Source organism: Gallinula chloropus (genome assembly GCF_964237585.1).
Source record: "Gallinula chloropus genome assembly, chromosome: 23".
In the NCBI taxonomy this organism is placed as follows: domain Eukaryota; kingdom Metazoa; phylum Chordata; class Aves; order Gruiformes; family Rallidae; genus Gallinula; species Gallinula chloropus.
This window is the reverse complement of record NC_140108.1, coordinates 4,677,696-4,910,966: the sequence shown is the minus strand read 5'-3', so window position 1 is coordinate 4,910,966 and position 233,271 is coordinate 4,677,696. Positions and strand designations below refer to the sequence as shown.

Genomic DNA, 233,271 nt, shown 5'->3' with positions numbered 1-233,271 from the left:
CTCCGGCCGTACACGGGCGGCGGGGGCTGCTCGGGGCTCTCCGCACCGCCCCATAAACCGGCGGAGCCCCGGCGGGGCGGGCAGGCGCTGCAGCCGGCGCTCCCCTCCCTCCTCCGGCCCTCCTTCCCTCCCTCCTTTCCCCTCCTCTCGCTTCCCCCCCCCCCCCCCCACCTCCTCTCCATCCCCTCCCGTCCCGATTGTGCAATCGCGAGCGGCGGGGCCGGCGGCACCGCCCGGAGCCCGGCACCGGGGGGAGGGAGGCGGCAGGCTCCCCCCCCGCCCCGCGCCTCCGGGGGCCGCGGCGCCGAGGATGCGGCAGCCGCCGGGCACCGCGGGGCTGTAACCGCCCGCCCGCGGCCCCGGACCCCATGGGATGTACCCGCCGTCGCCTGGGTGGTGAGTACCCCTTGGCTTTGTATGCGTACCCCCTACTTTTCCCCTACCCCAGCCCCAAAACGGAGCGGACCTGCTGCTCTTTTTTTCCCCGCCGCTGATCAGCACCAGATTTTTCCGCCTCTTTTTCCTTTCTATTGCCCCCCCCCCCAACCCTCCTCCCCCCCCTCCCCCGGTGATTGATGGCCGGGAGGATGAGAATATTGCCACGGGCAGAAATCAGTTGCAGATGAGGCAGACTTCGGGAGATCTGCTGTGCAATCGTTAAAGTATTTCCACTAACGCTTTAGCTCAAATAATATAAAAGAATAGGGTCTGGGGAGCTGCGCCGGGCCGGCTGCACATCTGTGGTACAGAGTCCTCCCCATCTATTTCGGGTTTCGAACAAAACGGTGGAGGGAAGGACAGGAAGGCTCAGCATATCGATTAACCTCAAGGCCAGAGGATGAGGAGTAGTTATCGGGTAGCTAAAGGCAGGAAATCTTCCAGCTGGCAGCGCAGTAAACTTCTGTGACTTGAAAAACTTTGCACTGGGGGTGAATTTACATCCTTGCACCCTGCACGTATTTTGTGTGCTCACTGGAACGTTACAAAGGCTCATACCCGATATGTCTCTACCTGCTCCTTGAGTTGGAACGTAGTATTTCAGTTTGTCTAAGCATTTGTGCCGATCCTTATTTGTTTTGTACAGTGATCTCTGCGTTTTACTCACAGTGGGGATTTCTCTTTCTCTCTGGGAGACATTCTGGGGACTGAACATGCTTCAGCTCATTTTCAGGCTGCGTTAAAGCTGATCTGGACGATCCCTTATGCCTTAACTTGCCTACTAACATTTTCCTTACGAGGGCACTGTCCCTTTAGAAATTTACCCTCTGTTCCTCAATCTCAACTTTTAGACATGGGATTAACCCCATCAGGTTCAAAACTCAGCCCCTGTGAAGTGTTTGTGGGGTCAGGGCACCACAGCTTCACCGTGCGGGTTTAGCTTTGGGTTTGTTTTTAAATCTGCTCCCAACTGAAAGGACTGGGAAAGATCCTAATGATACGGCGAGGCACAAATTTCCCTTTGTATTTTTAGCCTAAGAAATTAACATCCCCTTTGCCATGTCCAACCAGCCCAAAATCAGCTGTACACAAGAGGCACTTTGGCTGTTTGAAGGCAGCCTTCCCATCTCGGAAAAGGCAGCTCGCCTCAAATTTGCAAACCGCGGGATGGGAAATGGAATTTGCCTTTAGTATAAAAATCCCAAGTGTTTGCAAACAGCTCAGAGAAGAATCCAGGCTCTTGGCTTGACCTCTCTGCTCTGAATTCCAGCTTGGGGAGTTTGCGGTCTTGTAAAGAGGGTGAATGAGCAAAGTCTTTCCCGAGTGCCCGGTCGTCTTTCCGGAGCGAGGAGAAAACAGTCAAGCTGGAGGGAGTTTTGGGTGCCCAGGAAGGGCAGGATTGGGCCCCAAGCCACACTGCTTTTAGAGTAGCCTTGAAGACCTGGTCATATTGGAGCAACTTTGCTCGTGGCGTGTTGTTGGCGTTGCCAAAGCGGTGTTAAACTGGTATGGCCATGGGAAACCTGCCCAAGAAGCCGAGTAAACTCCTGGATGGTTATTCCTGCCCTTGCTCTGTGCTGTTCCCATTAAAGCATTAGCAATACCTCTGCCGGCTCCTGTGTCCAAGCTGCAGCGACCACAGGGCAGGCAGAGCTGGGAAATTGCTCCGTCCTAGAGCCTTGCTCCTGCTCTTTTTTTCCCTCTTTTTTTTTTTTTTTAAAGTCTGCTGGAAAATAAAAAACTCCTCTGCTGTCGTCACCCGGGCTTGGAGATCCGCTGCAATAAAGCCAGGATCAGAGTGCCGGCGGGTCGGGTACAGCTCAGGGCAGATAAACTTCTCAACTGCTCAAAACAGACTCTTAAAAACCTGAGCTGCTGATAAACCTGTCCTTTTGGGGAGGCCTGGAGCGGGAATGAGGGGCAGCCTGTGCTCTCCACCTCCCGTTAGCGCTGGCAGGAGCTGTGCAGCGTCACCCAGACCTTTGTTTCTTGCAGGGGGCTGTTTAGGGAGGGAGCAACATGGGGCTGAGGGGGACGAGGCTTTCCTAGTAGTGATAGTGGGAACGGAGAAGCCCCACACTCCTTTGTACCAGCTGTGGAGTGGGGCTGGACCAGGATTACAGTTCTTTGGAGCTGAGCTTTGGCCGTGGTGTCAGGATCAGTCTGTGCTTTCAGAAGTGGCTCAAACCTCCTTCTGCTCTGAAACAGAGCTTGGATGACTTGTCCAGAGAGGAAAAAACCACAGCATTCACCTCACAGTTTGATTTCGTTGTTGTTGCCGGGACTGATCCCGCAGTTTTAGGAGACACTGAATGTCAAGCATGGGGTCAGTCCCCAGCACGTCTGGTAGCAATTGAAAATACCAACCAGGCTGTGAGCTGTTAGGTTACCCCCGAAAGCCTCTGGCCCTGCAGTGCCACGTGTGTTTATGCTTCGGCACCGGAGACACCGCGGTCAGTGCCGTGGGTAAAGAGCACGGACACTGGGTTTTATGCCATCTAAACTGCGAAGGCTGGTGTGGTGTAAAGCAGGGATGAAAAGAGGGCAAAGCAGCGCTCGAGTCAGCTGCATCTCTGCTGTTGGGGCTTCAAGAGGTGTAAAGGGAGAGGGAAATGGCAGGAAGGATCCTGAGCTGTGGCTGAAAGATCCACAGCTCAGCCACAAACTCCTTTCTCCTTCCCGCTGGGAACCTGATCCCGCCAGCACAGCCCCGCTCGCAAGGACAGGGCTTGGGTTTATTAAGCAGGTTCGGTAATGAATGACCGAGCGAGCCACCAGGCAGCATGATTGGCATCCCAGACAACTCCCATCCCTGGCTGTGTGATGATGGCCTTACACAGTGTGTGCTGAATTAAAAAAAATCATAATCCTGGTGGCCACTATGTACTAGAACTGGTTTTATCTGGTTCCAGTTATGCTTGTTTTGAGTAAGACGAGCGGTGCCAGATTCTGATCTCATTTGCACCAGTGGAGTCATTTGGAGGAGCCGGTCCCAGTTTACCTCACTCTAAGTGAAAGCAGAACTGGGCCTGCTGGGAGAAGCTCCCCAGGGAAATCGCTTGGTGCCTGTGTGCAAATCAAACACGGGGAAAAGTGAGCGACTCTTGGGACCCTTCCCAGGGGCGGTGCAGATTTCACCGCCGGCCCCGTGAAAGCTGTTTTCACCGAAAAAGGAGGGGAGAGGCTGGAGCTTCAGTTCCAAGGGGAAGCGGTGTGTGTCTGCGCTCCCGAGCAAGCCGGCTCCTCTGGGGAGATGCCGTCGGGTGAGTGCTAGCGGTCGGGCTCTCGGTCAGTGATGCTGTGGAGGAGGAAGGGACAGACCCCTTTTACATGCCGGGTGGGAAACTGGTGCTGGCAGGGGTCAGAGGCGGCTTTAGGGTGAGCAGCCCAGCTGGGGGGCAGCAGTGTCTGTGATAGGGCTCTGAGTCCACCCAGGGTCCCCCAAAGCTTCAGCCTGTGTCCCCAGCCCCGGCTGGGCTGGCAGTGCTGCCCACCCTGGGTGGCTCTGCCTGCAGCGAGTGTGTGGGACGGCTCTGCGGGAAGCACCGGCTCCGGAGGACGCGCAGGAGGGAGTCGAGCCCTGCTCAGGTCCAGACATGCGAGCGAGGCCTCTGGCTGCAGCGCTGCTAACAGCTGGGAAGCGCCTCTTTGCCATATTATCTGCAGTGCGCTCGCGTACGACCTACCGCTGGGGACTGTTGTAGCCAAGGCATGGTGCAGAGCCATCCTTCCTTGGCAGGTTCTCAGACAGAGCCCCTAATGCTCTGCCTTTCCCCAGTTCACCAAGGCATCCTGGTCCTGCTGCTCCCCAAAACTGCTGGAGGCTCGTAGAGGGCTTGTTTTCTAGGTCCCCAACGCAGCCCATCTTTGCTCCCACTGCTCTTGGGGCCTGCAGAGTCCCGTATTTCAAGCAGGTGCTTGAATAAGAGAGGGAAGAGAGGGTGGTATGGCACTAGGATATATTCCTGCAGTTTAGGTTGATGCATTTTCCTGGCCATGATCGTTCTTACTGCTGAAGAAATTGAAATAAATTACCAGAAACTGTTTATATTACTCTTGCCTCCTCCACAGGCCAGTACTGTGTCCTTTTTCCAGCAGAGCTCCTTTAGGACCCTGTCCTCAGCCTGTCCACAGGTAGCTTTCCCATGAGTTTTGTAGGTAAAGGAGCTTGGATTTTTTTTCCCAGACACATAAACTGAGTTTCTTGGTGCACAGTCAAGAAACCAGATTTAAACTCCCAAAGTCGTTTGAAATCCTGGGAGGGAAGAGAGCTTTGAAAATGCTGTGCTGCTTTTCTCTGTTCCTGCTTTAGTCCTGTGAATCGCCTGACCGTGCTCGAGTGGAAATTGATACGGCATGGAAAGGGAAGCTCTACCATCTCCTGCTTTTGAAAGGAGCAGAGACAGCCACATCCACAGCAAGAAGGACATGGCTTTTGCTCCATTATCTAAAAGTTTGTTAGGAATGGCTCTTTTGCATGTTAAATAGCAAAATTCCTAGGGTAGCTCCCTTTTTTTTTGGCAATTTCTTCCCAGATTTTGCAGCTCAGCAAAGCACGACTGAAACTTTCAGCTCAGAAGAGGCTTTAGTGTTGGATTAAGCTCTCCTCTGTCCTGCTGTCCTGAAGAATTACCTCTAGATGTTTCTAGTGTGTAGCTCTCTTCCCTCTCCCCTGTTGATCAGATTCATTTGGGCTCCTGCAGGCAGAGTCCTCTAAAGGATGCTGCACTGTGTATTTTTTGCAGCCAAACTGGAAAATGTAAAGCTACAAAATGCACATTTCAAAGAAAAAAAAAGGGGTGAGTACTGGATAGGGGAACATGCTGAATAAAATCAGTTCCTTTAATTATCTTTTTCAGTCCATAGCGAACTTTCAGGTTTTCCCAGTTCAGATATAAACTCTTCCTACCAATAGAAATACCCGTAGTATTTCTTGTTCCGTGTTGGAGTTGGACTCAATGATCCTTATGGGTCCCTTCCAACTCAGGATATTCTAGGTAAGTGAGTCGTGGTGGTGATGAGGTTCCTAAGAGGCCATTCCCTGCAGTGCTCCTGGCTCTTTCTGGGGTAGGTGTATGTATCTTTCCAGTTGTCACCAATCAGATGCTCACTGTGGCTTTGCTTCCTTTTCAATGCCTCTGTTGCCTTCCAGCCTTCACAGCCACCTGCAGCAGAGGCGGCTCCTGGCCACCTCCTCCCATGGAAGCGCCCCCACCCCCCCTCACCCCACAGCACAGTGTCCTTGTGTGACCCCCCCACAGCACAGCCCCATCCCACCTGCCCTGCAGCACAGTGTTTCCCCCCAGCACCTTCCCAGTGAGGCAGGAGGAGCGTGTGCCGCAGCGTCGTGGGGGGTGAGGGCTGCTGGCAGCCGTCCCTCCCCTCCTGCCCCGGGCAGCCTCTTCCCTCGAAGGAGGTCTGGCACTCCAGAGACCTCCCCGTGCTTTCCCACACTCTGCATCTGTCAGCTCTCTTGCTGTGCAGCACTTCCCATCTCTGCTCTTACAAATAGGGAAACTGAGGCACGGAGCATTGCACTCAGCAGTGTGTCTTTGGGGTCTCATCTTCTCCTCCAGCAGCTTTTCTCAGCAAAATGGTGCCAGTAACTAGATGGGGACAAAGGCAGGGCCCACTGCTGCTGTGATCCTGTGATTCACATAGAACACCAGCTTGGGGTTGCTCTTGGCAGCTTAACATGGTATGGCTGGGTGGGAAGTCAGCTCCTTTGGGCAGGACAGCCATGCCAGGGAGGCAGGAGAGGAAGGTGGAGGTCCCAGCTCTGATCCAGACCAAGAGCTGAAACCTTCACCTTGTCCATCTCTGCTGAAATCCATCTTGTGCAAGGACTTGAATCACTGATTCAGGCTGAACTAAGGCTGTTCCCTGCATTTGTACAGGCTTTTCCCGAGCTACAGTGTGGTGCTGACACTGTTCCTGTGCAGTATCCACAAGCCTTGAGCCTTGGCTGAGCAATGTTTATAAAGCTTAGGGGGTTCTTCTCTCTCAGAACCTGGGATGCTGCGTGTGTGGCCATGAGCACAATGTACCTGTCTGTGTTTTTATGTATTTGGCAAAATTGCAAGATTCTGGATAAGAAAAATACCTATAAATATGTTAAACTACTCATGAAACGTTCCCCATGTCCACCTGCAGGCTCGCCTTCTATTATGGTGTAAACTTCCCACTGGAAAAAGAGGGTAAAACTGATTAGATCTTTTTTATTTTCCTCCAGAAGTGTTTGGTTTCCAAATGGCCAGGAACAGCTGTGGGCTGGGTGGTGGGAACGTGGCCTCCGAGGTAATTCCCGTGATTGTCCTCCAGCCGATGGAAGGATGTAGATTTTCCCAGCTGCTTCCAGGCGCTGGCGGGGACTGTCCTGCTTGCAGGACTCCTGAGAGTCCCTGGGAGTGCTGGGATGGGAGGAAGGTGACACAAAACATTCGAGCTACCATGAGATCCAGGCTCAGCTGTGAGTTACAACTCCTGCCTGGCTCTCCGGGCTTCACAGGGATGCTGAGCTGGTACAGTGGGGACCTGTCAGCCTTGGACATGGTGCCCCTCAGCTCCCTGGGCATGGGGAGAGGCTGGAAAAGGGCTCCAGGGCCGCTCACCACAAGCCTGCAGCTGTGCGTGTGCTGAGTTGTTGTTTGTCTCTGGAGCCAGGGATGTGCCAGGCTCCAGGGCTGAGTCATTTGATTTCTCCAGTGTGGCCGAGGAAGCTGCCGTGCGGCTCTGCAGGGGGAGAGGGGGGGTCGCTCGCAGCCAGTGGGGCTGCCGGAACTGAACTGGACTTTATGCTTCAAAAGCTTTGACTAACAGAGGGGAAAAACCCAACAGCCCAACCGTGCCCCGGTGCAGAGAAGAGAAAGAAGCCCCTGTGTGCAGGGAAGTGCCTGCTGCTGCTGCTGAGCCAGGGCCGGGGTCAGCGCTGGGGAGCACACGCTTGTTCTTTAGGGGCTGCAACGTGTAATTTAGCTTGTCAGGGAGGAATGTGCTCACTGCCTTTATTTAATCGGGAGTTTGCAAACCTGCTCGGGTGCCTTGTCCTCTTTTTTCCCTTCCCTTCCCAGCCTGGGGGAGAAGGAACACGGTGCTTTTGTCTCCGACCCTGTGGCTGCTGTCAGATGAATGGTTTTAGTGGCAGCTCTGTTCGCATGACTGGTTCGAACCACGCTGCAGTTGGGAGCAGGCTGTTCCCAGCCCCAGCTCCCTCCCAAACTCAGCTGCATCAGATGTTTTCCTAGGCACTGGCATAAACCTTGCTCCTTACCAGAAACGTGGCCCTGCGGGTTCCAGGGCTTGCTCAGGAGAAGGAAAACACCACGTGGATGTGGTCTGTTCAGAGCTTAAACCCGTGGGGCGCAGCAGTGCCCCGAGGAACAGGGTGAAGCTGCAGCTGCTCCAGCTCTGGGGAGGGACCCGGCTCTCCCCGCAGACCTGAGCGGCTGTGGTGCTGGGGGAATTGGTTACAAACACAATCCCCCCTCTGGGAAGGAGAGGGCTGAAGCGTATGTTTAAGTGCTTTCCTGAATCCAGGCCAGGTCCTGCCTGAGCTTTAGTGGAGCACAACCTCACTCATCTTCCTCTCTGTATCGCCCAGATGCTCGGGGATGATCCCTCAGGCCTCTGGCAGTGGGTCTGCTCTGCAGAAACACCTCTCTGTTGAACACCTCCCACCAGGAATAAAGAAGGATCCCAGGGAAACAGGGCTGTCAGCACAGGCAGAAATGTTTGCTGCTTTGCTGCCAGGCAGAGAAGCACAAAACCCCTGGAAATAAACCAGCCACCACCTTTCTTCGGACAGAAGGAAATTGCTTCCTAATTGGGCGGGTGGAAGTGAACTTGTGTGCTGACTCCAGAGGAATTTCGGCTGTTCCCTGGGGGATTGTGATTGCTGTTTGGGTCACATCCCAGCTCTGATGTTGCAGTCCCCTTTGGGAATGGGGGTTCCTCAGCACGGAGCTGCTGGCATTTGAGGAATGAGTGATGCTTGGTTCAGAAAGCCAAGCAAACCGAATGTGTGTGTGTGTGTGAGTTTGTGTGTGTGTGTGTGTGTGTGAGCAGCTTCAGCCGTGTTCCTCGTAGGAGAAATCACAGTATTCCCCCACTGAAATGAAAAATGAATAATCAGGGAGCAGAAATAAGCCCTGAGAGTTTTCTGCAGGACAAATGTATTTAACCACATCACTCTCAGTAATGGGAGTGCCAGGCCAGGGGGTAAAACGCTCTACCTTGCCCCAAACCAAGACCCCTAAACCCTGCTTTTTGGGGGTGTGCTCACTGGGCACCTGTGGGGTCTGTGTGGACACGTGCTGGGCAGCTGAGGAAGCCAGGGCTGTAAAGGTTTTGCTGTGTTAGGCCACTATGGCTCTCCTATCACCGAAAAATAAGAACATTTAGCAGGTACCTCACCTGATTCCTCCAGAGATCACAAGCCCAGAGAATGGGGATGCCCTTTTTGGGGATGGAGGCTGGGGAAGCATCTCTCTCTTGTCTCTCTCTTGATTAAGATCCAGGAGGTTGGGCTCAGTGGAGGGGTAACATACTAACCCCAGTGACATCTGAGCTGGGGCTATGAGAGGTGCTTAGTGAGCTGTCTGGATGGTCTGGTTAAACGTGGTGGTCCTCTGGCCAGGGATGTGTTGGTGTGGAGAGAGGGAACGCCCGGCAGGGACTCTGCAGCACGGAGCTGCCTGACACCAGTGTCTGATAAACACAGCAGTTTTCCTCTCCAGCATGAGAGGGCTGGGCCCAGGAGCCACAGGCATCGCCAGGACTCTTTCCAGTGTGGGCTTTGGAGCTTCGTCTGGATAAATAAATAGAAGGAAATAACAAATAACGTGGTTCTGAGGAATATTTTGGAGAGTGTCAGTGTCTGCCTTTCGCTGCAGCTCCATCCAAACCCCACAGAGGAAAAAATGTCCCTGTTTCTGTGATGCTTTTCCATCTGCCTTTCCCCAGTGAGCGTGAGCACAGGCACCTCGGCCGAGCACAGCCTGGGGTGAGTAACTTCTCACCCAAGCAAGGTTTCCACTCAGTACTAAGAGGCTCCGCAGGCTCAGTTCCCGTCCTCAGAGCAACTGTTTGCTAAACGTGAGTGTCTCCGTACAAAATAAATGCCATACCGGTGTTCCCTGCGGGTTCCCAGCCACTGAATGGAGGTTTTCCACATCCCCCTGCTTGCTGCTGCCTTGCAGCGACACCTGCTGCGCATTTCCAGGAGGAGAGGGAGCTTCTTTCCCGGAAAAGTGGTCCTTCTTTTCTGGGAAGGCTGGCAGCAAGGCTGGCTCTAGCTTCTGAGATGGGAGAGGAGGCAGTGGGAAGTGTGCTCCTTCCCCAGAGAAAACATCTCATCCCTCCGCAGCTTCTCCAGCCTGGCTGGGCCCGTGGCAGTGACACTTCTTGTTTTGCAAACTTCTCCCAGCCCCACGTTGGGTGGGAAATGGTGAAAAGCTACCTGTGGCTCCTGGCACAGAGCTCTGGAGAAGCCATGAAGGTGTCTGCCTGCTCCAGAGCTGGTTTTGAACAGGGAAGAGGCAGCACAGCGTGTCCTGGACTCTGTGCAGCATTTTGGGGAGCCTCCCTGGCTGTGGAGGGAGGTGTGGGCCTCCCTACATTGGGAGGACAAGCCAAGAGCTGCCATGAGGTTGGAGAAATGAGCCAGCTCACCCATCTTCCTTCCTGCTAACGCTGTTCTCTCTGTCTCCAGTCATAGGACTTTGGCAGAGCTGGCCATGATGTTATGGTTCGTGGTTGGTGTCCTCTTCCCAGCGCTGCTCCTGGCCGCACCGCCCCCCATAAACAAGCTCGCCCTCTTCCCAGACAAGAGTGCTTGGTGTGAGGCAAAGAACATCACCCAGATCGTGGGGCACAGCGGCTGCGAGTCCAAGTCCATCCAGAACAGGTACGGACCCGCCCTCAGCACCGAGCTGGGTGCAGCTGGTTGCTGTCTGCACTCTGGGGACTGTCAGTCACACAAGGAGCCAGGTGTGATGCCCTGCTCTGCCCGGCTGCCGTCTGTCTGAGTGGAAGGTGGAAGATCCTTCTGTCTTTGTGGGCCGAGCAGGCAGCTCCCCTGAGCCCTCACACACTCCTCCCATTGTCTTCGCAGGGCCTGTCTGGGACAGTGTTTCAGCTACAGTGTCCCCAACACCTTCCCTCAGTCCACAGAGTCCCTGGTTCACTGCGACTCCTGCATGCCAGCCCAGTCCATGTGGGAAATCGTGAGTATCCCTGCCTGTGCCTGGGGATGGCCTCGCTCCAGGGCTCTCTGCTCTGCCGCTCCTTTGGGACAAGTCCTTTTCCATCCCCGAGGTTTCCCTGTGTAGAGTTTCCTTCCAGGGTGTCCCTTGGGTGACTTCACCCCGTCCCAGGATGCCTGGGAGGAGGGGGCTGCTGGAAGCAATGTGACTGCTGTGACAAACAGTTGTCACTCTGCAGAAGTGTCCCCATCAGTCCCAGCAGCAGGATGGCCATCAAGCCTTCATGCTCGCTCATGGTGCCCTCTTCCTCCCCAGGTGACACTGGACTGTCCAGGCAATGACGAGATCCCCAGGGTGGATAAGCTGGTGGAGAAGATACTTCACTGTAGCTGCCAGGCTTGCGGGAAGGAGCCGAGCCACGAGGGAGCCCTCTTCAACGTCTACCTGAATGCGGAGGAGAACATGCCCGCTGAAGGTCCCAGCCCCCATCACTACGCCCACCACCAACAAGAGGTGGAAGAACCTCCTCCTTCCAGCCACCACCACCACCACGAGGAGGAGGGCGACGAGTGATCCGGCCCTCGCGGACTGTCCTTGCAGCCGGTGGCGCGGGCAGGGGGTGTGTGTGAGGGAGATGGCCGGGGTTTGGGGAGGGAGGGGGGTGGTGGAGTCTTGCCTGTCTAATAGCTGCCCTCACGCTTTGCTCTCCACGACACCCCGGGGCTGGAGGAACATTCTGAGGAACGAGCAGGGCTGAGGGGAGGACTTGGGGCTGGAGCTGCAGGGGAGAGAGGAGGGCTCGGGGTTTTCTGATGCAAAACTACTTGCACATAATAGTTATAATATATTGAGAGGAGCGGGAACCCGGACGAGGGGGCTTCAGTTGAGAGGAAGAGCTGAGCTGGGTTCCCCAGGGGCTGTCTGCAGGCTCCTGAACGTGCTGTGGAGCTCTTGCTGAGTCCTGGCTCTTCCTCTTGGGAATGGCTCCTGCCTGGGACGGAGGAAGAAGGGATGCAGCTTCTCCACAGTCCCACAAGAGATGTGCATCTCTCCTGGGGCATGTGGGACCAGGGGCATCCCTTCTTCCTGCCCTGCCTGCTCAAGGACACATGGGCTCAGTGTGGATGTGACGTTTGTCCTGGCACCCACTGGAGGTTAATCCAACCCCAACCCCTAGAATTGGGTAGCTCCTGGGGAGAGTTTTGCCCTGGATGTGCCTCTGCGTGAGGTTGCTGGGAACTGTGGGCCTGAGATCCCTGTCCTTGCTGGTCCTCAGGGCCACCACGCAGGTCCCTGGGGATGAGGGAGCTGGATCGTGCCCTGGGCACTGGGGTTTTGCATTTTGTGGCCCGCAGGGGAAGGGCAAGAGCTGGGGTGGTCGGCGTGGGAACCAGCCCCTCTCCCCCCTCTCCCTGCTGCACTTTAACGGTGGTGGAGGGCGAAGGGGGACGAGTGCCGGGATGCCGCTGACCCTGTGCTGGGGCTGCTGACGCAGGGCTGGGGAAGCTGGTGGACAGCCCTGCACCCCTCCTGCTCCCCCTTTCTCTCTGTTGTATAAAGCTGATTTCTTTGGCGCTGTCCTGACAAGAGCTTCCAGAGCTTGTAATCGATGCCTCCCCCTCCTTTTTACAAGGTGGTTTGTTGGGGTTTTGTTTTTTTTTTTCCTGAAATAAATTAGTTCTGACTTCCATTTCTCAGTCCTCTGGTGCCTGTCTGGTTTTTGGCGGGCGGCTCCTCAGTGCTGACGTGGGACAGGACGCTGACACCAGGACAGCAGACGGGAGAGTGGCGCAGGAGGGTGCAGGGCAGGGCAGGACCATGGTTCCCTTTAGCTTTCTGCTGTTGGGTTTGGGAAGAGGCGGGAGAGCTGCCGAAAGGAAAAGCAGCCCCAGAGACTCAGCATATGGGCTGCACGTGGACACAGGGAGCCTGCACGTCAGCTCTCTCCCAGGCACGGCTGAACTCAAGCCCCGCCCCCCACCCCACCCCACCCCCCCCCCCAAACTCTGTCTCTGCAGCCTGGAGGTTTAAAGGCTGTTGGGTCCCACTGGTGTGGGAAGTGCGTGGGGTCTCTGCGGGATCGTACAACCTTTACCAGCTCTGTTGCCACTAGGTGACAGTCTTGATCCAGCGTGTTTGGTGGCATCCAGATGTTCTTGGCCTCCAGCAGTGCCTCTGGAGCAGAGGAAGGCGACTTGGACAAGGACATGGACATGGACATCCTTTCGTGGGTGAGGAGGGGACCCAAGTGCCTGGGCTGAAAACGGTGGGCTCTTCCCAAGGGTGTTTGGACCAAGTGTTCCCTGCGCTGGGCAGAGCGTGACCTTCCAAACCTGTGTCCCACCGATGCTTGGACACCCAGGAAAGGATTGATGACACTCCCTTGCCTGAGCCTAACCCTGGGGAGGGTTCCACCTGCTTCTGGAGCTGCAGGATGCTGTGCTGTGCACGTGGCTGGCTCATTGAGTCCTGGGCTCAGGGGGTTCCACACGTTTGGGGAGCAGCTTTCTGGGAGGTGAAGCAGGAGAGGGTTTGTGTTCCAGCAGCAATTGTCACAACAAAGGGGCCTGGCAGAAAGGAAGGGCCCTGGAAGGGGCGGAGGTATCCTGCCATAATTTTAGGCTGTGAAGTGACCTCCGAAGGATGGAGCTTTGCTGGTGAGGCAGGAGATGGGAGAAGGTGGAGAAATCCATGATGCCACCGGCCACCATCACGTGGCCCTTACATTGGGCTGGATTTAGGAGGGAGACTCTCCTGATAAACTCCCATGGCTGCAGTTCAGGTGTTGGGAGCAGGATGTCCCCAGTGCCTCTCGAAAGCTTCAGCGAGGGCAGGCAGTAGAGGGATCTTCCGCAGATGGGGACACAGATCTTTGGAAGGCAGCTAGCCAGGCTCTGCCCAAAAATCCGTCCCCCAGGAGCGATCCTGGCTGAGGGAATGAAGTCCTGAGAGTAAATGTCACTGCTGGAGGCTGCTGTGTTGGGCACTGGACTGTCTGAACGTCCTCCCTGAGGTCTCTCAGCCATCCAGCTGTCCTCACTCCATCTCACCAGCCCTTTGTTTCCCCATGTTGACACTCGGGTGGCTGTTGACAACCTGGTTTTGCTTTCCCTGCTAGTGGCACTGGAGAGCAGAGCTGGTGGAAACCGTGATCCCCTGCAGATGTGTCCAGAAACGCAGCGCAGGGCAGAGAGCACAGAGAGGCCAGCAGAACTGCCGGAGCAGAGCAGCTTTTGCAGGGGACACGGTAGGATTCAGCCCTCATTCCAAGGCAGGTTTATTCACACACACTCGACTCACATCAGTCCAGATTCACTTCCCCAGCACACGCACCCGAACCAAGTGCACAAACCCCCACCCTGACCCCTGCTTGTGGAGGACACATTCCTGATCTGATCCCAAGCACTGGAGATAAACCGAGATGCTCCTGCGGTTGGGATGCAGCGGGGCTGCGATGGAAGCACAAGCTCTGTGCGGTGACACGACTCCCCAGCTGGGATAAATCTGGGCTGATTTATCGTAGCCGGGGAGGCTGCTGCAGTGTGGGCTCGGGGTGGGTTTTCTTGCTTGTTCCCAGCACAGATGGGCTGAGGAAGTGAGGGTTTCCTGGTACAGGCGCTTTGCTAAAGAAACCTCCTGCTGCGATCAGAGCCTCGCGTGTGCGTGCTCTGCTGCGGGCTGCCTGCCAGCACAGAGTGACGCAGAGGTGGCCGGGTTTGGCTGGGAGCATCCGAGGAGAGGAGAGGGTCCCGGGGAAGCAGAGGGAGGGCAGATGCCCCGTGTGAGTTCCCAGGAGAGCTGCTCCTGGTACGAGTGACAGCAGCTGTTTTCCCAGTTTTTGAGCAGGATGGAGATTTTAGGAGATGTGGGCTGCATCCAGGCTGTGTCCCTGCACAGAGGTGAGCCCTGCCTTGCATCTCTCATGTCCCTTGCTCAGAGATCTGAATTGCCCACTGAGAAAAGCACAAAGAAGTTGTTTGGAAGGTGATTAGAGAAGCAAATCTTGGTAAAGAGACACATTTCTGCTCGGGACAGGCTGCTGGGCAGCCCAGTCGGCACTGGGGGTGTGGTGGGACAGGGCTGCTGGGTCCACAGCTGGCACATCTGCAGAGACATCTTCCCAGGAAAGCACATTAATGGAAGCTTTGGTGGCAGCAGGGGGAGGAAAGGGACATGTCTGGCCCTGTGACCACAGGACTGGAAGCCACTGGCACAATGGGGATGGGCACACAGCTCCAGTTCATGCTGGAGTCCGTGCCCTCAGCTCTGCTCCCCCCAACAGCCATTTGAACATGAAAATCCCCAACCTTTTGGCCACTGTGCAATTAAAAAATGCAAATGAGTCCCTGCGAAGGACCACAAGAAACGTGGAGGTGGCAGCATGGGACACCCAAGTGTCTTGAAGCCAGCAGGACCCATGGGGACTGCTGACATGTGGCCTCCCCCTTGCCAAAGGGACGTAGCCGTGGGTCCAGCCAGGGCTGCCCCTGCGAGGGCTGCACCAAGGTCACCCCACACAAGCCCGGTGTGGTGGGGCAGATCCCCTGGTTGTCCCAGAGTGGGAAGAGCCATTTCCCTTGGCTTCTCCTCACACCCTCCATCCCTGGATGCAGATTGCTGGAGAAGCAGCCAGTGAGTCCTTCCCGTCCCTTCGCCCACTTCCCGAGCCGGCAGCTCCAGGCAGGTTTGATCCTGTTCATTTGGCTTTGTTAAATTTTGCCTTTAACAAGCCATCGGCTGGCAGGGAGGCTGGAGCCTCATGCTCCGTGCTGCCAGCTGGGCTTGGCCACAGACCTGCGGGGTCTCTGATGTTGGCAGAGCCTATGGAGGGGAGGCAGAGCTCTGGCTGTCTCTTTAAGGAGGAAAAGGGAACTCTCTGGCTGCCACTTCGTGGAGTTTAGACCAGATCCCTGTTTTCATTAGCATTTCATTTCATCCCCTCCTCTCCCCCCCCAGCCCCACCTCCTCCTACTCGGCATTTCTGCATCCCTTTCTGTGCATCACAGAGCAGCAGGTAAATGTCTGGCTGGCACCTACACACACACACACACACTCACACCCCTGCACGCTGGACGCACCTTTGCCGGGGGAGAGACACCTTCCCACACTCCTGCGTGTTGCATCTTCCTCCTCACGGGCGAGCCTGGCTGGGAGCATCCCCGGACTCGCCTCAGGGCTGCTCTGCCGCTCCTCGCTCCTCGCCGGCTCTGGCTGCAGCAGCGGCAGCAGAGCTCAGGCACCGAGGAGCTCGGTGGGGCCCCAGGGACAGCTCTGCGGGCAGCCAGGATCAGCTGAGGGGGCAAGAGCTGAGCATCAGGGGTCTGGAGTGTCCCCAGCAGCTGGAGCATCCTGAAGTCCAGAGCATCCCAGCACCTGGTGTATTGTGAGATTCAGAGCATCCCAGCAGCTGGAGCATCCAGAGCATCCTGGGGTCCAGATTATTCCCTGATCCAGAGCATCCTACAATCCAGCATCCCTGGCATCTCAAGTTTCCCAGCATCCAGCACATCCAAAGCCTTTCCTGTGTCTGGAGCATCCCCAGCATTCAGAAGCAGCATCCAGGGACATCCCAGCTCGGCAGGATTTGCAGGGACAAGGAATTGCCTGGCTGTGAGTAACGGGGAGGGGAACCTTGTTACTGCTGATCGGCTTCTGGGAATGTCACTCTGCCCTGATTGCCAGTGAAGAGGGAGAGTGGGAAGTAGAGGGAGAGGAGGAGGAGAGGAGAAAGGAGGACGGACACGGAGCAGAGACGGAGAGGTGATATTTCTTCCCCTGGAGCTGGCTCTGGCGATGATCACCTAGCGCAGGTCACGGCTGGAGAAGGTCCCCCAGCTCCAGAGCCAGCCCTGCCACCCGGCTCCTCATGGAGGGCGATTTGGGGGCCCCCAATGCCAGCGTGCTGGGGGACCGCTCGCTGCTGGTGGGAAGCAGCTGGGTGGCCGCTTTCCTCTGCTTCATCATCCTGCTGACTGCGGCAGGGAACTTCCTCCTCATCCTCCTCATCGTCACCCAACGCTCCCTGCGCAACACCTCCAACTACTTCCTGGTGTCCCTCTTCATGTCTGACCTGATGGTGGGGCTGGTGGTCATGCCCCCAGCCATGCTCAACCAGCTCTACGGCCGCTGGGTGCTGCGGGGTGACTTCTGCTCCCTCTGGTACTCCTTTGATGTCATGTGCTGCAGCGCCTCCATCCTCAACCTCTGCGTCATCAGCCTGGACCGCTACCTGCTCATCATCTCTCCCCTCAAATACAAGCTGCGAATGACCTCTTGCAGGGCCCTCTGGCTCATCCTGGCCACCTGGACCTTGGCTGCGCTGGCCTCCTTCCTGCCCATCAAGATGGGTTGGCACGAGCTGGAGTTTGAAGTCTGGTCCCCGAATGTCACCTCCCGGGGGGACGAGGACCAGTGCCGGCTGCTGGTCAGCTTGCCCTACGCCTTGGTGGCCTCCTGCCTGACTTTCTTCCTCCCATCCGCCGCCATCTCCTTCACCTACTGCCGCATCCTCCTGGCAGCCCGCAAGCAAGCAGTGCAGGTGGCCTCCCTCGCCTCCAACGTGGCCACCGCCAGCACCGACGAGACCACGCTGCAGGTAAGGTGGCCACAGGGACGTGGCTCCTTGCAGGACCCCCTCCTCGTGGTTGGGGTGCCTGGGGTGTTTCTGCCTTCGGGATGGCCTCGGGGTGATGGTGCGCGGTTCCGCTGCTCGGGAGCACAGGGGCAGCACAAGCAGAAGCTGAGGAGTAAATTCAGATAGAGGAGAAAACGCTCAGCAGCACAAACGAGATGCAGCTTCGCCCCCTTCTTGGCTGAGCCTCATCCCAGAGGGTTTTCATCTTATCTGACTTTCCACTTGTAAGTCTTGGCCGTGGTGGGCGTGAGACATATGGGGGAGAAGAAGCTTAAATAATAGCAAATACCAAATTCTGGAGAGCACCTTCTTTTGAACAGCCAGCTTCTATTTTTGTTGCCTGGACTATAACGGGAAGCACAGAATCCTTCCCTGCTCTACTGCTGGTTAAACTAGTGTGTGTGGGTTTTATAACCAAAATGGGGCTGCACTTGTTCCTATTTCTCCAGAGAAGGTAATTGCCACTAAACCTCACAGGTTTAATTCCCTCTAATAGGCTTTATCGACCTCGTATCCTACCAGGAAAAGACTTAATTGCCTTTAAATACCTTGATTTAGGTTGTTGTTCTCTCTCTTTTAAGAAAGGAGCCAGGACTCTGACCCAGCCAGCTCTCCTGCGCCTGATAAGACGTACCAGACCTTCAGTGACAATCAAAGAATAAACAGGCAATATCCTAAGAGGTTTATTTCCCTCCCCCCCACCCTGATGCCAAGTTTTTGGACACAAGCAGTCGTGGCCCTGGTGCAGCAGGACTAGGGGATGTTCAGGTGCTTTGCTCTGCCCTGGAAAACCAGTGTCTACCAGCATCCTCCCTCCAACCATATTTCAGCAGAGGGAAATGCCTCAGCAGATCCCTCAGAGGCCTGAACCAGCTCCCTTGGAGGGTGAGCTGAAAACAAGGTGTCAGCCAGGGAGCCCTCAGGTTGCATGCTCTTACCTGGATTTTTGTTTGCTTTTCTGGGCAGGAAGCTGAGTGGCAACGGGGCCTCTTTAATCACAGTGGAGGGCTGAGATAACAACAGCTTAATTTCAGATTGCAAGAGCGGATAGAGGAGTGAGTTAGGTATGTAGTTAGTTAGTTAGGGTGTTTGTAGGCCGAAATGTTTAACATCCCATTTTTAAAACTATAATTAGTTTGCTGTTCTAATCAGCAGCTGGAGCTGCCTCTTCAGGCCGTGCTTTGTCCTCACCAAAGCACTGATGGAGTGGGACTTTTCTCTACAAGAAGCATCTTAAACTCCCCCGTTTTACAGCAGAAATAACATCAACTCATTTCAATGTTGAGGTTTCTATCCCATCCCCTTCCAGACACGCGGTTCAGGTGCTGTTGGGTGTGCCACCCTCCTGCCCCCTGCCAGAAGGGAGGGAACAGCAGGGGATCGTTTGCAGGACCTGCAGCACCCAACTCCACTTGTCTTGGGCAGGAGGCCAGTACTGGTGTCAGTGGTTTTGGCCCAGGGACAAGCCCTCACTCACCTCCCTGTCTCCTGCTGCAGGTTCCCCGTGCCCCAAGCCAGCCCTCAGCCAGCAGCGAGAGCAGGAGGTTCACAAACAAGCACAGCAAGAAGGCGCTGAAGGCCAGCCTGACACTGGGCATCCTCCTGGGCATGTTCTTCGTGGCTTGGCTCCCCTTCTTCATCACCAACATGACACAGGTAAGCACATACTGGGGTTTATATTGGGCTTTCAAAAGCTTTTCACTTGGAATCCAGCTGGGTTGGATCTCAGATACCTGTAGCTCTTTCTGGAAAGCTGCTGGGACCAAAGGTGCAGTTCCTGCTCTGGGAACAAAACAACAGCAAGGAAAAAGTGTTTTGGAGGGTTCCTTTGAAAGGGAAGTGTGGGAAACGCTGCTAATCGCTGCTCTGTGCCCCTGGCAGGCAGTCTGCGGCTGTGTCCCGGCCAGCTTCTTTGACGTCCTCACCTGGCTCGGGTACTGCAACAGCACCATGAACCCCATCATCTATCCACTCTTCATGAGGGACTTCAAGAGGGCCATGGGCAAATACCTGCCCTGCTGCCGGCGCTCAGGGGAGCCCCGTCCCAGTGCCATCTCCCTCTCCATGAGGAACTCCAACAGCGGGCCCCGCGCTGCCACGTCCCTCAAGAACGTCCTCACCTTGCAGGCTGAGACCGACTCGGTTGACTCTGGGGCTCTGGGGCACGAACACAGCCTGCTACCCCTCAGTGATGGGCCCCGGGCTCTCCCAGCCCCCGGCACACGCTTGGCCAACCTTTTTGACGTGGAGCCGGCGGATGCGGAGCTGCAGCCCCAGCAGCTCGGCACCCCCGTGGCCTGAGCATGCGTGTCCATGGGGGAGACGCCAACAGGGGTGTTATGGACCTCTGTGCGGTGGGAAGGATCCCCCAGCTCAACACAAACACTCTGGAGGGCTGATATGCTGCAGGCCATCTCCCTGCACAACCACTGCTGCTGGAAACCCTCTTCAAATGCTGTGTGAAGAAGACTTCCTCACCGAGCCCTTCTGCGGGTAGGTGTAACCAGCACAGAGCCACGTTTCCCTGCGGAATCCATCTGCCTTGTTTCTCTCTCTTTCCATCCCTTTGCTCACCATTGCCAATCCTTCTCCAAGAGCTGCTTCTCGCAGCCTTTTCATCCCCAGTCAGTCTGAACCTGGGACTCCAGACCCTTTCACCAGCCTAAACTTAAGCCAAGGCTCAATTTTCAGCTTCCACTCCCACAGCTCAGCAGATCACCTCTGTCTCACCAACAGCACCAAGAAGAACGGTGGAACACGTCTGGTGACTCATGGATGGGAGGTTTGGGACTGCTTCAGTCCGTGGAACATCACATCTTCTCAGTGTTTAATTTCCTTGCCTGATTTGGACTGTGTCTGTCTCAGCTGCCTGTGAGAAGAGCGAGTTGCAACACAGTGAAGCCGTCGTGTTCTGTCGTGAGCAGCCTGCGCTCTGGGGGATTAAATTCCATGCAAAGTGTTGGATATTCAGCAGGGGGGTGGGCGTGGGACTTGTTCAGGACTCTCTGGGTATCCTGCCAGTGGTGTGTAAGGATCTGAGCTTCCCTTTAGATTCCACCCTGGGTTTTGGCACCATGGCACTTTGCTCTGACAATCCATCAGGTTTTAGATACATTTTTCCTGCCTTTGAATAGGAATCCAAATAAATATTGTCTTTTGGATGGCAAAAAAGCCATAAGCAGAGAAAAGGGAATGATGTGGGAAGCAGGCACGAAAAGAACCCCCACAAAACCAAAATGCTTTTACAGAATTTGTCCTCAAGTGCCTTTCAGATGCGGAGGTGGGTTGGTAGTTGGTGGGACTCAGACCCTGCACACCATGCTGCCCATTTCCCAGCTCACACTGACAAGTCCGATTGCACTCCCACACCTCACAGTGACACAAAGGAAGCCAGAGCCCCCCAGGGGTACAGGATTCTGGGAGAAGCACCCACACACCAAAACGAGTCTCACCTCTTTTCTTTCCACGTTGCCCGTGTACGGTCCCGAACCACACAAGAGGTTTTATGACCAATTTGAGCAATAGATGCATTTTCCTGGGCTTAGCAGCAAAACAGGCCAGAAAAGGACCTTGTATGGAAGATGAGGATCACTCCCATACAGGTTTTGGAAGACTCTGTAGCAGGGGAGGTAAAGCAGCGTCCCTCCCTCTGGTTTGAGACTGGGGGAGAAGAGCGGATGCCAATTGGCTGTTATGGAGGAAGGTAGAAATTGGACAGATTCATGCTTACCCCATGCCAAGTATTGGTTTTATTCTGAGCCAATTAAAAATATGACTAGAGGGGGCTTTTAAGGCTGGAGACGTGTGGGGGGACACAAAATGAACGTCTCTGTGGGTTGCTGGTTTGTGAAGCCTGGGAGGAAGTTTCACAAAGTGATAAATCACAAAAATCCCACTCTGTTTCTTCTGCTGCTTTCACCTGGGGACTCTGAGCACGTTTCTAATAGCAAGGAGGCCTTGAATGCTCATCATCCTCAGCCTGCAAATAGGGAAACAGCCTTGTTGACTGAAAAGTGCCCAAACCCTGGCTGCAAACCGTCGGCAGAGGGGGGAAGAAGCCAGGGAGGCTGAACCTTTCACCTCCCCAGCTAGCCGAAGCAAACCACCAGTGCCAGGACCCCAGCAGCTGGATAGCCAGAGCTGTGACAAACCTGCTTGTGTGAAAATCAAACCCCACATCGACCACTGGTGGGAAATGGCTTTTAATTTCCTAGTGAGGAGCCCTTCTCCACAATATGCTTAAAAATACCCACAGTGCCACCTGCTTTCCTGAGAGTTACACAGCGGAGACACAGTCCCTAATGGTGACAGCTGGTTCCCTCAAGACTAAACCCAGTCTGTGCGAGGAGGGAAGTGCTGCTGCTTCCTGAGGAGCAATACTGATCCAGGCAGGAATCAGCCCTTTCTTGGCTGTGGGAGATGCCGTGGGTGGCTGCTCGGAAAGCTCTGATCCAGTGACAGGCCGGTGCCACACTCCAGGCTCTCAGAAGGGTCTGAAAACTGCAGCTACAGCTCTGCTGGCTCTCCCGACACACAGTGCAACCAACGATGGTCTGAAAGCAGTTTCAGTGCTGGCCGAGCCTCTCTGCACAACACAATGAGCTCTGATGTGCTCCTTCACCCCCTCCCTCCTCCTGGCCGGCCCTGCTGCCTGAACAGTCTGGGTAGGGGAGTGAGGTTTCTCCCAAGACACAGCTGTGGGAAGCACAGCCAGCAGAAAGACCCTCACCGTCAGCCACATCCTCCTCATGCACGGTGTTCTTCTATTCCTGAGACTCGCTGCCTGCTGCCTGCTGTGATTTCTTGGCTAGAGGGGAGAAAAGACTGCCCCTGCCCTTCTCTTCCAGCTGGCACTCCTTGGTTTTAACACCCACAGCTTTCAGGATGGTGTCCATTTGCTTCATGTAGTCCAGGTGGCCGTTCACCTGCAAGCAACAAGAGTCCTGTTAGTGGGGAAGCCAGCTCAGTCAAGTCCTTCATCTCAAAAGCCACTTCTGTGGTGAGGCTTGGCTTTAACTCTGAAAGGCTGGAAGAATGAGGTCTGAAAAACACAGTACTCTGCTAAATAACCTCAACTGGCTGCACCCTTTGTGGCACACGCTGCTGCTGGGTTACTTTTTCCCTAGGAAAGTGATGCTTTAAATCCTTGGACATCACTGAGTTAGAAAACCCCAGCTTCTGGGTGCCACAAGGGTGAGGCAGGAGGGCATCTGCCGTAGTGTGAACTCCCCAGGCAGGAGATGAGTTCTCTTTGTTCATCTCCCCGTTCTCTGCTAATTCACGTGTCCTCCCTGTGCCTTAGCTCCCTTGTAAAAGGAAAGATTATCTTAGTTAAATTAGGACACAATCATTAAATCTCACAACAGCTAACAAACGTGTTAAAGTTCTTGGCTGGAAGGAGTACTGACCTGTCCTACACCACATAAAACTGGGAACCTGAGAGTTAAAGGTTCATAAACCAAATTAGTTAACAATATGTGCAAAACCCCACCTGTTTTTATGGTACGGTGATTTTCATGATAAGATAAACCCTTCTGAGATGGATGTTGAAATGCAAACTTCCAGTCAGGGCACAGGAGGGAGAGGAAAACCCTCCTCTGCAGGGTATCATATGCTCAGGGCTACCTGGGTGGAAAGGCAGGAACTGCCTTCTCTGTTTTGGTGTCCTGTGCAAGCCGAGCATTCGAAGTAACAACAGCAGAGATCCTCCTAGAGACCAGCCTTCAGGCCTCCTTTGCTGTGGCACTCACAGCCAAAGTGGGAGGTAGCAGAGAATCCCAAGGTGGATTTACAGTGGGTTTTTCTGAGCCAAGGCCGATCCGATGGCACGCTCACCAGCCGACCCGTAGACTTCAGCAAAGATTAAGGGGTATGATCTGTATCCTAAGATATTGTAGCAGCTTTGGTAAATTCTAACAGTTCAAATCCTTCCTGACCCAGGCAGAAAGATGTCTCAGGCAACACCACCTCTTATTTCCCCAAACTCCCTAATAATTAGGGAATTTCCACAGCAGGGAATATATGATGCCACAGTCCCAGCTTTCCTGCTTCCCAACCACATGTGCCCTAGGAAAGGGCTGTCTGCTCACACAAGCCTCCAAGAGCTCTTTGGAGAGCACTGTGAAGAAATCCAGCCACAGACCCTCTGCTTACCTCCCTGGTGAGCACAGCACATGGTGACCAGCACACCTCTCCCCAAACCTAAAGCAATCCTCCAGTCCTGCACAGACAAAATCCAAACCTGTTTGTGTGAAGCAGCTTTTGAGCTGTAACATTTGGATTCACTCAGGACTTGGAGCAAAACGAAGGATTTAATCAGCACATTAGTAATGCAATATGCGACTTTAATCAGTCCAGATGGCTCAACAGGCTCTTGATGTTTTGAACAGAGTAGTTAATTAAAATAACCATTGAAGAACTAATGGACTGGCTGTTAAGATGTGTATATTGTTCTCTGAAAAAGTACAAACCTTTTACTACTCAGCAGGGAGGCTTGGTGCTAAGGAAAGGAGCCCAGCATAGGGTTGGACAAGGTGGAGAGAAACACAAAGGAAATGGATTGATGGGGGTGGAATTGCTGAAGTCTCTCAGTTTGCTGTATTCTGAAACCTCAACAGTCATCACAAGCTACCTGCCCTGGTCAGTGCTCAGGGATTTCTCAGCCTCTCTGTTACCCAGTTATCAGACAGAACAAATGTCCCCTGCCACCCCCTAAGGATGAGATTTAAATAACTCTAGCAGCTTCCACTAAAACAACAGGGAATTCCTCTTGCTTGAGCATCACAATCTCAAAGATGCTGGCGGGGGTGGGGGGAGCAGTTCTGAAGAGCTGGGCCTTTCCTTACACAGCTAAAAGAGAAGCTGAGACCTCCTCGAAGTCTGTCCTTTACTGCCTAGAGCAGTAGATCTCTTCAGAGGCAACTCCCTTCTGTTTCCAGGACAGGCCAGGAGAGGATTCCATGAAGCCAGAGTGATGCAAGCCCTGAGAAGCATGAGAGGAGGTAGGTAGGACTCTCTCTGCTATACTGTGACACTAAGTGCTGAGCCATCAGCAAAAGAGCAGCGACCAAATTGCCTTGCTGCTTCCCAGCTGTAAAGCTCTGCAGCCATTCAGCAATTCCATCGCTCAAAAGCCCGTTCTCTGACAAGCCAAATTCCTCCGTTAGCGAGGCTGTGCTGGAGAAGAGATGGCACCATCTAAAGCACTGTAAGGGACAATAAAAACTTCAAAGGGAAATAAACAATTGTTTGAGTATTTGTCAGAACGAAGCACAGGAGGAATTTCAGTATAAATGGAATAGGAAAGTGTTCCTGTAGCCAAAGCAAATGTATTTGCGCTGCTTGTAAGGGAACGAAACAGCAGGGTAGGTTTATCTGTGTGCTCAGGTGACTTCTCCCCTGTTGTATCTCACTTGATGGTTGACTTTGACTCACTGGAACACAGAAGCCAGCTGCCTGTCTCGCCAAATCTGCCACAGGAAGATCGCCAAAGGACGACAGGCGACAGCACCGCTCAGCTGGATCCATCAGGCAGCTGAAAAGAGACGTCAGTTCAGGAAGTCTGGCAAAGTTGTGAAGTTCAAATCCATCCCAAAGTGTGAAGGATGCCATTGAGCACAATCAGCTGCATCCATTAAATTCAAATGGAAGCCTTTTTACTTGGTACAATGAATGCCTCCGTTTACAGTGTTGTACAAACACAGTTCAATTTGTGGAAGCTTTGAAAACTCCACCCCTGAGCACACAACCCACCAGTGGTGGTCCCTGTGCTGAGGTGAGCTATAAACTCTGGGCACAGATGCTGCTCTTGGTATTCATGACAATGGTTCAAGGTGGGGAGGGATGGAGAAAGCGACCTGTGTCTCTGAGCAGAGGTGATGAGGGAACTGACGTGCTCTCTGGTCCTGCACCAGGACCTGAGATGAACAAGAAGCTACGTGTGGCCCAAGCTCTGCCACGGACTCATGTAAGCACAGGCAAGACCGACTCCATCACAACATTGGGTATCAATCCCAATGGCATCTCTGGGTTTCATGTGGCAGAAGAAGTCTTTGCTGACTCAGAGCCAACTGTCCAAAGAGTGCAGACACACTCCAAAGGCTGGCACAGCTCTCTGAAGCCCTTTGCTTTGCAGGGCTGCATCATTTGCAAGAGCTTGCCTGAACATCCCTCAGCCTCACTGCTGCCTGCAGGGAGAGATGAAGGACAGAGCAGCTGGGCTCTGCCTTCCTCCTGCTCTCCTTGGCCCAACATCCCAGGGATGGAAGGACAATTACAGAGGAGGAAGAGCAGCATGCAGTGCAAGCAGAGCACTCACAGCTACCCTGCAAGTTGCAGGACTGCAGGTTATTAAGAATTTCACCTCTTTGATTTGTTTTGAGCCCACTGCATCCAAAAAAGCAACTTTATCATGCAGGAAAAAAATACCCTTAGGTTAAAATGTCTCTCCAGAGCTTCACTGCTTCATCAGCTCCCAAAAGCAGCAGTGAATGTGTCACGTAGGAAGAGAACCAGAGTGTGACCCTATGGGTTTGGGGTTGCATTGGTAAAGAAGGGAAGGAACTCAAATGCCACCATTGCTTTCCAAAAATCCTCAGTCCTGGATGCTGCCTGGAAACCTGTGCAGCCTTCCTCTTCCAGATGGTGGAAAGACTGATTGATTGTGGGCTGCCAAGCTGTGCCAGGCGATCACTCAAAGTGCAGTCATCTCTGCCAAGCTGGCAGGCTCCTCTGGTCACAGTTATTCCCAGATGTCAGTGTAAGCCTTCATTCAGAGTGCTGGGGACATCTTCCATGATCGAGGGCATTCAGCCTGGCAGAAAATGTCCTGTCTGCTTTCCAGAGTTTTCTGAAAGCTTATGGCAAAGACCTAACACTGCCCAGGCAGGGGAATATGTCTGGACCTGGCAAAAGCCAGTGGCAGAGCAGATTCCCGTAGTGAGAACATGAAAACAAACCTTAAAAAGAGGCTGTGGCTGAATGAAGATAAAATAGAAATAAAATTCTTCTGTTTGGGCTCTTGGGAAACGATGTTTTCTAAGGGTGAGGGCAGTGAACATGTCTGCTAGATCAGAAGCTGAAATTTAAATGGATTTATTAAAAAAGTTGCATTTGGCCCCTGTGGCAAGTCCTCCCGTGCACTACAGGTATATCCTGAGCCTCAGCAGTCCTGGCTGCAAGCAGAGGAGAAGCCACTAAAAACATATTTGAGGAAAACTTTAGAGAGCTGAGTTTATTTTGAAAATACTGTCAATGTCATTTGCATTATTCCTCTTTAATGTTTCTATTTCTGCCCTGAAAAACTGATGGAATAAAGATTGGAGCGTGATTCAGCTGCAGCTAGTAGGCTCTGCTTCTAAATCAGCCCCCTGTGCAATTACAATTCTTGTGAATAGGCTAAGTCACTCAATTCTTATTTTTCTTCTCATTTAAAAAACTAACTTGCCTGGTAAAAGTTCTCCTTGAATTCCAGCGATGTTTCCTGAGCAAGACTGGCACTTTTACATGCAATCATCTTTCAGACACAACTTATTGATCAAGTCATTCTCACCTCTGGGATGATAATTGAGGGTCATTACCCTCAAGCACCAAAGCAAGAACATTTTCCACCAAACTTTTCCCACCAAACTTTTCCCAGAAACATGTCAACCTTGAAAACTCTGAGTAAACACCGATTATTTTTTCCTATTTTATTTTTTTTACCCTGGAGTTGTCCACTGCTGAAGAACTCTGCCAGCTTTCCTCTCCATGTACCTTCACCACTTCCAAGAGGACTGCGTGATGGAGAGGAGTAAAACACAGCTTTAAGAAGCCAACAGAGGAAGTCAGTGGAGGAGATAAGTTTGGGGAGACTGAAGCCCTCAGGGGGTGAGGCAGTGAGCAGCTGTATGTCAGTGATGACAGGCAGGGCAAAGTCAAGAAGAGGAAGCTTATAAATCCTGAGTTAATAAGACCTCTCAAAAGAGTTCCAGGGGAAAGGTGCCTTCACAAACGTTCTTCTGCTGACAGGTAATGCACAGGCTCAAGAAACACTACAGAACTGTTCTCTGTGCCATTTAGAAGCAGTTAAATAGCCCCATCAGGGCCAAGCAATAGGTATGTGTCGAACCACAAAGCAATACCAGACTGCAGGTTATTAATGGCTCCATTTGCACTTTCTATGGGAAAGCTTTTTCAGTTTCTTCCTCTAACAGACTGACACTGCCAGCATCCTCTGCTTGCATCTCCAAGGGGAAAATGTATTTAAGATGTATTTAATGCATGATTTCCAGAGCTCCCAAGTCAACAACAAGAGGGATGATGGAAAACTAAGCCACTGCAGACTCCAGGGTCACAGGGACGTCTGAAGATGAAGAAATCATCCCTGTGACCATATATAGCTTGTCAGCCAAATAGACTTGTTTCCACAAAGACTTGCATCTCCCCCAGATGTGAGAGAAGGTTCTCCAGGCTCCTCTGAGCTGCTGCCCAACACTGAGTTCTGCTCCTGGCTGTTGCTTCTCTGATCCTGTTAATGCCTGTCATTGTGGGAGGCAGCACTGCTCAGTTGAAACAAGTGAAACAAAGGTGTAATGAGACACAGGCAACCTTTTGCCTTTTGAACTCCCCAGTGTTCTTAATTAATCCACTATTTGTAACTGCAATTGATTCTTTGCTGCAAGTCTTGGGAATAGGGAGAAGCAGAGATTAATGCATTTGGGAAAAAGCCTGAATCACAGAAGTGCCAAATAAGTTTGATTTCACAAAACTCAGATTTTTTCATCTGCATATGGTGTTGATGTACATGGGTACCTGCCTGGCTGCCTTGAACCTGTTTGTCTTCCCTCATAACGGGAGTATGAGGCCATCATCTGAGAGAGCTTTTGGAAAGAAAGATCAGTTATTCTTGGGTTTTACTCACTGTCACAAAGAGAGCTTTTCCACTGCTCATTTCCAGCAGGAAAGAAATGGTAAAAAGCTTCTGAGGTCTCTCAGAAGGGAAAAAGCAAGGGTGTGCTGATGTGTGACACAGCTCTGCCAAGGAGAACACGCCTCTGAAAGGCATCAGCAGGTTTTCTCTACAGACCATCGCAGTGACCGCTCTGCAGATAAGAGCACCTTCTATCTTTAGTCTGCAGGCTGCACAAAGCACAGTGCTGGCACTCCAGTTGTTTGAATAAGGAGGGGTTTACTCTCAGGTGGTGTTGCTGTGTGTCACCTTCACAGGAATTTGTGGCAGCTGCCACCCAGACAACATGCTGATGAAGTACTAAGAAAAGGAGAATTTAGCTGATATTGAAAGCAGGGGAAAGGAAGAGGTTTTAAAGTCAATGCAACACTTAATCATAGTCTAAAGATCCTCAAGACAATTTCCACACTGGAGTAATGCTAGAACAGCACTGACTTCTGCAATAATTGCCATGATTCATCTGTGCTCTACAGTAGCCTTCCAGCCATAGGTTCCTACTGCCCCTAAGCTTGCAAGTTCATCCTCAGTTTCTGCTGTGGTAAAACTGCCCAGAGAAATTCAAGCACCAGTTCTTGCCTGGTGATCCTCAGTGAAGATGCTCTGCTATGTTCCAGCTCTGAGCATTTCTGCACCATTCAAATGTGAACACAAAATGTAACCCACAATATCCCCTCTGAACAAACAGCAATCACTCTGATACGCTACAGCTCAATTGCTGCCTTGGTCTCTGAAACAGGTGCTGTCAAATAGATGTACTGAATAAATCAGTCCCCTTGTAACCAGTAGGAAGGATTTTATAACTCCGTTTGCTGAGTGGGAGGACATTTTTCTCTCAGATTTTTTTTACTGACAGTCCGATAAAAAACACACTAATCAAGAGAGACGTGCAATAAATGCCTTGGAGGTGAACTCCTGTTGATACTGAGGTCTCAGTCCTCCACTCATTTGGGCCTTCTGATGCTACCACAGCAGAGAGAACAGAGCCCTTTGGATCCAGTCCAGATGTCGTCACGGATGGACTGGGAGATGCCTAAAATACTGCAGCTTCTGCATAATATTTTCACACTGAACACCTTTGCACCATCGATGCTTTATTCTTCTGTCACAGCTTGTCCTTTCTTATTCCTGGCAGGACACTCCCTGGGACCTCCAGCAAGGGCATCTGCAGGGATGGAGCTGGTCCCCAGTATGGAAAATCTCTCTCTCCCCTTTTCTGTTCTGCACTATGTTTGCAGCAAAATCCATCTTTGCTTTTTTGCCACTTTATAAAATATTGCTCCTGAATATTCCCCATTCTTGCTCCTTTTACTTTTAAAATGTTCACCAGGATGCACTGTATTTCTTTTCATAAAGCCCCAAAATCTGGAAAACAGACTGAGAGAATGACACCTACTTAATAGAGGCTTTTACCCCCTGTGGGGGTTGCTCTTTTTCCCCCCAGTGTTTTGCAGTAAGATTAAGCAAGTGGAAGTGTCAGCTCTTTCTGAAATGAGAACAGCACTGGGATTGTCTGCTGGCATCACACAGCATGGATACAGATGCACAACAACAGAGGATTAGCAGACAGCAGCTTTGCAGCCCTTATTCATTTAGCTGAAAGGTAAATACTGCTCCTGGGCCTGGGGGTGGGATGGAGAGGCTGCTGGCAGCCAGGCAGGGTAAAGTCTGCAGGACTTCAGGGGGAGTTTGAAGTTCAGGAAGTAGAAGGGCAACAGAAAGAGGGTTTCTGAAGAGAAGACAAAGAGAAGGGAGTCACACAGGCTGCACTAGCAGGGAGAGTCACCCCAGTGCCAACATGGCTTGACATCTTTGGCCATTCTGCCTGATTTCATGCCTGCAGCAGATGTCACTGCTCACAGGCAACTAACGGCAACTCTGGGGATGGTGAGAAAAATGGATGTGGGAGCATGTTGAAATGCTAACCAGGACAACCCAGGCAGCTGCAGAGATACAAGAACAGCTACAGGGCTGGACCGTGTTTGAAGGCCTCTACTCTACCACTTCCTTCTGAGAAGCCTATATTTTGTTCTCCAAAGTCTTATTTTATCTGTACAGCATTAAGGCCTGTGTTTCCTGGCAAGGGCTGTGCATAGCTCAGTTATAATGAATGAAACAGGCTGGTAACAGTTGGGTATTTATAGGCTCGGCAGGCTGGTGCTCCCAAAAAATCTGAAAGCACTTAGAAGTGCCTTTGGCTTGGAGCAACACTGACATTCCCTACCAGTTTGGGGGGAGAATCATGGCAGAAACGATCCCCATGGAGGTATCTTGAGCTGTGTGCTGAGCATCTTCCAGTCCAGAGAGTGAAAAATGAGGTAAATCATTAAAATATAGAAACCCAAGCTTGCATGTCCAGGATTACCATGACTATGAACACAAAGTTCTGCATGACTGTCTGTGGAAGAGCTCACTCATGAGTAAAGACAAGGCAATGAGATCATTAGTTTGCTTAAGGTAATGGAGTTGAATATTGTTAGACATAAAGTATAGTGGCTTATCATTAATGACATCAGATAGTTTTGAGGAAACTAAATGTCCACTAGACATACAGGGGAATCTCTTCCTGCTTCCTGGACACTCCAAAAAGGCAGCAGCCCAGGTCTGGACCTGGCAGACCAGCCATTGATATCACAGAGCTTCTCTAATTACAAGATGGTTCCCGCACGGCACCAGTGCAGCCCAGGGGACCAAGGTACAAAGCCTATGACCTTGTCCCTGTACAAACCTGAACAGTGCTGAAGGCTCCACCAAGATAAGATTGTGGGGTGACTGCTCTGCAGTCCTGCATTTGAGCTCCAGGTTTCCCAGCTGCTGATCCTACCTACCTGCTGGGAGCAGGGTCTTTCCTGGAGAACACTGGCATATTCTGTCTCCAGCATCAGGTATTTTGGAGCCAAAACAACTCAGACATATCCGACAAGAGAGACAAATTCTCATTATTTTGCTCAATGCTGAGTGCTGGCTGGGAAGCAAAATCTACAGGGAAGTCTGAGATGAGAGTTATTCCAAAGAAAGGAAAGAGGGATAATGTACACAGAGGTGCTCTCTTTGCATCCCATCTTATAGAGTTACAAGCAAAGGACAGACAGAAAAAAAAAGATAACATGAGAAGTACTACTTACTACAGAGGAAAGGTCCATGTTTACCATCCTCCTGTCATCCAAGTCGACTGGCTGGAGGCCTGCAACGTTGATCTGGACAGAAGAGGTTCTGTATACAAACCCCAGGAGCCAGTCTCCCCTAGGAGCAGAGCAGAAGAAGAGAGTAAGTAAATCCTGTTGCTAAACCAAGACAATTTGTGACTATTCAGACCAGGAGGAGAGCAGTAGGGCTGGGGAGGACAGTGATGCCTGGCCCAGGGCCTGCTGTGGCTTTGTCTGATGCAGGAATCAGGGCAGTTGCTGAATTCAGGGCAGGTTCCTGGGACATGGTAGTGTAAGTCTGAATTTAATCCTGTTTCATGGGTGTAGTCTCATTACGCGCAGCAGGTTTTAAAATGTGACCCTTCTATTTATTGCTGTATTTGCTTAGAGATTGCAATGCTTTCACTTATTTAATCTTTTTAATGTACTAATAGGTGGAAGTTCTCCAGCCTGCAGACAGCTGTAAACTTGATGAGGGCCACAGCACCAATGTTGCTGACATAATATCGACTGCAAAGCTCCTTGGAATGCTCCTGATTTATAGGTACTGTATAAATACATCATTTCAATGACAAAACTAGGAGGAGTTTGTTCCCACTGTAAAGTATTGTCATAAGTCACCATGACAGTTTCAGGGTAGGTTACAGCACCATGAGAGAAGGCAATACATCCTTCCTCTTCTCCTGTGCTGAGCAACAGCAGAAAAATGGGGTGCCCAAATACTACTATACTCCCTAGAGCAGAATCGAGTTAGACACAAGCAGCATTTACACTGTGTGATGGCAGGGGGTGAAATGCACCTCCACAGGTCACTGTTTCTGGCTGCTCCCATCCACTCCAAAATGGTCTGTGCTGAAAGCTGTAAGTCTATGTGGAGCTCTGCAAAATCTCTGCAAAGCATCCATGCCACTCAGTAATGGGATTCTGAGCAAGTCTAACTAATTTGGTGAAGGTTTCCCAGTAGGAATTTGTAACCCTGCTGTGAAATCAGATGGGACAGCTCTGACAGCTGGCTTTCACTCTCCGTGTCCTTCCAGACTTTAAAGCCAAAGGAGACAAGCTACACCAGACTGAAACTCAACAAATTGGGCCCAGATCTGATCTTGCAGGATTTCTATTCAATGTAATTTATCTGACCTAAATAGTTACCCCTAAAGTGACAGAACGAGGCCACAATTTGTATAAGCAAGAGAGCAGAAGAATCAGAAGCAGGTGAGGTCTTACCACAAAATGTTTACATAATCCTTCTCTCAAATCTAATATCCTTATACAGATTCTCTGTACCTCAGTTCCCTCCTCTAGCTGCCCCCCATGCTAACTGAATAATCCTCCAGTTCAGCATCAGAGGGCAAAGCAGAGATCCAGCATAGCAGAGTATTTTCTGACAGTCTCCTCACCTGCTTTGTCCTATTTGTGAGCAACAAGCTACAATTTCTACATCATTTTACATTCAACCTTCAAGAGCTGGGCTCTCCAAAGCAGAGCCTAACCAAATAACTGCAGGCACAGAGGTACAAACACACATACTATTTTATCCCAGCAGCACATGCAGGCTTTGAAACTATAACAAGATCTTTTTTATTTTTTAATATACTATGGGAAATGAATACACTGTGCTTTCTGCAGTGAAACTGATTTTTGTGTAACACAGGGAGGACTGATATTTGCCAGGGCAGATTCAGGTATATGCAGGGATCCCCATCATTTATAGCTTCTCAGAAGAACACAGAAGCACTCTCAAGGAGGCAGCAATTGCTTTTCCTTCTCTCACAGGAAAAAATACTGGAGCTGGTGTGCACATCCAGCATTCATAAAACCTCCTGTCACCCAAAAAGGACAAAAGCAACAATTTTCAGCCTAACCAACAGATGGGAATAATAATTTGTTGTTTTAATCTCAAATGCTTTAAATTTAGTTCTTTTTTTTAATTTCATTTAGTTCTTCTTTATAAATTAACACACTGATTTAGAGGCACAGTAACACACTTCCTCATCTATATATCTATATGCATGCCCTATGTTTGTGTGTATGGAAAGTGCCAACAGCATTTCAGCTGTCCTTGGCCTGAGGGCTCGTGGCTTATAAGCTGCCTTTTCTTGCAGCTACATGTTCTTTGCTAATTTTCTTGCCTGGTTATTTCTCAAAATATTTTCCCATGCTCTTAGTCTTCCCTGCTTCATTCCTTCATTTTAATTTCCCTTCTTCCCATTGTGCTGGCAAGCAAGTGTTCTTGTCTCAATTAGCTTCCAATACACAGTCACCAGATTTGACACTGTCGCTCCAGTAATTAATAGCTTTTATAAGATCACTTCAGCTGTTTCATACCTCTGAATCTCCCTCTTCTCTCCCAGCCACTCTCACAGCTCTGCACAGCAGTTGCCTGCACAGTTTTTAAATGGCTGATACTTGGTTTCAGGTAACCTTTCTATTCTTTCCCATCCTTAGTAAATTTGCTGCAGCTATTCCAGCCACATCTCCTTTGTAAGTAAAATACCTTGTTCCTGTGGACTATCTTGACCAGGAACTGACTCTAGATATAAAAAAATCCTCCATTTACTTGAGCTCTCTCCCTTCTGTTACATTCACATCTTGTTCCCCATAAGCAGTCCCTAGTGAACTGTATCTCAAAGCTTTTAGAGATTTTAATCCACATTCTTTAAGTGTCAGTGAACTTAATGGCCATATTTATAGTCCTTTACATAAAGCTGAGATTTAGAGGAGCCTTAGAATATGTCAAATTATGCACACAAACACACTGACCCAGCTTTAAGCACCTCAGGCTTCCAGTCTAAGTATGCAAACAGCCAAGAGCTGGAGACAGAACAGCCTTCAAGTGCTTCCTGAAGACTGTCATCTCCAGTTAATCTGAGGAGAGACCTCTGGGGGGGAAGAGGCTCTGGCACTGCTGTCTCTGGCGCTGCTGAATCAACCTACTCACCAGCTGAACAATTATTCACTTGCAAAATGTTTAAAAGGAGTACAAAATCATTCCAAAGTGACACTAGGATAATGAAGCAAGGAACCACGCACACACAGACCTGCAGTAACCATTTATGATCCTGCCCGACACCACTTTTGTGATTGCTTTCCAGTACTTGGCTTCTCCTTCCACTGGAGCTCCCAGTAAGACCACATCTTCAATGATCCCTTCAGAGTCTATTAAGATGAAAGCAGAACAGCTCAGGTTTAGAAGACAGATCAGAAAATACACCTTTAGACATGAAGGAAGGGGATGTCCAGATGTGTGCTACATAAAAAATCATCATTTCTGTGGCTGAATTTTTCAAGACAGAAACACTGGGATCTTAAACATTGCTTTGCCTAAATGTTAAATGTCCACAGTTCTGTGTGGAGTCAGTAAATGTGAAAATTGGAGATCCTGAGACAGGGAAAGGAATGAAGCTGATGGCAAGAGGGAGAAGTGGCCTGGCCTCTGTCTGGAAAGATGCTGTTCAAGCAGCAAACCTGTGGAAAGTTCTTTCCAGAGCTGTATCAATTTGGGCTTGCACAGAGATAAACTACGATGCTTTGAAACCATATTTGACATTCCATATAGTGAGCAAGTGTTGCCATATGTTAAGCACAATAAACTCTACCAGCAATTAATCCTTAGAGCTGAGATCATGAAAAACATGACCTGTACACACAACAGAAAACCCCCAAATTCTTAATATTGACTGGGAACCAGCAACAGTGAAGGCGTTTGCCAACACAAAGTGATAATCTATCAAACTAGTTTGATTTTCTTGAAGGGTACTTTAACCTGAATGCCCCGGGCAGGACTTGCTGAAAAGGAAAGTTAACTTTTAAGCATAATAAATCGTCCTCTTATCAGACAGCTGCAGCTGGGGAATTCTAGTAAAAACATGTGAGTCAAACCATTCTCAGTTTGTAAAATAATACATTCAAGTTTATGGGGAAGAGAAAGTGAGAATGACTGCATAGCACATCAAGTTATGATGGAGAGGTGCTGCCCAACTAGACTTTTTAAGTGTACATTGATGGGTTTTCTTTCCCTAATAGCAGTGAAAGACTTGGAGCTGCCTGCAGTACCTGCATCCTTCTCTGCAGTGTAAATCCCAGCGCCTGACAACAATCCAAAAGAGCTCTCAGGGTATTATTTCTTATTGCAAAGTAAATTTTGCACCAATCAAGAGAACAGCAGAGAGCAATTCAATTTTGTTAGTGTAATCTGTGAGCAATAAAGTCCTGTTCCCATAATCATGGGCAATGGAAAAGAAACCCAGAGCCTTGCGAACGGGGAGCTCGTTCCAACCAAAGTACTAAATTCCATGGCCACAGTGTGAGCCAACTGAATAAACAAACAGCTAATTCATCAGGATCCTGAACATTTGGGCAAGTTATTGGAAGCTTTTGTTTCTCCAGCCCTTTGCACAGCTAATTTCTTGCTCAGAACAAAAACGTTCAGCCTTGGCTGAAAAAATACTCATTTTCTTCGACTGTTGAGAGGGGGACAGAAACCTGAGATCACTGGCCTGATGCTCTAGATAAGTTAAATGTATTTCACAGTTTGTAAATCTTTTATATGTTGAGGAATAATAAAGTCTGCACAGCAGGAAAATGAAAGAAACAAACAGCAAGCAAATAATGATGGGCAATATTTTAAAAATTGATGATTTTTCCAGAAAAGGTGCAGAAGATACAAGCTGGGCCAAGGGCCATAACGAGTCCTTAGGAGCTGGGCTTTGCTGTGCCTTTAGGGTACAGCTCTAGGCAGAGGAAAGCATCTCATCGTGTTAATTCTCACCAAAAAGAGAACATGGGTGGAATTAGCTCCCTCAGGGCAGTGCACAGATGTGGTGTTTCATGGCAGGGTTTGGTATGATATTCCTGACCCCTAACCACAGCAAATCCCAGCTCCTGAGGACTCACACCTATTGAGTGCAGTCTGGCTTCACGTTTCAGGTTCTCACCATTGTCGATTTTCATTAGTTTACACTTCTTATTTACTAAAATGCATGGAAATCATGATGAAGAAATCCATGCAGTGATCCTCCCGTGCAGCAACTTGTCTCTGAAGGGTCATCACTGCATCTTCTGCTATAATGTCATTTTGTGGAAACCTACTAAGCTCTGGCTTCCAAAGTCATTTGTGATGAAGTATCCCAAAGGTTGTTTAACTGCTTTGCAGAAGAGCATTGTATTTTAACAGAATTTGAGTTTCTGCCATGGTGTTTCACTGGATAATCCATGATTAGTTATTTGTCCTCAGAAATGCCACTGCCATCTGGATACAAAAGGCCTGCATGAGTAGGTCGTGCATTTCTTTTGTGTGAGACATCCAAGTCCAAACCCAAATCAGTCTCAGATGTCCCAGGTCCCAGCTCCACTCCTTCTGTGGCTTGCACTGGAATGTGCATGTGAAGAACGCCTTGGCAATCTGCGCTGAACATGCTGCTTTTCATCTCACAAACAGCTCAGCTTTCAATAATTCAATTAAGGAACTGAAAAATTAGTGTACAGTGGGGAGCTGCTATGATACATAATTACGATGCTTAGATTTCTTTAGAATGGCAGCCAAACTTAAAGACCCCTAATGATTTCCTTTCACATATTACTTAGCTACAGACCCACATTATTCCAGTGAGAGACTGCAGACTGTTAACTAAGAGCCTGAAAATACCTCAGCCCCTAGCACTCAGGACTCAGAAAGAGTAGGTCCAGGACCAGATTAGGATCTGGGTTCTGGCTTCAGTGTAACTCCATTAGGCTCGTTCTGGATTGGATTAGATTTATTTTGAGAACAGAAATCCTGTATTTGAGGACTTCCATCTTAAACCAGAAGTGAAGTTCTGGTACACCGTTGTCAATAGAAAACACACAGACCTTCTCCATCCTGACCTGACTCTATTCCCACCTTGATTGAATATTTTCCTTTTTAAAGCTCCTTATTCATTTGTGACTCTTGGTGAGGCTAAAGGGTTAATGAATGAAATTAGCTATGCAGGGGGGAAGGCAGGCTGCACGCACACACTCACTACTGACTCAACTCCAAGATGCAATTTACATCAACTGATCATAATGATTTTATATTCTTTTTCTAAAATAAAAATAGAATCTATTAATAAACAGAACCACAATGGGTAATAAATTGACAGATGGTTTTATACTTGACTTTGGGGAGAAATTACCATGAAAATAGCAGATGACAGTGGCATTTCAGTGACTTAAATGGAAGGGAGGACGCAGGGAATCAGATACAATAGCTACAGAGAGCTTCCAATAAAGGCAAAGCATCCTCTGCCAAGATCACAGTGGCGTGTGGGCAGCTCACAGACTGATCTAGCAGTCAAATGTCATAAAATGTCAAGTAGTTGTTTACAGACTGGAGACCCAACTGACACACTGGAGCACCTCAGTGAAGACAGTGGATTTAATCCACTGAACTGGTGGAAATCACAGTAGAATTTGTGAAATCCTGATACATTTAAAAACCACTTTTTTAAGGTTTCTGCCCTATTCTAAAAGATCCAAGCTCTGTTCCAGAAGAACTCTTTCCCTCAGAAGAAAAACTTCTCTGTCAGCAGTATGGGAAATAAAGGAGAAAAGGTTTAGAAGGTGAATTTTACCTTTTTCTTGAGCCATTTCCTGCAGGCAGAAGTAAATGACTCTTGCACCCAGACTGAAGCCGATCAGCGTGACAGGTCGCTTGCCCTCAGAAAGAAGGAAAGGAGAAAAAGCCATCAAACACTGCAGACCCAGGGAGGGAGACACTGGCTGCAGGACCCCCAAAACCCCGATACGCAAAGCACTTCTGCTTGTGCATGACCTTTTAAACGTTTGAGCAATTTGGCTGATGTCAAAGGGATTTTGTATCCTCAAAGTTATGCACAGTTTAACATTGAGAGTTCTGCATATCTGAGTATTTTGTGTTTTTTGATATTCAGGAAATCAGCTGAAAGAATCTAATGATCAGAAGTTACAACAAAGTAGATGTTTCAATCAGAAATAAATCATTCACTGTTGTTGTTTTGAAATTTCCAAGTGAAAGCCTCATTCATGGAACAGAATTTTCCTAGCAATGCTGCAATAAACAGAAGAAGAAGCTGTAATACAAAAAAAATTACCACTTCTAGACTTCAGGCTGAATGGCAGCAGCGCTGTGTGGCTGTTATAAAAAAATGATGTGGGGTAAGCTTTTATTTTGAATAGCCTAATAAGATTTTTCTGTAAGATCAAAGAGAGCCTAATCTCTACAGCAATGAAAAACTGTCTTTGTATTACCCAGGGAGCAGGTGTGTGATGGACTCCCTCGACACCACGCTAACGAGTTTTACATGCTGCGGCACACCGGAATGTGTGTTTTCACAATAGGGATTGCTTAAAAGGCAGTAACAAATGCCCCCAAGCAAAACAAAGGGCTTGTATGAAATAAACTTTATTGCCTTCCCTGGGATTGTATTTTTATGAGAAATCAAGTTTGTTTCTACTCTGCTGTTCACACATTGTTCTTTACGACATGCAGCTCTGGGGTCACAGCTCCCGCAGCCTCCTCTGTAACAGATCCCGGACTAACGTGGACAGCAGAAAACAGCTCCCTCCATACCAGTGACAGCCCAGCAGGTTTTTGGGGAGCAGAAACATCTTTTACAAGCCTTCTCAGGGAGGCTTACTAACTTCTGTCACTTCTTCCAGGTAGCAGCCCATTCCATTTCTCCATAAGGAAAAATATGGCTCGCAGAGTCTTCTCACCCATTGCTTTGCTAGTGCCTGTTAATTATCAGGGAATATTTTTAACACCCTGTATTTTCCTTTTCACCTATCTTTACTTTTTATTCTGAAATTTCCGTAAGGGGAGCTGGCCTGGCTCTTCTGTGACATGGTCAAGCCACCTGTCAGTTATGACCTCAATCTCTTCTTCATTCAGAACAGCTTTAGGTTAAATGGAATGAATTTTAACAGGAATTCTCTGATTCTCTTGGGAATTCCTATTTTTCCCCAGGAAACCAGATACATATTGGTCAACTTCATGCAGAATTCTTTAACTTTTCAGTTTATTGTTCATTTTTGTCTCCCTGAAAAAGATGCCACTTGATACTTAACTAGCATGACTAGAAAACTTCACCTCCCTGGACCAAATCCCTTCCAGGCATTATTTCTGGATAATTCCTAGGCAATTACCTGCTGTCGACTGAGCAGGATATGTGCTAGGTGTTTGCCTACTTCAGCAGACCGATGGAGGCACACTCCCCAGGGGTTGTCAATGACACTGGCAACAGTCAAGAGCGAAGCTGGCCAAGTCAAGGCCGTCACAATACCTGCAATGCACAAACAGCACCCCACAGTCACAAATCTGGGCTGCTCTTAGGAAACATCGAAAGCAAGACGGTTCACTGAAGTTAAAAGCTAAACCCAGGACCTCTTGTCACTTCCAGTTGTTCTTTCTCAAGAACTGATCTGAGAAGTGCTTTGGTAGACTAAAGATAAGAAAGAATCTGATGTTCTGATATGGAGGCAAACAGATACTATACATGAATATAACCTGCATGTTGGAAAGGTTTACGTAAAGCGGTAAAGAACAGTGTAATAACAGAGAAGTAAACACAGCCACGCATGAAGGAAGGTGTTTCCAGCTGTAATTTTAAAAGAACAAGTCAATGACACAGAGGCACAGCAATCCAGGAGAACAAATCTCAATTACAGGTGTGGCAGAAAAGGTTCTGCAGGGTGGTGCCAAGGGAGACGCCTTCTCAGAAGTCTTCCTTGCTCCTTTAAACAGGCACCAACAGTGAAACTGCACAGGAGCCTCTCAAGCAGATCTGAGATGATTTAGATTCTTACCTGACAACACAGTGAATTTTAGGGCTTCTTGAGCCATTATGTTCACAAAACCATTCAGCAGGGTATCTAGGGCATTGCCAAGCTCCATCAAGTACTTGGATTCCCAGGCCAGGCAGTACTGCTCACTCGACTGCGACAAGCTGCTCCATGGTGCTGTGAAGCTCCCTGAGAAACGTTGCAAAGATGGAATTCATGTTCAGAAAAAACACAACAGCTGACAGTGGAATATACTGATACACTGTGAAAATCAGCAATCATATTTAAAAATACTGTGAGATTTAGACTCCATATTTCTACTGTTTTACAACAAATTTGGGGTTTTTAAATAATGCCCCAGCTTTAGCTGCCTTGTCGAAGTCTGCAGTGTGAACAGGCTCAGACTTCAGGACCCATTCAATTGCCTCAAAGACAGATGGACATTAACACAAATTACATCAGGTATTAAGGACATTCCTCCTATCACCACACATGAAGCTAAGTCCTGCAGCCCCATCTTCTCATCTACACCAAAGGGCCTGTCCTGAGAAAGATGGAGTGCTGAATGGCTCCACAGACCAAATTCAGTAGGACCAAACGCACAGAAAATACGTAAGATCTTTTAAAAAAATCTATTGCTGAGCATCTTCCCAGCACTTCAGTCAGATGGGCATGGCAAGCATCTGGTCGATGCCCTCAGTTCCATGCTCTGACTTGGCCAGCCCAGTGTGGAGCCCAGAGTTGGACTCAATGGTCCTTATGGGTCCCTTCCACCTCAGGAGATTCTGTGATTCTATAGCTGCATAGATTTGTCTGAAAACAAGGAATCTGCATTTGCAGATCCAGGCTGCAATTATTTTTACCTTGCCATGTAGCTTAGCGAGCCACTTCAGTTTCATTTTTTCCCCCCAGGTGCTAATCAAAAGCAGTGTTTGGATGTCTGAGAGATAATGCATAATTTACACTATGCAAGCATAATTTTTTGGCTGAAAGAACACTTTTTAAGCCATTCTCTCTCCTGTTTGTACTGTAGCTCATACTAAGTGGCCAAGAGGGGCCTGGCAATGCTATTAATGAGAGATGAACTCTGAAGGGCAGAGCAGAATTTTCATCTTAATTAACTAAAACCCTTCCCCAAACAATGCAGGGCAGGCTGAGGCAACTGCTGACCAAAGCGACACAAGAGAGCCCTGTGCCAGAGCACAGCACAATATATTGTCGACCTGTGATTGTACAGAAAGGCAGCTAGTGGGAGCTGGGAATCACAAGGTAATAAATGCCATAAAAATCCCATCCTTAGCCCCTCTGTTCTGAGGAGTCACACAAGTGTGCAAATACACGGACAGCTGTGAGGAGGAAGCCAGATGACAACTCTGCTTTTGCCTTTTTAAACATTGTAACAGTTTCCTAGTTATGGAAGAAGAATCCGTGTCATTTGTAACTCCCTTTTAAGGGCAAACATTGACAAAAAGGTTCCTGAAGGGACACACTTTCTTTGCAAGAGTGCCTAGGAGCCCTGCAACCCCAAGGATTTGGACCCCTGGCAAGCAGACAATGAGGAAAGCCAAAGTGCAGTACTGCAAAGTGAAAATAACCCTACTCTGACAGCAAGCTGCAACCTAACAAGCAACAGGACAGAGACACCCTTCTGCATTAATGATATCCAGTGTTAATTATGATGCCTCTGAATAAATTGGCAGCTGTTCAGTCAGGTTGCTGAACACATCAGCAGACAGTTGACATATTTTATATGACAAGCTGTAGTGGAAAATAAAACACTACAGACCTTTCAAGGTTGTTGCCTGTAAGTTCACCTCCTGAGTGCTGTGTTAACAGGATTTACTTGACAGAACTTTCTTGCCAATAAACCTCATTATCTGGCAGATACTGAGAAAGAAAAAAGATACTATTTTCTGTTAATTGCTGGAGGATAAACATAAGGTCTCAGAGATAGGTGAGACACTTTGTACTAGTGCTGGAAATTGTCCACCCCAAACAGACTTTTCCTAGCAAAACCAGACAGCATTTATTAACAGAAACAATCCTGCTATGACTACTACCAGTCCTATTATCACCACCAATTTACTACCCTCTCTCTTCCCTCTGTTTTCATTGGGACTGCAGATTGGGTTACAAAGTCTTCTGTTGAGAGTTGATTTCTCTTGGTGAACAGGCTGTGCAAGCGTGGGGAAGACACGGTGCTAGGAGAGCAAAAACACTGCCCAGAGTGGAACAGAGTCGTGGCTCTCCACACTCCTCTCAGTTTTGTCATCTTGTTCTTACCATATTTGCCAGCACACAGCCATCCAGTAATCGCTATGGTGATATGAAGCTGCTTGCCTTCAGTAAGTGGGAGGAATTCAAACTCTTCTATGGCTCCCACACGCTTCTTCATCTTGTATCCTACACGCAGCAAGGCAGAAACACAAGTCTCAGAAGCTGCACAGCAAGGACAGACTCTTCTAACAGTCTCAGTTCATAAGAAATTACTTGTGTGATATGTATAGTGGGTTTTTTCCTTTCCCAACCCCTCTGCAAGTCCATGTATTACTTAGAGCTTGGTATGAAGCCAACACGATCCTTCTGAGCTTGTGTGACCCGAGGGAATGCCAGCAGAAGGTTTTTTTTTTGCTGCAGACCAGACAGCAGCTGCAACAAACACTGCTTCCCATGGTGGTATCTTTCTAACCCAAAGCAGTGAGCTTCCACTTCCTTTATTAGTCACATACCAAATAACCTTTTCCTACTTGGTCATCAGGGCCTACATAGTACCTTAATCAACACTGAAACGCTTAATGGTTGCAAGATTACACCTCAAACAGCTTCCCCCTTGCTCTGTGTAGCTCAGTTAGGTCACTAGCTCTGTGTTTGCAGACATGAAACTGTGCCTCAGCAGCTGAGAAATGTGTGGTCACTCTCTTACCAGTAAGGCCAGCTCCAGCTGCTCCAAAAAGGGATGCCATGACAGCAATTCCAGCAGTCGATCCTAAAGCAGCTGCTCCAGCACTTCCAATGACAGTAGCAGCTCCAGCAGCAACCAGGGGAGCAGCAAGACCCCCCGTCAAGCCTGAAAATGCAATAAGTAACATCACCAAACTGTCCGTTACAAAAGCTAGGCAGCCATTCCCCTGTGCTGTATGACTGCTAATTGAAAGAGTACAAAGGATGTTCTTTTTTGTATCAGCAGTAAAGGGGCTTTCTGAGCCCCTCCCCAGGCCCTGAATCTTTGCACAGATTCTCTGACTTCAGCAAAAATGCAGACTAATTTAAAAGTCAGAGCAAGAATGTTTAGTGGCTTGGGGTGAGCTATGCCCTATTTGCTAGGGAATATTGATCTAGTCTGATACTATTTTGAGTTTAGAGGTGAAGATCCTCTTATAGCACAAGAGAAAAAGAAGAGAAAGCATTTTTTTAAGGGTGATGACCTCAGTTAATACTTCACCCAGCCATGAAACTACACTGGAAAAACTTATCCAGCCAATGCTTTCAGTTTCATTTTTGCATGGCTGAAAATACTTCTCTTGGATTTGGGGTTCCTTTTGTTGTGGGGTTTTATATTTGTTGTATGGGGTGGTTATCTGGTATCTGAAGTGACATATTATATTCAGCCTGGCAAAGAAGAGCAGTGAATCCTTTAAAATTAGAGCTTGGGTTGAAAATATGATGGCTTCTGCTGCTGAGTGCATAATGCAGACCCCCTTCTCTCTGCCCCTAGTGCTGTGCATGCAGTTCAGGAGCAAGTCTCCAAAATGCCTCACCGATCACTGTTCCACCCCCAACGGTGGCCAACCCGATCAGCAGGTATCTCTTCAGCTTTTTTCTTCTTTCCTTCTTTTTTCTTGATATTTCTGCAGTTCTGCAGGGGGAAGAGAAGCACAAAAGCTCATAGAAAATCCTGACGGATAGCAGCATTGCATTAGGATCTGCTTTTATTCTCCTCAGTGTAATTTCCCTATTGGGAACAGTGACAAGTAACATGCAGGTGTGGACAAAACACTTGGATTTATGAGCATAGACATGAACCCACAGATTTAAATTGAAATGATTTAATTGCTGACAAAAGCCAACAGGTGTTACTTACTTGGAAAACCCTTCCTAATAGGGCTGAAGCTTGTAAAAAACAAGAAAAGAAACAAGAAGTCAAAAGCATTTCAAGGACTATACACTCCTACGTGTCTTTATATAAACCCACAAGAAAACTAAGCCAAAACAGGGGAAACTCTTTGAAACAAAGGGAAAAGGGGTAATTTGTGCTGACAGAGAGAGATGGAATTCACCTGTTTTCCAACAGCAGTGTTTATATCGAGCTGCTTTCTAATTGCACATCACAATACAATAATATACTAGGTATTAACACAGTCATTACTTCATTTGTCTGTATGCACTTACGCTACATTTTAACGAGCTTATTGGAAACAGGTAAATAAACCTAAAAGGAACAAATCTCACTTATTAGACACTCTGTTGGCTGCTTTCCACTGTCTTTGGTTTCTCTCTTACAAGAAACACTTCCCACTTCAGAGGAAAGTGCGAGAAACAGAGGATACTGAAATAAATTGTTTACAGGAAGGTTCCTTCTAGCCTGCTTACGCAGCAGTTAATCTAGGCCTTGAAACATGAGAATTTATCTTGCTTCCAAACTTGGACATTTTCCCTCTTAATCCTAGCCTAATTGTGGATTTTCATTATCCATATAATTGCCTAATCCTTCCAGGAACCCCCAAAGCGCACTGTAGTTTTGATAAAGACAATTTTAGATGAGTCCCAAACAATATGCAGCTTTGTAAAACACAGCGGGAGAAGAATGAAGCTCAGTGGGTGAAATCCCTGTGTCGCCCAAGTCAACGGCAGAACTCCCACTGACTTGCATGGCACAGAGACTTTTTCTCCACAGAGAACTCCTGAAAAACATTGTGTATTACCTCCTGGAGCAGCAAACATAGCTGTCTGCAGAGAACCACAGCACAGCCTGCAAAGGTTACCTCTTCAGCAATTTCTGTATAACCACATTCACTTTCCACAGCCCCATGGTCAAAGTGGTATTTGGATAGGCTCTAGTTTGTGCACACCACCACCAGGCTGAACGCCTGATTTCAGAAAAAAATTGCTCCTGGGATTCTTTAAATAAGTGCTGCAGTCTGACTGTTAATACCTAAGTTGGCAATATCCAGCAATTTCTGTTTTACATAGCGGTTCATAAGCTTTTATAGACAATGTGCAGTTGTCTCGAGCTGAAAATAATGCCACCAGAGAGCTGAAATAATGGCTAACCTGGCTTTAGCTGCAATAATGAGCCATTTGAGTTATGTGGGTAGAAAGGTAGTTCGCACCTAAAGCCTGCATCTTCAGGCAATAAGTAAAAAAACTGCCATGAGAACCTTTACCTGTCATTGCTTTCCTTCCATAGCTGCTAGCAACTGCTTTTTGACAGTCTCTTTCCTAATAGCTTCTGCATTACAATTATCACTTGATTACCAGACTGCTTTTTATCCACTCTGGTAATTAACTGCCTCTTCTGCACTTCTGGGTACACGGCTTCTTGCCTGAACCACAAATTATGTTCAGAGGGATTTTATAGGTGGGATGACAGGTCATTTTCCAGTGATGACAAGTGGCAGGAGTACACATTAGTGAGCTACTGGCATCATGGTTTCTGATTTCTTGCAGAACTGTGTACAAAAGAGAGGTTCATACCCGCAAGTCAGGATATGTTTGGTGCTAGTAAAATGGTGTGAAGCATTTGGAGCATTGTTCTATGGATGACCATGCTGTACATTTAACCTTAGATATTCTGGGTCACAGGCCAGCATACCAAAAGCAGCAGAGGCAGGAGCAAAACATTCTCTTAACAAATATCAGCAAAAACCACCTATGCAGAAGTTGCCAGAACCCTGTTTGTTTGTTGCCATTCCAAAACCTCTTGCAGCGGATGGTCAAAGCTGGAAGCATCCTAAGCAGATGTTCATGTGTTCCCTGCCCCAGAAGTCTGTGAGCTCGAAGTGGTGACAGGTTTATACTCCGCTTCCTTTCCCCATTGACTCCTAACTTTAAACCAGACAAAGGGTCATCGATTCCCCACAAATCTCAGCCTTGTTTTAGCACTGCAGAAACAGATGTGTTCACACTGCAGTCTCAAGCTACTCCTACTGCAAAGATTTTTCTTTTCCCTTGTATCTAATAGGTTATTTATTTCACTTTATCCACAGCTGCAACTTGGGCAAAGAACAAGACTGAAATCAGTGGCTTTCACCACACCAGATACATGCAGAAATCCACTGTGCTAGCTGCAGCACTTGAAAGGCAGGCTCTCACGTAGGCTGTGTAATTCTCTGGTCACACTTGCCATTATCAGACATGCTGCTCTATCTTTTTGGGTTGTGCTAAAGCCTATTTCAGGAGCCACAGTCCAGCTGATTCAGAACTAGGTAACGGAGCATCATCTCTGCAGGCAACACACCCCTCTCTGCATCAGTGTTGTCTTGCACTAAAGGCTCAGGACTGAGTTTGTCACCACAAGCCACAACAAAGCATTCCCCACCAATACCAACCCTTGCTCCTGCATGCCTGTTTAGCAGTGCATGATCTTTGAGATTATTTTGACTTTCCCTTTTTACAGTGTGTTATAAAGTTAAGCTTCATTTAAATGAAGCTGTAACCGAAAGATACCCATCACATACTGGACCCCACTGTAATGTCTGAACTGTACTGTGCCAGGGACTTTGATTAAAGCCCTTATTAGCACTCAGGTTAATCTCATAACCTGTTTGCTGAGTTGACAGATAAAAATAGCAAAACGGTCCCTTGAAAGTCCACCACGGACATGTTTACTGCCTTACACATTGCCAAAGCTTCGCACAATCCCTTCCTGGTAAGTGGAATATAAAAATAAACCACGTTTCTTAGAGATACCAACTTTTTGTTGTTTCACATCTCAGAACTGGTGATTAAAAGAATTAATCTTATATTAGAAACACAGAATTAGGAGTCAGGGCCCCAAGTATCTCACGATGCAGAGAGTTGGCCTCAGAAATCTACCATCACCGGGAGTTAGACAGCTGTCTCTTAAACAGGTTACAGAGAAAATCAGCAGCTGAGGAACTAATCCTGAAATCTATAGGAACTTCATTCTGCAAGAGACAGCACTCCCTGAAGAATTCTGGGCCAAGAGCTAAGAGCCACAAGCTCTTTCTGATGTATTTAAGCATAAGGAACAAAGAGATGAGGGACTTCAGTGCTGAGTAGCCTTTACCAGCTTGCAAGGTTGGGTCTCAGCTCTAATTTTAAGAACGCTGAGCTTTCCTGCTTCTGTGCGCAGCTGAAGTGATGTGAGGGCTCAGCAACCCTAATCAAGCCATAAATGGTTATGCTAAGGGCCATAGGGAGAATGATCAGAGACTGGACTTAGGCACAAGTAATTACTGCTGAGGTTTCAGGCACTGGCAGTGTTTTTCCATCCCATAGTCAACCCAAATGTTCTTACTCTGACTCTTCCTCCTTTTGTTCCTTCAGGGTCTCCAGTAGAGATTCCTCCAGGACTTCCAGCTCCTCCAAGGGGATTCTCAGCAGCCAGGTGACGTGGCAGATCAAGACCCTGGCTCGAGCATCGTAGTACCCTTCAACAGAGGGAAGCCCAGGGCATCAGTCAGTCTGCATTGCACCAGATTAAGTAGTGAGTGGTGCATTCAGCTGTCCTAGAGAGCCATGTCGCATACAAGCACAGCTCCATCCCCCAGCCCCATCTGAACACAACTGGAGATTAGAGCAATAAATGGAACATTCTTCCCTGCAAACCTCATCCTGTGAACAGACTCACTACACCAGGTACTTGTCTCTGTCACAGAAAAAGGAACTCAAATCCTTCAGTCTCCATCCTCTGTGATAGAGACTTTTTGGATCTGTATAGGCTGAATCTTTCTTCTCAACAGAGAAAGCCTGCAGCAGAACCAGATGTAATTGGAACCATCAAATATATATGTATGTGTGTACATAGGTAACATGACACAGTACATCTCAGCTACACACCAGTGCAAGATAGTGTATCTTGTAAAAATGCACCTCCACACAAAGCCTTCATATTCAATTCATCTTGTTGGCATCAAGAGGGACTATGGAGTTTAAAGCTGCACACTGTCACCTCACAGCATCACTGACAATTGTTGGCATTCACACTTCGCTGCAGGAGATGCAGGAGCAGACAGTGCACTCAGATAACATGTGATAGGAGTAATGATTACTCCTGGACTTCTAAGCAGGTGTTCTTAAACAAAAGACATTTAAAATGAAATAGATTTTAAATTATCTGTGCCAACTCTTGCTTTTTTAATGCAGTTCTTTCAGTAACACCTGCTGCTTCCTGATGGTAGCTTTTGTAAAGGGTTCCTGGTGCACTCTGGGATGAAAAATGCAATTGCTTTTCTAGGGGTGAGCAAAGGGACCAGCAAGACCCAATTATTCAAAATAAGTTTTGATACCCACTGCACGTAGATCAAATATGGCATCTGGAAATCTATTAATTTTATTTATTACCATCATTACCAAGATACCAAACTACTTCCATAGGCTTTAATGACACCACTTTAAGATTTGTGCTCAGTTGGGAAGTAAGAACAGTATTTATCTTCAACCCCAATGTGTGCCATGTCTTGCAAGCCCAAGCAGGTGTGTTACTGAGAGTAGCCTCCTTACTTCCTGTCTGCTAACCCACAACTTAGCTTTTAACTTAGCCAGCTTGGCAGAAAGTCAGTGAGGCTTGAAAATATATTTCTTTTACATTCCAGCTTAGCAAAATAAGCAGTTTTGCAATAAGTGACTTGTCAATTTTCCATTAAAAATAAAGCAAGAACAAAAATGCTACTTTGTTCTGCAGTGAAATGGGCTAATCAGCAAGCAGTGAGTTCTTTCCTGTGAGAACATGTTAAAACAGAGATCTAAAAAATGCATGTAGTGACATAAACCAGGCTTCTTTGGGAAATGAACATTTGGTTCAGTAGGCAGTCTTTATTGCACTAATTTTATCAGACTAATCCATGTTATGGATTGTAAACCAGGAAATTGTTTTATGCATAATATAACATAGGAGTAAAACCCCACTTATTTATAATAGACTTTACAGGACACTCTTGAATTTATTCCCTGAATATTTATTTTTTTCTTTTCAGGCAACAAGCAGTATGCTGAAAGTTTGCTAGGCTGAGATCTTCAAGACAGCTTTATTGCCCTTGTAAAGGCAAAAGTCACCTGCACCCCTGGAAAAAGAACACCCCACTCTAGGTATTTAACTCCAGAACTTTTCTACTGTCATTGGCATGCAGATGCCAATGCACACTCGTGAAGGTAAGGAGGTGAACAGTTCCATTTTTAACAGGTATTATTAACCATTGCAAATACAATAGTTGCTTTTCCTGTAGTGGACACATGGAAAGAGTGTGCTGCTTCTGCTATAAAGCAGGCTGAGATAAACCAGTACAGTACCTTGACCTTTTTAAGCATTTTGAAGTATCAAATGTAAACTCATCTATGTTATTCTTAAAAAGAACAAATGCTAGGTAAACTTACCATCTCTAAGAGAGAAGGACAGAAGGTTCTAAAAAGTAAAGAAAAAACAAAGAATATCCAAGTTAAAACTGATGATGCATGCCTGGGGGTATCAAAACAGAGGTGTGAAAACCCATCGGGCTATGATTGATTTACTGCAGCAGATCAGTTTGCAAACACAAGAAGTCAGCAAGCTGCAGTTCAGCACAGCAGCACAGAGCAAAGCCACATGCTCCCACTACAAAATTCTCCAAACACAGGTACACATGCCTGGACAGGAGTAGACAAGGCTTGACTTATGCTGAAGCATCCCATTTTCTTTGTCATTAGCCATCCTGCTGCAATCAAAAGCACCATGATTACACACAGAAACAGGGTTCTAATCCTCCCACCCCTCTAGTGACTTCTACTCATCATTTCAGCATGAGTAACATGTTTGAATGCTACTCAAATGGACCAGTGGCCTCAATTTTCTTGGGCATTCTGGGAACTCATAGCTCTAGGCGATAAGGCTGAACTGGCATGAAGTCCTTTTGGATTAAGCACTCAAAAAGTAGAAAACTTGAATTTATGGCTGTCAAGCTTGAGGAACTCGACTTCTGTGTTGGCTCTTCATTATTAAAAAATTTGGAAAAACAGATCAATCCAATAGATGGTTTCTATGGACAAAACTATGAAATGAGAGGCCAGTGTTTTTAGTGTTCTCCTCATGGCACTGGATAAACTTTAAACTCTTCATGTAACTACAGCACTAAACACAAGCTCAGTCTAGCTACTTCCCTTTCCTACACACAAATAAAGCACAGCTAAATTTTACTGTCCTTTAGAAACACAAAAAATGCGGCCAAGATGTAGGATGCTGCCAAAGAGTTTATGATTATTAGTCCTGAAAGCTCCTAAGCCAAATCTGTATTGTAAAAATGTCTCTAATCTTTTCCTGGCTGCATGAGCAGGGTAGAACAGAGAACAAGCCCTCCTGAACCAACTCCTACTAGAGGAGGGGCAAACAGTAGATATCAACCAGGCAAAAGTAGGTGCTTAGATTCTGAATAGAATCTTAACATCTGGCATCCCAAAGGCAAGGGTACTCATCCAAAAAAAGGAAGGCTCTGGTTTGCTGTTTCCAGTGTGTAAATAACCCATTTAAATTTAATCAGTTACTGTATCAGGTCTCCTCTGTTCCCTCCATCACCACGCTGCAGAAAAAAAAGGCTTTTTAGGTCTGGTGGTGATTAGCATTCTGTGCATGCACACACACTGCAGGCTGTTCTTCAGTGCTGATGGGACACGGGAATTGGAGACATTAATCCCCATAGGCAGAGGGAGGAATGTAACTCTTATTTCCCAGAGGCTGAATACTATAACTTCCCAAATATTAGATTCTTGGGGATCATCTCCTCCTCCCTGGCTGCAGTTGTCCAAGGAAGAGTTGGCACAGAGGTGTCAATGCCCAGCAGAAGGTCTAGGGCTGGGAGTCCCAAACAGAAAGTTGACCAGGCAAAGAGCCTGAAGTCTAGAACAAGGTGAAGCTTGTGGCCTTGTCCTAATTTTTGTGCAGAGCCCATTTGCAGGCAATAAATTCTCCCTAAATGTTGCAAAGGGAGCTGTGGGTCTTGACTCCGGTCCAGTGTGTTATGCCATATGATGCTGCACCGATCTGTATCATCGGTGGCACCTAATATCAAATGATCTCTTTTAAAAGTCTGTCTTAAGCATTTATATACGTGTATTTCAAAAGGTGAGGGATGGATACAGGTAATCAGTTGATAAAATGGACCTACTGTTTTTATTGCATCTGTGCCAATTATCATTCCTAAGTATTTCTAATTGGTTTAGGCTTTGCACGTACTGCTGTGCACTCACCTGGAATCCAATCAGCATTGATTAGATTAGTTCACAAGTAGTTTGTTTTCCTCCTCTAAGCAGCAGTTACTATATTTCAATCTTTGAAATTGATGTTCTGAATCTCCCTGTGAACTCTATGCACATTACTACCACCCACATGCTTGAGAAACCTTACAAAGAAAGGGAAGAAATTTTTATTCAGAGTCTTTGCCAGTTTTTTATGAATTGATGCAAGTTCAAAACCCATTTCCTCAACAACTGAGAGCATCCAATCCAAAAGTGAGCACTGAAAGTATCTTCAGAGCAAAAACCTGATTCCTAATAAGAAGTTCCAACATTTTCTCATCTATCATCAAGAAACAAAAGTGGACACCTCTTCTCTTGCACTGCTACTCACTGCCTCTCTGTTCTGACTACTGTCCATAAAGGATTCAGTTAACCAACATCTGCCTGCATTAGTCACCTCCAACAAATGCAAAGATAAAAATCTATAAGCCTCAAATTTTCATTGAATCAATGGTAAACTCACCTCTCATCTCCTGATCTCATAGATCATCTCTGCAACACTGCTGAGATGGAGGGCATTAAAAAATGCAGGTGCTAGCGCTGACAGGACCCTGCCACTGAGCAATTAAAGTGTCAAATAAACAGTAAGTGTTGCATCAGTAGCAGCTGAACACAAAGAAGCAAGAGCACCATAAAGCAACACATCAAGAGGTCACAAAGCTTTGTCTGGTAGCTGCTTGTTTTTCAGGAAAGGAGGAAAAAATCTGCTCTCAGCTCCATGCACTGAAGTTTCCCACATGCCAGTATGCTTTGCCAAAGACATCTTGCAAGCCTCTGCTGCCTTGGTCTAAAAAAGGCTTTAATTCTATCTTTCCCTCGACAAAATCAATCACCTTACCCACGTAAGTGATTGCATAAGGTACCTATGTTGTGGCATTAGACTGATAGCTAGTCTTGATCTTTGCTTTCAACTACTCAAATTGTTATCTACAGCTTCTGTATTCCACCCAAATCCGGGTGATAAGTGCCTCAGTTCTCTGGCTCACAGCAAAATACCGCATGATCCCACTGAGCCACAGCCACTTTTGTAACCGCACAGGGAGCCCTTATGCAGCATAAGCTCGAAGCAAACATAAGCTAAACTTCACCACAATTTCACCCATAATACACTCAGCAGCAATGCAAGAAAACTTCCCTGAATCTAGAGAAGAGACTGCTCTATCTTGAAGCAGAGGGAATGAGGGAAACAACCTGGAAAACACCAAGCCACCTAGATGCATAAAGAACTGGGTACAGACTTACTGATTTTGAGTAAACAGTTCGTACTGCAGAAGATGAGTAAGGTTCTGTCATAGAATCATAGAACTGTAGAATGGTCTGGGATGGAAGGGACCCCAAAGATCACAGAGCTCCAACCCCCTGCCACAAGCAGGGCCACCAACCTCCAGGACAGGATCTAGACAAGGTTGCCCAGGGCCCCATCCAACCTGGCTTTGGACACCGCCAGGGACAGGGCATCCACCACCTCTCTGGGCAGCCTGTTCCAGCCCCTCACCACTCTCTCTGTAAAGAACTTCCCCCTAACATCTCATCTAAACCTTCCTTCCTTTAGCTTTAACCCATCCTATCCTAACTTACTAATTAAGATTCTCTGTCACTGTACTTATACTGTTACAGGACTTCAGATGTTTGGAGCAGATCCTCTGAGGTCTTTTATGGACAGACTAGAAGACATGAAAGATGGCTGAGATAATGGGAGCTGGTCATGATGAACAAGAAAGTTCACTCCTATCATATCATGACTTACGCAGCCTTGTTTTTGCATCTGGTGCTCTCCTGGGGCCATTGCTAAAGGTGAGTGTGTAATAACCCTTACTCAGTATCAGAGAGCTGTCTGCACGCAGGATGCCTCGCTGTTTCCTTGTGTGCAGTGTACAGCCAAGGGTGCGAGGGGACAGTGGCCACGTTCTGCCTGGCACCAGTAGCAGCCTACCCTGCTCTTCGCCCTGCACAGCAGAACCTGACACTGGGCGAGGACATATCTTCCCCAGCTCAGACTCTGTAGCAAAAGCAAACGTCATCCAAACGCTGCACCGCTTTTATCTTTACGTCAGCTTTCACGTCAGGACACTGCAGAGAAGTCCTGTCTCACCAGTACTTTCTCAGAGAAAGAAAGTAAAATCACAAGAACTGATTTCCTTCCAGCCAAAGCTGAGGTTGGAAAAATGACTTTGGAAACTGTGTTATTCGGAACATGTTTGTAGAGGTGTTTTGTATTACAGGTATTTGTATTTGAAACAAGTGAAAATCAGGTCTGTCGGGTTCAGTGTTTCAACACAATCTGCAGAGCACACATATGCATCAAGGCCACTGCAGTAATAATGCCAAAGGAAAAAGTTTGGCAGTTCTCTGTTCTGCAGAGTGAAGGTATCAAAGACTCGAAACATTAATTCAACAGACAGCACATGCCTCGTGCTCATCACTTCCATGAGCTCTTAATGGATAGAGAGACTGCCAGTCACCCACACAGCCACTCAGAAATAGATGCATAACAAATACTGATTTTACTTCCCTGACTGTACAAACACAACTTCAGTTGCAAACAGAAATGTATGGCAAAGCTCTTTTGCAAAAGCAAACAAGGGTGAGGGGACCACACGAACTTACTTGGGTAATGGCAGATGGATTTTCTTTCAAGATGGGATCCTTCAGCAAAATCTGGGCAAAAGTTTCTGTGCCCTCACCTCCTAAGCCACTAGCAAATGCTGTCATGGCAGGTAAGACAGTGTCAGGCAGGTCCAGCCATTTCACAAAGCCCTCAATGAATTCCGTCCTGAAGGAGCTGTAAGGCAACAGTAGCAGTTTATACCTGTAACTGAGTATTTTTGCAAGTGGTCCCCGCTTTCAAAAGCTGATCACACACAAATCAAAGCACCATAAGAAGTCAGCACAAATCAAGTTGCAACAAACAAGAAGCAATCTGGATGTGCTAGACCTTTCTTTGGTACATGCTCTGAAGTCTGCAGTTTAGGGGATGCAATTTACACTGAAGTATAAAGGTGTTCAAGGTGTAAGACAGTGAGGTGAGACAATTAAGAAAACTCCTAATGTCAAAAGGATCTTCCCTAACTTGAGAAGACCCCGCACAGAGTCCGATACCAGGTCCACTCAAGCTGCTGCCCAAGAGCCACCTTCTTTACTCAGCCCTTGCTCCCCATGTCATACCTTTGTTCTTCTTCAGGGAACAGGTATGCTAGGGATATCCCACAAAGTGCTGCATAAGCAAATCTTCCTGGTTCACCCAGCTGCTGGCCCAGGAGCACACACGGTTCCTTTGCAGCTGCCTGTTCAGACCCGCTATGCAGTTTCGAAGTCCCACCTTTCCACTTCTCTTCTGCAGCCATTTTTACCTGCAAGTTCAAAGAGGAGAAAGCAAAAGGAAATAAACCCAAGTAAAACAACAGACAGTTGGAAACCAGGAAGCAAGGAGACAAATTGCCTTGTCACTCTAACACTTGCTGGCAGCATAAGTCACCTTGTGTATCACCCCACCACACCATGCTGTGACCAAAGATAAAAGGAGACTTTTGGTTCACCAGTTCCCAAAAGCACTGCACAAAAGAAGCTGACAATATTTCACATGGCAAAAGAAGTCCCCTTCAAAATGCAAAGACACCAGGCTCCATTCAGGCACATCATTCACGCATTTACTGCAAAAATAACATGTAAAATAAAAGCTCTGCACCTGGTGCAGGGATCAGTACAGCTGCCTGGGAAATAATTTGTCTGTCTCATCCTCATCCCAAATTGCTCCTCTGTTTAATTTGCTGACAGTGTTAAGAAAGTTGGGTCCAGCTGCAGCCTCTGATAAGAAGAGCTTTTTATGTGTCCCATGGACATTGCTATGCTTTGCTTGTAATGTTCTTTCCTCTATACAACCTGTTACTACATTTTCCCTAAGCATTAAGATCCCTGCCACTCATGGACCTTAAGCTGGGTCAAAACATTGTATTTTAGAGCAGACGTGTACACACTTTTGACATCACACTTCCAACTGACTGGCTTCCAACTGCTCCCTGGAAATTCCCTGATTATACAACCAACTGAAATGACTGATATCACGCAGACATGAGAACAGCTCATTTCACGATTCATTGTGGGTAACAATCCACTCCAAAGCTCACTTACATCACCTGGAATTTCTACTGACTTCATCAAGTTTCAGTCTAAGGAGCCCAAACCACCTACAACTTCATTACATACTCCCTATTTCTTTCTTTCTTCTTTTTCTTCTGAACTCTGCAGAAAGGAAAGCAGCTAAATAGGAATCAGAAGCCCATGATGCTAAAACTTAAATAGTACCTGCATCCGCTAAGATTATGGGATAGTTTGAGAGTCCTAGAAGAAAGAAATGCAGCACAGGAGCAACTCTTTTTCAAGAGGTTTTATTATGTGCATGCCGACTGTCTTGCTTTCCCTGTCAGAAATTCATTGGAGGTGATTCCTATTTCTCAAGGCTCATGCTGTTTAACTGCTGATGGATAAACACAAGGAAAATTCATCACTTAAGGGCTGACGGTTATCATAACTAGTACGTCTCTCCCCAGGAGAGCTCAGCTTCCCCCTGCAACACCTATCTCTGGATGCCACACAGTCTAAGGCATCTCAGTGGGTTTCCATGGAAACATCACATTCCCGCAACAGGGGAGCACAAAGTCCACAGGAATAAACAAACTCTGTTATTTCCGTACCAACCAGAGAAGGGAAGGGACAGATTACGCTTCCCCTGGGGACAGCGGGCACCTGGGATCACAGCCCCATCATGCCAGCTCCGATACCAACCCCAACAGGCAGCAGTGTTTGCACTTGCCAAACTGCACCTGGGAAGGTGGCACAAGACATGTCTCCAGACTTTCCAGGACACTTACAAAATCCCAAAATTGTTTTATTACCTGAGGCTTTTGAAAGCCCTCATTTGGAACCCAAAAATCCACTTGCTAGACTCTGATCTTCCTACAACATCCAGATTTATGGACCAATTTGCTCAGAAATAATCTAATGCCTCAAATTTCAATAACTTTACAATTACTTGGTGTGTCTGCTCACCTCTGGATACAGATTTATGAGATTATGAGAGTCAGCATTGAAAATAAAATCCCCTTTCCTGCTGTAATAGATTTATTGATTTAACACGGGCTCATATGAAAAGGGAAGCTGCTAAACAGGACCCAGAAACAGTACAGCTGTTTAACCCTATTTCCCAGTAACATAAAGAGGTGATCAATTAGGGAGCAACATCATAGTGACTTCTTGGTTGTAACTTTTTTTGCCATTATGCAACAAATAATCCATGATGCTGAGCATCAAGAATTCCCAGAAAAAGTTTTTCAAAGGCTTCGTTCTGCAAATGCTCTGATCAGTATGCTCAGTGTGCATCCCTCAGCACAGATATCTATTTCTTCATAAATACCTAGCAAAAATGGGTTTGGACTTCCAATGGGCAACAGGTGATATAGTAAAGAAATTTTGGGCAGAGAAGTTTTGCCACTAAATCCAATACGAGGGAACTGAGAGCTAGAAATAAATCCCAAACCTTATTTACAGTCTGTCACACTGGAATTCACATCTGTGTCTTGAAGAATGTGATTCAGCAATCAACAGCACAGCCATAACTTGAACTGTCACTTGAAAGAGAAATTTTCTCTCTCTCCCAGTGCTCACTTTTCATACAAAGCCCTTTGTTTTCTTGAGAGGTGATGTGTTTTATACAGTGGTTCCCAAAACCAGGAAAAAGCAGAAAGATAATCCCTTTGTGGATCTAAAGCTATTCAACACACACACGCTCCCTATTGCTGGAAGAGTTGCAGAGATGCTGGCATCATGTTCCTCCTAAGCAATGACAAAGTTACAAACTGCCAACACATACATCTCAGACACTAACAATGCATCTCATCACCTTCAGAGAAGTTCCTATAGACAATTTTCCAATGGGGCTGGCCAAAAAGTCTCTTACCAAGGATGGCATGGCCAAACTGCAGTTAAGCATCAGACAATGATGCGACAGCAGAAAACATTTGGGCAGATGAGTTTGAGAGGATTTGTGCAGGGCTGCAGAGCCACACACATGCTTACACGGCCTTCTCTTTTAATCAGTAGTTAGGATGCACAAACACAGAATGCAATTAATTTAGTCCCTGATAAAAGAACCACGTGAATGTGATACAGGCAACCGTCACAGAAAGGTGTGCTCAACGTAAAGCAGACACCTGGGACACAGGGGATGGGGGCATGGAAAAGCTAAAAACTTAAGTAGCTGCAAAATTGAGCACACTGATCCAGTTAAGCTTGTAGCAGCAAGGGCTGAGAACCGATGTTACATGGAAGGTGGGAAAGAGGGATGTGACTAGCAGGGAGAAAAGCACCTCAGCCGGGAAAGTTGTGAGGAACAACGTCACAACGGCTGCCAATATGCACTTTTAAAGCAAGCTCTTTGCGTCTGAAATCTCTGCTTCTAGAACACAGCCGCTTTTTACATAAAAGAGCACTTTTGACAACCGGTAAGGAGAGGAAACTAGCCCCTGGGCAACCGGGCGGATGCCGCCACAGCCCTCTGCTCAGGGAGCGACCTGAGGAGATCCCACCAGCCCGCTCACTCCCTCAGTCCCCGGAGCTGCACCCCAGCCATGCCCAACCCCTCTCCCCATCTCTCCCGACCCGACCCCAACCTGCTGCCGCCCCTGCCTCACATAGGAGCCGCCGCACTCCCTTCCGCCGTTGCCCGCCCGCCCCTTCCTGCCCTTCCCGCCCCTTCCCGCCCTTTCCCGCCCCTTCCCGCCGCATCTACGCAATCTGCGTACGGTAGGCGAGCTGTGCTGGGCAGTCCTGTACTCCCTTACACTAATCGCGTAGGGGGGCACGTAGTTTGCGGAGGATAGAGCGAGCTTGCCTGAGGCGATGGCGTTGATGGCTGTCAGCTCCGGGCCGGCCCTTTCCCTGCTCCCAGCCCCTCGTAGCAGGTGTTGGTTGGTCCATCTCTACTTTGAGGTGGGTGCAGCTGCTCCTTCCTCGCTGCCCGCCTTTACTCACAGTCTTGGCCTTTGTCCACCAGGTTGGTGGCTTGCTTGGGTGCCTGGGTGCCAGCCATTTTGTGCCCTTTAAAGCTCATCTTCTCTTAGGAGATCTTCTCCCTCTCTGAAGGATAATTAGAGAGCTAGGGATATGCACATGGTGAGGCTGCTCACCCATTTCTGCCCCAAAGACGGCTGTCTCCTCTACGCAGGACTGTCTGGTGTCTCTGAGGGTTACCCTGAGGACAACTAAAGCTTCAGTGGTGCCTCACACTTCATGCTGTGCTACCAGGGGGGATTCAAGTGCTAGAAGAACAGAAGCTGTGGGGTGTGTAGGTATATATATGTGCTTATCAGATAAATAAGGGGCCCACATGTGTGCCACTTGATAGCAGCAGGGCTACAGGCACAGCTGGGGAGGCTTCCTTCCATTGTGATTAACTGGCCTTGCAAATCTCAAGGCTTTGGAGTTAGTCCAGCCCCCCAAGCATAAGGCTTTTTCATTGTGGTTTTGGGGTGTTAAGTGTTTGTTTTGAAAGTGGTCTCAGGCTGGATTCCCAAGTCCAATGTGTATTCATTTTTGTGAGGAGAGCAGTTTTTCTGTATGATTGTATTTCATGAAGGCCAAGCAAGTTTTGGTTGCTTGGTAGCTGGGGTAACTGATTTCTACTTTAAAATCTGTTGTGTGGGACTTACTTATAAATAATTTTTTAAAAAATAGCTGGGTACCAATTCTGCTTAAAAGCAGATTTTGGTTTGGGCAAAAATCATGTCCTAGTTGCTCACTATTGACACTAGACCCCCTTGGGTTTACTCACACCAGTACTCGTGCTGTGTATAGGTATTTTAAGCATCATGATATAGTTGTTAAAAGTAACCCTGAAGTTCAGAAGGTGAGTTCTGTTGATCCCAGCTAGGTTTCAGAAGGTATCTGCTTTACCTGTGACTTAGGTAAACACACAATTCAACGGACAAATTCCAATGGGTTTGCAACAAGCAAGGAGTCACCTGGACACAAATCTGTGCTCTCAGACCAAGATCTGCAAATGTGGGTTTGATAGTCCTGTGCTTGAAGCCCTAAAGTTCTCTTTGTACAGAATCTGAGTGGTGGAAGTGTGAAACGTGCTATTTATTCCATGTGTAGTTTTGCCTGCCTGTTTATATGTGTGCCTCTTTATATGTGAGTGAAATGACAATTGGGAGTGGGTTTTACTCGATGTTGGGATGTTATTGTATAGTTTTAATAGTAATCAAAGCAAGCACAGTTACGAATAATGTAAAAATCTGTGGAGAAAATGAGGCTTCTACATTTAACAGTAATTTAGAACACCTACACTTAAAATTTTTCAGGCACCTGTCTCACTCTGTTACATAAGTAACTGGTGACTGTGGTGGGTGGTGGTGTTTGTTGATGAGAAGCTTGAAAAGGGATTGGGATAGGGAAAGTTGTGGCTTTGGGAAGAGCCCTGTGAGCTGAGTGATAGCATAGCGTGACAAAAGGATAAGCGTATTTTTTAATTAAAACTGGCTTGGGTACATGGATTGTTAAACAAAATATCTTTGAAGTTTCTGGCCCAGGATTCTGTCTGTACAGACTATAATCCTTAAATACTGCTGTCGGGCCCTGTCATGCTTTTAATGTTTTGATGGGATTCTGTCTTTGTAAATCACAGCTCTTAGATACTTAGGCAGTTTGTCAGGTATGACTGAATATTACTTATTAATATTTCTCATTATGAACCTCTCTCTTTCAGGCTACAGTGTGTTAACTGATCACTACGTGGAATTGGGAGCCAGCTAGGTAAGGTAAGCAGAGCAAGTTAATTCAGAGCTCAATATTTCTTGCTGTCATGAATTAAAACTGAGTACAAGCAAATCCTTTATGTCTTGTACTAGGAATACAGTTCTGTTGGCCTTTTCTCCATAAACTTAGTTGTTGCTTTAAAGGTTTAGACTGTTGTTGAAACTTATCTTGTCAGATGAGAATCGACAGCTGTTATAAAGATATCGCGTTCTAGGGCCTAATGACATGTCCCACCAACATACATGAACTCTGAATCAGCCGATTGTTAGTGCCTCTCAAAGGCTGAAGAAACATTTCGGTTGGATTGCTTGAAGGGAGTTTTGGAAGGTGCTGATAGCTGCAGCAGGGACTTCCACAAATCCATTTGGGTTCTTTTAGAGGGCCTGTCTCTCACTGGTAATCACACAGCATGCCTGCTTCCTTCCCCCTGCTCTATACTGCCTTGAGGGAAGCCCTTTTTGCTGGCCATCGTTTTGACACTGTAGAAATTAGTGTAATAAAACTGAACACACCATTTTGGAAGGGCAGAAAGATATGTAAGAAACTGATTTTTCCTGTTCATATTCATTCTCTGATTTTGTTTGTTCCCACCCATGTGCTGACAAGCCCACATGGGCTGGCTGGGCTCCATTCTGTGTGATACAGAGGAGAAGGGATGCTCCCTCTAAAATCTTAATTATATTTCTTGACTGATGATGGCAAACTGATCCTGGGTACAACATAAACCCTTTTGGAGTTGGTGGTGTTTCATCGCTTGCTCGGTCTCTTCACCTTTTAGGCAAAATTGCCCGAGTTTTACCTTCTTTTTTTTTTTTTTTAATTTGGATTATTTTATGGCTCTCATCCTGTTCATCTTTGTCATCTTATCTTTAGGACAGTTTGTTTCTTCCTTGCTATCTGAATGAGATAATGACATCAGTGTTCTGTAGCAATTAGCATATGATTTTCCTTTAACCATTCTCGTTTGCAAGGGTGCATCCATGCACCCTACATGCAGGCCAATATTAATATATGAGTTACAAACCTTTGCAGTACCAGTCCCCCATTAGTGCTGATGCAAGGAACTTGTCAGGAAAATTGTCTATGAGCTGAAAGACTTGGCAAGAGTTTACTTTCAGTACAGGTGACTATCTGGTCCATTCATTGTACTTGGAATAATATGGTTCAATAAAATATTTGGGTTTAAAACTACCTGTTTTTTCCCAACTGAAACCCTTTTTTATTGATGACTATTACCAAATGTTTTTACACACTCTGCAATAAGCCAGCTGCGGTCAAAATATATGAGAAAAACTGCATTTATTCCCTGTGAAGGTTTGTGTTTGTAGTCAGAAGATAGACTTGTTTTTTCCAAGACTTTAGGAGGACAGCAGCTCCTCACCCCTTAGTCTAATCTGTTTTATCAGCTGGTGAAACACTATGTATATATATATATACTGAGCAACATCAGTTTCCATTCTTATCGAACACAAATATTTACCACAGGCCTGATCCAAGGTCTACTGAGACCCATGGTACTCTTGAAAATGTAACTTAACTTAGAGCAAATGTCCTTTTTTTTCCCCCATTTAATTTTAGTTGGTTTATAGGATATTCTATTAGCAACTAAGTATTTTTTAAATCAAGGAAAAAACCCAACACATGACTTTTTTGCTTTACTTACCAGCTCGGTTGTACAGATTCCCTAATAAGCTTTTTCAGCTGTAGTTCTGTCAGCGAGGAAACTGTGAAATGTTTTGACATTAATTGCCAGTGAGGAATTGAAACACAGAAGTCAATGAGCAATTAACATCGTTAAACTTTAATGGATGCATTGGATATAAAAATATCACATGTGGTATAGCATAGCAACTGGCAGATTTCTGTTTTACTCGGTGGGCATCTCCAAGGGCAATGCCATACTTTGTGTAGAGGGCAAGAAGAGAGGCGGTGGAGGTAGCCAGGTAAAGGAGTTCAAGTGAGAGGAACTATTTCTGTGCTAAATAATGTGAGGAATTTGGAGTGTTGTGAGCTTTTGAGAGCCTTGTCCTTTGCAAGCCACAGACTCAAGATTAGGAGTGTTGATTTTGCCTCTTCCTCTCCGATTTCATGTGCAACTTAAAATGGCATCGACTGACATCCCCTTTTCCCAGTCCCTTTCCCATCCCTGCCAACAACTGTTTGGGCAGTGATAGGGATTAAAGTGATAACGTGGGTTAAAATTACTCTCTCCCCTTGCAGCTAGGTGTCCAGTCCCTTATTTAGCAGTCTTATTTCCCCACGTTGACACACGAGAAGGTGTGCATGTGTTGAGAGTGGGAAATGCAGTCACAGTGAGAGATTTTCACAGGACATCATCCATCTGTCAGGCATTTCAGATAATGTTCTGCAGTACTAATCAGGAGATAGCATGAACAAGAAAAAGTGGCAAGAGTAAACCAGCAAAATTATTACCCTGGGATAAAAATTCTGTGGAAAACCCCCTTTTATCTCCTACACATCGACATATAAATATTTTACTATGCTTCCAGTAATGAAATTTAACAATGCTGTGTATTACCATTGAGCCAACTTAGCCACTGGTTGAATTTATTAGGTGAACAATTGCTTTCAAAGTCCAGTAACTGACTAGTGTGTGTAACATGCAGCTCTGCAGGCAGGACCAGTCCATTATCTCTAGGCAGAACACATGAATCGTTTCAGGCAATAGCAGCGATGTGGGTCTGCTTATGGCAGGCAGTAAATGAGTCCCTGTTGCACCTCCAGGAGAATTTAGGAGTGCAGCAAAGCACCATAGACATTACCAACCCCAAAGTAAGCATGAGACAAATTACCCATTTTATCATCCCAGAGTATATAAACGGGAGGATGAGGATAGTGAGAATCACCACGAGCAGCAGGAGCAGCACAAGCCTCTGGACAGCCAGTCTGTTATCTGCCAGAGCATTTTCGTCTCTCTGCAGAGCATCTTGGCTGGTCCGAGTCCAGCTATTTGTGTCCAGCCCGATGGCAGAGATGAGTACCTCAGGGTTTGAATCGAGGTTTTCCAAGTGCTCCATGATGTCTTCTTTATTTTGAAGTGTGCGGATGAGGCCTCCTGACACAAAAGTAGCTTTTCTGCACAGGGGGCAGGTGATTACCCAGGTACTCTCTTCTTTCCTAAGGATAAGCTTGAGGCACACTGCACAGAAGGCATGCCCGCAGTCCAGAAGCTTTGGTACTCTGTAGATGTTGTACTTGTTGAAGCAGACTAGGCAGTCCATATCAACAGATGTTTTGGTTGAAGGCTGGTGGTTCATTTCAAAACCGCATAGCTCGGGAGTGTTGGAGTTCATTAATGTAACAAGAGGTTTGGAGTTTGGACAGTCTCTTTCCAACATTGCTGGTTTAAAGGCATCAGGACTGTCTTGCTCTGTGCCTGAAGGCCTCTCCATTTCTTTCGTACATTCTTCTGTGAATTCCAGCCTCTTCACATCCGCAGTGTTCTCTCTGCTCCCTTCCGAAACACCCTCCGCAGCAGGCACAGAACTCTCCTTTTCTGCCTGTGGTACTCCGGGAGCTGTCGATCCATTTTCGTTGTGCAGCCTGTCCATGGCTCTCTCCATGGAGATAAACCTCGGTGCAGTGTGTCTTCCCTCAGCTGGAGGATTTGCCGAGTTTCTGGCTCCTTTTATGTGTTGCTTTATCCCTCCACAATTGATTAGGGACAGCTTTAAGTGTGTTGTGTTCTTACCATACGATGTTTTTATGAGACGGGGACTTGAGTTAATCATTAACTTCGTGGCCAAGATGTTTTACAACGGCTGATAATAGCACTGAGCAGCTGCTGTCCAGAAACAGGCCCCATGGCATTAGCACACTGCAGCTTTGTTCCCTGCGATAGCCAGACGTTACCATTATTACTAAATCAGTACTGTATTTGTTGAAAGCAGTTTCACTGGTCTGTAAATACTGCTTTGCTGGACAGGGATAGATTCAGAGGAATTATCTAATATTAAAATGGGTGTACTGAATGCAGCGCTTTGATCAGGGAGACTGGATGTATCAGCGATTTTTTTACTGCTCTGGGTAGGAAGTCTGCTCCTGCTTTAGCAATACTCACTACACTCGATCTGTTACCTACAGCATGAAGTAAAGAATGAGACTGATATTATTAACATGGAATACTGAGTGTCTGATTACTATCAACTCTATAATCCTAGGAGCATCCCTGTTGGTTTCAGTCATCACAGTGCTTTAAGTGCGAAGGGTAGCATGACCTAGGGTCATACAGAGTCTCAGAGTCCACAGGAGAGATATGGAAGTTTATTATCTTGGTAGGACCATCTCTTTTTGGTGTTCACAGGACAACCTCAGGCACTCGGGAAATGCCCTTGAAGTGGTTCTGTGAATATTCAGCTCTTCTGAAACACAAAGGCCTGAAGAAAATCCCTCACTCTCTAACTTATCTTTACCTTTTTACTGAGGGGTAAAATGCAGATTGTTGCTCGGTAAGAATCCTGTGGAAGGATGAAGAAAGGTAGAAAAAGAAGGGTGACTAATCCCAGAAAGCTGGACTAGGTCAGCATTACGTGTAGAAGACCTACAGTACAGAGTCTGTAGCCTGAGGTGCACCTGAATGCTCAAAGCTGTCTGTGCTACCACGTACCAGCCTCTCCAACAGAGAGAAACAAAACGGCTGCAATTTCGGAGGGCAAGGAGTTCAGGAAGACTCTAATCTCATGAACTCACTGGTGGGGTGTGGGGTGAGGTGAGAAGAGCTTGTTCTTTGCTGAGAAATGGTAGAAGGTTTGTTGTAAGCAAACTGCAAAAGTGTCTAGGCGTTCCTGTGGTATTTCTGCTGATGTGGCATTACAGTGGTGTTCGATGGACTTCTGGATGACGCCAAATTTTAGGAGCCTGAAGATCTTTTCAGTTGCAGGAGTGGGACTCATAGTTGAAATGCAAGAATGTCTGGACGTGGGCTGGAAAACCACAAGGGTCCTTTATGTTTGAAAATAGGCTAATTTTCTATTGCATTCCTCATACCTCTTTATTAGTTAATGATGTAAAAAAGAGAAGATCTGGGAAAAGAGCAGAAAGACCTAAGGCTTTTACAGCACTTTAGAAGCTTCAAATTTGGTCTGTCAGTTCCTGTGTCCAAAATGGAAATCTCTTAAAATTTACAGATTCTTAATCACCAGAATAGTACAAAAGTGTCTTGCAGATGTTGGAAAGCTGGAACAGACACCAACAGAGGCAACTCCACTCCTAATTTAAGTATTATGGTTAAAAACTTGGCAGGATGCATCCATGCCTCCACCTCTGCCCTGTTCTCTGGCAGTGGGTGGGTGTGACTTCTGCATGCCTCTTTTGACTGTGTGTGTCTCCGAGCTGGTCGAGAGGAGCAGTTGTTTTGCTACAGATTTATGTCAGCAGTGAGGACAGCTCGCTTGAGGGAAGTGTGGGGAGAGCCTGTTGTGTTTTGGAGAGGTCCTCCCGCTTCCTGGGGTCCATGGTTTTCTGCCACGTGGATCAGGGACCCCAGGGGAGGAAGCGTGATCTAGAGTGGGGGCTCAGGCAGCAATTCCTGGGCGGTGGCTTTTGGCACTGCTGTTCAGGGAGCCTGTGGTGTGTCTGCCCAGTTTTTATGGTCATGTTGGATTAAAAATGCTTGTTCATTGGGAAGTTTTCCACCAAGTGTCAAAGGACGTGCCCTAATTTTTCCTCAGTTTTGTCCTTGGCATCACGAGCCATGCTGGCTGGCTTGCATGCAGGTTGTACTTAACCGAATTGCCTGTAGCCCTTAAATGCTACTTAGGCTAATTACCGTTTCATTAATCATTTCCAGTCGGTTTATGTACTCAGCCAGCTTTCCTGCTTTTAGTGTGTTTGCATAAGAATGTGTTTCTATGGAATGCTTCTTGTGGACTTGTTTATGACAGGAAATGGATATAAAAGAGCGGCCGTGTCGTTTCAGAGTAAAATCCTCCCATGACATAAAGCTTGGAGCACAAGAACACTCAAAACATCCGAGAGGACGCTGGTGATAGTCCCATGAGCTGCTGCTTGTGCACAAGCTGTGTTTCAGATTGTTGTGACTCTGAACAAGAGGAACTTAAAAAAAACCAACCCCATGTGCCTTAAAAATTGTCTTGATGTGAATGAAGCCTCTTAACCCTGTTACCTAGTGTATGTGTGAGCAAAGCATGGAGCTGCTGCCAAAGGGAAGTCGCCTTCGGATTTACAGCGTGTCGTCTGGCACGGCGTGGAGTTGTTTTTTCCACTGAGGTGGAAACAGATGTTGTTTTTGGTGGTGAATTGTGCTCAGAAGCATCCTTGTAGCTGGTATTAACAAACGACCTGATCAGTGGGACCTGAAACACCTCACGGGGTGATTTAACTTTGCCTTTTTAGTCTGCGATGTGTTTCTGTGGCATGTCTGTAACTTTGTGCAAGGGGAGCAGATTCACTTGTCACCTGTGTCTGTTCCCAAATTCAGGGAGTTTCCTTAGTGTTCATCACCAAGCTGTTGGGATGAGTCTTCTGAACAGAGCAAGCTAGGAATTAGACAGAAACCCATGCAGCAGTTCTGACCGCGTCGGGAGGTTCTGTCACGATGCCCGCAGAGCAGCGGGGCGGTGTGGACCATCGGCGGGGTGGCATGGGGGAGCTGTTTGTGATGGATGACTTGACTGGTTGCTGTGGGAAGCACAGCAGAGTACGGGGACAGGGGGGAACCTTCCCCGAGCCACCGTCTCCTTGCCGTGCCCCCTTCTCCAGCCCCCTCTGCGGTTCGTAGGAGTTCCCCTCCGTGCTTTGAGAAAGAGGAAAGGAGGGTTCGGCGCGCTGCGCCTATTACAGTGAATTGATTGTGGCTGTTTCAGCTCGCCTCCTGAGCCATCACCGATGGCAGCCCGTGTTCTCGTGGTGCCACCTCGCGGGTAGCAGATCGTCTCCCCTCTTCCAGGGCGCTCCGGAGCGCTCGCTGCGGGAGGGGACCCGCTGCAAGGGCTCCTGCCCATCGACTCCCACCCGTGGGAGCGCACGGTAGACCCTGGGAGGGGCGCGGGGGCAGCAGCGAGACACAGGGGCTTGTGCTTGTGCTTGTGCCCGTGCCCAGCTGGAGGAGCAAAACTAACGGCAGCAGTTAAGGAGGTAGCGAGTCAATGAACGGCAGCGGTTAATGAGGGTCCGGTCCCGCGGGCTGGGGCAGAGCGCTGCGGTCCGACGCTGCTCACTGAGCTCCCGCTGATCGCTAAAGCCCTCAGCTTCCCCTGGCCTCGGCTTCCCGCTCGGGAGCCCTCCTCCTCCTCTCGCCATCCTCCTCCTCCTCCTGGAGGAATCCCCCGGCTTGGGAGGGGCTAGAGTGGCAGCGCTCCGGCCGCTCTTGCGCCGGTCTCGATGGTGGCGTGATCACGTGAGGGGTTGCGCAGGCGCAGCGGGCGCCCGGCCGCGATGTCCCGGAAGCACGGGGCTAAGGCCGGGCCTGCCTCGGGCTAGCGGCGGTGGCGCCTCGCCGGGCGGTTCCGTGCCCTCGGCCTTACGTTGGGAGAGGTGCCGGGCGGTGGGTGAGCGCCGCGCCGGCTCTTTCCCCGCCAGCCTCGAAGCTGGCGCTTCCGTGACCCTCCAGTCAGTGTGTTGGGTGTGATTTGGGATGAGAAGGTTTCTGGCCGTTGAAGAAACACGGTTCTGTACCGGGCAGAGGAGGGGGAGCGGTTTTAAAACCTTAAGGTGGTGTTTGAGCAACTTTGGATAGGATGGTGCCTGTGGTTTCCTCTGACAGTGGGGCACTGGAACAAGTTCCATCAGGTTCCTCCTGCTCGTTTTTTGGTTGCTTTTCTGTGGCAAGTCCACACTGGAATTGGTCCACGCTTGGTTTCAGCCTGTTTGTTGAGCAAGTGAGAACCTGTGTTCAAGTCAGGATTGTTTCTGGCCTCTAAACAGACCCAATGAAGCACACAGATTAAAACAGGGCAGTAAAGATAAAAGATCAGATGAAAGCTGTCAGTGGTGTCTTAGATACATTTGAAAAAGTGTCAGGTGGATTCCTGAACCCAAACAAGTTTAAACTCGTATTTAATTGGCAGCTGTGGGCAGTAAGGCCCTACATGTCTTGTTTTAAAAAGCTGTACCTGAGAGTCACACCAATGTTGGGAATACTCTACTTGACCTGCAAGAGTGTTCAGAGGCAGTGACCCAGCAGGAGGGTTCATGGGCTGGTGTTCATGCTTTGTTACTGTTTTGAACCGGATGCTCACCTCAGTGTGCTTAACTCTTATCAATATTTTGTATATCCTCTCAAAAACCTTAAACTCTTATCCCCATTCATTGACCTTTCTGAGGTTGTAAATGTGGAGCTGGTGACGAGGTTCTGCTTTGCCTGAGTGCAGCTGTGTCAGGGAAAGGTTGCCTTAGGCTCTTGAGTGGTGTAAGCAGAGCGAGCTGTTACTAGCCATGAGGTAATGAGTCTCTTACCTGTGCAGAGGACACATCAGGGCGTCAAGCAGCATGGTGAACATGTGAGCGAGTGGCTAGCTTGACTAGCCCTGGGCACCCTTTTTCTTAACTTTCTATACATCTATGTGTTGGGGTTTTTTACCCCCTCTCTGCTTTGGAGCCTCAGGAAAATTTTAGATTAGATTCCAAAGAGAGTGTTTCCAGAGAGGGAGACCAGCAAGATGCATAAAGCAGATGGTGTGAATATCTGAGTATCTCCTTTGGTCCCAAGTCAAAAGCAGATGGTGAGCTATCCTTGAAGAGAGCCGCTTGTATACACTGCAGCTAAGCTGGAAGAATATGAGCAGAAGTGTTCAAGGGCCTCCAGCTGTTTCTCAAACTCTGGCCTAAATCAGAAACTCTGGAGCTGGGCATCTCTACAGGGACTTTTAGGGCTTTAAACAACCTCTTCTTTTTTTTTGGTGGTGACTAGAAACACAGAGCTTCAAATTAGCTCAGGTTATTTTACCTGCTTACCTTCATTCTGTGTTGTAGGGGAAAAAAAAGGCTTTGCTACTGAAAATTAGCCAAAGTATCTCTCAGGATAATCTTTGGAGAGCTTTGGGATTTGTTAGATACATATCTAATAGGCTCTGGCAGAGGACAAATGTTGAAAATAAATCTTACTGAGTTCCAACATGTTGAGTAACTTAGTAGGATAAAAGGCAGGAGTTAAGTGTTGAGTTGGAACTTAAAGGTGAGCAAGTGTAAAATAGATGAATGGAGAATATCTGTTGTGAAATCTGAAGTCGTTAGTGCAGCACAAACCGCAGCCGCGGTTGAAAGGTGACTCGGTGTATGTTCTGTAAGGGGATAAGCTGAGCCCAAGACGTAAAAGGGTTGGGAAATTCGGGAGCCCTGAAGCAAGCATTCCCTGTCCTTTGCTTACTGACGTCTTCTCCAGGAGAGCTGTCAGATCTTTGAACTCTGGCTTGACAGGTAAGCAAAGGAGATCTGCAAATGCAGGGTAATTTTCTGCGTTCCTTGCAAGAGTTGGAATGCTGCATAGGTTTTAGCAAAGAGTTTGAGGCAGGGGTGATTCGGGTAGGAATTATCTCAGGGCAAATAATACCCAGGGCAGGAAATTTCTACTGAAACTGCCGTCCTTGGTGCTGACAAAGCAAAGGAACATTTGGTGTTAACAGTGCCCCTGGATGGAATTAATGAGTTGTCATGGTTTGGCTCTACTTTTTGTTGTTCTTTTTTTTTATAAAACAAAATTATCCATATATAAAAAGAGTCACCTTGTCCCAGCTGCAGAACAGAACTTACTCTGAGTGACTGTTTCCACTGTGGTCATAACTTGAACAGACTCCTCTTCTCCTCTTTGAGGGAAAGAAGCCGTTGTATGCTCAGTGGGAGCTGTCACTGAAACTGCTTCTGGGAAGATGATCAGCAAGCTGATGGCTTCTGTGTAAAGCGTAGGAAATAGCTTTGAGCTTTCCACTGCTCTGTTTTCATACCAGGTTCTGTTAGTTATGAGGTAACCGGCCCAGTGTTGTGTTCTGGTTTTCAGGCTTCATCCTGGAGACAGAAGCTCTGTTGTTCCTGTAGGCACATCTGGATTATTAGGTCAGCTCTTCCTGTTTAAAGATTCCTCAGTAGCTACGTACTCTGCTTCCCATCACAGTGTTTATCATGGCTTAAAAAAAATTAGCGTTTTGAAATACACAATGCTGAAGTTGATTCCAAGTCCTCACTTGTAATTTATTTGTTTCAACTAGATTTGGGGCATGGACAAAAGCAAAGTGAGGGAACTGCATGTTGTGTATCGTTACGGGGAGCACTGTGACAGCGCGAGGAGCATCGACGGCGATCCTGAAGATCCAGAAGATCTTCAGATGGAGGTTGGTTATGACAGGCTGACCCAAGTCAGCTGTGGGATGATAAATGAAACAGCTGAGTGTTATTGGTTGGTTTCCTTTCTCATGTGCATTGAGACTGAGGAAAGAGTCTGGTCCCTGTGTCACACTGGGGATGGTAAAGCCACTAAGGTCATTGTAACTGGTGTTGCCCGCTCTCTTGAGTGGAAAATCCATCCTGAATCGTGCTGTGGGCTTGAAGAGGTCTTGAAGCAACCCCATCTAAATTGCATAGTTGTGCACCCCATACAACAACAAAGAGAAGGTAGGAAAGAGATGGAAGTGCGACAGCTGGATACCATAGGCCTCTTCATATCTTGCTTTGTCATGTTCAGGAGTAAGTGATGCTGTCCTTATGCTCTCCACACATCTGTGTAACGTGTGGTACTATAAAAAACTGAGTGCTTCATTTCAGAAGCTACTGATTATTGGTACTCATGACCTTGTAGTGTGAGAGAGCTTGTTTAGTAGAATATGAGCTGTGGGAAGTGGTGTCAGTGATGATGGAAGCTGCACAGTTTCCAAGGTGCTTTGACACAATCCTGTTTCTGAAAACAGTGTGCCATAATAATTACATGTATTATGATGTCAGGATTTGGGGTTTTTTTAGTGCATATGATGAAATTGCTGCATGTGCTTGTGGGATCACAGGGCTTTGCTTTTCTTGCAGATGCTCTGCAAAACCAATTTGAATGAGGAGGAGGAAGTGAAGCCTCTAAAAAGGTGAGTCTGAAGATGAGACTCAAGTTGAAATGGAAGATGCTGTCCAAAGAGTGTGTGATGGGACCGGCTGTTTGGTAAGTATTAGAATCATAGAATATCCTGAGTTGGAAGGGATCCATAAGGATCATCGAGTACAACTCCTGGCTCCACACAGGGCCAGCCAAAAACATACCCCAGGTTGCTCTGCAGCATCAGAAGAAATGGAGCAATTTTTAGATACAAATTCTCCTTGACACTCATGGTGCCTTACACCTAGGCCCTTGTAGAACAGAAACTTCTGTAGCAATTCAGCTGATTTCACACTTATTTTTGTGTGTGGAACTGGCTGGGAGAAAAATCCATCACTAGAAGCAATGAGTTCTGCAGCCAGGGTTAAAATCCTCTTTGCCTTTTTCCAGCAACAAATGCTGTAGTTCAGTCCAGTATCTGAGCCTTGAGTTTGAGATGAACCTTCTCAATGGCTTTTGTGCACAGGCCTTCAAGGAGTTACAAACACATCTGCCCTCTAAGCTAAATTAATCAAAGCAAATCATACATATTGTTCCTGGCTTTTATTCTCGTGTTAGTGTTTATACCAGCCTATGCTCCCTTTGGAAACTATGTGTGTGCTGTCATCTTAAAGTCTCAAAGGGTTTTGTGTTGCTCCTCCAAGCGGGTGGAAACAGGTCCACACACCAGTTTAACACCGACATGCTGCAGCATCTGTTACTTAAATGAGTCAGCAGGTGGCACCCAAGAAACACCGACGCGTTTTACTTGACCCGGCTTAATCGGTCCCTTCACAGACTCGGCGGTGAATCCCTTCTGCTGCAGGAGGGGCAGGCAATCCGAACCCAACTCCACGTTCTACGCGACAGATAAATCCCCCACCTCCACCACCACCCTCTACCCCTCATTACAGCCAGTTCTGCTCCCCCAAACACAAGGGCTGCGTTGCCCAGATACTCTCTGTATGCCTATTGCTTGCCTAATTGCTCCTGCCCTTTGCCACTCCAAGCGTCCATCTCGTTCGGTGTGTCAGGCTGTCACAGAATGCTGTGCTGAAATAACAGGATCAGAGCTGCAATTCAGTGCTGTGCTCAAACTCCTGTGTTTCAGTTAGGGCAGCACTAACATGAGAACACTAACCCCTTGTATTAGCCCCTTTTCAAGCAATGATACTTCTATACTGCAAAGTTGATCAGAAACCCTGAAAGCTGTATTTTTAGTTGACAGACTTTATTTTTGACAGAAAGAACGAGTAGCCATTTGTACATTGCCAGCATTTCTTACAGTGCTTGACAAAAAAACCTGCACTTTATTTTCTGTTCCACCATGGATGCAGAACAAGCAGTTTCTATAGCTCCAACTTCCAGTTCTGTCATTGCTGGCACAGGACAAGGCTCTCCCTCAATGTCCTCCAGAATGAGGAGAAGGGACTTCACGGGCTCTTGTAGCTCTAAACAAGTATGATTCAAGGAAACCATGAGACAGTCAAAACAGAGCAGTTATCAGTTTGGAATGAGCATAGATGACAACAGGATGGTTCAAAACAAAGTGATGTGGTGGCAAATTCATGAGTTGATGCAGGTAAGGAGAGCCTTCTTACAGAGTTAGGGAACAATTAAGCCAAAGGAGGTTTTGCATAATTGGCAGTTGAAAACTGTAATTATTACTTGTTTATCAAGTTTCGTGCTTGTTTTCTAGCCCCACAGCACATAGATTGCATATACTATATCCCTAGTTGTGTATGGTGTGTTCTTAGATTTAGTTGTAGCTCAGGAGGTAGGAGCTGTGTATACGCTGTCTTCAGATACAGGTCGTGTTCAAAGTAGTTAAGGAAGGATAAATTCAGTCCCCTGAAATTGTGTCTGTTTCATAACAGTGCATTTGTGAGAGTGCGGGATATGTTATTATACATAAAATAATTTTATAAAGCTCTAATACAAGTCAGAGAAGGCAGAAAGCAAATGCATCTGCATACTTTGTAGCAGCATTAAATTATACTTTTTTTTGCAAGGTAATGACAAGCATCTAATTTTGCAACTTAAGATGTAACTGCATTAAAATTCAGACAAAAATCTTTCCTTAAGAGCAAGTTTCCTTCATTTTTTGGTGTTACAAATATAGGTTATTCTGATTCTGGAAAAATTATCTTTAATTTCATTTTACTCAGAGTCTGAGGAATGCATCCACATCTTATCACTCACTGTGTTTTAATGAAGTGTCAATGGAAGCACATTACCTCCTTTTCATGCCTCCTGTCACAGGCAACGTTACAGCCAAGTGGGCACACCTGGTGGAATTCCCCCTTTGACATGATTTCTTGCTGCACCCTTTAGATGGATCATGTGGGCTATTTTCTACACAAGAAAAGAATGCTTCAAATGTGGGTTACAGCTCAAGAAACTGCATAGAAATGATTACATCATCTGCCTGTATAATGCCAAGAAGCCCTGCACTCCAGTGCAAGATTTCTGCATCGTCCTCGGGTCTTGTCCCCTCAGGTAGTTTTGTCTTACATCTCCTTTCATTCCTGGGCAACGTGCCCCAGGATAGGGCTGCACAAACTATATTAAAGCCACTGAAAGAGACAAAACATCTCTGACTAGGACCAGTCTCCATTATCTGCAGCTTATCCCAATTTGCATTCTTAACTACAACTCCAAAGATAATCTGGAGATACAAAACTCCAGAGGGAGAGAACAGTACTTGTTCATTCCCAGGTTCTGGCCTGTTTGCAGTGCCTGCTGCTGGGCATTAGCTGGCACTCTTCGTTTACTTTTGGTCAGTCTCTTTTGGAACAGGCATAAAGGCACCCGCTGTGCTGCCAACCTGTGCATCCTGACCTGGGCTCTAGCTCAGCTCCACTGCTGCTCCACAGATCCAAACCTCCTTCCTCACGCTGCGCGACTGCAGCCGCAGCTTCCCGTGCACCTGTCAGTGTGCACCGTGCTCTCTACCACCACTAAATCTACTTGCAGGGAACCCACTCAAGCTGTGTGTGGCAGACAACGAGCTCCCTTCCCCTCTCATTTACACTGGGCAGGAGACAGGGCTGCATTCTGAGTCACTATCCTTGTGAATTAACAACCAAATAGTTGAAACTTGAAAAAAAGTAATTTGGCCCCAGACCTGCCATCTCCTGCCTGCATCAGTTCATTAATAAAGGTGGTATTCCAGCCTACAAATGCTGTCCATTAGATAGCATTATCTGAAACTCCTAGTAAGACCCACACTGATAAAATTCACTGCAGGTCACACTCAGACTATGATTTCATAATCCAGGTATCCTGATTGTCTCACCCTGCCAAAGAGCACAACCTTGAGGCGGTCAGAGTAGCACAGACTTTCATGATCAGGGCTGAACATAACAGTAAAATCCTGGCTGTTCCCAGCAACAATCTCTCCTCCTGTTGGAAAGACGCTGAACACACTTAAGCCGCTATAGTTCTGTGTTCCTGGTAAATAAAAATGAAGATACAGATCAGAAAGGAGGAGAGATCCCTTTTACTTCTTCATGTATCTAAAACTTATTTAATCTTTTTGTTGGAATAGCAAATCAATAAGATCTGCTACATAGTTTTTCAGCAAAACAGTGTATTAGAAATACCAGATAAATCCATCCAATGGTTTAATGCATTGATCTCTAGGGCAACTGAAGAAGCATCACCAAACCCTTCCTATATTCTAATGTGTTTTTACAGGTGGACATCCCTAAATATAATCTCTAATACACAACTTCTGTGTGGGTTCATGCAGAGTCAAACACCAGTGTCTCCTCACTCGAGGATATTTGCTCAGGCTGCACAAATTTACAGCTACCCATATTGAAATAACTAGTATGGCTCCTAATGCTGCTTTATAATTCATAAGCCTTTAACAAAAGAATAAAAAAAGCCACCTCCAATTTACCAACAAAGTCTGTTCTTTGTGAAGAGGACGTAACAAAGGATGGCAGTCTCTGATGATCCTTGTCCCTTGTTGGTGAAAGCGAATCCAGTTGTATGGAGTATGGCAGGGTCAGTGTGGAAGTGTTCTGTATCTGATGACATTAATTTACACAACAGCATTTTCATTAAGAAAATTTGTTCTCAAGCCAGTAGAATCCATATTGTGTGAACTGGTGGAATTTATTTGGTGCCTTAGTACACTACTGTGTGCCCAGTGCCACCAAAAGCATGCCTTACTGCCATCCACAGTGTGCCACATCATTACCTGCCCCCCAACAACAGGATCCAGGTTCCTTTGAAGAGGTTTACAGCAAGTAACATACAGACAGAAGCTGAGAGGTCAAAATTTATACCTGGACCTTGGCCTGTTTCTGTGTCTCTGGGAATTTGCAGTATGTGAACGAGTGAAGTTAAACTTCCCCAGACTGTACCCTGGAGACCCTCCTGTGCTCTCTGTAGGACCAGTTTCACATTTCACCCACATTCCTCCCATGTCACTGCTTTGCATGGACACAGAGCAAGCCCAGTTGTGAATGCAGTAACAGACTAGAGAGGGCAAGTATTTCTAACACTGGTAAAAACAAAGCCATTTATGACTTCACATCCCTCTGCATACCAACTAGATCTACAGAGAAGATCACACAGCCCATTTCTTTTTCTCTCTCTTCCCCCCCCCCCCCCCTTTTTTTTTTAATAAAAGAAAGTACTGGATCTCTGTTTTTTGTACAGTCTGCAGGCAGGACAGAGGCAGCTCACAAGATTCTCCTTGCACAGATTTGTTACCTTTGGCATGAAACTGTCTCAGCATTAAACTGAGTTTAAAGCTATGCTCTTCTGTCTACAGTTTGCTACTCGGCCTTACATTCTGCCAGACTAGAAGCTAGAGAACTCCTCTTCCTCCTTACGAAAGCTGCAGATGTGCTCACTGTGATTTACCTTGAATGTGGAAGTCACCTTCTCTCTGGCTACGACACATCCCATATTGAGTTCTTCTCCCACAGAGCAAACAATCGATGGCATCACCCCATGGCCAGTGATCCTTAGGGTTAGATTGGTTTTCACTGTCCAGATGTCCAGCATTTCCCAAAACTGTCAAGAAGATGCCTGTGTTAGCCCATTTGCTGCAGGAAAACACCGCCCACCCCTCCAACTGACTCCCTCCCACAAATGGGCCATTACTACCAAACTTCTGGATTTCATTCACAAAGATCCAAACGTTGGGAAGGGCTATGCACAGGCAACAAAGGTTTTAGAATTACACAGCCTCATCCCAGTCAGCAATGAGCAACACATGTGTATTACACAGCCTGTTACATCTCTTTGTCTCTCCTCTTTTCCCCCCACCCATCCCTCTTGTATCTCTTACTCACCCCTTTATTCTCGTTTGGACAAAAAGAGATGACGAGGGTTTTGTTTTCACCTGGCTCAAGCATTTCAACTGGTCTGACCAACAGGAAGGGACCATATGGATTCAGAACTGAGAATCCCAGCTAAAATAGTGCAACTTAAGGAAAAACATTTACAAAGATTGGGGGGAAAAACATACAAACAGATTCTCAATATTGTTCAGACCAAAGACGTATAAACCAACCAACTATAAGCATCTGTAGCCCTAAGATCCAGGACCTGCCCTTTTCTACTTCTCATGCAGCTTCACCCTGACATGACACTGTAGTAGCCTCTTCCTACAGGGTATTCAGAAATTCAGAGCAGCACTGTGCAAAAACCGAGTTGTTAGGTTTGTTTCACACATACATCAGACTGTGCTGAGACTTAAACTCTTCAGAAAGTGGTTAAGTGCTGCTCAAATTCAGGTATGTCCTGAATTATTTCCAGTTAAAAGGCTGAAACAGAATTAGCTTTCCAGTAGGTCACCTAGGTGTGGTGGTTTAGCCCTGGCTGGAGGCCAGACACCCACAAAGCTGCTCCATCACTCGCCTTTTCAGCTGGAGAGGAGAGAAAATAGATACTGGGAGGCTCAAGAGTTGACACTGGGCTCTTCCAGTACATTCTTCACATCACCTCCTGCCTCATTTTGAAAGAAATGCATTGGTCTGAAATCTGCCACCTCCTCTTTGCTTTAGTATTAAACAATTCTACAGAGAAAGACTCAAACAGCAGACGGACAGCAGATTAACTCACATCTTCCAAACAAGGATACTTCCAGCTTCTCTGGGGAGATATTTTGTAGTGTAATTTGCTTCATCATTCTGTGCCCTGGCAGGAATGAAAACATTTCAGAGTGATGATGCTCACTCTTGCACTGTCATTCCTCCCTTTTACTCATGCTTCTACCTGGGCCAGATATCCATTCCATCTCTATGGGTGATGCATCAGTCAAAGCTCACCAAAATACTTGGAAATCTGGACAGTCATTATGTAAAGCTCCTGATTCCATGTTTCAGGATCAAGTCTGCTTTTTATATGCCTCAGCTGGCCAAGCCCACTCCTGATTTTCCACTTAAGTACCTAATTACAGGGCTAATTTCTACACTGGATTTTGAAAATCAACTAAATGTAAAAGAAAATGCAAAATATGCTCAGAAGAAATTGATGTTAGACAGAAAAAAAATGAAAAGCTTGAATTCAAATACCTTACCTACTGCAACACCACCAAAATCTACTGTGTTTTTTCCATGATCTGAAGTGACCACAACAGATGGTGCTACAGCTGGACAGTGCAACTCCAGATACAAAGTGTTGTAAGGGCTACAGAGAGAGTAAACAGGTATTTGCTCTTGGGTCATTCAGAAATAAAATCTGTTGTCAGAAGCCTGTTCTTACTCTGTGCATATCACAGGATATCATTACAAGGGGATTGATTACAAACCAATCCATAATTTCTGGTGGCAGACCTTGCTGTGCTGCCTAAGCAGAAACACAAACCACATCTGGCATAAAGAATAATTGTATGTAAAATCTATGCTGCTTTGATAGTCATGTGCTTGATTCTTCACCAACCAGTGGGCTGTAAGCAGGAGTTTCTACCACTGACCTATGGAGTAATTAGGATCAGAAAACAAGTTTTCTCCCCAGATGAATAACCCACCATTCCCCCCTGGGATTTCTCAGCTGTCATGAAACACATGTATCTAGTTGCAAATACCTGTAGTTTAGGTCTTCAGAACCTCTCTTTTCATCAGTACAGCCACTTGCCACAAAGCATGGTATGATGTATTTGTCAAACCTCCCACTGAAATTCCTCATCAGAAAAGCCTGGGCTGCCATGAAAGCATCAGAACTAAAAAAATCCAGGAATAAAAATCAGCTTAATAAGTATCAGAATGATGAAAAAAGCAAATAGATATCTACACTCAGCTATTTCTGTTCACTGCTTCTTAGTTGTACGTTCAAAATTGAACAGGGACTCTAAGTGACTGTCTCGGTGCTCAGGGATGGCCCCACCCCACTAAGCGGTTTGCTTTCCTTGCCAAAAGAGAGCAGAAATTGGACACCCAGGCAAGAGATGCTCTACTAAAGGTTGCAACATCCTCAACACAACTTCTGCATGTAGAATACATTAAGTACTCTAGCGTCGTGCCATACTTCTGTAAACACACATGACACTCCCTGTGATGCCAAGCAATACTTCACAATGGGGGTTTTAAAATACAAATCTTATTTCTATGACCTGTACTGAAAGTATTTAGAAGTTGTAATTAACTGATTGCAACAAACATGGGATTTTAGTCAAAAACATCTAAGATCCAGGGCAGCCAAGTGCCTGATTTAATTCCAAACACTTCTCAATTTCTCACATTAGGCAAAAGTGTGGTTCTAAAAAGTTGAATTCTGTGCAAACCCAAGGAACCTCAAATATCAGATTTTGCATCTAAACATGCAAATTTCTAGACAGCACATGCTGTTAGTGTGAGTTCTGAGGTACTCATAAGGTAACTATTTAAAATGCTCATCTTACAGCATCATTACATCTCCATGACCAAAGATGTCAATGACCACTATAAAGGACTATGTAAAGCCCTCAAAAATTAAAAATCAAATTAACCTGTCCCCATGGATATGGGCCATCAGATGGTTTCCAGGTGGATTGAATGTACTCAGCTCTGTTAGGCTTACTCAGAAGAGGTACATTAGTAGTAGTTTCCCTCAGTAACTACATTCAGTTCGTTGCCCTTTAAAATAACACCCTTGTTGGTTCAGCCAAATTTATCCATGCAGCCACATCTCATGCTTTCTGATACATTCTTTGAAGTCTTCAATCCCTCTGATGCATAAAGGGATTCTTACATGAGAGGGTACAGCTGCGTGGCGTAAAAGCAGTGCTAATTTTGGAAACAGCCTTTGCAACATAGCTCAAGCTATTTCTTCTCCAAGGTTTGCTTTCTTGTCTGCCTATAGGTTTGAGTAGATTTATTAAACTCTAACCTATGTAGTATAAAATGCTTTTGCTGACTTACACAGGCTTTAACTCTTCAGATTTTGGTTGTTCAGAACTCTGTAGAGAAGTCAGGTATTTACTGCCCCCATCCCTTACAAGCTGCTTGGATGACTGCTTTCTGGTTAGTGGTGTGCTTAATTTTTTCCCCTCTCTCTTTTCATCTTTCTTCTTCTGCAAATACACACACACACACAAAGAGTTTACATACTGAGGATGATGAGGAGTAATGCAATTCAGACATTGAGTTGCAAATACAGTCCCTGGCCCAAGGATACAGAACCCAAGAGGTGATAGAGTGTGTGAAACAAGGTACCACCAGCAGGATTATGGTGACAAGCCATAGAGTAGGTAGTTACTAAATAGGCTTCTAATCATTTACAGTAAAGTTGGAATGGATGTATTTTACCCCATCTTACAAGAGTTCCCCTATTAGAGTAAAAGGCTCTCTAGCAGGGGAATTTTACCTTTTTATCTCTTAATTAAAGACAAGCAGAGGTGCTCCCATAAACCCTCTGACCCACAGCCTTGCATATGGAGTCTTCACATACTGTAAATCTGCACCAAGCACAGAAACTAATTTTTTAAGAGTACTTGTAGGTAGCATTCACAAGGACATGCTCTAGGCATGCTTCTGAAACTGCTAGTATGGGATTAAATTACTGCTCAGTGAACAGACTACACATTAAGTGCAACAGTGGGGTCATATTCTTGTCCTTTACAGGCAGGGCTTACAGGGATCATGAGCTTGGGCTTCATTAATATGCAGATAATTTTGTGATATAAATACTATCCGGAGAAACAAATATCTGGAAGTACCAGCCCAGCAGCACGTGCTGGTTCTTAGCATTCCTTACTTGTATTTCTGCCCCTGTCGCAGCTGCTGCGCACAGCCTCCGAGCTGCCTCTTCTCTGATTAGCTGATCTGACAATGTTGGTCTGAAGGACACTTGAATCAAGCTTTTCTGGGAGAGTGAGAGCACACACAAGAATGACAGGCAAAATTCAGCCCTCACACATGTGTTATACCTACAAAGCTCAATAGGAGCATAGACATGACAGCAAAAAATTAACAAATAAACCACATTTTTTTTTCCCCAAGATGATCCTAAGGGGAGGGTCACTTGCAGCTTTTGTGGAAGTCTGCTATGGTACAGTGGGTGGTTTTACATGATTACCATTTCTGATATTTAACCCACAGATCATAATGACAACACTGGGGAAAGAACTTTTAGGGTGAGAGTTCCCATAAAGCATTAGGCAGATTAGATTATTAACCTCTCATCTCTGATTTAAAACATTATTTCAAACAATACAATATATTCCAGATGATCTAATAATAATTAAATTTGAGGTTTGTTTACAAGTGGCAGCGTTGGTAGGGACATAGATGATCAAAAGGTTGGTCAGAACACTTGACATGTAAAGTGAATTTACCTTCCCAGGCAACACAGTCCCAACAGAAGGTGTAACTGTCACTGGACAGTCTTCTGGCACACAGAATTCAAACGAGGTGGGTCCAATGGGAGCAACTTCCCCACTGCCAATTCTTGGGACAGCATGAGTGAAGTGGTTGCCACTCACGTGGGAATTCATCACATACAGTGTGGCTGTAGACACACTGTTTAAAGCTGTTGCAGCAAACTGAACTAAGGAATGAGACAATTCAAGAGGTGGGTGGACTCCAACTGCTTTGCATGACAGCTTGAATTGTCTAAAAATAAACACATGATAAATTGTCTCAGCATAAAATAGTCTCTTAATCAGCCCGGAAAATAGGGAACTAATCCTGTAGTCCCTATTTAAGCAGAATTTCAAGCTTGCAATGGGAATTTTGCCTAAAGATGAACAATAATACTATCTATTTTTAATGCACAATTGGCTGGAGTCCTTACTTGAATTCTTCCTCTGTGAACTTTATAGAATCCCAGGATGGTTTGGCTTGGCAACGACCTCAAAGACCATCTAGTTCCACCCCCCTGCCACTAGCCCAGGGTGCCCCAGAGCCCCATCCAGCCTGTGCTTGGACCCTGCCAGGGAGCCAGGGGCAGCTCCAGCTTTTCCAGGCACCCTGTGTACGTGCTGCTGGAAATACATCCAGTCAAATCAAAGTTCACACCATCGTTATTTTAGTAGCATTAGCTTAATGTATGAAGCATTAAAAAAAAAATAATAAATCCTGTAGTAATTCTGCTGAAAAAGCAATCAGAACATTGCAGGTTAAAATAACATGGGGCAAACCTACAGCTTGGACATGTGGAAAGGATAAATTTCAGGTGGGATAGGAAAAGTCATGTCAGCATGAAATGAAGGCATTGAGTAGCTCTTGTCAACTGGAGAACTCCTTCCTGCCTCACATTTTCATCCCAGCCTCACCTCTTCAAAGGAGGCTGGGATTTAATTTCTGAACTAACTTAACAGTGGAAATCCAGTATGATTTAGACTTCTACATTACCTACTGCTCCAGTAGGTTCTTAACATACCTATTAATCTCTGACTTGCAGGTTAGTTCAAAGCTGTACTCTTTTGCCTTGCTAGCTTTGAAGATTATGTCCAGTGTCAGGCTTTCAAGGGGAAGAATAATTCCAAGTCCATCATTGGGTTGAATTTCAACAAACTTCAAAATGGCAGGATAAGAAATTGTTATTAAACTAAGAAATTAATAGTTATATTTGCAAATTGTTAAATCCATGAAAACAAGGCATTACTGGCAAGATACAATTGTTATTAAGTATACAAATGTTGGGAAAACAGAATCCTTCTAGTGAGCAGCTTTCAGCTGAGTCAGTGGCTAGTGCCTGACTGAGTGCCAATTTCTAATCTCAATATAATTTATAAGGTGTTAAATTCATTACGACAGGCTTCAGGAGAATCTTTTCCCCAGCTTCTTACCATCCATGGTAATCACCTTTCCCTAATTCTGTTTGTTTACTCTTCATAGCCAACAGAATGAAATATGGCAAGAGTCTCAGCAGTTTCCCCAGTACCTTTGCAGAGCTGATTCCTGTATGATGTGTGGATGCCGTAGGGAAAAGTGCTAGTTTAATACCTACAGCTGTATATTGGCTTGTGCTTATGAGGTGATGAGGACTGAAGAATGTCTCCCCATCATATTTTAAATTAATCATGAAACATATACTGTGAAGTAAAGCTTTAAGGAGCTGAAGCCTCAAATTTCTTTTAGTTAACACCTTCATTTTAATCCCTAAAACAGCAGAGAAAGGGAGAATGCCTAATTAAATGTCAGGTTCCTCTAGCTCGGATTCCAACGTGCCAAACCATTTCACACTCTGATCATCATGCTATCATGAAGCTTGAACAGCTAAAACTTTTTGCAAAACAAAATCAAATGCAGTAGACCTAGCCCCCACGGAACTGCAGCTCCGTGATTAATGCAGCACCCACATCAGCTCCCAGCCAGAGAATACCCAGGCATGGTTCAGGGGATGATTCCCAATAAGCAGTTTGGACACAGCCAGCCTGCTTTGAAGACACAGTGTTCAGGCATTTGGATGCAATATTCCTCAGCCTCCAGGCAAAAGCAGCATCCCTAAGCCTGTTTGATTTAGTAGTGTAAGTGACCTGTGAAACTGAAAGGGCACCAGGTATTCTGCTAGGAGATTTCTTGGTGTAAAAAACAGCTATGCCAATAGGATAAAGTTCATCTAATAATGTTATGTGGGCAAGAATAGTGAAATCCTCTCAAAGATGTTTACACTGCTTGGAAAATGCCTGAGACACAGTAAGACAGACTTTAAACAAACCAGTACCAGAACTAATGTACCAGAACTGTGTTTCCACGGTGCTGCAGGCAGAAGTATTTCCCTGGGTTTGCAAGAAACAGTGATTTATTTATATTAACACTGAAACATGTTTTCATAATAATTGAGTTTACTCTGATACAAGACAAGGTGTGTGTGGGACAAGTACATACCTCTGGGAGTCCCACAAATCCAAACTCTTGTGGCAAGAGGGATTTGTTTGTCAGTGTGATGTTTGCCTGCACAGCTTCATAGATTGTGCAGTATCCAAAATCAACTCGTGCTGGACTGATTTCCAAATCAGATGTAGTAACAATTGCATGGACAGTAACATGGACTTTCCTAGCCTGAAACAAATGCAAAAGCCCAGGATGGAAAACCTGTATCTGTGGCACTGCAGGGACAGGATCTGAGTGAAACCTCATCCAAAGATAACTGCAGAAAATTTATTCTACGCTATTCCTTGACAATACCATGTGTAAATATAACATAGCTTGAACTGCAACCTCATTGCTCTCTGAAAATAGCCAACAGGAAGGCTCTCTTTGATAAGCAAACATTTTAAAAATAACATTTGCATCTCAAATCCTATGTGCCAGCACAGAATGACACCTGCATCTCCAGGAAACCTAAACTCAAAGATTGATACCTCTGCAGTACAGATCACAATAGAAAGGTCAGGCTATGGGATCTGACAGATCTGTGTACAAAGCATATTGCTGGGAACAGATGAACATCACCTAGTAAGGATTTAACTGAAGTTCTGCAAACATGCTGACAAGAAGAAACTATAAAATCTGTGTTATCACTTTAAGCAACTTTAATATTAATCATAGGCTTTCAACTAGTAAAGAACTAATCTAAGATTAGGTATCATTAACCAAACATGCACTAAAATAATTTACATCTATTGTCTGATAATCAGCATTAAAAAATCATTAACCTTATCCACCATCAGTATTGTCACTGGAACTTCCAGAATTCTTGTCTCTTCATTAAAATAGCTCCCTGCATCCTCAGGAAGAGAGTGCCTAAAAATCAATAAGTACATTTTTAAACTGTTTTCTAGCTAAGAGTAATAACAGTAGCTTTTGATGGGTGTCTTTCTGAACAAAAACATAAATCTAACTTGTTGCTTCAGGTCTAAAAGTATTCCTATTCATCATTTTTAATCTTAACATGGAGTTTGTGCTCAGATGGGAGTATCTGCATGTACAGTTGGTTAAACATCAACTCCAGTGCTTTGCTGAAGTGAAGTCTAACTAAAATCCTGCATGCAAATATTAGGGAAAACAGTGGAAGAATGCTAGAGGAAAATACCAATGAAATAGTGACCTATGAAGTTCCATCTTCTAACAAAGAAATAGAAGATGCACTCAGATCTGAAATATTATGGACTTGTCACAGGTTTCCCATGGAAAGGCACATGCCCAATAATCTGCCCTGAGCAGGTACATGTGGATTGCAAGGGTATCTAGCAATGAACATTCAAGGAAATTGAAATCCAACATTAAAGATAGGATTTTGGACACACAGGAGTTTAAGGGAGTTAGTCACAGAGCTCCTTATCCGTTTATCCTTTTTTAAAAGGCCATCCAGTCATCTAAAATTCTGGATCATCTTTGCTGCAACCATCCCAACCTGGGTGATTGTTTCCTTCTGATGCTGCTGGTAAGGACCAGCCAGTCTGAACAGAACCAACAGTACTGCAAAGCACAGAGACATAAAGAAAGTAAGGCAAACTTGGAGACCAAGAGTGGCTGATTATATCCCCATTAGTAATTTATAAGAAATATGTGGGTTTTCTGTAGCATCTTGCTATCATAAGCTCCATTTCAGAACTTCAAGCCAAGACAATACAAGCTCCAGCATTTTTAGCTCTGCTGGGTCTATTTATAGTCTTCTACAGCATCTGAGTGAATTGCTTCCTGTTCTTATGTCTCCACAGTGACAGTGTTCCTACTACTACTACTGGAACTGCATCAATGTTTTAAGGTATCGATAAAGAATAGTTAATGAATAAATAGCACCCACTCAGTCACCATGGTGATCTGAAATCTCGCTGGCTGTTATTTTGCAAGTCTGAGTATGACTTTAGAAGGTGATCTTCAAAGGTGTTGCCAGCTTGTGAAAGTTAAATACACGGCAGGAATAAAGCATCAGCTTTAGCTTTGTCATGACACATTACGACAGCAGAAGAAATTAATCTATTACTATTATATTTCCCTCTTGATGGTTTTGTAACTGTACACACACAGCAATGGACTATGGTTCTCTCAAACTGGCATCTTCAAGCTTAAAAGCAATTAAAGAGAAGCGTAAATGACAGATCAGATTTAGACTGCCAGCATCTGCAGGGCTAGTTCCAAAAGCAGAAAAACTAGAAGATGTGGTATTTGGGAATTCTGAAAGTCAGCAGATTAGAGAACGTGGCTTCAGATAAACAGAGAATGTCTGCTTCAAACAGCCAGAGAGCTCTGAGTGTTGTAACATCTGAGTGAGCATTTCAGTGTGCACACAATACACAGGAGAACTTCCTGAGTGTTCAGTCACCTATGTGCTAACTTTGGATTGCTGAATGTTTCTTCAACTTCTGTGTTACTTTTAATACAGCTTTGCTATTAATATCACTTCTAATAGTCAGGGAAGAGGCATTTACAGAAACCTGTCACTAGCTCAGTACTTCACATCAGCTCCTAGCCAGCTCATCTTCCTCTGTCATACACAGACTGTGTGTGAGGTCTTTTAAACCTGATCTGTATACTGAAACAGCTAGGTACTTATTTTCTGTGTCAGAAATGCCTTCATCTCATCAAATCTCCTTTCTGAAGCTTCCCTGTTTTTCAAAGGAAGATTAATGTTCTAAATCCAAGCTATGCTTCTATCCACTCAGCGTAACAGTGCTTTACAGCATCTGAAATTTAGGAACTGAAAAATGTCATAATGGTTACTGCTGTTGTAACCTGACGGGATTTGGGATGTTGGAAGAACTGTAAATACTTCCAGTTCCTTGAACACTAACCTGGTGAGAAATCTGAGATCAGTGATCAGACTCTCAAATACAGAATCCAGAGATGCTGAGACACCAGTGACAACCCAAACACACCCAGACATCACTGGGACTGACAGCCTATAGGAAAAATGTAGCAGGTTTGCAGCCACAATCAATGCAGAAGCCACCAAAACAATGGCTGTAGGCCAGAATTAAGGTCGATATAATTTAATTTATATTTGAAAAGAAGTGTCCTGCTAAGTTCTTTAGGATGGCAACGGTGAGGTAATAAAATAATGGTCAGCAGGAGCTCTTGTATATCATTTTTAAAAACTGGAATCCTTTTTGTCCCATAACTGGGTTTGGTTTGTATCTGTAGATGTATCATAAAAGGGAGAAGTGAAACTCGTTAGGGTCAGGCTTTTAGCATCTCCAAGTGTCATATAAAACACCACAAACTCCAGATCAAAACATTCATCTTCTGGACAACGCCAGACACGGGTAGGAGACACACACAGGAAGCCCAGCCATTCTCACCTTAATTAGCAAGCACAGGAGTTCTTGTCCAGAAATTATTTAATCAGTGATCCATGAAGTAGCCACCTGGCCCAGACAAACTCCCCCTCATCTAAGAATAGCTTCCCCATGGAGAAGGGAGCAGCCTACCAGCAGTGCAATTGCTGAGATTTTCACACAACTGCTGTCCCCACAGGAAGAGCATTTCCTCACAGGTATGACAGCCAAGTTAATTTCCTCCTTGAGCATCTGGCAACTTCTAAGGGGGGGAGAGGTGGAGCCTAGGACTGCACTGACATCAGCACTGTGAAGTCCAGACTGCTACAGTGTGAAGGAAGAAAAGAAAACCTTGACCTGCTTGGGTTTCCACCCAGAGTCTCCTCCTGACACTGCCTGAAATACTGAAAACATTAATGTTGTTGCATTACCTGGGCAGGAACTTCAATTGCACGCTGAAGGATGCCTGAGCTTGGATGTAACCTGTTTTGGGAAGCAGCTCCAGGTGCTTACTCAATTCTTTGCATACTTCAAACTTCAAACGCAGCGTGGTTTTTGCTCTGCAAACAGATCACACATGCTTAGGTGGCTCTGAGGCTCCCCATGCTGCCATCTCAGCAGCATTTGCACTTGGAGTTTGATCCCCTCCACCCCCTCCTTTCATCTCTACTTTACATCACGATTATAACAATTCCAAGCCTCCTTTGAAAGTGATAGGCATAGAAAGCTGCTACAGCAAAATCACACGGTTGCATTCTCTTTTAAGATAAGTATAGAAAACAAGATTTTGGAAGTCCTGGAAGTAAAGCAGCTGCATTCCAAGTAACACACGTGGCTGACTGGAACAGGATTGTCAGAGTACAGAGTACTTCAGGTTGGGGCGGGGGAGGAGGGGAAATCAAAGTCAAATTCTTGTGAAATATCAGCTAATTTATTTGCTCCTAATACACATTCCCTCTGTCTGAATCAATAGTAATCAACCACTTAAGGTTTGAGACAACTAATTGGTCCTAGCTGCAGCACAGAACCCACTCAAGGTGGGAAAGAGGTAGTGTTGTCATGCTGAACCCAGACTGTGTCACAATTGGTGGTAGGTGGGATATAACAAGCAAAACCCTGCGATTTTGTCTGAGAAACAGAAAAATGAAGGACAGCAACCCCTATTGAGGGCCAGGGACACCTAGATGCTGCTTAAGTGGCTAACAAGCACTTAATGTCCCAGCCTGTAGTCGTAAGAATCAAAAGAATGAACCTGAAAGAGCGTAACACACCTCATACATCAACATGAACCCAGTTTGGGAAGTCCATTCATCCTCCTCATCACCATAATTACATCAAAACTTTCAATACCAAAATTTAAGCCTGTACATGCAGGAAAAAAACGTCAAACCTGGGACTGTGGGGGGGGGGGGGGGGGGGGTGGGGGTGGGGTGGGGGTGGTGGGGTGGACATGGACAGACTGTCTCATGCCAGAAATGCACAGAGAGCACTACTGCTTTTGGCTTTTCTCCTGAAAACACGATGGCTTCTTTTAAATAACATGAACTCACAGATCTCCTGTAACCTCCCCTCCAATAGCAGAGATGCTACATGGCTAAAAATCAGTGTGGCTAAGCTGGTACTGGCAGTTCCCCTGCTAAAACCTGTGATCAATTGGCCCTATGAATGGCATAGTTAGGAAACATCTCCCTGTTTACTGACTCCTGGCTGAATTATAGTACAGCGATAGCCACAGACCATACCCTGCTTTGGAATTTTATGCCTAAATGCAAAATTGCCAAGCAATCTACAAATATTTCAGCCTGTCATTTGCCTTCTCTTGGACTGGTTTACAAGCTGTCAGTCCAGATGGTCTGCTCTAAATCAACAGCTAGAGCATGTGGTACTGGGAGCCTGGAATGATTTCTGACTGTTGACAATTTAAGAGAACTATATACTACTTCATTAAATCAGTGCAGATTATAACCTGCCAAAGAAATTACTTTTCAAAGTGATTTATATTGGACAGGATTCTGGTAAGACACTTACACCCTTCATGCTGCTTATTTATGCTTCCTGATTTCTGTGTGACCAGGGAAAACCCAACAATCCAAACCCAACCCAGTATTAACTAATATTTTGCAATTCTACAGAGCTCAAGTGCCAGAGCTATCTAACCTGGAAACCTGATCTCCTACTTGCACTGTAGACTAAAGTCATAGATTGCAGCAGCAGCAAGATGCAGAGTTCTTTCTGCTCTGCTTCTGTCACAGGTTTGTGTATACTGGTGGTGAGCAAACGCCATTGTAACACATACTCTCCCTCAGGTCTGGGCCAGATTGTGCTTCCAAAAATCCAAAGAATTCTCTTGTTACAAGTTTTAGGTGTTGTTCCTTCTTTTTTTTTTCTCCTATATGTAACTAGTTAGGGATTGGAGTAGAAACTTGTAAGAATATTCCTAAATAGCAGGATTATTTAAGTATCAAATTAAAATCTGATTAAAGAATGTCTGTTCTAGAAGTTATACTAGTATAAGATTTCACATCCCCTGGATCTGAACTTTAGTTCTCACCAGCTAAGGCACTTCAGCAGCTGTTATGCAAGTTTCAATAGCTACTAGAGGCAGACACTTCTCAGGGCCCACATCTAACAATGATGAAATCTATCTACTTTTGCGGGCTCAGAAGATGAAACATGATATTTCTGCACATAAAATACTTCACATTTCAGCCCAAATAACTGTATAACAAAGACCATTTTTCCTCACTATGGAGAACTGGGTGATAAAGACTTGGTTTGCCAGGGTGCAAAGGCAATGTACTACACAGGAAGTGCTTTTAATACAGTGAAACTTGGCGAAGGATCAGCAGAGTTCTTCCCTCAGTTAAGAAGTTTTGCCCTAAGCAATTTGACAGCTTCTATCTTTGGGATCCCCTTGAAATCTTGAGTTTTCATAAGGAGAGTTATTCTGCTTCTGTACTTATAAGTTTTATCCCTGGGTTATCTAGACCAAGTAAAATCACTTACATAACTCGTGCTTGTCATATCTGTAAGCTGAATTTCTGAGATAACAGCTTTACTCATTTCTTTCCAACTGTGAAGAATCTCTGCAGTCTGTAATTCTGGTAAGAGGTTTAGAATGGATGCCTTCTACAGAACCAATCTCTCCCCCACCCTCCCACAAATCCACCCCAATCCCATTTAAATGGAATCTAAGAAATGCAAATTGTTAAGAGAAGCATTCAGTAGTGGCTGCATTTGGTAGAGGGAAGACACCCAGCACCCCAGACAAGTGAAAGGCCCTGTAACCACTCCTTAAGAGCATCTCTGGGAGCCAGTGAGCTAGAGTATCATCTTTACAGTGTGAATAGAAGCAGTGTTCAGACATTACTCACTCGGACTACGGAAACACCCAGATATTTGTTCTCCTGTAGACAGGGATTTGGTCACTCCCTGGGTACTCAACAAGGTGTCTGTCACTCCAGCGCAGGGTTTAACACCTGCAAGGGCTGGGAAAAGCTGTACCCTGCCCATTTCATCATAAGTGCAAAAGGGACTGCCATGGTTTACCCAGCATCACGGCCCAAGCCTGGAAAGGTGGGTGATTAACCTTCTCAACAAAGAACAGTTGGCACCAGGCTGGCTTCCAGATCATAAGTTCCCCCTTGACTTTAATTAAGTTAAAAAACCTGAGAAATCACCAAGAACTCTTTTCTATAATTCCCCAGCTGAATCAGTTACACCCAATGTGCACTTCATTTGACACGTTCATGTTCCTAATGTTAAGTGCATGAATTCCACATGATCAAACTCTGTGCAGTTGCTGTTCCCTTGGGACTCCACAGTTATACCTTAGAACAGGTACAACACAGGGAAAGGAGGTGTCAGGCAGGCCAGATACTTCATGGCAATGCTGGTGTTGGGAATCTGGGCAAGCAGGATACCCAAGTCCAGTTTCCACAGCAGTGTGGAACTCAGAGGGTTTGTAATCAGGATGTTCTGAAATGCTGAGGAAAAAGAAACAAACTGTCCTTCAGCTTCCTATGGGACAGACAAGAACAGAGCCTCAAGACATCACCCAGTGACTTAAGGCCTTGTGATTGAGCTCTGGAAGGTAGATAGTAACAAAAAAGGTATCTCACCTGCTTTGAATGACAATGCAATCCTGATAAAGCTGGTCATACATACAGATCTTTAAATCAATGTTGGGATTGGGCACCCAAACTGGCACATCAGTAGAGACTCCAAAGGCACTGAAGCACAGCTATTAACACAGAAATCAAGAGTGTAATTATTTTTGGTAGTCTCAAATTCTTACTGGTCTAGACAGAACAAGATTTTCTGCTGTAAACTACAGCTGAGTAAAAGACGTTGTTCATATGGCAACACATTCTTCAATTAGGCAAGACTATGAGAATAATTTGTACAATAAAACCTGGATGTTATGGTGTCCTGGAGGGGAAAAAAAAGTTACTTTGGATTGGATCGACCCAGAACATGAAGGAATAGCATGCTGCCCATGGTACTGAGAAATATTTAAAGAGCATCTACCTTAAGTGAATGTTCTGTAATTCAGAAACTCAAGAGCCTGCAGCTTATTTAGCCAGCCAGAAACACAGTAAAGGCAGCACAGCACTGCACTTCCTATCACATCCTCAGGTCTGAAATCAGTGACCACACAGCTCAGACTTGGAGAAAACGATCCTGAAAGAGAGGGCACCCAGAGGAGCTGCAGTATGTGCCTGTGGCTCCTTCCACAGACTGCTCCATCTGTAGCCTGCAGGTAGAGCCAAGACTGAGCTTCTTGGAAGTTCTTTATTTTCTGGCAAGCTTCTGTGAACTGTTCCCAGGCAGAATTTGGCTTTCCATAAAGCACGGAATCAAAACATGCTGAAGTGGTAACTAAAGTTGTCATCTCTTCCAGCTTTCACACATCAGTTTCACTACTGCATGCTAAATAATTCCGATTTTGATATATCAAAAAGAAAATAAACCATCTAGGTTGGGAATAGGGAAGGATACTTTGTATGTCGTTCTAGGACATTAGGTGTTTTCCAGTACCATGTCTGATAACATGGGAAGACCAGCATTATTTGCACAGTAATTTAAGAGAATCAGCATTTTAGTAACCATACTGCATCAGAAAGAAGGGTCATGATTTACAAAGTTACTGCCCATAAAACTCCATAATGCATAATCACATGGCACCTCATTGGTATTTCTTAGAATGTTCATAAGCATATCTTCCCCTGCCTCCTTCTCCTGATCCTAACAGGATTCTGAGCAGTTTTAATTCTTGGGAAAAGCAGAAGTAGGAGGATTTTAAACTTCTTATTTCCTGCAGTGTTTTGCAGAAAGTCTTGCACAAAATCACTCACTGGTTTGCAGTCTGAGTTGTCAAACACGATCACAAACTCTGCCTGCACAGCCCCAGGGATAGCTGGGACAAATAGAACCTGAAGTTTGACTGAGCTGAAGGGTCCAATTTCACCTTCAGTTACCTAAAGAAGAAATAACATGTTTTTAATGCAAATCTATTACTGTAGCTGGCTATAAATTGTATTTAAATACAAATAAATTTAAATTAAATACAGTATATACTCATACTACACAAACACTCTATTGCACCTAGTGTGTAACAGGTTATGGGAAATGTACAGCTCTACAGAATCTCTGAGCTCAAATAAGTGATCAACAGAAAAAGCAAAGCTTAAGCCTTTCCCAGCAGAGCCTAGGCCATCTATTTGACATAAGCTTAGACTAGTGACAATCTTGTCTGTGTCTCAAGATATTAATTACCTTTCCAAGCATAATTTCAACTGGTGTTTCTTCAGGAGAAACTTCCACTAGATCATGTGCATTGTCCATGTCTAGATCTGATCTGGGGTTTAATAGATCTTGGCCAAGGTGTTCTGGGGGGAAAACCAACAAAAAAAAGCCACAAACAAAACATTGGATACAGGCATCTTTTCACCAGACAAAGATCAAACAGAGCAGAAGGAAGCTGATTTTGGTCACTATTGCAAATGGTGTGTAAATCTAAGTGTCTTAGAAGGAGAGTTCTCTTTAGCCCTAGTCCACAAGTCTGCCCTAGGCCTTCTGCTACTGAATAACCATGTTCATGGTGCAGGAGGATAAAGTAGGTATTTGAGATCATTACATGAAGGAACACAAATTCAGCAGAAACCCCGAACTGGGCTTTAGGAAGAGTTTCAGTGGGACAAAACAATGCAGTGAGGAGGCCCTGCAGAGCAAGTGAAAGTGCTACTTTATTGTCAAAACAACTGCAATAATAAATACCTTTAAATTAAACAGTCTCCCACCAGGGCTTCAAAGTGCCTTGAACTGATCTATCAGAAGGGACACAAAGAACTCTGGACTGTATGGCAGCAACCAATGGGAAGGCAAATGCTTCACATTAACCAGGGGAAAAAAAAAATCAAGGTGTCACAAGACATTAGTGTGCCAAAGCAATGGCTTATTTTTGTTTTAAGGTCTGGAAACATCTTTAAAAGTATTTATTCTGTGGAGACAGCTACCATGATTTACAGAATCACTCCATTTCACACAGATCCTAAATTTATAAAGAAAAACCACCCACAGCCTTTTCATGGAACATTCAAATTCCTGCAATTGGAATGATCAATATCCAGAAGAAATATTAAAGAATATGGCTAATGAAGTAATTAAGAGGGTCTCTCTTCTGCAAGACTGGATTTTATCAAGCATAAAGTAAACATTAGGAATGAGATGGAAAATGTCTGAGGAGGTTCATCTTTCTGTTTCCTTGTTCCTAGAATTACTGACTACAAAAATAAACCTGTCATGTGGAATTCTATTCTAAGACATGGGTATTCAGTTCTGAGACAAAAATTATAACAATTTTGCAGTTTCTCTACACTAGTTGGTCTCTGTTCTTCTGAGACCCCGTTGCTGGACGCTAACGAGCGGCCAGAGTCTTGGCTGCTTCTGATGTAACGGTGCCAGTTCATTGTTTTTAGTCTATTTTTTGTGAGGCAGCACACAAAGAAATGTAACATTACTACTGGAATCATGAACTAAATTTACTGAGTAACTTTGCAATCGGAATTCCACGGTTGTCACGGGAAACACTGCAGATGGGTAACAGTTAACCAGGGAAACTGCACTGCTGGTTTCTAACGGTCGTCTCACCTGTGGAACTGTCGCTCTGGCTTCTCTCAGCTCCCTGCTGCTCCTCCTGGGTGATGCAGTAGGACATCTCTTCATTATGGTTGGGACAAATCTGTTCCTTTTGAACTGCAGATGTCACAGGACTATTACTGACTCCCTCTTCAGGGCTGGAGTCACTGGAGCATCGAGTGACCTAGTAGAAAACACAGAAAAAAACATTTCCTACTGTGACTCTTCACCTGCCTTCCACCAGCTCCAACTTTATCAGGCAGCTGCAAATCAGACTCTTGTTTTCTTGCAACTGTTCCATATTATTAATGGAGAAATATGTTGCACTTTCTGGAAATTGCTGACTCTACCACACCTTTATCAATGAGCAGATGTAATTTTTGTTGGCTGCCCCAACAGGTAAATGACACAGAGGCAGCAATGCAGCACAGAGTTAGTTACTTTACAGCTAGAAGAACTAACATTTTCCTAGTGGAAACACAGGCAGTTGTACGTCAAAACTCAGTCTGTTTATTACACATCTAGAAACAAGAGAATGCAGAAGGAAAGCCATGGATACAGACAGTGTTATTTCACAAATTCTGTATTTCAACCAGGCTTTTAATGTCAGGACAGTACAAGAGCTGAAAACCATGGCAAAGCTCAGCGGTTTCACTGTAGCGTTCCGAAGGAAAGGTCAACCCTTTTCTTAGAACTGGGTTAGATTATCAAGTGGAGAACTTTGAAAACCATCTGAGCCAATTGCTCTGCAATAATCAAAGTAATTAAGGCTGCACTGATGGAAAAAAGATGAAGTATCTGCACTGCATTTAGAAGAACATGTGGGCACTTCAAATCCAAGGTATGCAACCTCACAGTGATATTCTCTCTGGTTAAGGACCTGTGAAATCATCTATATTCTTTATTGATAGTTCTGCAACAGTTGACATTTTTTGGAAGTCCAGGAGCTAGGATTTTAAATGACTCTCAGAATCTTCTGGCTAAAGTATTTTTTCCTAATTTTCATGACTGTGGAGAACACAGGAATCACAACATAAATGACTAAAATGTTTAATATTATCATTGTTGGGCCCACCCCCAGAATCATTGTTCTTAAAATTGTCAAGGGATATTTGGGGGTTTAAGCAAGCTGTGATTCTGTGTGATTCTACCACACTGCAAAGAAGAACGTTTCTTTCAATCCCGGGAAATGCTTTTGAACGTACCATTCTTCCAGGAAAAGATTTTGCTGTTGCTCTGCATGTCCTGCTGTCACCTGCTGACATCTGAACTCTGAATCTTGTTCCCAAAGCTCCACTGTTTGTCAGGTTGATGGTCCGTGAAATTCTCTCTCCCACCACATGGCTGCCAAAGTCAATGAGCTCTTTATCTAGTGCCAGCTGTGAGAAGATAAACCATTCATTACTACTGTCCTAGATGGTTACTCTTGTCAACTGAGTGTCCACCTTTTCAAGAACAGGATGGTAAAGTTCTTATTATCATATCAAAGATGGCATGAGATAACAGGAACTGTGGGTATCTGCCTTTTCAAAGAGGCCAACTCATTAGAACAATGAGTCCAACTAAGCCACTTCCATTTCAGTCCACTGAACAATGGAAAAGCCAGGATAAATTCTGCTCATAGTAGCAGCTTGCCTAAATCTTCAGGTAGGAAGTGGATACTCTGCAAGCAGGCAGCATTTACATACCAATTCAATGTTTCAGTAAAACGGTTTTACTTGAATCAAACTGAGAAGTGAACAGCACTTAACATCATATAGTGACTACGTATCAGTCCATAACACATCCCCTCTTGTTTCTCTGGGCTATCATGGTTTACATCCATCTCATGCCAACACTGAGTCTCATCTATAATTTCTTTTGGCCTGTAAAGCTAAAGCTGCTCTTTGCTGTGAAGAAGCAATTTCAAACCAAAGTCGTTGCTTTTATCAAATTCTTTCTTCAAGCTGGCTCACAGGGAGTTCAGGTACCTAAGAAAGTCAGTGCTGCCTGTAATTTCATCTCTTAACAGTAAGAAAGTTATGTTCTTTGCTGACAGTTTAGTACAGAGTTCTCAAAAGATACTGAGATGCTGAAAGAATGAGGTGATTATATGCTTCTTATAAATACCTCTCAGCAGTATTTACACTAGCTCACATGTTCTATTATAGTTGTTATGCTGACCCTGAACATACTTTTAACAGGTCACTTACAATGCATCTCTTGGGTGTACATTTCACTGGGACAGAGAAGGAACCTGTCTGTGCCATAAACATCACTTCTCCTTCCAAAGCTTCATTTATCTAGAAAACAAACCAAGAAAATCCCAACCCAGAAATCAGCAAAGATTTAGCCTGTGTGGTCTGGTGAAAAATACTTTCACTCATTCTTTGTATTAAAATTTATATCTCTGTTTCTGCTTTAAGACAGTTTTTGGTAACTGCCTGGCTAACTTTAGCAAGGCAATATTATAAAACTTTTTCTTTGGGGCAAGTTTCAAAGCCTCTTCCAAGACCAGTCAGTGACAGACAGGTTTCTAAAAGGTGCCCTTGTTAAAACTGGACACAGCTTGAACACACACATGCTTGTCCAAGTACCACCATCCCTTTCTAGAAGTGTAGCTTGGCTCCTTGTTAACAGCTAAGAAATTAAATGAATGCTGGCTTTAATCAGACCAGTGGATTGTACCAGGATCCCCATCACTGTGTGGTTCGGCACTCAGGTGCACTTACCATCGGCTTAAACGTTACGACTACTCCACAGGACATTCCAGGAGACATTTTGCCAGGTGGCTCAAAACTATGGAGATAATGAAGATAAAGCTCCAAATTAAAGCTGTGTATGGAACAGCCAGCTCCCCCTCTGCTAACAATGGCAGATTTAAAACAAAAGTTCCCCCACTTGGATTAATTACTTAGAAAAGTAGGAACGAGTGAGAGATTGATGACAAGCTCCAGAGCCCTGCTGCAACTGTAGAACTATTAAGGTTTTACCCAGAAAGTCTTCAAGTGCTTTTAAAAGGCAAGAGTAATTGCCTTCCTGTACAAAGGGGCTGGAGCCACACAGGGGAAGCTGAGGCTCAGTCAGTCACCAAGGATGGAGCAATCGCCCATTCTCACTAGGAAGCAGCCTTCTCACACTGTTACCCATCCTAAGTGATGCTCTGTCACATCTCCCCTGTCCAAACAGGGTATGAAGAGGGGGGAAGGAAGAAAAGAAGGTAGCTGCAAATGGTTAGAGAACGTGCTGCTTGCTGCAAACTGCATCAAAATATCACAAATAGAAACTGCTGCTTATTTCAATGCCTCATTTCATGGCCTGTGATGCAAGAAAAATGCCCATCAGAAGACAAGAAATCTCACAGCTGCACTCTAAATGAAATTAAGGCACTACTGGAGACCTATTCTGCCTGGCAGAGGCAGAAAGGAAGCCAGACCAACCAGAGAACTAAGTGATGTTAGCCATGGGAATGCCTGAACAGAGCAAACACAGAGCCTACAGTGACAATGCTAATCCCAAATTTTATCAAAACAGAATTAAACCCAAGCAAAAGCAGGATGGAACCTTTCCAGACAGAAAGGGGGAACTGTTCGGAATTGGGGAGTTTAAAATGTGAGTAGGGAAATCAGCATCTGTATAGTGACCTGTGCTGGAGCTCAGTAAGGAACAGCTCCTCCTCTTTCACTGTTACCATCATAAACTCCTACTGCACAGAGGTGCAAGGAGGCTAATTTCAAACATTACTATAAAGATTTTCATTAGTACATACAGTGTCTCTCTGTCAGTGTCTACAAATCTGACCTGTGCTGTTCAAATTATTAATAATATGACAATATGTAACAACAGCTGTGGATTATTTTTGCTCTCTCTCTCTGACAAATGTCTGGGTAGACTTGTTATTTGGAAAAAAAATGGAATTAATCAGATATCAAAAAAATCATTGACTCATGCTATTCACAATACTTGATGTTTAATTTGTATTTGGAGAGCACTTGAAAAGGCAATTATATCAAGAAAAGACGTAGGCCTTTCAGACAGGGTTGTTTCATTTTTGGTCACAAATCAGAGGTCCTGATTTAAAATATAGAATTGTCCAAATTACTAAATGAGAAAAAAAACCCCAATCTTTGAGACCAGGAAAAAAACCACCCTTGTTTTGTCAGATTAGTAGTTTCTCTCACAAATTTCGAGGCTAAAGTGGTAGTATAAGTGAGTGAAAATTAAATCTACATAAGTGATTTCATAACAAGCAAAAACCCCTACATTACTCTGCAGCTGAGCACCAGGGCAACTTTAAAAGCTCAAGCTGTCTTGGGGTCAATTGGGCATCTCCAGTTGTCTATGGCTGAAGTGCTAAACACCTCTGGAAAGATGCATTCAGACTTCCTAGCTCCCAAGTGACGGCACTCAGTCAGGAGCTACAGGATGCTCACTTCCCAACACACTTCTCCGGGGACTGGGTGGGCATGGAAGGGCTTTACTACACACCATAACTTACCAAGCTAGCTACAAATTTCTTGCCTTAATTTTTTAGATAAAACCAAGCTGTGAAAAGTAGTATTCTATATTTTCAAGTAGTATTTTCTTATTTTTAAAGGCTTGAAATATCTCCAAAGAAAGATAGTCTCAAATGTTTTTTTTAAGAAACATTTTAGGGACACTTCCATCTGTTTATTTATAAACAGTCAAAATTATCAATACAGTTGAACTGAGATTAATTTGCAATCTCTCCCAACTGGAGGGAGGGCTCCATTATGTAACCTGCCATCAGGATTATATGAATGGATTGATGGGAAAGACCACAGGATTTCAATTTAAGCTCTTTGCTCTGAGATTGATTCCTTTATTTCATCAGCTTCTTCACATTTAAACTTCAGCAGTAATCTGGAAATTAGTGTGAATCATGTGAGTCATGTGAAGGATGGCAGCTGGTGAAAGGTTTGTCTAGGCTTAAAGGCCTTTGTACTGGCCTAGAAAGAAGCTTGGCTCCTCTTTCACTTCTTTGTACCAACAGAGAGATCCTTTTCCCCTTAGAGGGTCTGGCATTTTTGGAAGAAAGCTTTCTACTGGTGATTACCATGGGTCTCTCTTGCTCTCCATGGATTAGAAACCAATGACATGCAGTTCAGGCTCACTAAGATTCTGACCTCTCAGCTCCAAGACACAGTTCCTTTCATCGTCACTCAAGAATGGAATAGAATCACTTAGATGTATTTACTGAAATCTATTTAATTTGCTACAGAATTTGGTCCCATCTCCTGTTGTAGTACAAAGGTGAAACAAGCAAACAAGCCCCCAGTTAATTTTACTTACCGAACACGGATGAAGTCCTGGAGCCATTCACTGGTCCCCACTAGTCTGCAGGAGTTCACACTGCAGGATGCATTTATCAAAGCTATCTTCTGTTTGTAGACTTGGCCAACATCAAAATCCTCGGGACACCAAACACATCAGGGGTGAGAGCTGCAGGAACTGACACATGTAACAACAGAGCCAACTGCTTTTGCTACAGCTGGGCTCACAGTGCCTACAGGGATCACAGGCCTGTATGCAAGTGTTGTACAAACCCAGAACACAATGCCTTGCTCCAAACAAACCCTGTTAAGGCAGACAGCCTATAAAGCCAGGAACTCATGCCTCATGGATGGGGCAACATTATCTGGGTCTATGCACAGCTACTGCCCCAAGCTACTGCCTTTTCCTGCAGTGAATGTCAGAGACATTATGTCACAGTCACAGTCTAAGAAAGTTGTTACTTTCCAATATGGATTTTTTGAACACAGAGCTAGATGCTGCTGTCTTCCAGTGCAGGTCTGCTGCTCCCCTGCAAGGCACAGGCCCCCAGCTCCCAACAAAACCAGAACGCTGTGAAAGCCATGTACCCAGGCACACTCATCACCACACACACGAGTCCCACGGGCTGACTGGCACCATGTTTCCCTGATGCAGTTGAAAGACTTGTCTGATGCCCCATCCCAACTACCTTTTCAAGTGCAGAAAAGAACTAGGCAGTGTCACACTTGCTCACAGTGCACTTGTAAATTACAATAGAGAGGTGAACTGCAGCCCAGTTTCCTCATGCCCAGTACAATATAATGGTCACTTGCAAACTGAAATCTTATCTGGGCTGTAGTCACTACTTCTTTAGGGACATTATTTTATAGAAATAGTATATATACAATTTAGAAGTAACAGTTATGCTGCCTTTTAAAACACATGGAACACAGTCTAACAAGATGTGTCATCATTTGCTCACCTTTCTGACTGTATTTAAAATCCCTCTAAGTAAAGGAAGTATGTTATAAGTTAGACCTAGGTAGTAAAACTAATACATAAGTGTTGGATTAAATAAACTAAGAGACTGCTAGAAGAAAAGGCAAGTACTGATTCAGATTTGACTAAAGACCTATTAAAGACAACAAGAGTTATTCTTTCCTTCCCAGTGCAACAGAATATCAATCAAAACATCATACATCACCTTTACAGATCTAATGGAGAACACCCACTAACCTTGAAATGAATGCAGCTTGGTTTACTATAGAAAGTACCTCCCTGAGAGTCACAACCAGACACTATTTGCTTGTGAGAAATTCCAGGTTTTAATTCCTCCATTTTTTTCTCAAAAGTTTCTTTTCTCTTTACCCTTGTGGCCTGTTGCTTCACATCCATTTCTTCTCTGGATATCTAGTAAGGAACATCAGTAAAAAACCACCATGACTGTAAGTGTGATCACAGAATCCACAGCTCAAAGCAGAAAAGTCTGAACTGACCCTTTGAGTATCTGGCCAGCCTTTGTTTCTCTCCAGATCAAACTCAGCCTCTCAAGTTCTATATGAAGAATTTAATTTATTCCCAGCTCTGTTTTGTAGTTTATCATCATCCCACACTATGGCATAATGTTTTCAGGGCATTATTAGCTCTTCTGCATTTAGAGCTTTCTCCCTTCAACGCCTTAAACAAATGCCCTGTAAGAAAAAAAACCATCTAACTCCACTGGAACACTTCAGATATGGTCCAGTGCTTTTTTAATGCAAGTGTGTGAACATGTGCTGCCATTATTTCTTTTTGATTGATTATAAGCTCTGTTCTCTAAGGCCTTCTACATCTCAAAAAAGCAGTATATACCAGTATACCCTGGAATAACACTCAAGATTTTAACTACACAATTCCACTCTTACTTAGTTCTCTTTCCAGTACAGAATGCCATTGCTATGCCCAGTATGGCATGAAAAAATTTGCTTCCACGTGAAGCAGTGTGTGTGTGTGGTGCCAACTCAACACAGTCATGTTGAGAGTTTTTATAAGCACATAGAAGTGAACATGATGTGATGTGTGTCCTCAGGCATCTCTGAGCCACAACTGAAGTGCTGTTTTGTCTTTCAGAGAACAACACTACAGTAGTGTCAAACAGCAATCACTCTGATGGTATCCTCACATCTGAACCTCTGCATCTATGTAATAAAGTCTGCATTTTAACTGAAAAATAGATAAGCATTGGTTTTAGGCAAAGTTCCTAGAACAGCCCTTGCCAGGATCATTACTTCATATATATGCACAGCTACTAGAAAGGCTTTTCCATTAGAACTTTTTCTAATCCATTGAAATATTTTTATGGATACTATCAAAATTTTGTAAAGACAAACTTCACAGTGAGTTAATTACAGAAAGATCTCATCCACTTTTTCCCCCCTTTTGTATTTCTAATAGGAGGTATCAGAATATTTACCTTGTTCAGGGCACATTCCTGACTCCAGAGTCCTGGAAACTCTGGTTCTACAAGGGTCTTGTCCTCCTCTCTCTCATCTTCATCACTTTCACAGAGCACTTCATGGGGCATTTCCTCAGAAGTTTCTCCCACAGAAGCAGTTCTCTCACCAGCTAAGGAACAAGCTGACGGGGAGCTCGGCAACTTTTGTGAAAACATAAGTTTTGAAGATGGTTAAAAGTTACCAGAAAAAAGTTACTTCAATAGTCATTTTCCAAATTTTTCAGCTACTCAATTTTTGAGGGGATCTTTTAATATGAAAAAGACAGGTCTGTAAAGCTCGGAGGCCGAGGATGTCTACTTAGGTTGATCCCTTCTTGAGACACTGAATACAGACTAAAATCTTATGTTGGAAGCATCTATGACATTAATTGCTTATATAAAAATTATACATGTTCCTTTCCTGGGCTAAGCAGAGGTGGCCTGTTCCCCTAGGTCCAGACTGGTAATGATGTATGATGTTAACTGTTACTGGTGGAGGCCAGAAGCCAGTCCTCAGGCATCAGACCAACTGCAGTTGGAGTGCTCAGCGTATCACACGATGGCCAAGGACTCTGGTGGTATTTACAGGCAGAACTCACTAAAGACTGTTAATCCTTAGGCCTTTGTTTACCTGTGACACTGCTCCAGCTGAATGTCTGCAGCTCTTCTCAATATAGTGCCACGTTTTCATTCTCCACCGTGAAGAAGCCTCAAGTTTACCACCACCCTTAACTGCCTTACTACAGGACTGACTTCTTTGCTGCTTGTGAATAGAAGCTTTTTCTTGTAAAATTTGAGATACAATCTCAAATTTTCTTAATTGTTGCTGTTCTCTATAAGCTCTGTAATGCAAGTGAATAATACTATATTAAGTACCAATATATTAATAGCATTATTAAACCAACCATGGCTATTCACTAATATTATAGACCAGCTTCTTTTGACCCTCTAAGCTAAATAGCAATACTTCAAATCTTTAAACTTAAACAAACTGTTTTAATGGCTGTAAAGTTTTCTTTTGCATATAACTCAAATATATATTCAGGATGAAAAATACTCAGAGGAAACTGAGAATGTCCCTTCACATAAAAGGAAAAAGGCAGGGAGAAATAACTAAGCAGTTCTTCAGCAGATTATCAGGGTGGAAGCTGAAATTAGAAAAGAACTGCTGTAGAGACATCACACAGCTAACGTGAAGACTAAAAACTGTGATTTCCCTTGGCCTGCAAAGGGAAACAGAAAGGAAGCAAGCAAGCAAGGTGAAAAGGATTAAACTTTATTTGGAGTTGGGTATTTCCAGAAGATGCCTAAAAAGTTATAAGATTAACGTGATTTTTAGAACACTTGCAGGAATAGCAGAAATAGCAGTATGCAGCTATCAAAACTGAAGCTTTATTTCATCAAAACTTAACTGAACCTTTAATTATTGAACCTGTAACATTTGCTGCAGGCTTTTGCAGAACCAGCATGCAGAGACATATATCTCAGCCATCCTCTGTTAGCTCAAATACATCTTCAAAAGTGGTTAATAATAATATAACAATAATAAATAATAATATAACAATAATAAAGCTTTTCTATTAGCTTTACTACAGAGGCAGAGGAGGAATTTCAGTTAGTACCTTGCTTCTGACCTTTCTGCAGTGCAGTCTTCCAGAGATTGTCCCTATAACCTTAAGGAAACGGTTCCGTTTTTATAGGGAAAGTGTTCAGGAAATGCAGAAGTACAGTTACTTCAGGCATCCAATTTAGGTTCATTGGATTCTCCTCCTGGACCAGCTTATCTCCCTTGCACTGACCATAGAACATGGGCTCCTAACTTTGGTTCTCTCAACAGTACCTCAGCCAGAAGCTCAAGTAGCTTAAAACAGACCTTACACATCACCCATACAGAGTTCACTCCTTCAAGACAGCATCCTGGAGATTATGTTTTTAGCATCTGATTAAGGCTCTATGAGCATCAGTAAGCAGCTGGGAGTTTGATACAGACAGAAATACTTACTGTTTCTCTTTTTCATGCTCTAATAGTCGTTTATGGAGAAGCATTTCCCTGGCAACATTGCCTCCTTCTGCCAGGATAGCTTCCCTCATTTTCATCTCCTGCTTCTCTGCCTCAAAGGCCATTGCTTTGTTCCAAGCCTGGAGACTTCTGAGTTTTTCCTAGGAAGCCATACAAACCAGTTACACATTTTATTTGCATGTTACAGAATATAACACAGAGAATCTACAGTGGTCTCCTTATCCAAGTAGAAATCTTTGGTAGAGTTCTCTGAAGCAGAGCTTATTTGGTTGAGTATACACAGTAATCACAGTGTGCCGAGATGCCCTCAAAATGCTGCTCAGTGACACAATGCAAAAAGATGCAGTTCTAATCAAATTAGATTGCATTTGGATCATTCCTTCATAATCTACAGAATGTAAGTAAATGAGCAAAGTAGCCTAGCTCAGAAATTCTTATCTTTCATTATTTAAGTTCTTAAGGAACTGGTTTTCTTCCATATGTGTTCTCCATATGAAGTATTTCTGCACTGGGTTCCAAATCACTGGAAATGCTTCTGGCCAAGTTTTCAGATAACTTAGTTGCAGGATGTTGTTCTGGTGGAGTCACCCCACCAGAACAACTAGATTTCTGGCAGAATAAACTCCACAAGTAGAAGTGTCAAAATCTGCCCATACAAATCTAAGGCCATTACTCCTGTAGTTAAACTCTCCCCAGTTTCAAGAGAGATTTGGCCGGTGGTGTGACAGCATCCGACAACTCTGCAATGCAAACTGAAATTACTTTCATTAAAAGCTCACAGTCTAACAGCTCCATTTTCCATTCCCCATCTAAGCCACAGCAGCAGTACCCTATTGGAAGTGATGCTGGTTTTCAGGGAGAGCACAGCTTGTATCCTTCTCTCCATATGCTCCCGAGTTTTCGCTTCTTCCTTTGCATTTTTTTCATGGATTCTGTAAGCAAAGTAAAATCTTTCAGACTCATATCCTGGAAAGCTTTTAGTATTAGAATGTTTAACCTGACAAGTAGTAATTGTCAATGTCACCATTCTTCCTGTAAGCCTCTGTGTTTACTATGATACTGGGTGTGGGTAAAGTGGAACAGTTGGAAGACTCTTCTATATACAGTACTGCTCAAGTTGCAAGTGCCAACAGGCTTTCAACTAGTTTGCTCAACAACTTTTTTTTTCTATAATTTTGAATATGAAGAATGTGTTCCACATTATGACATATGTCTAGTTGCTAAAATAAAGTAAGAATTCAGGTATTGCTCATATAACTGATATCTAAACAATTACGTAGGGAACTTTATACAAGCCAACCACTTGTACCCACACTAAAAACAAACCTCTAAAGGTTAGAGATAGGTGGGCACAAGTCAAGTCTGACAGTATTCCAGCTAATATAGTAGTGCACTAGAAAAAATAAAAGGAGTAATATTGATATTTGATTGAAAAAGATCTCATTTGGGTGACGTTTTTTCTTAATTACTACAAATTTGCACATACCATGAGAAAGAAACAAACACAGAAACAGGACAATTATGTCAATAATATTTTTCAATTAAGTCCCAATATACAAGTAAATTTAAATAACAAGTGTTCACAGTTTCTTTAGTAGCAAAAGAATTCAACACCAAATCATAAGCGTAAATTCAATGTTCTCTTTATAGGCTTAACATTAACCAGAAAAGAACAGGAGGGCAAATAGAACAGATTTCCAAGTGTAACAGAAGATACACCTAGCAGAAAGATTATTCTTTTTCAAAGACTAAAGGATGAAGTATGGTACAGCAGAGAATGTACAACAACAGAAAAGGAGTGAAAAATAACCTTGCCATGCTTTTTCTCAGGAAGCACACTGCTTTTTCATGGTTCTTCTTGGCATCTTCTAGTATTTTTTTATGCCTTTCTTCAGATTCTTTCTGGGCTGCTGCTTCTTTTCTACAAAACACAGGCAGAGCAGCAGTTGCAGCAGGACTAAGGAACTTTGACTCCAATACAATGACATCTAAAGGTGGAGTCGGGAGTTTGTTCGTATGTGCTAAAACAAGGACATCAGCCTCCCCCTCACCCCTCACAATCTGTTGTTCTCACAAAACCTCCAGACAAACTGATGAACTCGTGTCCTTTCTCCCCAAGAAATCTTGAGGAACTTGATCATAACTTCAGAAGGTCCCAACAGCCACCAAAGCTGCAAACACATGCAGTTAGTCTGACCTAATAAACATCCTCCCTTGGACAAAAAGCATTCACTGTTTGTCTTTAGCAAGTTTCTCTTCATACATCAGAAATCTTTACCTGTGTAGCTGCAAGACTGTGGGCAAATCTTATTTTAATTCAATTTCCTCATAGAATGTTCTTGAAGCAACATCCAGATAAGGAACACAATACCTCTGGTATTTAATTACCTAATCTTCCCAACACCTGAAAGAGTGAATTGGCTAAAAGTCATACAGAGGAAGGAAGCAGTCTTAGAGGTGCTTACTTTTCCCTTGACCACTGATATTCTTCTGCTTGCAAAGCTGCTGTTTTCTCCCTCCAGATGCGTGCTCCAGCCCGTTCTTGGTATTGCATCTCCAGCTCCTCCTCATCCTTTTTAAGTTGCTCATGGAGGATTTCGTATTTTCCCTGCTCAGTTTCTATGTGCCACATGTCAAGCCTTTAAAACAAAGCGTGAGCATTTCTCACTGAAACACTGACATTCACTTTAAGGCCACTGAGTAGGTAAGGCTGTATGGTGAAATGTAAAATCTAGCAGTATTTGTCAAAGTTATATAGTAAATCATGCTGTTAAGGACACCAGAATTGCACCTTTCAGACTAAGACTCCATAGCATATCTCACTCTAAAGACATTAAAAATATCAGTAAAAAAATACACCTCAGGGCTCTCTCAAATTCACATCTACACAGAAGAAAAAGAGAAACAAGGAAAATTCAGAAAACCAGCTTTTTCTTTAACAGTTCCCTGTTAAAGAAGACACTGAGAGGCATAAATTAAAAGTGTTTATGCTCATTCAGAGACCAGTCTCACAGACAGGTCTACTTTAGTCCAGCTTATCTTCCATTTGAAGTGAGACCTGTTTAGGCCCCTAATGTATGTGCAACTCCAAATAATATCAGAACTTCACTTACATGTGCAAAACTAGTTCGGGAACTGAGCCAGAGCAACTGATTTCCTAAGCAACGGACTGCTCAGGTTAAAAGTTGCTCTCATGATCCCTTGCCTTGCAGTCAGCCTCACATGACCTCAAATTGGGTAGTTTAGTATTTACAAGCAATTCTCAAGTGATTTAACTTCTGAATGCATTAAACAGCATATAAAGACCATAACAAAGACTGACTCCCCTTACACTCTTTTCTCATGCTGTCACTTACGTGTTTTCTTTGAGTGCCAAAGCAATTTTCCACTCAAAATCCTTCTCTTTCTGCAGCTCAGCACACAGTCGCCTGTGCATGGCCTGGAGGCGGGACAAGGCTGCTCTGTCAACAGCAAAAGTCAGAAAGAAGTTGGAACTAATAAAGGTTAAAAAAAAATCTGTCCCCCACCCACAACAAGAGCAGTACCAATAAAAAAAACAATTTTGAAGCTGAGATATATGCATTAGAATTCTGCTAATTAATACTTTATTTAGCCTTCTAAAGTACCCATTCTTCATTCAGAGGCACAACTTTAGCTTTCTCTAAACTATTACATACTGGCTGATAGGTACAGGGGAGTATTTATTTCAAGCACACTGACCAGTTGCTTACTGTGACAATTCATTTCTCAAGCTGGTGAAAGTAGTGTTAGCCATGAAAATAAGCTTAGGCAAATGCAGAGAACCTAAACTGATTTTGCTTTTACAAATGGCATTACAACACGCTGCGTCCTTCCCCTGCAATGGCAGTGCTGCCACACACTTGTTGATTTTCCTTGTTCTTCTCTACCCAGGAAAACTAGTAGACAGGACTACAGAGTCATCAGACAGCGACCTGACGATATTCAGCATAACCTCCCTTCCTTGAAAGGAAAGCCAGAAAGGGATCTTCTACCTGCAGCTCCTGCTTTATCTTCAGAATGTTTGTACTGCGCACCAGTAATGCCAGCTACTCTGCCTTTACTGGTGAAACAGGAGGCCTCTGAGCTTCACAAGCCAGAAATTCAGTCTTCTCACTCCACTATTCACTTGCTAAATATATTAGATTGTAGGAATCACTATTCCTCCTTTATATCTAGACCTTACAAGTTGACATATCATAAGCATAAAAACGTCTACAATGCTTTTCTGTCTTTGTTGGGTTTCATTGCTGTCTGAGACACTGAACAGGGAGTACCAGCACCCATCACAGGAGTCTCATCAGCATTCAACTCATCACTTCTGTTCAAGCAGCTATTCCATTTTGGCAGTTAACCCCCCCTCTACCATTCTATCATTCATCAATATCTTAACTTGACAATTAATACAGGTCACAAAATGCAGCTGCGAAGTTTGTTCACAATACACCCGTTCCCAGTACACAAGCCACCCACTTCTTTCTATTTAAACCAAATGTGAAGAGTACAGTAAATTGCCTCCCACTTTATGGCAAAAATGCTTCAGAACAGCTCCTGCATGCAGGACTACTCCTGAAAGGCATTCATGCCTTCTACAACATAAAATAAACAGAAAAAGAAATTGTGTGTGTGTGTGTGTATATATATAAAATCCTGATTGTAATAGTTGACAGAAGCAAAATCATGACCTCTCAAACTGCCATAGCACATTGACATTGGTTCATCATACTGAATAAGTGATTGAGACCCTGATAAATGATTGACAGTCATGGGCCAGGTTGCTTTTCTTGTATTTAAAAATATATGCCTCTTTCCTATTCAGCCTAAGTTCTCACCTCTTTTTGTGCTGGTTTACCTCATAGAATATTAGCTCTAGTCCAGACAGCACAGAGATCAATGATTCCCAAGCCAATGCACCACTATTCTCTATTTCAGAAGGAGGAATTCTTGCTAAACGTATGTGAAGCAGAAGGTGACCCCAGCATTAGTGTTCACCAGCACAGGGGAGCACGTGCTGCCCTGCTCACTGGCTCGAAGTGCAACACCCTGGTATCCCAACAGCCTTCCAAGCTGGTGCAGTTACATTCTAGCCAGAGAATAGCAGTGGGTTTCATCACTGAGCTATAAGCATCTTTGATATATGATCTTAAAAATTCTATCCACCCTTCAACAACATCAAGAGATGAAAACAACAAAGTTTATCTCATTAGCTACACACATAAACTTAGTGGATGCCTGTCATCTGTGGTATCCAGAAATACTCTCTACCTACACATTGCCAGCCTCCTCCTCTTTCTGTGTTTCAACGTCTACATACTCCAGCTGCTTTGCTAGCATCTTGATCCGCAGCTGACAGGTACTCAGATTGTCTCTGTAAGAAAGACACAGATTATTTGTATTTTCTACTCTTTCCATGAAACTCTTCCTTTTGGAGGCAAGATTCACAGCTAGGATTCCTTCAAGCCTCCCAACTCCCTACCACCATCCCATTATTTTGTTTCAGACCTTACTGTAGGGTTCTTCAGAAGCCCTTGTTAACTTCAAGCATTTTCACCAAACCCCAGAAAACTGTACCAAGAGCTTCCTGTGGCTTCATCCAGAGTTCAGATATTATCAAAAGTGGCAATTGTATTAAATAATCTATAAACTCCAGTATTTCTAACACATACAGCACCCCAGTATTCAGCAGTGATTTATGCTGATGGATTGTGTTCACTTAAACACTAACCTGACTTGATGGATCACAAATTCCTTTTCTTTGGCTATGTCATTGAGCTCTTTTAGGTTCCTCTGTACAGTTCTGCAAACTCTATCTCTGTACTTCATAGCCTGAGTATTCATAATGTTGCCCAAATAGCGTTCAGAGCTTCTCCTTTGAATTAAAACACAATATCCTCAATTAAAACATAAAGAGAAATTGAAAAGTTACAGGAAAAAAAGGCATTAAAAAAATGAACATATCCTGCAGAAGTTTACATACATGTGCTTAAGATATGATCTTTAGATTTGGATGTCTGAAGCTGCACATTTATACCCACCCATGTATTTCATGCTTAATTACATGTCTTTGTTTTGAAGTGCCTGTGGCTTCTCCTGATTATACCCAGGGTTTGCAAATTCTAGTTTTCCTCAACAATAATTTAAAACATTAAAGGGGACATTCTAAGCTAGTTAAAAAGCATATTATATACAGCTGATGTGTTTGTGGGGAGAGCTAATCTTTCCTATCATTTTGATCTGAGTATAGCCAGAAGTCTGAAGGTTTGGGTTGGCTTTTTTAAATCGTTCTGATATATTTTGAGTTTCTCTGTTGATAATGGTAACACTGTCAACATGTACTGGCAGTAGGCATATGTGCTGTGCAACTTCCCACATCCATATATTAATAAACATTATTTGAGCCTTTCATTATGCCTTACAACCCTACACCGGGTCATTCCAGGGCAGAGATTAACAGGCTTGGCTAAGTAAGGCAAACTGGGCTTTGATCTTTGAGAAGAGAGCAGCAACCACTTAACACCACATTCAAACCACTAAACTCCTTTTCATGCATGACCTGTGCTACATGTAAATTGATTTTTTCAGGACTAAATCCACTGTACCACCTTCTTGTAAAAATCAACATAGCACTAATCTATCATCATACCACTTCTAATGCACTAATTGACTTTACACAGTGATAGAAAACTCTCTATAGCTATTAAAAACACCTTCACAATCCACCAGTGAAACTCTTCAGCAAACTTTTCTTTTCCAACAGCTCCTGATGTTCTACAAGCATGGAAGGGTATGAACACAATGCTGTGTATTATTACAGAGAGATGAATGGATTTTAGAAGCAGCTTAATTTGGGGAGTTGACCCCTCCTCTGAGAGGAGTCCATCAGCCCACAAGAATGTGGTGAAGTCTTTGTGTTATAGCTGTGTCCAGAGTCTGTTTATATCTTACTCAGTTCACTGTTTTAACAGTAGTGACCAACTGGCTTTATTCTTTGTTAAAAGGTCTATATTAATTACTTTGACAAAAACACACTCTTGAATTAACCAAACCTTCCCTTGAGAAGCTAAGTGAACACTGTAAAGGACATTACTGTTAGAACTGGGAAGAAAACAAGCTATTTACATGCTAGAATCAGATCTGTCTCCACCTTCTTCAGAAGCATCCTTTTGTCCCATCGTGTCATCACCAGCCAACTCCTCTTCAAGCTTGTCTTCTAATAGATAGTAAACCAAGAGTTTAACAGACTTTGAACTTAGAAATGCAGAGCTCTAGTATACTTGCTGTCAAGTCAAAATGTGGAGAATCATAGATGACATTTTATAGCATTACTGCATTATATATATATAAAATACCACCTGGCAAAGCACCCAGGACTATTGCATACCCACAAACCCACCCAGGGAAATGCCTCTGCCTTCATGACATAAGTGTCACCACCAATCCAATGTATGGTCAGTGGGGAAACAAACCAAAGCCACTGAGGGGGCTCATGTACTGACAGGTTGTAGCCAAGATTTGTTTATCTTACAGTACCTTACCCTAGTGTGAAGATAGAAAGGTTTTGTTAAGTATGTAAGCAAGACAATTACAGCAGGAAAATAACAGCCTAATAAATCTTTTTACCATAAAGATGAGTATTCAGCACAGCACCATGCATGATAATCTGTGAAGTGGTACATATGTTGCCTCTCATAATATACTGAGATATACTTTTGGACACAAACAGAGAAATTGGCTTCCTATTAAGAGGTATTTGGTACCAGTTTAGATGTCTTAAGTAACCAGTATCTTCATGGAGCTGACTCCATGGAAGACTTACACCGTTCTAGACCCAGTTGAGAGCACTTCAGGTGGCACTAGCCTTACAAAGGTAAAAAGTGGAGAAATAACGCTACAGAAATAACAGGTTGGATTTGGATTACACCTGTGCAGCATAACACTGGACAACACTGCATTTACACAGCATATCGTTCAACCTAGAACCACACTGCTGCCATTTACTAAACTAGAAGGCATGTTATGTTAGTTTTTTGTCAAATAATCAAAACAATTCATCTTTTTCACCTTCCCAGCATTCTTCCACATTAAAGAGCTGACAAGCTTTGTCATCTTTTTCTTCTTCCAGAGACAGTTGTAGAGAGTTTTGCTCTTCTTCCTCACTATAAGTGAGCTCATTATCTTCCATACTGATAGTTCTTCCAAAAACACCAGGCTAAGAGAGAGGAAAGCACATACTTTATGTACATAACCTCCAAGAACTTGCAACAGTGGTGACTTGAGATGAATTAATAGCATGGAATAAATACTTCATGGGTATGAAATAACTAGATAGAATCACATACCTTTGTACCAGTCACACATTTTGAGTATCAACTTCAGTAAGTCTCTAGAAGACAAGACACTGACATCTTTTATGATTGGTCTTGTATTAAAACAAACCTTCTGAATCTATTTCATCCACTTAGCCAACCACAGAGCTGTTAGGGAACAACTCTAACAAACACTACTTGTTCCTACATCGAGTTCATTTCTCCAGCATTAAGTAAACCATCCTCAAGTGTTGATACAATTTATTAGCATTCAGTAAATTCTGTGTATCATCTAGAATGAGTTATTACCACATGGCTGAACGCTTCATCAAGACCTTACTCATACAAAGAGTTGCTCATGTGATTCACTGTAAGGAAGGCAGGGGCTCAGCTTTGAAGGGATTTATATAAATCCTTTTGCAGAACTCAAAAACATGAGCCAGAGGAGAGTATTTTCTCTAAAGGAACAGAGAAAACACACCATGGGATCTGAGGCATGGAATAGGCTAATTAAGTTATAAGAGCCACCTTAAAAGCAAGACAGGACTCCTACACAGGGCAAGAGTTGTTAGCAGCACTAGAAAGTAGCACAGACACAGGTCGAGCTGCCAATGCACCAGCCGCAGCCTGGATACTTTCTGCGAGGCCACAGCAATGTCACGAAATGCAGCTCAAACTCCAACACAACAGGACTTTAGGCAAATCAGCCCAAAACTTAGAGCAAATTAGATAGCCCGAAGAGCTTCTATAAGGAAGCCACAAGCCAGGAAAAGGCCCATTGCTACCAGGGTTTCTCACCTTACAGAGCGGCCCCTGAACCTCCCCTGCGAAAGCACGGGAAGGGGGAAGGAAGGAGGGAGAAGGGGTCTCTCCCGACACCCCCGCCCCTTCACACGCCGCGGCCCAGCCCGAGCCTCACCACCACCACCCGTGCCCGCGGCTGCGCCCGGCGACTGTTGCAATCCGCTGCCTCGGTAACGGAGCGAACCACCGCGGCCGCTCGGCAGGGGCGGCGGAGAGAGCCCGCGCCCAGCCCGCTGAGGCAGCGGGTACTGGCGGGCCCAGGCCGTAGTGAGGCGCTGGGAGCAGAGGCCCGCCCAGGCTGACAAGAGCAGAGGCTGACACTGACTCTTTACCCCGCAATATCCGCTGTTAAAGTTACAGGAGGCGGGATGGGTCCTCAGAGTAGGGAGTGGGGCAGATTTGAAGCAGCTGAGCAGCCGAGTGGGCTGTGTCCCCGCCTGGCGATTATTTTATTCCTAGGAGTGCAGGTTAAAACACAAAGTGGTGAAACGCAGCCTCTTCCCGGGCTGGACTGCCAAGATTGCTTCATGCGTTTTTCTGAGCTTTGGACACCAAATAATACATAAAAGCTCTCTAATACATAAAAGCTTGAAAAACTCGGCAGCATTAATTAATGCTTCCATGTGTTAATGGGAGTAATGACACAGGTGAGGGTACCTGTGATGCCCATTTAGCCTGTCTTGGGCCTCTAGCGTGGGTGATGTCAGGTGGCTGAAATCAGAGAAATTCCTGGTGAAATCTCAGCTATTTAGTCTCCATACACTTACAAATTTTAAGCAAGTTGGTGGCATGATTAAAAAAAAAAACCTTTTTAGTGTATTTGGATGACTTTCTGCAAGGCGGAAACCGTACAGATTTGAAGTTGGAGCACACACGGTTTAGAATACTGAAGATTTCTGATTTTCAACCCAGAACAAAGCTGACTTAAATGGCTTTTCAGAAATAAGCTTGCATTATTCTGACAATAGAGTTTCACCATTAGTTACTAATTAACGGTTATTACAGCAAAAATCATGTGCACTGATCACAGTGCCCATTTACAATGTCACACTCTGAATGCTTCCTCTGGCTTCAGCAAGAAACCGCCGGGTTTGAGGTTCCTTGTAACACTTCAGTAATCGCTACAAGTACACACAAAATCATTAAATGAAAAAGAATTGACACGTTAGTGATTTGCATAGTAAAGGCAACTGTCTGTATTCATACAATGTGTCCCAGCTGGAGTACTCTGCTCTTCAACTTGCCTGTTTGCTGCCATGTGCTCAGTTACCAGATTTTAGCTCTTGGTTGGTAATTAACGGGGTTTCCTTTCTATTCTGCTCCATGTATTACCGTGGCAAAGTTAAGGAACTGTGCAGCTAGATTCACAGAAAAGCAGAATCTTGTCCCCTTGATCTTGGCACTAGGCCCAACTGCTAGACGTGCTGGAGAAATTCAGCGAGTCAGTGACTCAGTTATAAAACACAGGGACATCGTTCTTTACTGAAATTAAGGCTGATCTGTACGTAGGAGAGGGAAGGTGTCCTCAGATTTAACAGAAAATGTTCCTCAATCGTAAGCAACGGTTCTGTAATTCTTTATAGTTGCTATGAGGGGTAAGGTCTGGTTTTTTGATACCAAACATATAAGCACGTGCTGCTAATCTAAGCATTTATTTCTACTGGTAAACACAGCATGGAGTATATATTACTCAGTGACCAATTCATCATCCTATACTAACACTATAGGCCCTCATTCTTTAGAAATATATGAACATTCTTGGCTCCAGAGATGGTGGAATCTTGATTTTATGGCATCTATTCATATTACATAAAACAAATTACATACAGACATTTGCAGGATTAAAGCTACAGGATGTAGGCTAAAAATATGCAGTGATTAACTGTATAGCTCTCTCTGCAGATCTAGAATAGATATAACTGTGTTAACTCTGAACCCGCCAGTTCTCATGCTCCTGGAGTCAGGATGTAAAAGATCCATGCACATTTTTGTCCCTGAGGAAAACATTTGTAGCAGTGTCTGGTAATATCAGGCATTCACAGTTTCTTGGGATATTTTTATTGAGGTATTTGTTCAGTCCCAATTTACAACTCTTTGGACAATTTCATAACAGCAGTAACAAAAATGGTAACAATACTTTTAGCAATAAATAACTATGAGTTTAATCTCTTAAGTTTCCTAAAAACCTAGCCAGCACTTGAGTGAAAAAAGAATAGCTGATGTGTAACCTTCCTGTAAACCATAATGGATTATAAATGCTACTGCAGCCAGGGACAGCACTGGGAGAGGAGTCAAAACTGAGTTATTCCATAGGAAATGTTGATGTAGTATTCACTCTGACTGGAGCAAAGTTCAAATTGATAATCCTATTAATACAGAGATACCAGATGTTTTATTACTCACATTTTACAACAGCCCCCTTCCAATCAGCACCAGTTGTTTCAGAGTGCACAGTGCCAGTTACATCTACTGTGCCACTGGCCATGATATTCCATCAGGTGAATCATTTGTCACTAGGGAAAGGCAATCTAGATTTTATCTCCCATATAGATGGGAGAAGAGAGAAGATATCTCCAGTTCCTCTGAAGATGCTTAATTATGGCTCCCCAGACAAGTTCATATCTCCCAATGCACAATTTATGGCTACCATCATCTCGAAGTCAGTGAATCTACTCCAGCTTTAAGCTCTGGGAGATGTAGCAAAAGGCATCAGTTGATGCTGCTTTTCTGGATTCTGTAGGCACCGACCACCACTGGCACCTCTCTGAGAATCTGGGTAAGGGAGCGAGCATATATAAATTAAAACCCTGCTGTTTTCTTACCCACAGTTAAATGTAGAGGCAGTTCAGTTAAATTACTGTAGTACCATCTCATGATCACTTTGAAACTTAGTAGAACTGGACAGTTCAGTTTGCTATACGGCTACATACTGCGCTTCTACTGGCAGTTGGTATTTCTTCTCTGAACGTTTCCAAGGTGACAGTAGCTCATATATGGAGCTTTCTAGCTTTTAGGCAGGAAGACATGCCAATAATATGAAGCTTCATTTTTGCAGTGTGGTTTACATCAGATTACATAAAACAACTTCTCTGCCCCTGTTCTGTGATGTGGGTCAACGTCTGACTGTAAGACAGTGGCATAACATTGATCACTATCTTACCAGTCACCTTTGGAGTTGTAGTAAGAAAGAATGAGAGGGGTATTTGCTATCTGAGCACTCCACAGAGGAAGGACCAGGGATGCCATCAGCTGGGCCCACTACTGAGACCAACACCTCTGGAAGATGGTCCTCTCCAGGCCTGGAACTAGCCCTGACTCAGGGGCAAAGTGGGGAATTTCATCCCAAATCTCTTGCACAAAGAAGAGAAAAAGAGGGCAAAGTGTCTGGCCACACTGCACTTCATGATTATCAAAAGAGTCTGTGAAGTCTGAGGGAGGAACTGGATGTTCTACAGAACATTTGGAAACAGATTAAAACCAGAATTCTCATCCAGTGCTTTAGGTAAAAGGAAAATTAATGTTGTGGCTATACTGAGATTTATTAAATACAGACACATTTGTGTTGGGGCCACGGGACATTCATGCAGTGCAAATACAGTACAACCTCCAAAATGAGCTAACTATTCCCACTGTGCCATTGCTACTGATATTCCCAAATCTCATTTATAAAAATAGGCATATGTGTGTAATTTATATATCTGGAGACATTTGGCGACATTGCCACAACAGTCTTTCAAGAGCTGTTTATGTGGAGTCGTGGGAGAGTGAAGCTAATTATCCATGTGGTACATTTTTTGCCTCCAAATTATACGTGACAATATGACATCTTTACTTTGCTGGCAGTAAAACCACCTGTCCTGTTTAGGAAGTGATCTATAAAGAGTATCAGGTAGTGCAGAGTAACTGTAAAATTTAAATAACGTCCTTTAGATACGCTTTCAATACGCTGAGGTAATAAAGGACTAGAAAAACTTGTTATTTGGCCAAAATCACTGAGCATATTTCTCCTCAATCCCATCAAATTATGCTTTCCAAGAAGCTATTTTACAGTAGTAGTTACAAAATGCATATGACTATGATCATCAAAAAAATCACACCTGTTATATGTTCCATCAGAAAAATACTTGGCAGCTTTGAAAATGTGGGTTTCTGCTTTTAATTATAGCAAAACAGGACTTTAGAGCTGTGACCTTTGCTTACTACTTAAGAAAGTGTAAATACTTCAAAGTTTAGTAATTAAGAGAGTAATAATAACAACTAATGACTTAATAATAACGTTCAAATGATTTTTTTCCTTGCAAAATTGCCCAGATGTGGGTGGAGCCCATAGGTAGCCCAGTCAGACAGACATGGTCAGTGCAGGATAGTATCACGCTGGTAGTTACTACCTGGCTCTGCCAGTGCTACCACAGCTTTAGGTGTACAACAGCGAAGATGAAACTTTGTTCCAAGCTGTGTAACTCTGACCTGACAACCTGGTCATGTTGGAGCATGTGTAATGATCCACACGCGCTCCCTATGTGCGGTCAGACCATAGGCTGGGTATGTTTGTAAGAGCTCGTGCCTGCAGCCATCCAGATTGAGGAGAAGTAGTAATTTAGTGGAGTGACAAAAAGGCTTAAGAAAAACCTAGTATCATGGGCCATCTTTTTCAGACTATTTGACAGTTCCAAGCCAGTAGCTAAAGGAAAGCTTTAATTATTTTCAAGAGGATTAGATGGGAAAGATTTGGGGAGCTTATTTATCTAGTTTTGTGTTGATGTTTTAATAGCAATTTTAATTGTTTTTTAATCTATCTCTTAAGCAGTTTTAATCTGTCATTGACAGTAAAGAGTTTGGGATATTCTGCTAGAAGTGTAGGAAATTAAATATATTCTTGATCATTATTATTTTATCTTCTCTCTTCCCTTTGGCAAGAGGAATTATTAATTTTCAGTTGGGGGATGTGTATACATCTATATCTAACAGCCTATTTTGCCTAAATATGCGTGAAGAACCAACTAAAACCCAGGCTGAATGATGACCCAGTATTTGTCCTGTCCCTATGCAGTGCCCACTGCAATGAATGGGACAGTGTGCTTTTTCCAAGGATAATCAGAACCCTGATTACATACCTTGATTACAATACTTATTGAAAGATTATTAAAATCCTGAAGCTAAACATATTGCCATCCCAAGAACACTGAAAATTTTGCAGCCAGTCACCTCACTGTTTCTGTCTGCAGAGCTGGTGAGGAAGGAACAGAGTGGTAGAAGTGAGAAAGAAGTATCTTAATGAGCTTAGAGAAAACCTGAAGGTGATGCTCTTCCTTTGGTTTCCTCTTTTGCAGTATTAGAACCATTGATAGCAAAGACCTTTTACACGGGATCAAAGTGAGGAAGTGCTCAAAATGTAGTTGTTGTAGAAACACAATTTTCCAGTAAGGATTCCTTTAGAGGATTGCCAGTGTATTTTACTTGTTTTAATGGCCAAATTTGTAGCATGTATGTTGCTGTGATGTACTTACACCAACACTCAAACACACACATACATGTATATACATTATACATGTACAAAATACACATACATCAGCTGTTCTACATGTACAAGTTGCCTTGGCTGACTTGTGCTATTTTCACAGATGTATGCTGAACACTTAGAAAACTGTTCTTTTTCAGTAGTGAACTAGATGATGGCTGTCTAGCCAGAGAAAAACAATACCAAGGAATTCTCAGTGTAGGTATGTGACTGGTTGGAATGCCATCCTGAAAAGTGGGAAAAATGTGAAAGAATGTCAACTGAAAATATCCTGAAAGGTGTAAATCTCTTCTATTATACAGAGAGGCAAAAATCCTTCTGTTCTATGTATCCTCCTGTAAATTCCATTAAAAATCTCGTGGTTTCCCTCCTACAACCAACCAGTTTTTCATGCAACAGCCCAACCACTTGAGTTTAAATTTAGGTCCTTCCCTCCTTAGCATACATTAGCTGCAGGCATGGCCACTGCAACGTGCAGAGGAAGGAAGAGATCAGAAAGAAAATCAGCCCCCACATCATTCTTACCTGTTTATGACCCATGATCTTGTATGTGTGTGGATGGATGTTTGTGTATCTTGTAGATCTGTACACAGTCTGTGGACAGGCTGTACATTTATTCTCCCCCTGGATCCCATGGGCTGGTATTCCCCTCACCCCTCAACTGCCACTGGAAATACTGGTATTAAATAACAAGACAAAATTAAGAATAGGAAAAGAGGAATGCTTTACCCCCTGTGCATCCTTTCATTCGACTAAGGTATCTGCACATACGTTTTTCTTTGCTTTACCATAAAATGCCTCTAAAATGTCTCCTTCAGAGTGTCTCCTTTGGGGGCTGGTTTAAAATTGTCATTCTGCACTGAACAGCACCGAAAAGCAGAGGAGGAGGAGGAGGAGAGAAGAAAAGAGCGAATATGGAGGAGAAACCCGAGTTTGACCTGCAAGTAAAGATGAAGCCCGAGTCCCGAAGAGCCGTCGGGTCGGGTGCCCGCGTCCCCCCCCCCCCCCTCCCCCGCCCCGCCAGGCCTGCTGCCCCGTGCGAGTCCCGGAGTTCGCCAAGGGGCACGGAGCGTTACCGGGGATGTCAGCCCCCGAGCAGCCGTGGGATGGAGCACTGCAGACGCAGTGTCACAGCTCGGCGCTTGCTGAAGTAACCTGAAGCGTTTCACTTCAGAGAAGCCCCTTAGAATCCGAGACCGACGAGGCAGAAGTTTGTAAAGCCTCGGGCTGCCTCTTTGGGTTCTGTACCGCCAGCCCGGGACGGCTCTCGGAAAGAGAAGAGACGGCGGTTTCCCCTCACCAGACTCGTGTCCCCCCTCCCCGTTTGTGTTCCCTCTTCCCTTGGAAAGCTGCTCGAAGACGGGCTGCAGCTGCGGTCGCCCCGGAGCCGTGCAGCCGGGATTTACACGGGGAGGGCCGGGGGCGGGGGAGGCGGTAGCGTGTTTCCAGCACCCAGCGGCGCTCGGTCCCTGCACTTCACATGCCCTTTTCCGTGCCGAGGCTCCCTCTGAGCTCTCTCCGGACCGCCTGCGCTCCATGGCTTCATCGCCTTTGCCCTCAGCTCGGGATGTATCTCCCTCCCTCAGCCTGTGATTAATCGCGCAGGACATGTCCGGTGTCTCCGGAGCACTTTTCGTTTGCTCCCCCCGGCGCTCGGTGGGATTAATCTATCATTTTGGAGGTTATTTGCAGCAACCGGCCTCGCCCCCGGGAAGACCGGCCGGAGGAAGAGAGAGGATCTGAAAGCGGCGGGCGGGCAATGCCGAAGCAGCGCACCGGAGCCGGGCGGGACTGAGCCGGCGGCGCCCAGCCGAGCCCCCCGCGCAGGGCAGGAGAGCTGCCCCGCTACCTGCTCCGAGTTCCCGGCTGCCTGCATGGCTCCCGGGCGCTGTGGAGATTGTGAGGGCTGCTGCTGCTGCTGAGCAACAATAGATTGCTTTAAACTCAGCCTCAACTTGTCACAGCAAGCAAGGATGGCAACGCTACTGGAGCTCTGGAGCTACCAACAGAGCCAGGGAACCTGGGTTTTGTTTGCCAGTGTCTAATAAATGGGAGTAAAATGGAATTTCTCACCTGGGTTTTTCCTGCCTTGGTTCTACTGTGCACCCAACAGCACAGGTGTATCAGGTAAGAAAACGCCTTATCCTTCTTTCTCGATTGCCCTTAGACAGCCGTTCTTTTGGTGTGGCTGGGGTGAAAAATGCCAGCTCTGGCTGTAGCTGATACTCTTTCCACTGCCCACAGCTCCCACTCCCACTTTTGCCCAGGGATGCTCTTAATTTGAGGGCTACGCCTGCCTGAGTGTTCAGTAGAAAGAGGGATCTTGACTGAAGAGTTTCCTCAATGTCCCCCAGCTTTTTTACTTCTTTTTCTAGCAGAGGATGCACTTCTGCCAACTAAGCAGCAATGTCTTGGCTTAACCAAGGGGTTAACAGGATGCCTGTGGAAGCCTTTTCCCGTAGGGCACTTACTCTGAATTGGGGGCAATCACTTTTTGTAATGGCACCGCACGTCCCAGTGCAGCCTCTTCCCCTCAAACAGCTCTGTAGGGGCCTGCTTGATTGTGAAACTCTTCCATAAAACCCAGCACCACCAGTGGGTACTAACTGAATGTCTTTGCTCAGGGCCTCCATAGGCACAATTAAAAACCCCAGAACACAGTTAGTCCTTTCTAATGGGTTCACCAAGTCTCTTGAACTTGAGATTAGAGGAAGAGCCTGCCAGAGATCTCAGAAAAAAACCCCAACATTTGAAGAACGCCAACCATGTCTTAAAATAATAAATTGTAAAGATATATGTTTGCAATTCTCAGTCACATTTATTCTGAAGGTGTTAGCTAGGCAACCAGCTATGTTCTCTGGGTATTCGCTCCGGATCTGGAGGCTGTATGTGGAGAAAGCTTGCCATGATTATGCAATGAAAATAGAAGGGGGAGTAAAAAAGAACTTGCTGCATGTAAAAACCTGCCTACATCATCCAGAGCAGAGATGGCTGTGATATTAAAGGGGTCTTCCTACTTCTACTTTTCAGGCAGTATTAATAGCTGCAGATAATTGTAGTAAGACATAACACTGCTGTTAAGGGGTTTGGAATGAATTAGTAGGATTTTCTTTTTTTTCACTGGAAAGGGAAAGAAAGGATCTTGCATTAGAGGAAGTGTCAAGTCAACTGCTCTTACTCAGGACTGACATAATGCTTTATCCAGTGACCTTGAATCTGTTACCCAGGGTCAGATCCTGACACCCTCATGCTCTGAAGCAATGCAGTGAGGGCAGGAAAAATACTGGTTATGACCTAAGGGCATCAAGATCTCACCCATAATTTCACTGATCCTGTTTCTCAGCATCTGTCTCCGAGGTCTGTGGCACTCCCATGGCACACAGTAAGGCAAGGCAAATTGTAGCTCATGACATTCCAGCTGTTCAGTTTGTAGTAGTTTGGCAAATACGCCAGTGTAAGACGTTCAGTGGTCAAAGATGATGGCTTTCTTCAGTACAGTGGTTTTCTGAAGGTCCAGGATTTAGTGTGGCTATGGCAGAACATTGTTTAATCCTGTAAAAAGTGAGTAACCCTGCTTGCATGTGTACTTTTGATGAGTTAAATAGAACTGAACTAAGATTTTCTCCTTCCATCATTAAAATTACTCACACACAGACAACCTATGAGATAATTGCCCTTCTAAGGGCCCAAGAAGCACATGAACTTCCTTATCCTTATTCCTTGGAGTTCCCAAATGCGAAATGACATATAATTATTTTTGGTAAGAGATGCTTTTATGAAGAGCAGGATTTTCTTAATACTCTGGGTTTATAAGAATGGGCAAACCTGCCAATCGCCACATTTTATTGCTCTGATTTTGTTCTCTAAATTTAATGTGATTTGTGGCTCTGATGGCAGAGGCCATCCAAACCCTCCAAGTTCTCTGCTTGGGAGTGCTATGGACTGTGCATTGACACTTGTCAGCAAAAACACACCTAAACAAGGATGAATATTTCAGCAAGTTCTGAAGTCAGTGGTATGACATGAGACTTCCCAAAGGCAAAGCTACTTATTACAATAATGTTAAGGTTTGGCAGAGGATGAAGTGAGGAATACATGTAGCCTGCTTCCTCGCAGCATTCTGAATAACCTTTCAGGGGTGTTTGAAGCAATTTCTCTGTTGTGTGTGCTGTTTGACTAGTGAATGAACCAAATTCAACCTAAGGCAGCACATCCTTCTTATGCCAGTGCTGTGTTCAGGTAAACATTTCTACAGAGTAGTACTTTGTGGTCTGCTTGAGACAGTGATTAGTGGCAAGAAATTTGGCATTTATATGCTTGACAGCTCTGTGGGACAAAGGCTGTAGCTTCCACTATTTTATCAGAGTTCAGTATGCTGTGGATGCTGCAATAATACATGTGTCACAGTGAATGAGATCATCTGCTGAAATACACTTAGTAAAATATTTGTTCATTTGTGGGGGGCAAACGTACTATTGGTTGGAGTTTTGGGCTGTGTGTCTGTTTTGACATTCTTTAGTGACATTTTAATTTTCTAATTAAAAAGAAGTATATCTTTTGTATTTAAGATTCTAGTATGTTAAATGACTTACATATTTGCAGAGAATAGTCCTGTTGTGTGTATCCCTCAACCTTTTACTTCTATTAATGGAAACAGAGCAGCTTTAACACGTGAATACAGGCAAAGAGCAGTCCATTTTCTGTAGCTTAAAACTCAGAGAGGAAATAAGGGCTTTGATGTTCAAAACGTTGGTATGAATTAAGCCTAATGCTTTTTCTATTACATTTCAAAATACAAAACATATTTACAGTGAGCTTCACTTAGAGTCAGGAATGGCAGATGGGAAGGATACACATACTGCTCTGGATAATCCTGGAGTTTGACAGAGGCCAGATTGTTCACTGACCTTTCAGGATATTCCTTGTCTTTTTCCCAAGGAAAAGTTTTCTTGAGTGGCAATGACATCTGGCACATTTTCCCTCAAAGAGTATCCCAAAGAAAATGAAATGTATTCCACCCTGGTCCTCAGTATCAGTCAAACAGGTATTTCCATCTACCAGGTTAAAAGATTCATATAACAACTATGTCACAGTCCCCAAAAGGAATCAGGTGAGCAGATTTAAAGAAGAAACAAGAGATGCAATAAGTTATTTTCCATGTCTTACTGCTGTACCTTTTTGCCAGAAGGTTAGCACGCTCTCCCTGCAAGTGTGACCTACAGTCAGCATCTCATTGGCCACTGACTTCAAGATGCTGCTGAGCTTTTGGCACTGCTGTGCTAAAATGATATTGCTGCAGTTATCTCTTGTTCAGCTGCTGGAGTGCACTCATTCACACAGACCACATTGTTTGCCTCTTTCCTTGGTGTAGTTCAAATACCACCTTTTTTTTTAGTAATATTGATAAGTTTCTAGTTCTCAAGCATTGCTCTGGAAGAGAGTAAGGCAGGCTAATACCTCACTTCCCTGGCAAGCCCTTTAAAGGTGTGCTCTCCAAGTTGATTGATGCTTCTCTTCCAGGTCACTCCACATGAGTAGAATGCAGTGGTCCTGCAGCAGCTGGGAGAAAGAAGTCAGCTCATACAGAAAGGATTTGGGGATTGATGTACTTTTTATTCTAGAACTGATAGTACTTAGCTCTGAAAGAGGCATTTCTTTGTGCTGCCATTTGGGATTCATTGCTCAGTGTTGCCTTCCCTAGCCTGTGTCAAGGACAGAGAATCCCACAGTTTTGCCAGGATTATCAATAGTGATTTCTGCTCCCCTTCATCTCCTGTGCAAGAGAACTAACTATTCTTGTAGTTTAAACAGCAGGAATATGTATTCTACTGCTAACAACAACTCCTGCCTGAAATGAGATGTGTACAGATTGTGGATGAACAACCAGCATCAGCTTGAGATTTGGGAATGACTTCCAGAGTGATATTAGTACAGGACTGTGCTGCCATAGGCACTCCACTCTGGCCTGGTGCAAAGTGAAGAAAAGGTTTTTGATGAGTTGAATATTACAAATCATCAGCTTAATTATACAAGGTCCTTTTCTTACCAAACAAGCTTTACAGCAGCTTCAGTCAGGAAGTGAAGTTGCTGGATCAACTAACTAGTTACCTTTCTTTTCGTTTTCACTGCTCACACTATGAAAAGTGAATCCCTTCCAATGCACCTTTCTATGTCTGTCTTCCTTCTGCAGGTACAATAAATGAATAATATTCTGGGCCATATATAATGCCAAATGCTTCTCAAGGATGAATGAAATTCTCCCACCATCCTTCATGCTGGATCAGGTGACAGAAGTCTAGAGGAATGTCTCTAAGGAGTTATCACAAACTGGCATGTAAAGTGCCATAAAAATAAAGATCCACTTTCCAAAGTCATACATTTTAACTGAGGGCTTCCACACCAGCTGCTTAGGTCCACACTGCTGTTTAGTGATCACTGGGGAGTTTAAAGGAAAAATATGTCATGGAATCATAGCATGGTTGATTTTTTTCCCCCATTTCAAAGAAATTTAAAAATTAACCAGTAGTATAAACATCAACAAAGTAAAGCCAGCCATAAAATTATGTCAGCTGTAATACTTTGATAACCCTCACTAGTATGAAGTGCATATAGCTCCACGTACTTCAATACATTTGTTACACTGATGGTCTGACCCTAAAGCTTTATTAATAATAGAAACAAGATTTATTTTAATTGTGTCATGGATATTTAAGTAAAACTCCCTCTAGATTGTAATCTGCTTAAAACACATGGCAAGCTACAGCCCCACAGTTTTTAACCCAACTCTTGTCATTTTAACTCTCTTTTTGCTCTGGGGCTGTCCTTAATGCCATTAAAACAGAGCACTGTCACAGGAGAACTGCTGCATGCTGTCAATGCTTTTTAAACAGATGAGGCTCCTGGCAGTTCTTAGAGTGACATGACTCCTTTTACAGCAAGTGACTGCTCAGAACTCAGTTATGTGGGGATGAGTTCTTGATACATGCAGGTAGCAGTACCTAGTGTGGAAGGGGAGCAGCAGAATTTGTTTTCATTATTTTGCTCAGGTTGTGTATTCTAATTTTACAACTCATACTTAGCACTTTTGTACTATTGTGTATGTAGGAAGCCCAAGCTTGATTCCCCCATCCTCACAAGTCAGGCAGAGATAGGTTACTCCAGTGCAGTCACCTTCTGACTTGAGTACAGTTTTCAAAAGACTTTACAGAACTTGGCTGCGGATTTAGCAACAGGAGAGGAAAAGCACCATCTTCCACTGAAAAGAGATTTTAGGCAAATACATTTGTTCAAGCATATTCTAGTTATTTACTCTAATTATGGACAGACTAAAAAAATCGTTGTTTACCTATAAGGGGAGCCCAGGTATTTTTCTGGTTAGGAATACTGTTACATATCCGTGGCTGAGATTTACAAGTTACAAATAAGTACATTTTTAAACAAAACACTTTCAATGTAATCTCATATTCTCTAACCTGCCAAGGCCTTAATTGAAAATAATTAGTTGTTTTCTCTATTAGCTGGTAGCCTTAGTATTTCCAGAAGTAGGGTAGTGAATGAAAAAGAAACTGAAATAATTTCTGAACTACAGTGTTTGGTGGTATTGGAGACAGAAGCCAGACCTTAGCATCCTGATCTTGCCAAGTATTATGAATACTGACAGTTGGGTGATTGAAAGACCAGCACATAGGAAACAACAGTCTGATAGAAAGAAGGGTTTATATAATTGATGAGACCCAATAAAGAAGGAAAAAACTCTGTCAACATCTGTTCTGAATCTTCAAAGCTCTTGTCTAAATCAGTTACGTTATTCCAGTTTATGCTGCTGAAAATATGGCTCTGAGTCTTCCAAGATCCTTACTCAGAAGAGATATAGGAACCTGAGAATTATCTGAGAGAGTAATTTGATCTGAACATACATCAGCAGCGTTCTCATGGGAAGGGAACATTGTAAATGCAATTTAATATATATCCCTAATTTTAACATTTTGCTGTGAACTAATGAAGTTTCCATTTGGAGCAGTGTCCCTATGCTTTAAGGCCACTTAAGCTTTGACAGCTCCATTAATGCACGTTTGCAGTGTCTCTGCTGCTCAGAACTCATTTTATACAATGTACTCCCACAACTCCTTCCTTACAGAATTAACTCCATACGTGTGGGGCAAGAATTTTCTGACCAGGGCAATCAAAGATCTTTCTTTCAATCCCCTGTGAGGAGAAGAGTTGGTTATTGTAAGCTGCTGTGCCACTGTGCTAGCAGGAACTGCTTGTGCTGAGCTGAATGCCCAGACTGGCATATTTTGAAGAGAAAATATACGTGCTTTATGTGGGTCACTGTCGCATGAACACGCTAAGAAAGTTATGTAAGTACCAGGCAGAATATGCTTATGGTATATTATTCTGCAGCCTTTCATCGATGTCTAACGAGTTTCCCTTCTGTTGCTAGTGATATATGTCTCTCAGATGTTGTATTTGTTGTTGGACTCAGCAGAAGATGCCAAAGGAGTGCTCAGACAGCTTTCATACGGTACCTGCACTCAGATACAGGCCCTCTCAAACCACTGGTGATTTTTCTCTTTGCAAATAGTTGTGGTAGATGTTGTCACAGACCTTCATTTATCTATTGCTGTCACGTCAATCACTGTGCTGGCAAGAGGAATGATGTGAGCAGGCACAGATCTTCAGATGAAGTCTGACAGCTCAGTTTAAACAGATAATGAAGACAATATAAGCTTGCCTTTGTTTATAAGAGATTATGGAAGAGCCACGGAACTGCCTGTGCCAGGAGGGCTGAGGGGCTGGCATCTGCCAGGTGGTAGAAAATGGCAACAAGAAATTAATATCTTTAAGGAGCATCACTGGATTGGAAAGAAGCATATGCCTGGCACCCAGGAGATGGAGCTGTATTTTGGGGAGGGGGACTGTGGCATGCTGCACAAAGCTGACAGCAACACATTACCTCCCAACAAAACCTCCTGGCTGGTGGCTCACTGATGCCCCAAGAGTGACCACAAAAGGATGGGTGCATTATGGCTTCTCACACTCCATCATGATGGAACCACCCCTGTATGCCCAAAACTCTGCAGTACCTGTGGGAAGGTGGAGTAGGACAGATACTTCAGTGCCATGGATACCTCACTTCCAGATAAAGACCATGGACAGGAATGGCCCTAAGTCCAGGACCACAGTCAGGACTCTTGTCCCTGCCTCATGGGGCACATGTCAGGTTGCAGGAGAATGGCAGAATCCTTCAGGCTCACCACTGTTGGCAGCTCCTTGTGCCACAGAACCATGGGCCACTCCCAAAGTTTCTGGAGGCTCCCCTGGCCTGTAGACAACCACCTCTTTTGGCTCTGAAAAAGGCAGAACTACTGGGCCTTTTGGGTGCCTGAATTCCAGCACCACAGCCCAGTCCTGTTGAGGGTTCGGGTCCAGCCCATGGCACCTGCATGCCAGGTCAGGGCCATGGGCATGTCCCTTTGGTGTGTCTCTGCTTTCAGCTGCTTACTTTTCAAGTGAGATCTGTGCAGTGTTCAGCTGTTTGTGCACCTTCTCTGAGCATTGCTTTTCATCTCTCTGAGGCCCTGTGGTACTTTCACAGTATTGAAGATGTTAAACCCAAATTCCTGCTGTGTAATTCTTACTGTTTTCCTGTCACATCTGACAATATACCAACCTTCCTAATCTCAGCTGTTCCACAGTGGGACTGGGAGCTGTCACAGCTGCTGTGTCCTGCTACCCAGAGAGCTGCATGTCAGCATCCACAGATGCATTTTATGCAGTATGCAAAGTAGCTTGGTTTCCCTCATGCTGCCTTTACATTTTCCCCTTTTTTTTTTAAGAAAAAAAGTATGTGCTTGTATTTCAGAAAGAGGCCATAGTCTTGCCTGAAATATATTTTGATTTTAAAAGAAATGGTTTTCCTATCTCTATACAGTATTTTTCCACTAAATTACCATATAGCTGATTATACTGTAGATGGGCTCTGGTGTAAAAGAAATCAATGTCTTCCCTTTTCTGTTATTTTTCTGTTTGCAAACATAGCCATGCTTTAAAAGATACTTTTTTTTTTTTTTTTTTACCTAGAGCTATGAATGACATTGGAGATTACATAGGTTCCAACATCGAAATATCCTGGTTGCCCAACCTGGATGATTTAATGAAAGGGTATGCACGTAATTTCAGGCCTGGGATTGGAGGTGAGACCTGAGAATAATGTTTCTTTTGTTTTGTGCAATCCTTCTACTTTCTGATATCCATTTGAACTTCATCATCTACGTAATTAAAAGCTTGTGATTATCTATTACTTGGATACTGGAAAAAACAACCAACAATTTGCTTGATTTTAAAAAAAGACCATGTAATAGAATTAGCAATGCAGCCTTCTTGCTGATGCAGTTCTTAAATCACTGATATCTAAATTGAAGGAATTTTGGCTTACAGTAGTTGGTGATAACTTCTGCATTTGCTTGAAGTCATGCTGTCTTCAACTAGATGATGTGGTTTCCAGAAGGGATTTAATAATTTTTAGTAGTTGTGATTATATCTCATGGCCTTTATCACTGACCTGAGATGTTCTGTTGGAAATAGAGGATGCAATTTGTAAAAGGTTTAAGTATCTTGCATTAAAGTAGATTTTACTTGGAAAGTGTACTTTATCACAAAAAACTCTCCTATGAATTTGCTCAGTATGAAAAAATTGACAGTCTTGGGTCATCTGTGTTTTTATAGAAGTTATGATGATATAAATCACCCCATTCAAACATTTTTTCTCAGGTCCTCCTGTTAACGTTGCTCTTGCAATTGAAGTAGCCAGCATTGACCACATCTCAGAAGTGAACATGGTACGTCACCAGTTAAACCTGCCAAGCTGTGAATGTACACACTGCAGTGAGAGGGAGTGTAGAAAACTAACTCACTAGAGAGACTGTTGGTCCCCAGGATCTTTGTAGTGGAGAGATTACCACAAGAACATTGTCTTTTAAGAAATAGTCTCTTCTGGCAGACACGGGCAATTACAAGAATTCAAATTCCTCTTCACCACAGATACTTCCAAGAAATGGCTAAAGGAACGATTGGTTGTGAGATGCTCCTCTGTTTTGTGTAAAGACCTTTCAATAATGCAGTGGAGTAGAAAACTCACAAGTCATATAAACAAGCAGAAGTATGAATTACTTGCATTTCTGAAATCCAACAGATCTAATTTTAAAACCAAACCTGACTTTTCCTCCATCCTTTCCCTTCAGTACAGATGTGTAACTTCACCTGGTGGGTTTTTTTTTTTAGTTTTGCTTTAAAAACACTTCAAACACAAAAGTTGTAGAGACAAATAAACCAATTTTCTTCATTAAGACATATGCAACTCTTGCACAGTGTTATGCAGAACACTGATACTGAATCACTCTGATATCTTGGGTTTATCCATGGTAGAAGCATATGACAGAAATTAAAATGCTTGGGCAGCTCTATGGTTGACTGATTATAAAAGTACTTATTTCCACAGGAAACAGTTAATGCACGTGTAGGGTGCTACAGTGATTTTTGCTAAGTCCCAAGGGGTTATCACTGTGTTTGTTTAGCACCACTTTGTAACAGGGATTTCTCTTGCCATAGGAATACACCATGACGGTGTTTTTGCACCAGAGCTGGAGAGATGACCGTCTGTCTTACAACCACACCAATGAAACGTTGGGCTTAGACAGCCGCTTTGTGGACAAGCTCTGGTTGCCAGACACTTTCATAGTAAATGCCAAGTCTGCCTGGTTCCATGACGTGACTGTGGAGAACAAACTTATCAGGCTCCAGCCAGATGGAGTCATTTTGTACAGCATCAGGTGAGTGAGAAGGTGTACTCTGTCATGTATTAACTTGTGGAACAGCCTGTAAAGTAATCTCTTAGTTTTCTTAGGATGATTTCCTAAAATAATTATTAATATATAACAGAAAAAAGTACTGGTGACTCCTAGGACCTCCCTTTGCTTTACAAGGACTCCACTGCCAGAAGGAATCTCCAGCAACACTTTTCCACTGCATAATGACCGATCCCTATCAGAATGTCCTTAATGACAGACTAAGGTCACCAGGCAAGGAGGTGTTGAATACAGAGCAAAGAGTCTGTTCTCCACTCTCTGTTTTCCAAGGGAACTATGAGTCTGATTTAGACTCAACTTCCCCATCTTTTGAAACAGAGAGAATCGTATTCCCTCACTTTGGAAGAGCATTCTTGCTAGAAATCTGTAGCTATATTTAAAGATAATTGTGTAATGTTCTCAAAACTAATGATTGTGCATCTTTGAAATTACAAGTCCAGTCACCCTTAAGGTATTGGTAGTGATCTTGGGGACAGTGAAAGGGTAAAGATTTGACTCAGAAATGTCCTTCCATTAGAAGTAGCTGAAGTGTCCTCTGCCATTAGACAAGTCATTTGACCTTTATTCAATTTCCATCCACCTTTGGGTTTCCCACAGACTTAGTAAAGGCAACAGCCAGAAGGACTTTGAAAATATTTCAAAGTTTTCCATTTAATCTTTGCATTTCTGAGGAAGAGGCTCTATCTGAATGCAACTAACTGGTGCTCATGTTGCTTGGAACAGGATTACCTCAACAGTGGCCTGTGACATGGACCTTTCCAAGTATCCAATGGATGAACAAGAATGCATGTTGGATTTGGAGAGTTGTAAGGGCTGAGTACAGTGTTTCATATAATCTGTTTTGTTTAAAGCCTGCATACATGGTACTTTGCTTACTGGAATGATTCTGCTTTAGTCAATGAGATGTAAGGGGTGCCTCAGGAGTTAGAAACAAAGGGTACAAACGCAAGTCCTTTCAGTCTCTGTCTTGGGCATCAGTGTGTGGACTTTTCAATACCAGTTCAGCTCTGATCCAGCTCAAAACTCTAGGATTTAATGTAGTGAAGATGAACAACCTAAAATTCTGCTGACAAACGTCGCACTTTGTGCTTGATGTAAAATCCAGTCATGACAGTCACTAGAATTACTGAGCTTTGCATCAAATCCAGTGACAGTGAGTAGAGAAGCCCGCAGGCAAAGTTTGATGTGCTATTTTTTCTTTGTGAGAAAACAGGAAAAAGAAAGAATTCCCTGCTTGTAATGAATGTCTTTGTGACTAACCCTTACAGAGCTGTGCAGCTTGTATCTGTTGCACAGAAATCATAAGAACAATGCATGGATCGCTGTGTGAATTCAATTGTACTCACAAAGGAGGGCAAAGAATGATGTATATTTTGCTCAAGCTGTATTTTACCTATGAACAGTGCATAATTCCCATGAGCATTAATACTTGTGAATGAAATTCACTACTGACACGAGCAGGGGCCACCCAATCAATGGCAATATGGTTTTTATGTCAATTTGTTGACAGGTCCTGAGGGTTCCAAAGATATGTGAACAGCAGTTTCTGGGCAGATCCACTGGCTTATTGATGCAAGTTTCTCATTTTCTTTTTTAGCTCTGACTTTGTTTTCTAGGCAATTAACCACAATACCATTTTATCCTGTCAAAAATAGCAATCTACAGTTTTACTTATGTAATCACCAAATACAGAGGCTGCAGGCACTGAACCTGCAATCAATTCTCTCCCCCAGTTAGCTACCCCAGTGTGATACTGGCAACAATGATGTTGCCAGGACAGTGAATTATCCAGACTGAATCACAGCATGTTTGCAATGGGGCCAATGAAATCAGTGTATAGCAGAGGAATTGGAGGACTTCCACTATGAGTCCTCAAAGTTCTTAATTTCTTCCTCAAACTTTGTGTTTATTCAGCTTTCTTTTGGCAGATGGCTACTCTTCAGAGGACATAGTCTACCACTGGTCAGAAAACCAGGATGAGATCCATGGGCTGGATAAGCTGCAGCTTGCTCAATTCACAATTACCAATTACCAGTTCACAACAGAAATGATGAACTTCAAATCGGGTAACAGGATCTGTCTTCAGTTCAGGGACAGTATCTGACTTTTTCCTGCATAGGGAAGCCTCCTCTGTCTATAATACAAAATCCCACTTCTTTAGGAACTTATTTAAGAACCTGTCAGGTTTCTGATATGAGTCTTCTTTAGCTTACACTTGCAAAAATTGCCAAGCTTTGCTGAGCCTTGGAGGAGCCATTGTGCATAGTATGTCCTTGAGCTCTGCACGTTTGACAAAATACTGCATGGAGTAGCCAGACCGCACTTGATTAAAAACATTTGAGGTATAACTCACATTTTCTTGACCTAATTTGCAACTTCAGATAAAGAAAAATTTCCATTAGACCTGATGTTATGAGGCTTATGATGTGCAGTCAGATCATTCTAATTCTACCCAGTAGAAGTCAGTGGTGTGTATGAGTATCACTGGGTTTGTTGCAATGTTTGTAAAAGATTGGAGTAATTTCTTTCCTGCTGATTTTTCATCCTCTTTCATGTATTCAGATTCTCATTTATGCTGCACATCTCTTCTAAGCTCTTTTTTTGAGTTTGAAATTAACTTGGCCTTTTAAAAAATCTAAATTTAGTATCTGGAGGACTTTCTACAGCAGATGATAAGACAGTACACATTTTGAAGCAATACTGTTATTCGAGAAGACTCATGATTTTATTTTCAGATCTGGCATTGATATGACCTGAGACAAATCATTTGACCTATTCTTAGCTAACAGTGCTGATGAGAACTGCAGTGCCTCGTGCAGGGTTTATCAAGACTAATTGAACAACATTCAAAAAAGCTTTCTGTGATCCTTGTCCAAAAGATGTTTAAGAATGTAGATTTGGGTCGTTATAGGAAATGTTATTTGGAGCATCAGTTTAACTGTAATTCACACAGTCAGAACCTTTCTGTGTCGGCTCTTTTTTCCAGCAGGTCAGTTTCCCAGGCTCAGTCTCCACTTCCACCTTCGTCGAAATCGAGGAGTTTACATCATTCAGTCTTATGTTCCTTCTATTTTACTTGTGGCCATGTCGTGGGTATCCTTCTGGATCAGTCAGTCAGCTGTGCCTGCCAGAGTGTCATTAGGTAAAACAGAGTTTGGGGAGCTGACAGGGAAGGGGATGCTGAAGTTGTATTACGCTCTCTAATAATCCTCCTTTTTCCTGAAGGTACATTTATGAATACTGTGTTTACATGTGCAGAAGACAGGGTCCTTTAGAAGATTTCCCTCATGGTTTAACTTCTGCTGTGCTATCAGAGCAGCTGCCTCAGTAAAGAACAGAAAATAACCATCTAAAGATGGTAAAAAGCAGTAGTGAATGTGAGGCAGATGTATGTTAGAATTGATTTAAAGGAATTGGGACAGTGACAAAAAGTGTTCCTAGAGCTTGTGGATCTGTTTGCCTGAGTAAGGGTTGCAAGTCCAGATGCCAAAGTTTTTCAGGGTTAAGTCATCCAGTTTTGTTTGCCCTGATCAAAACCAAGGATAACACGTCCAAAGCTGCCTTAGTCATGCAAATGCACTGCTTTGGCAATCAGAAGCCACACTATGAAGGGGCTGCTACTGTGAACACATTCCTTGGCTTCAGATTAGGAAGTACACTTCTTATAGTGTTTACCATGAAACCTAAAGTCAACTTTCTTACACTGCACTGCAGGTATAACCACTGTTCTTACTATGACTACGCTGATGGTCAGTGCCCGGTCTTCGCTTCCGCGAGCATCTGCCATCAAGGCACTTGATGTTTACTTCTGGATTTGCTACGTGTTTGTGTTTGCTGCACTGGTGGAATATGCATTTGCACATTTCAATGCTGACTACATGAAAAAGCAAAAGAACAAGTTAAAGGCGAGGAGGCAGAGTGCAGAGGTCAGTAAGTGTAATCCTGTGAATGACTTTGCAATCACCCTGCATCATGATCCTTTTTTTTACTGGAGAGGCAAATTCTTCTACCTCTTTCGAAAAGAAACATTTTCTGGTTAATTCTTTTGGCACATTAATATGACAAGCAACCAAATGTAACTGCTAACTTCCCCTTGCAGCATGGCTAGCACTAAAGACAACATATGCTTACATAGTTTGTTGCTGTATTTCAGATAGGAAATGGAGAATAAGAGAGAATGAGTGAGATGAGAGACAAAGTCTATCTTGATGCAGATTTTTATGTCCTGCACTCTGAGAATATAGACAGACCCTTTGATATCTGTCCAGTGTAAGCTACAGTAACCTTGAATTGCTCCTGTAGGGTCAGGACAAAGTCATGATGACAGTATTACATGAGATGGGGAAGAAAGACAGTCTCAGAAGGTGTTCTTTAGTAGCTTCTTCTGCTAAGACTCTTATAGTTCTGCTACAGCATAATAAAATGCGATGAGCCAGACAAAAACTAGGCCTGTTGTCTTCAGTGTTGTCCCCTAGAGATTACATTTTTTACACCTAAGTTGCCTAAGGTAAATACAGCTATAATTAGCATGGAGATAAGTTATGTAGATATGAAACCCAGCAAAACTGAACAGAGAATTCTGCAGATGAAATTTCTTCCAGGAACTCCAGATGGCTTCACTTCTTTCTTCATGTACATATATGCATGTTAGTGATGAAGCAGAGTGAACTGAATAAAAAACCTTTTTTTTTGAAAATTCACAATTTGTAGCCCAGGCCTACATACTTTAAAACTCTTTGGCACCTTGGGGAGTATTTATTATTACTTTATTTTATTAAGCTGTAGTGGATATAACTGATCCCTATTAATTTTCTGTCCCATCTCCACATTCTCTCAGCTTTGACAGGAGCCTAAGAACTGCATATTGGCTTCAGGCACATAGTGGGACAACTGTCTCCCCTAGACCAGTCCATTGTTTTCAGTCAGGGGGGCCTATGCTGTTTTGATGGTGCCTTGGCAATTCAGAGCATGTAAAATTATAACCAGAATTTAGATGTGGTAGAGCAGTCTTTCAGTGGCCCTTCTGTCAAAGGAAGTGGTAAATACCATTCTGCACTTAGGGATCTCATAGGTTTCTTCACCACATCAGTACCATGGCTATCTTGGATGAAGTACACTACCCATGTCCTGTAAATCTCTATTACAGGTTCTCCTCTTTCCTTTGCAGGTAAACGTGAAGAATGCCATTGTTCTGTTTTCCCTTTCCATAGCTGGTGTGAGCCAGGAACTGGCCATTTCCAATAGGCAGCACCGAATTCCCAGAAGACTGCCTGGATCGTATGGCACAATAGAAATAGAAACTGGAGAGACAAAACGGCAGCAAATAATGAAACTGGACAAAAAGAGTGGTCTGAAGTCCCTCTTTAAGCCCATTGATGCTGATACCATTGATATCTATGCCAGAGCTGTGTTCCCAGCAGCCTTTGCAGCAGTCAATGTTATATACTGGGTTGCATACACAATGTAAAAAGAAAGACAATTCATGTGAAGAGCTACAAACTGACCATTACCTACAGACTAAAAACCCCTGGCTGAAAACACACTGATGCATCTCTTCTCCAAATATTTTCCAGTGAGACATTTCTAAAGTCAAGAAAGTCCTGTGATCAGTTCCTATTAAAAGCAGCAGTTTATTACAGATCTGTACTCTGCTAAACAATCCCAGCTCCTTATTTCCTGTATTACCATAAGACAGTTTTTCATATGTACATATTTGTAGCACAAGTTGAAATCTTAAATTATCATGGTTTTCCTCCACTTCAAGTGTTGATCAGTGATGAAGATCTGGCGTTTCACATTCAGATCATTTTCTTTTTTGTAATGGAAGAGCTAATTCCTCACTGATTTCTGCATCTGGCCTTCTGTGGGATGGTCTAGGCTTAACAGTAGTGGTAAAGTTTGAGTTTTTAATCATAAAAATCTCATTAACAAAGTAGAACTGAGTAGGGGGGAGTGGAGGTTTTTTCTTATTTGTCTTGGATAAAGTACTGAAAACATTTCAATGCTCTTAGTCACAGCATGAAATAAAATATACTACATGAAATGTACTGAATTGTTAATATTGACTGTATTACATTTCAGATCTAAGCTAATGAAAATTTAAACATTAAACACAGCAATGTTTATTAGCTTAATAGGCCCAAATAATAGACAAAAGGGGTTTAGAAACACAGGGAAAACCAAGGCTTTCTATGCTGGATTGGGAAAAATTTTAAAGGTGCTTTATAAGGAAGGAACTCAGATTATTTTCAGGAAGGACTTCAGAATTCATTCTGTTGATTTTCTGTGAGTCTACCATGTGTTCCTCTGAAAATATCCTTTTTGCATCTGTCCCTAAGTAGCTAAGTTTAAAAAAAAAAAAAAGTCATAAATGGCTTTAAGTTCCTCAGTTGCTTTGGATTTTTTTACCATTTTTATTCAGAGCCTGATTTATTATGTTGGGCCTCTTCACTTCCACTATTTGACAGTGAAATTTGTGGGTACTCGTACACAGCACTTACTTCAGGGCTACATTCTCTGGCCCAACTCATGTAAAGTAACACTTTGTTCTGTAAATAATTCTGGTGAACTCAGAAAATGAATGCAGTATTCAAAACAAATACAAGTTTTAGAATTGATCTCTAAAAAACTCCAGAGTAAATACACTGGGAAAAGCAGCTAAACAACTGAAATATTGTTAGTGTAGGAAATCAATGTAGGACATTTCAAAAGGGAAAGTTTTAGCCTTGAAAGTGAGAGGTTGTTTCAAATATAGAGCTTGACACAAAAGGAAATATGAAATGAGAGGGGGAGGGAACGAAGGAAGCAAAGTAAGTGCCTGAAAGCAGTGATGGAAGGGACCATGGGGAGGTGCAGGATTAAACAAGCCTAAAGATGTAGGTAAGAGAAGAGCTGCCTTCAGCTTTGAAGATGGGGATCTTGAACAGTGGCTGAAGATTGCTAGTTGCAGTAAGGATGAAACAAGCATTTAACCACAGTGGAGTGTGCGTGCAGGAGTGTGACATATGGTTTGGTATCACATGGCCAGCACTGAAAAATAGAGCATTTTCACACAGATTTATAACTTAAAATAAGATCTGTTCAATATGACTGAAGTAAGAAAATGCTCTGCAGGAAATAAAACCCCACCCAATCTTGAACTAAGCTATAAGAAAAAACATGCTCCCATCAGAAGTCAGGCTTATGTTCACCTCACTCTTTAGTTTCTGTTAGAATGGAAAAGCTATTTGGCAACAGTGTGCTGGAAAGCACAACCTGACATCAAAGTTCTCACCAGTGTCTCACCCTGCACTGAGACACCCGGATTCTGCTCCAAGATCTTGCTGCTGACTAGGTGGGGAACCTTAGTTAAGTCATTTCACTGCATCATCTGCAAATTTGATATAATGACACTGATTTCTTTCCTATATCTTTGAGTTTTACAGAAGAAAACCCTTCAGAAGAGACAGAAAAACCCTTATCCTCCAACTAGGTAAGTGCATCCAACTAGTATTCATGTGGTGCTATTTACCATAGTTTCTGAGACTGAATCAAAGTATCACTCAGCTTTAACCTGATCCAGAAAGCTAATGAAATTCTGCATCTCCTTTGATACATGCAGGAAATCAGACTCCACTTTTCTCTTCTGCTTCTCTATTTTACTTTCCTTGGTGGCTGTTCCTGATGTTGCTAAAACAGTACATTACAGAAATATACCATTTTTTTTTCTGAGTATGTTTTTGGTCATAATCACTTTCTTCTAAAGGCAGATCACACCCTCCTGCTCTCTTCTGAATCATTCTTACTGTTTTCCATAATGATTAAGTGCAGAGTGGAATAAAATCATCAGGAGGATGACTTTACAATGCCTTTTCTGTACTATGATCCTGTGTCAGGACCTTGACATACCCTAACTCCCCTTACTACCTCTCCCCTTCAGCTTGAAACTGAGCTTTCTCAATTTACACCTGATCTAATTCTTGCCTGGCCTCAGAAGCATCAGAACTCTAAATGTAACTCTTTGGTGATGCACTTCGATAGGCAAGGCAAGATGATAGGCAAGGCTGAAATGTTCTGCACAGCACTCTGACCAGTATGACCACAGCAGCACAACACCCTTTAGAAAGGCCAGAGGGTCTTACTGTTCTGTTACACGTGCATAAATCAGAAATAATCTGTATTTTAAAAATCAGTGGAGTAAGTACTGCTGTGGAAGCAGAGTCTAACCTTGTATCCTGGTGGTTTCTCTAGCTATTAGTTTATCACGTTGCCTGTTAGGGTCAGTATCTACTGCTAAGAGTGAAGCTATTGACTAAATCCAGCTGAAGAAACACTGCAAATTCCTGTAGAGTGCAAATCATAAGAAAATAATCCATGATTTTGGAATTAAAGTCATTAAAGAGCAGAGAACAAAGCACTGACCTAGTCTGTCTAGTGTGCAGTGGCTGGTTATTTAGAGTAATTAGCAAGAAGGCAGCTGCAGATATTATAAAGGCAGTGTCTAATCTAATTATTTCAGCAGTAAGAGTTTGTAATTGTGCACCTGACATAATTCCTTGCACTGAAGCCAACTGAGTAATCACATGAGGTTATTGGACAAAATTAGTTGCTTCTCCATCTGGGAGACGGTCACAGGCTGCATGCCCTGCTGACTTCTTCAAAAGATTTATTCAGGGATTTTCTCTGTAGTTTGAGTGCAGCTCTTCAAGGTGCACAGCTCACTTGTGATTGATCAAAGTAAAAGGTGGCAGTGATCTTTTCCTTATATAAAAAACAAAACAAAGGCAGAATGCTAGACTATCACAATGTTGCAGACAGAAGTATAAATAAAGAGGGGGAAAAACACCTCTCCAAACACTGCAGGCAGCCAGAAACACGGCACTGTGAGTGTACATATGGCAACTGTGTCCATTCCAGGAACAAGGTGACTCAGAGGGGAGAACAGGTGTTTCAGCTACTCTTACTGCACTTCACGAGTAGCGCAGGATGAAACACCCCCATCATCAGGAGTGGGGTTCTCTGAAATCTGCTTCCAGACCCAGAAATAGAAAAGTCAGATGCCATTCAAACTCTTTAAAGGAGAAAGTTCAGTAGAGGAGTATGATAGAATGATTGAAGCTTTGCATAAATTTGAATCTTTTGTATTTTTGGGTGTGCTTTACTTTTATTAAAATCATCATACTTAAAAATCATCAGCCATTAATACCCCAGACATATTAACATCTAAATTAAATGCTCTATTCAACTCTAATTTCCTGATGCCCTCAATAACAGAAATAAACTAAATTTGATGTCAGTTGAATGCTGACTTTTGGTAGGTTGTACTAGCATCAAGCAGAGGAAGAAAGAAAAGAAAAAAAGTAGTATGTGACAGATCAGAAAGCCCTTTTTCTGTGCTTTACCTGAAAGCATTTGTATTCCTTTCAGCCATTTAGAGTAGTGTCTGTGAGAAAAAGAGTGGGCTATGTGTTAATGTAATCATTCTAAATGTGAAGTGTTAATAAAATGTAGATATACAGAAATTGGAGCTTCTGTAAATGGACAAAATAGACATTCCAACTATTGAACTGGAAGATAAAATACATTAGAAGGAAAATCAAAATAACCTCAGAGATTTCATCCCATAATGAAATCCTGCCTATTCAGTGCCCAAGGGCTTGCAAAACTCTACTTTGGCCTTGACAACTAAAGAGAAAGTACCATTCTGTATTCATGAGTGCTTTCTGTGGGGCACTTAGGCAGACTACTGTATTTATGTTAAAAAATAGCTGTTACTGCCTCAAGAGGTTAAAAGAATCAGAAAGCTCAAGATGAAGGCAAGCAAGATCCTGCACCATTTGTTTGAAAGTATTGCTGGTAGAGACAGGTCTATTACTAGGTCAATGTACAGAAATGTCTGTCCTGTTTCTGGGTGAAATGAAAGCATTTATCCAAGTTAAAGTAAAAGCTCTCACATTAGTTCCTAACCAGTTTGCTATTCCAATAGATAATGTAGCGAAACCAATTTAACTCAATGAGGCTTCTACAGTTGGTACAACAAAACACAACGATTGCTCTGATTTAAATACTCAAGAGTCATTAACCTAAGAAAGTACTTCACATGAGGAGGAAAACAGCACCTCTGTGCATTTATCTATGAAGCAGAATAGATAACAAAAAGCTTACTGGAAGTTTCTGAGAATATTTTAATTTTAAAAAATCTGAAGCAACTCCCTCATGCCCTCTTTATTACAGCAGCTTAGAACACTTGCAATGGTTGAAAGCTTGTTTGATGTTATTGTAATACTGCATGCAATATATGTTACAAACATATATAGCTAATAATTCTTAATGAAAACTGAATAAAAATCTGGCAATGAACATGTCTATTTGGATGGATTTGGTAGCTGTAACGAGGAAGGCACAGTCTCTTTCTGCCTTTGTAGCTTGTGTCTTAAATGAATTTGAAGATCTAAGTCCATCATTGCATAATGCATTAGGGATCTGTTCTCTCTTTATACCAGCTTTATGTCATGGCTACTCCTTTTACTAAGTCCTGCGTAGCAAAAACAAATCTGAGAAGACAGTCAAGCCCAGGCTGTCAGAAGATATAGCACCAACAGGACTAATCAGATGTTATTGGGAGGTCACTCTTCTGCAGAAAGATTGGCCCCAAAAGAATAAAAAGAAATCCAAACATCCCTTATTTCGAGGTATCACAGGTCTAATTCCACTGAGTGACAGGTCCCTCTAGTGCAGTGTCCTGTCTCCACCTTTTGCTGTAAAGTCTGTCATGGAGTCGCTGAGTATGTGCATGTTTTACTGGGATCAGTAATGATCAGCACTTAAAAGCATCTCTCCTTGTGTTCTCAAATGGAGCAAAGACAGCCAATATTACAAGCCAAAGGAAAGTGCTTTTGTATTTGTAGGTCTCATCTGCACAAAAAAGTTGTACTGATTTAACCAAATTAGTTTCACAATTTCCTTTTGTCAGTGCTGTCATTTCAGCTCACACAGAAAAAAGCACCAGGCTAATGGCAGAACTTCCTTGTGTAGACAAAGCCTAGGAAATTTCCATGAGAGGATTTACAAGAAGTATTTTAATTTGTCTTTCCAGAACTGTTTAAATGCTTAATTGGAATATTTTAGGATAACAAGGAGAAACCTGCTCAGAAAGGTAAAGAATATTTAAAATACTTTTTAGTTTAAATACTTACAGTTTAGTTTGTTGCAAATAGATGGGGTTTGGGTTTTTTGTTGGTTTTCTTCTAAGTACTTGATGTAAGAAGAAATAAAGATAAGGAAAACCAGTCTTTCAAGGCCTGAGAGTCACAAACTCAGATGTTCATGTTCATAAGTTCCAGAACTTCAGTGGAAAGACTGGCGCTTAAAAAGCCAGTGGGATCAGGCTCCTCCCAAGTAGCTAATAATATGTAGTACAATTCCTTATTACAAAAGGTCCCAACTACTATTACAGTTTCTAGCTTATTGGGATTTTAAAGATATGTTTGAGAGGTAGTACCTATCCAAACAACTTTCAAAGCTCAACTGGCAAAGAAGTAGCAGAAATGAATTGCCTATCCCTGCTGTGTAAGTAGGGAGGAGAGAGAGCAGCAAACTGGTCAGATGGAGTTGATTCTAGAATAGCTTTGGAAAATTAACCATGTGAAAAGAATCCAACCTCTTGAAATACTTCTATTTCTCTTGATATTTAGTTACTAACAAATACAGGTTTGCATGAGTTGCTTATTGAGCAAGTCATCAGAACCAGAGCACTGAGAATTATCTTTCCTAGCACAAATATCACTGAACTCTCAATTTTTATGCATTGGGTTACCAGATGGGGTAGGGAGGGATGTTTTTCTTTACACAGCAATAAATAACTGGCCAGTGTTAAGGGGGAGAAATGTGGAACAGGCATAGCTGGAAGGAGCAAAGTCATATATAGGCCATTGAGCTATTCCAGTATTACAATTACTACAGTCTTAAGATTAAATAAAGATTGAGTGGTGAAATACAGAATAATCTGTAAAACATCTGGTATAATACTCCATCCAGACTGTTCTTCCTACTTTTCTTTCAAGTTAGACAAACACAAAAGATCTATTTCTGTACATCTTAAGCTTGCTATGTTTTTATAGATATATTTAAGATTACCCTCACATTTCCAAGTTGTGTGTGCAACTTTTATATAAGAGGAGTCTATGTATTATTTGTAAATGATAGTGCATATAGTATGTTAAAATTGAACCTGTACTTTATAAAGAGGAAACATTTAATATACCAGCTGTGGCTATTTTCAGATTGCCTGCAGTGGTAGTTCTGTGCAGGCTTATTGAAGGATCCACCAGGCACTTAGTTGAATGTGGAATATTTTGTACTAAGAATGCCTGTCTTTCAATCAAATCCAGTGCTGGCTGGACCAATAGTGGGAATTTGTGGGCAGCGCTGTTAAGTCTGGTCTGGAGAAAGCAATACAAAGAGGATTCTTGAGCAACCAAGGTGAAAACTTGATCCTCAGGCTTAAGTCATTTTTGTTTAAAATTTCCACTGCTTTCTTCCATCCTTGGAAATGCCAACTGCATGTCTTCAGTGGTAGAAGCATCCCCTTTCTTTCACTGTTATCCCTCAGAAGGGGGATTGTTGCTTTCTAAAGGATTAGGATCAGGTTATGCAGCAAGAAGAAAGGAGCTCCTCTGATTTACAGCACATTGTGTGCTGATGAACACACACGAAAGGAAAGGCAAAAATTGTGTTTCTAAAGAGACAGGTTATTTAAATATCCCCCAGAAATAAATACAGGAGCATAGGGGTTTGATTTTATTTGCTTTTAAACATACATAGCTTGAGCTACCTTTAGAATTCTTTATCTGGCTAATGTTGTGTCAGCCAAAGTGAGTTAGCTTCTGGGTGCTTCTATCTTATATAAGACAGACAAGTAAGGGAGGTGTTGACTTAAAATAGTCTTGAAACATTATTCATTTTGTCTATTTTAACATGGGCTAGAAAACCACTAATACTCAATCCAGCAAGAAACTCTGCAAAGAATTACCATGGTGATTGCTGATGCCATGCAGGATATATGCTTTAATCCAGTTTATGTTAAAATATATTAATGCCTTATAAATTTTATCCAAACTTTGTGGCATTATTCCCACTGGATTAAATTATTTCACTGCTATTGATTTTAATAGAAACAATAGTTTGTCTCTTGCTTGGCAAGAAGAGAGTAAGTAGGCTGAGGAGCAGCCCCCACATCTGCATATGCTGCTGGTTTGGGCTGCAAAGGATGACATTCCATGGGGATGCACTTTTGTTCTAGAGCGACATGGAGCTGGTTACTGACATTTCACATATATCTGAAGACAGTAGCCATCTCTCTCCATTTATCTGTTGTTTATTAGTCTGAATTCTTAAACCCTCTGCAAGTTGACAGGTCCTAATATAGCTCAGTATCTTAAATCACTAATTCAAGTAATAACAGGATACTCATCTTCTCTGTCTACCAAGGTAAAAGTACTACTGATTGCCCTTTTTTTAATAACAATTGTCTTTAAGAAGTAGATGTCTTCATTGAAGCATTTAGGAGAGAGAAAAGTTGGGTTGGTTTTTTTTGTCAACCTTGTTAGAAATACACAAGTACTTTGTGAATAGAGTGATTAAATAAAAAGTAATTTCAGTAAAGAAAAAGCAGAAAAATCTGCAAGTCCTTCCACCCAGCACTCTATACCTTTGTCTGAATTTCTAAGAACTTTGTACATAATCTATTTGGTGAGGAATCCATATAGTGCAGTGATTCTTCAACAACCTTCAGTAGTAGGAAAGTATCCTTTGACCTTTTTTTTCTAAAAAGATATATTTCTTTCAAAAGAAAGCCTTTTGTAAGCCAGAGATAGTGGTCTGAAGATGAGATGGATCAAGTGGCAGTGATAGTGAGCTAAGAGCTTCCTTGCTACGACTGATAATTCATGTTATGCTTTGAGTCTAAGTGTCTTTTCCTCCCACTCACATCTTAACCAGCAGACCTGGAGTGTCTCTCCATAATCTGCACTTCTGCTTCTGGAATGAGTGCTAAGCAATAGCACCTTAAACATTAACCTCAGTGGCCATCACTGGATTAAACAGCAGACCTTTCTCCTCCCTTTAGGATCTCAGATACATGATGATAACGATTATCAGCCAGACCTTGTAAAATAATGTCTAATTAAGTCCTAAAGGTGAATAAAAAGCACTTGAGCATGACAATGTCAGCAATGAGCAATCAACGAGCCTGCCTGTTTGAGTCAAACACTGATCATCTGATGGTACATTGGCAAAACTAATTTTGAACTAACTGGAGACAGTCTAGCAGTTTTTTACATGTATCACTAAGTTTCCTTGAAATACTGTGTTAATTGCTGTAATGGTTCCTTAGTGGGGGTGAGTATCCCTTTCAGTCAAGATCCTTTGGTTCCTCAAACATTGGGATTCAAGATTATCAGTCAAAACCAACTTTGTGATCTGAGCTACAGAAAAAATAAGCCTTGCTAGTCAGTGAATCTTTCTTTTTCTGTGATGATGCTCAATTATATTTACATGATACCCAGTTTCAGCCCATTCTTCTGTTTTTACCACCTTTTCTCCATTAAATGAACATTTTAATATAGTAAATAACCCAATGCCTGTGTTACATAAGTGCTTCATAAATATTTAAAGAGTTGCCCCACTTGTGACTTAGCTTGTTTTAACCAAAAGTACTGTTCACAAGAACAACCCACCGTATCTGTTTACTAACCAAACTACATGCAATACATTATGCTGGAATAGAAAACATGGTGCATTTGCATTCTATGAAGCAAAACATTCTTCTTGCTGCCTGTAAGTTGGATAAGGTTTCTTTTATGCAACCAAAACACCCAGCACTGTCTTTAAATCTCTTTCCCATGTTTGAAGGCTGGATTCACAGGCTCAATTTAATTTTTTTGTGCTTTTCTTTACAATACCGACTTGTACAAGTGGAAGCACATAGTATGAATAGGTAAGCATTAGGATATTCCTTTTTCCTCCCTTTCTTTCCACAGCAGCTGTTGCTGGCAGAATAACAATAGGTTAATATAAAGCACAAGTGCTCAAGCAGATCTGTACATCACAAAGTGAAAAAAAGAACTGCTGAGATTTATTTGCGAAGGCGGGTTGGAACTATTTGGAAGAGTTAAACTGCTTTTCCACCAGACAAATGCATCTATCAGGAGATCAGACAGAGGCAAAATATAATGAAATTCAATGCACACAATCAGTTTTCAGACGCAGTAAGTACCTTCCAAAAGTAGGCGTTACTTACAGATTTTATGCAGGATGAGGAAAGATGACAAGATAAAATCTGTTTCCATCTCCTGGTTATGCTGAAGTCCAGGTGGAAGAGGAAATGGTTCCTTCCTTCCTGACCTAAAAAGAACCCAGTATATTGTTAGTTTTTTCTCCTGGTTTTGTTCTGTTAGTTACAAGTCCTACATTTGCAATACTGAATTAGTTTTATCACTGTATTCACCAAGCTAGAGAACTTTTCAATCCAGAAATATTCTCGTTGCCTCCTGGCTGTAGTATACAAACTTATATTTGACAATCGGTTGTTTCTTTTCAGTGGTACCTGTAGAGAATGTGCTCTGAGAGATTTTGGAATATTATTACAAGGTTAAAAGACACTACTTTCTCCCTGTGAAGCCTGGAATAAATTATTTTGATTTCATTCTGTGGATTCAGGGAGGTATTTAGATGTTTCCTATTTTTAAGCATGCAGGACAAATTACTCTCTGGATAACAGCCCAGCAAGACAGCAAGGAATGTATATCCTACAACAGTTTTCCTGTGTAAATGCAGCCTGCTTATTTCAAGATACCAACTCAGAGGAGATAAGGGAGTTTACTATATTCTTGTTTAAGTCACTAAACGCTTGTGCTGAGTAGTCTGAGAGTTTCCAAACCCATTAAGTAGAATTTAGAATGCTAAAAGGGAAAATACAGGTAGAAAAACCTTACACTGGAATGAGATTAACAGACATTAATGCAAACACCTGATGCATGAAGCAGTACTTCAGGTTAATGCTATCAATGACCACAAATGTTTTTTTCCCTTTAATTTTTAAAGGACAGTTCTCAATAGCCTGTAGCATTAAAATGAGGAACCAATACTTATAAGCATTGTACACACAACTGTGTTTCCCAGTCAGTTGCCTTGGAACATCTTGCCATCTGCTGGAAATGTGCAGACATACATGATTAAATCAATACAGCTCAAAGTTACTGTAGAGGCCATAAACAATGAAATAATGGAGAAGTGAAGCTTGGAAACCAACACTCTGGATGCTTATAACTTTCAGTCAAAGGACAATTCAATAATGAAGTAGCATCAGAACTGCTGGGCTGCAGCAGCTGAAATACCAACACTAAATTTCCTAGCAATTCAGTGTTCTCCACTGCAAATCGGTGACACCATGGGACACTGAGGTTGAATGTGGAGCCAGATTATCACCATGGCCTTATCCCTTTCAAATCCTTCTTTAAAGCTATCTTCAACACAGAACAGTTCAGTTCATAGATGTGACGTCAAGAGACAGCAAACATTAAGAAAGAACAAAAAGCTTAAATGCAATAAATATCGCATTTAAACTTGGAATAGAATAAATTACCTGTAGGAACCTGTCAATTGTTCAGATCTAGGTGTAGTGGAGAGCTGTATTACAACTTTTTGTTACACTGAGGGTGGTTTAGTGTAAGATAAAAGCACAGTGCTCTGCCATCTAGAGGAAAAAAAAGAAATCTCAGGAATACACTCAGGATTTAGAGCTCTAACGCAACAGAAGTCAATTGTGTTTCAAAAACAATATGCCAGAAACAACCATCATACAGTACGTTGTGTTGTCAAACCAATTACAACCTTGTTAGCTAATGCACAGAGCAAAGCTGACACCCTCTCAAAAAAGTGCCATCTGTCCAGAAGTGGGAAGAATCTATTAAGAAACTCAAGTGTTTAAACAGTTGTAATATGAGAAAATATAAGCCATGTATAAGACTTCTAAAATAACAGCATTAGTAGTCAGTGATCAACTCCAAAGTATCTCTGCAAGATGTAAAAGTGTTACTGCTGAGATTTTCTTTAAGCACTGAATATGTACCTAATCTTTTGTCCTCTGTAAGTTGTGCTAGGAAGAAAAAACAACAAGAAAACACACAAGAGCTCAAATCACAGTTTGGAGAACTGCACTACCTTTTTTCTTCCAATCCAACAACTCAAGGAACCGAAGTTGTCTAATTGACATGACAGGAGGATCAAAGTCTAGCTTACCCTGAAAGGCTTATGTTTGGAAACATCTCTTACATAATGTTCACCTTTTTAAGCAGAAGAAATCTGGAACACATCAAGACTTAAGGGCCTATTTTGAAACTATATTGACAGTTCCCACTAAGATAAAATTCACATCAGATTTAAGGCTGATAAATGAAACAATTCTGTGTATTTCCTTGGTGTCTGAGAAAGCTCTAGACTGATGGGAAAAAGTTTTGGCACTTCACTGCTACTCAAACTAGTGCTAGCTATTAGTTCTTTGTATTTTGGGAGACTGTTGAAGCATCAAAAAAGACTCAGAGCTGCAGTGATGCAAACTCACCACGACCCACACACCCACAACCCCCTACAGAAATCTTATGAAAGTGCTAAATGCTGTCTAAAAAGAATTTGATGTAGGTGTGCACAACATAACAGCAGGGGACTAAGGACCGATTTCCCCCCCCCCACTTCAAAAATACAGTTTATGATTGCTCAGCTTCAGGCAGTCAAAAAAATAAATCTAACAGTTGTGACACCTTGGTTTTCTTTACTTTTGGTTTGGTGGGTTATAGTTGCTTGGGTAGTTAATTTACTTGGAAAATTGTTTGAAGATACACAAGGAAAACAGCAGTGGGGTCTGTACGAGCAGCGTTTCGACTCGAGGGGTGAACTGTCCCATGCCTCTACGCTGCACAGGGCTTTGCTTCAATCACAGCCGACTCACAGATGGAAATCAAAAGATCATTATAATGCACAAACCCAACAAAACCCAACTTTATAAAGCTGGAGGTGGTAATCATTTCAAAGTCTCACTCCTGTGGAGTTGTGGTTAATTCAACCACCTTGCCACAACACGCTCCGGTGGGGTTTTCCCTTTCCCCTCTGGTCTCAGACCGTTTATCTGGGTTATGTTATTTTCTCTTGGTTATCTTGGCAGCGGTTTTCCTGCTTTAAGTTTGGGGTGAAACCCCCTAAGGCTGGATGCTGTATTTAGGCTCAGGGGCGATGGTTCCCCTGCGGAAGCGAGCTTTCCCAGGAAGCGCTCTGACAGCTCTGGCGCAGCCGCCGGGACACGGGGGTGGCTGCTGGCAGCCTGTCTGAGAATGGGGGCAGCTTCGCAGCCAGAGCTCTGCTTGTGGACCGCCACAGCTGGTACCCCCTCCTCAACCAGGCCCCCGCCACCGCCCCTGGGCTCCGCCCTTCGCCTCAGCACCGCCCCGGCCGGGGCCTGTGGCGGCCCCGCGCCCCCTGCCGCCCGCCGGGCGCGGGGCACAGCTCGCTGGGCAGCCCACGGAAAACCGCCGCCGCCGCTCAAGCCACCCCGCTCCTTCCACCCAGGGTGAGCCCACAGCGGGGAGCCACGGGCCTGCGGCTCTCGGGACAACTCGCTACCTCTCCACAGGGCTCCGAGGAGGGCAGCGGCTCGAGCTCGCTGCCCCCGCCGCGCGGTGACGGCCCTCTCAGGCCCAGGGCCTCCTTCCACCGTCTCGGGCGCGGAGGCGCCGCAGGGACGCGCCAGGGCAGCGAGACGCTCCGGCAAAGCTGAGGCGAGCGGCAACAGCAGCCCCGCGGCGGGCGAGCAGCCCGGCTGCGTCCTCCGCACCTGTAACCCGCCACCCCGCGGAAGCGGCGCGCTTTCCACCCTGATTGGCTGCAGGTGTTCTCCTACCGCTTCCTCCCTCGCGTTTCATTGGCTGAGACACTCCTACTGCCCAGGTAACGGTTCCCAGCTTATGATTGGTTATTGGTGGGCGGGATCCTTTTGAGGATTGGCTCCAGGTGAGTCGGAGCTTGCTATTGGCTGGCAGGTAGCGTAGGAGGTGTTCTATTGGCTGTGGGCGCTAACCCTCTTAGTCCGCCATGTTCGGCGCGGTGGCGCCGTTGCTACCAGCGCGGGTGGGAGCGGGGCGGTGAGGCGGGGCCGCGGGCCGGCGCCAGAGCGGGGAACCGGCGGGGTTTCTTCCGCAGCGCGCCGCTCGTCCCCGCCGCCGTTCTTCTCCGGGGCCCCGCCGGCAGGGAGGGCAGCGGGGAGCCCGGGTCCGGTTGTAAACTTCCTCACGGGACTTTGAGCAACTTCGGGCCGCGGAGCTGCAGCCGCGCGGGCGGGCCCCGGGCGGGGGAGCGTCCCCTCAGCCCTGGCGCGTCCCGCCTCACGGAGCAGGCGGGAAGCGGGACCCCGACTCCCTGGGGTGGGACCTCCCTCGGACGGCGCAGGTAGGAGAAAAGGGCAGCCCTGGAGGCGTTGGGTGGGGAGACCGCGGAGAACCCGCCCCGCCAGCCCGCTGTCCCCGTCGTCCCGCCACGGAGCGCGGCGGCAGCTCGCAAGGGGCCGGCGCGACCTCGTCCCAGGCTGCAGCGTCGCCTCCCTGCAGCTCCCCGCTCGCGTTGCGCGCAGCCCGCGTCTCCGGCAGGCGCCTGGGGGGTGCGGGGGCCGGGCAGGAAGGGGCTGCGTGCTCCCCGCAAGCCCAGGGGAGAGGACAGGTCGGGAGGGCAGCTCGGGAGGCTCCCCCGGTACCCGTGGCACTGCTTCCCCGCACCGCGGGGTTAGGGAGCTGTCCGAATATGCGTATGGATAAAGAAGGTAGCGCTTCTTCGTAATAAAAAGGGTGTTTTACTGTCTCCTTTCTAAAAGGAACTTATATTGCTTCTTGGAGTTCCTCATCGGCTTCTCCGGGGTGAATTTGTCACTGTCCCTAACTGATAGTGATTCCCATCTGTATAAAAACCACTTCGACTTAAAATGCTCCCCAGGAGAAAACATCTGGGAGCTCTGGTGATGAAACCATCCTTTTATCTGAAGTGAACCTTAAATCCGTGGGATGTTTCTGTAAAACTAAATTGTACTGAATGTTTTTAGCTCACTTAATTTCTGGGCAGGTCAGTGGTTTCAGGAATTTCTGCTGGGTGTCTTGCTGTTCCATGTAAAGCTGTTTGTGTTCCTAAGACTTGGCACTACGTTCAGTACAGTGTGTTTATGTTCATCTGCATTCTGGTTTTCTCTCTGTGCAGCTGGATTGAACATCATCTGGAGGAGAAGCGCCTTTCACGTGGGGAGCTGCTCACTTCAGAATCAAAGGAGTTATCTGTCCTGAATGAGTTTATTTCTACATATCTATAATTTCGTTTAGCCTGCTAAATACAGACCATGCCTAGCAGAATGGGCTCAAAAATTGATTTGAACAAAGACTTCATCAGGGTGAAAACACACTACAGTGGGTAAGTCAGTATGTTCTCTCTACTGTATTGTGCCCTGTCTGATTTTGATGCTTGTTGAGCAGGAGTTCATAGTCTGACCCTAGTGATAGAGTAACCAGGGCGTTGGTGGTTCTGTAATTATTGTCAGATCAGGCAGGGAAATGTCTGAGCTGTATAAAATACCCTCCAGACTCACTTGCACTGTGCTCATTGTGAAAAAGAGTTGATTGTTTATTGCCTCAAAAGGGAGGGAAATGTGCAAAAGCAGCATATACTTATTCTGGGTTAATGAGTTATTGATTTCTGTAGAGTTACAAGTGTTTGTGGTCACAGACAGGTATAGATCTATTTCTTGCATCTGGATGCATTTGTTATATTTTATGTCTACTTTTTGATAAATCTTACATAATAAATCAAGTTATAAGTTACAGCTGAAATTAGCAGGAGATTTGAAGGGCGGGGTACCTTAGAAATGTCAGTTTGTGACTGTGTGCCCTGGGACAAAATGTGCAAAGCTGAGTATGAGTCCTTTTCCAGTGAGATCTTTTAACTTACAGCACTTTGTCTTGGAAAATAAGAGGAGAGGAGGTGTTTCTTTGTGGACAGATACATCGAGTCCTGAAATAAATGGGTATGGCTGGTGAGGTGTTTTTTTCCTTTCAGTTGTTCAGTTTTGGTGTATCACAGGAGTAATCTTGCTTTGAGGTTTGTTTGTTATTGCTTGAGGCAGACCAAGTAATCTGTTAGTTTACAAACCAGGGGTTCCAAACTCAATGAACTTGGGTTTTGTCTTACTACTCAAATTCTGTGAGCACAAGCTGACTGGTTTTGGCACTATAGACTGCATACCTGATTACCTCAATGTCTCCTTTAAAGTACAACAGTCATCTTTTGAACAAATTTAACTAACTGTAGGAAATATGCTTGAAAACTTCATAATTAAGGACAAGCTCATTCAGTTAGCTGCTGAAAAATAAAATAGTAGTACAATACATAATTTTGAAGTCCCAGTAATAAAGTCTAAGCATGAGGAAGTTCTAAAACATGTGGATGTTGAGTCTATCTCTGTGGAGACCTAGTATCTTAGGTATTTCTGGGTGTGACAAAGTTCCTAACATAGCATAGTATAAATAACTGCATAAGTAGATTGCAAAAGGAAGGAAACTTGTGTAATTCTCACTTTGTTACTTCGGTTCCATAGTTTTATCTGGTTTATACCTGGTTACTTGAGATCACTTCATTTAAATAAAGCAGTGATGCAGGATTATTTACTATGTATTACCTTGGTCCTAAATGGTGACACACTTATTCATGTGAATCATTCCTTGCTCTAAGTGCTCATACACAAGTTACTGGTCATTAGTTCTTCATATTACTTTCTAGTGTCCAGTTTCAGAGAACTAACAAAATGAAGTGTTCTGTGGGATTCTTTAATGCTAAAGAACAAATGATTTCCACTTATCTGTACCCTGATTGCATAATGTGGCTATACAGACATTCATGTTAAACACAGCAAGGCTCAAAGGAGCACAGGTATCATTGAGACAATGTGAAGAAATCTCTTTAATGCTTGCATCTGCAGTAGGTGCTGTTTATTTAGTGTACTTCAGCTGTGTTATTTTGTCCAATGTGAAGTTTATTAATTACAGGATGGCAGCGCCATCTGTTTAAAATTATAACAATTTAAGCCTGATTAGCGTGTGTTAGATTTACTTGGAGCTTGTAGTGTGCATTGTAGTGTCTTACTACATGGTTTCAGACAGTATGACTGTCCAGAGTTACCACAGATGTGTAGCTCCTTGACTTCATGAGTGGCTTCTGGTGGTGGTGCCTTCAGTGGTGGGGTGTGCTTGTCAGAGACCTTGTTTTGGTGCAAGACACCACAGCAGATGTCAAGTGCCACTTTGAGAACTGGTTTGGTCTCTTGCTTTTGTAAGTGCACAAACTAGAACTGTTTTAGATAGGGGGATGTTCTGCAACTCAACCTCACCTGGCAGTGTTCAGTATTGTACAGTAGTGTGGTTTTCCTGGTTGGCAGTTAGTGTATGTATTTCTTTTTCCATTGTTCTTACAAAGAATTAAGTAGCTGTTCTGAAAGATTAAAGGTGCACTTGAAAAGGTAGCAATGCTTTTAATCTGAATTTGAAGCTTAGTGCAGCTCTTTAAAATTATTAGAGCTTTGCTTACTGTAATGTTTCTCAGCAAAGGCAAAATACAAAGTTACTTGTGGGTGGGTTTCATTTAAAGTTCATAGAATTTAAGATTCATGGTTCGGTGTGGTACCTTTCAGCTTCTGGTTGAAAGACATAAGTAGATAAAATGTATAATATGACATGTTTTCTAAAATGATTTGTCACACAGTATGAAAGCAGGAAAAGCTGCCTGTCATGTTGGGAAGCTTCTGATATATTTGCTGTATTAAACTAAGAGGGGAAAGAATTACACATGCCAGTAGACATTAACTACAAAACTGTTTCTTAATTATCCCCTAGAATGTTTTAAAAGCTCTAAGATGACTTCAGTACATCTTTCTTCCTGCAGTTGTTTAATCTGTTGACTTCCTTGAGTCTGTCACTTGAAAGTATTTAGAAAAGAGGAGAAAGTGTAGTTTGTATCCTTAGATATTTTTTTTTATAATCTTTTATTTTGTCTTTATCTTTGCCCTGCTTTGACAGTGTTGTGTGGACTTGCATTATATCAGGAGTAATTCTCTCAAATGCTTGAGGATACTGGATGGTTTACACTAGCAGACTTCACTGTTGGGTTCATGTTCTCAAAATACTGTAAATGTAGAGAACAAGAATGTGGAATGCAAAAGACTTTTATCAGAATTTTCTTTTAATGGTATCTTTTTCAGAATTCACCTAATCGGATATTTTTGTCTAACTGTAGCAGATGTGAGGAAAACCCTACATTTTAAAAGGATTTTACAATAATGGAGACTTTACTCTCCTCCTCATGGAAGTAGTACCAGGATAAAATGTAATGCTTACAAAATCTTAGGGGTTTTTACATCACTTTGGATGCTTATTACATATTAGGGAGCTTGACTCACCCAAGTAAACGTGCATTAAAGATGGATCATGAACACAGGGAATGCTCTCATACTAAGGTGTTTTTAGAAAGTTAAACACTGAGAAGTAATACTATTGGCTTTTGGGAGCGTTCTCTGTGAAGGATGGTGGTTCTGTAAGTATGATTTTTCAGCTCAGAGTCCACAGGTGGAGTTGTTGGAATATGTAGACCAACACAGATGTTTCCTGACAGAACCTTATCATTTCATCTCATGCAGGGACATTTTGATAACAAACCTGGATGCATCCATCAGCTATGATGAACTTTGTGATGAAGTGCACGAGATGTGTAATTTACAACAGGAACAGCCCATTACCCTCAAGTGGATTGATGATGAAGGTGTGTACTAAAACACTGCCTGGGCATTCTGGGGTTTATTGTCTGTTGTGGTGCAACAAGGGGGGGTTGAGGAAACTCGTATTAACAAATTGCATATTGCAGAGATACTTTTTGTTTCAAAGTACCAGTGTACAGAACCCTGTCTTATAAAGCAAGACGCTTGGAGAAATGAGCTTCAGAACATCAGGGTTCTGTTGCACTTGGATTCACTTCTGTAGAACTTAAATACTATTCTATACTTCTCTGCAGCTATACAGCTGCACAGGTGCTCAGTTATTTTTCTGTTACACTTGACTGAAGCCATGGTCTGTAATAGAACTCCAAGAATGGAATGTAGAAAAAATATACGGAGTTAGTTTGGCTAATGTTTGTAATTGTGTGTTGGCTTTTAATAATAGTCTATACTGCTTTTAGCCAAGCAGCATCATTTGGTGGGTGGGTGAATGGAATTTCAGAATGAATAATGATTGAGGAAGGAGGTAGCCTGTACTCAGGAAGATTCAGTCCTTTAAAGATACAAAGGAGTAGGTTACTGTAAAATTTTACTCTTCTGACTAGCAGGAAACAAAAATCTGTACCCTTCTTCCCTTCCCTAACTTCAGTTCCCTAACCCTCAGTTTCATGGCAGTCCAGTAGAAAGTAACCTGATCAGAAGTGTGTGCAGAACTACACTGCATATACTTAACTGTTTGAATTGCATGACTGCTGGTAAAAGGAAGATTATTGTAGTAAAAAGAAAACCTCATGAGTTCGGAGTTGGAGGATTTTAAGGCATGATTCCAGTTAATTATTTCCTGGTTTGGCTATCTATTTCATTGGCTTTTTGAGGTTAAATTAAAGCAAGGAATTCCTTCTGTTAACTGCAGTTCTGATAAGCATTTTCTTCTAGTTCTGGTTAAATACATACCTGAACAATGCTCTTTCTAATTCCTGATTCTAAGTTAAGTTTCAGCTGATCTGCTGGCTTGGCTGCCCTCAATCCTCACAGGTTTTGAGTTATCCTATTTCTGCATATGAGTGAGTGTTTCCACTTATTGTCACATGTAATTTAAGTTCATTTGACTGATGGCACAAACAGACGTTCTCTCTGAACTAACTTAAGGCAAACAGTTGCTGATTGTTTAAAACCTACCAAAGAGCAAGAGAAAATTAACTTTCCATTGGGCTTTTTTATTGTTTCTCTGTTTTTGAAAAGATCAAAAATGTTTGTGTTGTGAGTAACTCATAATAAAATCCCATAAAAATATAAGGAATATGGATTGTTGCTTTCTGGTATAAATAATACAACATGAAAGACAATAGAATTATTGCAGTTCTTACAGGCCATCAAGAGCAGGGGCCTTCGGAGAGTCTGGGGTGCATCTTCTTTAAAAATAAGAAATTAAGCTTTACTTGATTTAATATATGGATTGCCAGTGGTGGCTTTGCTTGGCACATATGGAGGGCAAGGTGTGCTGTGGGAAGAGTGGCTATTCAACAGGTTGCAGGGGTTGAGCGTGCCACCCTTGCACACTTGCTTGCTTCCAGTGCATTGTGATGTGCTGCAGTTTACGTGTGTCTGGTTAAGTGGATTTATGGATTAATTACCTAGTTTTAACTAAAATAACCCTCACAAGGTAATGCTAACAATGTGAGCACCAGAAGAAAATGGTGGAGCTGACGTTTCTCTTACTAAGTATGAACTGTCTGCCATACCACAGGAGAAAAACAACGACTGTAATTGCATGTGACAAGAAGTGTGTGAAAAAGATTTGTCAGTTTCTGAAATATTTATTTACATCCATTGTTTTAATGATGAACCCCACCCTAAGTGCATGTTGTGTTTTGAAATTATGATACTTGGTTTTTAATGTAGTCCTAATCATGACAGCTTCATGATTAGGACTACATTAAAAAACAAGTATCCAGAACAAGGCAAATTCTCTCTCTCTCTCTCTTATTTTTTATTGCTGTTTTAAGTCTTTTGATACTCAGTCCAGTACTTGACAAAACTGCTAAATTTTATGGTAAATTTTTTAGAAGCCAGTTTTGAAGCTGCTTGTGTAATAGAAAACAGAAAGCTGCATACCACTGTTCCTCCTGTCATGGTACAAATGGCCAGAGTAATATACAGAAAATAAGATAGGGGACAAACTGAAATACATTCTTTTGTCAGAAAATACTGTTGGAAGGTGCATAGAAGATATTTTTAAAGTTTGAAGAAACAAATATTAAACTATGCAGCGCAGGAAGCTTGCTGTATGGTTGGATGAAAGTACAGATGTTTCTAGCATGTTTTAGCTTATGGTATTTGCTAGATTCTGTTTCAGTAATGAGATGTGAGTATTTTTTTGTGAGTTACTGAAAGAAAGAAAGATGTACTGGATAAGATACAACCTTAGTACAATAAAGGGCTTCAATAAAAACAACATGTTATGGGAAAACTCTGTAAGTCTCCACTGATGGAGAGTCTGATTTGACTGGAATGTAAGAAGGATTCTGGGGTAAGGTTACAGGAGCACTGCACGTGAAATTCATCCACTGCATCATTCATTGGCAAGGTATTGCAGCAAAGGAACTGGAGCCAGAAGTGCAGAGTGCTACAGTGTGTCATCAATGTGATGAATTTTATAAACCCAAGAGCCTTAGGTAGTACAGTGTTTATAATACTTAATAAGTGTGAGGGTGACCACAACATTTTTGTACCTAGCAGAGGTTAGCTGGTAGTCACTTGAGAGCTGTTAAAATGAAGGATGAATTACGTTTTTGTAAAGAAAAAATTTCCAAGTGTTTCAGATATTTGGACACTTGTGCTGACGAGTGGCTGTCAGCAGTAATGCCACCTTGCAGTTACCTTCCATAACACCAAAACAAACCACTTAATCCTAACGACTGATGAAGTAACTGCTTTTCAAAAGGAGCTTGTGCTGTATGGAGAGAGCATTTTGAAAATGCCCATTTTGGAGGTATTATTCCATCTCTACACTTACGCTTGGAAGCAGTTTTCTGCCCTGTCAGAAACTAGCATCTCTAACACAGGCAGCTTTTCCTCTTCCTGATTTTTGGAGTACTCCCACAACTGAATGCTCGTGTTCCTGCATATTTTCTTAACATGATACTAATGGTATATGTCACACAGAAATGGTAAAAAGGTGTGGATAAGGTGTCTGGAAAGCTTATGTCTCCCATTTATTTTGTTCTTTCCCCTGTGAACTTCATCCTGAATGATACCTTGTAGTTTGGGATGTGTGGGGTTTTGTTTTACTTATTTTAGTAGCTAGGCTCTTTAGAATATACTTTACATTGTGGCTGGCATGTTGCCTTTTTGAGAACTTCCAAAAGTTCTGTTGGTTCAATCTGCTACTGAAGAATGTGGGTACAGCAGAGAGTCACTGAAATTAAGGCTTGATATATCTTTTCCTGAAGGAGACTTATTTGTGGATAGGCAAGTTTTCTGATTTTTTTTTTCCTTCTGTTTAGTTTTTTTCTAAATCTAAGTTAAAAGAAAAAAGTGTGAACTTATTTTTCTGAAAACATACAAGCAAACCTTGAATGTTTTAGAGGCTTTTAGAGAGGAATTAATTCTACAGCAGTTATATCTCTACATCAGTGTTGGCATATTGTATTCCATCCCTAACTTTCTGCTGTGTATCTGTTGTTTTTTTTTTTTACACCTTTTAATTATAGATTGCTTTTCTGTTGTTCTACCAAAAGAGACTCAACTAGCATCTATGTGTATATTCATAACTTTGAAGTTAGCATATCAGGGTTCTGCTGTCAGGGAATTTAAGGCAGTAAGATAACAGACTAGTTCACAAAAGGTAAATTAATTTTGAATTACATTCTTAGGTTACTAGGAAGTGATCATGGCTTTTTTCTGCCACCTGCTAAAGATCTTAAGGTGTATCTGTTCTCTTTGTATTTTGTTGTCCCCTTGCAAACCATCACAGTCTATTTCTATCTACTCAGTTTTGATAAAAATGGAAGGAAAAAAAATTGTGTTGATGTATTTTGGCTTTCATCAAAATGCCACCTTTATATCAAGTGACTGGAAGAGAAGCAGTTCTGGAGGCTGGTATGTTTCTTAGTAATTTAAATTCTCCACTTAATTCTTCAGTCATAAATTTGGGTTTGTATTGCTTTTTTGTTAGGTGACCCATGCACCATCTCCTCTCAGATGGAACTGGAAGAAGCCTTCCGTTTGTATTGTCAAAACAGAGATGAAGGGCTCATTATTCATGGTATGTATTACACCCTTCAAGAGCCTATATGTGTTTGATAATTAATCCTCACAGCTTCTTAAATGTGAGATTGGAACAACTCCTTTGCCCATCAAATAACGTTCTTTATGTAGCCTGTGCCCTATAGTTTAATGTAAGAATCACAAAATCACAGGGGTTGGAAGGGACCTGGAGAGCTCATTGGGTCCAACCCCCTGCCAAAGCAGCTCCCCAGCTCATATTGCACAGGGCAGCATCCAGGGGCCTTAAAGTTCTGAGCTGCATGAGTGTCTTAATATTGTAGTCAAATGTAACATCTTCCCAGTATGGACCCAATTAGATTCTGTTATTTCTCATGCAGAACTATTTGAAGGTTTCTAGAAACTGTCGTTGTGTAGATGTGTTCAAGAATCAAGGAAAACATACTGCTGAGAGTCTTTTAACTTAAAAATGTAATGGTTTTTGTTTTAGTTTTCCCAAGCATTCCAGAGAAACCCGGCATGCCTTGTCCAGGAGAAGATAGTGAGTACTACAATGCTACTAATTTTTAGCTTAATTTCTTCAGTCACAGGGAAGAGAAATATGTTGAAAGATTTTCATAAGCTTGTGTTACCTCCATGTATATCCCTTTGTGGTTTATTAATACATTGTAAAGTGTGTTATATCTTATCAACAGAGAAATTACGTAAATCAACATTGTAGTACTGTTTTAAAGTTTTTGGGGATGATTACTGGTTTTCAGTGGCTGATGTGTTGGGAGAAAGAGGTCAGGGTTTAAGATCCATGTTTCAATGTGGTCCTTTGCTATTGTGGTTCTTTTGGTTTCTCAGGTTGCAGGGAAAATAAGTGTATTGAAGAAGAGGAAGATGCAGCCTCTTTTATAAGACTATTATTAATCTCATAAAAGACATCCTGTGAGAGGTAGATAAACCTCTAGAGGGAGGATACATGATTGGTATGGTTTACCAGTACTTCAGTAACTTAAACTGCACAAGGATAAAAGGATTAAATAGCTATATAGTCACTTTTCATTATGGAGGGATGTCAGCAGTACATTAGTTCATACCGGAGTTTTCTGTGCCTTGTTTAATGCTTGTTTGTGTACTTCCTTGTATCTACCTGATTAGTAGCTCAGTGGCTTACCTGCTAATTTCACTCAAGTTTCAGCAGGGAAATGGGCAACCAGTCTGTCTTGCTGCATCATTTGTGCTTCTACTGTGTGTGCAGGCAATAATGGGGCATAATAAAGTTCACTGCAAGTTAACGAGCTCATTAAAAGTGTAGGTATTTCAGTACAAAAGTTTTCTGTGTTAATTTGTTATAAGTTTTAGTTATCTCAAGCTGTGAAATGAGCTCCAGAAGCACATAGATTAGTGTGGCTCAGATGACCTGGTTATTCTGTCTGTAGGGTATTTCTCCCTACATCATTTTACAGGTCATGTTGAATTGTATTTTGATGGTTTAAAAAGCTTGTTTAGTCGAATCTTCTCAGTAAGTGACTTGTGTGGCTAGGTTTCTTATAATTTAATTAATTACTTCAGTGCATATTGCACCTTTGCATGCCTGTGTGGAAATCTGGTATGGTGGCCAAATTGTGACTATGTTCAAGTTGTTTTACAACAGACCTATTGAATTGTATTGGTGCTAATCCAGTATAAACTAATGCGTTCAGTGTTACAGCTTGTTAGTTAAGACATACAAGAAACATCTGTATTTAATTGGAAACGTTGCTGATACAGGTGATGATACAGTTTTATTTAAAAGACTATATTTTAAAACCCCAGAATATTAGATAATCACTTTCTGGAGCATCATGTTTACACTGTAAAGGAGCTTATGAGTTTGCCTCAAGTTATTTTCAGAGACAAATACATAGTTAAGTAGTTGCTGTATCCAAAATGGGACTCTACTGAAATTAGTGGTCTTTGCAGGGACTTGTAGCTTGTTACACAACTACAGCCAGTTTGAAATGGAATTTTTAAGCAGAACTGCTAAATTGCTAAATAACTTAATTTGCAATATGTTCGTATTAGCTCCTGGAGTGACTGTTTATAATAGTATGTGATCTTCTGAGTTACAAATATTTTGTGGTGGATTTCTGTGGAATTGTAGGTTATTCTTGTTCCTTCAGAGCAGTATTGCGTTGGAAGAAGACTGCAGAGATACATGCTGAATGTTTTGTGTTATGTTGAAATCTAATAATGTAATTGCTCGCTGTCCTGGACCTTTCTGAAGTCGATATGGTTTTGAGATTGTACTAGCCAGAAATAAATTAATGTAATCCATTAATGGAATAAACCATGTGGCTAATAATTCTATTTGCATTCCTTAAGAAAAGTTATTTTTGTTTGAAGAACCTACCTGCTTATATTGATGCGATGCTGTCTGCAAGAATTTGTAATCTCCAGCATCTGGACTGGTATTGTCTCTATTCCTTTTGGTCCTGAAATTTTTTATATTTTAATTTTTTTATTTTCATTTTTTTGTGCCCAACCCAGCTCCCCCTGTAAATGTGGAGCTGCTGTTGTAGAAACATACCTTTTACCTTCAGCGAGGCAGCCTGTTCCCACAGACGCAATGGCAGCACTGCTGTGTGGGTGAGGTGGCAGGATTTCTAAACATCTTGCATCTCTTCCCAGATACTGAATGTGACCTCTCAGAGGCGTTTCTAGCATCTGCTGGACTGGAGCCTTGGGTACTTTGTCACAATGTTTCCCTATAAAGATGGCAGACTTTTAGGCCAGTCTTTTGTATTAAAAAAGATTTACTTTTCAATAGATCAGCGATCCTTTTGAAATTGCTATTAAACAAGGCTGTTCTTGAACTGTCTAGGTGTGTATTTCCCCTCTGTGCTTAGGAGGGATAGCCTCCCTGGTACCCCGATCCAAAGCCTGGGATCTGATTGGCAGTTTTATAACATAGTTGTTATAGTCTCTGCTTATTTACACAGACAGATCTTGATCTGATTTATCTCTCTTGGTGCTGCAGTGCATTGTATAACAAAGCATGTTCAGCTGAACAATTTCTATCGATTTGTAGGACTTCCCTAATGGAATTGCTGGTTTTATCAGAGAAATACTTGTTTTTGTGACATCAGCTCCTTGACATCCATGCCATGTTTTAGTTTGTGCCTCAGCTGCTAGCTACAGCCTCTCAAGGGAGCCAGTACCACCCGTGCCTGGATACATGAGGCAGAGATGTGAAAGGGAGAGACGGGGGTAACCAGTCTTCCATTAAATATTTGCTCTTAATGTTCGAGCTGATCCTGCCTATTGTCCTTGGTATCTAATGGTATTCAAACAGCGGCATCAGTGGAATAAAGGGAAAATGTTTCATTTCATACCTCCTGCATTGTAAAGCGTAAAGAATTACATGCTGAAGAAGCTAAAGAATAAAACCCAGTGAGTAATGCATGCTTTTTCTACAGATTTTATGTATCATCGTTGTGATTGCTGTTATGAATCGAGGCCATTGATGCAGTACGTGTGTACGTGTGGTGCAGTAGATAATAGAACTCAGCATTTTGGTTACGATACAGTTGCTTTGCCTGCCACCCTCCTTTGCAGCCATAGATTGTTACAAATGCAGAGATTCCTGCTGCCTCTTGTGCGTAGGGATGTGGCTGAGAGACCTCTCAGAAATGCTGATAAAATTGCGTTGAAAGGACTCTTGGGGAATGTATTTTAGGAGGAAAAGAACAGAAGAGTGAGTGATGCTGCTGCTAATAAGGGAGATTAATGAAAGAAATGTATCCAAAAAACCCTGACGGTATGTGTTCAGGGCCTGTTTATTGTGAGACTGCTGATGTAAAGATTAACGATATAGAAGCATCATTTTCTAAGGCCTTTTTTTAATTGTTCAGTGGATTGTCTTAGATGGATGTTTTTAATTGTGAGATGCTTGTTTTGAATTAAGGTTTACTTAGTTTCTAATATGGTCAGGATAAACTGTGCTGTTAAACTTCTGCATTTTTACATCTGAACAAATGTATATGTGTATTTAATCTGAAAATTTACCTTGGATTTGGGTAGCTAGTACTAATGAATTTTAGGGTTGTTTTGCTGTTGGCTTAATCAAATATAAGAATGCAGACCAGGAAACCTGTAACCTTTAAATAATTTTACAAATGCATTTTTAATGTATAATTACTTACAGCATTAGTATGACAGCAGACTTATGTTTTTATTATCTAATATTTCTGGCTGATTTTGCTGTCTTGGGGTGGGGGTTTATAATTACACTCTGTTGTGGATGTCTCTTATGCTCTTTGTTTATCTGCTCAGTATTTTAGCATTAGGTGTCTGGACTACGTTTTTCCCCAAGCCATCTTTCTTGAAAATTTCATCATAGGATTGAGTAAAGGTATCTTACTAACCTCATTGTTGTGAGCTATTTTATTTTAGTTACGTATGTTTGATTTTGCTTAATGTTCTACCTGATACTACAAAATAGCTCTAAAAGGCTTCTTGCTACAGTGGTGTGGCCTGTAAATATTTTTCTAGCTCATAAGGCAGGTTTTTCCCTTCATTTGTTACTGTATTGGCAGCAGTGATTAGGTTATTCTGAGCACGTGAACCAATTTCATCCCCCAATGAAGAAAGGAACTATTGCGACCATAGAGACTATTCTGAAGACATAGATTGGATTGCACTGGGTAATTAGGCAATTTTGAAACTGCTAGTAACCCTCTCCTTGTTTTTAGTAATTGAACTGACTGAGGGGGAAAAGGCTACTATTTTTAATGTAGGATAGACTGTTGCTTGGGAATTGAAAATAGCTGTGTCATAGTTTCTCAAGAATACCTGAAATCTCTGCCTCTGTCATCTTAACTGTGTACCACAATTTTTTCATAGGTAGCATATCTGAAAAACGTATGTGCTGCTGATGAGACTAACTTACTGAAAACAGGATTCTAGTTAAAGGTTTATTTGGCTTAGAATTAACAGCATTAAATGATTCTAAAATAATTCAAACATTTTTTCTTAACTATGAAACATCCAGTGAAGAATAAAGAACTAGGGTGGTTTAGCTCAGTTTATAGTTTATGAATTGGTATACAAACATAAAACCACAATAGAATAAGGAACAGTTTTTAAGGTGTCATAACAAGAAGCCTGTGTTCTATTTACTGTTTTATTCCCCCCCTCCTTAGCTACTGCTCAGAATGTAGTTATTGTGCAGGAAAAGTCAACTGGTTTTGGAAAACTTCTCTTGAATGCAGTGTCTAGCTCCATCCCCCTGTGTTATCTCTCATGCTTCCAGGCTGCGTGCTTCTCATAGGGCGGTAAATCCACTTTTGATATTTAGGAATTTGGGGTAACTAAACTGTCAAGAACCTTGTGTGATATTTGTTGGAATTAGTGGACATCTGTGAGCCAGTTCAACCTTTGTTAAGCCTGTTTTGGTTTGATCTGAAGAGCTATTTAATGTGTAGCCACTTAAATGACATGGTCATGATTAATTCTGTGTTACTGTGCTTGAGATTCTGTGTAATACTTACTGTAAAATTAGTGGCCCTATATGAGTTGTGGTTTTTAATGTAGAACTGAGCCACAGAGGTAGCAGTTGAGGCCTGCAAGGCAGGTGAAGGTGCTCTTCAACCTTTCTCTGAGGTTTTGTGGTTGCTGTGTGAGAGCAGATTCTGTGATAGGAGACTTCAGGTGCTGTTAATTTGAAATGGAGAGCGAAGCCCTGTAAGCCAGTGCAGAGACAGCAGTTGGCCAGCCACTGAGGACGTGCTGTTGGTACAAACCTGGGTGGTAAATCAATCTGAAGTGAAAAAGCAAAAAGCACTAAGTGCAGGCATGCTGGAAGGGTGGCTTTCAGAAGAGGCAATGTGTGAGTCCTAATCATCGCTGTCAGGGCAAGAGTTAAGTGTGGAGCAGACTGTGCAGTTCTGCCCTTAAACCACAGGGGGAAGGTAGTGACTTGGGTAGTGGAAAAAGGAAAAACTGAGATTCTCAGTATTGACTGGGAAACATCTCTCTGGTAAATCTCAAGTTCCATTACTAATTCTTCTGCATCTATTAAGTGCTTGTCCTTGAGAATTTTAAAAGGAAATCAGAAACTATTTGAAGGCAAAACTTCAAGATTTTAATGTGATCCTCTTTCACAATAACATGCCTCTTTATTATAAAGTAATAATGTTGTATGATTCTTCCAATAATTTAGGTTGTGTTCTTCAGTAATGCAGATGCCCTGGGACTGGCACACAACTTCTGTTCTTCAGATTGTCAGGTCTGATAACTATTCTATAGCTATTGCAAGGAAAGGAAAACCTCCAGCAAGCAGTGATAAAATTGTTCCCTTAATTTTGAGATGCAGTCATTGTTATTAATAATAGCACTGCAAGCTATCTCAATGTTACTTTAAACTTGGTAGAAGGAAAAGCTCTACTAAAATGACTTTACACCGAAGATCTCATATTCTACACAGGTAATGGAGAGCACAGTAGAAATCAAAGGGGGGTTAGGTGGGAAACAGTGTGCAAACTTTGCAGATGTGGTATAATTATCTTCCTTTCCACTGTGGGGTGAGTTGAAAGCCCCTTTCCAAAAGCTGAAAGACAAAGACTGTCATTGCTTTGGAAGACTTAAACATGCTTTCATTAACTGATGAAAGGACAGATACATAAGATAGTATCATATGCAGGGTTTATTCTCTGTAAGGATATGAGAGTCTGGGGTGGAAGGTTGCCTTCTTGGGAAACAATTTTCTGCATCATAAAAGAATAAGCTAGAAGACTTACTCAGTTTGCTATTAGAATGGGTGTATCATCGTTAAATCCAGAACATGACAGTTATGATGAGTAACTCCTGAAACTATTCAGATTCTCTTATTTAGCTACTCTCACTAACTAATGGTAATAAATTTAGTGATGCTTTATATTGCTGCAAACACTGCTGCTTATGATATACTTGTGAAATGTATAAATGCTGTATCTATACATTATATGAGGAAGTTTAGAGTGAGTAGAAGTACAAGTGGGTGAATCTCTCTGATTAGTTTTATTGGATGATAAAAACTGAGCACAACTCATGGAGCTCAAATCGTGACAGAATAAGAATTGTCACTGTGTGCACTTACCTTCAGCTTGCTTTCCTCCTGATAGAAAGCAGCATAAGGTACTGTGAGGAACAGATGTGTCACGACTGTCAGACTGAAAAGCAGTAGATCTGGAGGGTTAATCCTGCTGCAAGGTAACAGTGTCTGTCCTCTGAGGTACCGTGTCCTTTTCTGGGTATAATATTAGCAGATGACTGATTTAATTGGAAACAATTCAGAGAATTGAATTCCAGTTTGATTCCTGAGGAAAGAAAGTACACCTTTATGAAGGGATAACTAAACTGAGTTTGTCAGTCTACTAATGCTGGGATAATGTAAACACTGGGAAGGGAAATGGGACTGTTTTAGCATGGATCATAAGCTGAAGTAATTTAACCATGCTGAGAAGGAAGACAGCCTGACTCAGAAAATGTGTCCTAACACTGAGACTGTGGGGACCAAGTAAATGGTTTCAAGGGCATTGTGAAGGCCACCTAATAAAAGCTTCATGAATTTGAAAGAAATGTTAAATCCATTTTGAATGGCTGCTGGGTTTTTTGAACAGTTTTGCGTTTTTAGCAGTGATGTAATGAGCTAGGTGTGAGTGCCTGTGACTTGAAGACAAATCAAGTAATTTGGTATGTGCTGGAAAAAAACCATAAAAAATAACATCAATTTAATACAAATGGTTATAATGTAAAAAATAGGAACTCCATGCTTTCCAAGAGAAGCAGGCATGAAAGCCCCTGGTAAATACATTGCTGAAGTTGGGAAGGAGGGGTGGCTTAGCTAATTTTAACTTCAATTTCATTCTAAGCACAGGTTCTAGAAACTTTTGGTCGTTCTGGGACAATCAGCTTTGTGCTCAATAGCAGTTGGAAATGTAAATAGAATTAATTGCACAGATAACTGCGATAAGGGGAAAATCAGTGTGCAAGGTGGACCACAGCCACATCTACAGAAAGGTTTCAATGCAAGGGGGACAAGGCTAGAACTTCAAATTAGAAAAAGACAACTGATGAAGTATGAAACAATGAAAAATTATGGATGGCAGGAGTTAGCTGAAGTCAGTTAACTATTTCCCACGGGACAAGTGGGGCTCTTAAAATTAATCCTTCTAAAAGGTTTTTGGGGATTTGCCAGTATTTGGTTTTTTTTGTTTTTCATCCAGTCTGGTGACAGACATGTTATAACTTGCAGTTGAAGATGATAAATCAGATTAGGTGACAATTTGATCTGACCAAGTTTTGTTTGGTCACACTTCAACAAACTGGATTCGGTTCCTTCTGGTTGGTGGCTAGCTCAGTCACAAAAAGAACTGTGATTTTTGCCTCTATCACCTCCCATAGATCTGAACCACAGGTGCTCAAGGGATTAGAAAATGTGCAGTATCAAGTCTAGATTAAGAGTTCCCCAGCAAATCTCAAATCGTGTAGGCTTCTGATAACATGAAGTAGAATCGAATTCCTGCAGGAGACTTCATTGGGTTTCTCCTCACTACTTTGTTTGCTGCCTTCAGTAATTCCAGATTGTATAGGAGACAGAGGCTTTCTGTTACCAGGCTTTCTATTATAAATGAAAGTTCTACTTTATGTATGTGCTAAGACATAGGAGTTTGTTTAAAAAAAACCCAACCAAACCACAGTGACCTGCAAAGTGGGTGCAGAAGTAGACAAGAAAAAGCAAATGTGTTCTGCTTCAGTACTCTAGGCTTTGTTGGATGAAGTGCTTGCTATATACATATGATACAGGTTTAGGTAAAGATAGAAAATTTGTAAACATGAAAAATGAGTGATGTCTGGATACAAATATACCTGAATAAAGGTGCCAGTTGGTTTATTTAGGTAAGGAGAATACCGCTCATCAGTCTCATCAGCATGCTTAATCCCGGGCTGAATTGAATCTGCTACAGGTTGCTTAAAAATTCAGAACTTTCTTTTGATCTACTTCAGTACTGAGTTAAATTAAAGAATTAAATCATTTTAATAAGTACTGGTTCAGAACTTTCAACTTGATTAAAAAATATTTTAATGCAGATATTAATAAATGTTGTTAAAACTAAATTCAGTTTTCATTGTAGCAAATCTTTGCATGAAAGTAATTTTTATTTGGGGAGAGTATATGATGCAGCCATCAAAAGAAGCATTTTGGACTCAATTATTAACAGTATACTACAAGGTTGGTTTTGTAGTGCACGTAACAACTGAGGTTTTGTAAACCAAGCAGCCAACTGCACATCATGAAAGGCTGTAAAGCTTAAATTGCATAGAAGGCCAAGCAGAGAAGGGAATGTGTGAACTTTTTTCTTTGTTAAACAAAAATGTTAATCACCTTCAAAAGTATAGATCCACCACTAATTGCTTTCTGTCCAATTTTGTAACATGTTCTTTCAAATCAGAGCATCAAAACCAGCATCACTTTATCCTGTGTTCAGGACAGCCTTGTGAAATGTCAGTAAGAGATGCTGAGATGGGTGTGCAACAGATTGTGATTGCTGATATGAGGAGGACCTCATAATGAGGAGCATCCAGTAACTGAATTTAGTGAAGGCTACTTGAGTAACACTTTGGCTGCTTTGCTATGTCATTAAGTACATCTGATAAATTTTACGTAAAGTCATTAAATTCTCATCTTGGATTGCAGAATTAGATTCTGTATAGAAAAGCCATGACCCCTTGCATAGCAAGATGTGTTTGAGTTCAGAGTTCTTTCTTCAGTAAGAATAAGCCTTGTGAGGTAATGAAGTGTCAACACTCTTCAACAAACAACTGTCTTGATGCATGAATACCAAATTTGTTTTCACTTAATTGACAAACACTTTTGCTTTGACTAGATAATATGAGTAAGCTCTGGGCTGTTAGTCACTGACTCATATTCTTAACAGTAAAAAGAGAAATCAGATTCTGTGATTGACCTCACAGTTTGTGTTCCAGAATTCAGTGTGCAAGTAAGTGGATCACGCAGGCTTGCTACAATTTCTCTACCAGGTGATTGGGAGAATCCTACTCTTACCCTAGTTTAATCCCAGATTTATCCAACTCTGTAACACTGCAAGTGTGTTCAGCTTTTACATACACAGCAGGCTTTAATGCAGAACCCAAATTGTTGTATGTGATGTAGATGTGTTCAATGGTGCAGTCTCTTTGCTGAAGATGATCAGTTTTGTATGAGGTAGAGGTTATAATTGTCTTATATAATTGTTGTGTGTGGTCCAACTTGTATGTAAGCCAGACAGCCACTTTAGCCATGGGACTTGCTGCATTCAAAGCAGTTTTATTTGGTAGGGCAACCTGTGATAATTAAAAATCTGGAGTTTGGTATATCCTATTATGAGACTTTTTAAAGTCTTATTTGTTTGTTTGCCAGAAACATGCCAAGTTCCCATGTGTTATTCCCATGATTGTTGGAGGATACATTCCATTATGTACCAATATTAGTCCCTCTGACAAGTAAAGAGAACTTTTATAGACAGCTTGCTAAATGCTTTATTTCTTGTATTTATGTGTGTGTATAAATGTTTTTGTTTGAAAGTGAAACCCTGTATTTTTAAAAATAGTTTTTTAGATGCCTTTGTTTCTTGATCTCATATTTTTTTAATGCAGTCACTGTCTTTGACAGCAAAGCAATCCAGATTTTCTAATTGCCATTCATAAGAGCTTTTAAACTGAAGACACCAAGGAATAGTGGAAGGCATTAACAGCTGTTATTCATCTAAAGGGGTGTACAGCACCGGTGCAGCAGAGGCATTCCAAATGAGGTGTTAGCTCTGTGTTTATTGGGTGGCATTGGCTTTCGAAGTGTGACTTAGCAGTGGCATGTGCCACTAGCAGTGGCATGGAGCCATTTGAACAAAAGGATGTGAAGAAGATCCTGTGTATGGAGGGCAAGCTTTCCACCTGGCAGTGCTGGGGTGGGAGCCAGCTGACCCCCTTCAAAGTCACTGGGGAATAGGATATTCTATACAAACAATGTTTTAGCTGTCTTGCAACAAGTGCCAGGTAAATATTACTGTTCAAATGCAGTTTCATTTCCTTGTTGGTTCCCTGCTAGTGCTCTAGGTAGTACACTTCCTCTGCTGTTACTATCTTAATTTGCTTGAGGTTTGGTTTTATTCAGAAGTTGATCTTACTTTTTAGTTAATTATAGTATCAGTTCTGCAACTGTTAATCAGCTTTTAATTTAAATAAAAAAGAAAATGCTGCCTTTTGACCATTTTAGTAACAGCAAGAGGTAAAGGCACTTAATAGTTACATATTGTTAAGGATGCTCCCTTCTCTTTCTGACTTATGAAGAGGAATGGCAATTGTACGTAGCGTTTTTCATAATAACAAAAATGGCTGGTTACTGTACAATATATGTGTTAACGTGTTTTAAAAAGCAGTTCTATATTTTCATATTAACTGTGATAGTATGCTGATTCACATTTCTGTTACTTGCTATATCCCAAAGTTCTTCAGAATTCACTTTCCCAAAACTTGTTCTGTCTTCCTATGTAATTATTTTATGTTATCTTTTATCTAATTGAGAGTCTATCTGAAATACCAGTATCAGTTTCCTACTTGTAATTCATGAGTTGGTTTTGAAAGAATGCTCACTTGTCTGCTCAGCAAAACATTAAAAGAACAAAACAAAAACTGGGCATTCTCATACTGTCCAGCTGGCAGGGAGGGTAATTGGCCTGTAAACAAGTTGCAGTAATCTCAGAGAAGTGATTTGCAGCAATTGCACATTATCTCTGTGCTTCCTATAGTAAAAGATTTCATTATAGTTTGATCACATAAAAGCAGATTTTGGAATTGCATTTATAAATCCAAATGCTGAGGAAATAATAATTTTTGGTGGCCGTATTACTGTCATTCAGTGGTGTAAAACACAGTTTTCAGGCAACTGGTGAATTCTCTTACATATTCTGGAAAATAGAAACATTTCTAAAATTTCAGACGGAAAAAGAGTATTTTGGGTTTGGGGGCAGGATGGGCCTGCTAAATTGTTTCTCTTCTCCATTGCTAGGAAAGTATGATGTCATTTGATTATGTCACTTTCTGTTTCCTCCCTACTTTGCCAAATGACATTTGCAAAGGCAAGGTTCACATCCTTTCTGATAAGTTCTCAGGAGGTCAGTTGGAATTGGGGGAGTTATCTCTTGTAGATGAGTTAATTTGGAACAAACTGAACAACACACAAATTGCTCATCCGTTTATATCCACAGCTATGTTTTAGCATGCATTGACTTTTTCCCTTAAAAGTTGTTTCTGTGGTATTTTTTAAAAGATGAAACAACCCAACCACAGGGAATGTCTTTGAAAAAACAACATTAAATATATTTACAAGGTCCATTGAGCGTTCCTGTTGGTGATGTAGTTGCACAGCTTGACAACAGAGGGAAGAATTGCACAGCAACACTCAGTTGTTTCACACTGCTTTTTATTTAGAGGCAGCTGGTTAATTTTGTTCCAGGCATTCAGTTTGAGTATTTTTATTTCCCTTATAATCTTAACTTGAAAAGCAGGCTCTTTTTTTTCCTGCAATTTTCCAGTCTTGGAAGTAGATAAAGTTCAGTACATTCATTGCAATTAGAACATGTATTTGTGTTCCCCAATAAAAAGCTTGCTATCCTGTTAGCAGCTTAAAATATCTTCTGAGTTTTCCTCTGAACTTGTTCACATACAAAATGAGTATTCAAGAATTATTTTTGTTAGGTGAAGGCTTGTCTTTAATATCCATCAGAGAGGAAAGATTACTTTGTTTAATTAGGGGGTATGATATCTCCTTCAGCCTCCAAGCAGCTAACTCCCAAGTCCTTAACGAGCTAACTGATTTGTACTGTAAAAATAAATTAAAAAGTAGCTCTTTTCATTAAACACAGTAATTAATTACTCATGCTTTTGTGATGGCATTCCTTTTTCTAGGTGGCTGGAATCAATCATGGCTTTAAACTTATTTTAGTTCTTGGTTATCCAGACACAGAGATTCTCTTGTTTTATTCAAAAGTATTGCAGAAAGAATATTCCAGACCAGTTCGGTTTGGGTTCAGAACTGGTTTTTTTTCCCCCATAGGGGTGAAATGCATACTAAAATGAGAGCTTTGTTCACACTGACAATAAATTGTTTGCATCTCGTTTCAAGATACATACTTGCTGCTGTTTTAAGAATCTTTTTATTGTTCAGGATGGTTTCTCTGATCTAGAATAGTTCTAGGATATGCTTCGAAGTAATGATGATATTAAAGCCCCAAACTCCTCTGTATAATCTGCCCTTACCCTTCAGTGAATTTTTAGAGAGGACATCCTCTTTTGTGAGTGCATTACTAGACAGGTAGCATACCCATTTTAGTCCAGTTCAGTGGGTTGTTCCACTGGCACTGTTCTTCCCAACACTGTGCAGGACATGGTTAACCTTCTTTGCCAGAAAGGTGCGTTGCTGGATCATATTCAGTGTGGTGCCAGCAGCTTCCCCAGGCCCTTTTCTTCAAAGCTGCTTTCCTGCTGGGCAGCCCCAGCATATACAGGTGTGTAGAACTGTTCCTCCCCAGGTGCCAGACTTTGCCTTAGAACTTGAGGAGGTTCCTGCTGCTCAGTTCTCCAGGGGTTGAGGCTGCTAGCACAACCACGTGCTCTCTGAGCCTCTCCTCTTGGTTCTGTGTCACCATAGAACTTGCTTAGTCTATTCTCTGCCCCTTCCATATCCTTAATGAAAGGAATGAGATGTTGGACAGGATTGGAGCCAGTATGTCCCCTGAGGTACACTGATGCTCCCTGACTCCAACAGGACTTTGTGCCACTGATCACAAAAATGAATGCTATTATTCACAACACTAAGAATGTATTATTTGTTGTATACACCTGATCTTACTGTGTAATAATAGAATGTGTGATATAAAGGTGTGTCTTACAAAGATTGTTGTTTCCTTCCTCTTTTTTTCCTTTTTTTTTTTCTTTTTACCTTGGCCCCTTTTAGAGATGGGGATTAGGACTTGATTTGCCTTAAGCCCTATGCTCAGTCAGTGGCAGAGCAGTAAATTGTGGGGTTCCTGCTTTTTAGAGCTGTGCTATATTAAGTTCAGTTTAAGTTCAGACTGTTACCTCACAAGTATATGATATAAACCCCTGACTTTGATTTAATATTTATCATTAATTAGGGAAGTGACTTGCTCCTTTATTTACAGACTTCATCAGCACAAGCTGCTCGTTAACTTACCGTTCACTTAATATTCCTCATGTCAGTGATAAGCTAACGTTCAGAACACAGATGTATTAGGTTGCCTCCATATGGTGCTTTGTCTAATGAATCAATTAGCTATTTTGGAAAAATTCCTTGTGAAGGTTTTTTCCTCTTCTTGGTGAAAAATCATCCTACAAATGGTGAAACGGTTTTTAATTGATGTTTGTGTTTGAGTGTATTTTTAGGCAAAAACTTTGCAGTGGCTTTGCTAGGTTCTCATTTAAATAATCTTTGCACCTAGGAAAAGTGTCTGGGGGGGTCGTTTGCTTTAAAGTTTATATCTGGCAGGTTTTGATGGGTGTTATAAATCATATGAACATATCAGGTGATACCCCTCTATTCCAGTAACTGTATCTTTGCCCCTTTTTTGTTTAGTCTTTCAGCTCATTTTGAGAGGTGTTTGATTTTTTTGGGTTTTTTTTCCCCAAATTGTAACCATTTGTTTAATAGTGCAATGTCTGTTTCAGAGGCTTGCACAGGAAAAGTTTGAAGGTGCAAATAGAGTAACACAGAAATGTTTGTGAGTTGGGCACTGCAGGTCTGTGGGATCACAGAAGCTTCAGTACTTCCATGTGCCTTGCTTTTGAAGGGCAAAAGTAAGAGTATCTACAGTCGTAGCCAGTGTTACAAACAGTGTTCACACACTTTGTCAGTAACCTGTGCTTTTGGCTTGCTCAGTATTCAGTTAAAGTAATTTTTCACCAAAGAAGTTACTACTTGTGTCATCTCTTGGCAGTGACAGTATTTGGTTTTTCTGTAAAGAGAATCCCACCCGTCATCTTCGATGAGGTGTAGATATTTGATACTTAACTGATTAAAACTTGAAAGACAAACATTACAAAGATGGTTTTGCATTAACTTCTGAGCATTATAAATTTACAGTTTAATACCTGTCAGAATGTAGCAATGTTTGTCAGTCAATTCTCTCAATATTTTTGCATTAAACATTCTTTGCTGCATTGTCCAGGGTGGTTATTCCTACTTCTGTTGGTTGTTATAATTTGTTTCACTTGTATTAGGCTGATTATGATAGCTGTTAAAGCTCTCCTTTAATGTTGGACTCTCAGTTTAAAACCAACTGACCAAATAATGAAAAAAAAAACCCCACCCACCACAGCCCCCCTCCCTGTTCAGCTTCCCCATTAATATCCCTACAAGTGTCAGGGAGGAAGTGATGATGATTTGGTATTGACTGAATACAGTTGCTTATGTGAGCAAGTGGTTCTGGCTGGCAGGGGGAGGAGTGTACCTAGGTACCAGATACACCATATATGTGGCCATCCACAAGATGTCATCAAAGTTTGTATTTTACTGCTGTCTTCTCAGAACTACTGACACTTCTTGTGCTGTTCAAGTCTCCATTCCCTATGAAACTGCTGTACTTCCCTAATTTTTCTGTTGGAAGTAGATGGCAAACGTTTTGTACAAGCTGCCAGCTGTGTTGGGTTGTGTTAGAACCAGCATCAAATATTTTTTAGGAAGGTACTCATAAAACTTTGTATTAGAAAATCTTGCTCATCATGTTACTGGAGATTGCTTTAAAATAATGGTATTGAAATAAGTTATTCTAGTTTTTCACATTTCTTTTTGGAGAAAGGTGATGTGACACCCATAAAAACACTGTAAAATACTTCTGGAAGTGTTTAAGAGGATGTGTCAGACTTGTCTTACTGTCTAAAATATACTAGTTAACTTTAAATATTACAGTAATCTTAGAGAATATCTAAATTTGAATCTCTTAATACATATAATCTTGCCTTGTCTGATTCTTGTTTTTCATTTTTTAGCCTCTTGATACCTGGGGTGTATTGTCAGTATTAACATCCCTGATGAATTTGTTGCTGAACTGAGACTCATTGTCTCTCTGTAGTCCCCATTTCACCCAGTGCCCACTGGTATTGCCACCAGTGGAGAGCTCATGGTCCTGGTTATGTGGATGGTTGGCTGTGTCGCTGTCACAGCTTTGTGCAGCTCTGAATAGTGACTGGTGTTGCACAACATATTTTTCAGCACTTTAATATTAAATATTCTCCAATTAGTCACAAAAATTCCATGTATGTATGTGAAAAGAGACAATAAAAGTGATGTAGAGTAGATATACTGCTGTGGAAAGCCTGGCTTAGGTTCAGTGATTTCTTCTTGTTAGGTTTAGAATATATTGGAAATAATTGCAGACCTGCACTTAAACTTGTTTCCCTAACAGAAGAAATATTCTGGGTACTGCTCAATGAGTAATGTTTAATGGCAAGATAAAAATGAGGTCAAATAACATAACAGTTAAGACTTGTAACATGTTTAATATTGCAGATCTAAAGTTATTGGCATGAAGCATCCTTTACATGTTTCCATATGAGGATGATGTGGTGAGATCATAGTTTTATCAGAGGAAGCTGTGCCTTTAAGATCTGTCTGTCCCTCTCACCTGAGCTGAACAGCAGCAGCCAAGAATCTGTAACGAGATTATGATCATGTGAGGAAAAAGGGATAGAGAAAAGGGAGAGACAGTGGTGAAAGCGCATCCTGCAGAAGCTGTCACAGCTGCCTTTTTATAAAAACCAACCAAACCAAACCCAAACCAGCAGGGATTTTTAGCTGTGCGTTGATATTTAGAGAAGCAAGCTTGTTTGAAGCCACAACTTGCTTAACGTAGCGTGTCTGGTGTTGCTGTGCTGCCATGCTGCTGCTTTACACCTTTTCAATTTCTTCCTTAGAATCGATCTACCGCCGCGGAGCCAGAAGATGGAGGAAGCTGTACAGAGTGAATGGGCATTTGTTTCAAGCCAAACGTTTTAACAGAGTGAGTACTGTTGCCTGAAACGTTGGGGTTTGGTGATGTTCTGTGCTAATTGTTTTTCTCAGTCTGAGCTTCTTCTGTGTCTGAGCGTTGGAAAGAAAGGAAAAGCAAGATGCTTATTCATGTGACTTCTCAGCCTGTGCAGTGTTATTCAGGTCATAACAATAGGAAAAACTTGAAAGTCTGAATCTGGGGTGAAGTTAATAATATATGATTGGTGGAAATTATTTATTTGGGAAGTCTTGGGAGAAGTGGGTTTGTGACTGTTGTAACTGATGCCTGCTCAGAGCAGCTTTTCTCCTCCCCGGTCTTTACGTGATTTTTTTTTAATTGCTTGTTCACACAATCTTTTACCTTCAGCACTTTCTGTCATTCTTAAAGATTAGAGTTCTTGATGTTAGCTTTAACTGTTTCAATCTGAGGTATTACATAATCTAATTAAGAAAAAGATATCTGGTTTACTGAGCTAAAATACAACTGCATTGTAAATCTGGCTTAATCCACATAAGCAAGTGAATGTAGCTTTAAGGCTGAAACTCCTCCTTCACTTATCCCATTATGCCAAAGTATTGCAGCATATATATAATTCACGCTTTGAGGAGTTCTGTACAAAACTGAGTACAGTGAGGTGAGTTCACTTTTTGATTCAGCAGTAACCTTTTTTTTTTTAAATGAAGTTTGTTTATTTTTTTCTAATGCTCCTCACCCCAAAACTGCATTGAAAGGAGGAAAAGCCCCTTAAAATTCAGTATCATATCACTGGACAAGTGAAAAATACCAATCATCTATTTGAATTATTATAACATGCCTCTGTATAATGTGGTGTACCAACTCCATTCTCTTAATTTCTACTATGAATCATCTCATGCTTTGTGCTCATTTGCTATGTAGTTAAAAACCTATTTCTTTGAATTACTGTGGATGCATACCTGCCATGTTAATCCATAATGTTGTTAACAGACAATGATGTTTTAATTGAAATTAAGCAAATAGTGAACATACACATAAAGATTTTGAAATCTCATTAGCATGCCCATTTATTACAGTCCTAAGCAACACTGACTGTATACAAATGAAATCATATAAAGCCAGAACACAGACCATATCCAACTGAACTGAGTAATAAAGTTGACAGGAACTGTAAAATAAGACATTAAAATATATAAATGTATACTAAATTATGGTCATGTATATATTACTGAATTAGATGCCAGATTTTAATGTTGACTGAGTAAGCCTGGAGTATCATCTTATGAATTCATTCCTTTTTCAAATTAACCTTTTAAATTTTTTTCAGATAATTCAGGTAAATTAACACATACAAGAATCTAAACTTTAATCTCCTTGAATATAACATAAAGGTTAACTCTTATTCCTGTGTTTATATGTGCTTTGGGGAGGTGTGTGTGGGGGATACCTGTGTTCCTGTAGGAATTTGTGATTTGTCCCAATTTTTTTCTTGCTTGTCAAATTCTGACTAAAGTAAATGAGATGACTTTCTTGTATATCATTTCCAGGGTCTAAGACATTTTATTTAGGCTTAATGTTACTGCTGCAAAACCTATACAGGAATACTGGAGGAAATCTGGACCAGGAATTTTGAAAGAAGTGGCTATAGATAGAAAGGCTTCCTGTCTTATTAGGCAGTATGTTTTTTGTTTCTTAATGAAGGAGAGCTGGCTGTTGAGATGTGTGGGTTCTAGTTAAGTTTTGGGTTTTACAGTTATCAAAATCAGAAGGACAGTACAGAAAATAGGTTTTTTTTAGTTATCCCTTTTTTTTTTTCAAATAATACTAGCAAGGAGTTAGAGTAGCTTAAGGCTTTTGGGCAGGACACTGTGTGTGATTCATTAGTCTGAGGATCTGAATAACCACGCTCCAACTTGCAGTTAGCTGGGAGGAACAGACTCTCACTGTTCGTGGCTTTGGGACTGTTGCAGAGGTCTGTCTGAGCCTGAAACAGGGATGGGTGCAGGACTTCATGTGTAGTTTGCAGAGCAATAGGCAGATTCTTAGCCTCTTGCAGGAGTTCCTAGAGAAAATGTGCAGATAGGGAATGATGAGTAGGTTGTCTTTTGGCAGCCTGTGTTCTCTGTAGAGGGAGGACTGGAGGCTAGGTGACTTCTTGGCACATCAGTCTCTCTGACTGCTGCTTGGCACTTGGGGTAAAGAGGATAAAATGACCACAGCACACAGACACTGGAAAAAATATTTCAAGACCTGCCCTGTTAAAGTGAGCAGTACAACGTCTGGCTTCTTAATTTGTCCTCATTTTGATTTCATTTATTCAGATGCCATTTTGTTGCCTGTGTAAAAAAGGCCATACAACTTTTAAAAATGAAACACTGCAACATACAAAGGTTTTACATCAGTCTTGATAGGTGGCTTTTAATCATGCAAAGTTTCTACTGATGTTCTGTCACTGTTACAGTACAGAGGTGCAGATACAGAGCATTCTTCACACATTTTGTGCCAGTGGTATCCAAAGCAGACAGTTTGGCTGGGTTTTATGCATAATTATTGTACAAATTCCTGTCAGATTTGTTGGGCTAACCTCTGTCAGAGCCTTAAATTCAAAATATTCTTTTAAAACTATTTGCTCCTTTTAGGCTGTAATGTGTTCCATATGCTTGTGCTATTTGTTTTCTTAACATTCATTTTAAAAGGACTGCATTTAGTATGAAGAGTAACCTTCAGTTATTAGGGAAACCCTGGATTCTAAAAAGAATTCTTATTGGACATCTATTAGGAGCTAACTAGGGTGAGTTTCTGTAGGGTGGATTCTTGGTGCTAGATAACTACTCACCTACAAAAAGGCATTGATAATGGGATTGATAAGGTGCATTCTGGTTTTTAGAGAGCGTACTGTGGCCAGTGCAGTGAAAGGATATGGGGGCTCGGAAGGCAAGGCTACAAGTGTATCAACTGCAAATTGTTGGTCCATAAACGTTGTCATATACTCGTTCCGCTGACCTGCAAAAGGCATATGGTAAGTTCACATTCTGTGCAAAGTTAAGATGATCCATTGTACTCTGTGTTGCTGTGTCTAGATGTGCATGCAAAGGAATGAACTGGTGCTGTTCTCATCTCCATTCCCTACATGTATTCCAGTGGCAGCCCTAGTGTCTTTCCTGGGCTTTAAGCATTAATCTATCTCCCTGAATTTTAGTCCTTCCCCATACTCCTCACCAGACTATAACCAGTGTCTTGCTACATGTTGCATCATGTTGTCTCTAACTCAAGAACTTAAACCAGTATTTTTCTTTACTGGGATTACACATTACTAGATTCTTTGTCAATTAATTTCTGCATGTTGCTCTACCTACTGGGGTACTCCTACACCTCTCATTATGAGCTGGGAACAAGACCAAAGTCCACGTGCGCTATACAGCTCTTTACTATTATCACTTTATGCCATACCCTTGCATAATAAGTAGCAATTAATGTTTTTTAAACAGGAAAGGAATATACCTGTGCTCTAAACTGAGTGTGTAACATGATGCTGAAGTGTTTTTTGTTGTGGTTCTGTGTGAAACAGAACAAGAAGTCTTAAATAGAATTAAAGTTTAAACTTTGGAGTCAAGTATACTGATCTTTTGTTTTCCTGTGTAACTTATGTGTTTTGCAAGGATTCGGTCATGCCTTCCCAGGAACCTCAGTTAGATGATAAAAATGATGAAGCTGACCTCCCTTCAGAAGAAACTGATGGAAGTGAGTACCTTCCTTTTAAGTTGGAATTCATGTGTTACCTCATTCCAAGGCCCCAGTTTTCCTCTACCTCTTTGGTTTGGTTTTTTTAAAGTTTACTCTTAGTCCCATGATCTGAATGCTCGTTAGGGATGCAGTTACAGTAAATGGCTTTCTGGAGCATGCCATCTGGGTTGGTTTCATCCTAAATTCATGTGCTCTTAAACCATTCTGGAATGTGAAGGTAAGCTCGGGGTGACTTGTAGATTTACTTTTAAAACAAACCAACCCTCAGGTGTTTCAGATCCAAGTGCTGATGCTATAATTGCAACCTCAGACTTCAAGTATTCCTTAACTTTGTGGGATTTGGCATCCTCTTTCTAGGTTCACATTTTGATGGTTTAACCTGTCTTTAAGGAGCCTTTTATCATACCCATTTTCCAAAACTCCTCTGGCCTTTTTCAGATAATATCAAGAGCTCAAAGGTTCACTGATGAATTTTCTTACTGTCTCAGAATCTCTGCAGTGCCCCTTAGGAGCTGCTGTCAGGACTACAAGAATAAAATTAAAATAGTAGATCAACTACTTCATAGTATTTAAAGCAAACTGCTGACCCTGAGCTACTAAATCACTTTCCCACTTATCAATTTTAAAAACTATTTCTAATGAAGGTCTTAACCATATTACTTGGTTTATTTCTCTTCCAGTTCCCTACATTCCTTCAAACCGGAAACATGACACCATTAAAGATGATTCTGAGGTATGTTTTAAAAGATTTGTGCAGTTCATGTTTATGCATTCTCAATCATAGAACATTTCAGAAAATAGCTAGTTATTTGCCCTATTTTTTCTACTACCTTTTTCAAAAGCTGGGTTTCCTTTATGAAAATGGATTAGTATTTTTAAGCATTTTTGTTGTTTTTTCTCAGATTTCCTCTATTATCCCAATCATGATGTTAGAGACTTTTATTTTTTCCCTCCATTTGTGTTGGGGCAACAGTGATTTAACAGAGGGTTTGACTTTGTTGGTCCTTGGAACAAATGGTGGCCTTGACCTTTTGTCTTGCCTGCTGTCTCTAATGGATGTGCACCCTTTATCACCCTCAGGCTACCTCTACAGGCTATCATTATGAAGGTTGGTTGGGTCTGATAATACATTAACTGTTCAGCTCTCTGAGATGTTCCATATAAATACTACCTAACTTATAGTCAGCTCCTGTGGAAATAGGGGTAGAACAACATGCACTTCTGCTCTGTTATTCAGCCCTTTTGTGCTTTTGTAGGTAGTCTGACACACTCTCTGCATACCAAGACTGTTGTTCCCTTAGAGCAGTTTGAAAAATCCCAATATGCTTTAATTCATAAAGGCTTCAAGACATTTCCTTTAAAAATGCTTCTGGCATATTTAAGATAAATAGGATGCACTCTGCAGAACACAAGCAGTTAGTTGGATACCCCATTTTAATGAGCCTGCACCTTTCTTTCCTCTACCTCCACCACAATACTTGTCACTACCATTATCTCACACTCCAGTAGTTCCTTATGGCCTTATTTTCAGTCCTGTATCTTTAGATTTTTATCTCAACCATGGATATAATCTTAAAGCAGGTCAGAGAATTTTAATTACTACATAGAGTTGCTAACTCCTGCTGTGGTTAGCACTCAGGTAGTTACCATTTATGTTTAAGTTTTGGTAGATACTCTTTGCTCAACTGTCCTGAATTATGCTGCTCTGATTTTCCCACCTGGCTTTTGAGCTTTACTAATACAATTTAAGATATCCTTCAAAGAGGAAGTGGCATTCTGGGAGCTTTGTTGCCTAGAATCTTTAAGCTCAGAGCAATCTCTTCTAATAGCAGTCAATCCTAGATCAAGATTCTTTATATAAATACTTTCCATAGTTCAGCAGAATGCTGATCTGTCTACAAGTACAGTAGTGTGAGGTCAGATAAAAATAGGCCATGGAAGTGTGTCAAAGCACTGTATATATTGGTAAAACATGAAATGTCAGAGTGCAGGCTGCATTTGTCTAGTTCAGCTGCTCGATCTTCAGTCTCATACGTTCACAACTAAGTCCAGGGAGCAGTCAAGATAAATTTATCTTTATAAATAATGAATTTCAAAATAACATTCTTCATAGTGGAATGCTTCCTGCAAACTCTTGTGTTACAGAAATTGGTTCCTGCTTCTGTATGTTCCCAGGCAGCTATTAGAAATCTCAGTTTTCATTCAAAATGTAGTGAACTTGATACAGACAGCAGCTGCCTGAACTGAAACTAAGACAGCAGCAAATTACTGTTTCCTTATCTGTCTTCTTTAGAGAGTTTTTATTGATTTGTACTACAGTATCTGTCAGAGTGTGAAAGATGCCCTTCTCTTAGTGCAAAGGATAATTCTACGTGGCTGTGGTTCAGGAATTTGGATAAAACCTCATCTCTCAAGGCATTGCCTTCTCTTTTCCAGTGGGAAATATTCAAATGATTCACTGAACAAACTGTTACCTTGAAAACCACAGTGGCTGTTAGTAAGGGCAAGACCAGCACCAACCAAACGTTTCATAAGCAAACCTGTTACCATCAGCCACTCTGATCTCTGGGCCAGTGACAATGGAGACCTCTTTGCTTTAATAGGTGCTTGCTATGAAAAAGTCTTCTGTTTCTAGCATCTGTTTCTTTTTATACAGGATATCAAACCAGTCATTGATGGAATGGATGGAATTAAGATTTCTCAGGGGCTTGGACTACAGGACTTTGATTTAATCAGAGTTATTGGACGTGGAAGCTATGCCAAAGTTCTTTTAGTTCGGTTAAAAAAGAATGATCAGATTTATGCTATGAAAGTAGTGAAAAAGGAATTGGTCCACGATGATGAGGTAAAAGTCTGTGTTAATTGCATTACATTACATATTGTTAACAGTTGAAGTTGGATTTTTGGCTCATGTTAGGACCTAGGTTTACACTCTGAGGGGTTACATAGTAGTGTCTGAACACAGAATCTAACAGATCTGTATTAGTTTGATGGTGACATTTCTTTATTTCTTTTGAGACTTTAGTCTTTATCCTTGACAGGGAGGGCTGGTTTCTTAGATATCTGTCTTGGTTGTCTGCAAATTGGTTGGAAAGCTGGAAGTATCTTTCAGAAATGGAGACTTTCCAGAACAACTGTATTTCTAGTTATTGGCCCAGTACTGAGTATTTACAGGGTAGAACAGGATCTGTGCATTGCTTGGGAGAGGGAGCATCTACTGCTAAAACCAGCTATGCATAAGGTTTAAGTTTATGGATAAGGTTTAAATTTTATATGGTTGTATCAAAAATTTTGTTGCTTTGGATGTGAATTTTGCAGCACTATGTTAGTATCATTCGAATTGTGGGAGGGTTTTTGTTACATGGTGCTGCACTGGGTATTCAGGGCTTCTCTATGCTGAAGTATTAAAGGTAGGCTGTGATACTCTCCAGAATGGTTTTGGTTGGACAAACTAATTGGGTTTTGGCAGTTTCATTGAATTAATTTTGAGTTTCAGATGAGCAAATGAAGCTCAGTTTATTTAAACCTTTTAAAAACTGGTGATTCACATTGTGTGTTACTGGCATGAGTCGCTTCAGGAGCTTGAGAATCATTTATCTAAGATAACTGAATTTCTTTCTATGAACAAGTCTGAGCAGTGTATCAAATAATGCAGATGTATGATATTTTTAAATGGCTCAAATTCTGTGCAGACCTTTCTAAATGGTTAAGTAACTTCTAAATATGTAATTGATTTTAAATGCTTTATAACATCCTCCAGATCTCAGGGGGATTCTGTCTTTCTGAAGAGTGTATGTAACAATGACAGTATATGTAAGGGAGCATAAACATTAATTTCTTTTCTGGGAATACCCACAGTGGTTATCCAGCAGGAGTTCTGATTGTTCAATTACTCTATTTCAGGATATTGATTGGGTACAGACAGAGAAACATGTGTTTGAACAGGCATCCAGTAACCCGTTCCTAGTTGGTTTGCATTCATGCTTTCAAACAACAAGTCGGTAAGAAAGATCTGAAATCATTTTGCTTTGAAAATCTTGGTCATTGTGCTCACTGCTGCTCCTAAAGCAAACAACCACTGCCATCACACTGTGATTCTGGGAAGGAAGTGTTAGTATTGCCAGGGATTCATTACTCCAGCAAAGCCAGTTCTAGCAGGGTGGTGTGGAAAAAAAGGCAGGGTTTTCCAGGTCCAGATCTGCAGGGAGGAGGAACTGTGTACTGACTGCTGAGCACAGCCCCTCTGGCTTCAAGGGTAGAAGGATGGTAGAGGAGTGAAACTGAGCTTTGTAAGAGATAGTTCATAAAACCTGATTCTGTTGAGGAGGGCTGAATAAGTTCTGAGGGCCAAACTGTAGTTCTTTTCTTCAAAACAGCGTTAAGAGTTGGGCTGCTCACTAACATTATTATTGAAAGCATAAAAACCTAGATGTGTCTGAAGTTGTTTTTACCAATGAGGTGTATGAGTCCTTAGCACATATTGAAATACATAATTTTATTTGAAAAAGTGCTTAATAAACTCAGCTACTTTGAAATACTAATTTTTTGTCCTTGGGTGCACAACCTGAAGTGAGTTATTTACTACTTATATTGCAATTGGAATATGAAGAAAATCAAGTTGAGTGCCTGTGTTCTTTTGGGGAGGCCACTGAAAGACTTGGAAGCCAGGCTGTGTCCAATAATTTTTCCTGGTTTACCTTTGAAGTTTTAAGCACTTTTAAGTGTTTGAAATGAATAAACCTTTCAAAAGGGAGAGAGAGACATCGTCTGGAATTGTTACCAGTTAGAAGGGTCTGATAGACTGGAGCATGTTTTCCAAGTGCAATGTTTTCCAGTGTGTGGATATATGGAAAGGAGTTACCAATTCATGGAAAATGAGGTATATAAGGAAATACTGCCTGCTGTGACAGCTGCAGCCTTCCAGAGAAACTCACTCAGCGTGTTTCTATCCTGTAGGTCTCTCTGACCTTGGCAGCATTGCCTGCATCATATTTTCCCAAGGATGAGACCTTTCCTGTGTAATAGGAGTAATAGAAGTCTCTTTATGTGGCTGATTCCACCTATATTTATTTCCCCTACTGACTTTTCTCTTGTTTCATTCGAGAAGACTGTTTCAAAAACTTCTCTACAGAGAAACTAATAATCCTTGGTGCTGCAGCCCTTCTGTGCCCACATCTTCCATTTAGTGAACGTGTCATGTGGAGAGGAGCAGAAGTTGGGTCCATTACACTTCCTTTCAATTCATGTTTTTATACAGATGAAGGTCTTGGCAAAGTCAAGGGAGGGTGGGATTTCATTATCTGTCCTGGCAGCTCACCAGATCTAGTGTTCAACTCAGATAAATAATGGATCTGTGTGAATCGAATCTCTCAGTTCTCAAATTCTTTAGTGTCAGTCTGTGCAAATAAAGCAATGGTTTTTTCTCTAGAAGTGACAGGATGTTTCCTAACAGCCTATCAAGAGTTCACTGATCACAGGGCTTACTAGATATAATTTTGTTTGTGTATATTAATAATATGCTAGTTTGTGTATCTTTAATTAGAAAAACTGTTATTGGGCCATATGCTATTCAGATAAATCTTAGAAGTTCTTTTAAAGTGAATTTGAGTTACATTCCTCTGAGTGAGTCTGATGTCATCTTGCTTTCAATAGACCTGTTAGAGGTTTTCAGGAACAGAAGCAGCTGAAACAGCAAGCTTCATGGTTATATATTAATATCACAAATCCTACAAAACACGTGCCAGATTCACATTACTTACTGTTAATGATGAAGTAATGTTTAAAAGATTGTGACCTTTGAGTGGCAAAGCAACATCAAAATTATCAATGAGAATATTCACATTTTGCCCATGCAGAAACCTTGTGTCTATAAACTGTTTCATCTGCTGGGTGCTGCAGCTTGGCTATTAAAAAAGAACAATCCTTGGTCAAGCAGAGTAACAGCTCAATTGTTACATCAGGGTAAATCTCTGTCAGATTTAATAAGAGAGCTTTGAATGAAAATCAACTCATCTTTTAAATTATGTTTAATCTTAAAGCATTTATTTCAAATATCAACACTATTTCAGACATGCTTATTTCTTTCCAGTCACTCAGATGCTGTTACTCAAAGCAGTGTACTCACTGAGAAAATTCTATACTGTGGAATTTTGTTCCATAGGAGTCAGAAGAATCAACATCTTTGAGTAGGAGATCGACGACAACAGAGTTACAGGACTTTCTTTTCAAATTAATAATAATTTTACCTTTTTTGGATAAACTTCCTTTTTTTGCCATCTGTTGTCATCTAGCATACTTCCATGATTTTGCTATTATTTCTAAATAATTTTTAAATACATATATATATAATTATATGCTATGGGTTGGCTATTTTTACATCTATTGCCAACTGAATACCTCATTGCTGCATTAAAATAAAGGATGTGATCCTACATTATATGGATCAAATAAATGCTCTTTTTTGTATCCTAAATAGTTTCTATAACTTAACTAGAAGTCTAATTCAAGAGTGGAAATAAAAGTGGCTCAAATGGGAAGGATAAGAATAGTTTTTCTTCTTGGGAGTTTGCTTGGAATCCATTAATTGTATTATATACTTTCAGATTGTTTCTTGTCATAGAGTATGTCAATGGGGGAGATCTTATGTTCCATATGCAAAGGCAACGGAAGCTTCCTGAAGAACATGCAAGGTATTTCACTAACACACTTACTGGATTTCTTATTCTAGTTGTTTAATGCCATATGAAATGTTTTCTTAGCTTCATTCCATAGAGGAACCTAAGTAGCAAAGACAGAAGGAAAGCTTAGCATGTGTTGCCCTGGCAAAAAGTACCATTTGGGGTCTGTGTGAAGGCTGTGTTGGTGGTTTTCAAAGAAAACAAGTATTGATAAGTAGTAACAGTTATTCCTCTTTTGTTTGTATATAGGTAATGTTTCTTGTTGATAGAAGATGTAACTGTTCTCCTTATTTTGGTCTTACACTGAATTAATACAGTGTTGGTAGACGATGAAAAACCTCTTCCATGGCTTTGCACTATACAAAGGCTCCTAACTATTAATAAGCTGAAAATATAGACCTTCTGTGTCATACTTGGAATTTTCAGGAAAAAAAGATCTGTAAGATAAAGAATAAATATTTTAAATTGGTAGAATGGAAAAAAATATTTCCTGTATTTAATTTAAGGAATGTTTTTACAGTAGTTGAGGAATGGTTAAGGAATGGTTTTATAGTATGAGACCCATGTCCTTGTGAACAAGTGTAGCTCGGTGCAGTTGATAGATGAAAACTGACTGAAGTGATGCTGTAAGAACATATATCTATTTTAATTGCTCCAGCTTTTGTACCATCTTATTGCCAGTATGAATTTGCTGCTTTTTGTTTCCAGGTTTTATGCTGCTGAAATCTGTATTGCGCTAAACTTCCTACATGAAAGAGGCATCATCTACAGAGACTTAAAACTAGACAATGTTCTGTTAGATGCAGAGGGTCACATCAAATTAACAGATTATGGCATGTGCAAGGTAGGGTTGTTCTTACCTTTCTGGTGTCCTTTGCCATTCAGCTGTGTATGTGTCTGGTTATGCTTTGAAGTCTAATACTGCATCCAGTGATATTAAGAGAAACTTAAATATTTCCTTACCTTAACACCAGTGTTACAAAGCCCCAGATTTGGCTGTGGAAAGAATCTTTATTCTGAAAAGTGACTGTTGAGGCACAGAACCACATTTGTAATCTTTTCCTCTGTGTTTTTCAAGTTACATGGGTTGTTTGGGGGAACAAAAGTGTGGTCTGTTGGCCATGTTCACTTCTCTTACATATTTGCACTTACTTCGTCACCCCAGCTAGAAAATTTATCTTTAGACAAGTATGTTTTGAAAAGGGTCTTCTCAATCTCTTGGTGACTGTGCTCCTGTGAGTATGAACTGCATCCATCCTTCTGTGGCTGGACTGTATGGGGAGCTCCCTGGACTCTGAGGGGCAGTTTAGAGAGCGTTGCTTTCAGAGCACCTGGTAAAGTGAAGCACAGATGTAACGTGATGCAGAGGAAAGCAAGAAACTGTCAGTTCAAAGTACTCATGTAGAAGGCACTAAATTTAAGACTTATGCCTGTAGAGTTGGAATGCCAGGTGTGGCTGAAGCAGTTGGAAACTCAGAAAAATATCTGCTGTCCCCCTTAAAGCTGTTGATTTGAACCCACTACAGTGTTTCTGGCCAGTCTGTGAGGTGAGGTTAGAGTACCCTCTGTGTCTTGGTCAGAGAAAGTTTCTACACCCAAAATTGCATCTGGCATTGTGTGTTGAAAGTCCAAGGATTGAGTGTATGATACCAGTTTTTATTTAACCTCTTTCAGAACATGGTTAGGACATGTTACAGTGATGTAATGAGGAATGCTCATCTCATTCCCTCCTCAGAATAGATACTGCATCGATTTCAAAGAGTGCTGGGCTAGGATGTTTCTCCCCTGACACGGTGCACAGGTTGAGGCATCACTTGAAATGCAGCAGTTGTGCAAAAAGCTTGATTCCCTCATTCTAAAAATCAGGCTTTTCCCATAGACTGTTTGAAAAGGACTTTCCAAATTGGATTTGATCTGAATTTTTTAAATGCATTTCTAAATAGTAATGAAAATGTTGTTACAAATGTGTTGTGACTCAGTTTTAATCAATTAATTTGCTGAAGATAAATTGTGAAGTCATAAACCAGCTTTGAGCAACATGAGTATTTCTTTTGCTCTAGCGTTGCCTTTTTTGAAGGGAAGGTCTTTAGACTCCCTAAGTAACTTGGCTTTATAAGTCTAATTAAGGTAAATTCCCAGAAAAGGAGGTCAGCTTTTAATTTATGAAATGATTTATGCATGTAGGAAGGTTTGGGCCCTGGTGACACTACAAGCACTTTCTGTGGGACACCAAATTATATTGCACCAGAGATCCTCAGAGGAGAAGAATATGGTAAGCTGTGACTAAACAATTTGTAGTTATAATAAATCACAAAGCAAAATTTTAGTTATAGGTTGGTTCACATGCAATTGCTTTTAGTTTTCCACGTTTTTAAGAAATTAATGTTTTGTACAGATTTTTCCTGAACTAAAGCTATTTTTGTTTTTCTCTTGCAATCACTCATTTCAGCTTCTCTGAAACCATACTTTCCCTGAAAAACAATTTTTAAATGATACTGTAGCAAAACCACTTCTTAAACTCTCCCCAGTCTCATGCAGTGACAGTGTAAGTCAGTCATGATGTCTGTGGCTTCAGTGGAAGTAGAGAATTTCAGTGCTTTGTCGAACCGGGCCATTAATCTCCATCAGAACCAGGCCATTAATCTTCATCTCTGTGAGAAGCAACACCCAAATTCAAGGAGTCCTGGCTGAACATCTTCTCTGCAAATATTTACAGGGTTCAGCGTGGACTGGTGGGCTCTGGGTGTGTTGATGTTTGAAATGATGGCAGGAAGGTCTCCGTTTGATATTATTACTGACAATCCAGACATGAACACTGAAGATTACCTCTTCCAAGGTACAGTCATTGTGATACTTTCTTTCCCCTTTTTCTTTCTTGGGGGAGAAAAATTACAAATGAATGGTCCCAGTAGGACACTTCAGTTTGGAATGTTTTAGATAATTACTGTGTCTTCCCAACTTCCAAATGGTAACATATTTAAATAATAGTGTGTTTGTATTGGAATCACGGTCAATGTCATCAAACAAAACCTAATGTTCCTCTTTTTGAACCTGTAACAGTTATTCTGGAGAAGCCAATCCGGATTCCAAGGTTTCTATCTGTCAAGGCTTCCCATGTGTTAAAAGGATTTTTAAACAAGGTAAATAATGTTCTTTTATTTTTAGCATCTAAGAGCTGGAAGTCCCAGCTTCCTGTTGAAAGCAATACAGTTAAGAAGTTAATCTGGTTAATGTTAAGAAAATATACAAAACATTGGCATCCTCTGTGTTAAAAACCCTACTGCTAATTTTCTGAGGGAATTCTGCAGCACAGATGTGATTTAAAAGCCTGCTCCTAGTGAAAAATACCACCAAAATCTATGCTTGTTTATGAACTCATCTGTAATACTACTCAGTTAAGCAGATTGAAATCCATAGAAACATTATAACTTCTTCATGCCGAAAAGAAGGGTATGAATTAACACATTGCTAAATAAATCTAGATACCTTTTATTTTATTTTGAGAAGTTATAAAACATAATTTAAAAAATGAAATTTCAAAGAAATGTCCCAAATGGAATGAAAATCCTTGATAGCCATACAATGTGTGTTGTAGCAGCAGCTTGTGTAGTAACAGGGAATGCTGGAGTTGTGCATGTGGTGTAGCTGGCTTACTCTGTGTAACAGGAGTCTCTGTGTTTCCTGCAGGATCCCAAAGAAAGGCTGGGCTGTCAGCCACAGACAGGATTTTCTGATATCAAGTCTCATACGTTTTTCCGCAGCATAGACTGGGATCTGGTAAAAACCATTACTTCTCTTTCTATGTGTTCAAAAGGTATAGATTCTTAGAGCTTGTTAATGGTGTTCATGTGTGATAACCACATTAGAAAGAAGGGTGTTCCTTTCTGTAAGTGTAAAAGCGATTTTGCCTTCTCCAGGTGATAGGACATAATGGAAACTTAATTTCATGACCAAAAACCTGTCTTGCTTCTGAACACTGAGAGTGGTTACAGCTTCTGGGTGTCACTTTTAAAATACATGATGAAGTTTAGAGAACATCTAAAGAAAACATACTAATGCATTGGTGGAAGTATTTATTCCTTTGTTTCTGTTCTGCAAACTCATGAGCTGGGTTGTGCTGCTGTAAATTTACACAGTGTATGCACAAGGTGAAGAACTCCATATGTTTCAGTATCCAAATTTGTGCCTTACTGTTCTGGGTGGTCACTTCCTATAGTCCTGTTAGTAAACATTTCAAGATCCATTGAAAAAGGAAGGGTGGACCAGCAAAACCAGACTCCTGGAAGGCTATTCCAGTACTTCATCTCCCTTGTGAATTAGAAACCTTGATGGGACCTGAGTGTAGTTGGTTGGGAGCTTCAGGTATGTGAAGGCTGCTTCATGGTGCTTCAGGTGCATGAAGGGTTTGTAGTCTACTCATAGTACATTAAAAAAAGCCCTGAATTTGCAAATTATCTAAGTTTTAGAATCAGTAGGATTACTCAGGTAGGTAACAAGGTTTAGTAACATCAGTAGGCGTGTGTAGGATCAGGTCTTTTTCTCTGAGGATGTGGCTTGAAAGCAGTGTGGTTATTTAAAAGGATTCTCTGATTATTATTTTCTATTGCTGCTGGTGTTTGAGGGAAGGTGGAGTGGATGGCTGGCGTTTCAGTGGTGTTGCAGCCATAAAATTTTATTGAAATTGTAGTTTTTAAAAGCTTCTATTACTTGGTAATTGTGCTACTTCTGTCTTCATCATAGAAAGCTATCACAGAAATGATGTTGTTATGTTTATTGACACTTGAGCAATAAAACCATGAAGTCAGGAACACTGCCTTATCAGCATTACATTTTTAATACCTAGTTGAACAGTGAAAAATATGCACATAATATTTTCATAGTCCCAGGAAGCCTACCAGAAGTGTAGAAACAGGCAGGCTGTAATAACATGAAAGAGGTTCAGAGGAGGAGAGCAAACTGCAGGATGACATTTTCCCTTTGAAGCCTGCTGTTCAGACCTTCATTGTTGGCATTCTTCAGTGAAGTCATCCACTACAGAAGAAGCCAGGCTTTAGATACCTGGAGTTTACTAAAGTATTCATCTAGCAAAGGCTCTTTAATTCTGTCAGGCTTCCCTTGTTCTGTGCTCTCCCTGAAGCCTATAAGTGTTATTGTCTGTCTGTTAGCTACGTAGTGATGCTGTAATGCCTGAGTTTGGGGTAGAGCATAAGCATCATGGACTGGGGGGAGGGGGGGAAGTTGGGAGGGAGGGAGAAGGTGGTTGGATGGGTATTGCTTATTTCTATACAAAACTCTTAACTGCAGCTGGTACTTGGTCAACACTTGCTGATTTTAATTCTGATTTTTAAGCCTATTTTTTGGCTGAAAGCTTTGGTATTAAATATCTATTTTTAGAAGAAGTAATGGAAATATTTAGGTGTTGTCGATGCTGTTTTGTGAGATGATCAGAATGGTGCCATTCAGGAGGATGTAAAATGTCAGGGAAACTTTAAGCTACATTCCCACAGCACTAGGAAATATATTCAGGAGAAAATGAAAAATTAATTGGAAAGCTTTTTTAATTATTAGAATTTTCTTTGAAATGCAGGCCATGAGGAGAAAAGATTTTTCACTTAAAAGCTTTTCCAAATAGTCAAGTTTAAACACAAGGGAACAAGAGTCTAATGCTGACTAAAATGATTTTCCTGTGTGAAGCTTGAGTAAAATGGAAAAATAAATAATAGTAAGATGAACACATATGCCATGGACATTTTTTCCCTAGTGTTAGTCATCTGAGATGTGTGGCACAGCTGAGAACACATTACTCACTGTGTGTACAGGGTGGCTTAGCAGCTTTCAGGGAAGTACCAAGAAACCTTTTTTTGGTTGTTTCAGTATATGGTGCCTGTTCTTATCCCAGTGCCTGTTTTAGGTATTTATCCATTATATGCTGAAAAATGAACAATAAAGCTGTGGCTGCAATTAGCTGTGTGCAGCAGCAGGAAGGTTTTTTCTAGAGCTATACCAGTGTATAATCTTTTCACTCATTTTCTCAAGGTAAAGGCTGTGGGTTCCCTACAGGGTTTAGTTAAGAATGCTTTATGCTTTGCTGAGGAGAACATGAGACAGCCTGATGTTTAACACCCAGTTGAATGCCTTGCTGTTGAAATGGTAACACACAGCTACAGCTGACTCACAATGACAATCCTACCACCCAACTTCCATTTTGAAGTACCCATTTTCCTGTTTCTTTCATGTTGCCATTCTTGGCTGGGAGGAGCTGATTTTGTTTTCCTTAGGACTTTGGTTTCATGCTGCTTTCTGAGACCTGGTAACTGCTGGGATGTTGATGGTTTGGGATTCACTGCCCAGTTCGTGATTTCCTTCTATCTTCATCCGTGTTCATCATGTTCTTGTCTTAAACCTGGAATGTAAGATTTCTCTGTGATGGTGTTTACACCATGCCAAGGATAGTGGGATGTCCTGGCTTAAAACCAGCTTCCTACCTGTGTTGGTAATCTAAGCAATCATTTTGGTCAGTAGTACCTACTTCTCACTCATACTCTTCTTATCTGCTTTGGTTTATTTAAGTTGGATTGTGGGGATTGTAGCTTTGGTGCTTCTAAAACTGAATACAAATCTCGGAATCAATGTGGTATCTCTGCTACTATGAATTTGATTAAGTGACTGATTTTTGTTTCCACTGCTGAGAGGTGGTAAGATTTCCTTGAACTAGCCTTTAACCTGAAAATTATTTACCCTGCACAAATGTGTTGCAGTTAATCTGGCCTGAGTTTCCCTTCCTGCTAAATATAATCAGCAGCTTTCCCATACTTACACACTTATTTCCTAAACTACCTGTTTTACTTACTGCATCCTGATGTCCTCTGCAACTCTAAAACAATAAAATACCAGTCTGAGCCTTAAGATGCAAACTGCAATTGCAGTTTTTATTTATGACCTATGTTATATCAGAAATAAGTGTACTTCAGTTGGACACAAATGCTGTTCCTCAGGAACAGAAGTAAATGTATTGTGCCAACTCTTGTGTTGCAACAGCGAGCATCTGCGTGGGAATTTCTCAGTCCTGAGTGTAATCTACCAAGTTAGAGAACTTGAATGGCTGAATTATTTATGGACTTCTATTTTTAAATGCAGAACAGTAACTATACTGCTGTCTGTTGCCTGGCTTGTAATGTATATGACTTAGGTATTTTGTCATCTCTCTCCAATAGCATTTAATGTCATTGAATTTATAGAGTTCTTCTCTTACTCAGTATAGAAAATGTTACTATAGTAACTTATGTCTGGTATGAGTATGCAATTGTTATTTCTGTAAATTTAGCTTTTGTTGTTAGTATTGTTTTTGAACACATGGAACCCTTCCCTTTTTTCCTATGAAACTACATTAAAAAATCAAATTAAGAATTTGGGAGCCAGTACAGTTTGTCTGAACTTCTGTTGTGGATGAGGAAAATCTGTTTACATTTTGAATAATTTCAGTATTGGAAGTGATAATTACATCTAGTCCATAGAATGGCCAGGGAGATGAAGAAAAGCCTCACCTCAGATGGTGGCAGAAAGGTTTTCTGGCATGTGCTGGGGTGGACACGTGAATGACATACAGACTTCAGAGCTCAACTACATTATTCTGCCTGGCATACAGCAGCACAGAGGCCTCCAAAATTCAGTTGAACTTCCTAACACAGAGGTGTGATAGGTGTCATGTATTCCTCACTGAAGCTCGAGACCCTTCCTCAGGAACAGTCTTTAAAAGGTTGTTAATGGAAGCTGATACTGTTCAGTGATAGATACATCTGGAGTCTGAAGGATCTGCAAGCCCTTTAAGAGGATTTGCAGGTCTTGATGTAAGAAGTAGTATGTTCGCTTAGTCTCTTTTACTGGCCTGTCTGGAAGCTGCCAGTGTTGCTAAGGTTGCAGTGTGAACTCTGCCACACAGGTATGGTGGTTGAGGTTGTGTTGGTGTCTTTAAGCCATGGTGTTGAGCTTTTGGTTTTGTTTTTGAAGGGAGAAACATAAACAGTGGCATCTTTGTCTGCTTGTGATCTGAGCAAAGGATTCCCTGCAGCAGGAGTGGCAGCATCGCCTGTTCTGAGTTACAGGGACGCTCACAGGTGCCTTTGCCTGGCTCTGCTACCAGAATTCAGTTACCCTTCTGGCTGTGTCACCATCGGTTGTGCCTGGGCATCACCCTCTCTACTGCAGGGTGATGGGTGTGGGAGTCCCCTACCCCTGCTCTGTGACAGCTCTGAGACAGTGGGGTGCAGATGCAGTTTAAGGTCCTTTGACTTCTGATTAGGTGACCCACTGAGCAAAAAGCCACCCGGTAGTGACAAGTGTGCTTGCTTGGTACTGGAAGCCTGGATTTCTTTGTTTTCCTTTGTTCTTCTGATTAATCTTTAATTTACTGATGTTACATGGGAAAACCAGGTTCCTAACTGTGTCATACATAGGAAATCCTTAGTAAGACCCTTTCAAACAGCTGTGGAAGCAAAGGATGTAACTGGAACACTCGGAGAGTAGCAGCGCTGATAAATGTATTGTAAGTGGTGATCAGAAAGGATGCTGAGATACACGTCCTAGTGCTGAAGAACAGGGTTTACACACAGGTTTCTTTGCATTCTCATCACAAATCTTTGTATCATTTTCTTCTACAGGCACAGTAATGACTTGATTCCATTTATGGTCTACGTAGTCAGAGCTGCTGTAATTTAAAGGGGCTCTCTGAAGGCACCATACCAATTAACTAAACGTTTCTCACAATTGGTGTTTTAGATGGTTATAAATAGAATTATGAAAATATATGGTTATTTATTATGTATGACATGGTTATGGTGGTAACAATTGCTAAATTGCCAAAATCTACTCTGCTGTAACTTAGAGTATTTCATGTGTTTATCTGCAACCATGTTAAACTCAGCTATAGCAGCGTTTCTGTGTGTGCACTCCAGAGCCAGTGTCTGTTGCTGTTCTTGGGAGATTTTGTAAACGTTCAGTGTTCTAATCTGTCTCCTCCCATCTTACATTTTCTTTCTTAGCTGGAGAAGAAGCAAGCAACACCTCCATTTCAGCCTCAGATCACAGACGATTATGGTTTGGATAACTTTGATACACAGTTCACCAGCGAACCTGTGCAGCTAACCCCAGATGATGAGTATGTTTGTCTTTTTCCTCAAATACGATTGTGTGTTAAGGTGTTAAATTAATTTGTGAATTGCTTGAAAAATACAAAGGGGAGACTCTGTACATCAGAACATCGTGAAGTCTAGACTTTAAGGTCTTGTATCCTACTTATCATGTATAACCTCTAATTCTGATACATCAGACTGCCTCTTATTGTAATAGAAGTTCAGAACATGCTATTGGTTTGCAGCTGGGGGTGTGCTGGGCACTCAAAGGAGAGATGGCAATCTGACCCCTGAGCCAGGTAGCTTGCATTTCTGTACTTGTGAGAAATAATTGATGCACAGCTCCTCGGGCCTCAGAATGAGCTTGAGGTAGCAGGAACATTTTAAAGCTGTTATTTAAATGTGCTGTGGGAAAAAAACAACAGGAAGAAAAAGTGCGTGGCTAAAGGAATTGGAGGCTGAGGAGTGATTGCTGTACCCCAAGGAAGAAACTCCAGGTACAAGGTGGGATCTAAGACACCAGGCTATAGTTTGGGTAGTAAGAGGGAGACTTGGTTTGCCCAAACTCTTTCAGACAGTAATTGCAGACAGTTCTGAGGGTTTACTGAAGTGGAAGAATGTAAAATTGGAACTTGGGCTCCCTTTGGAATCAAGAGGAATCAAAAGATAATTTGATCTGCATGTTGCAGATCATAGTTCACAACCTGTTCTCTCTTAAGAGTCCAGCGTACATGAAGTGAATGGCCAAAGGAAACCAGAGTGTGAAGTGCTCCAGTTACTGCTTGTGTGACAATGAAGAACTGCAGGGAATATTCATCTTGGCGTTCATATTTATAGGTTCCAGTTGACCACAAAATTATGAATACCAAGTGTCTGCCCACATACAGTGGGAAGTTTTATGAGCATCACATCTTAAAAGAAGTTGTCTCTTACATACAACAACTTCTAACAGCAAAATAACCCATTGCTTACTTGTAAATTGGTTTTAGAAACCAGTCATTATATGCTGTGTTCTGGGGACTGTAAGTGTGTGTGATGCCTAACTAGAAGGGCAGAAGAAACTTTTTATCAGATGCTTCAAAGTCTCCAATCCTGTTGCTTTAGGTACTGGGATGAAACGTGAGTTTTAAGTATTTGTATGTTCAGAGACTCATTTTTTTCCCCATTTATCTTTGTGTCTGCACAACTTGATACGCCGGGGTTTCTGTGAGGTTTTGTTACTACTTGAAGAAAAAGCCCAGCGACAAAGAGAGTGTTTGTGACTGATAAAACTAACCTGGTGCTTCTGTTTGTTTTTCAGAGATATAATAAAGCGAATAGACCAGTCAGAGTTTGAAGGATTTGAATATATTAATCCATTGTTGCTGTCAACAGAAGAAACGGTATGAAGGAGTTACATCTTCGTTGTGGACAATGTGAATGACCTTTAAATTTATCCTTACCTACAGTATATGCATGCCAGGCTGGGGGACTGTCGGATTTCGGACGGAGACCAATGATTTAACAAACAAATTGCTGCTGAAAATCAAAGAAGAGAAATAACGATTTTGGTGGGTGTCTTCTGCCACTTAGTGATTCTTAAGTTCTGGGCACTGACACAACTGGCTTCATTAATGAAGGAATTTGCATTTTGTGCCTGTTTCATGAAGGATTCAAGTGTTCATTGCATCCCTGGAAAAGGAGATTCTGAACCACTTTGAGATCTACACGCTTTCTACAGACATTTGATGCAATGAGCTACCAGTTGAAGAATATTACAGTGTAACATCCTGAAGAATAAAATATATTACGGTGGTGTTGAAGCTTATTTTTGATGCCTTTTTTCACAAGTGGTACCTGTCTAAACGTCTCAGATTATATTTAAAAGGAGTTGTGTTTTATTAGCAATCAAAACATAAATTTGGGTACAAGATTTAAGTGCCTAAATGGATAAACTGCATTGAAGAGTTATTACATTATTTGGAACGTTCTTAAACCTGGTAAGTTTTGCTCGTTAATATTAAGTAACCATTTCCATGTGAAACATACAGCTCATGGCTGCAGCCTGATGTTCATTTGCAACTTTAGAGAATTTGAAATGCAGAGTGACTCAGCAATATCACTTCCAAATTAGAATTTACAGTATCAATTTGCAAATCCTTTGCTTCAAAGTCCAAATTTACCAAAATGTAGAGATTGAAGAGAACTAAATTTGCACAGGAAAGATTTCTGAAAATACTTTAAGCAGTGCCTACACCTACAGTGATGTTGTGTTGTATATTAGATTTTTGAAAAGTATTTTTATCAACAGTACAAGTATTCAGAAATAGAGCAAAAGCATAATAAAACATAGCCTTAAAGTTTAAATAGTAGATCTAGAATAACCATAATATAAAATACATTTTCCTGATAAAGCACACCTCCTACTTATGATAAACTGTCTGCTTACAGTTACTCAGTGTATATTACTAACTAATGATTCTGCAGAAGAGAATGGGATGTTTTGGTAAAATGATTTGCATCAAAGTAGTAAATTTTTATAATAGAACAAGAATACCTAAGAAGTTGAATAAAGCAGAAGATAACTTATCAAATCCCTTCTCATGGAAACGGGGAGGTGGGGGGGGGCAGGGGAAGGGTATGTTGCATTAAAGGTTAACAATTTATCATCTTGGAGAAGCTCACATCGCTACGTTGAGGATAAGTGTGAAACTGGCTGGAACTTCAGCTGCTGGTGAAGATTTTCCAGCCTCTCTAAGCAGTGGCGGCGGAGGCAGGATTCCCTTTGGCTCAGCTTTGGTTTAACCATCCTGCGTGGGTTGGAGAGCTTGGGGAGATCGTGTGGGAAGGAAATACAATGAGAAACCCTGTGCCATGACATCTCACCTCATTTGGTGTAAAAATGCAGGATAAATTGCAACGCTTTCACTTTCTTTACATTAACATATGGTTTTCTCAGGGTACAGCATTGCATTAGGTGCTGAACATGACATCTTTCGGATTCACATCCAAGTCATGAGGTGCTAGGACGAGACTGCCAAAACATTGTTTAAAATTTTCAATTAATCCTTGATTAACAATCTACATTTTGTATCCCCTCATTAGCCATGGCCCTGCAGACTGTGGTTATTTAGTTCTATTTCTCCCATTCAGATTTAAGTTGTGGGTTTCTCTCCGTTGGACTGTAGCTTTTCATATTAAGCAAAACGTGTTTTAATCAGCACTAAATAATTTAACCAGTCAGAAGTATTTGCCTCAAATGCCTGGACTTTAGATACTTTATTTATTACCTACTGAAGGAAACCTTTACCTTTTAAACATGATCTGACATTTTTTAAATACTCCTTATCCCCCTTCTCCCTGGCAATTACTTATTCTGGATAATTTTTCTTTCAGTGTTTCAAACTCCCCTGGTAATCAAACTAACTGATAGTTACCAGAGAGACTGCAGGCAGCTCATGAATGGAAGCCCGACAGATTAAGCTGTCCTTTGACACGCCAGGGCGTAGGACTTGAAAATGGACATACTGGAAATGTGGGTTGGGTGTTTTTTTTTAACCTTTTTTTCTAGGTTTCGGACCATTTTGGGTGGGAGGGAAGGAAGAACAGAAGGACACATTTGCTAAACAAACATTGTAAAGAGGACTTGATTTTTATTTCAAAATTTACAGGCATTTACAATGTTGCTGTGTTGCCAAATAGTTTGCTGGATACAAGTTTGGTTGCTCACGTGCAAGTGTTTGAATTACGTTCTGTTCATGATGAAGGGGAAATTTTTTATATAAAGTACTTGTTTTATAAATAAAAATGAAGGATGTAATTAAATGTGTGGTTTGGAAAAAAAAATCCTAATATATTACAAATGGATCTGGTAATGATATATAGTTGTCTTATTTGAAATAGTAAATGAAAATTCTAGCTAATTTAATGATTGTAAAACAGTAAATATGTTCTTGTAGTTTTGTATAATTAATTAGTTGGGATCTTTGCTGACCAGTTTTAATTGTGCAGAAGATGGTATACTAATCCATAACAGCTAAGATCATTTATATTCTTGCACATCTATTAAAGACTTTAATGAAAAAGTTAATAGACTGTTATTATTTCTCAGCAAACTGAGCTATGTCCAACACGCACCTTCCGAAGAGACCCCAGATCTAGAGGCTTCCTCCTGTACTGTGATGCTGTGTTCTGTTCTCTACCTCTGGGTCCCACCTGAGCTGTAGGTTCCTGAGGTCCAGGGCAGTGGTATGTGGATCTTGAAGTCTGTTAGTCTGTGTTGTCTTTTCTTCACAGCAGGTGGAGGTGTTTGTGGTCACAATAGCTGGAACGGGCACAAGGGTTCTCTTGCATGTAGCCCTTTGGCAAGAAACTCATCTCAGCTGTGAGGCTGTGGCTGGAGACACAGGCTACAGCAGGAACAGGGTACCCTGCTCAGCAAATCATGAATGACCTGCTCTGGGTCACCTCATCCCTCCCAGGAGCTGTTACTGAACCAGTGCTAAATGTCACTCAGTCACTCATGCAAAAGGGTGCTTTTTGCAGGCTTACGCTGTTTACCTGCTACTATCAAGTTACCAAAATAGTAGATGAGTCTTCTGAAGACCTTTGAGCTAAACCAAACCCTGGGTGTTCTTTATTCTCACATGTTGATGGTTTCTAAAGGGGGGTTGGAAGTGATACAAAAAGCAGCTGTTTTGGCTGACTGACTCTATTAATGTGCAACTGGCAAGAGATGTTCTTTGTGGAGCCTCCTTACTTGACACTGATCATGTCAGTTAAGTGGATACTGACTTAGAAACCTTCCAAGAAAGGTTGTGAATTTACCCCTGTTCCTTCAGAAAGATAACTTCCCCCCCCCCCCCTTTACTAGGTCTGGGCTGTGTTTCCTTTTAACATACATACAAGCACAGAAACAACTTTACAATTATACAAGTTAATACTGAAGTCACAAGTGCTTTTTTCATTGCTTTTCACAGGTTACCTGTTGACAAAAAAAGATGGCAAATTTGGGGATTATATGAAATAAGTTCTCTTCTGTTCAGCTTTTTCTTTGACACCTTGAGAGTCAGAACAGCTACGATGCATCAGACAAAACAGGTTCCTGGGGGATTTACACTCGATTCTAGGGTACTTCCAGGGGGTCTCTGGGACATCCCCTAGCACTATTTTCAGCACTAGAACTATTTTGTAGAGACAGGAGAGGATTTAAAAAGACCCTCAACAGGCAGGTGGCACTTGACCTTCTCTAGAGTTACTGGTTTGGGATCCTTCAGCAAGTCTGAGACAAGGACGTGCTTCCTTGACACATTTTTCCTTTTCCCTTGAGGAAAGTTCATCCTTGGCCTTGTTCTGGATTTACCACATCACATCATCTGTGCTTTCAGACAGGCATCTGGCAAGATGGCCATCGATATCCATTTGTGACAGTCTGCAAATGGAGAATGAATTCAGTGAGAAACCAAGTCAAACCCTTTTGTTTACACCATCCTTCACCTTACCTCTCGCTTCCTAAGCCATCGCGGAACGTCCTGGTAACATGATGTGTAAGTCAGTTGTTCCTGTTTTCACCAGCAGCTCAATCTGCCACAGATTACTAACTACTTACTACTGCTAGGTGGTTTGCTCATGTCCTTTTCTAGAAGATGAGGCTCACACTCCACATGTCAGGACGAGTAAAGCCACCCCTGGAGTGCTGTGTGCCAAGATTTCATTTTTATATAGACACACACACACACAAACCCAGTGCTGCTGGTGACCTGAGCATCAGCTGGGTGTGTGGATTGCAATCTCAGACAAGTAAAACATGAGGCTACTGATATCTTATTCCACATCCAACTCTAACCTAAGGACCCAGAAAATGACATTTCTGGCAGAGGAAGGACACTTTCTCATGCCTACTTTGTTCCTTCTCTTTGGAGGGCTCTTTTTGTGACTGACATGACCCTCCCCACCACCTGCATTACAGTAAATTTTTGTAAAGCATCTTCTGTAGAAGCTGAGACTAATCCCAATCAACACAGACATGAGTAGCACAGAGCTGAATATGAAGACTCAAAGTATGTTTACCCTGCTGAAATTTCTTCATATAATGTCCACAGTTTTGGAAACACTGCTGAAGCTGCTCCCTTATCCCAGCCTCCACAGTAAAGACAACAAAGCAGCAGACAATATATCCTGTGATGTCAGACCACCTGCTCTACAGCACGTTTTCAGCAACCATGACAGCCTAAGTACTACGAAGTGGTGTAATTTTGTGAGTAACTATAGTTCTTGTTGTTGAGTATATATCTAATTGTTGGGAGGATTTCATTTAATAAAAGTATTTTGTTATTGTAACAGAGGGACTGTAGCCTCATTTAGTTGCACTAATCCAGGCTTGATAAGGAAAATCAGCTTCCATCTTGCCTAGACCCTGAAAGCTAAATCTAAACGTCAGAGCATAGTTAATCAGCCAAAGGCACTGAGGTACCTGCTGAACAGTGAAGTCTAAATCTTACAGAAAAAGGAACACATAGGAGATTAATCCATCTCGCTCTAAATTTGCTTTTCATCAAGAATGTTGTACTGGGATGGCTTTTGGTCTTTTCCTGCTCAAGTATTTAGAAATGCTAATTCTGCAAGGTTTACCAGAGACCTCACTCTGCTTACTTTTTTGAAGCAGTATAATCTAATAATCATCAACTTCTACACTGATTTAAGTACCTCTGATGTTTAAATTTAACGTAGAAGATTTGTCTGTGTTATTTTGCATGTAAAGAATGCACCCAGAACCACTTTGGGGTTTGTGTACTGAGAAGTTATTAAAAAAATGACCCAAACTACTTACGTTCCACTGAACTCAGTAAGGCACATGGGACAGCTGTCCAGAGTGGCAGATGATCCGCTCTGATTTTCAGGAGTCTTGCAGCTTTCAGTTCCAGGTACACTCAAAAGAGGCGGCTGCTTCTCTGGGGGCTTGTGTCGGGCCCCCCCAAACGAAACACTCCCTTGGGGTGCTTGGTTTTGAAGTTCTTTTCTATCGTTGCCCTTTCTGTTTTCCCTGATGTTCTGCACCGTTCCTCTGCAGTCCTGTGGAAAGCTAAAAGCTTTGGCAGAGCTTTGTGGCAAGGCCAAGTGCTGTGTAGAACTGTGTTGAGTGAGTTTATACGATTTAGGACTTGCATCCAGTTTTGAAATGCCTTTTGTGTCTTCCCCAGCCACATTTTTGGCTTGATCTGTAACAGCTAAACTTTGCAGTTCATCAGCTTGGCCCTGTCCATTATGCAAATGGTCGACCTGGTTCTGTGCTACCTGATGGGAGCTGTGATCCTCTGCTTTTCCACATTTCTCTTTGCAGAACGATGGGAACGATACCCACTGAAAGTCTTTTGTTCCAACAGTAAAGACTTCTTGTTTCTGTAAACTCTCTTCCTCAGAACTCTATGGCACACACACACACACACAAAACATCTTCAAACAAACGCAGTTCCAACAATAGATAAAACTGAGGACAGACATTTTACAAATCATGAGAAGGTTAAATTGCATTGAAGGAAAGGACAGTTTATTTACATCCACCTCCAGCACTGGTAAAGTAATTAAGAGCTTCCTGGAGTTTACACAGCATGTGTCTTCCCTCAACATTTCTACATGATACTACAGGGTATTGCTTACTATGTCTGGTTGAGAATAAGGATGAAACCTGCTGCTGTTCATGAAAAAACTGCTAATTTGGATGGACTGTATTTTGTTACGATACTGCCTAACGCTGTTGGAGTAATGTAATGATGATTGCTGTATAATTAACATCTCTGCTACATTTTGTCTTTTCCAGTTCCCTTCTGTTAGGGAGATGCTACTGCTTACAAGCCATCAGTGTACTTACACAGGTTACCTCTTTCAGGAAAACGTTCTAAACAATTTACCATGCTGCAAAAAAGCCCCTAGTAAGTTGTCTTTATACTACCTGCTATGCAATGCTAAGCCAAAACAAACAAAAAAAAGCTCTTCCAGATTGTTTCCCCTATTAACATAATTCAGAGTGGCACTTCAAGGTCAAGCTTGGTGGGGCTCTCAGCCACCTGATGTAGTGAACATGTCCCTGTTCACTGCAGGGACTCGATGACCTCTAAAGGTCCCTTCCAACCCAACACATTCTATGATTAAGGAGTACACAAAGTGCAGAGGAGGATACAGCACTCTACCTTTCCAAGGAACTCTGGAAAGCTGGGCACTGTTTGCCAATTTGCACCTCGTAAATCTTGACCCATGTCTTTCAGTAACAAAATCCATGCTTTTTCACATTCATTTAAGTTGTCTTTTTCAAACCAGGCACATCCATCAGCCAATGTCCTGTGAAGACAGAGAGAGTCGAATAGTTTGAGGGTGGGAGAGAGGGAAGAAAATACTCTGCGCTATTAGTTTGCCTCTTAATTAACTTGATTTTCCCCTCCTGTCAGTGTCAGTTAACTATTTCCAGCGTTCCCACTTGTTACTGGTGCATTGCCTCAGCTCACTGTCCAGGACTGATGCTGCACTGTGAAGAAACCAAGAGACAAGTCCCAGAAGCCCGCCAAAAGTGGAGCCATCAGCCTTCCCGAGCCTGTTTCTGAATGGGACGCTTGACCACGAGCTTGCTCAGCCTGCGAGGATGTTCACAAACAAGAACCGAACCGCGCACAGCCTCTCCCACCCCGCCTTTCGGGATCCTCCCCTATTCCAGGGCTGTGTAAAACAGGGCTTATTTCTGGTCTCCTGGGAGACTCAGCCTGAGGAACGAGAACTTCATTTCCTCGCGTGAAGCCCCTGTCCTCGCCGTAAGGGAGGCGCGGAGGGCGCGCGTCCCTGCGCGATGGGTTCTGCGGTGGCCCCCAGTGTTTAACGATGCCTCAGGCGGGTGTTGCCTCAGGAGGCAGGTCTGTGTGTGAGAAAGAGACGGCCCCGCCGCTCCGTGGCGGCGCGCGGGCCGGCGGAGGGCAGGGCGGTCCCGTCCCCGAGCCGCCTCACGCGGGGGAGAGCGCGCGCGGCCGCAGCCCGCCTTGGGCGAGGCTGTCCGGCCTCCAGCGGCCGCGCAGGTCCCGGCGGGTAAGCGGAGGGCGGGCATGGAAGGCGGATAAGGCGGCCGCAGATCCCGGCCCCTGCGTGGAGCCGTTCCCCCACCCGGCCCGGACTCACTGGCGCCGCCGGGGGGATTCCCGGCCAGGGCTGGGCTCCCGGCTGCGGGGCGGCGGCGCCTTCCTGGGCTTGAGGCGCAGCTTGGTGGCTCCTTCCTGAGACATGGCTGCGGCGCGAGGCCCGGCCCGCCTCCTCCCACAGCCGCGCGCGCAGGGGCGGGAACGCTGCTGCCTCGGAGCTGCCCTCCCCTCACAGGGCGGGGCGAGGCGGCGGCTCTTCTTCCTCCTCCTTCTTCTTTTTCTCCTCCTCTGCCTGGGCCGCCACCAAGGCAGAGCCTTCGGGCGGGCTAACCGCGGCGCTAGTAGCTCCCACTCCGCCCTCGACACCGCCCTGACTTAACAGCGCGGAGGGAGGGGGAGCAACGGGCTGCCGCCAGCTGCGGCCTGAGGCGAGACCCGCCCTTCCGTGAGGTGAAACCCGCCTTTTCCCAGCCCCTCAGCTGCGGCCGGCGCCACGCTGAGGCAGCCGCAGCCTGTAGTACCCTCATTTGATAAAGCGCTCGTCCGTCTGCAAAGCCGCCTTCTTCCTATTATATTTACTCCTTAAGCTCTGTGTATTTGCAGCGGTGTGGTGTACGCGGGGCTCGGATGTGGAGCAGCCGTCGTAGAAATGGAGCGTGCCCCGCGCTTGTAGGGGCTCCTCGGGCTGGGCCCGACGATGTGGCGGAACGTTCCCGCCTCACACGGGGCAGCGGCGGGCCCCTCTCAGCTCCTCGTCGCCCAGCTGGTTCCTGTCCTGTTACCAGGGATCGTTAGCACGGTGCAAGGCTGAGGCCAAAGGTTGTTAATTAAATAGTGAAGTAGGTTGGGAGTGTGTCTCTGGTACGAGTTCTCTTCCAGGAAAGAATCGGAGAAGCAATGCAGTTTGTCTCTTTTTTTTTGGCGGGAATATCGCTGGGTGATGTGAAATAAAGCACTGTTACTACTCAGGTAATTTTTAAAATAAACTAATCAGGCGGCAACATTTTCAAAAATAATAAATTACTACAGGCTCTTCATAATTCTGCAGCAGGAGATAAAAGGATCAGAAAGTTACTTTTGCAGGCTAAATTCTTCATAATCTATAGAGAATAATTGTACAAGTGAACAACTCTACTTGCCTGGTAACAGGTGTTTATGAGGGAGAGCAGGTACAGAGCACTCCATTTCATAATGCCAATTTGAAAAGGATGAAATGCTCTCACCCTTCCCTAACTGTGTTTCTGCAGTGCTGAGTGTCTGATGGACTGTTTCACCCTTGGGCTCCCTCAGCCCAACAACGAGGTGTCAGGACTGACTGCAGTGCTATATTAAGAATTGTTCCTGTGGATTGTGCTGGGCACACAGACAACCGAAAATGCGTTAAGTGGTAGGTGACCTGAGCTTCTAGATGTCTCAAACAGATCTGAAACAGGAAAATGGCATTTAGATACCACAGTTATAGATGTATATTTGAAAAAGATTGGTGGATTTAACCTGAGAAGTGACAGCCACCTCCAACTGTGTTACAGGATGAAGATGATGCAGTTAGAGTGCAGCTGGAGATCTGGGAGGTTTTCCTATGTTAACTCAGGTACTTTGTGTTTCTGCGAGTCCACACCTATAGCGAGGTGTTGTCTTTTACTATACATAATAACTACATTTTTAATATTAAGAGAACATTCATTAGTTTCCTTTTTGTGAAGGAATGAGAATAAAAATCTTAAATTTTACACTTAAAGAAATCTTAAACTTAAAAAGTGTACAGTGTTTATTTCCTACTGGGAACTGTGTACGTTGCAACAGTAAATAGCCCAGCTGAAAAATAACAGTAACAAAAGACAACAGTCATAGCAGAGAACTAGCATTTCTCCTGTGTGATAGACAGACTAAAATGAGGTTAAGGTTCACTAAGACAGAAGTTAAAATGGAAAAGCCAATGGAAAAGCAGACTAACATTTTCCTGTGTTAGTATTTGTGACAGCTGCTGCAGAACCCAAGAACTATGAGGACAGTTAGAGCATTCTGCTTCTCATTTTTGTTATCATTCAGAAGCTGCTTCTCAGTGAGATGAAATGAGATTCCAGGCAACAGGATAAGTTTGAATCAGAGTATTTTAGGCCTGCAGTGATAAGAAGGATGGTGATGGCAGCAGACAGAGCAAACAGCAAGAGGAAGTGTATGTAAATAAAGCAAAAGTATGGATTGAAAGAGATGATCAGTCATCTAAGTGGTTGAAAATGATATGACAGAGGAGGCACAACAGTTTGATTTCACATAAAATGGTGAGGCTAACTGAAGAAGACAAACAAAGAAGTACTTCAGTTCGGGTTTTTTACCAAGAAGTACTTCAGTTTGGGTTTTTTACCAAGAAGTACTTCAGTTTGGGTTTTTTGCTTGCTGGCCTTAAGGACCTCTACGAATTCGAAGCCACAGCACTGATTGTTGCCACTTGGTGGCAGCAAGCAACATAGAAATCTTGGTTCAAAACCATCTGAGGGGCAGTGCAAGCTATGAGATGGAGCTAATGCCTGCAGGCCTCTACATTATTTCTAGGTGTACCTATGTTAATGCTTCTTTATGCCACGGGGTTTCTTCTTTTGTCACTCAAATATTAATGTTTTATGTCTTATGACCCCTTGGATACTACTTTGACAATCCTCCACCCCTAAACCATGCATTGTACCAACAGGTTTATTTGGTTAGATGTGACTTCTGAGGCAGCAGTCAGAAGACTAGTCTGTTTTTCATGCTGAAGGTGTTGCTGTGTGGTGCTGTGAGTCATGCGTTAGAGCGTTTGCAAAAGCTTTATTATGGGTGAGCATAAAAATAGTTATTGTGCAGTAAGGGCCACAAATGAAAGAATATATTAAAGAATAGGGAAAATGATTACTGCAGCTGCTGGTTGTAACCTTGCTTCTGTAGCGACTACAGCTTGTAAGTGGTGGGGTTTGGTTTGGGGTTTTTTTGAGCATTTAATTGATAAAAAAGAATTTTTTTTTCATTGTGCTCAGTTTAATGCATGCCCCCTATACTATATCAGGGCAGGCATGTCAGTTAATGCTCTATCTGCTTCTGTAACTACCTATTGATTTGAAACTAGGGTTCTAGAATTCTTTGTCCATTCTGTGTAGTCAGTGCATTTCATCTGCACCTTTCCAGAATTAATAATGTGTTTATAGCATGAAGGTGGGGTATAGAATAGGACCTTATCTGGGTTATACCATGTTCCACAAGATCATATCTACTGTTTTCTCCAATGACATGGAAATCCTTTTACTTCTTGCTTGACTTTGGGTCTTGCATAATTTAATAATTAGAGTATTTTCTGATCTTAGAAAAAAGTTCTCACAGAAATGCAAAGAGTAGCCTTTTACTATCAGTAGCCTTGACTGGATTGAAGCCAGTGGTCAAGAGATTTGAGCTTTTGGAAGCTGGAATGCTTCTACAGATTATCTTTAGGGATTTCCTTGTAAATGGAGTGCCAGCATGTGTATTTATCTATTCCCTGTAGAGTCTCATCAAGCTGCACACGCTTAATCTTTACTTACATGGTCCCTGATTATTGCTCTAAAGTGGGCCTCAGTTTTAACTTTTGCTCTCAGGAAGAAGGGGCTATTATAACAAATTCTAATCCTTTTGCAATTCCACAATCACTAAAGCCTATAAATTGCCTGCCAAACAAACCAAGCGATCTTTTCCTGGGCTGAGGGAAAGAGGAGAGTGTAAAACGCAGGTGCCAGCATTTGCTGGGGAAGAACTGGTACATTATCAACTAATCCGCCTTCTGCTATTTCTGATTTCCTACCCAACAGCTGCAACATTGAATGAGAGCTTCTGCATTTGGGAAGAATTAGAAAGCCTGGTAATGCAGGGTCTCTATTACAGATACAACAACTCACAGACAGGGAGGAGATTTTTTGCTGCCGGTGTAGAATTTGGAGTGCTAGGCATTTTATAGCTTGGAAAAATTGTAATTTTCAGCTGTTGTTATGGGGTAATCAATGAAGAAGGAGATGCCATAGTTTCTGCTAGGTTTCTCTCAGAGCCTGATGTAATTGCATGCACGAGATATTATTTTTTTAATGTACCACTTTTGAGGCTAAAGCATATGCAGTTTTTATTAAAACATTTTTTTTGATGGTGACTGATGCTTGCAGATAGTATTAGTCCTTCTAAAATATCTTTGGTTCTGTAGTCCGTAGTGATAGCTCCTGTATCAGATAAAAATGTCCAGAATATATTGAGCCTTGCTAGAAAATTGAAACATGATTACGTTTTAATTATTTTTATCTAATCAGTGCTTAGTTTAGGGGAGTGTATGTTGATAGGTTTTTTGTCCTTGTTGAATAGTCTGTGACTTCACTCAATGATCAGCATGTTTGTCCTGCAAAATGTCCCCCAAATGAAGTACATTTAGTAGAGCATTGATGAAAGCCACAGCGACTGGACTTTACAACATATCTCCTCCCCAGCCTAGTGGCAGCAAGTGTAGCACTGGAAAGAGTGACTCAATCATATTGGCTCACTCCGCGTAGTGCTAATCACTGTCTGTAATGAAATGGGAAAGTCTGACTATTTTCATCGACATGATGTATTACAATTCAAGCCACAGAATTATGAAAGCTGTGTAAGACTTCCCTTAGCATAGTCAGGAGACTAAAGATGACATGCAGTTTCAGTTTGAGAAGTGCAGGCTCATTGCTGTTTCAAGAGAAAGCCAGTTGAGTAGAGACGGTTTTGTAGGCTGTCCCTAATTTTAGTTGTAGGTGACACAGTCTTGTCAATGAAGAGTGATTGCCTTTGAAACCTCCTTCCTCTGGTGGCTTACCAGAGCCTGGATTTGTTGATGTGCAGAGTCCAGTGCAGGATTCAACATTTCAATTCATCTTTCCCTTTTCAAGTAAGAGGACAGATTGATACCTGTGTGACTGTATATGGAAAATCAAGTCTTGTGACATTTATGTGCCAAGATGGGAAGACCTAAAAAGAGGACTAGGGAGACTGGCATGGCATTTGTGGGTACTGGGTTGCCAAGGAGGCATATTGTATTGAAACAGTTGCCTGGGAAACATTTAAAAATACATTGAATGGAAAAGCATATGTGATGTGCCCACAAGTGTTCTGTTTGAATGAAATGCCATGGCTGATGATGGCACCAAGAGACTGTTACTATTACATGTAAAGATGCTGCAAGTGACTTTTGTTATTTCTTTTTTCCTTTGTATGTGGTGGTGGGTTTTTTCTTTCCCATGCCCTGTTTGTAGGAGGTGTGCTGAAGGAAGATTGTTTTGCTCTCGGCCAATGGATTAAAGTAATTGTAGAGAAAGCAGTACATGCAGTCAGCAGCAGCTGGAGATGGTAAGAGTGGCTTCATTTAGGCAACCTAAACTAATTGACAAGAAGCCTATGCATTTCCCCCTCAAAAATAGCAGCAGCACTGCTGAAACGCCTACAGTATAATGATAAATGGTTCTCTGAACATTGCTGCTTTAAATTGTGCTAGGGTTGTATTTGGATCCTCTGACATCGTTACAATAGCACTTACATGTAAACATCATATAAAATGCAAAGTGGTTATGGTCAAAACAGGTTGGATAGCAAATAGGAAAGTCTCTCACTGACCTAACTCTTTGTTTGGGGCACTGAAACAGGGAGATGAAGGGAGAAATTTTTAGGAGATAGCCCAGCTGTAGTTCTTCCTCAGATCAGACCCAGTTACTGAGAGATGGTACTGATGCAAAAGAATTATGAAGGGAACAGTGTCACTGGAACCAAAACAATTACATCCATGCTTTTGTTTCACAGAAGCAAAACTTTTGTCCTATGTGGCCAAGAAAGAAGGAAGCTAGCATCTGTGATCTATGATATCCTACCCTGGATAGTAATCTTCCTTTGGACACTTAGAAACAAAGATCCAACTCTTGATTTGCTCGGGGCTTAAGAAGCCTCTTTGAGAGCCAGCAGATTTAGTTTGGTCTAGCCTTTATGTGGCACAGACTGAGCCAGTAAATTTGGAGGAGGTCAGTTGACTGAGAAGGAAGGTTTAAATACCTTTTTTGATAGTAGTAGCTCTGCAAGGATGAGTTGCCTTGCAGGGAGAAGGCCCCAGGGGCTTAGTGTCTTGAAGATGCTGCCTGCCAGAAGCTGGGAAGCTGCTGTTTATACGTGTCCTTTTCCCAGTGAGGAAGCATTTTGACTGAAAGAGACTGCTGACTTTGCTGTCATTGCGGCCAGTGAGGGGGTGCTTTTTGGCTGGCTATCTGATTTGGGGACAAACTGCTCAATGGTCTGAGGTGATTCTGTGATTTTTTGGAAAGCTGTGAATCAGATGAGGTCTTCTGTGTGTCAGTCAACTCCTGGTATCACTCGTCATTCTTCTGGCCCAGTGTGTGTTTGGTTAAATTAAGTCCTGATGTTTCTAGGCCCTGGGGTTAGTGTAAGAGAGGCGGGGAGAATCTGCCTTTCATCTTCATCTCACAGTTTTGCAATGTGACTGAAAACTGTTGGAGAGAATGTTTCAGATCTCAAAGGAAGATTAGGTTTGAAGGCATGAAGCCGTGGGTTCTATGCCCCAGCCTAGAATTGTGCTGAGGGAGTTGTATAATCTCCCTGTACTTTAAAGGATTTTGGCTCTGAATTTAGGATCAAATATGGCTTGAGGTTTTTATGTTTATTTCTTGCTTTCTTGCTGGTTTTTTGTTGCTTTTTTTTCAAGTGTGTCTCACAGTGTTATACCAGTTTGAGTTGCTCCTGTTTGCTGTGTATCAGTCCTTCCTTTGAAATCAACATACTAAAGGGATCCACCAAAAAAAACCCCATAAATAATAGCTGTAGTAATTACAGAAGATCACACATCTGGTTTGTGGGCATGAAACCACAAAACAGTGGGGCAAAATTACCAATACTAGTTCATGTGGTGTGATGGTATTCATAACTGGAATGGTGTATAACATCAACTTAAAATAGAATGTAATTCAATAGATAAGTGTTTATTTCTTCAACAAATATGGAGAGTATGTTTAGTTAGCTTTTCAGTTTAAGGATGCTAGCTTTTTGATTTCTTGAGGACTAGCTAGTGTGTTAGAAAGAACATCTAGTAAATCCGAAGGTATGATCAAAGCTGTGGAGGCACTTATAAGCCTTTTCATGGAGAAGGATATTTGAGTTGCAGCCTAATGGTGTAATAATTTTGTTGCATTATGGAAATATCTTGGAAATACCCAGTATGTCCCCTCTACCCTTCCTAAATTCCTTAATTTTTCAGATTTGTTATTCCTCTGTCCTTCATTAGTGCTTCACTTTATGAAAGAACTACAAAATGGGACTAATCTAGAAGATCTGACAGTAAAATACAGTAGAGCCACAGTTTCTTTTTCCCTACATGTCATTGATTTAATTGTATCAGACACAAGCTGAGTTTGGTTTATTTACATTGTCTTTTGCCCACTGAACTGTAACTATCTTGTGACATTGTCAATGTGAAAGGTCATTCTGCCTGGAATATATCTTGTTATGACGCAACTGTGACACATAGAGATATTAAAGTAGGTGTTTGCCTTCCTTTGCTGTCACTTTTTGCCTCCCAGCATCTGTAAATCAAATCTATTTAGACTACTTCAAGAGAAAAAAGAAAAAGTTGATGCCTTCCTGCCACATCCAAATAGTACTGGTATAAAATGGTAATTTAATGCTACTGTTCCTTTCATAAGAGAGTTTTAAATTGGGCTGATCTTTGAGTATTTTCCCCATCTGACCCCTCCTGTTCCTGAAATCCACTTGACTGTTCCTTCAGTTCATCTCTTCTGCACTCATAGGAATTTGATGCTCCCTTTCAATCAGTGGAAAATGCTCTGAAAGAGATGTGTAGTAGCTGAAACAACATGTTGTCAGGCTGGTTTAGTACAGGAAGTATGTTTAGTTAGCTAAAGTAATTACTCTGGTTTGTACCATAGACTGGTTCCATTATTAGCCTGGGGTTTTTTTTATTAATATGTCCTCTCATACTGGAATCAGATGTTTTATCAGAAGATTGTGGGGCAAAATAGCAGGTTCACTGCTCTCTCTCTGTTCTGCACCCTGCATAAACCAGTCTGTTAGCTTCTGTCCAGATCCCTCTGGGTGAGAGTCAACATCACAAAGAGCTGCAAAAAATACCCTAAAACAACAAAACCCAAACCAAAAAACCCTGTTAAACCTTCGTGTCAAAGGAGGAGCTGAACCCAAGTCCTTACGAGAAGCTGTTCTTGCTTAATTGGATTGGTTGGAGGTGATGAGATACGATCTATAATCAATGCAGCTTTGTAGGCAGAAATGTCAAATATAGATACATTTAAGTGATAGCTGCCTCCTATTCCCTCTAAAACCAAATGAGATTTAGAGGAACCTGCTTGATGCAGCCTGCTGTATGAGGCTCAAAAAACAGGAGAGATCAGCCGGAAATTGTCTTTAGTTCTTTTGGGAGCAGGTTTTGGTTATTTTAATTACAGGGAAACTTGAATTGACATCCCCATTTGCTAATCACATTATTTAGTAAGGGGTGGTTGTTTTTCAGAAGAGTTTATCTGTTCAGGGATGATTTAATTTAGGAATTAATTCAGGGAATTTCTGCTGCCTGTAGTGTGATGCAGTAACTCAGAATACTTAATTACAGTGGTCCCTTCTGGCCTTAAAGTAGGCCTTTCTTACCTTATTTCATACTGCTACCTGTTTAGGAGATGGGACACAGGTGCACAAAAATTAAGAATATTGCCTGAGATAGTGCAAGGCGTGGGACCTGAACTCTGGCCTGTTGTTCACTGGGTCTTTGCTTAGGCATAAGATCTAATCTTCCTTTCAAGGGATATTTTACTCCCAAGGATTTTAAATGCAGTGTCTTTCACCGGCTTTGTTTTCACTAAAATAGAAGGTTGGGATATCTTTCTGAAAGTCTTTGCATAATAGCTCATGTCTTCCAGAGTACTGATAAACACGAGTGCAAATATACAGTCTCCTCTGCCCCAAAGACGTGCTCTGGCTTTAGTACCACACTTTTAATGACAAACATTCACCTAGTTTACCATATGCATTCTTTTATCTTAGCTGTTCTCTGTGCATGTTAGATTTATTTATACTCATAATGTGTTTCATGTGTGTTAGTTGTAAATATTGTGCTCATAAATCAGCCTGGACCATCCAGCCCCAAGGATGGAGACAGCTTACAATAGGTCTGTCTGCTTCAGATTGAGACTCTACTATTTCTCTGGTTTTTTCATCGCTCGGCTCTCTTAGTGGCCTGTTGCCAGTCTCCTGTCTCACATTAACAGGAATATTATATATTACTGAATTTAAAGTGTTTTTCCTTCAGGACTAGAAGAATGTAATGGAGCATGCATCTGGCAGCATGACATTATTCCTGTGGTGTGCAGCGTGCCCTCCGTGCAGAGAAATTGCCCAGTGGATTTCTGCTTCAGTCTTTTGGGCATGAGGAGCTCTACTATGTTCCCTGAGGTGGGTCTTAGACCAGGTTGGGGATGCATTATGTCAGGGATTGCATACACGTATGTGTATATGTGTATATATAAAAATGTGTAATGAAAAACTGATTCTTCTCCCTTCCCTTCACCACATTCTCTAAATGAAATACCACAGAAGAGCATAATCCCAGAACTCCATTTCCTTCATCCCACTTCTAGAGCCAGCTCCATCTGTATTCACACCTACTGACCTCACATTTTCATTTGGGAGATGAAAACTTTTTATACATGCTTCATAAAATGCTTTTTGTGAATTTATTAGTTCATAAAGTATATGCATGAGGACATATCGATACTGCAGATGTATCTAGGATACATAACTAGGATTGTTACTTCTCATTGTCAGGTAGTTTCATCTCGACTCCTCTCCATTTGTCCTCTTATTAGAAAGCTTGTCTGCCTGGCAGGAACTGCAAGTATTTTCTGCAGTGCTCCTGTTAAATTATTACCCTTTTCACTGATTTTAAGGATCTTGTGCTCTCAGAATTCCTGTGTTTGCATGAAACAAGGCTGCATTAAATTGCATGGTCTAAAGCAATCAATATTCAGTAAGTTTCTGATATTTTAATTGTCTTGTTTTGGGAAGTTTGAAATGAGCTGAGCTGCAGGGCTAAACTAAACAGAGTCTGTCATACCAAAAATTCTCCAAAGGACTGTATTCCTTTATGGTAGTTCAGCTGAAAAGACCACATTTACTGTAATTAGCACAGAACACGCTTGTGACTGTGCTTCCAATCTTATTTATATATGCTTAAATATGGTTTTAGGTACCTGATTCCTGGAGGCCATGTTATACCAGTGTCTTCTTTTGCTTATTCTGGTCTAATAAACAGACTCTTGGTTTGCCTCATAGTAAAAACTAAAACCCAAAACTATAAACCTACATAAAAAAAAAAAATAATCCTCAGAACAGTCTGTGACCCAGAGCACATGATGCATTTCAGGAGAGCCAGAAAGGAGAATGGTGTCATCACCTGAGGGGAAACAGAAATCAGAAAGAAACGAGGAGGGGAAATTTTGGTGCTTATTTTTAGACTCCGTGGGTGAGTATTATTTTCAGCTTTGTCTACATTAATTTCTGCAGAACACAGTGTTAACATGTGATTAGGCTATCTATGAATAGAGTATCATAATTTCTAGCTAAGGCTAAAGTAATCATCGCTCACTAGCAACCCCCAAAGACTCAATATACCCATTTTTACTAGGATAAGGTAGCAGTCAGACATATCTACAGGCATGGTAGATAGTTCTGAGGTAGCTTATAGCTATCTGCTAGCTGAGAAACCAACCTTACACATGTATTTATACCTAATGAGTTCAGGAAAATATGTCTGTGACCCTGTGTTAACCTTCCATGTAGCTGCAGATACTCCATTCCTGGTATTAAGGTGAGTTTAAAGCTAACATTGGATATGTTTGGGTGGAGCTGTTCTTGTATCTGTGATACCTTCAGCAACATCTCTGTTTAGCACAAGACTACACACTCGTACATTTCATTGAAGAATATTTGCTTGTTAATCAGCACTTTATTGTCTCACTATGCTTAAAATAAGCATTTTGTCACATTCAAGAAGAAGAAACTATTGGTTTGCATTCTGGCACCATGCTTCATGCTGTCAAGGGCTGTCAGTTGGCTTTTTTTCTGTAACTTATTTACAGGGAGAGGGAGCTTAAGATTGAAACATTCTGGTAACCATTTTCACCAGATACATTTTGGATGTGCTGTAGAAGTAACCCTGATCTTACAGAGAACAAGAGGCTTAATGGCAAATGGCCGGAACTGGCCTGCTAGAGAGGTCCCCTTTAGAGCATCTGATTGCTGGATAGGACAGGGAACACAAAGCTACAATTCCCCCTGTTGTACAGTGAATACAGTGAGAGGAAGGAAAGAAGATAGCATCTTATCGAAGGATCTTCTGGTTTCCTTTATAAACAGCTAAGCAGCAGCTTTACCACTTCCCTCACTCAGTATTAAGCAAAGGACCTTTGAGAGGACAATAGATGTTAGGCCTACCAAAATTCTCTTTGACTGTCTTAGACTGTGTCTGTAGTCTAAGTAGCAATAAAAGCTAATACTACATTAAAGCCAGATGGTTCTAGTTAGCCTGCAATGTGGGCTTTTAATTTGGGGGCAAAAAAGTACAATGGAGTCTGATCTTTGCTTTGAGAAACCTGCTTTTGTCACTAGTCCTGAAGCTGGCCTTTTGACTGACTCCGTGTGAGTCATTTCATCTTTACATCACTCCCATACTTTGCAAACTCCTCAGCGGAAGGACTGCTTACTGGCAGTGTTTTACCTTACACAATAAAGACCAGATCTTGTTTGACAAGATTAGATATCACTGTCATTAAACTTAATAATTTACAGATATTTACAGTCAGAATGTTCTAAATAAGGATCAAGTACAGCAGACATGTTAATGCTATTTTGCTAGCTTATATTATAACTGGAGCATCAGGAAAGACAGCAGAGGAAGCCTGATTTTTGCTTTAGTGTAGATAGGAGGAGCTAAATGCTGAAGTCATAAAGTAGTAGTTCCCAAACCAATCTGTGCAACCATGAAGTGTATTAATTCCTAAATTCCCATAATCTGTGAGAGGTTTTGATGCTGGACTGTGGAAAAATAGCACAGACGTTTGGAAGTATTTGAGATGAACAATGTATCGCTTCTGCAGAAGACTGCGTTTAGCTTTTGAAAAAGACTTCTATAAGCTTATTCCAACTGCTTAGGTCCTTGGGTAGTCTACTGTTGTGAATAGATTTGGTTAGGGTCTTTATTAAATGCCACATGTAATAGCATTTAATTATGGGTATATATATTTTAGCCTATCTGTCACAAAACACATCCCATTGCAGCTTCTTTAATGGAATAAAACAACCCAACAATCCCCAAACCAAAGAAAGCTTTGTTAGGTCAGGTATACGTTTTTTTTTGTCTTGGAACATACAGCAGCTTATAGCTAATGTTGAACTGTTTTTATTAGAAAAGAAAGCAGTGACAGTTCAGCAAAATGCTATTCAGAATTATCCATGTTTCCAATGGGTTTGGGGTTATTTATTCAGCTTTATTCTGCAGCAGCTTTTTCAGAAGATTGTGAGGGCCAGGAATGTACAATTAAGTCTTGTTTTGAATCACCCAACTGAGAACAAAATCTAGAAGAAAGAAGCTATTTGGATTACAACATGTCAGAAGCATATTGATATAATTATCCTTAAAAGGAGATACTGTAGGAAATAGGATGGATTAAGTTATTACAAACATTTGTGGAGTAAAAACACTATTAAAGCATTATAAAGAGTCATACAACCAGTGAACCAAAAGTGTAAAAACAACGCTTTGGAAATGAATATTTTCCCAAGAAAACTTTCCAGTAAGAACCTGGGAAACTGCACTTTTTCTTGTGGGTGAAAAAAGTCACATTCCAACTTTAAAGAGACAGTGCTTTTGGAAAACTTACACATTCAGAACACGCTCTTATCTCCTTAAAAACTAAGAAAAAAGAAGTTTAAGGACTTAATCTAATTTTTTTTTTCCCCCAGCGTATGCCTGTTATTCTTTTTGTGTGTTTTTCCATGTGGATGGTAAAAGTAGATGGGACAGTTTCACAACTGCTTCCAGTAGATTTCTTTTTCGGACTCCTGTGTGCTTGTGGTATTGCTGCTAGTGGAAAAATAATAATAAACTCACTCTAGGGAACAGAGCACAGCATATTTTGTTGACATTTTAACATGTATGTTGGTAACCCTTTTTCTACCCAGCTTTTGTAAGCTTGCTTTTGGTAAGGACTGGTGTACTTTGCTAATGGACTGCCTTGCTAATGAAATGAGAAACTTTAATTGCTGTTTCAAATCCAGCATGTGCTAGTAGCAACTTAATGGTTATTTTTAAGTGATCCATAAACAAACAGTTACGTGGTCTCAGATGTGTTCCAGTCTAAATGACAAATTCAATTGGTCTTAATTGGTTTCCTTGGTAGTTCTCAGAAAATCTCAGAGAGAACCTTGACTGGTTTGTCTTAATATTGCTCATTCCTTTGACTTTTGCTCGTGGTTCTTGGAAGTTTCTCAAGGCATTGTTGATTGAAACATACTGTTGAAATAATGTAAATGTGAAGTCCCACCCTCTTGCTGACAGAACTGGACCTTTTCTGTAGACAAAGAACTTCAGTGTCCAGGGCTGTCATGTCTGATATCCTTCACTGGTAATAAATGCACAGGAAAAAAAGAGAAATAGTGCAGAAGCAGACCCTTCCTGCTTCAGCTCCTTTTCTGTGCAGAAGTGCAGACTTGAGCTTATAACATGTACCATCAAGCACAAAAAATATATATATATATATATGTAACTTCGTACTGTGTTGGGACTGTGGAAGGAGTCAGAAATCATGGGATATTTGTGTGGCTGGCAAGAACACCCATATTTGCTACAGTAATGATCTTTAAAAGAAAATACAGCAACATCAGTGAGGAATCAAGAGAACCCTTTTAACTCTTGGTGGTGAAGGAGGAACTTCTTTATTGGATTGGTGCCTCTTGAAGTGTCTTAAACTTTTCTGAGAAGCAGCTAGTCATGGCCAATGTTAGGAAAAAGACAGTGGACACTATATGTTATACATTCCAGCAATTCCTCTGCTGAAAATATCACCAACATTTGATGCCAAGACACAAAGGCTTGGTCCCCCAACTGTTGTGGCTCAGAGAAGGAAATTTTTTATAGAGGGAAAAAAAAAAAGAAGGCCTGATTTAGGATGTTTAAAATTGCTTGTTCCAGTGGGATTTTTGACAGTGTTACTGCATCAGCAGCAATTTATTTTAATCCAGTAGTGGCTATTCCCCTCCTCCCTGCCTGCCTTTCTTTTTTTTGGCTTACCTAGCTGTACAAATTACTCAGTTTTCCTGTGTAGAAATTCAAACAGAGAGAAAATAATCCTATCTCTGGATTTCTAAATTCAAGTAGCTTTTAAATCAGAAATAGTTTTGAAGCAAGAACAATAATCTTTCTGGTAGTGGGTGGCATAAAGAGACTCTTTTTTCCATTGAAGGCTTTTTCTTTTAAATGTATTTGATTTAGATTGATTTAACTTCGTGTAGGAATTGAAAGTCTGACTGAAACTTCCTGTTCTGAGTTGTGGCTTAAGCGAGTTGCTGGATGAATATGTCTTACTCGTTCTTGTATCCTCTCTCTTGCATAATGATCCTTGATTCTGATGAGTTTCCATCACATGCGTGGGCTTGATGAGGCAGTGCACTCACGACTGGTTAAAAGCACAGGAAATCTGCGCTTCTATCCAGACGTCCTATGTTTAATAGAATTGCCTCATTTATCTCTTTTGCCTCAGTTTTTCAGTTCAATGTAACTTTTGTAATTGCTTTGAAACCCTGATGGAAGACTTGTTGAAATCTTTAGATGGAGGTTATACATTCTATTCTATCAGGGGCTTCTTTACTGAGCTGGTAAATAGCCTCAGTACTTGGAAGTGGAAATATTCTACCTTGTCTTTCATTCTCAGAACCCACTTGATTGTTCTTCCAGTAAATTGGTACTTCTCCTGTTTCAAGTACTTCTTCAAAGATTTTGAGGAATGCTGTAAGTTCTGTGTGACAGTTCAGACCTAGTCCTCCCTTTTGAGCTAAGCCATGTCAAGCAGGTTGGCACTGGAGGTTTCCCTTAAGTTAAAGCACATGAGAAACAGTTCTGTCTTTCCAGGCTCTATAAGTGATAGCCTTTAAGTTACAGCAACATCTACAGATGTTTCCCCTCTTATGACTATTTGTGTCAACAGGAAATGGCCAATATGCATAGTAGCTTCCAAACTTAAAACTTCTGCAAACAGTACAGAAAGAAAGCAGAGGCTACAGGTATGCTGGTTGCTACCAGCTCAGGGAAAGGTGTCTGGGCTCCAGAATTTCATTGTACATGGATATATTGTTGAAAGAGCTTTTGCTTGGCTTTGTCTGGGCCAACAAACACCTTCCCAGAGCTGTTGTGAGCCGAAGCCCATTCGTACAGGTAACTTGATGTCGTGGATGTGTATTGTGGCCACATGGCATGAAACACTCCCACAGGACCAGCTCAGACCTGATCTATGCACAGTATCTGGAATAGAGGAGTAAAATAGGTAGCTTATGTTGACTATATGGTCCCATTCATGAGAAGTTATATATTGAAGACCATGTCCTAAATATTTCTAGATATTTTTTTATGCTAAACTGATTGTTTCCACTGAACTTAACAATTGCTACTTTCTTATATTTTTAAGACATTTTTCCCATCTTTCCTCAAGTCATTTAATATAAACTAGAGGTCAGAGAAGCTCTTCATAGGGAAAATGTGCTGGTTTTATCTGTTCTCTGACTCATTTTTCATGAAGAAAAACAAGAAGGAAAAAATCTCTGAATCTTTTTAGTGTCATGAAAAGCATATAAAAAATAATTCCTTTATGTGTTGAGTGTATGCTGTTTTCAAGATTCTCTTACTTTTTGAAGAAAGTCTTCAGAATCTTACTGATTATATTAACCTTCTGGTTCATTTTTACACTCTAGATTTCTAGTGCCTGAGAGCACTGAGTCCATTGAGAACATGAGGCAAATCTTTAGGCTTTTCAAATAGCGTAACTCAGGGATATGGTTTAGAGTAGGATAGGAACAGTTGGACATGATGATCTTAAAAGGTCTTTTCCAACCTAGTGATCCTGTGTGAACTTGTCATACCAAATCCAATGTCTGTGACACAAAATCCAGAACTTAGTGAAGGCAATTTGCATGGGGTTGGTGAGCACAACATTTAGCTTTACAGGGTAAAGCAGGTAACATTTGCTTTACTATAGAGCATCAGCTACACAACCCCTTCTGCTGCAGTGTGGAAGCCTTTGTGCTCTGCCACTTACAAATCAAATACTAAGCATAACTGTGTGAACTATCTTTCCTTGGCTGATCTGTGTTTGGTTTATCAGCACCTTAGAGAGAGCTGCCCACCAGCTCTGTGCCAGTGTCATGTTTCTAGAGACTATACGCTCCCTTGGAGTGTGTTGTATCTAACGAGTCAATACAGTTTTGCTCCTTAGCTCCCCTCTGTGACTCTGTGAAATATTTGTAAAACCTGTATTTTATGATTGGTGCAGTTACTGATTTGTCTCTTTTATTGTTTATCCCACTGGGACCATGTTACTTTTTCAGACATGACCTCCCTTGCTCGCAAACCACAGCTAATTTGGTCTTATTTCCCTCCCTGCCCCCTTCTTCTGGCATGCTAACAGCGATTCTAACTGGCTGTTAACTTCTACTCTGCAGTTGTCACACAGGCTTTCCAAGTTAAATATTGCAAATGAAAATTAGAATATGCTTGGCACTGTCTTCAGCTGGAGGTGCCGTCTGCACTTTAAGAGGTGATGGTCATTACCAAATGTCAGCTTTGGAGAGATTCAACAGATGGGAATGCTGGTTTAGATTATCTGCCCATGTATTTGTTTAGACAGATTCATGGGCACTTCACATGCCGGCATTCCAGTGCACTGCAATGCATAACACTAGAAAGGAAGGGAAACATGGAAGTATAAGGAAGTGTTTGTAGTGTTTGTGAGCAACTTTCAAATAAGACTTTGAAATTGCACAAACAGTGCATATTCCTATTTGCTTAAACTGTGTAAGCAGGCTGTTCACTCAGGTGACTGAGACCAGTGCAAACAAACTCAACTCATCACCCACCTCTGAAAACAAGGCAATCAGACCTTCTAGTTACTCAGTTATTGGTGCACGTCTGTGGGAACAAAGTGTCAGGAATAGCAGTTGAAACTTTTTAGAAGCAATTTTTTTTTGCTTTTCCAAGAGCTAAAATAAAATGAGAACTGGATCTGGCTTGTCTCCAGAGGAATTTGAGGGACTTTGTTAATCAATTTTATAAGGAAAACATTGGGTAATGGGCAAAAATGTCCAAGTATCTATGTGAACTTGAGTTTTTCTAGCCAGCCCTCCTAAGAACCTTGTTGGTTTTGCTGCTGATTGAGAAGTCTCTCTTCACAGAGGCAATTTAAATGAGTAGCTTCTTGTGATGATGGGTTTAAGAAGGAAAAAGAAAAAATGTGGTGCAAAAAACTTGCTTAACATAGGTAACACATAAGGCCGTGACAAAGCTGTCCTATTTCTAGCGCTATACAGTATCCAGTAGAATGTTTCCTCTTGTAATACACAGCTCTTTACATGCCCCCATGTAAAGCTCTAACAAAGTCCTTTTGCATGTTTCCACTTTATGGAGGAAGAAGGGGAAAACTGACTTGCTGGAAATGACCTTGCCAACTAGGTAAGAATCAGAGATTCAACTCTGAAGTTTAAGTCCATCATGTCACGTGTCTTCATAATTGTTTGCAACTAATAAAAGTGTCAAGGGTCAGAGTGCAGGAAGTATGGAAGGGAGGCATGACAGAGTTTATGTATGGATAAATGGCAGCTGAATCCTGAACATACACAGCTCCAACATGCCTAAGACTGAACAATTCAAAGAAAGCATTCTTACTGATATGGTTAGTCACCAAGCTCTTTTAGGTATGAGCAAAAAATGAAAGGCACTATAGATCTGTTACCTCTGCTGTCTTTCACCTAGATGTGTTCCCCATGGAGCTTCTGTAGGCCAGCACAAAATAATCTGCATTGATCCAAACAGACTGTTAATTTTCAGCATGTAAGAAGACTAAGCTTGGCATTTCTGTATCTTACTAAGCTTTTCTTTTTAGGCTTGAACACAGGAAAGACTTCAAGCCTAATGTCTCAGGTCATAGTGCAAATAATATTCTGAATCTTGCAGGTTCATAACTTTTTGTATAAAGCTTTCCAACTGTTTTCTGTTGATAAAAGACTTAGCTGGGCACCAAGAGATAAGACTGTAGGACTAAGAAATTGCTGACTTAGTCTTGTAATCTTCCTGCACTGCATTCCCAAAGGGAAGTTATGGATAGGTGTAACTCTGTCCAAGTTAATGTTCTAATCCTTGAATTCCATTCAATGGCTCAGCCATTGAATTTGGTGAAAAATTTGGGCACCTGACACAAGCCTATGTGTAGATATATATAGAGAGAGACTTTTGATTCCTGCCAGATTGTCAGTGTGGAGCTCAAATTGATTAACTTATTGCTGTTACGTTGCATCTGAGTCTGTTGTGTTCTGAGAGCAAACCTGACTGGAATCTTCAGTGATACCTTTTGGAAGGACTCTGGACTTTCAGGATCTGTGATCCAGATCAGGAAAAAGAGCCAGGATCAAACATGATTTATAGCCTCAAGAATTGTCTTCAGTATTGCCAGCTGAGAATGGCAATGGGTTTGTGATAGCCTAGAGCTATTCTTTCCTTCTAACCAAATGTGCTATCCATGCTCCTGCTGAGATAAAGGCTTGTCTTGATGATCCAGAAAACTCTAATTATAAAGACAAAAGAGATAAAGTTAAGACAAATTAATTGAAAATGGAAAATTGGTTAGACAAATGGAAAAAATACATAGAAATGGTTAGCAGCACCTAAAATCCCATGTGGTGCGATGACTGTTAAGTCAGCTAGCAATTTTTTATGAATGAGAAACCTAATAAGGAAGGGAAACCAGTTAAAACTTGCCCTAGAGCAACTGTAACTTCTACACCTCTTTTTTTGGTTCATAAACACCTCTGTCTCCTGCAAAAATACTTGTGAGGATACTTTTTAATATGGTTTGCTAAGTTCTGTTGCTTGACTTCGTTGTTCCTGCAAATCAGCAAATGAATTCCATTTGCAGTTCAATTTTTTTCTAAGACAAGGAATGTTTATGCCAGATTCCTGTTCTTACCTTTACCCTTGAAACACACCATAGGAACGTACAGCTATGGGAAGATCTCATAGGACCAGACTATGATGCGTATTTTTCTAGTGCTAATCCATTCAGTAAATTCAGTCAGACATTGAATACCACTTTTATCTCATGCTTAATTGTTAAATATAATCAGCGAAGCTGTTAGATGTATGTCACAGTCCTTTTGCCTTCACTTCACCTGACTATCATTCCATTCATTTCACTATAGCTGTCCTGTAGCTGATTTATACTTGACATGGCAGATCAGACTGTCATAGAGTCCCCTCCAGTTTGGTGCTGGGTCTTTGAAGTCAGATTTTTCCCTAGAGTAGGAAAGAAGAGCAGGAGTTCCCCTTAGCTGAGGCATTTGGTGGTTTTAGGGTTGTTTGGGGTTTTTCTTGTTTGCTTGTTTGTGCAGAGGTTTTTGATTTCTTAATATTCCCCACTGTAGTGAACAGGCCAGTGCTGTTGCAAAGTACAGAAAGAAAAGAAGCCTGGAGTAGAAAAAGTCTAAAAATCGGAGAAGACTATGGAGCTGGTGAGAAAATGAGAGGTGACATGAGAACAGGAAGGAAAGGGGAAGGTTATGTCATTAGGGACTGGAATTCAATGTTTTGATGAAACTCCATGGATACAGGAAGGAGCAGGGCGGGTAAAAATAGCTAAATGAAAATGGTATGAGTTCCAAGAATTCAACTCTGAAAAGAAAGAAATATATGTTCTTGCTTAAAAGCAGGCGGAAAATGGTCTGTTTTTATGAAGCATTAGAAAGAATGAAGGAGAAAGGGGCAAAATTTGCTGACTACAATTTCTTTCTTTTATTTCCCCTAAACAAAGCTTGAAATTCTGTGGTGTTACACACATTTTATCCAAATCCTCTGTGGCTTGTTCCCAAGAGACACTTTTTTCAGTAATGTCATCTCATCAGAAGACCTTGGAGGATGTTCAAATTAGAGGGTTTTTTTTGGGCTGAGCACATGCTAATGCTTACAGACACAAAATTCCTCACTTCCTGACTGATACAAAACACTACTGATCATTGTATGAGAAAATGGCCATAATGTATAGAATAGTTTACTTTTCATGACTTAAATTTGCCCAAAGTCAGCAAGTGATTAGATTGAAGACTTCTTTTTTTACTGAATTGTATATGTTCCCATCCCCCTCCCAGAGATTCACATCTTATCTATCAAACAGAAAGCTCTTAGTACAAGAAGAAAGAAAATCAACCAATTTACTTCCTTAGATTTTGGGTTTGTTAATTTCTGAACAGATGGTAACATACCACAATGGAAGTTTTATAAAAATTTCCATCTTTTAACTGAGCACAGGCCTGAAATTTTTCCCTGGTGAAAATGCAGAGCGTGAGTCATTAAACATGCTCTGTGCTATCTGCCTGGGCTTTTCACTTACTGTATTCAGAAGAGTCAGAAAGCCGTTCCATTACAGTAACTGCTTCCCCCCACCTCCACCTGGGCAAATGGCCAATTCCATCATCTTGCGCTCAGCAGTATGAACAAGGAAGGTACAGTCTGAGGAGGGGATGTAATGCACAGACCAGAGGAGAGAGGCATTGCTCCCCAGTCCAAGAGCAGGAGGCAATTTCTAAAGCTTAAACGATTGTCAAAAGGAGTGGCTTGAGTTATGATTTCTCCATTCTGGTCTGAATTCACTAATTGAGAAGTTAAAGCCTGGTTTTACAAGTGTGAGGTTACATTGCTTGCAGAGTGTTCAGCATCTACTCCATCTTGCCCCTAAATTATCATTATGGAGATAGAGTCTTTGTTTGGACTCCATCTGAAATTTAGCACTGATTGTTATGGGACAAATAACGCCCCAGAGATGCTGAGTGTGGTTTTCTGCAGGTTTACTGATTTGACCTTGGAGAGATAGAGAAGTTCAAACTCTCCAGTCTGTAGTACTGTTCATCTTAGTGAATTTATAGAACTTTGATGGCAGGGGAATAAAAAGGGATTTTTACATTGAGGCTTCAAGGCATTTGTAAAATCCTTTGGTTCTCTTCAGGGCCCTGACTGCAGTCTCTGATGCCCAGTCCTCAATATACAGCATCTTCCTGAGGAGTGCAGTGCTCATCACGTTTGTCAGCCTGCTGTTTCTTATATTGGCCTTTGTAACACATGTAGAGCAAAATTACCTTGGAGAAATCAAATCAGGGTGTGAAATTTGCAGTCTGGAATTTCCTTTGTATCGTGTGGAAGTGGAATCTACACCCATTTTGGAGTGGAGAGGTGAAAAAGGCATGAGATGTATTGCCCTTAATTGCTTACATTAATTGGGTGTGTTAGAAATGCAGAAAGATGGCTGGCTGGCTGGATGTATCCTGTTCCATGGTCTCTGTCATTCAAGAAAAGATTAGTTAATTATTCTCAATCTGTGGGATATTTAGTGACATCTAGAAGAGAGGTGAATGGCATCTTGTTGGATAGCAAGAATAATGTAGAACACAATTTCCCCTGAAGAAATAGCTCACATACCTTATATAATGAATGAGCTCATTTTGCCTGTGTTTGCCAGAAACAATAAAAGTTAGAAAATGTCCCAGTAATTAAAATAAAGTGTTACCCAGATTTATGGTGAGAAATGTGAAATGTCAGGCAATTGAGTGCAGCTCCACACTCACAAATAAGCTTCACATTCGGTAGAACAGGTTGCATTCATTACAAAGAACAGTGTGGGTCCAGTGCTAGCCCCAGAAGGCAATGAATGGTTTTTCCTGCTCAGGGAAAGAAAGCAGAGGGGAGGGAAAGGTGCCAGCTGGAATATTAGCTGATGGATCTTGGGTCCTAGTGGTAATGCTGCAGTATGCACGGTACAGACATCATCATTGCTTCAAGATGGGTTTTGGATTACATGACGGGGAGTAGGATGAATGGAGAGAGTCCCATTCTCAAGCCTGCTGCATGCAGAGAAGAAATCTAGAAGGAATTTTTGAAAGGGTGGAGATGAAACGGGGAATCTAAGCAAGACCAACCTTTCCTGCAATCCTTCCTTCCTCAGTCATTGTTTATTACGCTTTTTAATACCTATGAACAGTACAGAAGCCTGTGAATATGTTCATCCTTTGTTTAAAATAATCTTACACCCTGCTGATTCTGGAGACTATTTTTTTTCAGAGGGCCACATAAGACAAATGAAGTGGGTCTAATCTATATATGTAGTATGCACATAGACTTAGAGAATATTGAAAGTGTAAGACTGTTGGAAGCAGAACTGAAAATCACTGAGTCTCCTGTGCAAGCTCATTTGAGCAGTACCCATGCAAGTCACGCTGAAACACTACAATTGCCTTTCTGCTCTGTATAGCTAGAAGAGTGTAGGCTGCTGAAACATCCTTCTGCTGTGAGATGGGGGTTGTGATATTGAGAACCTGCTGCATTAACATCTCCTGTTGCTTGCTTTTGCGCTCCTCTTTTCTGACATAGCTAATTAAAAATTGAAGAAACCTGAAACACAAAAAAACTAGTCTGACAATTTAAGCTGTCTAGAACCTAAAATGTTAAGTGTCTTTTCCTGAAGAGAGTGTTAAGTCACAGACTCTTCAGTGAATACAATTCTTGTGGAGACTTTCATTACCTGTTTGTACCAGACTAAAAGCATCTGAAGTATCTGATTCAAAAAACAGCCTGTTTTGCCCACTGGAGTGTGAGAGTGGTCGTATGGACAAAACAAACAATCCCCTCAAACCCTCTTTCAGTGATGGATTCTCATCTCATATAAATTTCACTTGGGAATATTGCTAGGAAGTATCAGTGGATTTTTGTTAGAAAAAACAGTCATTAAGTTAGAGCAGTTGATTTTAACTTGGTAAAAGGTTTGGATTCTGACAAAGATCCGTGGGGTAGCCTTCAGCCAGTTGTATATCCCCTCTGCTCCTCAGTTCCACATCTGTAAAAGACCACATGAATTTGTTTTTTTCATTACACTCTTGTAAGAAAATCTCATTATGCTAATGAGGTGTGCTTATGGTTTAATCACAGGTTCATTCAGAAAGTCCATAACTAAAATAAATGAGATCGTCTGATAAGAATTTGCGACAAAGGCATAGAAATTCCAAATTTTTAGGACAGCACGTCCTGAATCACTGAGGTGATGATGCAAGCACTTATCTCCATAGTGTGCCTAGTGCCCTGCGTGTTATTTATAGGAGACACAGGCCTTTAAAATAAATTGCAGGTTCATATGTCAGCCCAGCAGATAGAGGATCACTTTACAAGGGGTAGATATCATAAATTTCAGACAGACCTTGGGGCTCATTCCCCACCATGATTTCAGATCTTATTAAGACTCCTGTAAAGTATGCACCACAGAACATGAGAAAAGAGACTGGAATCAGAAGCCTTAATGATAACCCAACCAGCAGCTAATAAGGCCTTCCAAAGACTCTCTAGCAAAGGCTCTTAGGCATATTAATATTATTTGCAAAATATGGATGCCATGATGATGAGAAATTATCTCAAAGATGGAAGAGATCACAAAGAGAGAGCTGTGAATTCCCTGGAGTCAGTGAGAGGCTACTGCAGAAGGGAACGTCTGGCCTGAGAGTTGCACGTGGGTTTCAGGTGAAGTGGAAATGAGGCAGTATTAATCTTACCCTCATGCAAGCTGATACACGCTAGTTGTAGAGCCCAGCTCTCTTGCCCTTTTACTCACCACAGCAGCTGCAGCAGATCAAATCAGTATTCCCACAGCTTCTCTGCATGATAGAGTATGTGTGGGAGGGCAAGGGATGGGAGCTAACCCACTTTGTTTTGGTGAAGAGCAAAGCTGAGGTTTTGCTAATCAGTAAGTCCTGCAGTGCAAGGTTGGCACGCTCATTTCCTTTGATACTGATTGCTTTGGGATACACTAGATGGCTATAAGCCCAGAGCTGGGGGAAATACGTTACTCAAGTCTTAGGTTTAACTTTGTCTTAAATGTGTTGATTTTCCTGCTCTAGAATGGGGATAGTGACTGGTCGGTAATAGCCCAGATAAGAACCATGCTAGGAGGGCGTGCTGAGGGTGGATAGCAACAGTTCAGCTGCCTTTTCACAGGGACAAGGCTTTGGCTTGGTATTATTATCCCTTCCTCTGCTGGATGTGTGTACTATGGCTTGTTTGCTTATTGCTGAATAGGCCAAGAAATGAAAGATTCTGTTCTGCGTTAATGACAAGGTCTGTGCAGCCCTGAGTCACCTTAGCAGGACTAATCTGTAAGCTCCTTTGGGAAGTCCAAGAGTTCTAGCTTGAGCTTGTATTCCTCTCTCTGACTCTGACTTTTTCCAGTAAAATATTTTTTTATTGGCATTAGTAAGCATGTCTTCTGGTTTTTATCTTTTTTTTTTTTCTTTTTTAAATGAGGTGTTTGGCAGAGTCCACTGGGGCATGTAGGTACAGAATGTGTGGGTGGGAGGAGCAGCTCACAACAGCATACCAGGCAACTTAGGACAAAAAAATTCAAAAAGATGGAGAGCTCTTTTATTTGCTTTTAACAACTACTCACCTCCTGTATTTCCTGATGATTTCTTGCAACTTAAATGTGGATTTTAGGTGTGAGAGGAAGTCATGTTTTAAGGAGTTCATATGTTCTTTACTTACATTAATCATGGATGTATGCCCACTAGTCAAACTGACAATTCAGGCCAGTTCTTAAGTTCATTAGAGTAAGACAGTTTTTGTTCTGATTGGCCTGCTGAATTGTGTTAGCATGGTAGCTGCTGTCCTGGCCAGCACTAGGGACTTGTGGAGCAAAAAGCATGAGTTGCTGTAACCTGAGCTTAAAAGGCTGAATGTTACCCTGGATGATTATCCTGTGAGGATCAGGAATAGTGAGGAATACAAGATGTATATTGATCAAGAGGTTCTGTGCTTCGGAAAGAAGTAGAAGATACAGGAGAAGATAGGCTGTGGAGCAAAGCTTAACAGGAACCAAGAGCCGACTGAGGTTAAGAAAACACTGAGTACATACAGTTACAACTCACATCTTTCAAGTCTTATCTTAAGGAATCACTTCAGAGATTTGGTTGCATGTCCTAACTGAAAACCAAGACCACTGTTTGGGTGCTTAATGTTACGAGCTCAGGTCTGATCTTTATCACCGTAAGGCCAATGTTATGGTCTTTAAAAAAAACCAAACAAGTAAGGATTGATTCAGGTCTGTTTAGGGGGTAAAAAAGAATTACTTTAAAACTCCCTAAGAAAAAAAAAAAAAAGCCTGCATTTCTTGCATTGTTCAGAGGCTCACTGCAGTAGCACTGAGACAGAGAATGGGCCTTAGGAGATGGTGGTACAAACATTCAGTTATTGTCTAACATCCACAGGTGGATTCTGGAAGTTAGAATCATCCATGCTTTCTCACAAGAGGAGAAGGGATTAGGTCCAGTAAATGGTAAGGTTTCTGTTCATTCAGCCTGTGGTGGAAAGGCCTGCAGAGTAGGACAGTGAGCTGAAGTGCATACTGCTCTGTGCCATCGGCAAGTGGCAAAGTTCCACTTGGTTTTGCTGCTGTTTGTATCAGGCTAGAGACAGTAAGTGCAACGTGCTGTTCTTTTACCTGCTAGCAACTTTCTGAATGCTGAATGGCTTTCTGAAGAAAAAATGATCACTAAACCCTGAGTTCATTAGCTTATAGATCCAAGTAGTGATGACTGATTTTCCTTGTAGCCAGAAAATCCCCAGTGAGATTCACAGAGGGTGCTCTGGGAATGCCAGAAGAACACCAGGTTCAGGTCTAGCTCTGCTTCCCCTGGAATTACTCCCACTGGAATGACCTCCCACTTATCCTCTTATCCAAGGTTATCTTAAGAAATCTTCACCAACTTCCAACTCATGCAACTCATCAGAAAGCTTTACATCTACCTATAAGCCTCCCTTCCCACTTACAGTTTCATCATTACCAATTTTGGTTTTACTGCTCCCAGAATACATCTTGCCACTACTTGGAGCACAGTAGAAGCCTAAAAGAATCTTATGAGCTGTTAGTATGTAAATCAAACCTGTAGTGGGTCTGTATGAGGTGCAGTATAGGGGGTAGATATTCGAGGCTGTGCAGCATCCTAGAAAACTGTAGGACTTGATAGGTGGTAAATAGCATAGAAGTCCCAGCTTCCTCACTGAGCAGTTTGGCGTGAAAAGCTTTGTGTGAAAAGTTGATTAAAAAAAGAAGAACATTTTTGTTGACATGAGTCCATTGCTGACCTCCTCAGGCAGTGAAATTTTTTGTTTGGTTCACCTTAAGTATGATCGATTCATGGAGCGTTTTTCTTTACAGTGACTCTATAGATGTTTTAAAATTCACTTATTTCACAACATTTAGGAGAAATGTGTACAAAAAATTGTGATCTCTTTAAATGCTTTAAAATTTCTATTAGTCAGAAAGAGAAGTTGGCACATGTTTGTGAAATAATTTTAAGAGAAATCTCTGTGTTGATGAAAAATGGAAATATTTGGTTGAAAAAGACCACCTGACTTCCAGATAATGTCTTTTTCAACAGTTTGGAACCACCTTCTGCAGGTTCTGGATAGTTTGGCATTCCCCAGTTTCACTGTAAGGGAAATGATCAATGAAAATGATGACATTTAGCAGATGGTCTCTAAAGGAAAGGAGGGAAGGAAATATCCTGGTCATGCAGAAACTGCTTTAATTCAGCACCGGAATGGTGCAATTAGAAATGAGGACGTACAATATAAACCTGGAAAAATTAGATGTTTGCTACTATAAAGAGCTTTCTGTCTAATGTGAGCTACAGTAGGAATTTCTGGTGTGTCACATTTGCACCCATACTTCTATTTTTCTCTTCCTTTCCTTCTTCACAATCCTCACAAACTGCCCTTCCCAAACGTTCTGTCAAAAGCTGCAATACGCAGCGCAGACCCTGACGATCCCCGGTTCTTCCTGACTAAGCAGGCATCTGAAACCAGAGGGGGACTGGGGGAATTTGTTTAGAATATACTTTTCATATGCCTATATAAACATATGCATAAACATAAGTGCAAATGGAATGTGTAAAAGGTGGGACATGATGCTTGTGAGAGGCACCGAGTTCTGCAAATGAAGGCGATGGGGAGGGAAACGAATTGCCTGTTAAATATGGAAAATGGAGTCTGCTTTTTGTTCTGGGCCTTAGGAATCTGTGGGTGGATTGGAACTGGCAGGCAGGGAGCAAACACCCACCCACCATAGGGCTGTGTGGTTCAGAAGTTTACAAGAGTGTTTGTGTTCCAGGAGCTGTTGGCCTTGAAGCCAATGGAGAGGGGGAGGAGAAGAGGGAGAGAGTGAGAAAAACACTGTGGTGTTAGGGCCCTTCCTCTGAGATATTTTTCCCCTCTCCTTTCTCCAGCTAGAGGGCTTTGGAACTGGAGCAAGACAAACAGTTACTAGGGGAAAGATTAATATGATTTTAAGATGTGCAGCACTCACGGTCCGTCATCAGGGGAGGCAGAGACTTCAGAAGTCACTGCCACCTTAATCCCAAATGACAGCTCTCATCACTCCCCCTCCTCTTGCCTTGCTGCTGTTTTAATTCTGAAGAGTCTGTAGGATAGAAAGAAACGGAAGTTTTACTGTATTGTTACTGCAGGAGTTGGAGTATTTTTTCTCCCCTTGGTCATGAATTCAGGTTCAGAAGCTGCTGCTGTAACTGGTCACTCTCTGGGTATGGCAGATGCAGAAACTGAGGCACAGAGAGACGAAACAACTTGCCCAAGGCAACAGGAAGTCTGTGGGAGATCTGAGAATAGACCCCAGATGTCCCGAGTTTTCTGTCTTAACCACAAGACCATCCTTCCTGGCTTTTTGGTAGACCCCTCAGCTTCAGGAATTCTGTTTATGAATTCCACCCATAAACAATCTGTTGGATGATCCAGTGATTTACTTGAATAAAAGAGTCATCTGGAAGGGAAAAATGGCACCTCTCTTAAATTGAGCTGCTGCAGTTACTACTGTCCTTTCTTTGTGATGGGTAAATGAGAGGGGGGAACAAAAAACCCCCACAACAGTTTCCAGAGCTAAGAGCTGCTCCACTGCTCTCCAAATTTCCTGCAAGCATTAATTTTGTGCTTTAAAAGAAGCAGGAACTCCACACATGATGTTTGAGTGTATCTGGGCATTTGTATTTTAATGACTTAACAAAAACGACTGAAACTGGACTAAATCTATCTAGGGAATTATTCTGCAGCTGTTGTATGTGGGTACCTTTGATGATGGTCAGTTTGATTGCCACATCCTTTATGGATTTCATTTTCTGCCTTGCCAGTCAGAGCTTTTCTAAGATGAGGCTCGATGGTGGGATGGGTTTTCTTTCTAATAGAGCACATCCTTTGGTGAGGACACGACGGAGTGGATGGAACGTCAGAGATGTCCTTCATATTTGCCTGCTTTGGCAGGGGGGTTGGACCCAATGATCTCTCGAGATCCCTTCCAACCCCTGATTCTATGATTCTGTATTATCTAAAGGTGCCATACATCATTTCCAAAGAAGATTATTGAAAACAATTGTTAACAAAAGCCTTTTAAATGCCCCTGTTACTCAGTGAAGAATATTCCTAGCCCTGCTTTTTCTTAGCGTGGTAGCCTCTTTAGCATCAGCAGTCAGCAAGGACTGCACGGCTTAGGTTGCCAGACCTCCTCTTTAGACCTTGGTATTGTGGTATTATCTAAAAATCCCACTCCTGGATCAGCAAGTCCATGTGCAATGCAATGTATAAACAGAAACTTAATGGCTTTCTCTGGCAACGCAGTTTGGTAAAGATTCTCTTGTCTTCTCCCATCACGAGGACAC

The 233,271-nt window shown here is 42.6% G+C and overlaps 7 protein-coding genes across 7 annotated transcripts; 4 read left to right on the top strand and 3 right to left on the bottom strand.

Annotated features, from left to right (window-relative positions):
* The first annotated feature begins 10,152 nt into the window (after positions 1-10,152).
* Positions 10,153-11,238, top strand: LOC311200441 (neuroblastoma suppressor of tumorigenicity 1-like). Its single transcript, XM_084274670.1, has 3 exons — positions 10,153-10,342; positions 10,550-10,661; positions 10,956-11,238. The coding sequence occupies exons 1-3, from the start codon at positions 10,173-10,175 to the stop codon at positions 11,211-11,213; spliced, it is 540 nt and encodes a 179-aa protein (XP_084130796.1). The 5' UTR covers positions 10,153-10,172; the 3' UTR covers positions 11,214-11,238.
* A 5,268-nt stretch (positions 11,239-16,506) lies between these two features.
* HTR6 (5-hydroxytryptamine receptor 6) lies at positions 16,507-19,575 on the top strand (the record flags this gene model as incomplete). The annotated part of the gene is made up of 3 exons (XM_084274574.1): positions 16,507-17,235; positions 18,772-18,930; positions 19,156-19,575. The coding sequence occupies 3 exons, from the start codon at positions 16,507-16,509 to the stop codon at positions 19,573-19,575; spliced, it is 1,308 nt and encodes a 435-aa protein (XP_084130700.1).
* Positions 19,576-21,472: 1,897 nt separating this feature from the next.
* On the bottom strand, positions 21,473-54,932 carry TMCO4 (transmembrane and coiled-coil domains 4; the record flags this gene model as incomplete). Its single annotated transcript, XM_084274559.1, has 13 exons — positions 21,473-22,199; positions 31,345-31,462; positions 34,404-34,521; positions 37,956-38,040; positions 39,508-39,644; positions 40,168-40,332; positions 42,427-42,546; positions 43,067-43,210; positions 43,902-43,999; positions 47,624-47,756; positions 49,699-49,726; positions 54,196-54,370; positions 54,754-54,932. 13 exons carry the CDS (start codon positions 54,930-54,932, stop codon positions 22,038-22,040), a joined length of 1,662 nt encoding a protein of 553 aa, XP_084130685.1. The 3' UTR covers positions 21,473-22,037.
* An 8,102-nt stretch (positions 54,933-63,034) lies between these two features.
* Positions 63,035-63,983, bottom strand: RNF186 (ring finger protein 186; the record flags this gene model as incomplete). The annotated part of the gene is made up of 1 exon (XM_084274810.1): positions 63,035-63,983. One exon carries the CDS (start codon positions 63,981-63,983, stop codon positions 63,078-63,080), a length of 906 nt encoding a protein of 301 aa, XP_084130936.1. The 3' UTR covers positions 63,035-63,077.
* An 8,163-nt stretch (positions 63,984-72,146) lies between these two features.
* CFAP74 (cilia and flagella associated protein 74) lies at positions 72,147-120,177 on the bottom strand (the record flags this gene model as incomplete). Its single annotated transcript, XM_084274483.1, has 39 exons — positions 72,147-72,287; positions 72,755-72,879; positions 73,717-73,783; positions 74,727-74,881; positions 75,336-75,465; positions 76,310-76,462; positions 76,744-76,863; positions 77,535-77,590; positions 77,973-78,082; positions 78,480-78,614; positions 79,792-79,943; positions 80,627-80,734; positions 81,207-81,483; positions 82,253-82,386; positions 83,704-83,877; positions 84,474-84,561; positions 87,467-87,595; positions 91,157-91,278; positions 92,393-92,515; positions 92,814-92,926; positions 94,188-94,359; positions 95,381-95,554; positions 96,368-96,457; positions 96,887-96,953; positions 99,468-99,586; positions 100,665-100,838; positions 101,881-102,063; positions 102,533-102,743; positions 103,904-104,061; positions 104,751-104,853; positions 105,732-105,842; positions 106,387-106,560; positions 107,278-107,382; positions 109,209-109,307; positions 109,665-109,808; positions 111,059-111,149; positions 112,001-112,148; positions 113,165-113,347; positions 119,644-120,177. 39 exons carry the CDS (start codon positions 120,175-120,177, stop codon positions 72,147-72,149), a joined length of 5,652 nt encoding a protein of 1,883 aa, XP_084130609.1.
* Positions 120,178-120,626: 449 nt separating this feature from the next.
* GABRD (gamma-aminobutyric acid type A receptor subunit delta) lies at positions 120,627-135,901 on the top strand (the record flags this gene model as incomplete). Its single annotated transcript, XM_084274701.1, has 9 exons — positions 120,627-120,694; positions 128,651-128,763; positions 129,341-129,408; positions 130,178-130,398; positions 131,158-131,240; positions 132,363-132,500; positions 133,421-133,576; positions 134,149-134,360; positions 135,602-135,901. 9 exons carry the CDS (start codon positions 120,627-120,629, stop codon positions 135,899-135,901), a joined length of 1,359 nt encoding a protein of 452 aa, XP_084130827.1.
* Positions 135,902-150,838: 14,937 nt separating this feature from the next.
* Positions 150,839-196,812, top strand: PRKCZ (protein kinase C zeta; the record flags this gene model as incomplete). The annotated part of the gene is made up of 18 exons (XM_084274551.1): positions 150,839-150,909; positions 154,181-154,302; positions 158,433-158,522; positions 158,973-159,023; positions 175,478-175,563; positions 178,418-178,549; positions 179,190-179,271; positions 179,955-180,007; positions 181,931-182,119; positions 183,178-183,275; positions 185,877-185,963; positions 186,660-186,795; positions 188,136-188,223; positions 188,668-188,787; positions 189,012-189,091; positions 189,639-189,728; positions 194,990-195,105; positions 196,380-196,812. The coding sequence occupies 18 exons, from the start codon at positions 150,839-150,841 to the stop codon at positions 196,465-196,467; spliced, it is 1,779 nt and encodes a 592-aa protein (XP_084130677.1). The 3' UTR covers positions 196,468-196,812.
* Positions 196,813-233,271: the final 36,459 nt, after the last annotated feature.

Bases quoted from the DNA above. Each gene is read 5' to 3' on its own strand.
- LOC311200441 (XM_084274670.1), top strand. From the start codon at position 10,173: ATGATGTTATGGTTCGTGGTTGGTGTCCTCTTCCCAGCGCTGCTCCTG. The intron at 10,343-10,549 runs GTACGGACCCGC...TTGTCTTCGCAG, and splicing joins TCCAAGTCCATCCAGAACAG to GGCCTGTCTGGGACAGTGTT. The intron at 10,662-10,955 runs GTGAGTATCCCT...CTTCCTCCCCAG, and splicing joins CCCAGTCCATGTGGGAAATC to GTGACACTGGACTGTCCAGG.